Here is a 288,358-nt window from a genome sequence, read left to right on the forward strand (position 1 = left end):
TGTCATTAAGTTTATGATTCGAATGGCAATATTAGTAATATCTAGACAATGATGGTCAACAGTTTCAATATTTGCAAATATACTGATGGAAATGGAAAGCGTTACTCCATGAAACACTACTATAATATTTATCAAAGTATGTGCAGACGCAAAGTCCAGACACATTAATGTGGCCACCACCTATGTTCGACGTCAACGTGCAATAACCACTCACCGACGGCAGGTGGCAGCGCTGGCAGTGAATGGTGTACAAAACGTGTTGGGAGAGAGGCGGAAAACAGTGGAGTCATTCTAATGTGGAAACGGCGCAATTTGCCTGACGCCCAAAAGGGTCACCACGGACATAGATGGCAGGGGTAAATGACGGCTGCAGATGGGCAAATAGATGTGCAAGAGTTGAGTAACTGACCATCAAGATGGACCTAGAGGCTACCAACAGCATCTCCTCAATGTCTGTTCAACGAACATTGCTGTGTATAGGCCACTATAGAAGGTGCCTGGTTCATGCTCCCATGCTGATTGCTGTTCATCGACGACAAATGCTGGAATTTGCACGTCAGTACGGCACTTGCACATCCACTGAGCGGCGACAGGTGGCCTTTCAAATGAATCATGTTTTATGCTCTATTGGACAGATGGCTGTTGACACATATGGAACGAAACTTCTGAAAGTAAACGCCACAATCGACGGAAGGCTCTAGGCTGGAGGAGGGAGCATTATAGTTTAGGAAATGTTTGTGAACTCATCATTTTGGAAGGCACAATGGATCAACACAAATATGCATCAATCCTTGGGGCCCATGTCCACCCTTACATGTGATTTGTTTTTCTTGTCCTGATGGCAGCTAACGACAGGACAATGCAATGTGTCACACAGCTGGCAGTGTACTTGCGTGGTCTGAAAAGCACCAGGATCAGTTTACCATACTCCCATGGCCACCAAGCTCCCTGGATTTAAACCAAGTCGAGAATCTGTGGAACCACCTCCGTCAGGCTGTATGCGGCATGGATCCTCAACCGAGAAACCTAGAGCAGCTAGCCATGCTATTGCAGTCAGCATGGCTCCACACCCATTTCGGTATCTTCCAGGACCTCACTGACTCCCTTCCTGCACGTCTTGCAGTTGTCTGCTCTACAAAAGGTGCTTATTCAGGCTTTTGACAGGTGGTCACTTTAATGTGACTGGACAGTGTATTCATCTCATAACGGGTATTAAATGCACTGAGACACATATTGCATTAGTTTACAAAGATTTCTTGCTAAAGGCTGGTAGTATACGTCTTCCATTGCATCTCAGGCATGCGCTGTGGGTGACAAATCAGGGGACCAGTCAAGGCAGTCAAGGATCTGAACACTACTCAAGGTATTTGTTGTGTGAACTGGAGTGTAAGGTCTTAAATTACCCTACTGAGATATACAGCTTTCTATCCTGGCCACAAAAGGCATGATAATAGGATTCTTGTCACATACTGGTGGACCTTCAGCCTCTCTTCAGTAACTAACAAATCAGTCCTGCTGCTATTCGAAATAACTCCACACATCATGGTTCCAGGAGTTGGAGTGTTGTGGGTCTCGAGGATTGCTGCTTGCTGTGATATTTCGCCATATCGTCTATTTTGGTATGTTGGCATTGATCTGACCACCACAATCAAAAGTGAGATTCATCGCTCAAACACAACAAAATGTCAATGATCTATTTCACCCTTCCTGTACCTTAGCAAGTCTCTATTGTCTGTGTAATGCTGTCAGATACAAACGACAGATAGCATCTCGAGATCTAAACCCAGCTCCTGGCAATCTGGTTTCAATGGTTTCTTGTGACACTCTGCCAGGTTTACGACTGTTATCATTCGTCTCTTCATCAGAGCCAGTCAAAAAATCCTACGATCTTCTCATGGCGTCATCCTTCTGGAAGGATCTGTGCCTGCTCGTCTTACTACTCTATTGTCTTGATTGCACTTCGTCATCACTAGTTCAGAAGTCATTGCACTACAGCCAACTGTTTGCGTGATCTATTAGTATGATGCTTCCATTTTCAAATGGCTCTGAGCACTATGGGACTTAACATCTATGGTCATCAGTCCCCTAGAACTTAGAACTACTTACACCTAACTAACCTATGGACATCACACAACACCCAGTCACCACGAGGCAGAGAAAATCCCTGACCCCGCCGGGAATCTAACCCGGGAATCCGGGCGCGGGAGGCGAGAACGCTACCGCACGACCACGAGCTGCGGACTTCCATTTTCCTCGTGTCGCGGACTGACATTTGTCAGAGCCCAAAAGATGGTGATAAGCTACTTTTGTACGTTCTCTGATCATGCTGTCTTGTAATCCCCATCTGAAGAGTTGCAGTAACGTGAGACACATCCAATATTAGTCTCCATGTACTCTCACCAGTCCTCATCTGTATGAAGGCCTTTTTCTTTAGTGAAAATAAGCTCACAAACGGATGAAATTTTCATCAGTATATTCCACAGGAATGGCAGTGCTGGAGTATCAGTTGGTAGTGCATAATTGTACTGTCCATGGTGTGAAACTTTCCATTTTCATCAGTGTATAAAAATGAAGCACTTTATTAGTTATCTGAGAAGAAAATCATTCATTTTATACCTAAGTCAATGAATTGGATTTTGCAAAAAATATTATTTATTATTTTTTATTTACACGTCAAGTTCCGTAGAACCAAATTGAGGAGCAAATCTCCGAGGTCATGGAACGTGTCAGTACATGAAATTGCAACATAAAAGTAATAACAGATAAAAATAAAATGTTTATGAACCCGATAAAATTCAGTCCATAAGTTTAAGTAAACGCAATCAACAATACAATAAGAATCAGCTTAGTTTTTCAAGGAACTCCTCGACAGAATAGAAGGAGTGACCCATGAGGAAACTCTTCACTTTCGATTTGAAAGCGTGTGGATTACTGCTAAGATTTTTGAATTGGAGCAGTAGCTTACTGAAAATGGATGCAGCAGTATATAGCACACCTTTCTGCACAAGAGTTAAGGAAGTCTGATCCAAATGCAGGTTTAATTTCTCACGTGTATTAACTGAGTGAAACCTGCTCATTCTTGGGAATAAGCTAATATTGTTCACATGAAATTACAGTAAAGAATATATATATTGAGAGGCCAATGTCAAAATTTTACACCTACGTCAATGAATTTGATTTTCCATAAAGTATAATTTATTATTTTTTATTTACACGTCGTGTTTCGTAGGTCCAAATTGAGGAGCAAATCTCCAAGGTCATGGAATGTGTCAGTACATGAAATTACAACATGAAAGTAATAACAGATAAAAATAAAATGTTTATGGACCCGAAAAAAGTCAATCTATAAGTTTAAGTAAACACAATCAACAACACAACAAGAATCAGATTAAGTTTACAAGCAACTCCTCGACACAATAGAAGGAGTGACCCATGAGGCAGACTCGAGAACAGGGGTCGTCAAGAGGTTCGTGAACTTACACCTCTTACTGCCCGAACCGCCCGTTTCTGAGCCAAAAATATCCTTTTAGAATGGGAAGGGTTATCCCAAAATATAATGCCATACGACTTAAGCGAATGAAAATAAGCAAAGTAGACTAATTTTCGTGTCGAACGGTCACGCATTTCAGATACCATTCGAATAGTTCCTACTGGAAAACGCCATAGCCATTTTCCTACTGGACCCCATATATGTATTACAGAATTTGCTAAAAAAGGCAAACTTGGTTGAATAACCATTCATCCATTGCATAAACTATGGCTTTGGATTCTTTTTACTAAACCCTATATAGATGAAAGAATTTGAATGGAAAACTTAGTTGAAAAACCATTTATCCTCTGGCAGAAAGTCTATAAAGAGAATCAGTCAGATGCTAGATCAGTGAGTATACCTTGAGCTGTGTCATTGTGTCGACGACTTGCTGGTAGCGCACAAGTGCCTGCTTGGCTGAACTGTAGTCTTCCTCCAGGAAGGCATCGAGGGCGCGCTCGTAGCGCAGCTGGCGGTCTGTGAGCAGGCGCAGCTGTACGGCCTCTGCTCGCAGCTGCTCCTCGCGCCACATGAGCTCCTCCTTCAAGAAGGCTGCCGCCAGCTGGGTGCGGAAGCAGCTGCGCACTGCTGCTGTGTACGCCCTCCTGTCCAGTGGAGTCCTGCACATATGGTCACATTTCTCTTCTTAAGTCTACCTGCTGCTGTCAGTGGCTGAGACGTCACACATGAGATACCAACAGCTATTTTTCACACAATATACCATATCCCAGTAGTGAAGGTGAAGAAAAGTCAGTAGATATAGACCACTAGTTCAGTTGGAAAGGAATTCAGGACACAAATTTGTATTTCCCATAGATGGAATAATTTTGGGATTTTCATTGATTTAGCAAAACCAGGGAAAAATAAATCTGTTTGGTGGGATGCTGTATTGAAACCATTTCTAAACAATATGAGTCAAGAGATAGTACTGCTTTGCTCGATGGTGGCCCATCAACAGCTGCATTTCTCATGCAAACTGTTATGTGGGCTGAGGTTCTAAATACCAAACAGAAAGCCACACTTAACATGGGCTACAAGACCCCTTTGCAATAAAAATATTTGCTTGGATGGGCGACTCATGTAGATAATCTTGTTCATGGTTTTTAAGACAGTGCTTTGAATAAAGAGGTTCAATTATGAATGGGCCTTGCCAGTCTTGGTAAACATTATATGTTCAGTTTCAGGGGTTATACTCTCCAGAGCAGTCCACACACACTGCATGGACTGAATGGATCTGTTTACATTGTTTCATTATTTGTTGTGATCTATGACTCTTGTGCTGTCTCAAATCACTAATAGCTCTATTGATGATCGTGTAACCAGAGCTTACGCGTACTGACAAAAACCAAACAAAATATAAAGACAGTATTTTCTACAAGGGAACCAAACTGTACAATAAATTACTCGACGAGTACAAAGACGTAACTAAAACCAAAGTAAATTAGGATTTGGCAAATAATTTTATGATTGCTGAAAATTAATAAATTAGATGTCTCTATCATTCCGCAATATACTTCAATGTAATTGTGTTATTCAAGTTACTGGAAAATAGAGTATCTAAGTTCTGTGATGTAAAATGCTAATCCTTAGTCCATAATTATGAAAAGACGCCATGGTAAACACTGGCTATTTACATGTAAGATAATGGAAACAGACATTCCGAGTACTACTTCCTGCAGGGGGAGCTCGAGCCACAGCCTGCAGGAAGTACCGCTACGTCAAAACATGATTGGCTGGAGACAGCTATTTAGCGGCTAGAGCCAGACCCAAAGTTCAGTTCACTCGGGATGCCGACCTCGTGGACTTCGACCGCTGAAGATTACGTCTTCGTCTCGGTACTGGACTTTTACTAGTGTGTGTCTGTTACCACGAACATTTGTGGAAAATCAGAAGTGAATTTTTTTTTTTGCCTCAATTATTAGACTTTTACCAGCATCGTTATGGTTACCTTTCTTTTGTTGTTCAGTCATCAACCTTGTAAACATATATAAATAAAAGTTGTGTTTGTGAACAATTGCGAATTGTCAGTCACAACAGGTTACATATGAAACATTTCAACCGTTCGAGGAAAGTAGGAAGTACAAAAATGTTCAGGGAAAGACAGGAATACAGCAATATAAATCACTCAGGAATGAAATAAGTAGTAAGTGCAGCGAAGCCAAAGCGGAATGGCTACAAGAAAAATGTGAACTAATCGAAAAAGAAAGGGCTGACCCAGCATATAGAAACAGTAAAAGAACTTCAATGAAGTTAAAACAAGGGGCGGTAGCATCAAGAGGGCAATCGGAATTCCATTGTTAAACGTAGAGGAAAGAGCGGACCGGTGGAAAGTGTTCATTGAAGGAGTCTATGACGGGGACACATTGGCTGATAACATGACAGGAGAAGAAATTGGAGACCATGTGGAAGAAATAGGGGATCCAGTATTAGAGTTAGAACTTAAAAGAGTGTTGGAAGACTTGAGATCAAATTAGGCACATGGGATAAATAACATTCCATCGGAATTTCTAAAATCACTGGAGAGGTACAAACCAAAAAACTATTGAAGTTGGTGTGTAGAACCTGTGAGATGGCGATGTACCGTCAGAAAATGTATTATGATCCGCACAATTACTAAGACAGCAAGAGCAGATAAGTGCGAGAACTATCGCACAATGAACTTAACAGCTCCAGCTTTCAAGCTGCTGATAAGAAGAAAAATACAGAAAAAAGAATTAAACTGAGGACCTGTTAGATGACCATCAGTTCGACTTTAGGAAACGTAAAGGCAACAGAGACACTGTCCTGACGTTGCATTTGATAATGCAAGCAAGACTGAAGAAAAACCAAGACGCTTTCATACGATTTGTAGACCGGTAAAAAGCGTCCGACAATGTAAAATGGTGTAAGATGTTCAAAATTCTGAGAGAAATGGGAGTAAGCTATTACAAACTGCAGGTAATTTACAATACGTGCAAGAACTACGAGGGAGCAATAAGACTGGAAGACCAAGGAGCAAGAGGTGGGATAAGGCAGGGGTGCAGTCTTTCGCCCCTACTGTACAGTCTGTACATCGAAGAAGCAACGATAGAATTAAAGTAAAGAGTTAAGAGCGGGTCCAAAATTCAGTGTGAAAAGGTATCAATGTTAAGATTCGTTGATACCATTGATATCCGCAGTAAAGGCGCTGAAAAATTACAGTATCTGTTGAATGGAATGAACAGTCCAATGAGTATATGATATGGGTTGAGAGAAAGCCGAAGAAAGATGAAAGTAATGAGAAGGAGCAAAAATGATAATAGAGATAAATTTAACGTCAAAATTGGTGCTCGCAAAGTTTAGGAATACTGCTACTGGGAAGCAAAATAGCCCATGACAGACGAAGCGAGGAGGACATGGAAAGCAGACTAGCACAGGCAAAGAGAAGATTCCTGGCCAAAAGAAGTCTACTAGTACTAAACATGGATTTACTCTGAGAAGGAATGTTCCAACAATGTACGTTTTGTGCACAGACTTGTATGGTAGTGAATAATGGACACTAGGAAAATTGGAACGAAAGGGAATTGAAGCGTTTGAGATGTAGTGCTACAGAAGAATGCTGAAAATTAGGTGAACTGATAAGGAAAGGGATGAGGAGGTTGTCCTCAGAATCGGCGAAGAAACATGTGGGAAATATCGACAAGAAGAAGCGGCTGGATTATAGGACATTTGTCAAGAGACGACGGAGTATCTCCCATGTTGTGGAGGGAGATGCAGAGGATAAAAAATTTAGAAGTTGGCAGAGATTGGAGTATATTCAACAAATAATAGAGAACGTAGGGTACAAGTGCTACTCTGAAATTAAGAACTCGGCACAGGACAGGAATTCGTTGCAGGCCGCATCAAACCAGTCAGAAGACTGAGGACTAAAAACTAAAAGAATAAATTGAAAAAGTCTCTTAGAATTTCTTGAACAGTCTAGCACAAGTAAATATTCGAAGTGTAATGCAGGCAGATACTCCCTGTCGGCACATATGAAAATATTACATAAGGCTAGTCAACCGCCCACTTTTGTACCTCTGTTAGTAGCAAAATTTTCTAAACAGCCACCATTTACACAGAAATGGCGATTATAAAGTAGGGACGTTACTTCATAAAATTTATAATACAGAGTTACAGTAGATTAAAGCATATAATAATATTAATTAATATTTCAATATGTTAAAATTTTACGATAACCTACAACCCACGACCCACCACAAAAGCTGAAGTGCCCACTAGAGGGCGGTAGGGGCTAGGTTGACTACTGCTGAATTATAAAAAAACAAATTAAATTATGTAACTAGTAGCTGTGTCAACCACATGTACTATATACATACTAGCCTTTTTCCCACAGCAACCCCCTCAAATGGGTATGACACATATATATCAAACACATCTCCTCCTCCTCCTCCTCCTCCTCCCCCTTCACTGTGTCCACTTCTGCCACGCTCTGTCTCTCTATCCAACTCACTCTCCAACTTCTATTTGTTTTTCTGCACCTTCCCACCCTCTCTGTCTCTTCACCTCCTCCTCTCCCCTCTTTTTATCCATTCCTCTCCCCCCTGTCTGACCATATCTTCCTCCCTCATCCCTCTCCATGTTGTCCTACCTCTGTCTCTTTGCACATCCCTTCTTGGCCTATCTCTCTCTCTTCCCTCCCTCCCTCCCCCCCCCCTCTCTCTCTCTCTCTCTTTCTCCCTCTCTCTGGTCCTCACTTCCTTCCCTCTTCTCTCCCTCCCTATCCGTTTCTGATGCCCTTTTTGAGTCAATGTCCTCCTGCCCTATTTCTCCCTCTTCATAACCTACTGGCTCCATTTCCTTGTCCAGACCCTTCTCTGTCTATCCAAACCTTGCCCAGCCATGCCCTTGCACAAGTACAGTCCCTGGAAAGCAGGCCAGTGAGGTAGGTTGTACAACTCAAACATTACACATCTGTTGCCCAGTGCAGCTAATATTTCGTGGTTTCCTCACCACTGTTTCTGTATCTTCATTACTTCCTCCTCCTGTATTTGTCAGTATCCTCAACCACCACTTTCTGAGCTCATCTTCCTCCCCCATCCCTCTGTCCATCTCCACCTTTACCCCATTCTCCCTTGAAGCCATCTCTTCCTCTATCCCTCACAACATTTCACCATCCATGGCCATCTGCATATGTAGCCTCTGCAAAACAGGTCCATAAAGCAGACTTTTACTGTTCCCACAACACACCTGTTATGCAGGGCAGCTTATATACACTCCTGGAAATGGAAAAAAGAACACAATGACACCGGTGTGTCAGACCCACCATACTTGCTCCGGACACTGCGAGAGGGCTGTACAAGCAATGATCACACGCACGGCACAGCGGACACACCAGGAACCGCGGTGTTGGCCGTCGAATGGCGCTAGCTGCGCAGCATTTGTGCACCGCCTCCGTCAGTGTCAGCCAGTTTGCCGTGGCATACGGAGCTCCATCGCAGTCTTTAACACTGGTAGCATGCCGCGACAGCGTGGACGTGAACCGTATGTGCAGTCGACGGACTTTGAGCGAGGGCGTATAGTGGGCATGCGGGAGGCCGGGTGGACGTACCGCCGAATTGCTCAACACGTGGGGCGTGTGGTCTCCACAGTACATCGATGTTGTCGCCAGTGGTCGGCGGAAGGTGCACGTGCCCGTCGACCTGGGACCGGACTGCAGCGACGCACGGATGCACGCCAAGACCGTAGGATCCTACGCAGTGCCGTAGGGGACCGCACCGCCACTTCCCAGCAAATTAGGGACACTGTTGCTCCTGGGGTATCGGCGAGGACCATTCGCAACCGTCTCCATGAAGCTGGGCTACGGTCCCGCACACCGTTAGGCCGTCTTCCGCTCACGCCCCAACATCGTGCAGCCCGCCTCCAGTGGTGTCGCGACAGGCGTGAATGGAGGGACGAATGGAGACGTGTCGTCTTCAGCGATGAGAGTCGCTTCTGCCTTGGTGCCAATGATGGTCGTATGCGTGTTTGGCGCCGTGCAGGTGAGCGCCACAATCAGGACTGCATACGACCGAGGCACACAGAGCCAACACCCGGCATCATGGTGTGGGGAGCGATCTCCTACACTGGCCGTGCACCACTGGTGATCGTCGAGGGGACACTGAATAGTGCACGGTACATCCAAACCGTCATCGACCCCATCGTTCTGCCATTCCTAGACCGGCAAGGGAACTTGCTGTTCCAACAGGACAATGCACGTCCGCATGTATCCCGTGTCACCCAACGTGCTCTAGAAGGTGTAAGTCAACTACCCTGGCCAGCAAGATCTCCGGATCTGTCCCCCATTGAGCATGTTTGGGACTGGATGAAGCGTCGTCTCACGCGGTCTGCACGTCCAGCACGAACGCTGGTCCAACTGAGGCGCCAGGTGGAAATGGCATAGCAAGCCGTTCCACAGGACTACATCCAGCATCTCTACGATCGTCTCCATGGGAGAATAGCAGCCTGCATTGCTGCGAAAGGTGGATATACACTGTACTAGTGCCGACATTGTGCATGCTCTGTTGCCTGTGTCTATGTGCCTGTGGTTCTGTCAGTGTGATCATGTGATGTGTCTGACCCCAGGAATGTGTCAATAAAGTTTCCCCTTCCTGGGACAATGAATTCATCAGAGTTTCGCGTCCCAGACCTCTTCTGTGCTATGAAAATAATAATAAGCCAGGATCATGCACTCATATCACGATATTTATTTCGTGAACACAATTCACAACCGTAGTTCTTAGTAACAACAGCCATCGGCGATGTTTCTTCACTTTTACCAATCTTTAAATACGTCTGCTTGTGTCTGTGTATGTGTGGATGGATATGTGTGTGTGTGCGAGTGTATACCCGTCCTTTTATCCTTTTTTCCCCCCTAAGGTAAGTCTTTCCGCTCCCGGGATTGGAATGACTCCTTACCCTCTCCCTTAACACCCACATCCTTTCGTCTTTCCCTCTCCTTCCCTCTTTCCTGATGAGGCAACAGTTTGTTGCGAAAGCTTGAATTTTGTGTGTATGTTTGTTTCTTGTGTGTCTGTCGACTTGCCAGCACTTTCATTTGGTAAGTCACATCATCTTTGTTTTTATATATATATATGTGTGTGTGTGTGTGTGTGTGAGAGTGTGAGTGTGTATGGTGGGTGGGGGTAGGTGGGTGGGTGTGAATGTATTAAATGGTGTAGCAGTTCTAGTTGTGCAGGTGGTGTTCTGGGGCAAATCGATAGGCAGGGACAGCTGTTACTGGCACTTTCTAATATTAAAATGATTAAAGTCAGAGAAATTAGTCATAGAAAGACACACAGTATTCTGTTATGGTGTATGGAAAAAAGATAATTTTCATTGAGGTAGTTGCCTATGTAATCAACGTGTCTAAACCACAATTGTTTCCGCCACTCAGGTAACAACTAGTGGATTTAATTAATTACAAACAGTAAATTAAAGTGGTTAAAGTGGTTGCAGTCCATCGGAGTTTCGCGTCCCAGACCTCTTCTGTGCTATGAAAATAATAATAAGCCAGGATCATGCACTCATATCACGATATTTATTTCGTGAACACAATTCACAACCGTAGTTCTTAGTAACAACAGCCATCGGCGATGTTTCTTCACTTTTACCAATCTTTAAATACGTCTGCTTGTGTCTGTGTATGTGTGGATGGATATGTGTGTGTGTGCGAGTGTATACCCGTCCTTTTATCCTTATTTCCCCCCTAAGGTAAGTCTTTCCGCTCCCGGGATTGGAATGACTCCTTACCCTCTCCCTTAACACCCACATCCTTTCGTCTTTCCCTCTCCTTCCCTCTTTCCTGATGAGGCAACAGTTTGTTGCGAAAGCTTGAATTTTGTGTGTTTGTTTGTGTGTCTGTCGACCTGCCAGCACTTTCATTTGGTAAGTCACATCATCTTTGTTATATATATATATATATATATATATATATATATATATATATATATATATGTGTGTGTGTGTGTGTGTGTGTGTGTGTGTGTGTGTGAGTGTGAGTGTGTATGGTGGGTGGGGGTAGGTGGGTGGGTGTGAATGTATTAAATGGTGTAGCAGTTCTAGTTGTGCAGGTGGTGTTCTGGGGCAAATCGATAGGCAGGGACGGCTGTTACTGGCACTTTCTAATATTAAAATGATTAAAGACAGAGAAATTAGTCATAGAAAGACACACAGTATTCTGTTATGGTGTATGGAAAAAAGATAATTTTCATTGAGGTAGTTGCCTATGCAATCAACGTGTCTAAACCACAATTGTTTCCGCCACTCAGGTAACAACTAGTGGATTTAATTAATTACAAACAGTAAATTAAAGTGGTTAAAGTGGTTGCAGTCCATCGGAGTTTCGCGTCCCAGACCTCTTCTGTGCTATGAAAATAATAATAAGCCAGGATCATGCACTCATATCACGATATTTATTTCGTGAACACAATTCACAACCGTAGTTCTTAGTAACAACAGCCATCGGCGATGTTTCTTCACTTTTACCAATCTTTAAATACGTCTGCTTGTGTCTGTGTATGTGTGGATGGATATGTGTGTGTGTGCGAGTGTATACCCGTCCTTTTATCCTTATTTCCCCCCTAAGGTAAGTCTTTCCGCTCCCGGGATTGGAATGACTCCTTACCCTCTCCCTTAACACCCACATCCTTTCGTCTTTCCCTCTCCTTCCCTCTTTCCTGATGAGGCAACAGTTTGTTGCGAAAGCTTGAATTTTGTGTGTTTGTTTGTGTGTCTGTCGACCTGCCAGCACTTTCATTTGGTAAGTCACATCATCTTTGTTATATATATATATATATATATATATATATATATATATATATATATATATATATATGTGTGTGTGTGTGTGTGTGTGTGTGTGTGTGTGTGTGAGTGTGAGTGTGTATGGTGGGTGGGGGTAGGTGGGTGGGTGTGAATGTATTAAATGGTGTAGCAGTTCTAGTTGTGCAGGTGGTGTTCTGGGGCAAATCGATAGGCAGGGACGGCTGTTACTGGCACTTTCTAATACTAAAATGATTAAAGACAGAGAAATTAGTCATAGAAAGACACACAGTATTCTGTTATGGTGTATGGAAAAAAGATAATTTTCATTGAGGTAGTTGCCTATGCAATCAACGTGTCTAAACCACAATTGTTTCCGCCACTCAGGTAACAACTAGTGGATTTAATTAATTACAAACAGTAAATTAAAGTGGTTAAAGTGGTTGCAGTCCATCGGACTTTCGCGTTCCAGACCTCTTCTGTGCTATGAAAATAATAATAAGGCAGGATCATGCACTCATATCACGATATTTATTTCGTGAACACAATTCACAACCGTAGTTCATAGTAACAACAGCCATCGGCGATGTTTCTTCACTTTCACCAATCTACGTTTGGAAGTAGTTCAGAAAAACGCAATTACTGTCGGTCTCAACGACCTACCTCGACATTAGCTCATGGCGTCTCTCAGATGCCTATTTACAGATACATCTCTCTCCTTCGGTTTAAGGGAGGTGAGGTTACAAAAATCGAGGTATAAATGTGTATTTCGTAGTAGAATTAAGCTGCCTGATACCTAGCGCTGTCTTAATTTTCTATTACGTTTAACTCAAAAATTTTTTTTATTTATTAAATTATTCTGATTGTATAGTAATGTGGTAGCAACCACACTGGAGTCAACTATTGTTTCACAACCCATTCTGCCATTTAGCAAAATAAGATGACTGTATTTTTACAAATTCAAAATGACTGCGAAATTATGTGTAAAAGTATCACAAAGAGGATTTCTTGTGTTTATTGTAAAACTGGTCTTAGATCTGGTGTGTCTGTAATATTTTCGAAGTAATGCAGAATTTAATATTGTTATTAATATTTTATTACGGGAAGCATTCAGTAAGTAAAGCAAAACTTTTTTTTCTGCAATCAGATATTTTTTATTCAGGATTCCAATACACCATATTAATCCCCACTGGTCTGGCTGCAAATTCATATTTTCAACATAATCCCCGTTCAATGCGACGGCCTTACGCCGCCTTACTGGGATGGCCTGTATGCCCGCGTGATACCACTCTACTGGTTGACGACGGCGCGAACGTCTTTCTGCATCAATAACCTACCCGTCATCCACGTATTGATTCCCGCGGAATCCACCCTTCATTGGGACAAAGAGATGGTAGTCGTAAAGTACAAAATCCGGGCTGTAGAGTGGAGGAGGAAGAACAGCCCAATGAAGTTTTGTGAGATCCTCTCGGGTGTGTAGACTTGTGTGGGGCCTTGTATTGTCATGGAGAAAGAGATGTTCGTTTGCATTTTTGTGGCGACGAACACATCGCAGGATTGTTCGCTATGTGTGGCCGGCCGACACGCGGGAGGTCGGACAGATTTGTGGGACGTTGTTGCGATGATGCCATACACCTCGCCCGACTCACTGTGCTTTTGTTCGCTGACATGTCTCCGTAGACATTCTGCAAGCGTCTGCGAATACCTGCCATGCTATGGCTTTCCACCAAAACAAACGCACTCACAGCTCTCTGCTTAGAACGCACCTTCGTTTCAGACTCCATTTTGAAGGCTATGTATAGGGACGCCACCTACTGGAACTTCATGAAATTATAGGGGCTGAAGCATAAAAAATTCCGAATTTCTTCAACCGAAATTGGCCGAGAAAAAAGCGTTGCGTTACTTACTGAATATCCCTCGTATTATTAATTGATAAAGCGTTTGGCTTACAGTCGTACGTTGTACACATACTCTTTTATGCTGCAGCATTATTTGAATGAATACTGCTCTTGGAAACAGTCGTTTAATTGAATTTCAAAACAGTCATAGCTTCTGTCGTTAATATGTGCTACAATTTTAGAATTAGCCAAATGAGTAGGTCCCCAATGAAGCCTAAAATCCTGTTAAGATCTTCAGATGTTACAGACCCTCGATGCACGGTATTGAAATATGTGTTGAATTTAACTGGTTTCACGACTCGAAATATGAGCTTCTTTCAGGAATCCTGAAATACGAAATTCAGAAGGACTGTACGGTATCTCTGGAATCAGCACCCAATCAGCAGTGTTTTGCTCTTTTCGTAACATCAATTTATTGTAGGCCATCGTCAAAGCGTCTGTTGCTAGGTGCCATAATCGACTCTGCTTCAGTAATCCATAATCGATAATGAAATGATATGTTACCATAGGTCGAAAGAACCTCTTCAATTAGGTCATAGTTACAATGTTGACGTAACTGCATTCATGAAAATACTGTTAGGCCTAGCGCATTTCACCCGGCTCGCTGCTGCATTGGCGACGCGCGCCCTCCTTTCTGCTGCCGACAGCGCCGCCTACCTGTTGGGCCGTCCGCGCACGTCTGCCAGGCTGACAGGGGGCGGGGGAGGCACCAGCAGCGGCGGTGACGTCACCTGCCGGCGGCGCAGGGCGCTCTCGTGGCGGCGGCGCTCCTGCACACAGCGAGGACGGCATGTTTCAGTTGGCAACAGTGGAGATTACATTTTGTATCGACAAAGTACCCCTGATATTAGACCCTATACACAGCAAATAATCAACATGGCAGACACCTCAGAAGAGGATGGCGGACCTGACCCAAAAACAACACACACGATGATGACTAAATCATTTACTGTATAAGCCGTTGCAGGTTATTGTATCTACAGTCATGTAAGACCTGCACAGTAGTTATTGGCACATAACCTAGTAAACACAAGAACCAGCGATGGACACATGGCTCGATGGCTTTCCAATATATCCATCCCCCCCCCCCCCCCTTCCCTACTGGACTTTGTTGGCGGGTATCTACGATTCATCTCTAATCTTTCCTATCGTCTTTAAACTTTCTACAGTTTCAACAATTTACTAACAATTTTTCTAACATCCTCCATTTCTGTTAATTTTTTTTTTTTTACTTCGTAACTCGTTATTATTACTTCGATTGTTACTGGTAGATACAATATTTCCTTGGAATAATGGAACAACTGCTATCACGTGGAAAATTGTAGAATGTACGACCTGTTTTAAAATACTAGGCAACAGGGCTCTAAGTACGGAATAAATAAAATAATTAATAAATCCACATGTACACAGCGCAGTTCGCATGCAAGTATTTCGCAGAGGGATCAGTGAACCACCTTCAGACTATTTGTCGACTGTTGCAATCCCAAATAGCACGGGAAAAAAATTAACATCTAAATCTTTCCGTAAGAGGTCTAATTTCACATTCTGGATGATTATGGTCTTTAGTCGCTTAGTAGGTGAGAGACAACAAAACCTTCTCTCATTAAGAGAAGGATGCTGGTGTTGTACTTAAGTAAAAACGTGTCGCTGCAACAAAAAACCTTTGTTTTAATGACTGTCACACAAACTCGTGTATCAAATCTGTGATAGTCTCTCCTCTATTTCGTGGTAATACAAAACGAGCTGCCCTTCTTTGGAATTTTTCGATATCCCCTGTCAATTCTATCTGTTAAGGGCCCCATACCGCGCAGAAGAACTCCAGAACGGGAAGCACAAACCTAGTGTAGGCAGTCTCTTTAGCAGACCTGTTCATCTTCTAAGACTTCTAGCAATAAAACGCAGTCTTTTGTCCGTCTTCCTCTGAACAAATATATGTGATCGCTCCAGTTTAAGTTGTTCTTAATTGTAATCCCTAATGTATATAGCTGAACTGACAGCCCTTAAAATTGTGTTATTTAGTGTGAAATCGAAATTTAACGGACTTTTTGGTACTTATATGGATAACCCCTCCGTTTTTATTTTTTAGGATCAATTTTCTTTTTCCGCACCACACAAACATCTTATCTATGTCATTTTGAGATTCATTTTGACCTTGTGATGACTTTACTAGACGGTAAATATGAGCATTATCTGCAAACACTCTTAAGAGGGCTGTGCAGGTTGTCTACTCAATCGTTTATGTTCATTAAGAACAGAAGGGGCCTAGTAACACTTTCCTGGGGAATCAAACATATCACTCCTGTTTCACTAAATGACTTCTCGCCAGTTAATGCGAACTGTAACCTTCCTGACACGAAATATCGAGTCTAGTCGCACAACTAAGGCGATACCCAACAAGCATGCAACCTATTCTGAAGTCCCTAGTAAGGAACGGTCTCAAAAGCCTTCTGGAAATCTAGAAATATGGAACTGAATTGAAATCCCTGTCGATATCACACATTACTCTGTGTAATTAAAGAACCAGTTGTTTATCACATGAACGATATTTTCTGAATACTTGCTGGTTATGTGTCAATAAATCGTTTTCTTCGAGATATTTCATATAGTTCGAACACATTGTAAGTTCCAAAATCCTACTGCTGTTCCATGTCATTGATATGGGTCTGTAATTTAGCAAATTATTTCTATTTCCTTTCTTGTGTATTGTTGTGACCTGTGCAACTAACCAGTCTTTCATCGAGAGAGCGATTTTTTGAATTGTCAGTCATATGGGTGGTTTGATGCACCCCATCATGAATTTCTTTCCTGTGCGAACCTTTTCATCTCAGAGCAGCATTTGCAACCTTCTTCCTCAATTATTTGCTGCTTTCATTCCAGTCTCTGTCTATAGTTTTTACCATGTACCACCATGGAAGTTATTCCCTGATGTCTTAACAGATCTCCTGTCATACTGTCTCTTCTTCCCGTCAGTGTTTTCCATATATTCCTTTCCTCCCCGATTCTGCGGAGAATCTCATCATTCCTTTCCTTATCAATCCACCTAATTTTCAACAATCTTCTGTAGCATGTAGAACCACATCTCAAATGCTTCGATTCTCCTCTGATCCGGTTTTCCACAGTTCATGTGTCACTGCGATAGAATGCTGCGCTTCAAACATACATTATCAGAAATTTCTTCCTCAAATTGTTTGATACTAGTATATTTCCCTTGGCCAAGATGTCTTTGATTGCCGAAAATGAAGCTATTTTATGATCGTATTCCAAAAGGTACTAACGGCTATACCACCTGGACTAGAAGAATTGCCTTTATCAAGTGACTTAAGTTACATCCCTGGACCTGGGGTACCAACTCCCAAATTACTCATGTTGGCAGCTGTTCTTGATTAGAATTATTGAATATTTACTGTAAATTCCTATGATAAAGGAATTTCGGGAAACGGTGCTAACTTCGCTTTAGTGGTGCTGTCATCGGTAACATTATAATGATATCATTTCATTGCTAGCAACAAAGACAGTTATCTGCGTCGCTGTTTAGGGTGTTAGGGAGGAGTTAGAGTTTCGACTGCTCTATGTGGTGTTCTCTTTTTACAAAATCCCAAGATGAACTGATGCCAACACAGAGGTCTGATGCTCTGGATGCTGCATAGCAAAGGTTCCAAATTTTATTCATGCGAAACACAGCTCGCTTTTTTTACCTAAGCACATTGGACAATAAATTAATCAGCTCCAGAAGACGCCACTATAATATTGTGTAACATCAATTTCAGCCTTGACCATGATGTCTGTTCGACGAGGAAGGGGTCAGAACTGTCTTCAGAAATACTGTATCCATCTGAAGCCAGACACTGGTGACGAGATCCTGTAGAGCTAACCAATTGCAAGAGGTTAATTTCTGAGTTTCACACGCTGTTCCAAATTGTCTGACATTTTCTGCAGGATGAAGGGGAGACTCCACCCTAAAACTTCAGTTTTTTCAAAAAAATATTAATGTCTATTTCACATCTTTGGAATGTTTACTCATATACATCAAAACGATTTGGCTGTATTTGAATTACAAGTACTAGGCGAAGTATCAGGATATCATGGAGATAATATTCACACTTCTCTCAGTACGGATGTTGTGGTAAAGATAGTACCTATCTATTAGACGCTTGCATTTGATGCACTACTGGCAAGATGCATTGACGGGAAGACGCAAAATCCAAATTAAAGCCGGCACAGTGTCATTTGGTCAAAGTATCCCAAAGAAATTTTAGTGTCAAATAGAAGTTACTTTAGAGTCTTGTAGAAACTGTTGTTCAGTTCAATATGGGATGTTTGTAGGCTGAAGAGAGTAGGAGTCCCAGCACTCCTTTAATATCCTCCCAGAAGAAGATCTGTTTATCTAGATCTCAACGAACCAGTCCCCAAGAAGCTGCCTGGAAAAGGAAAAATTCAAGAAAAGTTTACCTTTGTCTTGAAATTACAGGAAGAAGGAATCTTACAGCATCATGAAGAGAAAACGTGCAGTTCTGGTGAATTTTAATGGATCTGTGTCTTGTACTATCATTCACTTTTAACAAAATTTTAAAATCAAATTTTCCTGAGATGGTTTTTTCCAAGTTCTAAGCCAACTTTTCTATCCTAAATATTAACCAATCTCAATGAAATTATCGCAGGATATAGTCTTGAGGTATTCGCATACTTCTATGCATTAATATTATCGAAAATTCAGTTCATCTATTTTATCATCACATTTATGCACGATAATGATTGAAATCTGAAAAGACACTGAAAGTAAATTAATAACATTTCTCATAAAAACAATGCAAAGAACTATTGAACTATGTCTTGTGAATGCACCTAAAAATCTGAGATGTGAAGACAGAGGTCTGAGCACCATAAGTTGATTTTCAAGAACACTATTGAAAATCTTATTAAAAATTCGAAACTCAAAACCTAATGAAGTGCTGTACTTCAAAATTTGGGCATTGCTGTATCTTTACATGATAGACATGATTTTAAAATTTGCTTAAAGGGTGGAAAAGTAGAAGAAAAGTTACATTTTTAGATGGAGTCTCCGCTTAAAGTCAAGCGGTTTATTTGTTCCGTAGAGGTGCGACTGGGTGCCAGAGTATTAATCGAACCAGGAACGTGAGTGCTTGGTCTTGTGGACGCAGCTGATATCACCTTGAAAGACCGAAATCTCCAGAGCATAATCATCACGAAGAAGGGAAAAATTTGCCACTGAGAATGTTGAAGTAAACCTCTTCAACAACATTCACAGTAACGTGAACGAATGGACCCAAGTAGTGGTACAGAAAACACCTCCAAAGCACCAAAGAACCATCTGCAATTTGAACTACAACCTTCAAACGCATTACGCGTTAAATACCTCACTGGGCCACTGGTGCACTGGTGCTACCCAAGCACGACTCACCTGTGAGGACGCGTCGTGAGTAGTGCTTGGGAAGCTCAGTTGGCAGAGCATTTGCCCGCGACAGGCGAAGGTCCCGAGTTCGAGTCTTGGTCTGGCACGCAGTTTTAATCTGCCAGGAAGTTTCATATCAGCGCACACTCCACTGCAGAGTGAAAATCTCATTCTACTTAAACCTCATTAACCTAAGGACATCACACACATCCATGCCCGAGGCAGGAATCGAACCTGCGACCGCAGCGGTCGCACGGTTCCAGACTGTAGCGCCTAGAACCTCTCGGCCACCCGGCCGGCTAACAAGAAGAGCTCAGCTCAGAGACATACCTGTCTTACTCAAAGACTACTCGCAACTTCTTAATACTTGATAGCATGGTTTTCTCTGGCGTCCCCACGCTCAAGTTGAATATATCTATGTACTATTTCTGATTATTTAATTTTTTTACGTTTCATGGAGAAAATAAAAATAATTAAAGGAAGAATTGCGTAGATAATTTGTCCTTCATGTCCAAATAATTATTTCCTCCCATTGCGACCTAAAGTCTCACATCATTATGTACTTTCCTTACCGCGTCACATCCAGCAACTCCACAAAGCGTTATTCAGACTCGCAGTGGGTAGTGGGCATAATATTTTGGCTCATCAGTGTACGTAATTGGCTCAAATAATGTTTAACAAATAGAACCCCGTACATTAAAATGGACAGCGGATGTTTAACGAAAATGAAAGTAACGTCGAGTAGTCCCAAGAAGCGTAAAAGGGTCGCTAATGTTCACAGTATACCTAAATGATCAATCGAATAGCGTAAGCCGGACTGTTCACTCACACAGACGACGCTGTTAAATTTGGTGACTACTGAAAGATTTGAACTGAACGCAGAGCCTTTGTTAAAGCACTTATTCGTTCTATACTAAATGGTAACGCTTTTTAAATGTGGACTACGGCAATAAAAGGCCCCTAAGTAAGAGAAATAATTTAGTATAACTCTATTACAAAAACTGTGGTAAACTGTAGAATCTGACAAATTGTTTAAGTATCTAGCGTGATACATCAGAGGGATATTAAATAGAACAGACTCCTCAAATCAGCGGAAGAGAGGGCAAACGGAAGATAGATTTGTTCGGAGGATTCTGGAAAAGAATGTTTTATCTTTAAAGGCAACCAAATACAAACCTCTTACATGACATAAGAGTACTGCTTCATTGTCTGGTTATCCTTAGGTATCGAGGTACCAACCTTGAACCACATCCATAGCGTTACTTCAGCCAGTACCTTTATTTTAAAATCTTCTTGGTGACTTTGTAATTGCAGACATGATATCTAAGCGCACCATGACCACTTTTAACACTTTCACTACAGTTCTGACGTATGGGTCCCACTATAGGCTATCAAGGAACCACTGGAAATTCGCTGCATGTTATTGCTATGTATCAGTGTCCCTCTAGTAAAGAAAAGCCTGCTAGTGGTTTGCAGAATTCTTCGGGTAGTGGCATCCAAACGACTATTCGTTTTGGTGTGTAGGATCTATGAGACTGGCGACGTACCATTAGGCTTTCGGAAAACATCATCCACACCATTCCGAAGATAGCGAGGGCAGATAAGTAGACAAATTTATGCTACCTGGGAAGCAAAATTACCCCTGACTGACGAAGCAAATAGGACATAAAACGCAGACCTGACCAAGATAAGTCTACTGGTACAAATATAGGCCTTAATTTGAGGAAGAAATTTCTGAGAATGTACGTTTGGAGCACAGGATTATGGCAGTGAATCATAGACAATGGGAAAACCGTAACAAAATAGCATCGAATCATTTGAGATGTGGTGGTACAGAAGAAAGTTGAAAATTAGGTGGACTTACGAAATAAAGAATGAGGAGATTCTCCGTAAAATCGACTATGAGAAAAACATATGGTAAATACATAGAAAAAGAAATGGACAGGATGATAGCTAATCTGTTAAGACATCAAGGAATAACCTCTGTTGTACTAGAGGGAGCTGTAGACGGTAAAAACTGTAGGGGGAGACAGATATTTCAATATATCGAACAAATGATTTAGAACGTAGGGTGCTAGTGCTTTTCTAAAATGAAGAGGTTAGTGCAGGAGAGTAATTCGTGGCAGGCCGCATCAAACCAGTCAGAAGACTGATGACTCAAAAAAAAAAAAAAAATCTTCGTAACTAATCAAAAATGGTTCAAATGGCTCTGAGCACTATGGGACTTAACATCTATGGCCATCAGTCCCCTAGAACGTAGAACTACTTAAACCTAACTAACCTAAGGACAGCACACAACACCCAGTCATCACGCGTAACTAATCCCTGAAGTTCCAAAACAAAAGCTGTTTATGGATGGGAGACGGAGGTCGGCATACCATATGACCCCCATAACTCCCATAGGACTGCGAATCTCGCTTGTGAAGTTTAGCAGCACTCATAGACACACCAAACTTACATTTATTATCCACTATCTGAGAAACCCAACGTTGCCGGGGTTTTTATTTATAGTTGTGCCCAAGACATCGCGCTCGCGGAATTTGTTCTTGACTGTTAAAGCTTCACTGTACACAAAATTTGAAGTAATATGATTGGGGACGTGCATGAAGAGCTTATTTGCTTCACTAACATGGGAAAGGGCCATGTAGAGCTGGCTATGCGAAAAGCAACTGACACTCAGGTCCACCCCCGCAACTTGCACCGTCTGGCCTTGCGCTTTTTTATGGTCATAATCTCTCAAGGAATTGTGCCCGTTTAAAATGAAAAAGTAAACTGTTGGAACTGACGTCTTCCTGAGTGACAATATTCACTCCTTCAATATTGACAATGTAAGTGTAGACCAGATGTGTCTTGAATTAAAAGAAATAGTATGGACTGCAGTTTAGAGATTATACAAAATAAATTAGCAAACGGCGGAGCTGATACTCCATGGTACACAAAACAGGTCAGAACGCTGTTGCAGAAAGAACGTAAAAAAGCATGCAAAATTTAACCAATTGAAAATCCCCAAGATTGGCGATCTTTTACAGAAACTCAAAATTTAGCGGGGACTTCAATGCGAGATGGTCATAAGAGTTTCCACAACGAGTCTTTTGTCTCGAAACCTGCCAGAAAAACCAGAGAGATTCTGGTCGTCAGGACACAATCAAAGCCTTCTCTGCGCCATAGCAAAGGAAATACTATTGATGACAGTGCTGCTAGAATGGAGTTACTAAACCCAGGCTTCCGAAATTCCTTCACCAAAGAAGACGAAGTAAATATTCCAGAATTCGAATAAAGAACATGAGTAACCTTGGAAGTAGATATCCTCGGACTAGTGAAGCAACTTAAATCACTTAATAAATGGAAGTCTTCTGGTCCAGATTGTGTACCAATTAAATTGATTTCAGAGTTTTCTAATGCGATAGCTGAATGCATAACAAGCATATACAACTTCTCGCTCGACGAAAGATCCGTACCCATAGACTGAACATTGCACAGGTGACACCAAAATTCAAGAAAGGCAATAGGCGTATCCACTAATTTACAGGCCCGTATCGTTAGAGTCGATATGCAGCAGAAATTTGAACATGTATTGTGCTCGAACACTATGAATTACCTCGAAAAAAATAGTCTATTGATGGGTTTGGAAAACATCGTTCTTGTGAAACACAACGAGCTCTTTAATCACACGATGTGTTGAGTGCTATCGACAGTGGATTTCATATTGATTCCGTATTTCCAGAAGGTATTTGACACTGTATCTCACAAGCGACTAGTAATCAAATTGTGTGCTTATGGAAAATTATCTCAGTTGTGCGACTATATTCGTGATTTTCTGTCACCAAGGAAGTTTTGAGAAAAGTTTCAGTTTGTAAATTAATAAGCGTATGTCTTTTTACACATCTCTTCACGAGATTTTAAATTAAGTAAAAACGTTAGGATGCTCTATTAAAAATGACATGAAGTAATATTTCGCATGGTACAAGAGTATTAAACATGGATCAGTAATGCCGTACCTCCCTGTGTACTATCATCTGCTGAAAATCTCGTTATGATTTCTTAAATAGTTCACGAAGCAAAAGAGACGTTTATAGACGTACGTAGTGTTTTCAATAATGGAACCTGTTCGGAACTACTTATGTCACTCACTCAGTATACACCAAAGCGGAAACACAATCCAACCTCGCAAATAGATGCACAAATTTCAGATTAAAGCTAAGGTGCAACAATTTGTAGCAACAACATTTCACTGTAATCTTTTAAACGAACATAGAACCCATGATAAAGTTTTCTCTTTTATGTAAATTAACTTGCTTGGATTCGACTCAAACCAAAGTTACTCTAAACATTTGGCTGTAGTAAACCTAGCACAGATTGTAAAGTCCATTCATGCAGTCGTGCCATGTTAAAATCTACAAACTGTTTTATTGTAGCAGTTGAACGCAGTCGGTTACCATATATAGCTGATTAAACGCTCCAGAGAAACAAAAACATGGATACACAAAGAAACCGCTAGATTTGTCGGACAAACTCACCATCAGTGTAACTACGGGAAGCGGTGGCTACTGCGTGTTCTGGATCTGCCGGAGTGTCGAGAAACGTCAACAACCAGACAGCGTCCCTTGGCAACAACCATCGATCTGCGCACAGCAGCCAACTCTCCCGACGCCGTCTAGACGGGGTAGGCTCTATTTACGGGGTCGGCTGGATTATTCTCCTGTTACACTTCATTAACTTCAACCTCAACTAGTTACCCAACGAGGCATTGAATCTAGATGCGTGCTGCGCTAGCTTAAATGGAGTTTCAGCGAACTGGTAACTGTGTGAATATTTGTACTTGTTATTGAAGACATTACATCTCACGTCGCTCACTTGGTGTGGTACAGTGTAATAGTTGATTATTTCTTCAAGAACAACGGGTTTCATTTCGGTTTCAGGAACCTATCTGCAGTTGACTACGCAATAAAGGTGAAAAGTGTCGATAAGAAACTGCGCAGTTAGATACGTCCTGTGATTTAACAAAGTAACAAAGTTTTTTGACTTTCTGTTACAGTATATTGTTAGCGGATATTGTGGAACTGCAGTTGATTTCCGTCTTGTCTGAGTAGTCGAAAGTACAAAATTGGTTTTCAATTTCTTTCAACTGTGAATGTGGCAGCATTCGTTAGAGGTGTTATAACGTGGGATTTTCTTCAGGGTTCCATACTAGTACCATTTCTTTTGTTAATACACATTAATGGCTTGTATGTAACTGTTGCTGACAATAAATTTGTTTCCTTATTTTGGCGATGACAGAAGATTAATTGACGTAGATTTAGGTCAGACGTGAATAACACAGCAACCATGTTTTGCAGAATAGACGTTCATGGTTCACTACAAATAGGATATCTCTCAGGTGCAATAAAACATGGATCCAATTTCTTACACATTATTCTGTTTGTGTTGACATACAACTTCCTGTCAACGGAGGTACGATTTGACTATTACCTCCAGTGAGCGACAATGGAGCATTGGAATGTGCTGACATCGATCTGTGATGATATGTATATAAATATTTTGGGACAGTTTACTATTAGTTCGTACAGGAGAAATATTTTTGGCCTAAAGGTGAGACTATATGTAGTGCTAACTGACAAATTCATGTAAGCTTCTAACGAGGTTGTGGTTGCTAAACTAGCAACACAGAGTACCCATCTGTTTATAAGTATTGTGACTGTCAGCATGAACTGGTTCATAGGAAACGCTTGCGTCCATTCTGCAATATAAAAAAGGGAAACCGTTGTGTATGTTGTGAGCGCACTGTGCCCAGCACACTGCTACATATATTTACGTCAGGATTTCACGAGAGTCAAAAGCGGTTAGTGTCATGCACAGGGTTTTGAAATCCAAATTAGAAACTTTTCTCCAGGAAAACATGGTCTGTTTCCTTCATAAATAGTTTAAGTCTATTTAGTTTTATCATGGGAAATTAATTCACTGAAATATGTAGAACAGTAGGCAGTGCTGTTAATACAGGAGTATTGCAGCCAAACGTGATTATGTTATTCTGAATGCAAATCACTACAGTGCATTGGAAAGTACACAAATTCTTCATGTAAAGGGAATATAAACTTATTTACCAGATTCAAGCAGCATGACATGGAATTACTACAGTTTTGCCAAATCAATGTAAGTGAGCGCTAGAATGGTTGCTACGAACATCTCCCCTTCCTTTGTCGCCGGCCGGTGTGGCCGAGCGGTTCTAGGCGCTTCAGTCTGGAACTGCACGACCACTACGATCGCAGGTTCGAATCCTGCCCCGGGCATGGATGTGTGTGATGTCCTTAGGTTAGTTAGGTTTAAGTAGTTCTAAGTTCTAGGGGACTGATGACCTCAGATGTTAAGTCCCATAGTGCTCAGAGCCATTTGAACCATTTGAACCTTCCTTTGTCCTTCACTGAGATTTAAAAACTAAGCAAGTTCTTCAACCATGTTATCAAAGTGGAATTTTAAGCTCTGTTCCAATACTTGCAGAAAATAATAATGAATTAAAGAGGGTCTACCTTCTTGCAAGAACACAATTTTAATTTTGTTTAAATAGCAAGTATGTTTCACTGCAGATGTGACATCCACACTGTTCTTTTTATTGTTTCTGAAATATGTACAAGTAGTGTGACAAAGATAGTGCTACCTCATTCTTCGTTGTTGCCATATTTATTGAAGATGGCGGATCCAAAATGGCGACCATAGACGTGGCAATGTCACACTGACATCATGGTGAGAAGTTCAAATTTTGATGGGAAAATAAGTCAGCTAGGTTACCTCCACTAACCTAACCCACCCCCTCCCCTCCGCTTCCCCCTCCATCTGTAAATTAGTGAGAAAAGGACCTACTCTGTGCTGGGTTGCTTGATAGGATGGACATATGTTTTTATTTTGTTTGCATTGTCTATTTAAACAATTTGAGTTGCCATAGGCAATGGCTCCATCCAGTATGTTCATCCTGATGTCTGGAGTCCACCTGCCCTAGTTCACAACACCGCCACCATAGGCCACTGTCAGCTCTCCCACTCTACCCTCCTGTGATATAATCCTGGGGAGAAATGGTTGGAAATTCACTCATTCTGTGTGTAGCTGCTGGACTGGAATGATGGATATACTGTATTTGTTTACTGTTTGTACTATTTGTTCAATGGATGAGATGTCTGTGCTGGAGAAGGAGGAGTTTAATGGGTATATTAGCTGTAACCACACAACTGCAGACTTGTCTAGAGCCAACTGCATGATGTTTGGAAAGCAATGTTATTTAGTTAATTTATGGAGAAGACGAATATGCTTCATCAAATAATGAAGATGCAGCAGGTTGGTGCTACGTTACACTTCACAACTCATGCTATAAACACATGTGCTGTGACTGTAGATCATTCGATAAAAGTTCAGTCAGGCTTTTGAAGTGCAAGAGGCAACACGTTCACCGACTCAGGTGCAAGCATCTAAGTGTAAAATTTAGGAAATGCTGGTCATGAACAGGGATGAATTTAATAAGTGTACTACATCCAAGCACACAGCTGATGACTATATCCATAGCCTCCTACACAATGAATGAAAAGAAAAGATAATGGGTGACAATGCAGCAGGATGACGTGAGATGTGTTTCAGTACTCATGCAGATAGATACAAGCTGGAACTACCTACTTTTTTTGAAAATGCATAACCCCCACATCAACTTTGCTCTATTCAACAATGAACCATAGGTGTTCACCTTGAGATTTGGACACCAACTGGCCTAGTTCGAAACACCACCACCAGAGTTCACTGTAAGCCCTCCCTCACTCCACTCCTATGATGTAATCCAAGATCGCAGTCCAGAAAAAAGAGTGTGGGAACCAATAGGAACCATGAATCAGCTCATGCGATAAGCTTCAGCCAATAAGAGGGCCGTATCTGCTGACATCATTGGAGGAGATATAGGGTAGGCTCAGCAGCTCCATGACATCAATCTCACTCAGTCAGCTAGCAGCAGCAGCAGAAGAAGAAGAAGAACCGTGAAGTGTCAGCAGCAGCAGTCAAGATCTCATAGGCCCCACAAAACAGAACAGAACGATAAAGTAAGTATCCCATATCACATCTTTGTCTGTAGTTAGCATTATTATTATTATTATTATTATTATTGGTTGTTTTTCTGTCTTGGTCTGTATATAATGCTTCCTCCTACCGCCTACACGGGCGAGCACCAACATGTCGACCTCTGCCACATCTGGACTTGCAGATACCTCAGCTGCCATCTTGTCAAGACCTGCATTGATCCCTGGGCCTGTGGCAACAACAATCTTCAGCGCGTCCAAACTTATAGCAACCACATGGGATCCTGTAGCGTACACAGCCCACTTGCTAGACAAAGACAAGAAGTAGTTATTGTCGGTCCTACCCATTGATTTGGGTTATGAGAACAACCAGTCTGTCGTTTCAAAAGCTGTGGTGGTCCTAAAAAACAGCAAGATGGAGGTCAGTACTGGTCACTGACATATGACCCATCCCATCAGAACATCCCTGTGGTAGTCCAGGGAAAGAGTGGAAAGCCTGCAGATAGGAAGGTTCCATACATGGTCTACTTGCTGGAGCAGGTCACAGAGCTGTTATTGTCTGTCCCAGTCATCGATTTGTGTGATGAGGATGCGCGATCTGCTCCCAGTGCCTCGAATGCTGCTGGTGGTCCTAAACAACAACAAGATGGACGACAGTGCAGGTCACGAACATACAACCCCTCCCATCAGAACATCCCTGTGCTAGCTCAGAGACAGAGTACAGATGCTGTGTATAAGAAGGTATCAAGTATACCCATGCTTTTCAGTTCTACATACAATTTAACTCCTAGTGGAACGAAATGTGTAAATGTTGGTATAGAAGCACATCATGACTGGGGTTTGCATGTGAGGATAGAAATTGAAAATGCATCGAAGGGAGTTAAAGTGCATATGTTTTGAGCTTGACTGGGACGAAATACGTCATGCAGAGCGCTACATCAATCAGCAGATGACCACAGAGTGTTATCGAACTCGTACCCCCTGGACATTCACCTTACTGTTGTAACACTTATTACAACAGTGTATGGTGACTCTGCACAAGGAGTGAAATCGGATGTCAAGTGCGTTTATCTATGGCATGCCGAAATTGTGAACTTTTACAATGTGGATACTGTGCTACGCCTCGCATTGGAGAGACTGAACCGTTGGTTACCGAGCATACACTCCATATACAGTGATGTTGTAAACTTTCTGAATGTGCATAGTGTACATGTTGATGATTTGGAGCACTACCTTTGTTTGTACATGAAGCCAGAGTCAAAAGAAAAACAGGTTAAATGTGGTTGTGAAATACCAGAGTATTGTGAGGTAACCATTAGTTTGAAGGAGATATGCGTGGAATTTTTTGCATATCAAAAAGCATTATTTGGGAAATATTGTACAGGTGCAAATAAGATAAAGAAAGCATCTGATGATTTTTCTGAAATACTGAATCCAATGTACGATATTTAAATAGAAGTATGTATATATACAATCTCAAACTGTGTTTGCGTTTCATTTCATACCTCACTCCTTATAGTCATTATAGTCAAAGTATTACAGTTATTAGTATCATTATTTTCGATGCTGCACCTACAATCATGCAGAAGAAGACAATTGCCTCAAACACCTCCTCACCAGTCATAGTCAAAATGAATATATATATATATATCATCATCATCATCAGCCAATTCAATCATTAGATGATGTGGCCTCTTCGAGTCGTGGATTCAGGTAGGCTTTCAGAAGTCTTCTCCAAGTGGGACGGTCTTGGGCAGTTCTCTGCCAGGTGTTACCAGCGATCTTCTTGATGTCTTTGTCCCATCTGTCTGGTGGTCTTCCTCTAGGCCTCCGGTGCTCTCTCGGACTCCACTCCAGTACTAACTTCGTCCATCTGTTGTCTTTTCTTCTTGCGACGTGGCCAGCCCACTGCCATTTCAAGGAACCTACTCTCTCTAAGATGTCATTAACCTTCGTCACAGACCGGATGTCATCTGCCCTTTTCCTGTCCTTTCTTGTATAGCCCAGCATTGATCTCTCCATGGCTCTCTGCGCTGTCCTAAGTTTCCCTTTTGTGAATGAGCATCCGTACGTCATCACAGGAAGAATGCATTGATCAAATACTGCTTTCTTCAGATTTACTGGCATTTTTGATCTGAATACTTTTGAATTCTTCCCAAATGCTTGCCAGCCAAGCTTGATGCGTCGATAGATTTCTGGTCTTATGTCTCCCTTCATATTTATAATTTGGCCAAGGTAGACATATTCACTGACCTCTTCTAGTAGACTGTCCTTGACTTTCACATCTCCAGCTGGGACCCATTTGTTGGATATTACTTTTGTTTTGGAAAGTTTCATGTTCAAGCCAACCAGCTGACATTCCGATGCAAGATCTGTAACTAAGTTTTGGAGCTCTGCGAAGTCTTTGGCCAGTAAGGCAATATCATCAGCAAATCTCAAGTTGGTAAGCCTTCTTCCATTAATTCTAATTCCCTTACCTTCCCAGCTCAGCTTTGACATAGCCATTTCCAATACAGCAGAGAACAGTTTTGGGGAGATGGGATCGCCTTGCTTGACACCCCTCATGATGCGGAATTCTTGAGTTGATTCGCCGATGTTAACATAAGCTGAAGAATTCTCGTAGATTTTCCTGAGCACTTCAATGCATGCTGCTCCCACTCCTTGCTCACTCAAAGCTTGGAGGACAGCTACATGGCTAACGGAGTCAAATGCCTTTTCAAAGTCAACAAAGGCAATGCAGAGAGGCCGTTGGTATTCATTCGCTCTGCTTATCACTTCACTAACGGTCAGAATGTGGTCAATAGTGCTAAAATTGCTTCGAAATCCAGCTTGTTCTATAGGTTGGGCTGAGTCTAGGGTGGAACTAATTCGGTTTAACAAGATCCCCTGATGACGACGAATGTCCTATCTATCTGTCCAGGGGCGTGCAGATAATGAATTCATCAATGGCAACATCATCGTTATCACGTGGGCTGTGGGCTTTTTTCTAAGAGATTCAGTAGCCGGCTTAAAGGCCTCTCTTAATGGTTGCTGTTGATCCATATGCCCTAACCTTAGCAACCATATATATATATGGTGGTCCACTGATAGTGACTGGGTCAAATATCTCACGAAATAAGTATCAAACGAAAAAACTACAAAGAACGAAACTCGTCTAGCTTGAAGGGGGAAACCAGATGGCGCTATGGTTGGCCCACTAGATGGCGTTGCCATAGGTCAAACGGATATCAACTGCGTTTTTTAAAATAAGAACCTCCATTTTTATTACACATTCGTGTACTACGTAAAGAAATATGAATGTTTCAGTTGGACCACTTTTTTCGCTTTGTGATCGATGGCGCTGTAATAGTCGCAAACATATGAGTACGTGGTATCACGCAACATTCCGCCAGTGCGGACGGTATTTGCTTCATGATACATTACCCGTGTTAAAATGGACCGTTTACCAATTGCGGAAATGGTCGACATCGTGTTGATGTGATCAAAATGCCCAACAGGTGTGTGCTATGTATGCTGCTCGGTATTCTGGACGACATCATCCAAGTGTCCGGACCGTTCGCCGGATAGTTGCGTTATTTAAGGAAACAGTAAGTGTTCAGACACGTGTGAAACGTCAACCACGACCTGCAACAAATGATGATGCCCAAGTAGGTGTTTTAGCTGCTGTCGTGGCTAATCCGCACATCAGTAGCAGACAAATTGCGCTAGAATCGGGAATCTCAAAAACGTCGGTGTTGAGAATGCTACATCAACATCGATTGCACTCGTGCCATATTTCTATGCACCAGGAATTGCATGGCGACGACTTTGAACGTCGTGTACAGTTCTGCCACTGGGTACAAGAGAAATTACGGGACGATGACAGATGAAACATCGTCGCCACAAGGACTGGACTTGATTGTTGATGACTGGTCCCGTGAAGATGCAAAGGAAGACCAGGAGAAGAAGAAGAATGGGGTACTCCTCCCTGATAATATACGAGCAACTATTGTAGGTCAATCCAATTGTAACAAGACTAATGCCCTCATGATGCTCCTAACACATATAAATGAAGTCCAATTGGAACATGTTTATGTATTTTCAAGAACACTGTTTCAACACAAATATAAGCTATTACAGGAGACATTGTGCGGTGTAAGAGGCGTTACATACACGACATTCAGTTTAAGTGATATCCCCCACCCCCACCTAAGAAAGTGAAGCCAAACACAGTGTTCATACTTGACGATGTTGTTGTGGAAAATCAAGACCAAATTCGAAAATATTTCTGTTTTGGTCGTCATATGGTGCTGATGCATTTTATCTAAGCCAAACATATTCCAGAATCCTGAAACAGTTGGTTATAATGCAAACCTCATTACAGCCTTCACGCAAGACAATCTGAATTTAAAACACGTTTACCATGCACGTGTAGGAACTAACCTGTCGTTCAATGATTTTGTAAAGATATGTGCCGATTGCTGGAATCATTCGTAGTATGGGTTTCTCGTTAATGATAAAACAAGAAAAATGAATAATGGCAGATACTTCCAAGAGTTTCCGTATATATAGCGCGGTAAGAGAGCTGAGTACATCAGTATATGCCGCACCAGGGACAAATTAGGACGCATGTCTATCTCTCAACCCGAGAGAATGGGTCTACATAGACAGAACATTCGCTTATACATGGATGCGAACATTCAGGCTATCGTACAATAAGTTGGAGGTCTACGCATGGAGTGAGAGACGTATTATCAGACTCTTGTGAAAATGATCAAATGAGATAGTTAATGAAATCGGTAAGAAAGTAACCGACTTAGCTGAAAAGGTTGAGTATATTGAGGAGAAACTAGATGTAGAGGCTCTTGGCAGGCACAAAATAAGAGGAAGAAGAGCGTATATATAAAGCCTCACGCTGCAGAGATGTCAACGAAGGAGAAAATCATTCAGGCGCGGAAAGCCATTCGAGAGAAATTACGATTGCTAAGGTTAGGGCATATGGATCAACAGCAACCATTAAGAGAGGCCTTTAAGCCGGCTACTGAATCTCTTAGAAAAAAAGCCCACAGCCCACGTGATAACGATGATGTTGTCATTGATGAATTCATTATCTGCACGCCCCTGGACAGATAGATAGGACATTCGCCGTCATCAGGGGAAGACCGTACGTGCTGGGTACACATCTTATAAATGTAACTGAAAACACAATACAGATTGGTGATAGGTGGTTTGAGAGAACACCTGGCATAATTAATCTTATTTTCCTAAGGCCTACGGAAAAACTCATAAATTATTCAGTTAATGATAAGGAAATGTACTATGAAATACTGCATATGAGTGATGTACGTAGATCGCGAAAAGCTAGAGCAACAAGAAATATGAAACCATCATAAAACAAATACTTGACGGTAAAAACAACAACAAAAACAGCAGCACCAGCGCTTTTGGTAATGACACTGAGCATAAAGCAGTGAACAATCGAATCTCGCAGTAAATATATTATGACGACCCCATCGAGCTAATAGATCGACAACGTCTGCTCATAGCATCAGCTGCTGCAGGTAACACAGCTCATTCGAGTGAGGCTGTTTCAATAATCTCTGATCTTAGAGAGAGAGTTATCATCTAATAAGTACAGAGACAATAGTTCGGGAACTACACAAACCAGCATGAAAAACATACCCTCATAGGCATGTTATGATTAAAGGTTTGGATGAGTTATGGCAGGCTGGTCTTGTAGATATGATGGAATATTCACATAAGAATAATGGATTCAAATATATTTTAATAGTTATTGATACATACTCCGAATTTGCTTGGGCATTACCTGTTAAAACAAAAACGGAGTGAAATGTTGCGGATGTCCTCGAGTGTTTACTGCAGACAGGGACAATTCGATGCCTGGACAACCTCCAAACCGAGTTTTGCAATAGGTATTTCAAGACAGTGGTGCAGCGTTATGGAATACATCACTACTCAACTTTAGATATCTTCCCAGAAACAATTGCTCAGTATAATCGAATCGAACATAGCACAATAAAAACGAGACCAGGTTCATGATAATAGACTCATGGACACGGTGTACTATAGCACTAAAGTTCTCGATACACGCAAACAGAAATTTAATGTAGGTGACCTGGCATGTATCTCAAAACACAAGACAGCTTTCGACAAATCATAACTACCAATCTTGTCAACACAGATACTTACAGTTTCAAAGGTACAAAGAACGAATCCTAGAACTTATATCTTGAAGGATAGTAAAGGTGAAGAAATTGCAGGTTGCTTCTACACCGTGTAGTTGCAGAAAAGCTCAAAACTATGTATCTCGTGGAGATAGTCATAAGACGTCGGGGAAATAGAGCGCTAGTCAAATAGCTTGTATCTCTGCCACACAAAGCAGTTGGACTGATGCTTAAGATGTGCTATATAATAGGGTGCGCAATTCTCAACCGCCACAGTAGCATAATATGAATGCTAAAAGACGTATTAGATTAGGTGGTGGTATTCTAGGGTGCGCAATTCTCAACCGCCACAGTAGCATAATATGAATGCTAAAAGACGTATTAGATTAGGTGGTGGTATTCTAGACAAACTGCTAGTGGAATTACACATTCCAGGCTATAACTACTGTAGGCCTGGAACAAAGCTTCAAAAACGCTTCGCACGAGGAGATAAGGGGATTAATCTGCTCGACGAAGCGTGTATGGAACACGACATTGCATATGCTGCAAATAAAAGTCTCGCAAGTCGTCACATTTCGGACAGGATTTAAGCTGATAAGGCTAAAGCGATAAGCAGAAGAAAGGATATCGGTATACGCCACCGCACTGCAGCATTTGCAGTTGATAAAACGATACGTGGAAAAATTATTTGGGTTTGGGAGTGATGAATTTCAAGCCAGTTATGAATGTGCACTAAAGAAGAAGAAGAAGGGTGAGCAGCGAAGGTGTTTGAACACCTGTATCCTGACAGCGATGTATGCAGTTAAAAACGCTCTGAAGCAGAAAGATGCGGGAAGAAAAAGAGGGTCGGTTAAAGCACCTCGATTTCTACCAATACCCACGACGTCTGGTGGTTTTCTTCCATTCCTCATTCCAGCCCTCTCCGCTCTCTCGGCGGTTATGTCCCTCGCTGGTGGTGCTGCAACTACAGTCACGAATGCGCCACACTCCGAAGCGTAGTTAGAAGAAGCGAGAAGACATGACCGCGTGATGGAAGACACGGCCATCGGAAAAGGAGTAAATTTGAAACTGTACAGGAAAGGCTTGGTCTATTCACAAATAAAAATAAGTCAATAAGCAGTCTTACCAGATCGGCCACTCGCAAATACTGATCTTCTTAAGTTTGTCAAAAAAAAAAAAAAAAAAAAAAAAAAATCAACACTCCAAGGTCCCGTGTGTGTTCGTGCGAGATACATCACTGAAGACTGTATGGAAAAGTGGTGAATGTGGTACTGTGAATTTAGATGTTGCTGGAGGTCCCGCCACCCATTGGGTGTCATATGTTATGACAAATGCAAATACCTTCTGCTATTTCGGCTCATTTGGTGACCTGCAACCGCCAGAAGAATTACAACGATACTTCTCTCGCAGAGGACGTGTGTTCTACAATTTTCGGCGCTATCAGGACTTAATACACACCTCTGCGGACATCTATGCGTCATGTTTTTCTTGAGGTTTACAAAGAAGAAACAAAATATATCAGGAAGAGCTTCAAACATTCTTTCATCAGTTGAAGTTCAGATTCTATGTCGTACCTTTTGAGTTTAAAAGATTGAACATCTGCATTAAGTGCAAATTACTTCCCGCCCGCCAGTTGATTTGAGCATTGGTGAGTGCATCATTGCACTGATTGGAATGGAGACGTACTACAGCATCCCAAATATCACCAAGGCTAGCACTAAACTGCATTTGGATATTAACGGTGGAAAAGGCATTGTCGAAATAGAACCTGGTGCATATGGTATCTATGATTTAAATGAAGTCTTGAAACACTCTGGAAAAGATATTGAGCTATGTGTAAACATCAATGCACTTAAATCTGAAACAAGGATTGTAAATGCAACGATTGACTTTAACTAGAAACATTCAATAAGGTGCCTACTAGGTTTCTCAAAAGGACAGGTTTTGAAGAGGGATCCTAGTAAATTTTACAAGTCAGATCAGACTGTGGACATACTGCCTGTTAGCACAGTCCGAGTCGAGTGTAACATTTCAAAATGGCTCTGAGCACAATGGGACTTAACATCTATGGTCATCAGTCCCCTAGAACTTAGAACTACTTAAACCTAACTAACCTAAGGACATTTCACACATCCATGCCCGAGGCAGGATTCGAACCTGCGACCGTAGCGGTCACGCGGTTCCAGACTGAAGCGCCTAGAACCGCACGGCCACACCAGCCAGCCGAGTGTAACATTGCAACGAACTCCTGTCTCAACATCAGTGTGATTCATACTGTTTATGGATGCTTCTCGTCAGTTGCAACAGGGTATATGACTGTTGAGACTCCCACCATTGCAATGTATCTTCCAATTACAGTTCAGACACTGGACTATTTGGAGTTGCGCATTGTGGACCAAGATAATCGTGGTGAGGAAATCATTGTATGATGACATCTAAGGCAAGATGGGCGTACAACATAAAATCAATGCACGCAATCCAGAGCACGTCACTTTCCTGCAGAACCGCAAAGCGATAACACGTGCGAACTACGAGTTTCTTAAATCTGTTGGTTGGAAACCTCGCAATGACGTCCTCACTCAATATAACCGGTTCAATAGAGTATTATGAGCGGATTATACGTCAGGAATACTTCTCGCATAAAGGTGATGGTTCAAGCACATTTAACAAGAACGATGAAATTATCAACTTTAGCACTGTGCTACTAGCATAAAAGGCTGTTCCAAATTCTCGGTGGTCATCACGATGTCCATGTAGAATACTTCCTATACTTGTTCTTACAGACCCTTTTCCTGGCCATCTGATTTCCTGCAGCGGTACTATTTCTAGTGTGTATTTTTCTGGTTGGCTGACTAGAGTTTGCATGCTTCCCGACCTGAACAAACTTCTTGCATTCCATGTTCCAAATCTTAAGTCCGGTTTTCGTTTCCGAGTTCTGTCCCAATTAAGACAGTCCTGTTTCCGAGGCATGTGTAGAGTATCCTGACCAGATCTTGGTTTTCCTTGAGAGGGGAGGTAGCCCTCTGCACAACCCCCAACGTGGAAGATCAGAGACCTTGTATTTTGGGGGTCTAGCCCTAGGAATATTGCCTTCTATATAGCAGAATGACTTGTCCAAGCCACGTTAGTTTTGGTCCACCCCAAGTATTTTATTTCCCTGGTACCCATCATATCTGGTGAGTGTTCCCCTATCTGCCTCCTGGGGAGGCGCCCGATGGGGGACTAGCAACCCCACACGGGAAAGATATGGTGACGTCGCTTCGATTATTCGACCACATGAATACCATTCTTGAAGGGGAAGAAGAATATTTCATGTATGCGTAGACTCTTCAAGTTTGCTGCTATTCGAGACCTGGAACTCTTCAGGTATCCTGCTCTCCATCGACTCAAGAAGAAGATGCGTGGAAATAGTTTTGCTGTGGCTGCTTATGAAAATATAAAATTGCTTTTAGGCTGGATGAGAAATAAATGAATTTTTACTTCATAATATGAGTATGATTTCTCTTCATCCTGTTCCCGCTTTGATAGTATACAGTTTCGTCCAGATACTATGTCTGTGGTTTTCTTCAAACATAGGAGATACAGTTTGAGATATGTTTGCTTTATGTCTTTGGAAGTGGACGCGGTAACGTGCCTTCTGCTCCCATAACCCAATTCGTGCTGCACAATAGTCATAATTCCATGCAACCATTCTATATATTTTGTCATTCTCTGTCTTAAACTTCACCTCCTGAATAGCACTTATCTTCAGAAAAATTAATGTCATTTGTATCATGCACAGCCTTTGCATATACATACATAATGCGATAGGAGGATAGGTTTTAGGTAAACAAAAACAACAACAACAAAGACGTATGGTAACGATTTTTTCGTTCATTCTGTTTACACAATTAAAATAGATTTCTTGAGATTACAATTCAGTTCATGAGGTACAATATAGTTCTTGAGGTACAATATAGTTCTTGAGGTACAGTTTGATGTTGCTATTCCAATGCAGTGATACTTTTAACTTACATATTACAACAGTAACACTGGTCAAGAATCTTTTTTTCACAATTTTTTTTTCCCGCTAGCAGTGGATGAGAATGTTTAGAATATTTCCAGTTATATAAATCTACCCTATAAACTAATGTGGAGACACTTTTTTTACTACTACTACTACTACTACTACTACTAAATTCGACAGTCCAAGCAGCATAGCTTTTACAATAATTGTGATGGACTGCGTACAGTTAGAAACTAATTTTCACAGTCCCAGTATGAAAGATTTTTACAATAATTCTGCTGGACTGTGAGCTATATGGATATATACACTTAAAAGTTAATCTGACATGGTTGGCTAGCTGCAGGCGAAAACTTTAATACACTGCATATGAATAAATAAATATAAAAATAATTTTTTTTGTTTATGCTTTTTTAATAAATATAAATATTTTTTGTTTATGCTTTTTAAATTTTTTTACTTGTTTTGTCACACATATAGTCCACACACACACACACACACACACACACACACACACACACATACACAACAAACACACATACACAAAAATTACTTACACTATGGTAAAAGGGTCAGCTACTACTCTACAGACACTCTCTCTTCCTCTCTCACTCATTCTCTCATTTTCACTCACAGTCCCCACCCCTTCTCTCACTACAAGTAGTTAGAGTGAGTATGGAAGGATTCCAATCCTGTCATCACAAATGACCCTCTTATTGCCATGAGGCGACAGGCCGATTTTTGACTGTAACACAGTGTAACCTTGTGTCCTCTCGATCGAATACTAGTTTTCCATACCACATGCAGTGGCTGCAGTGCAGCACCATGAACACCACTGTACAGGCACCACAAGTAGTCTTCGATAGAGATGGCTCTCGATGCCTTACAAAACACACCCTTAGCCCACCTCTGGGTGCCACCTTCCAATGTGTGATATGCATACATTTTTGATCACAGAGCTACAAACTTCACAATCAGCAATCCATTCGCTATGTCTTTCATTAGGCCGATAACCTTCTTGTTCTTTGGAACAATACCATAAGGATTATCAGCTGTGTATGAGGATGTATGGAACTCATTACCATGGTACCTTATTACTTCAAATGGATTGCAGTTCTTCACCCAATAGATAAAGCTATCTATGTACATATAAAGTAATTTACGAACTGTGAAACGAGTTTCCGCAAACTCATAATGAAAGCAATAATATGGAGTAGGATAAGACTAGTATGCACATACGCACATAAATAGGTTTCGTAAGCTCTACTGCAGTCTTCACCATCTCCACAGCGACAAAGTTGTTATTCAATGTGGTGACCTGCCTAAAATTTGGTCTGGCAGTGCATTTTCTTATGCCATAACGCCCGTCTCATTCGGTTCTAATCAAAATTTCACGTCGTTCCCTCAAATTCTCCATTGATTGGCCGAAAATTGAATTATTCATTAAAAAAAACTCCGTCTTCAGGCCACAATTGGCCCACCGGGACCATCCGACAGCCGTGTCATCCTCAGCTGAGGATGCGGATAGGAGGGGCGTGTGGTCAGCACACCGCTCTCCCAGTCGTTATGATGGTTTTCTTTGACCGGAGCCGCTACTATTCAGTCGAGTAGCTCCTCAATTGGCATCACGAGGCTAAGTGCACCCCGAAAAATGACAACAGCGCATGGCGACTCGGATGGTCACCCATCCAAGTGCCGGCCACGCCCGACAGCGCTTAACTTCGGTGATCTGACGGGAACCGGTGTATCCACTGCGGCAATGCCGTTGCCCAAATTATTCATTAATTTATAAAAATTTTCTCGAAGTCACACGTCGAGGAAGCTCTCTATCTCGTATTGAAATCAATATACTTCTTCAACTAGGGGGACTGCTTCCACCACATACCCTATATCAGAATCGGCTGCTACACTCCCCATGATTTTTCCACCTAATCCCTTGCGTTCATCTTTGGGCACCCATCGAAACTCACCAATCGGCTGTAACTGCTTCATGACATGTCCATATAAGTTGTTTCCGTCCAAGCACAATATGTAACTCGAATCACCCATTCGTGGGTTATTTGCCTTCATGTGCCTATGGACACATTGGCAAAGTTTTCCATGGACCCCTCATTCAAAGGAAAGAAGCTTGTCAGCATCGGTCAATAATTCTATGCTGCACTTCGTTTTCTTGAGCATTGCGTCCTAAGACAAACCAGTTACCGCGTAATAAAAGGCGGGATCCAGAGAATATGTGGTCGTGCACATACTCTGGAATTTCTCGAAAACGTTCGCAAGCAAGCGCACGTCTGTGTCCGTGTAAAGCCATGTGTACTCTCCTAAAGAGGAGATGCTGAATTCCTGCCAGAGATTATCAGTATCCTCCTATTCTGCATCCATTATGGCAGCACCTGTGAGGTTGCTGGGGACTGCAGACATGTCAGTTAGCCTGGTTTCTCTGAGTTTTGTCATACTATCCACATACTCGTATGGGAAAACCTCCTTCCTAGTCACAAACAGAAACTATTCCTCATCGGGAAATACAGCTCGAGTGATGTGCATATCCCCCTGAGGTAGAGTTTCAACGAGTTTCTGGAATGATGCCTGCATAAAACGTTGCGTTTCAAGGACGCAGTGCGTAATTCATGGCGTCATTCGTTTGGTGAATTAAATGTGTTTTTCGATGCTCTCAGGCAGGACAGAGACCTGATCTTTCCGCATGCTGAAATCAGCCAAGTGCTCAGCTAGGAAGTGAGTGTCATACGCACTTAAATTATGGAAGCGAACAGATAAGTGCCTTGATAGTCGATACTTCAAATTGCATGTATTCTGAGCTACGAGGTGCATTCAAGTTCTAAGGCCTCCGATTTTTTTTCTCCGGACTGGAAAGAGATAGAAACATGCGCATTGTTTTAAAATGAGGCCGCGTTCATTGTCAATATGTCCCAGAGATGGCAGCACCGTACGGCAGATGGAATTTTACCGCCAGCGGCGAGAATGAGAACTGTTTTAAATACTTAAAATGGCGACGTTTTCCTTACTTGAACAGCATGCAATCATTCGTTTTCTGAATTTGCGTGGTGTGAAACCAATTGAAATTCATCGACAGTTGAAGGAGACATGTGGTGATGGAGTTATGGATGTGTCAAAAGTGCGTTCATGGGTGCGACAGTTTAATGAAGGCAGAACATCGTGTGACAACAAACCGAAACAACCTCGGGCTCGCACAAGCCAGTCTGACGACATGATCGAGAAAGTGGAGGGAATTGTTTTGGGGGATCGCCGAATGACTGTTGAACAGATCGCCCCCAGAGTGCATCCTACGAAAATGTTTTGAAGAACAAATCCATTCCTGCACTGCAACAAAAACGTCCGGGAAGGGCTGCGCGTGTGCTGTTTCACCAAGACAACGCACCCGCACATCGAGCTAACGTTACGCAACAGTTTCTTCGTGATAACAACTTTGAAGTGATTCCTCATGCTCCCTACTCACTTGACCTGGGTCCTAGTAACTTTTGGCTTTTTCCAACAATGAAAGACACTCTCCGTGGCCGCACATTCACCAGCCGTGCTGCTATTGCCTCAGCGATTTTCCAGTGGTCAAAACAGACTCCTAAAGAAGCCTTCGCCGCTGCCATGGAATCATGGCGTCAACGTTGTGAAAAATGTGTACGTCTGCAGGGCGATTACATCGAGAAGTAACGCCAGTTTCATCGATTTCGGGTGAGTAGTTAATTAGAAAACAAATCGGAGGCCTTAGAACTTGAATGCACCTCGTACACCGTGGAACTTCCCCGTAAGATGACAGCAGTCCCTACGAGAAGTTCCTGCTTTTCTTTCTGACGGCAGACCACAACTATGACAGGCAACCACGTTATTGTACAAATCTTCATTCTCCTTCGATTTGATCATGGAAACGTTGTCTTGTAAAGCTTTACAACCTCCCATGAAAGTTTTTCGAGCTCAGAGAGCACTCAAACCACAGGATTATCCCGACATAAGATTTGTAGCGGTTAAGACTTGAATTATAGGACGATACAATTTGGTTTGCCGACGCATATGGTAGGTGACTTACTGTAAAGGTGATATGTGAGGTCGTGAGGTCGCCTTCACAGTGGGTCACAGGAGCAAAGAGGCACTCAAACTCAATGTACACTACAAACGCACATCATTCCTGGTAGTGAGCATTTTAAAACTTTATGAATTTTGTTTTCCCCAGGAGGCGTCATAACACTTACCGTGTTCTTGAAAGTGCAATCTACTAGATGCTCTGCTAATAACTTGAGAGAGAAAAAGGCACTGAGGCATCTTAAGCAAATATGCCGTTTACCAAAATGTTTACTCAGTTGGGCGGAAAGGCATCGGGATAAGTCTTTGATCCGAACATAATGATAATCATCGCCTTCAGAGAAGAGCAGCATGTTTTCCTGCATCTCACGCTTCCGGGAAACTTTTGAAAAATGAAGGGGGCTGATGATAATATGCTCGTCCTGCTCACCTGACTTGCTTTCCTTCTCCAGCCCATAAACATGAACCATTATTCCGGTATTCTGTGCCTCAAATTCAGGTATGTCCTGAATCTTGGTGGGGAACTCGACACACACACGAGTATTATCACCTACGTGGTATGTACTGGGATGGTCAGGATGATCTCTGCAATTGTAATTTTTGTCACAAGCCAGGAGTGACCATGCAAAACGAGCCTGATCCTTTCTATTTTTCACATTAATGCATGCATACGTATTAGCTATATTCTTAGGGAGCTCGATACAGCTAGATCCTCAAATTAGCGGATGACTGACATATGTATGGATGACCAGGTGTAGTATTTGATTGACTGTCTCACTTCCATCTCAGAAAACAGGGCCAGTATAGCACTCGAGGTGTATTCGCAAAACCACTCGGCGATTGATGTGCTCTACATTATCACGTCATTTTCCCCCAAACGTAATGAAGGCTCGTCTCTTCAATCGCAGTGACAATTTTGGTGGAATGCAATAGTTCGGCGTAGAACACAGCACTGCATTTAATAGCAAGATACCGCGGATCGCTGACTACTCTGAGTAGCTCCGTTTCCGTGGCAACAAGGCACACCCTTAGAAACCCAACAGGGATGCGGTAGGTTCGTGTCAGATTCTCGATCCTTGTGAACGAGATTTGCTCCTCAAATGCATCTGCAATCACTGACTAGTCTAACTGTGGTATGGTGTCACTGACCTGATGTCCTTCACTAAAAGGACGGGAAAGGGAACTGTCGCTAGCCACAGGATCACCTCTATTACTAATAATGCTACTACCACTATTTCAGGGCGATGAGGTTAATCCAGCCGATGATGGAGTCAGGGAGGTACACAGGGGTATGCACCGAGGCACACTTATCTTCCACTGCTGGCGAGGGTGAATATTCAGAGCCAGAGTAGGATGAGGTGGTGGCAATGAGGGCCAGTGGGAACACCGTGGTTGCGGCAATGGTGTCCAACCACGCTGCATAATGGAGACCTCAGCACCGCCAGCATGGGGATGGGGGATCGTTCCTCCTCTTCTTCTTCTTCTTCTTCCTCCTCTTCTTCTTCTTCTTCTTTTTCTGCCGACTGAACCACCCATGGACGCCAGGGGATGTGGGATGGTGCGAGGTCAGTTGCTGCAGTGGCTGCAGATGAAGCTGCCACCCCTTGTGCTTCACCCTCGCCTTGGGGCCATTTATCGTGCTCACTGATGCTACCTACAACAATAAAATATCAAATGTAATTATTTCTTGAAAATGTTAGAGACATACACACAGAAAATCGTACTGAAAGTCGTTTTTGTTAACTCACTGAAATATAAACGAAAATCTTATCCTCTAGTTCCCTGAAATTACTTATACATGAAACACACTGAATTTGAAAATCGTACTCTTACAAGACTGACTCGATTGCTCTTAGGTCTCACCCACGACACGTACCCCTACGTCTCCTTCCTTATCCACAGAAACACCTAGAAAAGCAAAGAATATGTCTCAGACAACTGAATGCATCATGTTACGAAAAATTAAAAAATTAATGTATATACTTTTGAATACATTGAGGGGGTGAACAGTGATCAATGTGTTAGAAATATTTACTATCAAAAACAGTCTTGATCACAATTTATTTATTACGGTGACCGGTTTCGACCACTACTGTGGTCATCTTCAAACCTACAACTGGTATACAAAGCTTTAATTAGAGGGCTCTTACTCATTGGTAATTCATCGTTTTATAGCTTTGTATTTTCTTTAACGTATGTAGCCCTCTAATTAAAGCTTTGTATACGACTTGTACGTCTGAAGATGACCACAGTAGTGGTCGAAAGCGGTCACCGTAATAAATAAATTGTGATGAAGACTGTTTTTTATAGTAAATAATGTATATACATTCCCCAGCCCTCATCATTAGAAGCACAGTATATTACGTGACCTAGCCACCAGCAAGGTTCAACCACCTGAACATGCTGGACAGTTGCTCTGGGGAAATATTGTGGAATTTGCACAATATCATTTGGCAGCAAACCCATGAAGACTATTTACAACATATACGCCGGGAAAGATCAAAGAGTCATTGTTGATGGAAATTGTTTATAAAACGGAAATAGATGGTAGAAATCGAAAAAAATCAGAGGATGGGAAATAGGTGAATTATGCTATGCAGAGGACATGATTTGCATTTTGTAAGCCAGAGATACTCTTCTTTAACTTCTGTTCACTTCGTATACTGTGACTGCAAAGTCATTAAGATGCTCTGTGGTGTACTGCTGGGCACGACTGCGCTAGCGGTGTGCCTGGCCTCGTCCCTTCACCCCACCAGTCTGCAGTACGTCCCCACCAGACTGCTGCATTCATGATGACTGCTGCAACTGCCTCGCCTCAACATGGCTTTACTACCGGCTTCTGCTCTGCTCTGGCGGCTTGAGATGAAAGGTAGGTGAACACCCCACGCCTTGTGCGTCGCTTGGGTTCGTGTCTGGCGGTCCGCCTCCCTCGCCCACACTAGTAGTTCCTCCGCCCTCAGCTCCCACGCCACAGCGGAGGGTGGCAGCTAGTAGCAAAAGAGAGAAATTGGTAGATGATTGTAATGTGCAACGCCGTTCCCAAGGCGCGCAGCGGTAGGATGTATCATGAACAATAGATTTGTTTTCGAAGGTTATCATCTTCCTGCCAAAACTGTACCCTAACTGGCAACAACATATATTTCGAGGGATGCAGCTGATGTCAGAAGTGTCAAGATATCTGTTTACCTTAGACTGAACTAAGAGTGTTTTTCTAAGGCTAACAGCTACGTTCAATTTTCCAGCCACTTGCCAGCAAACAAAGGCTGCTCGTTTCAGAATTTTTTTTCCTCCCTTAGAGCTGCGTTCTGTTCCTCAGACACCTGCACCAAGCCCACTCGACGAAAAAGAAGGTAAATTAGAATTATATTAATACCTTCAGCTGTTAACGGGCGTTGACACATATCAGCAGGGACAGGTGAAAATGTGTGCCCCAATTGGGGACTCGAACCTGGGATCTCCGGCATACATGCAGACGCTCTATCCACCTTTTTTTTTTTTTTTTTTTAAATCTCATTTTGTTCGCTTTCTTTCGTTGCATCTGCTCGGGGCGGACGTCGTAAGGCATCCGTTTAAGTCCGTTGTTGATCGATTAACTCAGTTTTTTTTTTATTACAAAGGGTTGCTAACCCTCTGACCAAACACGCTGAGCTGCCGTGCCGGCTCCTGGGGCACAGAGGATAGCGCGACTGCAGGGACTATCTGACGCACGCCTCCCGCGAGACCCACATTCTCACTTTTTATGTCCATACACTATATTCGTGGTGTCCCAGCCCAACATACTCATTACTCGTGGAAGACATTCTTACCAAGTCCCGTATGAGTTCGGGGAATATGTGTGCATCCGCACAGAAGAAGAAGAAGGTCATGGCCGGTATTGCCAGAACTATATACTTATATGGATATGGTGTCTGTTCTTTCGGACATTTCCGAAAGAAGAGACACCATATCCATATAAGTATAAAAAGAAGGTAAGTTATAACTTGCTGGTATGACATTCTGAGTTCCTATTGGTCCACTGCAAAATAGAGAGTGGAGTCTGAAGGTATATAAAGCCCAAATCACAACACAATCCTGATCCGTCTTTGACAGTGCCCAATTGTATCCGTGTGATTTGCACAATATGAAACTGTCAGCCAGCAGTGATGCCAGCGGCAGTGGTGATGGGAAACGGCCAAACTTTGGACAATTGCCATGTAAGCATTTACAAAAAATTATGAGTCCAAATTGCGACAGTTATAAAATTTCATTGCAAAGTATAATTTCTGGACGGTGATCGGATGCGAACAGTGGATACTATACACATCTGGAAAGCTGTACTGTGCACGTGTCACACAGAATCGACGTTTTAAGGAAGTAGTTGTTTCATTTTACAGTGTGTCACCATAGTCTATCGTAGAGAAACCTGCAAGAAAGATGTATCTTGCGCTGGAAGAATATTTCTTACACTGAAATATTAACAGCGTTGCATTCCACACGACAAATAGATTGGCAACTGCAATTATCTAACATTATAGCCTATTTTAAGTGCAGATAGTGTAGCCTCAGGGGTGCATGTGTTTATGTTCTCTATTACCAGTACCTTCTTGGTACTGATCTCAGACACTAGAACAATACTCTACAATTGATAGTGTAGATGATTTACGTAAAATGCCTCAAACTCCGTCCGTCTGAAGCTCCATCATAAGAACCACCCGTTTCTTTTTCTTCTTAATCGATTGCTTTTTCTTTTGTCATCATTCTTCTGACTGGTTTGATGCGGCCTGCCATGAATTCCTGTCCTTCGATAACCTCTTCATCCCAGAGTAGCATTTGCAACGTCCTCAATTATTTGCTGGATGTATTCCAATCTCTGTCTTTCTCTACAGTTTTTGCCTTCTACTGCTATTACATCACAACTCTTTCATATCTACTAATATACACTGATAAGGGGTGCTAACCTCCTCAACATGCGCGCATCTGGAGAAATGTTGTCTCTTGGATGGGTGCGGAACAACAATTATGGACTTGGTATGCTCCATTCTTTCACGAGACGCGGAACATGGCGGTCTACTTCTGGTCAGCTGCAGATTAAATCGGTGACAGTGCTGCAGGACAGGTTGGTCAAAGACAGTGTGAGATCTTTCAGTCTCTAACTTTATCCAAAAGTGTATGAATGCTCTGTGACTCCCATCCGCACAGAGAAAGATCGTAAATTACGCACTACGCTCGAAGTGCTAGAAATATGTAGATCGCTTTCTGGTATACTTTGATTTATATGTTCGACAATTAACGATGAATGGACATATTTATGTATTTGCATTCGCTCTGGTACTCGCGAAGTAGAAGAGGGATGATTTAGCGATGATGCAGAATCTGGGAAGCATGCTTCCATATCATTGGTCGGTGTTGAAATTACGATAAAATTTCTAAAATTCTTCGCACTATCAACTGTGATGCTTATTATTACACTATATCGACGGTGTCTTTTCCATCCCATCCATTCACCGGTACACTGTTGATTACCTCATAATGACTGCCTGAGGTCGCTTGTTTGAGATGGATAAAGAGTCCTGGTGGAGGGGCAACACCTTCTGGGAATGGATAGCACCGAAACAGTGATCGTGTACATGACTGCAACATGAGGAAACAATCGAAATGGAACACTGAGCCATCAGCTATTCTGTCACTCTGACAAATGACTTTAAATGTAGAGACCATCAGTCACCTTCCAGTTTCCTTATGTTGTGACTGTCTTTTATTTAAAATCGTCATGTGTGTATGTGTGTGTGTGTGTGTGTGTGTGTGTGTGTGTGTGTGTGTGTGTGTGTGTTATGGTAGTAGCAACAACAACATGATTTACACCGTGCGACGTCTAGTTTTCTGTGAGAAGCAATGGATCAGAATGTGTTAATGTCAGTTTAGAACCTGACACAGACCTCGAAGTCGTGGCAGAAGAAACAAAAGTATGGCAGTGTGCAAAGTGTGTTACAGCAGAAAAAAACAATGTATAAAATAATAAAAAGGGACCCTTTCTTGCGACTGATAATCTGTGTGATATGATCCTCCTCCTCCTCCTCCTCCTCCTACAGTACGGGTGTTGGCACTGTACATTGGTCTGTGCAATGGATCAGTACCTGTATATTTAACAGGATCACCACATATACTCGATGCCAGCATGCATATGGTGTTTGTTTTCGATATATCCGACGAGAGAGAGGCAGAAAAATCTTTTGTAGTTCCTATCGGATGAAGTTAGCGGAGCTTTTATAGTTCGTAATTTTCTCTATTGGATGGTACAGAAAAACGATGGTAGAATGTTGGGGTGATAGACGTGACTGGACCCTGAGGGACGTGGATATGCGTCGGACTGCAGTACCTGTATGATATTGAGTCTTCCTAATTTTCCTGATAAAAAACACCACCGTAACTGTTCGTACTGTCTTTATACTACCTCATCTTGCAGGAGCGGGCTACATTTAGCGCTGACCTTGCACATCGGCGGGGCTACAAAATGTTTCCATTTCCTCCGAGTGGTGAAAACATGATCCTGTCACATTAACTCAGCTCACTCTGTTTCTACACGGGATGCAGAATGTGGTAGTATAGCTCTCTCCAACTTCTGCTCAGTTCGACTTAAACTGGAACGATCACATGCGCAAAGCTGCAGGAATGGCAGGGTAGAGTCTGAGGAGCAGTTACAAGATTCATAGGGAGTATCTAAAACCACCTTGGAATTTTACTACAACAGATAGGCACGAAAAAGGTGACTCATTTTGAGATATGAGAGTGGCTCAAATATGATTCGCTAGTGGCTCTGATCATTAAAAGACTTCTCCATAGGACCCAACACAGGTATGTGGCTGAATGGAAAAACTTCATTCTAAATTGCAGACAGCATTTCTACTGGAAATCGTAACGCTAGAGATCTTAAAAGCCTGTGTACATTTCTTACGACCTCAATCAGTACACCATCTACTGTATGTGATCATTCTCAATCAAATATCACCTATAACCGATCGGATATCTTGCACGACCTCTGACGTGGCATCAGTATAGAATGCGCTACAAATACTGGAGAAGCATCTAACGGCGACATGAAGGAGTTGCAAATACCGGCTTCATACCACGTTCCTTAGATGAATCACTTTCTAAATTCAGCGATTTTATTACGAAATTACACCGTCAGCGACGTGTAACCGCACTGTCGGTCTGTTAATACACACTCTCGCGAACACCATCTATATTCAATGTCGCGGTATTTGTGTGGAAAACCCACTTCAATCCGCGATTTATAATGCGTGTAGAGTTTTTAACATGGATACCGTTAGCGTTGCTTGTGAGCACCTGTAGAACCAAGACCACTTTAACAGTAACAAAGCCATTGCGATCGTGTTTCTAACATTTGGTGGCTTGCAAGACGATTACGCCTCTCTTTCTAAGACACAGTGTTACCACTTATGAATCATGTCCACCCATCGCTGATTTTCGCCCAGTATTGTTTCGTATCGCCAGCATTCAGATACTGATGAAGTATTTTACTTACAAGGGAACCTCCCCATCGCACCCACCTCAGATTTAGTTATAAGTTGGCACAGTGGATAGGCCTTGAAAAACTGAACACAGATCAATCGAGAAAACAGAAAGAAGTTGTGTGTAACTATATAAAAAATAAGCAAAATATACAAACTGAGTAGTCCATGTGCAACATGAGCAACATCAAGGCAGAGGTGTACAAATTCCCATTGCAGCCTGCTTGCGCCTAGCTCCTCTGCAACCATTCATGCAGGTCAGCCTGCCGCGACGTAAACACAAGAGTACGCATGTACTGAGGCATAGTGGGCAATGCGGACGATACGGGCTCCCGCAAGCCCGGGCTACCTGGGTTCCCGCAAGCCTGCCAAGCTTCACGGGACCCGCTCAGCTTGCTACGCCTGACAACAGGTTGCGCTGTCAAGCTACCGTGACTAGAGTAGCCAGGTAGTTAGCCCGCAGTACATTTATCGCAACGGTGGGGGCAGCACAATGAATAGGTCGGACTTTAGTGAGATTGAAAAAAAATTGACAACTGGCGAATACATGCTGGTAACGAAACAGAGCACAAGTGCCCCATAGGAAACGTTTTCGTGTGTTTATGAGGCCGCTTCAAATAAATCGGTAGGTGTGTCTCAATGCAAACTATGGTTCAAATGGCTCTGAGCACTATGGGACTCAACTGCTGTGGTCATCAGTCCCCTAGAACTTAGAACTACTTAATCCTAACTATCCTAAGGACATCACACACATCCATGCCCGAGGCAGGATTCGAACCTGCGACCGTAGCAGTCGCACGGTTCCGGACTGCGCGCCTAGAACCGCGAGACGCAAACTATGTAAAAAGCTCTTAAGTACTTATTTAGGAGCCTCGAGTATGTTACGACATGTGTGCAAATTTGACAAGCAGTTCCCTCACTCCGTAAATTTCTTGAAAGAGGACAAAGATTTAGTGGCCGAAAATGGGGTCGAAATGTGTGCTAAGGACCTGAGACCATTTAGCAGTATAGAGGGAGAAGGATTACATGGTAACCCGCAAACGATGTCAAAATCTTTTGTAAGGTACTCTTTTCCATGCACTGTCCGAAATATTATGTAGACAGTAATGTTCCTCTTGATGGTCAAGTGTGCAAAATTTCTTCAAGATCGGAATAAAACTGTAGGTTGGTGTAGAAGTGTGTAAGTAAAGTACCCTCCGCCATGTACCATTCAGAATTTTAAGCAGACAGCGCCCTTCATCCTGCTTTGAATATCAAGTATGCCAAATTTCATCAAGATCGGAATAAAAACGTACAATTTGTCGAATTCCGTTAGGTAAAGTAACCTCTGCCATGCACCCTACGAAATTTTAAGTAGACTGTGACCTTCCTCTTGGTTTCAAGGTATAGTGTGCAAAATTTCATCAAGATTGTATGCAATACAAACACACGGACACAATGAAAACACACTTTCAGTTTTTCTGAAATTTTCTAATTTTTCGGTCGATTTTCGAAAAATTTTATTTCATAAAAACCTTGTCCTGAGAATTACGAACACAGCAAAAAAAAAAAAAAAATTTCCGAATTGGTCCAGCCGTTCTCGAGTTTTACGCTTATCAACGCATTTGGCAATTCATTTTTATTTATATAGATAATAAGCCGGAAATATACGCGTAAAGGAAGAATGTACAAATAAAACCCAATATTTTTTGACCTGAAATTAGTATATATATAATGTTAGGGTTTGTCTTTTGGTGCTCAGGTAAAATAAAAACTTTTAATTAACGTTCATAGTACGACAATGAAGCGCGCAGACTAAACGGCTGCGTAGCGCAGCTCGGCAGTAATATGGGCAGGCAAGCAAGTTTCCCGCAGCCTGTCCGGGTTGGGTTCTGCTTGGCTTGGCTCGGAGTGAAGCAGCCTGCCCGTTGTGTTGACAACGCGCGGCGGCCTGCCCGCCTGGCCACGGGGCAAGCATGGGCGGGTTAAAAGCGGAACATGTACATCTCTACATCAAGGACAATAGGAGCTCAGGAGCGCCGTGGTCCCGTGGATAGCGTGAGCAGCTGCGGAGTGAGAGGTCCTTGGTTCAAGTCTTCCCTCGTGTGAAAAGTTTCTTTCTTTATTTTCGCAAAGTTATGATCTGTCCGTTCGTTCATTGACGTCTCTGTTCACTGTAATAAGTTTAGTGTCTGCGTTTTGCGACCGCACCGCAAAACCGTGCGATTAGTAGACGAAAGGACGTGCCCCTCCAATGGGAACCGAAAACATTTGATGGTAAGGTCATAGGTCAACCGATTCCTCCACAGGAAAACACGTCTGATATATTCCATACGACACTGGTGACAGCATGTGCGTCAAATGACAGGAATATGTTGTCGACCCACCTAACTTGTACACTTGGCGAATGGATAAAAACATTCTTCTACCTTGCCCGATTTAGGCTTTCTTGTGGATGTGATAATCACTCCCAAAAAGTGATGAAAACATAAGAGTCTGTCACATAAACTGCAACAAATGAATGCAACAGTTTCACAGTCGCACAATTGTCCCTGTGCTCTGTCAAAACATGTGTTTTGCTTCGATGTTTGTTTAGGTGTAGCGTCCCCATACTAAGGGGCAGTTACCTCGCATCGGACGGACGGACGGACAGATAATAATTGTCTGAAAATAATAAAATTAAACTTTTCACTCGAGGGAAGACTTGAACCACGGACCTCTCGTTCCGCAGCTGCTCACACTAACCACGGGAGCACGGCGCTCCTAATGTAACAGTAACCTTGATGTTACATATGTTGCTTATGGACTACTCAGTTTGTATGTTTTGCTTATTTTTTTTCATAGTTACACACAACTTCTTCCTGTTTTCTCGATTGATCTGTGTTCAGTTTTTCAAGGCCTATCGACTATGCCAACTTATAACTAAATCTGAGGGGGGTGCGATGGGGAGGTTCCCTTGTTAGTAGCAGGGAATGCGTGACAGATTCGCCTTTAGCGGCAGGCTTATAAAATATGTGTGTGTGTTCCGGCATGTGCAAGGACAATGGATATGTCCTGTCATAAGGGTAATTGTGATAGCTGCGCCGGCCGGAGTGGCCGAGGGGTTCTAGGCGCTACAGTCTGGAACCGCGCGACCGGCTCGAATCCTGTACCGGCCATGGATGTGTGTGATGTCCTTAGGTTGATTAGGTTTAAGCAGTTCTAAGTTCTAGGGGACTAATGACCTCAGATGTTGAGTCCCATAGTGCTCGGAGCCATTTGAACCATTTTTTTGCGATAGCTGCAAAGGGAATGAAAGATTTTTTTGCTTGGAAAATTATGTCCAATCGTAAGAATGTGCAAATATTTCTATTTCCAGAGCCACAGCCATCAGCACGGGGTATTTCCGATACTTCGTTCACTGTCGAATGTCTTCCAATTGAGACCGCAATAGCAATATGTAATTGTAAGTATAGCGATAAAATATATGTGGCCGGTTTCCTACGACAATTCTCCCTGGCTTGCGGGGAGTACGTGGCGGCTGTGGCCTGTGGCAGGAATATTTGACGTTTTCGGCTAACGGTGCGAGCCGTCCGAATGTGAAGGCCTGCTGGGGGACGGGAATGTAACTGACCTAACCGTGTCGCCCTCTAGATGGCTGAATAGTGAACTAAGTGAACTAATACTCAGTATGTGTTGGACAGCCTTCGTGATCACGTGAGTTTTCAGTGGAAATTTGAGAAGATTCAATATGGACGTGTGTTTGCGCTGCAGTATTATTCCCTCCCATGTAAATTGTCCGGTTGACTGCTCCTGCACATTTCCTGTCTTTATTTGGTTGACAGAACATCGATTGTGGTGTGTGTTGTGTGCATTTAGCAAGTGAGACAGCTGAAAGACGCGTTTGTTGGTTCTCCAGGAATGAGAAACACCTTAGTTTGTAAATTATAAGCAAGATTTTGAATCTGTTATATAACTGAAATCGGTATTCGCGAGTGGAATTATCAGTTTCCTCTATTTTTTTCGAGTTTTCACGTAAAGATCTTCGCAGACAGGATAACTTTCTAGCTGTCTGCATTTACATCTACATCTACGTGATTACTCTGCTATCCACAATAAAGCGCCTGGCCGAGGGTTCAATGAACCACCTTCAAGCTGTCTCTACAGTACCACTCTCGAACGGCGCGCGGGAAAAACGAGCACTTAAATTTTTCTGTGCGAGCCCTGATTTCTACTATTTTATCGTGATGATCATATCTCTCTATGTAGGTGGGTGCCAACATAATGTTTTCGCAATTGGAGGAAGAAACTGGTGATTGAAATTTCATGAGAAGGTCCCATCGCAACGAAAAACGCCTTTGTTTTAATGATTGCCACTCCAATTCACGTATCCTGTCTGTGGCACTATCTCCCCTATTCCGTGATAATACAAAACGAGCTGCTCTTTTTGTACTTTTTCGACGTCATACGTCAGTCCCACCTGATGCGAATCCCACACCGCACAGCAGTACTCCAGAACAGAGCGGACAAGTGTGGTCCAAACAGTCTCTTTAGTAGACCTGTTGCGCCTTCTAAGTGTTCTGCCAATGAATTGCAGTCTTTGGTTCTACACACGACATTATCTATCTGATCGTTCCAATTTAGGTTATTTGTAATTGTAACCCCTAAATATTTAGTTGAATTTACAGCCTTCAGATTTGTGTGACTTATCCCGTAATCGAAATTTAGTGGATTTCTTTTAGTACTCATGTGAATAATTTCACACTTTTCTTTATTCAGGGTCAATTGCCACTTTTCGCACCATACACATATCTTATCTAAATTATTTTGCAATTCGTTTTTGTCATCTGATAACTTCGCAGACGGTAAATGACAACATCATCTGCAAATAGCCTAAGAGGGGTACTCAGATTGTCTCCTATGTCGTTAATATAGATCAGGAACAATAGAGGGCCTATAACACTTCCTTGGGGAACACCGGATATTACTTCTGTTTTACTCAATGACTTTCCCTCTGTTTCTATGAACTGTGACCTTTCTAACAGGAAATCACGAATCTTGTCGTACAACTGAGGCGATATTCCACAGGCACGCAGTTTGGTTAGAAGACGCTTGTGAGGATCTGTGTCGAAAGCCTTCTGGAAATCTAAAAATTTGGAATCAATTTGACTTCCCCTGTCGATAGCACTCATTACTTCATGAGTCTAAAGAGCTAGTTGCGTTTCACAAGAGGCCGGCCGGGGTGGCCAAGCGGTTCTAGGCGCTACAGTCTGGAACCGCGCGACCGCTACGGTCGCAGGTTAGAATCCTGCCTCGGACATGGATGTGTGTGTTGTCCTTAGGTTGGTTAGGTTTAAGTAGTCCTAAGTTCTAGGGACTGATGACCTCAGAAGTTAAGTCCCATAGTGCTCAGAGCCATTTGAACCATTTTGTTTCACAAGAACGATATTTTCTGAATCTGTTCTCAGTGGCTTACAGCACGTTCTGCCTCGCTGCAACTCGCTAAGGTTTCAGGTTTCTAAAAAATTAATTTCCAGTCTATATCTTCGAAATTATACTGTGCAAGCCACACTGTTATGAAAGCGATATTTCTATGTGCTTGATATCGATAAGTATCGCGTAAATGGTATGATACTTTGGTAACCCATATAAAAATTCATATGTTCTTGTAATCCCAGGGTCTGGAGATTGGTGTAGAAAGCAAGAAAGCAAGCAGGTCAGGGTAGAAACAGTTAGTCTTTTATGCCGAGGGGAACCGATCCAGACTTTGTACAACCTCATACCTCTGATGGCGCTATGGTCACGTGTCGGGCTAGTGTGTGTGCATGGGCAGATGACTTGTGACTGTCAGCTGCAGTGGATAACCTACCAAGCTCGCAGGAAATATTAGTGCTGCAATGACTACATACAGTGCATGTGCTTATGTTGTCTCTGTACTGTATGTACTAGTGTCTGGTGGTCGATAACTATATGCAGGATGCAGAAGTGGTGATTTTGTATGGCGCATGTTACGAACTGTGCGTTTACTACATCGGTATGTGGCAGCTGGGTTGGAGATTGGTTTCACGTTGAACTATTCAAGCTTTCATCGTCAGTGGCATAGCTGTGTAATTGAGGAAGTGTCTTTTCGTATTTCATGATATGTAGATGACTTTTGCAGGGTTGAACTGTCAGTGTGATAGGGCGATCTGTACAAAATAGTTTTGCCACTGAAAGTCTCGTCTGTACAAAATAGTTTTGCCACTGAAAGTCTCGTCTGCACAAAATGGCAGACAGTGCTCCCACACTGGCAGCAGCAGCAGCAGTTTGGCAGGTAAATTCAGTAAGAGCCAATTAGATATCCCATTTGTTCACAAGACATACTTTGTACTGGGACATAGGGGTCTCTACAGACTGGTTTGAACAAAATGGGGGCAAGGTATCTACAGAAAGTTTTGAGAGTAACGTGATGTCTTCTTTGTTCGAGTGTTCAAAGACAAGTTGAAGCAGACTCTCCATATCTGGCGTGATGCTGTCCTCATTCAGCATTTTGGCGTTAGGACATCTCCAGACCAGCAGCTGTAGGACACAGAAAATTCCAGCTATTTTTCTCTTATGTAAGACAGTGCTTTGAGTTCTGTTTGCGTAATTGTTCTGATTTTCTCGTCTGTGCTTAGACAGTGCTCTCTTTCCAAACAGCGAGAATGCTTTTATGATTAACGGAGCTTTTGCAAGCATGCATATACATGATGAAGGCTTTTAGCGGTGATAACATGAGCTAACGTTTACCGTTTCTGAGACATATGTTGAAAGCAGGACGTTACGATTTCTGGGAAGGGAAGGACGTGATGGTTGGAGTGCCTCATTAGGACCTTTAGGAAGAATGCATTCGGTGTTATTCTGGGATATTTTCGTAAACAGGTCCTGTTAGGTCAAGTATTTCCGTGCAGAGAAGCTGAGACATCATTTTGAAAGCTCGTGCAACAAAAGCAACCGTTAACTATTTCTGTGGCACTTTACGATTTCCGGGAAGGGTTGACACCGAATGGATGGGCTGTCACACTAGGATCACGCATCCTGTGTTATTCTGGATTATTTTCGTAAACAGTTTCTGAAAGCATTGTAAAGATTTCTATAGCGTGTCCAGAGGGAGACTTGGCTGTTATTTACATAGACATGAGATGCCAGTACAACACTAACAACATTTTAGCTGCGCCTGCGAGAGTGAGTCGCTAGGCAAACATCTCGCTCAGCAATTAGGCGTGTGCCGGACCCACAGGTGCGAAGGCTATGCGTCAGCATAGCAGCCACATTGGGCAGGTACACACGTGCGTGCGCATGTGGAGACAGGCTGGACCGGCGGTTGCGCCCGACACATTCGCTCATCATTCCAGCATGGACCTCTGCAGGGAACAGTTCGCTGATGTGTTGCAGTCGAATTTCTTAATGATAGTTCGAAAGCGTTTTTGCATGCAATGAGTGTTGTGCACTGCTTTATTTTAGCTGTTTAAGCGTTGTGAGAGTGTTTACAGAGCGTTATACATGCATTATTTTGCTAATTTTATGCGTGGTGAATGTGTCTGTACATCAGTGTACTGCATTATTTTGAGAACATGTCTGTAGGCTGTGCAGTGGATTATTCTGACAGTTTACTATTAGTGAGCGCGTTTGCAGAGCGTTTCACATGAATTATTTTGACAATTTACGAGTTTTTTGCGTGTGTACATCAGTTTACTGCGTTATTTCGGTAATTTAAAAGCATTTTGCAAGTCTGTAGGCTATGTATTGTGACCCCAAACACGCCAGAGCGAGTGTTTTGTATCAGTATAATAAATAAACCACACGAAATCCATCCGTAAATAAGTATTTCCAACTTCCCACTAAAAATAAATAAAGTACACCTTTTCCTCTCCAGCTGCTGTACTCAGATTGAGTCCTTTTCCCACCTCTTTTTCCTGGACCACTTTCTTGGATTAGGAGAGACAGGGAGGGACGAAAGCGCCCTTTGGTGGCGGTACTGTGTACTAGGTCAGTTGGACTCTGGACCTCATGGTGAACACAGTGGGTGGAGCTACTGCCTATGACAACTCAAATTGTTTAAATAAACAATGCATGCAAAATAGAGACTTACATCCTTCCTATCCAGCAGCCCAGCACAGACTGAGTCCTTTTTCCTCCAATTCCAAGGAAGAGATGGTGGCTGGATAACTTAGGTTAGTGGTGGTAGCCCAAGTGACCTTTTTTCCCTCCAAAATTTTCCCACCATTTTCTTGGGGAGAGGAAGGGGGTGAGGGGATGGGGGTTACCCAAGGGAGAGGGGTTGATTAATTGATCAATTTAATTAAGTAGTCAATCAAATTAATAAGAGTGACAGGGGGCTATTTGAATAACTCAGACCTGAAAATGTGCCTGTATCAGCGAGGTGGAGGGGGATGAGTTTGGGGTTTACTTAGGGGTTGGGAGAAGGAGGGGGAAGGGTAGGTGACAATAGGGTAAGGACCTGTCAATCAAATGGAAGGATATCCACAGGGGTCTTAATCCACATAGCAGAACAATAGGTTAATTACCTGTCAATAAAAGAAGAACAATAGGTTTGCCCCTGAGAGCATTTCTGCCCTGATGTAGGCAACCCGCAACGTGGCATGATGCCAGCCTTGCCCTACTACTAGCCTGCACTACATCTGGGGTGATAATGGCGTCATATCTTGGAATACAGCAATCACCGAGTTGTATCGTGAATCCGTCTTGTGTGCTATACTAGTCCGGTTTTTCAAACGTCAGCTAAAGCCCTCAGCCAAATACCACACCTCGACGTCCATATTCATGTCTATGATCCATTAAATGGAGAATCAAATTATATCAAAGTCCCCAAGGATATAGCTGATAAGAAAGCGTGTTTTAATGTCCAAAATGAAAAGGATTATGCTTGTTTTGCATGCTCAGTCTTGGTTTGTGAGAGAAAAATTAAACAGAATCCAGAGTGCACATCTCGATATGGAATAGGTCTTAACATTCGTGGATGTTATAATTTTAGCTGTAGCAAGTTCCCTGTAAAGATTCAGGACATACCAAAACTGGAGGCACAAAATTCCGGAATATTGGTTAACGTTTATGATCTGAAGAAGGAGCAGAATAGCAAGTCAGATGAGCAGGAGAAGCATATTGTCATCGGCACTTTCCGTTTCTCAAAATTTGTGGGTGAACGTGATCTTCATGCAAACATGCTGCTCTTCTCTGAACGTGATAATCAGCATTGAGTTTGGATCAAAGCCATGTCTTGCCTCCTTTATAGCCAATTGTCGAAACATAAAGATAATAAACATATTCGCTTCAGGTGTCTAAACGCATTTTCAGAATCAAATTATTTAAAAAATCATCTGGAGGGCTGTGAATCCAAGGAAGCGGTATGTATTGTTATGCCTACAGAAAAAAACGAGTTCATAAAATTCAAGATTGCTCACCACCAGGAATAATGTCTGTTTGTTGTACATGCAGACTTCGAATGTCTCCTTGCCCCTATCACCCATTGTGAAGGGAACCCCTTAGCTTCACATACCACCTTCACACTAGAACACGTACCATACACAGCAGCATACCAAATTGCATGTTCATATGATTCAAGTCTTAACCGGTATGAATCTTATGTCAGGGATAATCCTGCAGTTTGGCTGCTCCATGAGACTGAAAAACTGTCATGGAATGTTGATATTCTTTATAGCACCAACACCCCCATGATCGAATCGGATGAGGGTAAGAAATTATACAGAGTGGCGCACATAAAACCGGCCCGAACCGGAATGCAAATGCGCATGAGTAGCAGTACTAGCTTGTCAGTTTCTTTGCCACCTTCCAACAGCAGTAGCGTGTGCAGTTCATACGGAAAGTAGCTGTTATAAACTGTGTACTTCATTGTCATGCCTTACTCCATTGCAGAACGTGTGTTCATTGTTGATGAATATGTGCAGTCTGAATCCATTAAAGTTGTTTGTGACACTTTTCATGAAAAGTTTCCTGAAAGTAATATTCCTGCAAAATTAACGATTCAGGAACTAGTGAGAAAGTGGCGTTCGACAGGCAGTGTTGATAATTCAAAGAGAAACAAGGCACCAACTGTATGTACACCTGAAGTTGTGGCAAACGTGATGGCACACATTGAAAGAAGTCCCTACAAGTCAACACGACAACTATCCCAGCAATGTGGAATATCTCGCAGGTAATGTCAACGCATCCTTCATGGCTTAAAAATGAACCCTTACTGTGTGGGTGTTGTTCAGCAAATAAAAGAAGCGGACAAGGGTAAGTGTACACATTACTGTGATTGGTTGCTGGAAAAAGTCTTTTTTTTCGACAGATGAAACTTGGTTTCATCTGTTGGATTATGTTGATTCACAAAACACAAGACACTGGGCTACCGAGAATCCCCATGGAATACTGCAAAAGCCGTTACATAATTTAAAAATTGATGTATGGTGTGGCGTACCGGGTAACAGAATTATTGGGCCATTATTCTTCAATGAAACTGTCAACACACATGTTTACTTACGACTCTAAAATGAATTTTGGGCTATGTTAACTCCAAACGAAAAATGTACATATTTCCAGCAAGATGAGGCAACTTCTCATACATCGGATTTGTCCTTAGCTTGTATACATACTGATTTTACAGAAGAGAGGACCAATAGTAAGGACTTGTTGCCAGCCCAGCTTCCCGAGTTGTCACCATGTGACATTTACCTCTGGGGATTTCTAAAGGCTAGAGTCTACCACAACAATCCCAGAACACTTGACACATTAAAAAACAACATATGTGAAGAAATTTCGAACATTCCTCAAAGAGTACTAAAAAGTGTTTTCCTTAACATGCTTCGACATGCACAACTTTTCTTGGATGTTGGCGGAGAACATTTTGAACACAGACTTTATATTCCTTTCTAAAATATGCTTATTAAACTAATCAAAGTAAATCTGTTACTTAAACTGGTAATTAAATAGTTAATAATGAAACTGCACAATAAAAATGTAGGAAAGCGATGATGTACGTTGATTTTCTTCATTCATATTCCTTTCAGCACAGGGGCCAGTTTTATGTGTGCCACTCTGTACAATGATGCGCTTAACTATCATATTTGTGGGCTGCCATTAGGTAGAACAGCTGCAACTCCCTGTAGGGTTCACTGTCATCTTACAGGGAAGTTTTGTGGTGGAGCTCACATGACACATACCTGTCTTCTTCTACGACTTAAGTGGGTATGACACTCACTTTTTGTTGAGCAATTTTTAACTTCAGATGGGAGAAAAATCAGGTCAGAGACCTGTCTGAGAAGTATACCCTGCTTCTTTGACACACTACGTTTTATGCAGGTGCCACTCTGGCTTGTTGAAACTCTACCTCGGGGGGATATGCATATGACTCGATCTGCATACCCTGATGAGGAAAAGTTTCAGCTTGTGACTAGGAAAGAAATTTTTTCTTATGAGTATCTGTATAGCAAGACGAAACTCAACGAAACCAGGCTATCAGGTATTCCTGCATTTAAAAGTATTCTCACGGCGATAACTAGTGCATATTATGAACAAGGTGTGAATGTCTTGCAGAAATTCAGTATTCCCAATTTGGGTGAATACATAAGATTATACATGGACACTGACGTGCACTTGCTTTCAGATGTTTTTGAAAGGTTCCGGAGTGTATGCATGGCCACATACTCTCTGGACTCTGCCTTTTATTACATGGCACCTGTGTTGTCCTGAGATGCAGTGCTCAAGAAAACGGGGCGCAGCATGGAACTTTTGACTGCTGCTGATAAGATTCTTTACTTTGAGTGCAGGATCCATGGGGGCTTTGCCAGTGTCTCCATAGACACGACAAGGCAAATAATCCACGTATGGGTGTGGGCTCAACACATAATTCAAGTTATATTCTATATATGGATGTGAATAAGTTATGTGGGCACGCCTTGATGCAAACCACTGCTGGATGGCGAGTTTCAGTGGGTACTCGAAAACGAATTAGAGGCATTAGGTGGAAAAATACTGGGTCTGGAGGCTGATTCTGATGTTGGGTATGTGGTGAAGGCAGACCTCATATACCCTGTTAGTATGCATGAAATGACAAGCGACTTACCGTTATGTCCAGAGCAACAAGTGAAACTTCTTTCTTTAAATGAGTGGGTCTGTGCGCAAATTGCTGAATGACTGGGGCCCACAATATCCTAGCACAACGCAATCTGACTGCTCAAAAAGTTACAACCTGACTTCAAATAATTAATTCAAGAGAATGGCCCTGACTAAAAAGAAATCTTAACAATAATCTATACATTTCATTATGCATTTACCTCACAAAAATCTTCATTACACGAACTACAGCAATACAGCAAGCGTAAATACTGCCAGCTAAATAAATGATTCTAACTACTAAAGCCACTAACTACTAATAGGCATGTGGTTACAAAGGAAAGATTTTGTTACAAAGCAAATAATCTATTTTTTTACCTTAATAATGTGACATCCAGTTCAAACACGATTATAAATCGTCATTGACATCTAGTAGAAAGGTATATAATCATAAATAATATTCAGTCTCCAAGTTGAACATGTACAGATCATTAGCCTACGCTAACACTTCAGACCTCTACCCTCCATCAATGCTAACTTCTCACATCTAACATCCATCACTGCTGGCTGTTCACCTCCAATGGCCCAATAGTACTTCCATCACTGCTGGCGACTAACTTCCAACTGCCCAACATTACTGGTAATTAACTTCCAACAATGAGTCCAACCAGCCACAGAGTCTCTTACAAAGAAAGTGCAGTCAGAGATCCAATGCAAAGCGCTACACAGCGCTACCAACACAGAAACAGCCCACTTACATAGCCCCCCTGTACCCCACAAAAATTTTACTAATGATTTTGGGCAGTTGCCAGGATCAATTTGTTAAAATTTTTTATATTAACAATATCAAATAGATCAAAAGCACACAATTATTAATGCACTGTTGGTCAAAAGCAAAAATTGTCCTCACAGTGCCTAAAGACAGTCCTAATCATTTACCAGAGTTGTAGTCTATGGCAGTTTTATGCACAAAGTCTGAGCAGTAAAAGAAAATGCACACGCAAGTAGTGGATCTCCAAGCGGTCTTGAAGAAGTGTTGTCCTCCTAACAGAAACACAGTGCTGACTCTTGACATGAATATTGGTAATAGTGAGCGTATGCCAAAGAAAACAAAAATGTCGCTGAGAGCTAGCAAGTGACTGGCTTTGAAGTTCACAATGTCACACCAGAAAGCTGAGACACCAAAAGGATGTCCAGTGTATATCACACTGACGCTGGTTTGGTGGAGTCATGGATCCCTCTGACTCTTGACTGCAGACAACTTGTCACGTGATATAAAATAGTCTAGCAGGGACACTTGATTCCTCCCTATTTAAGAGGTCTGTAGCACTGTAAAAGCCCTGACCTTTGCTAGAGTCTCTGAGCTAAGGAATGAGTGATAACAGAGATATTTGGCAGAGGCTCCATCTGGGAGCAACCCAGAGGGACATCAGGAGCTAGTTTTAGGGTAGTGACAGGCCAACAATCGACCAGAAGGTAACAAAGAAAAGATAGGGGGGGCCGCACTCTCTACCAGCTGTGCCGAAGATAGAGGGAGGTATTCTGACTCCATCAGACGCTCCATGGCGAACAGGCCTCCTGTGTGGCAGGTTTCTCTGGGCAAGGACATAAATTATTCGACGAGCAGGGCACAGGTGGTGGGAATGAATCAAGGTGCCACTCTGTGCTGGGAACGAGATTTGGTTGGTCCCTCCCACCTGTTCTAAGGAATCCTGTGTGCCTCATTTATGGCATCCCCTGCTCAGTTTGCTGGGGGGCATAGCTGCTTCACATGGCATGTCAGACATTGCTGACTCACCACAATTTGATAAAGTTGTCGCCCCTTGTGTCCAATCACTATGCCTTGCGTCCATCCATGTATCCATCTGAGCATATGTACCCAGATGGGGGAACCTTGCTGATGTCATGCATGGCCAGTAGACCAGGACCCATGGCACTTGTCACAATGGGTTGAAAAGACCATGTGACAGATATCCATGCAGAACCTCGACTGGACTGCACCGACTGACTGGAATTTCTGGCTAAGGTATGAAAAAACTGGACAACTGGGTACTGTCAAAACTGTATTCTGTAACTGTGTTTCATACACTATGTGATCGAAAGTATCCAGGCATCCCCTAAAACATATGTTTTTCCTACTGCCAGGTACTCCATATCAGCGACCTCAATAGTCATTAGACATAGTGAGAGAGCAGAATGGGGCGCTCTGCAGAAATCATGGACTTCGAACTTGATCAAGTGATTGGGTGTCACTTGTGTCATACGTCTGTACGCGTGGTTTCCACACTCCTAAACATCCCTAGGTCCACTGTTACCGATGTGATAGTGAAGTGGAAACGTGAAGGGACACGTACAGCATAAAAGTGTACTGGTCGACCTCTTCTGTTGACTGAGAGAGACTGCAGACAGTTGAAGAGGGTCGTAATGTGTGATAGGTAGACATCTATCCAGACCATCACACATAAATTCCAAACTGCGTCAGGATCCACTATAAGTACTGTGACAGTTAGGTGGGAAGTGAGATAACTTGGATTTCATTGTCAAGCGGCTGCTCATAAACCACACATTACGTAGGCAAACGCCAAACTACGCCTCGCTTGGTGTAAGAAGCGTAAACATTGGACGATTGAACAGTGGAAAAATGCTGTGTGTAGTGATGAATCACGGTACACAATGTGGCGATCCGATGGCAGGGTGTGGGTATGGTGAATTACTGGTGAACGTCATCTGTCAACGTGTGTAGTCCAACAGTAAAATTCGGATGTGGTTGTGTTATGGTGTGGTCGTGTTTTTCATGAAGGGGGCTTCCACCCCTTGTCGTTTTGCGTAGCAGTATCACAGCATAGGCCTACATTGATGTTTTAAGCACTTTCTTGCTCCCCACTGTTGGAAAGCAACTCGGGGATGGCGATTGCATCTTTCAACATGATCGAGCACCTATTCATAATGTGGCGGAGTGGTTACACGACAGTAACATCCCTGTAATGGACTGGCCTGCACGGAGTCCTGACCTGAATCCTACAGAACACCTTTGCGATGCACTGAAACGCCACCTTCGTGCCAGGCCTCACCGACCGTCACCGATACCTCTCCTCAGTGCAGCACTCCGTGAAGAATGGACTGCCATTCCGCAAGAAACTTTGCAGCACCTGACTGAACATATGCCTGCTAGAGTGGAGGCTGTTATAAAGGCTAAGGATGGGCCAACACCATATTGTATTCCAGCATTACCGATGGTGGACGCCATGAACTTGTAAGTCATTTTCAGCCAGGTGTTCGGATACTTTTGATCACATAGTGTAGATCCTGACAATCAGCTTGACCTCTGAATTTTATGCCAGATGGAATGGTGTGATAGTTAGGCACTGAATTCTGTTTCAGTGGCAGAATGCTTCAGAATCCTCCAACACGAACTAGCAACTGTTGTGTAAGACCAAGGTGAGCAGCACACCCTTGATAGCTAAAATGGCAGATGAAGCCCGAATTATAACAAGCGTAGTCTTGGAGGACAATTGAGCAACATATGGTAAATCTGACATGTGTCTATCATCAACAGCAACATGGTCCCTCCAAGAAGGAATCAGCAAAGTCCACATACACCCAGTGCCATGATTGCTCTGGGTAATTCATGGAGACATTTTTTTGTGATAGGGGCACCTGGTTCTGGGTGCATGCTGAACAGGCATGTTCCATTTGCTTGAAATCAGAATCAGTTATTGGCTAATATACGCCCCTGGGGACAGTGCTTTCATTTGGGATCTCCTCCAATGGGACACATGCAACAAGTGGAGACTGTGTTGTTCAGTAATGGTGGGACAACAATTTGGCAATTCTGATCTTTGCAACTGACAGTAGGACATCTTCTACAATGTAGAACCTATCACGAAACTTGAGAAACAATCAGAGTGCCACTCTGACCAAACAGGATAATGTTCCGTCTGTCTTCGCTAGGCTGCCTGAACCACTCTGCACAAGAGAGGATCCTCACTCATAGCTGCTGCGACTATACATACTGTCGAAGGACATTCACTGATGTTATCCTGGAGGTTCTAGTCCAGCACAAAACGGATTATCTCCTGCCTATCAAAATCGATGCTAGGATCCACAAATAGCCAAAACATGGCATCTGAATTCATACAGTGTGAGATGGGTCTGTAGTGGATTTCATAGGAAAAATTACTCAGGAACAAGAATGAGTGCTATAAACACAGTGCCATTCCATCTGGGAGCTTGGACTGCGCTTAAAACTGCAAGATGAATGGCTTGTTGTCCATAAGGAGGCAGAACAGTGCTGTACAATAAAAAGCTACATTTCTCAAGCTTATATAGTAGAACAGGCCCAATCCTGAAATCCAAACGCTGGCCATCATCCATAAGTTTAACACTTACGCCATGCTGGCAGCGCTGTCCATTGTTGGTGCATGAACCAGCATTTTGAGACATTTTGGCAGCACATGGTGGGCTGCGTAGATGACCTCAACTGAAACGAGGTCCACTTTGTCTTGTAAAGTTGGCCATCTGGCCAGGCTGGGATGTCGACAGCGATGGGCTTCATATTGGCGTCCTCTGTGTGTTGGTTTCCGCCATGCTGCCACCAACGCTCTTGCCACTGCAGGCCACCACAGGATGACGAGAAGGTGGAGCCAGTACCCTCCGACTCACCAAAATGTGGGAAACCAGCCAGCACACAACACTCGCTACAGCTGGGCGGGACACAGCTACCCAACCAGCAACATAACAACAACATAAGGTTGCCACATCTGATGCAGCACTGCCAAAGTATGCCATCCATGCAAGGCTTTGGCACTACTAGGGCAGCAACTACCGCCATCCTTGTGACACAATTTCTTGCCACCTTGGGACATGAGAACGGTATCTGACCACACCTGTGGAACATGGACACAATGGTCAATGCTGGGCTATGCCATTGGACAAGAGTGCACGCCAGTAACTGCTGTAGCTTGTAAGAGTAATAAAGAGTTGACATGCAGGTCTTCTATCTTGCTGTAGCGATTCTCACCCCTGACAAACTTCTGTAGCCCTTGCCAATCAATCAAATTCATAATTCCCAGGGTAAGAAAGCCATCGTCATCTTGACCAGTAGATGAATGGCTCCTCCACCCCTCCATAGTGACCATTTCACCCAGTGACCTACCATATTTTGGCACCCAATATGGGGCACAAGAAACTGTTCACCTTGCTGCAGCACTACATTTTTGGGTGACAGCAGTTGGATTGGCAAAGGTGCTATGATCATCAGCAATGTAGTGTTGTGACTGACAATTCGCAACTTTTCACAAACACAACTTTTATTGATGTAAGTTCACAAGGTTGATGACTGAACATATAAACGAAAGGTAACAATAACGAAAAAAAGGCTCCTAATTGAGGCAAACAAAAGTTCACTTCTAATTTTCCACAAAGTTTCGTGATAACACTCTCACACACTAGTAACAGTCCAATTCCGAGACGAAGAGGTAAACTTCAATGGTCGCAGTACACGAGGTCGACATCTGGCGTGAATTGAACTTCGGGCCTGGTTCGAGCCCCTAAGTAGCAGTTTCCAGCCAATCAGGTTTTGGCGTAGTGATACTTTCTGCAGGCCGTGGCTCGAGCTCCCCCTGCAGTAAGTACTGCTCGGCATGTCAGTTTCCATTATCTTGTATGTAAATAGCCGGTGCTTGATAGGTTCTCGGGACTTACGCCGGATAATATTGTAGAAGCCGCACAATATTTCAGCGAGACAACTGCCCGCCATCTTCAGGTGCTACTGTCGCGTCGCTGAGAAACGCGCCAATTTATATGCTGGCTTTCTAGAACAGCGCAGGCGTCAGCGGGGCATAACGTCATCGAAGACCAATAGTAGACAGCGTCGAATACCAGAGTCCTCTGCTGGAGAAACGGGTCGCGGTCTGCGGAAGCGCGCCGCGGCGCGGGAAATGCGGCCGGGAGCGGCGGACCCCGTTCGCGCGCACCAGAACGGGTACTCCGAGAAGCAGATCCGGAACGCGTTTCGACCAGCACGCTCCAAACCTCAAGAACAACCTGAAGAAGCAGATAACACCACAGGGTTGGTTTTTCTACCGTATGTCGGTGGCGTGGCTTTTAAGGTGGGCAGAATTTTCAAGAAACACCGTATTAAATGTGTTTTCCGGCCTCCAGCAAAAGTGAAATCGATGCTGGGCTCTGTTAAAGACAACCTCGGCCTGAGGAGACCAGGAATATACAAAATCCCGTGCCAGTGTGGGAAATCTTATATTGGCCAGACGTGTCGTACGGTCAAAGACAGATGCGACGAACATAAACGTCACACGAGGTTGGGTCAGCCAGAGAAATCTGCGGTTGCTGAACATTGCCTTGACACGGGACACGGCATGAATTATGAAGAAACCAAGATCCTCTCGCATGCTTCCACATACTGGGACTCCATCATCAAAGAGGCGGTCGAAATACGTATAAACAGTGAGCTAACAAACGGAGACACGGGGTTTCACCTGAGCAAAGCCTGGGAACCAGCCTTGGCGGCACTAAGGAACCGTCAGCCACAGATTAGCAACCGCACCGAGTCAACGCAGATGGGAAGCCTTAGCGCAGATGCTTAAATCGCGCGCCAACACCTCGCGCGCGCGAACGGGGTCCATCGCTCCCGGCCGCATTTCCCGCGCCGCGGCGCGCTTCCGCAGACCGCGACCCGTTTCTCCAGCAGAGGACTCTGGTATTCGACGCTGTCTACGATTGGTCTTCGATGACGTTATGCCCCGCTGGCGCCTGCGCTGTTCTAGAAAGCCAGCATATAAATTGGCGCGTTTCTCAGCGACGCGACAGTAGCACCTGAAGATGGCGGGCAGTTGTCTCGCTGAAATATTGTGCGGCTTCTACAATATTATCCGGCGTAAGTCCCGAGAACCTATCAAGCAGATGCAGCGCCGGGAAAGCCTCAAACAGCATAAATAGCCGGTGTTTACCATGGTGCTTTTGGGTATGCCTTGAGCTTAGACAACCTCGTCCTTTGTGGTGTTATATGGTTGCCGGCCCTGAGGGGCAACCTTGGCTCTGGTACAACATATAGGTTATAAGATTAAGTGTTCTCCAAGTGTCTGCACTAGCAGATATCTGGTTTGACGTCTACAGAGTGACTGAGTTGTGGGTGGAGCTTTCATTTATTTTTCCGTTTCTGTGCACAGTCCTACTGCTTAGTCTATGTCTATAGTATGTTGTTGTTGTTGTGGTCTTCAGTCCTGAGACTGGTTTGATGCAGCTCTCCATTCTACTCTATCCTGTGCAAGCTTCTTCATCTCCCAGTACGTACTGCAGCCTACATCCTTCTGAATCTGCTTAGTGTATTCATCTCTTGGTCTCCCTCTACGATTTTTACCCTCCACGCTGCCCTCCAATACTAAATTGGTGATCCCTCGATGTCTCAGAACATGTCCTGCCAACCGATCCCTTCTTCTAGTCAAGTTGTGCCACAAGCTCCTCTTCTCCTCAATTCTATTCAATACCTCCTCATTATTTATGTGATCTACCCATCTAATCTTCAGCATTCTTCTGTAGCACCACATTTTGAAAGCTTCTATTCTCTTCTTGTCCAAACTATTTATCGTCCATGTTCCACATCCATACATGGCTACACTCCATACAAATACTTTCAGAAACGACTTCCTGACACTTAAATCTACACTCGAGTTAACAAATTTTTCTTCTTCAGAAACGCTTTCCTTGCCATTGCCAGTCTACATTTTATATCCTCTCTACTTCGACCATTATCAGTTATTTTGCTCCCCAAATAGCCAAACTCCTTTACTACTTTAAGTGTCTCATTTCCTTATCTAATTCCCTCAGCATCACCCAACTTAATTCAACTACATTCCATTATTCAAGTATTGCTTTTGTTGATGTTCATCTTATACCCTCCTTTCAAGAAACTGTCCATTCCGTTCAACTGCTCTTCCAAGTCCTTTGCTGTCTCTGACAGAATTACAATGTTATCGGCGAACCTCAAAGTTTTTATTTCTTCTCCATGGATGTTAATTCCTACTCCAAACTTTTCTCTTGTTTCCTTTATTGCTTGCTCAATATACAGATTGAATAACATCGGGGATAGGCTATAACCCTGTCTCATTCCCTTCCCAACCACTGCTTCCCCTTCATACCCCTCGACTCTTATAACTGCCGTCTGCTTTCTGTACAAATTGTAACTAGCCTTTCGCTCCCTGTATTTTACCCCTGCCACCTTCAGAATTTGAAAGAGAGTATTCCAATCAACATTGTCAAAAGCTTTCTCTAAGTCTACAAATGCTAGAAACGTAGGTTTGCCTTTCCTTAATCTTTCTTCTAAGATAAGTCGTAGGGTCTGTATTGCCTCACGTGTTCCAACATTTCTACGGAATCCAAACTGATCTTCCCCGAGGGCGGCTTCTATCAGTTTTTCTATTCGTCTGTAAAGAATTCGCGTTAGTATTTTGCAGCTGTGACTTATTAAACTGATAGTTCGGTAATTTTCACATCTGTCAACACCTGCTTTCTTTGGGATTGGAATTATTATATTCTTCTTGAAGTCTGAGGGTATTTCGCCTGTCTCATACATCTTGCTCACCAGATGGTAGAGTTTTGTCAGGACTGGCTCTCCCAAGGTTGTCAGTAGTTCTAATGGAATGTTGTCTACTTCGGGGGCCTTGTTTCGACTCAGGTCCTTCAGTGCTCTGTCAAACTCTTCATGCAGTATCGTATCTCCCATTTGATCTTCATCTACATCCTCTTCCATTTCCATAATATTGTCCTCAAGTACATCGCCCTTGTATAGACCCTCTATATACCCCTTCCACCTTTCTGCTTTCCTTTCTTTGCTTAGAACTGGGTTTCTATCTGAGCTCTTGATATTCATACAAGTCGTTCTCTTTTCTCCAAAGGTCTCTTTAATTTTCCTATACGCAGTATCTATTTTACCCCTAGTGAGATACTCCTCTACATCCTTACATTTGTCCTCTAGCCATCCCTGCTTAGCCATTTTGCACTTCCCGTCAATCTCATTTTTGAGACATTTGTATTCCTTTTTGCCTGCTTCATTTACTGCATTTTTATATTTTCTCCTTTCATCAATTAAATTCAATATATCTTCTGTTACCCAGGGATTTCTACTAGCCCTCGTCTTTTTACCTACTTGTTCCTCTGCTGCCTTCACTACTTCATCCCTCAAAGCTACCCATTCTTCTTCTACTGTATTTCTTTCCCCCATTCCTGTCAACTATTCCCTTATGCTCACCCTGAAACTCTGTACAACCTCTGGTTTAGTCAGTTTATCCAGGTCCCATCTCCTTTAATTCCCACCTTTTTGCAGTTTCTTCAGTTTTAATCTACAGTTCATAACCAATAGATTGTGGTCAGAGTCCACATCTGCCCCTGGAAATGTCTTATAATTTAAAACCTGGCTCCTAAATCTCTGTCTTACCATTATATAATTTATCTGATGCCTTTTTAGTATCTCCAGGGTTCTTCCATGTATGCAACCTTCTTTCATGATTCTTAAACCAAGTGTTAGCTATGATTAAGTTATGCTCTGCACAAAATTCTACCAGACGGCTTCCTCTTTCATTTCTAAACCCCTATCCATATTCACCTACTATGTTTCCTTCTCTCCCTTTTCCTACTGACGACTTCCAGTCACCCATGACTATTAAATTTTCGTCTCCCTTCACTATTTGAATAATTTCCTTTATCTCCTCATACATTTCATCAATTTCTTCATCATCTGCAGAGCTAGTTGGCATATAAACTTGTACTACTGTAGTAGGCGTGGGCTTTGTGTCTATCTTGGCCACAATAATGCGTTCACTATGCTGTTTGTAGTAGCTTACCTGTACTCCTATTTTTTATTCATTATTAAACCTTCTCCTGCATTACCCCTATTTGATTTTGTATTTATAACCCTGTATTCACCTGACCAAAAGTCTTGTTCCTCCTGCCACCAAACTTCACTAATTCCCACTACATCTAACTTTAGCCTATCCATTTCCCTTTTTAAATTTTCTAACCTACCTGCCCGATTAAGGGATCTGACATTCCACGCTCCGATCCATAGAACGCCAGTTTTCTTTCTCCTGATAACAACATCCTCCTGAGTAGTCCCCGCCCGGAGATCCGAATAGGGGCCTATTTTACCTCCAGAATATTTTACCCAAGAGGACGCCATCGTCATTTAATCATACAGTAAAGCTGCATGCCCTCGGGAAATATTACAGCTTTAGTTTCCCCTTGCTTTCAGCCATTCGCAGTATCAGAACAGCAAGGTTATTTTGGTTAGCGTTACAAGGCCATATCAGTCAATCATCCAGCTGTTGCCCCTGCAACTACTGAAAAGGCTGGTGCTCCTCTTCAGGAACCACACGTTGGTCTGGCCTCTCAACAGATACCCCTCCGTTGTGGTTGCACCTACGGTATGGCTATCTGTATCGATGAGGCATACAAGCCTCCCCACCAACGCCAAGGTCTGTGGTTCATGGGGGGGTTTATAGTATGGTAGTTGTAAACCACGGGACAACATTGACAAGATTAAATGAAAAGTAATGTGGCAGCAGTATCTTATGGTTTGGATTTTTGTTTTTGCATCATGTAGCGCTGACTCAAAACAGTAATACACTGAAAGCACTGCAGGGATGCGATACAGGTCATTGGCCCTGACTTCATCAATTAAACCACTCCAGGTCTGCTGATACACAGTGCACATGCACATAATAGTATTATATGTATTATATCGAATATATCTTCTGAACATGTGCATGTATACACGTTATGGGTATGTCTCTGCTTGAATGCATTAAGGAGTGCCAAGATTTAAATCATGGAAGATCTTGCATTCATGCAAGAGGCTTATGTAGAAGTATAAAGTAGACAGAGTTTTCTGACATTAGAGTAAGTGAGTAAGGATCAGGTTAAAATTAGGGCTAGATGGGCTGTCTAATTATGGTGAATACGTAATGTGATTTGTATAGTGCAAACTTAGCATGTTCAATTAAGACTAGTAGAGAAGCATTGCCAACGACTTTGCCATGGTGACACCAATTCCTGTCAGATCAACGAAGTTGAGCGCTGTTGGGCTTGCCTACCACTTGTATGGGTAACTGTCTGGGTCTACCAAGAGTTTTGGTAAGTGGGGTGCACTCAGACCTTGTGAGCCCAATTGAGGAGCTACTTGCCTGAGAGGTAGCAGCTCCAGTCAAGAAAACTGACAACAGCCAGGAGAGCAATGTGTTGATCATATGCCCCTCTGTATCCACATACTGTGATGCTTGGCTGGGAAAAACACAGTGGTTCGTCGATACCGCTGGGCCGTTTGATGCCTATTCAGTTGGAGACAGAGAGAGAGAGAGAGAGAGAGAGAGAGAGAGAGAGAGAGAAGTGTTGATGTTCTAATGATCCACCTACAAGGCATTGCTAGGGAAAAAGGAAAAATCGTCTAAGTATGACTAATAGTAGTAAGCCTTGTACCTTAGGTTGAGATGCATAGTGCAAGCCGCTTTCGACAGTCCAAATGGCGAAACTGCTGATTTCGGGCTCACTGATTGGGAATCGCGGGTAAAAACAATGCAGGTACCTATCATCTGTAAGCAAATAGCCCCAGATGCCGTATGCACAAGGCTTCAAACGTCAAGCAAGAAAATGTTACAGGCAGAGGAAAGTTCCAGACTGAGAAGAGTTTCACATAGGAGCCTTACATGATCAACAGCCTCCAGCAGGTAATACATGAGTTCGCATTATACCCAGTTAAGCTTGGTTTCTTGGTTTCCATCGTACCTTTGTCTACAGTTTGAATGTCACTTTCATTGTAATGAGTACTTGAACCTAAAGGTTCGATCAGAGTAATAGAATCTGGTGTTTTACACTTACTGAAGCTATAAACTAGTGTCTGTTCTCTTCTGCATGTTCATTGTAAACACATGAAGAAACAATAAAACACAGACCAGTAAGCCAACCAGAGTCTCATTTCCTTTTCATCCAAGTCATTCTATACTGTCTCCAACCATAGAGACCCGAAAAATCTCAGCTTGACCCCATTGCCGTTTCCCTCTCATATGTAGCCACTCATGTACCAAGAAACGGATGACCTAAAATCCCCCATCACCTCTGATCTCAACGTGAGCTTCTAAGTAAGACGTGGGATCCAGAGTTCGGTACCTGACTGAGTGCCATTACTAAGAAATAAGGTGCCTTACAGTACAAAAAATTGGATTTTTTGTTAACTAACAAGCCTCCTCTTAAGTAGAATCAGCTTGAGCTTTTGAGGTAGATCAGGTCTCTACATGTACACAACCGGAGCATGTAATATCACAAGGATGTAAATTAAGGACGATTAAGTTCTAAGATATACTTAAGGTGGACCAGTTTCCATAGAAATACTACTTATTGATAGATTCATACTCTGCAAACCAGTGAGAAGTCCATGGCTGAGGGTACCTCCCACTATACCAACAATTAGAACTTCTTCCTGTTCTATTCGCGAAAGAAAATTGACTAGGTATTCAAATGCTTCTGTGTGCGCTATGATCAATCTGATTTTGGGCGTCATGATTTCTACAGAAGCGATACTTGTGGGTGGGTGGGAGGGGGGGAGCTGTAGCACATTTCTGGAGTCATAATTTAAAACCGGTTCTTGACACTTTTAACCCCCAGTAAATTACGGGGCCCAGTTGGCCTGTCACGAAATCTGCCATCTGTAGATTTCTTGGGCGTGCTGTCTCCGTCGTTTATATTCGTTCATGTGTGTGTTCTTCCAAAGTTGACATCACATTAGGGTCACCCCACATTTACGCTTTATGTTTTCACAAAATCTCAGGAACTGTTCATGGTGCATAAATCTAAATCGTATTGGCTGATTACAAAATTTAAAGTTGTTTTAACAATTTTTAACTTATTGCTATTATTATCGTAACTTCCAGTAATAACATCCACATCTACATCCATACTCCGCAAGCCACCTGACGGTGTGTGGCGGAGGGTACCCTGAGTACCTCTATCGGTTCTCCCTTCTATTCCAGTCTTGTATTGTCCGTGGAAAGAAGGATTGTCGGTATGCTTCTGTGTGGGCTCTAATCTCTCTGATTTTATCCTCATGGTCTCTTCGCGAGATATACATAGGAGGGAGCTATATACTGCTTGACTCTTCAGTGAAGGTATGTTCTCGAAACTTTAACAAAAGCCTGTACCAAGCTACTGAGCGTCTCTCCTGCAGAGTCTTCCACTGGAGTTTATCTATCATCCCCGTAATGCTTTCGCGATTACTAAATGATCCTGTAACGAAGCGCGCTGCTCTCCGTTGGATCTTCTCTATCTCTTCTATTAACCCTATCTGGTACGGATCCCACACTGCTGAGCAGTATTCAAGCAGTGGGCGAACACGTGTACTGTAACCTACTTCCTTTGTTTCCGGATTGCATTTCCTTAGGATTCTTCCAATGAATCTCAGTCTGGCATCTGCTTTACCGACGATCAACTTTATATGATCATTCCATTTTAAATCACTCCTAATGCATACTCCCAGATAATTTATGGAATTAACTGCTTCCAGCTGCTGACCTGCTATTTTGTAGCCAAATGATAAGGGATCTATCTTTTTATGTATTTGCAGCACATTACACTTGTCTACATTGAGATTCAATTGCCATTCCCTGCACCTTGCGTCAATTCGCTGCAGATCCTCCTGCATTTCAGTACAATTTTCCATTGTTACAACCTCTCGATACACCACAGCATCATCTGCAAAAAGCCTCAGTGAATTTCCGATGTCATCCACAAGGTCATTTATGTATGTTGTGAATAGCAACGGTCCTATGACACTCCCCTGCGGCACACCTGAAATCACTCTTACTTCGGAAGACTTCTCTCCATTGAGAATGACATGCTGCGTTCTGTTATCTAGGAACTCTTCAATCCAATCACACAATTGGTCTGATAGTCCATATGCTCTTACTTTGTTCATTAAACGACTGTGGGGAACTGTATCTAACGCCTTGCAGAAGTCAAGAAACACGGCATCTACCTGTGAACCCGTGTCTATGGCCCTCTGAGTTTCGTGGACGAATAGCGCGAGCTGGGTTTCACACGACAGTCTTTTTCGAAACCCATGCTGATTCCTACAGAGTAGATTTCTAGTCTCCAGAAAAGTCATTATACTCGAACATAATACGTGTTCCAAAATTCTACAACTGATCGACGTTAGAGATATAGGTCTATAGTTCTGCACATCGGTTCGACGTCCCTTCTTGAAAACGGGGATGACCTGTGCCCTTTTCCAATCTTTTGGAACGCTGCGCTCTTCTAGAGACCTACGGTACACCGCTGCAGGAAGGGGGGCAAGTTCCTTCGCGTACTCTGTGTAAAATCGAACTGGTATCCCATCAGGTCCAGCGGCCTTTCCTCTTTTGAGCGATTTTATTTGTTTCTCTATCCCTCTGTCGTCTATTTCGATATCTACCATTTTGTCACCTGTACGACAATCTAGAGAAGGAACTACAGTGCAGTCTTCCTCTGTGAAACAGCTTTGGAAAAAGACATTTAGTATTTCGGCCTTTAGTCTGTCATCCTCTGTTTCAGTACCATTTTGGTCACAGAGTGTCTGGACATTTTGTTTTGATCCACCTATTGTTTTGACATAAGACCAAAATTTCTTAGGATTTTCTGCCAAGTCAGCACATAGAACTTTACTTTCGAATTCATTGAACGCCTCTCGCATAGCCCTCCTCACACTACATTTCGCTTCGCGTAATTTTTGTTTGTCTGCAAGGCTTTGGCTATGTTTATGTTTGCTGTGAAGTTCCCTTTGCTTCCGCAGCAGTTTTCTAACTCGGTTGTTGTACCACGGTGGCTCTTTTCCATCTCTTATGATCTTGCTTGGCACATACTCATCTAACGCATATTGTACGATGGTTTTGAACTTTGTCCACTGATCCTCGACACTATCTGTACTTGAGACAAAACTTTTGTGTTGAGCCATCAGGTGCCCTGTAGTCTGCTTTTTGTCACTTTTGCTAAACAGAAAAATCTTCCTACCTTTTTTAATTTTTCTATTTATGGCTGAAATCATCGATGCCGTAACCGCTTTATGATCGCTGATTCCCTGTTCTGCGTTAACTGTTTCAAATAGTTCGGGTCTGTTTGTCACCAGAAGGTCTAATATGTTATCGCCACGAGTCGGATCTCTGTTCAACTGCTCAAGGTACTTTTCAGATAAAGCACTTAAGAAAATTTCACTGGATTCTTTGTCCCTGCCACCCGTTATGAACATTTGAGTCTCCCAGTCTATATCCGGCAAATTAAAACCTCCGCCCAGAACTATAATATGGTGGGGGAATCTACACGAAGTATTTTCCAAATTATCCTCCAGGTGCTCAGCCACAACAGCTGCTGAGCCGGGGCCTATAGAGACATCCAATTACCATGTCTCAGCCTGTTTTAACCGTGACCTTCACCCAAATCATTTCACATTTCGGATCTCCGTCAATTTCCTTCGATACTATTGCACTTCTTATCGCTATAAACACGCCTCCCCCTTCGCTGTCCAGCCTGTCTCTGCGGTATACATTCCAATCTGAGTTTAGGATTTCATTACTGTTTACTTCTGATTTCAGCCAACTTTCTGTCCCTAGTACTATATGGGCGTTGTGACCGTTTATTAATGAGAGCAGTTCTGGGACCTTACTATAGACGCTCCTGCAGTTTACTATTAGCACATTAATATTGTTATTTCCTGTTGCATTTTGCCTACTCCTACCTTGTCGCGTCTCAGGAGGCGTCTTCTTGGGCCTAGGGAGGGAATTCTCTAACCTAAAAAACCCCCATGTGCACTCCACATGTTCTCCGCTACCCTTGTAGTCGCTTCCGGCGTATAGTGCACGCCTGACCTATTCAGGGGGACCCTACATTTCTCCACCCGATAGCGGAGGTCGAGAAATTTGCACCCAAGGTCTCCGCAGAATCGTCTGAGCCTCTGGTTTAAGCCTTCCACTCGCCTCCAAACCAGAGGACCGCGATCGGTTCTGGGATCGATACTACAAATAGTTAGCTCTGATTCCACCCTGCGAGCGAGGCTTTCCGCCTTCATCAATTCCGCCAACCGCCTGTACGAACTGAGGATGACCTCTGAACCCAGACGGCAGGAGTCATTGGTGCCGAAATGAGCAACAATTTGCAGTCGGGTGCACCCAGTGCTCTCTATCGCCGCCGGTAGGGCCTCCTCCACATCTCGGATGAGACCCCCCGGCTAGCAGACAGAGTGAACACTGACCTTCTTCCCCAACCTTTCCGCTATTTCCCTAAGGGTCTCCATCACCCGCCTAACGTTGGAGCTCCCAATAATTAATAACCCCTCCCCCTGCGTGCCTGCTTGGACCTTGCTGAAGGAGCAGCCACATGTCCACTCACAGGCAGAGCGGGCGATACCACATGGACAGCCTCCACATTTACCCTCCGCCTCGTGCGCCGCTGAACCCGCCACTCCCCTTGGGGAGAGGGTGGCCCAACCGCGCCCGATACCCACGAAGATGTCTCGACAGCAGGGACAGTGGGTTTAGCGTGTAACACCATGCGACGCACCACACTCCCCACTGCCGCTACACTCCGAGGCAGCAGCCTGAAGACGGCTGACTGCGTATAAAGGCACATTTGCATGCCGAGCGTGAGTTTCCTCGGAAACGCGAGATATTAATTAAATAAATAATCAGTGACAAATAAATAAAGCCTATGGCACACAACTGCAGCGCTGTGTCGCTGATAAAACAAAAGTACATTTTCGTTAGTCGTATGTTTGATTAAAAAAAAAAAAAAGGTAGAGCTCTCGTTGAAGTGGTGCGAGAAGCACGTATTTTAGTTTATTGTCTGGCACACCGCCATATTTCATGATATAGAAAATTGCAACCATACTAGGCACTCGATTCTGTAAAGAATTTATATTTATAAAAGTAAGTAGGATTATGAACTGTAGGCTTATTCATTGAATATATCTGATTTAACTAACTGTGTAATTTTTTGTTTAGTAGACAATCACCTCTGTACGACGTTTTGGCATGGCTGGCAAATTATTGTAATATTGAGATTTAGTTTATGAGTCCGCACCTACCGCAGCAGTCTTTGGAAACGATTTAATTACGAAGTCCGATTATTTCAGTTCAGTTTTATTTCACGGTCAACTACGAGTAACATTGCCTTTACGAAAAAGCCATTGTCAAGCGTCTGATACCGAATAATCAAAACCTGACGACTCATAGGAGAGCCAATCATACAGATAAAAATAATTAATATTTTATTTTATTTTATTTTATTTTATTTATTTTATATTGGCGACTGCGTGTCGGACTTGTTATTTTGTCATTTGTTACATTGTTCTCTTTGTTTCATGTGAAAAATCAACCTTCTGGTCCTGGACTTGACTATATGAGAAATAAAAAAAAATCAGAAGATATTTGCCAATTATAAAATTTTGCGGGAAGACGCAAAGAAGCTTCCAGCAAAATAAGGTAAGACGCAGCATCTTTGCATTAGCAGGCTTGACCAGACGTATAATTCAGTGTATTAGCTTTTCAGTAAAATTCTGTAGTGTTTCTTTTCCGCATAACAGTTTCAGTGATAAATTCCATTCTCAGTATTTTTCCTTAAACAATAACGTATGCAACAATACCAATACACGAGTGTACAATATGGCCGACTTCTGTACGATATCATGTAACATGGCCAGCAGCCATTACCAATAATCTCAAATTCAGTTTATATTTTTAAATTAACAGACAGCCATTGTTGCTACGACCGATTCATGCTCAACTGCATTTTATTTTAAAACCAGTGTCAAACATTAATTTCTTGAAATATATAGCACGTGTGGCATGGTAATAACTAGAAAACAATACGCAAAAATGGAACAGCAAAGACGTACTATTCAGACGCAATCCGACTCGGACGAGAGACAAATGTTAGAAAATGACTTTACGACAGCAACCGGTAGTGACGATACATCAAATATTGACGCAAGTGTCAACGGAAATTTTGACAATAGGCCGTCCACCACAAAAATTTCAAAGTCTCAGTCAGAGCCCATGTTAATACATGACGTCACGTCTAATGACGCGGCGGGGGCAGAGACCTTGCAAACAGTAAACATTGCCAACATGTTACAAATGCTAATGAAACAAAACGCAGAAAATATGGCAACCTTAAGGATGCAGAACGCGGAAAACATGGCAACCTTAAAGACACAAAATGAACAGTTAAAGACACAAAATGACGAAATTAAATCTGATCTCATAGCAATCAAGGCATGTAATGACACTTTGTGTAAACGTGTGGAACTTATAGACGCCACACTGACCGAACAGATGACTGAACTCAGTACGAAATTTTCCAAGCTTAATACGAGACAAGAAAAGACTACAAATGACGTAGCACTTTTACAGAAACAATTAAAAAACCTTAATGTCACGTGTGAAGCTCTTACTGAACAAATTCAAACATATCCTTCAGTACACGACAACCTTGAAAAACGAATTACTGACGTGCAGAATAAATTTGACGATGTTGAACAACACCTGACTGACATCTTACAATCTGATGCCACAGCTCATTTTCAAAATATTAATAAAGAATTTCATGATTGGGTAGAGAACAAAGACAAACATTTTGATAGATGCATACGTGAAAATTTACCAACAATTGTGCACGACTCCGTAGCGGAATACATCACTAATAACAAACAGCTGATTAGTGACGCAGTACAATCCGTCACTGCACCCATGAGAGAATTCACCGATCAACCACAGTCTGAATGTAACGAAAATATCAGTCAAAATGTACAGTTCAGAAACCAATATACATTCGAGTGTGACGCACACATACCGCACACCACAAACACACAAGAACAAAACACACCACGACTACAACACATACCACGACGTGCAACCACAAACACAAGCTATTATCATGGTAAACCACAGCAACATTATCGTAATTACTCGCCAGCTGAGCATTGCAGTAATTACAGTGGAACAAATCCATATCATAATGCAAAGGAAGACGAAAGCTTAATAAAACACAGGCAATTTCAGGCTTTTATCCCAGAGAAACGAACCATTCATCCGGTGATTTTTCTTAAATCTTTTAGTAACGCATTTCCACGCACTTGGAGTGACCGGAAAAAGATTTCATATATTGTCGGTTACATCCAAGGCGATGCAGCTGTCTGGGCATACAGTCAAGCTGACGTATGTACCACGTACAGTGAGTTTGAGCGTGCCTTTCTGAACAAATTCTGGTCGCAATCCGTCCAGGAGCGACTCAGGAGACAAATTTTAGAACCTGAAACTTTTAACAGTAAAAATGGTAACTTACGCAGATATTTTGAAAAATACTTGAACATGGGACATTTTTTAGACGAACCAGTCGCAACACGTGATATACTCCGAGCGTTGAAGGCCAAATTGCCTTTCAACATTAAGGAAAAACTTCTACATATCCCGGATGACGATTCAGATTATTTTTTAACAGCTTTAGATTCGGTTGACATGTTACTTGAAGATCAGCGCTTCGCGCGGCAAAACAGCAGCCACAATGTTTACACTAGTGGTATGCAAAACATGCAGGCTTGCCAACACAATTCTGGCGCGCCCACAGTTGGATACGCGGTACAACAAAAACAGCAAACTCACATGCCGTCTCAGTACGGAAATCAAAATCAACACGCGTATTCCAATACGAACAATAGTTACAACAGTAATAACATTTCATGCGGCAATCCATACAAAAGGCACCGCGGTAATAACTGCAACGGTAACAACGGATACAAAGGTAATAACAAAAACACAAACAGAAATAGAAATAATAATAACTACGAGCCAAGACAGCATCAAGGTTGGACTCGTAACGATCAGTACTTTCATTCAAACTCTGCTTTACCACAGCAGCCACCAGGTCAAAATTGGAGCATACCTTACGACCGACAGGTAAGTTATAATGCGCAACAGCAACAACAACCGCAAAAGTTTGGAGATCATAATAGGCAATATCCGAATGTGAATATAATAGAAATGACACCTGATGCACAACCTCAATCTGTGTCAGTACCTAGTACAAATGATAATCCAACAAACTAGAAACAGTCACTACTTTGCCCCAGGTCGTGGCTGAAGAATCCTTGGGGGGCGGCTTCAATGTTAATCAGTTATTTGACACCACACTTGAACAACAGAATAATGATATGCCGAGTAATTCTAAACAAAAACTACCTGTTTTATTTATAAGATACAACCATAATAACAATATATCAGATGAACTTTTACAAGACAGTACACAATGTCGTTTAAACACAAATGAAATTGTTTTAGCATCCACTACTGGTGTAGTAGGTGGGATTCCAACTACTATTATCCTAGATACAGGTGCAGCTGTGAGCGTTTTATCTTTTAATTTTTATAAAAAGATGTGTGAATTGGAACCTGTGCCTGAGTTTCCTGCCCAAAACTGTAAAATAACTACTGCACTAGGTAATAAGTCATGTAGGGTTACGAAGCAAGTTTTTGTAAACGTTAAAATAGGTAATGGAACCGTACAATGGCCATTCCTGGTTGTACAAAACCTTGTGACAAATTGCATATTAGGAATAGATATTATGAGCGAGAAGGACTGCATTATAGACTTCTCCAAAGGTAAATGTATTTTAAATGATAAAGGCAGTGTAATTATTATTGATTTGGACAGGAGAACTCTAAAGCATGACAAACACTGTACAGGGTACAAGGTACAGTTAGTACTTGACAAAGACATTCAAGACATGCAAACACACTCATCTGACAGAGAGCTAATGGACTTGAAAACATTGCTTGATCATAAGATAAGTGAAGCTACAGCTCTCAGTGTACATGAACGTATAAAACTACAGGAAGTGTTATCCAAATATTTACAAGTTTTTACCAAACGATTAGGTGTTATCAACACGTATGTGTACAAGATTGAAGTTAAGCCTCACAAGATCTTCTACCATAAGACATATAACGTACCGTTATCTCAACGACCTGCTGTGTGGCAAGAATTAAAACAAATGTTAGACTGGAAGGTCATTGAACCATCCACCTCACCTTATTGTAGTCCTCTACTTGTTGTCAAAAAATCAAATGGAGGCATTAGGTTAGTGTTAGACGCACGAGCTATTAATGAAATAATTTTACCGGTTCACACAAAACCTGAAAATTTAGAAGAGCAATTACAGAAATTTCTAGATGCAAAATATTTTTCCACAATAGATCTCGCTAATTCGTTTTGGCAGGTGGGTATCACTCCTGATTCTCGGAAATATACTGCATTTATGTTCGGGGGGCGAACCTATCAGTTTTGTGTTCTACCCTTCGGACTGAATGTCAGCTCTGGGGTATTCATTACAGCCCTGGATACCGTGCTTGGCGACGATTTAGTAGAGACAGTCACACACTATGTAGATGATATACTGATAGCTACACAATCCTGGAATGAACACGTTGACACACTTCAAAGAATTTTAGAAAAATTTGCACAAGCTGGAGTCACAGCCAACCTAAGAAAATCAAAATTTGGTTGCAGTGAGATAAAGTATTTAGGACATATCATTAATTCACAGGGCATACGTCCGGATCCCAGTAAATTAGATGCTATCAGAAACTTTCCTAGCCCTCGAACTAAAAAGCAGTTAAAATCATTCCTTGGGCTATGTTCATTTTTCAGACGTTTTTTGCCACAACCACTTTTGAACAGTAAACATCTGCTAAATCTACTCAGAAGGAATCAAGTTTGGATCTGGTCGGAACAGTGCCAGAATGACTTTAATACAATTAAACATGCTTTAGTGAATGCTAACATTTTGAGCCATCCAGATTTCAATTTAGATTTTTGTATGACTTGTGACGCTTCACGTACTGGCTTGGGCTGTTGCTTATTTCAAGTTGTAAAGAATAAAGAGGAGGAACAGATAAGAATTATTGGGTTTGCGAGTCGCACTCTAACTGAATGTGAGCGTACATACTCCACTACTGAGTTAGAAACACTTTCCATAGTATGGGCATTCAAGAAATTCAATTATTATTTATTTGGAAAACATACGGTAATTTACACCGATCACCAGGCCCTGACATTTTTGTTAACTTGTAAACTTGTACATCCTAGACTATCACGATGGGCAGTTACACTTCAGAACTACTCTTTTGAAATTAAGTACATAAGAGGTAAGGACAACACCATTGCAGACACTTTGTCTAGACTTCTACAAGGTATGAATGATACCAACAGTGACTTAGAAAATATAAATGACTACAGGATTCTCTTAATGCAAGACAAGCAGTATCACCAATATTATATTGATATGTGCAGAAACATGGCTGAATTACAAAAATCTGATCCTCACTGGTATAAGATAATAACATTACTGGTAGAAAAACACAACCATCCTTTGACTCAGTATTACAAGTTACACAATGATGTGTTATTTTACCGCCGACATCCAAATGCTACTAACTGGTGTGTATGCATTCCCAAAGAGTCTGAACGTAATCTAATTTGGCACACACACTTAGTTTGGGGTCATTATGGGACGAAAAAGTGTTTGGCAAAGCTCAGTACATACTGTTATTTTAGCAATATGAGAAGAAAAATTTACAGGGAACTAAAAACATGTGTCATATGTCAAAAATCAAAACCTCAGAATTTATCCACAAAAACAGATTTACATTCTATTTTACCTGGTAGACCCCTGGAAATTCTGTGTACTGACATTAGTGGACCGCATCCAGCAAGCTCTGGAGGCGTCAAATATATCTTAGCTTTTTACGATATATTTTCTAAACACGTAAAACTTTATGCTTTAAAATCCGCCACTGCAAATGCTATAATACGAAGATTCTCAAGTGATTACCTGACGCACGTGGGAAAACCTAAAGCAATTCTGTCAGATAATGCAGCATACTACTCTGGGTACAAATGGAGAAATTTCTTGAAGGACAATAACATTAAAAGTATATTTATTTCGAGGTTTAGTCCACAATGTAACGCGACTGAGAGACTTTTCCGAGAATTAAATCGATTCATGAGGACCTATATTTCATCAAAACATACTAATTGGGTGTCCTACCTAAGTCTTTTCGAAGACGTACACAATAACTTAAATATTTACGATACAAATTACACACCTAACGAGATCATGTTCAATTGCAAACAGAACGATCAGTGGATAGAACCATTACCTAAGTTGTCAGACAAGGAAATCACACCTGAACAGAAAATAAAAGAAGTATTGACTACGCTGACACATCACGCACAGATACGAAACAAACATCACAGAAACATAATAAAAAGAAAACAAAAATTCGAGGTAGGAATGCTTGTACTACTTCGTACTCATCATAAATCTGTTGCACTCAAACGACGCAACGCTAAGTGGCGTCTGCTATATGAAGGACCTTATATAATTGTTAACATACCGCACCCTGGTGCGTATCTGTTACAACATCGTAGAACTAACAAAATTATTGGGCTATACGCACACCGAGATCTTAGAGCATTTCATGCTGAATAATGTAAAAGTCATACCCATCAAAATATTGCTAAGCAACTCGAAAAACTCTGTTGCTACAACACAGATAATAAGTAGTATAGAAATTTTCATTTCAGCGTTCCAGAGTCGCAGTTGAAGACAGAAGAACTTTTCTTTCAACGCCGCGGTTCCACCGAGAAGACTGAATATTAAAGTAAAATTTATGATTACGTAGCAGTGAATGATATATAAATTTTTCACGGAACATTTGTGACTGTAGGTACCACTGACTTGCTATGACACCTGACGAACCGACAGACGTCATCTGTGAAGCGATCTTTTACTTCGAGAAATAGATTAGACGCACATCTCTCAGCAAGAAAAGCATCTACCAGTAGTCAAGGCCACACAGACACACTACACACACGCACAAAACGCGAGGAATCGAACATTTTCTCTCTCTTACTATTTTGAATATTTATTGAGTAGTGAAAACGCCTGGTCTTGCCTACTGATGTAATGAATGTTGTGTCTAACCTATCTTAATTTCAGATGACATCACAAAAAACATCGATAATATCCCAGCAAAACCGCTAAAGAGGATGTAAATATCTGCAATTCATGTAATCAAATATGACACAATGTAATAACCTATAGCTATGTAATGATGATGTAAACATGTTTATGTGCAACTGTATTATGTTTATGCTAAGAAAATATGTGACGTGTGTATGTATTATTACTTATGTTTTTTTTAAACTGATGTATAATGTAACTGTTACTGTGTGAAAATTTGAACGATAACGAGTGCCAAAATGTGAAAAACTTTTTTTAAAAAAAAAAAAAAAAATGCGTAGTGAACCACTATTCATGGACATTAACGTACATTACTAAGTCTGCAACTACGCAGAAACCTATGTGAAAGAAACTGTTAATGACATTCATGATGCATCGTACCTTTGTTAACGCGATGAACGATTTCTTCGATGAGTAACCACGAACATTTAGGTGAGCTATATTTAAAAAAAAAAAAAACTGAATATGTGAAGTGCATAATTCGTGCATCGTCTAGCGACATTACTACAGTACCCAACTTCAAGATGTTAACTGGATTAAATGGACACAAAGTGCCTGTCCAGAAAACAACACGACGGGTGGAAGAATTTTGGTTGGAACTTCAGGGAATGAAATGTTCTCGAAATGTGACGGACACGCTTACCTGGACTGTCCAAGGATCGACGCCAGCTATGTGCCGTCCGAGGTTCTGCAACCAAGCTTCCACGGAATATCGAAAACGAACTGCATATGGACTAATTACTCGACGGGTCACGTCTGATCTGTAATAAACAATGCTTTTTGTCACAACGAACTGCATCACAACGACTATAATGGAAATAGGAAATGGACATGCTTATGTATCAATCACGTTGTTATACAACGATGTTACTGTGATCAAAAAAACTTTACCACGACGATACTAACCTGTAAAAAATTATTGTGCAGCAGATGAATATGAACTGTGATAACGACACCATGTGTATAGGTCAACGCACCTGAAAAATACGGACATTTTTCTTTGAAGCATTTCATTACAATGCTATGTAACTAAGAACATTCAACAATCTAAAGTTGTATTGTATTATAACAAATATTGTAATTTTAAAACTAAGTTACCTGTCATAGAATGTAGTCTTCATATGTAATCTTGGTGGAATATTTTCTTTGTGCAACGACTAAGAAATGCGCGCGCACACGAACAATATGAACTGCAATACTGTGCCGCGTGATCTAAATTTACGAAATAACGGCAGTGCCGTAGTTACACAGACGCTTCTGCGCATGCGCGCACTCTGTTTTGCCAACATAAGAACTTTTTCGGCGCACGCGCGTCATTCAAATTTTGTGTATAATATACAGTATAATGTAAGTCATGTAAATAGTTGTAGATAACTTAGATTTTCTTGTGCCTTTAGGTGAATTGCTCGCCTGCAGGTGTGTCCTTTCGCCTCGCAATTCAGGGGGCAATATAAAGGCACATTTGCATGCCGAGCGTGAGTTTCCTCGGAAACGCGAGATATTAATTAAATAAATAATCAGTGACAAATAAATAAAGCCTATGGCACACAACTGCAGCGCTGTGTCGCTGATAAAACAAAAGTACATTTTCGTTAGTCGTATGTTTGATTAAAAAAAAAAAAAAGGTAGAGCTCTCGTTGAAGTGGTGCGAGAAGCACGTATTTTAGTTTATTGTCTGGCACACCGCCATATTTCATGATATAGAAAATTGCAACCATACTAGGCACTCGATTCTGTAAAGAATTTATATTTATAAAAGTAAGTAGGATTATGAACTGTAGGCTTATTCATTGAATATATCTGATTTAACTAACTGTGTAATTTTTTGTTTAGTAGACAATCACCTCTGTACGACGTTTTGGCATGGCTGGCAAATTATTGTAATATTGAGATTTAGTTTATGAGTCCGCACCTACCGCAGCAGTCTTTGGAAACGATTTAATTACGAAGTCCGATTATTTCAGTTCAGTTTTATTTCACGGTCAACTACGAGTAACATTGCCTTTACGAAAAAGCCATTGTCAAGCGTCTGATACCGAATAATCAAAACCTGACGACTCATAGGAGAGCCAATCATACAGATAAAAATAATTAATATTTTATTTTATTTTATTTTATTTTATTTATTTTATATTGGCGACTGCGTGTCGGACTTGTTATTTTGTCATTTGTTACATTGTTCTCTTTGTTTCATGTGAAAAATCAACCTTCTGGTCCTGGACTTGACTATATGAGAAATAAAAAAAAATCAGAAGATATTTGCCAATTATAAAATTTTGCGGGAAGACGCAAAGAAGCTTCCAGCAAAATAAGGTAAGACGCAGCATCTTTGCATTAGCAGGCTTGACCAGACGTATAATTCAGTGTATTAGCTTTTCAGTAAAATTCTGTAGTGTTTCTTTTCCGCATAACAGTTTCAGTGATAAATTCCATTCTCAGTATTTTTCCTTAAACAATAACGTATGCAACAATACCAATACACGAGTGTACAATATGGCCGACTTCTGTACGATATCATGTAACATGGCCAGCAGCCATTACCAATAATCTCAAATTCAGTTTATATTTTTAAATTAACAGACAGCCATTGTTGCTACGACCGATTCATGCTCAACTGCATTTTATTTTAAAACCAGTGTCAAACATTAATTTCTTGAAATATATAGCACGTGTGGCATGGTAATAACTAGAAAACAATACGCAAAAATGGAACAGCAAAGACGTACTATTCAGACGCAATCCGACTCGGACGAGAGACAAATGTTAGAAAATGACTTTACGACAGCAACCGGTAGTGACGATACATCAAATATTGACGCAAGTGTCAACGGAAATTTTGACAATAGGCCGTCCACCACAAAAATTTCAAAGTCTCAGTCAGAGCCCATGTTAATACATGACGTCACGTCTAATGACGCGGCGGGGGCAGAGACCTTGCAAACAGTAAACATTGCCAACATGTTACAAATGCTAATGAAACAAAACGCAGAAAATATGGCAACCTTAAGGATGCAGAACGCGGAAAACATGGCAACCTTAAAGACACAAAATGAACAGTTAAAGACACAAAATGACGAAATTAAATCTGATCTCATAGCAATCAAGGCATGTAATGACACTTTGTGTAAACGTGTGGAACTTATAGACGCCACACTGACCGAACAGATGACTGAACTCAGTACGAAATTTTCCAAGCTTAATACGAGACAAGAAAAGACTACAAATGACGTAGCACTTTTACAGAAACAATTAAAAAACCTTAATGTCACGTGTGAAGCTCTTACTGAACAAATTCAAACATATCCTTCAGTACACGACAACCTTGAAAAACGAATTACTGACGTGCAGAATAAATTTGACGATGTTGAACAACACCTGACTGACATCTTACAATCTGATGCCACAGCTCATTTTCAAAATATTAATAAAGAATTTCATGATTGGGTAGAGAACAAAGACAAACATTTTGATAGATGCATACGTGAAAATTTACCAACAATTGTGCACGACTCCGTAGCGGAATACATCACTAATAACAAACAGCTGATTAGTGACGCAGTACAATCCGTCACTGCACCCATGAGAGAATTCACCGATCAACCACAGTCTGAATGTAACGAAAATATCAGTCAAAATGTACAGTTCAGAAACCAATATACATTCGAGTGTGACGCACACATACCGCACACCACAAACACACAAGAACAAAACACACCACGACTACAACACATACCACGACGTGCAACCACAAACACAAGCTATTATCATGGTAAACCACAGCAACATTATCGTAATTACTCGCCAGCTGAGCATTGCAGTAATTACAGTGGAACAAATCCATATCATAATGCAAAGGAAGACGAAAGCTTAATAAAACACAGGCAATTTCAGGCTTTTATCCCAGAGAAACGAACCATTCATCCGGTGATTTTTCTTAAATCTTTTAGTAACGCATTTCCACGCACTTGGAGTGACCGGAAAAAGATTTCATATATTGTCGGTTACATCCAAGGCGATGCAGCTGTCTGGGCATACAGTCAAGCTGACGTATGTACCACGTACAGTGAGTTTGAGCGTGCCTTTCTGAACAAATTCTGGTCGCAATCCGTCCAGGAGCGACTCAGGAGACAAATTTTAGAACCTGAAACTTTTAACAGTAAAAATGGTAACTTACGCAGATATTTTGAAAAATACTTGAACATGGGACATTTTTTAGACGAACCAGTCGCAACACGTGATATACTCCGAGCGTTGAAGGCCAAATTGCCTTTCAACATTAAGGAAAAACTTCTACATATCCCGGATGACGATTCAGATTATTTTTTAACAGCTTTAGATTCGGTTGACATGTTACTTGAAGATCAGCGCTTCGCGCGGCAAAACAGCAGCCACAATGTTTACACTAGTGGTATGCAAAACATGCAGGCTTGCCAACACAATTCTGGCGCGCCCACAGTTGGATACGCGGTACAACAAAAACAGCAAACTCACATGCCGTCTCAGTACGGAAATCAAAATCAACACGCGTATTCCAATACGAACAATAGTTACAACAGTAATAACATTTCATGCGGCAATCCATACAAAAGGCACCGCGGTAATAACTGCAACGGTAACAACGGATACAAAGGTAATAACAAAAACACAAACAGAAATAGAAATAATAATAACTACGAGCCAAGACAGCATCAAGGTTGGACTCGTAACGATCAGTACTTTCATTCAAACTCTGCTTTACCACAGCAGCCACCAGGTCAAAATTGGAGCATACCTTACGACCGACAGGTAAGTTATAATGCGCAACAGCAACAACAACCGCAAAAGTTTGGAGATCATAATAGGCAATATCCGAATGTGAATATAATAGAAATGACACCTGATGCACAACCTCAATCTGTGTCAGTACCTAGTACAAATGATAATCCAACAAACTAGAAACAGTCACTACTTTGCCCCAGGTCGTGGCTGAAGAATCCTTGGGGGGCGGCTTCAATGTTAATCAGTTATTTGACACCACACTTGAACAACAGAATAATGATATGCCGAGTAATTCTAAACAAAAACTACCTGTTTTATTTATAAGATACAACCACAATAACAATATATCAGATGAACTTTTACAAGACAGTACACAATGTCGTTTAAACACAAATGAAATTGTTTTAGCATCCACTACTGGTGTAGTAGGTGGGATTCCAACTACTATTATCCTAGATACAGGTGCAGCTGTGAGCGTTTTATCTTTTAATTTTTATAAAAAGATGTGTGAATTGGAACCTGTGCCTGAGTTTCCTGCCCAAAACTGTAAAATAACTACTGCACTAGGTAATAAGTCATGTAGGGTTACGAAGCAAGTTTTTGTAAACGTTAAAATAGGTAATGGAACCGTACAATGGCCATTCCTGGTTGTACAAAACCTTGTGACAAATTGCATATTAGGAATAGATATTATGAGCGAGAAGGACTGCATTATAGACTTCTCCAAAGGTAAATGTATTTTAAATGATAAAGGCAGTGTAATTATTATTGATTTGGACAGGAGAACTCTAAAGCATGACAAACACTGTACAGGGTACAAGGTACAGTTAGTACTTGACAAAGACATTCAAGACATGCAAACACACTCATCTGACAGAGAGCTAATGGACTTGAAAACATTGCTTGATCATAAGATAAGTGAAGCTACAGCTCTCAGTGTACATGAACGTATAAAACTACAGGAAGTGTTATCCAAATATTTACAAGTTTTTACCAAACGATTAGGTGTTATCAACACGTATGTGTACAAGATTGAAGTTAAGCCTCACAAGATCTTCTACCATAAGACATATAACGTACCGTTATCTCAACGACCTGCTGTGTGGCAAGAATTAAAACAAATGTTAGACTGGAAGGTCATTGAACCATCCACCTCACCTTATTGTAGTCCTCTACTTGTTGTCAAAAAATCAAATGGAGGCATTAGGTTAGTGTTAGACGCACGAGCTATTAATGAAATAATTTTACCGGTTCACACAAAACCTGAAAATTTAGAAGAGCAATTACAGAAATTTCTAGATGCAAAATATTTTTCCACAATAGATCTCGCTAATTCGTTTTGGCAGGTGGGTATCACTCCTGATTCTCGGAAATATACTGCATTTATGTTCGGGGGGCGAACCTATCAGTTTTGTGTTCTACCCTTCGGACTGAATGTCAGCTCTGGGGTATTCATTACAGCCCTGGATACCGTGCTTGGCGACGATTTAGTAGAGACAGTCACACACTATGTAGATGATATACTGATAGCTACACAATCCTGGAATGAACACGTTGACACACTTCAAAGAATTTTAGAAAAATTTGCACAAGCTGGAGTCACAGCCAACCTAAGAAAATCAAAATTTGGTTGCAGTGAGATAAAGTATTTAGGACATATCATTAATTCACAGGGCATACGTCCGGATCCCAGTAAATTAGATGCTATCAGAAACTTTCCTAGCCCTCGAACTAAAAAGCAGTTAAAATCATTCCTTGGGCTATGTTCATTTTTCAGACGTTTTTTGCCACAACCACTTTTGAACAGTAAACATCTGCTAAATCTACTCAGAAGGAATCAAGTTTGGATCTGGTCGGAACAGTGCCAGAATGACTTTAATACAATTAAACATGCTTTAGTGAATGCTAACATTTTGAGCCATCCAGATTTCAATTTAGATTTTTGTATGACTTGTGACGCTTCACGTACTGGCTTGGGCTGTTGCTTATTTCAAGTTGTAAAGAATAAAGAGGAGGAACAGATAAGAATTATTGGGTTTGCGAGTCGCACTCTAACTGAATGTGAGCGTACATACTCCACTACTGAGTTAGAAACACTTTCCATAGTATGGGCATTCAAGAAATTCAATTATTATTTATTTGGAAAACATACGGTAATTTACACCGATCACCAGGCCCTGACATTTTTGTTAACTTGTAAACTTGTACATCCTAGACTATCACGATGGGCAGTTACACTTCAGAACTACTCTTTTGAAATTAAGTACATAAGAGGTAAGGACAACACCATTGCAGACACTTTGTCTAGACTTCTACAAGGTATGAATGATACCAACAGTGACTTAGAAAATATAAATGACTACAGGATTCTCTTAATGCAAGACAAGCAGTATCACCAATATTATATTGATATGTGCAGAAACATGGCTGAATTACAAAAATCTGATCCTCACTGGTATAAGATAATAACATTACTGGTAGAAAAACACAACCATCCTTTGACTCAGTATTACAAGTTACACAATGATGTGTTATTTTACCGCCGACATCCAAATGCTACTAACTGGTGTGTATGCATTCCCAAAGAGTCTGAACGTAATCTAATTTGGCACACACACTTAGTTTGGGGTCATTATGGGACGAAAAAGTGTTTGGCAAAGCTCAGTACATACTGTTATTTTAGCAATATGAGAAGAAAAATTTACAGGGAACTAAAAACATGTGTCATATGTCAAAAATCAAAACCTCAGAATTTATCCACAAAAACAGATTTACATTCTATTTTACCTGGTAGACCCCTGGAAATTCTGTGTACTGACATTAGTGGACCGCATCCAGCAAGCTCTGGAGGCGTCAAATATATCTTAGCTTTTTACGATATATTTTCTAAACACGTAAAACTTTATGCTTTAAAATCCGCCACTGCAAATGCTATAATACGAAGATTCTCAAGTGATTACCTGACGCACGTGGGAAAACCTAAAGCAATTCTGTCAGATAATGCAGCATACTACTCTGGGTACAAATGGAGAAATTTCTTGAAGGACAATAACATTAAAAGTATATTTATTTCGAGGTTTAGTCCACAATGTAACGCGACTGAGAGACTTTTCCGAGAATTAAATCGATTCATGAGGACCTATATTTCATCAAAACATACTAATTGGGTGTCCTACCTAAGTCTTTTCGAAGACGTACACAATAACTTAAATATTTACGATACAAATTACACACCTAACGAGATCATGTTCAATTGCAAACAGAACGATCAGTGGATAGAACCATTACCTAAGTTGTCAGACAAGGAAATCACACCTGAACAGAAAATAAAAGAAGTATTGACTACGCTGACACATCACGCACAGATACGAAACAAACATCACAGAAACATAATAAAAAGAAAACAAAAATTCGAGGTAGGAATGCTTGTACTACTTCGTACTCATCATAAATCTGTTGCACTCAAACGACGCAACGCTAAGTGGCGTCTGCTATATGAAGGACCTTATATAATTGTTAACATACCGCACCCTGGTGCGTATCTGTTACAACATCGTAGAACTAACAAAATTATTGGGCTATACGCACACCGAGATCTTAGAGCATTTCATGCTGAATAATGTAAAAGTCATACCCATCAAAATATTGCTAAGCAACTCGAAAAACTCTGTTGCTACAACACAGATAATAAGTAGTATAGAAATTTTCATTTCAGCGTTCCAGAGTCGCAGTTGAAGACAGAAGAACTTTTCTTTCAACGCCGCGGTTCCACCGAGAAGACTGAATATTAAAGTAAAATTTATGATTACGTAGCAGTGAATGATATATAAATTTTTCACGGAACATTTGTGACTGTAGGTACCACTGACTTGCTATGACACCTGACGAACCGACAGACGTCATCTGTGAAGCGATCTTTTACTTCGAGAAATAGATTAGACGCACATCTCTCAGCAAGAAAAGCATCTACCAGTAGTCAAGGCCACACAGACACACTACACACACGCACAAAACGCGAGGAATCGAACATTTTCTCTCTCTTACTATTTTGAATATTTATTGAGTAGTGAAAACGCCTGGTCTTGCCTACTGATGTAATGAATGTTGTGTCTAACCTATCTTAATTTCAGATGACATCACAAAAAACATCGATAATATCCCAGCAAAACCGCTAAAGAGGATGTAAATATCTGCAATTCATGTAATCAAATATGACACAATGTAATAACCTATAGCTATGTAATGATGATGTAAACATGTTTATGTGCAACTGTATTATGTTTATGCTAAGAAAATATGTGACGTGTGTATGTATTATTACTTATGTTTTTTTTAAACTGATGTATAATGTAACTGTTACTGTGTGAAAATTTGAACGATAACGAGTGCCAAAATGTGAAAAACTTTTTTTAAAAAAAAAAAAAAAAATGCGTAGTGAACCACTATTCATGGACATTAACGTACATTACTAAGTCTGCAACTACGCAGAAACCTATGTGAAAGAAACTGTTAATGACATTCATGATGCATCGTACCTTTGTTAACGCGATGAACGATTTCTTCGATGAGTAACCACGAACATTTAGGTGAGCTATATTTAAAAAAAAAAAAAACTGAATATGTGAAGTGCATAATTCGTGCATCGTCTAGCGACATTACTACAGTACCCAACTTCAAGATGTTAACTGGATTAAATGGACACAAAGTGCCTGTCCAGAAAACAACACGACGGGTGGAAGAATTTTGGTTGGAACTTCAGGGAATGAAATGTTCTCGAAATGTGACGGACACGCTTACCTGGACTGTCCAAGGATCGACGCCAGCTATGTGCCGTCCGAGGTTCTGCAACCAAGCTTCCACGGAATATCGAAAACGAACTGCATATGGACTAATTACTCGACGGGTCACGTCTGATCTGTAATAAACAATGCTTTTTGTCACAACGAACTGCATCACAACGACTATAATGGAAATAGGAAATGGACATGCTTATGTATCAATCACGTTGTTATACAACGATGTTACTGTGATCAAAAAAACTTTACCACGACGATACTAACCTGTAAAAAATTATTGTGCAGCAGATGAATATGAACTGTGATAACGACACCATGTGTATAGGTCAACGCACCTGAAAAATACGGACATTTTTCTTTGAAGCATTTCATTACAATGCTATGTAACTAAGAACATTCAACAATCTAAAGTTGTATTGTATTATAACAAATATTGTAATTTTAAAACTAAGTTACCTGTCATAGAATGTAGTCTTCATATGTAATCTTGGTGGAATATTTTCTTTGTGCAACGACTAAGAAATGCGCGCGCACACGAACAATATGAACTGCAATACTGTGCCGCGTGATCTAAATTTACGAAATAACGGCAGTGCCGTAGTTACACAGACGCTTCTGCGCATGCGCGCACTCTGTTTTGCCAACATAAGAACTTTTTCGGCGCACGCGCGTCATTCAAATTTTGTGTATAATATACAGTATAATGTAAGTCATGTAAATAGTTGTAGATAACTTAGATTTTCTTGTGCCTTTAGGTGAATTGCTCGCCTGCAGGTGTGTCCTTTCGCCTCGCAATTCAGGGGGCAATATAAAGGCACATTTGCATGCCGAGCGTGAGTTTCCTCGGAAACGCGAGATATTAATTAAATAAATAATCAGTGACAAATAAATAAAGCCTATGGCACACAACTGCAGCGCTGTGTCGCTGATAAAACAAAAGTACATTTTCGTTAGTCGTATGTTTGATTAAAAAAAAAAAAAAGGTAGAGCTCTCGTTGAAGTGGTGCGAGAAGCACGTATTTTAGTTTATTGTCTGGCACACCGCCATATTTCATGATATAGAAAATTGCAACCATACTAGGCACTCGATTCTGTAAAGAATTTATATTTATAAAAGTAAGTAGGATTATGAACTGTAGGCTTATTCATTGAATATATCTGATTTAACTAACTGTGTAATTTTTTGTTTAGTAGACAATCACCTCTGTACGACGTTTTGGCATGGCTGGCAAATTATTGTAATATTGAGATTTAGTTTATGAGTCCGCACCTACCGCAGCAGTCTTTGGAAACGATTTAATTACGAAGTCCGATTATTTCAGTTCAGTTTTATTTCACGGTCAACTACGAGTAACATTGCCTTTACGAAAAAGCCATTGTCAAGCGTCTGATACCGAATAATCAAAACCTGACGACTCATAGGAGAGCCAATCATACAGATAAAAATAATTAATATTTTATTTTATTTTATTTTATTTTATTTATTTTATATGGGGCCACAAAACACGCTCAACTGTTCGCGACCAGTGGCCAGCTCCTCCTGCGTCTGTACACAGCAGTCACACATCCTATCCATCCTAAGGAATCAGTTTACTGTAGGGAGTTAATCAACTTTTAACTAGACTGCTAATTCACTAAAGGCGGTTGATTGTTGACTAAACTGTGATTGCTAGCCACTTCTTGCAGAAAACAATGAAAATAGCACTACCTGTCTCTGGACTGTATTCAAAACAAACACTTGCACTACTGGCACTGTGGCTGACTAAAGGGACTCTCTCTGACTGTATTCAAAACAAACACGAAATCTATGGAACAATATTACTAGCACTCGACAATTAAAGCTTCCTAAAAGCAAAAACACACGGAAGAAGAAGTGACAAGTAAGAAAAATACAGTTAATACTTAAATTAAGGTAGCTCGCTGCACAGCAGACGTGAAGCAGGCGGCAGTTACGACGACACTGACAATAAGGGTAACTTTATACCAGGTAGGGTATCTTTGTTCCACTAACGGTTCTACTTTTGTTTCAAATGGCTATTTTCATTATTTTGTACCAAAAGTAACAGATTATTACCCGGTAGTTAGTATTTCAGTTGCCTTTCCCTCTGCCTTACAAGGTCTTAGTCTTGCAATTGGTCATTATTGCATTGGCTGTAGGAAAAGCGAGGCCTACGAGAAAGACAGGCTGTGGCGCGCACGTCACGGAGGTAGGCCTGCGCTCGTTCAGCAGCAAACCACTCGTAACTGCAGGGCCGGCCTTAGCCATCCAGGTGCCCCGGGCGAGTCGTCCAGTTGGCGCCCTTTATTGTATAAATAGTGAATCTGGCAGTGCTTTGCAACACGGTATTTGACTGTTTTCTAGAAATCGTCTTAAGTGGTTAATGGCGTCATCTTATGATCATAGCTTCGTTTTTTCCATCGTAAATTTGAGTATTTTATTATTTTAAATGGAAATGAAATCCAAATAATCTGAAAGCCCGCTAAGACGCTCCATGTGAGTTTTGTGTAGCCTGTGACGTCAGTCCAGCATGCTGCTGTCACTGCCGTAACGGTCAGTATAACAGTGATATATTGTTTGGGCATTCACGTTTTGGGAAATTGTCTAAAAATATTGCGTAGTACTGCACTGTACATCTACAACAACTCCAGAAAATTGTTTTTGCGTGTTCCAAACATAGAAAAGATGCGTAAAATGTGGTTGAAACAGGCTCGTATATCCCAAATATTTCTTTTCTTTTCTGAAGCACCCCTGTACTAAAGCGAACAAAACAAAACAAAAATTATTCAAATTGGTCAAGCCATTTCTTTGTTTTGGTGAGACTAACACACAACAATTGATTTTTATATATAGGAGGTGATATGTATAACGAAAAAACACTAATTTTGAATTGGGTACCATATTTTTATTGAATTTAATATAACTGTAAGCCATAAACCTATATTTTCTGTCAGTCATCTGAACACAAAACATATTACGCCTAATGAAAAACAATTATAAACGACTAAAATTTTACTTTTCTCGCTTTTCTGTCGGCAAAGTCTCTGATCAGATTAGCAAAGTCCAGGTTTTCTGCAGCTCCATTTTCAATGGACAGTGAGGCCAAACTGGTTAGTCTTGTTTGAGACATTGTAGACCGCAAGTACGTTTTTGTCAACTTCAGTTTGGAAAAACTGCGTTCGCTGCTTGCGACAGTCACTGGTATTGTTAGCAAAATACGTAACGTTATCCAGATGTTGGGATACAACTCTTGAAGATTATGCTTTTTTATGAAGTTTAAGGCTTCAATAGGCGTTGCCTGGCTGTCTTCGAGATAGTGTTCCAGGCCTAAAATTTCGTTGCACAGCAAATTTCCATCAATATCTGACTTCATGTTGACAGTTAACTTTTCTTGTAATTTAGAACAGCATTGTATTAGTTCTTCTTTATTTTGATTTTTTTAATGTCAAACAAGAAACTCCACGTCGCAGAAAATTCTTGCATCTGTTCAAATCTTTCTTTCATGGATACGTGCACGGTGTCCAACAGTGCATTGAAAAACTCTACTTTAAACTTCTTTTTTGGGTCAGTTATTTGATCATCAACAGCCTCTTCACCCGGCCTGGGTTTAATACGTCTTAATCGCATTTGTGGTTTAAATAATGGCTGCGTATCAAGATCCGAAGCCAGTTCAGTTGCTGTTACAATATCTTGTTCGAAACCTGTTTGTCTATATGTTTCCAAATAAGAGCAACATTTGTCAAGGATTCCTATAAACTCGACAAAGTTGATTGTGGGTGACTGACTTGCTTTACTCACAACGTTAATTTGAAACAGAACATCATACCATGTCACGAGGGAAACAATGAAGCTGAAGTCTTTTAATTGTCCTCCTAGTGTTGTCGCTTCGTGTGACACCGCAGCATCGCTTTGTTCAGTAGCATCGGCCAAGGAAACCAAAGCATCATGCATTTCGCATAATTGATAACGAACCGCTTTGACGCTATCAATTCGAGCTTCCCAGCGTGTGTCACTTACATTTTTCAGGGTGTATATCTTCAAATGGTCGGTCAAAATTTTCCATCTATTTACCGATCCAGCAAATAGATTAAACATTTTTTGTAACATTCCGAACAGTGTCACGGATTTTGCTGATGATTTTGCCGCATCACACAATACCAAATTATAACTATGGCATCTATATGGCACAAAAAAAGCTAGTGGATTTAACTTCTTAATTCTGTTCTGGACGCCTTTATTTTTCCCCTTCATGTTCGCGCTGTTATCGTAGCCCTGTCCTCTGCAGTCATTAATGTTAAGGTCAAGATCACTCAATGTTTTTAAAATGCTTTCTGTGAGGCCTTCACCGGTTGTATCATCTATTTGCAGAAATGAGATGAAATGTTCTTTTACACTTACGCCATCCTCTGTTATGTCGGCGCATCTTAAAGTTATCGAAAGTTGTTCTTTGTGGCTTATATCTGGAGTACAGTCAGCTATGATTGCATAATACTTTGAACCCTTTATGCGGGATACGATTGTAGACATAACGTGTGATGCCATGAGTTCTATTAATTCATTTTGTATATTTTTGCCGCAATAATGGTCAGCCAAATCACCATTCAATGCCAGTCTGACGTGCTCTTCCATGATTGGATCAAATTTTTCCAATAACTGTACAAGACCTAAGAATTTTCCATTATTTGGGGTAAATAATTTATCTGATAACCCTCTGAATGCCATATTATTTTCAGCCAAATACAAAGTAATGTGCATCAATCTTTGAAGCACATTGCTCCATCGTAAACTTTCTTTAGAAATTAGCTTTTGTTCTTCCTTGTCAATAGTTAATCCAGCTTTAAACCTGATTTCAGCTTCAGTCCATTGAGTAAATGCTTTTTGGTGGTTAGGACTATTTTCATGCAGTTTCAGAGCTTCACTTAAATGTTTCCAATTTCTGAAACCCACAGTGGTAGTCAAATTAGTAGTTGACTTTAAATCAAACAGTCGACAACAAAAGCAAAAGACACTGTCGTTTGATACAGAATAAACTAGCCACCGTCGTCTGATAGTTTCTTCGTTTGATAGTTTTCTTGTGTAATGAGTTGAAGAGAAATGACGCCCATTTTCATCTTTTGGAAAGTTATTTAGACATACTTGTGAGGGTCCACATATTATAATGCGATCTATATCTCTAGCATCAAGAACTTTTGGCCACGTACCTACATCAGAAACATTGTATTCTTTTATTGCAAGAACGTTGATACTTTCATCGACCACAGATGTCATGTGTTGATTTCGACTTGGAGAAATATCAGAGGATTCATGCAAAGATGTACTGCGCTGGTCAATTTGATCACCTTCAATAGGTGATTGTATATTTTTTGTGTATAATTGTTCACAGTCTGAAGAAATATTTGCTGATACATGGACTTTTGATTCAATATCTGAAGTATTTGCCTTAGAATTTCCTTTAAGGTACTTATAAATATTCATGTGCTTTTTAGTTTCTTCAAGAACTTTTTCTTTTTCAGCTTTTCTTTTCCGATTTTCTGAACCAGAAAGCTTTTTTTTTTAATCATTTCCTTCTCTTCTGGCATGATTTAATAATTTGACAAATTATTGCTTGGACACTGCTCTATTTCGTGACCACAATATTCGATCTATAACAAATAAAGAAATTCACCTATCAGTAGACGTAACTAGAAGAAAACCTGAACTGAAAGATAAAAATGTTTTTCGCACCTACCAGAAAATTAAAATGTTGACACAGTCACGACACTCGTTTCACTCACAATTATTCAGCCACGAAAACATGACTGCTGCCTCCGACTCTTACTGACAATTACTGACATGCGGGTGCAAATCGTAGCGCTGCCAACATATGCAGTCTAACAAACATTGTGTGGCGCTGTATTATTTCATTAAGTTAGGGGAGAATTCTCTATGAATGCAGTGCATGCATTGCATGATCTATTAATTAATGTACATGAGTCATTAAGTCACAAATATTCGATATAAATACATTCGTATTAATTAAATCATAATGTAATGTATATTTCACAGTCTGTATTTTCTTTTATTTGGAGCGACCGGTAATTGCTGTTGTAAACGAGAGATGGTGCGGCTGCATGGGCTCTTCCTTGTAGCAGTTCTTGAAACAAATAAGAGAGGCGCTTTGGTAGAGCCCGTGCTAGCCCGCGTCAAACATGGATGGTTGCAGACAATACGAAGATTGCATTCAGCATGATTTCTCATCTGCTACCCCGAATTCATCGTGCATTCGTGAGATTAGCTACGTATGTTGAATGAGACTGATTAATATTTTAGTTTCACGAAATGGGTGATTGTAAATTGTAATTTTTTTTTTTACATGCGTTTAGTACGTGGCGCCCCTTGGGCCCCGGCACCCTGGGCGACCGCCCGAGTCGCCCCACCCTAAGGCTGGCGCTGCGTAACTGGATGTGTACGTACAAACGAGAACTGCATCTTCTGCTAGAATCCGCTTTATAGCGTCTAACTGTTTTTAGTCCTACAATGATCGGAAGCCCATAAGCCTACTTACAATTTGATACAGCTGTACTGGGGTATAATAAAATTAAAAGCATGCCAAAATGATTATCAGTTGCATAAGGCACCTCTTCTTATATGAAAAGAGGACTGTTAAGCAGAAGAGACTAACAAGCCGTTCTACCGTTTACATCGAGTATTGATCTTAAATTTTGTTGTAGTACTGTTGAACAGTAAGACTTCATAATAGAAAATTCCAGTAGAAGATGCAATTCTCGATAGTACATACACGCGCAGCTGCTATTTAAGAGATTTAGTAATGCATTTTGTCTGCTGAAGTGAGCGTGCGACCGAGTTCACACCACCTTCGTGAGTTACGCGCCGCGGCCTGTCTGTCTCGTGGGCCTTGTGAAAAAGCACCTACGACAATGATTTGAGTTGAACAATGGCAAGTCGATTTCAAAGTAAACCTGCAATACTGGAATAGCACTGTTTGTTTCTATTTCTTATTAACACCTTATTTCCTTCCGGCAAGATCTAAACTTACCAGAGCACTAGTCATAAGAAAATTATTGTTTTCCAGACTGGTCTAAAGTTAATGGGTGTAACTTTGCACTAGTATTAAAATCAAAATTTTACTCGAATAGCGCAAAATTAGTATACATTTTCATTCTTCCAAGCACTCAGTACCCATAGTCGTAAAATGTTATTTAATTATCTAATTAGAAACAATATATGGGAATGCAGTGCTGTGACACAGTACCAGATTTCCACATTATGCCCCCCCCCCAGTCATTAAATAAGTTTAACACCGGTAAATTAATTTAATACGAAACAAACTGTGCAAAATTCTCTTTTACCTCAAATTCTTTTCCATCTGCATCAATTCTCGTTGACAGTTTATTTCCTGTTTTTGGCTTAGAAGTAATTAATAAAATAAGTAAATAAATTTAATTGCGATAATAATAGCAATAAGTTAAAAATTGTTAAAACAAGTTTAAATTTCGTAATCAACCAATACGATTTAGATTTACACTCCACGAACAGTTCCTGAGAATTTGTGACAGCTGAAAAAGCGTAAATGTGGGGCTAGCCTAAAGCCCGGTCCACACGCAACGATCTGTCTGCGCAGACATCGGCGCAAATGTCTGTACATGCAAAAGATCGCTGCAAATGTGGAGTGTGCACACAACACAAACCCAAATCTACTACTCGCCCGCCATCTGTCGGTATAGAAAAGAAATATCAGTGGCTAGCAACTACGCTCACCGTAAACGTCAAAAATTTAATTCAGTTATTTTGAAATATAGAAATGGAGGAAGTTCTCTTGTGGTTTGTGTTCGCAACTTGTGCTGCAAAAAACATCCAGACCAACCGCAAGAAACAGAGAAAGCGGTCACAATGGTGTAGACATTGGCTGCTAAAGCGAAAGCAGTTTTCTCACGTAAATTTACTGCGAGAGTTGCAGGGCGAACCCAACGACTGGCTAAATTATTTGCGGATGGATGTCGAAACTTAAAATTATCTCTTAAAGCTTGTAACCCCTCATATTATGAGACAAAATACTTGTATAGAGAAGGGCAATTTCTCCATATGAACGGCTGGCGGTAACATTAAGATTCCTAGCAACAGGAAGGAGCTACAAGGACTTGGAATTTTCAACTGCAATATCGAAACAAGAGTTGAGTGAAATAATACCCGCAATTTTTCAATTAGAGCATTGTATGCTGCTGTCTTTTTGTCTCTGTCACTATATTCTTTACTTTAATCTTCCACAAACATTGGTGGTTTCTATATATTTCAATGAACTCACAAACTCTCGAGAACACTGACGAGTATCAGCCATTTTAATGCCCTGTGCGCACAAATACAAACACTAGACTGAGCAAACAGCTGTTTCACGCCAGATTTGCGGCGATCTCCTGTCCACACGCTCCAACTTATCTGCGCAGATGTGGTTTGAACCCACAGATTTGAGAGGTTTCGCTCAAACTCCAACTTCCAGGTTTGCACACACCTCAGGTTGGTGCAAATCTTCTGTTCACACGCAACGATCTGTCTGCGCAGATGTGATGTGCGCAGACATTTGCGCAGACAGATCGTTGCGTGTGGACGGGCCTTAATGTGTTGTCAGCTTTGGAAGAACACACACATGAACAAAGATAAACGACGGAGATAGCACTCCCGGGAAAAGTACAGACTACAGACGGCAGACTGCTTGACGGTCTAACTGGGCCCGTAATTTTACGGGGGTTAAAAGTGTCGAGAACCAAATGTGTCTATTGTGCTGTGTAATTTATTTTGTTTCTAGTATTTTCGAGAAGAGGAAAAATGTTACATCGGTTGACTGTACATCGATATATTGCAGCGATATGAACATCGATTATTAATGTCAATAAGACGCGGTGTGCACAGCGTAGCCGACAAAGCTAATTGTCAAAACATTTAAAATTACAAGATTTGAAATTTAGCTTGTATTTGTGTTATCAGTTTCGCAACGTTGATTGTTAGGAATTATTTAATTGTTAATGTTATATGAAGATGTCTGTCGCCGCAAATGTATTTACTTCTAAGCCAAAAACGGGAAATAAACTGTCAACGAGAATTGATGCAGATGGAAATGAAGTTGAGGTAAAAGAGAACTTTGCACAGTTTGATATGTATTAAATTAATTTACCGGTGGTGAACTTATTTAATGACGGGGGGACATAATGTGGAAATCTGGTACCATGTCACAGCATTACATTCCCATAGCCTATGTTGTTTCTAATTAGATTACATTCAACATTCATATCAATATGGACTTTGTGATTTATGAAACACATTTGATTCGAATTACGTGCTTCTGTTTAAGAAATTGTCAATGGTGAAGCTGTTGAAACGACACAACATTAATCTTTATCTAAATTTAACTTCACTTTCAGATCGGTACCCAACATTCCTAATTCCATTAGGGCCTAACTTCAAAAGTGAAGAGACCAGTAAAATACTCCTTATGCAATTTCAGTTGTTGGTATTGAGATTGGAACAATGGATAAGAAAAAAAAAAAAAGCATTGTGCAGGTTTTAATCATTGACAGAGCTACTTCCAGAATTCTGCATGAATATCATCACATAAAAATTTTTAACAAGTCTGGTAAATATTGGGTTTATGTTTTGATGAAAAGTTGGTTGCATTGCCACATCTCAGAGTTGAAAATTTCATGCAAAAAAAAAAAAAAAAATACTGAACATCATTAAGGATTACAAATGTGTCTGGAGAGGTGACATGGCTTGACTCCTGCAGTTTTTCCTGCATCTATTAGAATATGTTGCACTGCATATGGTGTATCAAAAGATATATGCTTCCCACATGTTCCACACCCACGAGAATACTCATTTTTTGGGTCTATGGAACGAAAACTTAATCTAATCTAGAGAGGAAATTAGGCTGGCATGCAGTGCCTACAGAACCAACTCAATATCCAGCCTGTGCACCGAGCCTGGCAAACCACCACTATCAACGAGGCAGCATCTTCTCATGGTGAGACATGCTTTGCAGCTCTTATTTTTCGCAGTCATTACTTTCATTAGATTCAATACTACAGTAACCCATCTTTTGGGTGGTGTTTGAACTCTAGCAGCAAACAACAAAACCACAAACAACCAAATCTGGACATGAAAATGCCTTGTTCATTGTAAGTGGCAGATGTAAGATAATGAATTGACAGGTCTTTATTGCAGATAATTAAAAGTCTCAATTATCTGCATACGGTGCTGGCAAACCTCCAGTGAACTATGGCAAAAATATTTTGGTTTTTGTGTTATTAAAAAACAAATATCCATCCATTTTGATAGCTAATTGCAACTGACATGTCATAAATAATACTGTAAAATATGGTCTTAAACATTTCATTATGATGTAGAGACATTATTTCTCAAAATCTATGTTGAATTTGGTTCCTCTGCATCAAATGTTCAGTCAGAGAGAGATTTTTCTCAGTTTGTGGAGATAGATTTTAAGGAAATATTATGACATATTTATTCAGGGTGGTTCTTGCTACTTACTACAGTTCACAGGCCTAAATACTGCTGGCCTGCCTTAAAGGCCTATTTTATTTCAAATAGTGAAGATGATTGATTGAGATTGACTTGGCAGGTTATGACATTACATGGGGAACATGATGTTGAAGAAACTGAACATTGTCTTCCCGAATGCTGTCTAAGTTTTCTGTAGCATAGTTTGCTCGTAATTCAAATCTGCTTTATAATCTGCTTCTGAAATCTCTGTCTTACCATTACATAATCAGTCTGAATCCTTCTGGTGTCTCCAGGTCTCTCTCACATGTAGAACCTTCTTTCATGATTCTTAAACCAAGTGTTAGTGATGGTTGAATTATGCTCCATGCAAAATTCTAGCAGGCAGCTTCCTCTTTCAATTCTTTCCCCCCAGCCCACGTTATCTTACAGTTTTTCCTTCTCTTACTTTTCCTTATCGAATTCTGATCCCCCATCACAAATAAATTTTTGTCTCCCTCAATTGTCTGAATACTTTCTTTTATCTCATCATACATTTCTTCAATCTCTTCTGCTGTTCATAGTAGCTTAACTACATTCCTATTTTCTTATTCATTATTAAACCTAATCCTGCAGTGTCCCTATTTGATTTTGTGTTTATAACCCTGTATTCGTCTGACCAGAAGTCCTGTTCCTCCTGCCACTGAAGTTCACTAATCCCCACTATATCTAACTTCAACGTATCAGTGTCCCTTTTTAAATATTCTAATATATGTGTCTGGTTAAGTGATCTTCACACTCCAATCCTAGAACACCAATTTTTTTTCTTCTTATGACGACATTCTCCTGAGTAGTCCCCACCTGAAGATTAAAATGAGGGTCTGTTTTACCCCTGGAATATTTTATCCAAGAGGTTGCCATCATCATTTAACCATATAGCAGAGCTGAATATACTTGGGAAAAATTATGGCTGGAGTTGCCCCTTGCTTTCAGCTGTTCACAGTTTCAACAGAAACACATTTGTTGTGGCTGCACCTTCAGTACAGCTATCTGTATTGCAGAGGCACACAAGCCACCACACTAATGGTATGATCCATGGTTCATGGAGGGTGGATTTTCGTGTTAATACAATACTGAAACAAAATTTTGATATGCATAGAAATTATAGGTGCAACAAATTGGTTATGAACAGCATATTGACCACATTATCATAGCCACCATATGTACAAAGTCAGCATCCACGACAGTAGTACCAGTTTATATATCAGCTAGCTCAGTAGATGATAAAGAGGTTGAAAGAAAATATTCATGAGGTAAAAGAAATTATTCAGATAGCTGAAGGGGAAGGAAATTGTGATGGGTACTGCAATCTGAGAAAAATAGTAGAACATGGCCTAGGGGAAAGGAGTAAAAGAGGAAGCTGCCTGTTAGAATTATGCACAGAACATAATTTAATACTTGCTAACAATTTATTTAAGGATCACGAAAGAATGCTGTGTGTGCGAAGAAGACCTAGAGACAATGGAAAGTTTCAGAGAGATTACATAAATTTTTTTTCCTCATGTCAGAATTGTGCTAAATATATACAATTAAATGTATAATTGTTCCCATAAAATCATAGTTATATGTACATGGATTATAAAAAATAAATTAACAAGACAAAACAGTTGACCAAATCTGCATTCAGATAACATTTCTTCAAACCTGAACCACACCTAGGGCATTGTCATTTGCAAGTTGTAAATCTTGTTCTGAGATTGAAAATGAACAGAGGCACAATGGATGGCTGTTTGTTCTTGGCCACATTTGCAGTTCCCATCCCCAGATATGAAGCTCCATGACTTAAAAGATGACTTAGCCCTGCCAACACTAGTTCTTATTTGCTTAAGGGACCTCCAAACACCCCAGTCCTCATTGTAACCAGATTGAAGATGTTCACACGGTTCCATCCACTCATGATGTTTGGAGCTCCACAATCAAGCCTTGCCTTATCTGGAGGTACTTCCAAAGACCTTGATGTCTAGAGGAAACTTATGCTTGATTTCAGCCCATGCTGAGTGTGTTGTTGGCCAAATAGTGGTTGAGCTTCAACAACCTCAGCCGTCAGTTGTTCTTGATCAGCAGTGACGTTTTGAAAAATACTTGGAATTGCAATAACTTTTTAACAGGTGTGGGTTTTAAGCATCCAGTGACCAACCTGCAAGCTTTGTTCAAGACAGTGCCCACGGTCTTGGCATGGATAGATCTTTGCCACACAGGGTATACATATTCTGGAGCAGAGAATCAGTGTTGTGGTTCTGATAGTAAGACAGAGATTTTGAACTGCAAAACATTTCCAGTGGCAGATGGGGACAGTGGTTTAAAACTGAAGAAGTAGCGGAAATGTAGGAAATTAAGGAGATGGGACCTTGATAAACTGAAAGAGTCAGAGGTTGTTGAGACAATCAAAGAAAGCATTAGGCAACAGTTAACTGAAATAGTGCTAAGGAGGAGAATAGATGACAAATGGGTAGCTTTGTGAGATGAAATAGTGCAGGCAGCAGATGGTCAAATAGGCAAAGTCCACTAGGAATCCTTGGATAACACACAATATATTGAATCTAATAGACAGAAGGAAAAGATACAAAAATGTAGGAAATGATGCATGCAAATGGGAATACAGACATAAAAAAAATTAGATTGTCTGAAAGTACAAAGCGACAAAGCAGAAATGACTATAAGAGAAATGCAAATCTGTAGCAGCATGTATGACTGTGGGAAAGATAGATGCCACTCTGGGACCACAACAACAATAGTGCTGTTTTATCTCTCAGGCAATTGACTGAGAAAATTAATGGTTCCAGCATTGAGTCACAGTCCAGCTTATAGTTTTAATCTATCAGGAAGTTTCAGACTGGCTGCAGGAAAGTGAAATTTCATCCATACATTCAAATTCAGCATGTAAACTGGTAACTACTCCATAGAGCACCCTTAAATCATCATCATCATCATCACATCATCTATCTCCTGGTTCATTCCTATTGTGTAGGGATGAAACATTAAAGAAAATCAGTAAAATGATAGTTCCGTGGTAGACTATGTGTCAGCAGTCCTGGTATGAGTTGTATGATCTGCACACCTTAAAATTACTATAAACTGTAAGTCAGATATCAGGTACAGGTATGTACTCATAATCTTTTGTGTATTGTGGTATGAAGTGCACTTCAATTACATGTTTGCTTCTTGGTGACAGTGTCACAAAGTTTAACATATAAAGTGACAGAACATTTGAACTGATTAAATTATGATTCTGTCACTTTAAATAACATATTTGATTCCGAAATACCCTCTTTTTTTTTTTTATTGAAAAAGGTAACAGGGCTCAGGTGTAGCAGATGAGGAAGAAAGTGATGAAAAATATTGCTGTGTGAACACAGTTGATATTAAAGAGAGAGGACACTTAAAAAACCTGCAAATAGATATGCCACTGGCTCATATAATATGCCATTAGAAGAGCTCAAAAATGTTAACTTGTTATGATGGAATGCTCAGTTAATGAAATATGTCCAGCTGGAGCATGCTACCTACACTGGTGTCCAAAATTAAAGCAGCAAACAGAAATTTTGCAAAGTTGCATTTATTTTGCCACAAAACAATATAAACAGGTGATAGTAAAGTAAAAACAATTTAAGGAGTACAGAACATATTCAACTGCAACATGCATAATGATAGACAAAAATGTTCTCAATTTTTTCTAAATTAACGGATTTAGACACACATTCTGAAAACTGGTTAATGTGTTCAGTACCGGGTGTGACCACCTCTGGCACCAATACAGGCATGACAGTGATGCTGCATGCTGTAAATGATGTCATCAATCTCATGTTGAGGCAATAACACCCATTCTTCCTGCAGAGACGCTCGCAAGTCTTGGAGAGTTGTTGGTGTGTCCCTACTGCATCCCAGATTTGCTCTATGGGATTCAAATCATGAGCAAGCATGCCACGCCATGTGTGCAAATTCTTCCATTTCTAAGAAAATATCAACCACCCATGCTCTTTGAAGTCTAACATTATCATCTGTCAGTACAAAGTCTGGGCCCATGGCACCTCACAACAACCCCACACAAGGTCCCAAGATTTCATCACGATACCTGACAGCAGTTAAACCTTGCCGATCCAACTGTAGAAGTTCGTGAATAAGTCATCTTGATGTTGGGGCTCTTTTGTCTGTGTTTGCTTTAACAATAACATATGTGTTTGAGTGGGGTCCACCTTTAGCAAAACACTATAGATACTGATAGACAGTGACAGTGACAACTCAAAACACTGAACTTGGCAATGAAGAAGATGACGAAAAAAGAAACCTTGCAGGTGAAAAAAAAGACACTATAAAAATTTAATACAGCAGGAAAATGACACCATGTGGTAAGTAGCCATAACAATAAGAAAACCCACTGATGATACTGCAATTGCAGTGATACATGTCTGGGACAAAAACAAAATAGTGTTTTGCTAAAGGCGGACCCCACTCAAAAACATATGTTATCATGAAGAAGTGTTCGAGTGGTCAACATAAGCCCTGCTCACACTATTAGGGGTCCTTCTCAGTATCAGTCTCTTTCCACAATGTTTGGGTTTGAAAACGTGTTCCACATTCCCTCCATATGTGAATCAGTCGAGACTCTCACTACAGATCAAATCGGGGCTCATCTGTGGAAAGAACTGTTTGACTGGCCAGGTGGCATGTTGACAGTTCCACTCTAGACATTCCCTTCTGTGAAAATGGATCAGAGGTACACATACAGCAGGTCTCCAACAACAAAGGCCATTCCACAGAAGCCTTCTATACGCCGTTTTACTCAATACAACAAGTCCAGTGGATGCTGGGAGGTCAGATGCCAGCTGCCTTGCAATACTAAAGCAGTGCCAACGTCCCCTTACTGTGAAATAACGGTTCTCTCTTTCTCTTGTCACACGTGGTCGGCCCTGCTCTTTTCTTCAGAATACAGTTCTGGTCTGTATGAACTGTTGCCACATCCCAAAAACAACAGAACAATTCATGTTAAGCCTTCGGGCCACATCAGTTTGTGACTGCCCTGCTTCTATTCTTCCTGTGTCCCTCCACTGCAGAGTGTCTGGTAGGCATCTTCACTGTCTGATACAGCACCATCTATGCCTGTGTACACATACAGCACCATCTATGACTGTGTACACAAAGATTGTGGGTTTGGACTACCCGGCAGGCACTACACACTTGATAGGTGCCCTGACATCATTGTTGGTGTGGTTAGTCACTGACCAGAATGCCATCTTCTGTGCAGAACACAATTGTGCGGACATGTTTGTAAACAGTTAGTATGATTACATCATGAAGTAGACATATGACAGGCAAATAGTGGTTTGATGCTTTAATTTTGGATACCAGTATATTTGAAATGCGTTCTTTAATGTCTTGATGACATTTGGTAGCTGTTGGCCTGCTTAATTATTTCAGTAGTCTCTCTTACTTTCACTGGTGCGAATGTGGCTGCTGAGCAGGCACAAATTGGGCTTCTACTTTAAAGTGGAGAAAATGGAAGAAGTACTTAGGTGCCAAAAGCATCTTTATGTGCTATACACACAGTGGTGTGCCACAGACATCTGGCGGGGAAGTGTCATTGTTTCCAGCCGCCTCCATGTTAAGGAAATGATGCCACGGACACAGTGGTGGCGTGGCTGCGAAAGGTTTACCACCTTACTTCATTTGTTAAGATGGAGGTGGCTTAGAGCAGTATCTTGTCTCCACCACATCACTGCCATATGCCCACACTGTGCCACTTCTGTGTGTATTGGACCTTACAGTAGCTTGAATTTGACAGCATAGCAGCAGAACCAGGCCACAATGGTGTGAGGTGATGATCTCTTTACCATTGTCAAGACAACCAAATAGAAAATATATGGGTGCTAATGAAAGGAAATGTCCAAATAATGCACATTCTGAATTGAATACGTGCAGAATTTATATGAGGAAGCCATTGAAAATGTTACAAAGGGCATTCAAAAAGTTTTGTACAGTCGTCTCTAATGTTTTTATTTTTTGCAGGACGAGAATGAAATATTTTTTGAACATATGTGGAACATTTAGCTATACATTGAGCCTGCTCAATGTAGCATCCATCAGCTGCGACACATGATGTAAATGCACTTTGGTAAAATTCTGGGGATTGACTTTTACACCATCGCTTGACACAGGAAATAAGGTCTTTCTTGCTATCAAATGTTTTACTGCACAGGTGGGCCTTCAGATGACCAAAGAGGTAAAAATAAGACGGAGCCAAGTCCGGACTGTATAGAGGATGAGGAACAATTTTCCAACCCATTTTCCTGATTTTCTGCTGCGTCATAAGGGCTGTAAGGGGTTTGGCATTGTCATGGTGTAGTCTGATGAGCTGACCCTGAAGCTGTGGTCTGTGGGTCTTGAGGCACGTCACAGCTTGTCTAAGTACAAACAGCAATGGTCCTGGTTAATTTTGGAGTAAGGTTCCAAAAAGTCATTGAAAATAACACCACACTGATCCCCAAAGAAGGAGGCCATCACCTTTTGGCCTGCTGTTCGTGAAAGTCTTGGTTTCTTCTTCCCAGGGGATTACAGATGACACCACTCCATGGATAGGGTTTTGCTTTCAGGTTCAGAAAAAAACAACCATGTTTCATCCTGGGTAATGACTCCGTCGAAACACTGTTTCCACTCTTCAGTAAAGGTCTTCATGAGACTCTTGCACACATTCTTCCTCATCGTTTTCATTTCTGTTGTCAATAATCTAGGCACCCAATATGCACAGGTTTTTCTGTCCCCTAGTGACCGTAGCAGTGATACCACACTACCCAGTGACAAATGAGTCATTTCAGCAAGCTGTTGTGTTGTCACACGTCTGCCATTTTGGATGATTTAATCAGTGGTCTCCTTATTCACATCACTCACAGCCATTGATGGTCTAGCGCATCATGGTTTGTCCAATAGAGGGAAATCACCTTCTTTAAACCTCTGCAACCACCGCTGGATACTGCTGCGATCCACTGTGCCCTCCCCATAAACAGGGAGCAACTTCCTGTGAATCGATGTGGCAGAGTCATTGCTGGTCTTTAAGAGGAACTCCATCACCGACTGTTGTTGCAACCTGACGTCTACTTCACTGTCCATTATGGCTCGCCTGTAAATAAAAGAAAATACTTCTATAGACCAACTTGTAGCTAAATGTTCCAAGTATGTTCACAAAAAATTTCATTCTCCTCCTGCAAAAAATAAAAAAAAATTAGAGATGATTCTGTAAAACTTTTTGAACGCCCTTTGTACTAAGGGAGACTGGGAAAATGTGTATGCAATGTTGCAAATTTGAAAGATAATAAATTCCTGAAAGAAAACATCCAAGGAAGCTGGCATTCCTGGAAATTACTGATGAATACTGAATTTTCAGCTGCTCTAGTTCTTTGGAAGGACAGTTAAGAAATAACAAATTACATGAACTGTCATCTGCCATGTTCCTTCTTTTGGCTAAGACTAGTGCACGCAATAACATGTTTCTACGCTCTCTTTCTGTCTCTTTATTTCCAGTGATCTATCAATATGTGACAGAACAGCTTCTGGGTGTATTTCACTGTGCTGGCATGTTTATCGATTTTAATTTCAGGGAGCTGGTGACCTGTATTTCCTGTATTGTATAGAGCTTAAACTAATATGCATAACTAATGAATGCTTAAATGTTCGTGTAATCAAAATAGTACTGTAATTTGACGGAGAAGCAGTAATAGTGTATTTTGCTCCAGTAGATCTAGTAATTTGCACTAAAATACATTAAACATGGTGATATAACTCACAACGTAAAAAAGTATGAGACGACACTTCCAGAATAAGTACATTTAATGATGTAACAGGACAATAGTTCACAATGGATACAGTGTATGGATTATGCACATGGCAAGACAGGTACAGTACAGTTCTTGCTAGCGTAGTAACTAGCACGATGAGTGAGAGCAGACTGAGGATGGTTGCTGTGCTGTGATTTCGTATGCAGACGGTGGGTCTTAGGTGGCACTGGGAGGTGTCTGCACAACCATCTTGCATGTTCACTTGGCCAAAGTGTCTCCCCATGGAAGCCACGGTTCGCAATAGTGAACACAGAATAACTGTAATGCCGTATGGTGCCAGTTGTGCAACGGTGTCTGATGTCTCGATCGTATCCCAGGGGGTTACCACATCCCTTCTTCCTTGGGAAAGCAACAAGCTACATCTCAGCAAATTGACCCGTGCCCGGCTGATCACCCGGGCAGTGCTCTGAACCAGGTCAATGTCTTTGAAAGTATCGGACGACCCCTCCAGTTTTACCAGCTCTCAGTTGGAGTGGATACAAGCATACAGCCAGAAGTTCCCTGGCTGGTAGCACTGCCAGAGTCTTGGTGACTCCAAAGCTGGACTCCATGTTCACATTAGGACCTGGCACAGAGGAGAGCTGCAATTGTGGGGCAAGGCCGGTACCACAGTCTAATCTTCTTCTTACATCTGGTCCACCTTGAGTGGACTATAAACAGAGGGAGGTGAGGTTGTGGCTGGGATTGGTGAATTGAACAGAGAACCAGAGAGCAGGAACAGAGTGGGAGTATGAGGGGAGATAGCAGAGGGTCCGGCAGAAGACAAATGAAAGTTAGCATTGCTGTAATGTGTGTCTGCTAGAGGGCCTGGAGGCAGCAGCAGTGGCAGTGGTTGGGTCCCCTGACACAGGTGGAGCTGATTTTGAGGATGTGTCACCATCCGGTCCCCTGTGGCCGGAGTGAACATGCAGCATCCCCAGTGCTGCTGGATTCCACTTGCCTTGATGTCAGGAGCCCTGTGCTCATACATGGCTGCCCAACCAGAAGCATGAAGACAGTGATGCTGATGGTCCAGGAGGCGCTGGCAGTTTGAGATATAGGAGCATGTGGGCCTGACAATGACCATAGTGAAGTTGCCCCGGACTCTTCCCCCACTGTTGGTGTGAACTGTTAGGAACTCAAAATAGTTTCAGCTGGAGGAACATCAGTCACATCTTTCTTCATCTGTGTATTAAAAGTTTGTATCAGTCTTTCAACCTCACCATTTGATTGTGCACTCATCAAAAATCTGGAACCGAAACTATGGTCCATTGTTCAACACAAGCATTAGAGGTGAAAATTCTGCTGAATGCCATGACCATAGCCTCTGCACTTATGGTCCACCAGTTGACCACCTTCAGAAAGTTGGAGTACACATCAAGGACAATCAGCCAGGTGGTCCCAGGAAGGGACCCATGAAGTCAATGTGAACCCACTCCCTCAGGCGTGAGGACATTGACCACGGTGAGAATGTTTGGTGGGGAGCATCTTGGTGTTGTTCACACTGGTGACAGTTGTGTATAAGATATTTGACCTGCCTGTCCATGCCCGACCAGTGCAAATGGTGCCAGGTGATCAGTTTAGTTTACGAGATATGCCAGTGACATTGGTGCAAGAGCCATAAGATTGTCAGGTGGAAAGGTTCCGGCTTGACTATCTTGAGGAAGCTGGTGATCTGTAGTTAGTAGGTGAGTCCCAACCGGGTATGAAGTTTAGCCAGACATGTTGTATTTACCACCGAACCTCCTGTAAGATGATATTCTTGACCATGACCGTGACCACATGGTCCACCCTGAAGGGAATAATATCCACCACCAGTTGAGCCTCTTTGTCCAACCGGAAACACAAGATCTTGTTTTGGTTGAACTCTGGATAAGAGCCCATCAGGAGACAGGACAGGGAGTCCATGTTGGCACGTTGAGTGATATTGCAGAAGGGAATGTTGTAATTGTATCTGCTGAGAAAGAGTGCCTAGCGCTGGAGTAGTTGGTAGTCCTCTCAGGTAGCTTTGCTGCAGTATGGAAGAGGGAGATCATTGGCTTATGATCTGTAATGAGATGAAACTTTGTTCACTATAGGAATACATGAAATTTCTTCAGCGCAAAGAAGATTGTGAGAGCATCTATTTTTATTTGTGAATCTCTCTTCTGCACAGCACTTAGTGTCTTTGATGCAAATGGGATCTGATGTTCAGAACCGTCCACATCTACATTCATGCTCATAAATTAAGGATAATTGCAGAATGTGGTGCCACACAATATGGCATTACTCAAAACTGGCACTAGTAGCATAGGCACATAGGGAACACACACGACACAAATCTGTAAGTCCACGATATTGGTGATAAGTTGAGAAAACCATCCCGAAACACATGTGCTACAAAACGCCACTGTTTCCTGCACATTTACCCTGACATCAATTTGGGATATGATCACCATGCACATGTACACAGGCCGCACAACGGGTTGGCATACTCAGGATCAGCTGGTCGAGCAGCTGCTGGGGTATAGCCTCCAATTCTTGCACCAGTGCCTGTCGGAGCTCCTGAAGTGTCGTAGGGGTTTGCAGATGTGCAGCGATACATTGACTGAGAGCATCCCAGACGTGTTCGATGGGGTTTAGGTCTGGAGAACAGGCAGGCCACTCCCCTCACCTTATATCTTCTGTTTCAAGGTACTCCTCCACGATGGCAGCTTTTTCAAGGTACTCCTCCAATCCCACCCCACACGATCAAACCATGACCTCCATACAGGTCCCTTTCAAGGACATTAAGGGGTTGGTATCTGGTTCCTGGTTCATGCCAGATGAAAACCCGGCAAGAATCACTGTTCAGACTGTACCTGGACACGTCCGTGAACATAACCTGGGACCACTGTTCCAATGACCATGTCCTGTGTTCTTGACACCAGGCTTTATGGGCTCTCCTGCAATCAGGGGTCAGTGGAATGCACCTTGCAGGTCTCCGGGCAAATAAACCATGTCTGTTCAGTCATCTGTAGACTGTGAGTCTGGAGACAACTGTTCCAGTGGCTGTGGTAAGGTCCCGAGCAAGGGTACCTGCAGTACTCCATGGCCGTCTGCGGGCACTGATGGTGAGATATCGGTCTTCTTGTGGTGTTGTACACTGTGGACATCCCGTACTGTAGCGCCTGGACACGTTTCCTGCCTGCTGGAATTGTTGCCATAATCTTGAATCACACTTTGTGGCACACGGAGGGCCCATGCTACGACCTACTGTGTTTGACCAGCCTCCAGTGGCCCTAATATTCTACCCCTCATAACATCACCAATATATGTTCTTTGAGCCATTTTCAACATGCAGTCACCATTAGCATGTCTGGAAATGTCTGGGCACTTACTCACTGCACCGTACTCTGACATGCACCAAAAACACCTCTGCACATGTGGACTGCTGCCAGCGCCACCGTGTGACGACAGCAGGTCAGATGCACCGCATGGTCATACCCCGAGATGATTTAAACCCGCAAACCGCCCACCAGAATGTTGTTTCACCGTGTATCAGCATTATCCTTAATTTATGAGCATGAGTGTCTATGTTCCAGGATGGCCCCCACGTTCCATTCAGAGGCATTCATCGGCACTTCTAGTTGTTCGCCTGGTTGAAATTTGGAGAGACATGGTGCCAGTAGAAGTGTGTGCTTCAGGGTCTTGAATGCTCGTTCCCATGCCTGTGACCAAACAAAACGCGCACCCTTCTTTCACAGATTGTTGAGCGTGTGCAGAATCTATGCTACATCTGGGGTAAATAGGCCGTAACACATTACTTTTCCGAAGAAGGAATGGAACTTTTTTTAAATCTGTGGCTCAAAGAAGTGCAGTGATTGCTTCACCAGCTTATGTGTGGGCCTAATACTATCGCTAGAGATGATATGTCCTAGGTATTCCCTTGATGGTGATGGTTGAGAGAGAGAGAGAGAGAGAGAGAGAGAGAGAGAGAGAGAGATTTTTAAGGTTGAATTCGAGGCTTATAGAGTGGAGGTGTACAACAGCTGCTTCAGGTTTCCTAAGCATACTTATGCTGTGGCCCCCATCAGCACAGTGTCATATAGGTAATTTATGCAGCCCAGAACATGCAGCAGTAGTTGCCTGAGGTACCTTCAAAATATTACTGGGGTCTGGCCACCCTGAAAACTAAGGATTTGAAATGATATAATTTTTGTGGTGTGTTGACCACAAGGACTTTCTGTGATTCCTCATTCAGTAGTAGTTTTAAGTAAGCTTCAGAAAGAGCGCCCTTTGAAAAATACTGGCCTTTCATGAGTACAGGGAAAATCTTGTCTGCCATCAGAATGGGATATGCATCAATCTCCAACTGGGTATTGACAGTAACCTCAAAGTCTCCACATCCTCCCAGGGGGCTTGGCACTCTTTGTCAGGTTCGTACTTGGCTACCACAGGGCCCCAGCCTTTGCAGCATCTTTTCCTTTCCATACTGCATGTCTGTCCAGTTGCTATTCTTTTCCCCTCCCTTGGGGAACATGCTGGGTGTTGTTGGGAAAGTTGTGCATTGTCAGTTACTGACGTTAGAAAAGTCTCACCACTGTTTTTTGCTCCCTTTTCCTTTCTTTTTTTCCCTTCTCCTCTCGTTCCTCCGCTTTGGCTTTTGAGGTTCCTCTCTTTCTTCCTCCTTCCTGTGTGCTCCTGAAGGCTGGCCCATGTGTCTGACATGTAACAGGTGACTTGATAATGCGTAATTCCCAGCCCCAGGTCGACAGGTAGGGTTCGCACGTACCACGTGGCACAGGCCAGGCCCAGGGAAAGGTGATTGCCTGAGTTTCAACCTTCCCAAATTGCTGATTGGTCCCTCTTTCAGGTGTTCAGGAGGTGTGACCTGAGGTGTGAACAATCACCTAAGGTGGGTGCACCCCTTGTGAAAGGAGCGCACCATCGGAGACGCTGGCAATCATGGGGGATTTCCTTGCAGTGAGGCTAACGATTCAAAGACCCTTCCCGCTGCACCGCGGTTCTTTGTGGTCTTACGTACTGAAGACCGTCAGTCCTTCACCACGGTAAATCTATTTATTATTCAGAAAGCTGTTGATGCAATTGCTGGCCCTGTGAAATCCTACTTTCATTTATGGAATGGCACTTTGCTTTTGGAGACTACTTCTGATACTCAAGCACAAGAATTGCTTGCCTCCTTGCTTCTCCACAGCTACGATGTTCGTGTTGAGGCCCGTAGAACTTAGAATTCTTCCTGTGGTGTTATTTACACTAGGTTGCTCGACAGTCTAATCGAGGCCAAAATCCAATCTGATGTCTCTGATCAGGTTGTCATTGCCATCCATCGGGTGATGAAAAAGGTAGATTCCTCCTTAGTGCCCACCCGCACTTTTTTTCTCATCTTTGATAGAGTCGTGCTTCCATCCAAAATCAAGGCAGGCTATGAAATTATCACAGTCTGGCTGTACATTCCAAACTTGATGCGCTGCTACCAGTGTCATCATTTCAACCACACTAGAACCTCTTGTCGACACACAGCCAAATGTGTAATGTGTGATTGGGATACACAAAAGGGTGATTAACCGCGCCCTTCTCCCCGCTGTATCAACTGAAATGGCAGCCATGCTGCCACTTCTCAGGATTGCCCCATGTATCTTGATGAGTGGGCTGCCCAAGAAATTCGGGTACCGGAAAAAGTGCCTTACCTAGTCGCACGCAAGTTATTCGGCTCTGAGGTTGTGTTGTTTGTTATATGCCACTAAAGTCAGGCTTAGGTAACATCTTCAATCTCCTGCCAACAAACACATCTGAACTTCTTTAATCAATTAATGTAGAGGAAGATCATAAGGCAGTGGTAGCAAAGCAACTATGAACATGGGTTTTACAAGGATTGTTAAGAAAGGCAGGAAAATATTTTTGCTTAATAAAGGTGAGAGCGAACAAATTGTAGTGTATCTAAGCAATCAGTATCACATATTCAGTGTTGAGGATGAAGATATGGAGCAAAAATGGAAAAAATTCAAAAGCATCATTCAATATGCTTTAGACAAATATGTTCTGAGCATCTTAAGGGATGGGAAAGACCCTTTGTCATTTAATAATTGTGTTAGGAAACTGCTTCATCAGGATTCAAGATAAGTCAAAACCTACCTGCCAAAAATAAAAGGCTGTACAAAGTGAAAACAGGCTCAAGGGATGCAATAAAAGAGCCTTTTGGTGACTCTGAAAGTAAAATTTTCACAACGCTGCTGAGTAAAACCCCAAGAGATTTTGGTTTTACACAAAATCAATTATCTGCCGAAATTCTCTATTCATTCCTTCAGTGACCCTGCTGGCACCAAAATGGAAGAAGCAGAGAGAAGGCTAAAATACTGAGTTCACTCTTCTAAAATTATTTCCCCACAGACGATTGTAACATGGCCTCTCATGTGAATCATCGTACAAATGCAAAAATGGTAGATATTGAGATAATCAATCACGGAATAGAAAAGCAACGGAATCACTTAGTAGTGGAAAGGTGTCAGGACCAGATGAGATGTCTGTACAATTCTACACAGACTATACAAAAGAACTTGCTCCTCTTCCATCAGCAGTTTATCATAAACTGCTGGAGCTACAAAAGCTAACTAGCACTGGAAAAAAGTGCAGGTCACTTCTGTTTTCAAGAAGGGTCATGGATAGATGCACATAATTATAGCCCTATGTTGTTGATGTCAATCGGTTGTAGAATTATGGAACATGTTTTATGCTCAATACTTATGACATTTTTGGAGATGAAAAACTCTTCCACAAAAATCAGCTTGGATTCTGCAAACAGAGATCTTGCGAATCTCAGCTCGCTCTGTTCCTCCATGAGATCCATAGTACTGTAGACAAAGGTACTCATGTTGATGATGCCCCAAAAGCATTTGACTCCATCCTGTACTGCTGGCTTACCAATTGTCAGACCGGATTCAAGACTTCCTTGCAGGTAAAACCCAACACAATGCTCTTAACAGAACAAAATTGACAGATGTAAGTGTAATTTCTGGAGTACTCCAAGGAAGTGTGATAATACCATTATTGTTTACATTGCCTGGAAATGATCTAGTAGAAGGCACCAGAAACTATTTGAGATATGTTTGCAGATGGCGTGGTTATTTGTAAGAAAGTAGCAATGCCAAATGACAATATTGCTTTGCAGAATGACCTGCAGAGGACTGATGAATGGTACAGTTTCTAGCAGTTGACCCTTACCATAAATAATGTAACATATTGCGCATAAATATACAGAGAAATCCACTGCTGCACAACTCCACTGTCAATGTCAAATTGCTGGAAACAGTATATGTGGTAAAATATCTACGAGTACCTTAAATGGAATGACTACATAAAGAAAACAGCAGGAAAAGCAGATGCCAGACTGAGATTCAGAGGAAGAATCTTAAGGAAGTGTAACTCATCCATGTACAAAGTGGCATAAAAGGCACTTGATCAACCGATGCTTGAGTACTGTTCCTGTACCTGGAATCCTTACCAGTCAGGACTGATAGAAGAGTAGAGAAAATACAATGAAGAACAGCGTGCTTTGTCGCAGATCATTTAGTTAGCTTGAGTACATTAGAGAGATGTTCAAGAAACCCCAATGGCAGAAATTATAAGAGAGGCATTGTGAGTCATTGAGAGGTTTGCTGTTCGATATTCCACGAGAGCACGTTCTGGGAAGAGTCAGGCAATATTACTTGGTCCCACCTACATCTTATGAAATCTCTGCCACACACACTATTAGGTACCTTGCAGAATATGATGTAGATGTAGAGTTGTGGATTGAGAGGGAGGTGCTCCCAGCTGGAGATACATTTAAGTGTTTAACAGGGATGCTGAGGCACTCCAGAGTTTGGCAGGCAGACATGAGATGTCCTTCCTTCCAGCATGTCTGATACTGTGCTCACCTGTTGGGAAAGTCTTCTTTGACACGTGTTTAGGTACAATGGATATGACAGCGGTCAGGGGACCAAGACTTTTTACCTTGGTTTTGAGATGGAGTGCTGCGCTGTTTGTGCTCTACTGTCGCTGCATTTGCTGTGTTGGCAAAGTTGGATCCCTTTCCAGGGTCTGATGTGACAGTCATCCTCACATCTCAGAATTCTAATCAATGGCCTGTGCCCAGGAAAACTTTGAAAGATTGGATCAATTTTAAATTATCTTTCAAAGTAGGGCCCTAAGATTGTAGAGTTTCTGATGCACCTCCTTATCTGGAGCTGTCTGATTAATTACATCCCTAATTATCTTCTCTGCATACGATTCATTATGTACTTACATCCCTAATTATCTTCTCTGCATACGATTCATTATGTACTGGAGTCACAGAATGGCCTTCCCTATTGAGTCCCTGCATTTCAGCTGCCCAGAATTGTATGACTGATTAGGCTGTTTATGGCACTGATAAAATATTCCACACAGGATGCAATGACATGTCAGTGTCAATAAAAATATGCAGTTAGTAGAGAACAGATTGTGTTGTTTCCAAGAGAGAGGACTTTTGCACAAAAGCTGGTACGTACTGGGTGAGATCAGTGACAGGAAAAACGATTTTTCAGCTGCTGGATGCTTTACCTGGAATGCGGCAAAATGCTCCGGAGGTGCTAGTCATGCACATCCCACTCTCCCACCATGTCATAGCACATAGCCAGGAGAGCAACATGGAGAACAAGGCTTCCTGACATTTCTGACCCTCTAACTGGTGTTGAAGAAACTGCTGTAACATGAATTCCATCGACACAACTGGTAAGGTAGCTTGTTGTGCAGGGTCCACGATTATGTAATGAACATGAAAAATGCCCAAGAACATCATCATTTATGTTGTAACTCACTGCGTAAAAGATGAGACGGCACCTCCAGAACCAGTGTATTTAATGATCTTGCAGGGCGATAGTTCACAGTGGAAACAATGTATGGTATAGTCATGTTACAAGATAGGTACTATACAGTTCTAGCTAACTTAGGAAATAGCACGATGAGCGAGATAAGATTGAGGGTGATCATTGGGTGGCGATTGTATATGTTTCAGGTGGTGCTGGGAAGTGCCTGGGCAGCCGTCATGCAAAGTATGCACAGCCACGGTATCTCCCCCTGGCAGCCACACTTGCCAATAGTGTACTGTAGTGTCATATTTGCTCATCGACAGTGAATACTGATGTCAGAGATATCTAGGTCATAGTCCAGTGGGTTTCCATACATCACAATGCTGAAGAATGGAACCGTGGCTACTATTTCACTGCAGTATTTTTATACATTTTTTTTTTCTTTTTGAGATGTGGTTCCACATAAATATTATATCGATTGAAAGAAGCCTTTGTGTGCTTTTCGCTGTACTGCATTGTGCCATTGGTGTATTCTGACTAAAATGTTTCTTTCAAGTTAGCACCTATTAAAGCACTGTACACGACCTTCTCATACATATGTTAGACAGCATCATTCGATGGCAAAGTTTGATGAGTTTTGTTTGAAACACGTGGGCACCACATGAGTTTTCCATTCTCTGATGACTGAAATCTACAAAATTGAGGGGAGTCATGCAGTTGTTGCAAGGGGAGTGTTCCAACAGCCACTTTTGCTAATCTCTGGCATGATATTGTGCGATCCTTATTTGTACAATATGTATATAACAGGAAGAAAAAGAGAAAAACATCCGATTGTGAGAATAACTGCAGAAATATTCTACAAACATGTAATGTTTTGTACTTATTATTCCAAATGAAAACCATTTCCTTTGTTACTGCTTCATAAAAGTGACAAACCTAATATATTATAAGAATCTCTCTGATTTATGATCAAGCTATCATAATTACCTTGCAGTATTGAGAACGAAGCTGAACTTTCAAAACTTATGTTTTAATTTTTTACAGGTTGAAGTACGGGATGATGAAGAACAAAAATTGAAATTTCAGGAAATAATTGATCTTCTTGTAGCAGCTGGGTATTTCCGAGCTCGAATTAAAGGACTTTCGCCATTTGATAAGGTCTGTTTTTGCAAATTCTGTATATCAGGATTTTGTTTGTGACTGACAAGGTGAAATTACTTATTAATGATATGTAATCTTCATTATTGCAGGTTGTAGGAGGGATGACATGGTGTATTGAGACATGTAATTTTGATGTTGACGTTGACTTGCTTTTTCAAGACAGTTTTACAATAGGGCAGAAAATGTAAGTTGATAATTATACAACCATCCAATTATAATTACGTGAAGATGCCTACGAAATTAAACTGAAGCGAGTGTGTGTGTGTGTGTGTGTGTGTGTGTGTGTGTGTGTGTGTGTGTGAGAGAGAGAGAGAGAGAGAGAGAGAGAGAGAGAGATATGGTTGGGAGGGTGGGTGAGTACATGGGGGGGGGGGGGGTGTTACAGAGACAGTAGAGAAGTATTGGAAGGCAGAAAAAGGAGAGACAGTTGGATTTCAGCAGCAAAGGCAAAATTGTATTAATTCTGGTAATAATTTTGGAGAGGTAGAGAAAGGGAGAGGGAGGGAAGGGCGGAGGAATAGAGGGGGAGACAGATAAGTTCTGCAGTCGGGGGAATAGGATGGAAAATGACTACTCAGCTGAGGGTGAGAGGAAGAGATTGGGTTGCTACCCAGATGGAACTAGTGAAAGTTGAGGCCCAGAGATTACAGGTATGAAGTACACTACTGGCCATTAAAATTGCTACACCACGAAGATGACGTGCTACAGATGCAAAATTTAACCAACAGGAAGAAGATGCGCATTCACACAAGATTGGCGCCGGTGGCGACACCTACAACGTGCTGACATGAGGAAAGTTTCCAACCGATTTCTCATACACAAACAGCAGTTGACCGGCATTGCCTGGTGAAACGTTGTTGTGATGCCTCGTGTAAGGGGGTTTCCAACTTTGACAAAGGTCGAATTGTAGCCTATCGCGATTGCGGTTTATCATATCGTGACATTGCTGCTTGTGTTGGTCGAGATCCAATGACTGTTGGCAGAATATGGAATCAGTGGGTTCAGGAGGGTAATACGGAACGCTGTGCTGGATCCCAACGGCCTCGTATCACTAGCAGTCGAGATGACAGGCATCTTATCTGTGTGGCTGTAACGGATTGTGCAGCCACGTCTTGATCCCTCAGTCAACAGATGGGGACGTTTGCAAGACAACAACCATCTGCACGAACAGTTCGACGACATTTGCAGCAGCATGGACTATCAGCTCGGAGACCGCGGCTGCAGTTACCCTTGACGCTGCATCACAGACAGGAGCGCCTCCGATGGTGTACTCGACGGTGAACCTGGGTGCACAAATCGCAAAACGTCATTTTTCGGATGAATCCAGGTTCTGTTTACAGCATCATGATAGTCACATCCGTGTTTGGAGACATCACAGTGAACACACATTGGAAGCGTGTATTCGTCATCGCCATACTGGCGTACCACCCGGCATGATGGTATGCGTTGCCATTGGTTACACGTCTCGGTCATCTCTTTTTCGCATTGACGGCGCTTTGAACAGTGGACGTTACATTTCAGATGTGTTACGACCTGTGGCTCTACCCTTCATTCGATCCCTGCAAAACCCTACATTTCGGCAGGGTAATGCACGACCGCATGTTGCAGGTCCTCTATGGGCTATGGGCCTTTCTGGATACAGAAAATGTTCGATTGCTGCCCTGGCCAGCACATTCTCCAGATCTCTCACCAATTGAAAACGTCTGGTCAATGGTGGCCGAGCAACTGGCTCGTCACAATACGCCAGTCACTACTCTTGATGAACTGTAGTATCGTGTTGAAGCCTCATGGGCAGCTGTACCTGTATGTACACGCCATGCAAGTTTTGTTTGACTCAATGCCCAGGCGTATCAAGGCCGTTATTACGGCCAGAGCTGGTTGTTCTGGATACTGATTTCTCAGGACCTATGCACCCCAGTTGCGTGAAAATGTAATCACATATCAGTTCTAGTATAATATATTTGTCCAATGAATACCCGTTTATCATCTGCATTTCTTCTTGGTGTAGCAATTTTAATGGCCAGTAGTGTAGATTGGTTCACATTTTTCCTGTAGCCATTTCGCTTTGGCTTCCCTGCACCTACTATTTATTTAATTCCTGAGTGATTTATGTTGCTGCATTCCTGTTTTTTTCTGAACATTTTTGTACTTCCTTCTTTCCTCGAACGGTTGAAATATTTCATATGTAACCCAAGATTTCCTCACAATTACCTTCCTAGTACATATGTTTGCCTTTGCAACATCTTTGAAGGCTCTTTTCCGAGATATCCACACCTCTACAGCTGAACTTCCTTCTGTAGTATTCCTTACTGTAGCATCCACACCACGATCTTCAAGCACATCTCATCATTCCTCAGTTCTTTACTATCCCACTTCTGCTCACACTGATCCTTCTGTACAATTCTCTCAAACTTCAGTCTACTCTTCATCGATACTAATTTGTGATCTGGGTCTGTATCAGCTTGTTGGTGTAGCAGTTTTAATGGCCAGTAGTGTATATGCAGGAGGTTCCGCAGCTCCTTGGAGTAAACAATTGCTAGTCTCAAACCTCAATTTCCTCCATCTGATTCTGTTATCCTCGTCCTGCTCCTTTTAGCTTCACTTATCTCTCCTTTCATTTTCTTTGCCTTTCTGTCCTGTACTGACATTGTTTTTAGACTAATTGATATTGTCAGATTCTGCTGTGAAATGTTCATCTTTCTCTATTTTAATATTATAAGTCAAACAATGGAAAAACCAGGATGGAATGTAACAACACTAGAGAAGGAAAATTACTACTCACCATGTAGCGGAGATGCTGAGTCATGATAGGCACAACGAAAAGATTCACACAATTAAAGCTTTCGGCCATTAAGGCCTTTGTCTGCAGTAGACACACACACACACACACACACACACACACACACTCTCTCTCTCTCTCTCTCTCATGTAAACGCAACTTGCACACACATCTGCAGTCTCAGAGAGCTGAAACCACACTGCGAACAGCAGCACCAGTGCATGATGGGAGTGGCGACTGGGTGGGAGTAAGGAGGAGGCTGTGGCAGGGAGGGAGAGGGATAGTATGGTGGGAGTGGCGGACAGTGAAGTGTTGCAGTTTAGACGGAGGGCAGGAGAGAAGGTGTGGAGGGGGGAGGGGGTAAGTAGCGGAAAGGAGAGAAATAAAAATAAATTAAAAGACTGGGTGTGGTGTTGAAATGATGGCTGTGTAGTGCTGGAATGGGAACAGGGAGGAGGCTGTATGGGTGAGGACAGTGACTAACGAAGGTTGAGGCCAGGAGGGCTACGGGAACGTAGGATGTATTGCAGGGAAAGTTCCCACCTGCGCAATTCTGAAAAGCTGGTGTTGGTGGGAAGGATCCATATGGCACAAGCTGTGAAGCAGTCATTGAGATGAGGGATATCATGTTTGGCAGCACATTCAGCAACAGGGTAGTCCACTTGTTTTTGGCCACAGTTTGTCGATGGCCATTCATGTGGACAGACAGCTTGTTGGTTGTCATGCCTACATAGAATGCAGCTCAGTGGTTGCAGCTTAGCTTGTAAATCACATGACTGGTTTCACAGGTAGCCCTGCCTTTGATGAGTTTGGAGATGTTAGTGACTGGACTGGAGTAGGTGGTGGTAGGAGGATGTATGGGACAGGTCTTGCATCTAGGTCTATTATAGGGGTATGAGCAGTGGTCGTGTAAGGATGGACGAGTATATTGTGTAGGTTCGGTGGACGGTGGAATACCACGGTAGGAGGGGTGGGAAGGATAGTGGGCAGGACATTTCTCATTTCAGGGTATGATGAGAGGTAATCGAAACCCTGGCAGAGAATGTAATTCAGTTGCTCCAGTCCCGGTTGGTACTGAGTTACGAGGGGAATGCTTCTTTGTGGCTGGACTGTGGACTGTGGGACTTTGGGAGGTGGTGGGAGACTGGGAAGATAAGGCATGGGAGATTTGTTTTTGTACAAGGATGGGAGGATAATTACAGTCAGTGAAGGCTTCAGTGAGACCCTTGGTATATTTTGGAGGGACTGCTCGTCACTGCAGATGCGACGACCTCGGGTGGCTAGGCTGTACGGAAGGGACTCCTTGGTATGGAATGGGTGGCAGCTGTCGAAGTGAAGGTATTGCTGGTGGTTAGTAGGTTTGATATGGACGGAGGTACTGATGTAGCCATCTCTGAGGTGAAGGTCAACATCTAGGAAGGTGGCTTGTTGGGTTGAATAGGACCAGGTGAAGCAAATGGGGGAGAAGTTGTTTAGGCTCTGGAGGAATGTGAATAAGGTGTCCTCGCCTTCAATCCAGAAAGCAAAGATGTCATCAGTGAATCTGAACCAGATGAGGAAGCAAAGATGTCATCAGTGAATCTGAACCAGATGAGGGGTTTAGGATTCTGGGTTTTTAGGAAGGATTCCTCTAGATGGCCCGTGAATAGGTTAGCATAAGATGGTGCCATACGGGTGCCCATAGCCATACTGCAGATTTGTTTGTAGGTAATGCCTTCCTTTTTAAGGAGAAGTAATTGTGGGTGAGGATATAGTTGGTCATGGAGACTAGGGAGGAGGTTGTTGGTTTGGAATCCATAGGGCGCCTGGAAAGGTAGTGTTCGATAGCAGTAAGGCCATGGGCATTAGGAATGTTAGTGTACAGGGAAGTGGCATCAATAGTGACAAGTAGGGCACCGTGTGGTAAAGGGACAGGAACTGTGGAGAGTCGGTCGAGGAAATGGTTGGTATATTTTACATAGGAGGATAGGTTCCGGGTAATAGGTTGGTGTTGGTCTACGAGAGCAGAGATTCTCTCAGTGGGGGCACAGTAACTGGCCACAATGGGGCATCCTGGGTGGTTGTGTTTATGGACTTTAGGAAGCATGTAGAAGGTGGGAGTGCGGGGAGTGGTCTGGGGTAAGCATAGAGATGGACTCTGGGGAGAGGTTCTGGGATGGGCGTAAGGATTCGAGTAGTGACTGGAGATCCTGCTGGATTATTGGAATGGGATGGGATTTGTATATGTGTCTACTGTTAACAAAGGCCTTAATGGCCGAAAGCTTTAATTGTGTGAATCTTTTTGTTGTGCCTATCGCGACTCAGCATCTCCGCTATATGGTGAGTAGCAACTTTCCTTCTCTGGTATTGTTAATATTATAAGTTTTAGTCATGTTTTTTTTTTTTTTTTTTTTTTTCCTAAGCTCTGTTGATTTTGTGTTTACTTTGGGTCCACAGTCTTAGGGATGGTGCCTTTGAAAGGGAATAAAATTTCTAGAAACTCTTGTAAGAGAACCAAAATCAAAGTTAAAATTACATGGAAAGCTAATGCTATTAGTACACTTAAGCTCAAGGATGCTAGGTAATGATTAATGACAGAAAGGAATACTCAAACTTTGCCAAGAAAAGGGAGGATGGGCAGAGAGGATAGACAGGCTAGTGTTGAAGGTGCTGATTGGAATGTTTCTGAAGATTTGGAGTCTGAAGTAGTGTAAGAGTTCTAACAAAAGTATCAGTACAATCAATCATCAGATTTGCCAAATTATCACATTACAGTGCACTGACAGAAAAAATTGTTGCGGTGCTACCAGAGATGAAATGTCCTCACCAGATTGAGCCTCACCAAATTCAAGGATTGGATTTTATCCACATATTTCCTGTTATTCAGGTAACTTCACTACTGTCAGCTACAAAAATAAATTGTTAGGGAACACTCTAGACTCAGACTGAACATCTGTTTTTCTTTCCTTAGTGGCTAGTGAAAAAATCAATGGAAACAAGAGCTGAGATTGGAGATTTCTTGCGTTCATATGCGGTCAGTCAATTTGATAAACAGTATGGTGGAGCAGAAGAGGAAACCACTTTAAAGCAGCGAGCCAGTATTACCCAAAATATTCTGAGTGTGAAGGTTTGCTGTATCAAAACCTTTGTTTTTAGTTTTATAAGTTGCTCCTTTAAATTAGATCATGTTTATACCATTTCCAGTTCAGATTTTTTAAAAATTTCTTTATATTGTTTCTTCCAGGAACTCTACCACCCACAACGAAGGTTCCGGAGAAAGGGGCCACCACCTGAAGATGAGGAAACATCTGTTTACAGTACTTTATTGGAATATGGTCATAGCATAAAGATGTTTGATGTACCTGTTGGAACAGAATCAGTGAGTGTTATGCCCTGTCTTTGTAAACAAGGAATTACAAGCATCATATACATACTGTGTGATCACTAACTTTAACCACTTTCCTGTTACTGCATTGAACTACTACTCCTGTGAAATTTGTGATCACTGTATGAGATAAAACAAAAGTTTGCATTTGACCCAAATCAACACATCCCTGTATGAAAATGGTTCTTTGCTCATGGAAGTCAAACTTTATAATGAACTTTTGGAAAACATGAAAGCAAAATCTTTAAAGTCATATTTACAGCATCACTGCTTTTAGTCCATTGAAGAATATTTAACAATATGAAATAATATGTAAAATAAGTGAATGGCAACCACTTGCCTAAGTTGGACTGATGTTTGGAGCATATTCACATTAGATTTTGAACTCTAGCTCTTTCTTGAGTAAATGTTCATACATTCAAAAACACAAACACACACACACACATACACACACACACACACACACACACAAACAAACAAATGCACACTCCTGCAGGCATTCCTAACTGATGAATTTGGGGTAACTCAATAAGACGAGAATCCACACACGTGTGTGTGGACTGTTTGTGCAAGGATCATCTGGATCACCTACGTGAAAAAATCAAACACAAACAGAGTGATTTTTCAACACTTTTCATTCCTGTGCTGATGTTACATGTAGGGTCTGTCAACTGATTTTTATATTGAACCTGACCTTGATGTGATACTGTCATTCTCAGTCCAAATTGTAAGTTGCTTTGGCAGAGGATCAGAGGATTAGTTGGCATTTTGTTATTTTCATGTTGCGAGGCCTCAATGATTGTCATTGAATCTGTGCTGCTTTCAACAATTTAAGTTTCCTTGTTCATATTCCTTGTGGTATGAATACAGAACAGCTACTGATACTTAATTTTTCATCATCTTTAGCCACTTTTGTGTACTTTAAATATACTGGCATTTTATGGCCCCTGTTAACAAGGATGTTAGAGAGAGATACAGTGTTGCTGGCTTCAGGAAATTAATGCACTGCAAAAGAAAACAAAGATATATTTAAATACATGTGAAGTCTTGAAACATTTTGGTTAGTAAAATTGATGCTGTAGAATACACATGACCTGGAACTCGGAAACTGGGAGTTGCTTCCAAGCACATTGGTTGAAGTAGGGGGACAGTAGCATATATTTCTCAATTACTCATTTTCATTTCTATTTTGAAGTAACTACTAGTCTGTTCTTTTATAACAGCTATGGAAAAAAGTAGGGCACATAAAGCTGAATATATTGTGCAAACCTACTTTGTCACATGCTTCTTACTGTGCTTTTCTGGGGCACCCTTAAAGCATTTCACAAGTGATGCTAAAGAAGGGCTACAAAAACTGTGGGACCCAAGAGCACCATATCGTTAAATACTATCTTGATAGAAGGATGCCACTAGTGTAAAAAAATTACTGTAACAAACAAATTTCCCATATAATTGTGTCTCAAATCATACAATTGCTACTGTCAGCTGGGACTTTGGATACCGAGCATGATGAAACTACTGCCTCATGCAAATTACCCCAAACAAACTGAGAATCAGTCCAAGAAATAACCGTAAAACCTGAGAGTTATTAAGTCAGCATATATTTCCTCTGTAACCAGCTGCCAAGTTCATATTTTTGTGACACTGAATGATTTAGTTTTGCTGCTAAGCTTGCTTTTGGGATATGAGAAGCAGTAAGACTCATCTGGAGTAGTTCATTTGTATTTTTTGTATGGTATTTGGTCATAAATTATGTGGTGTTGGGTTGTGCTGCTGTATTTAGTGATCTACTCCACCATGGTGTATCTGATGGGATGTACTATTCCCCCAAACCAGATACCAATGTTGCCTATTCACTAACTTTCAAGTTTGTTTAGAGAATTCTATGTACCGAATAGCCAAAACATGCCAGATGGAATAAAAGGTTCTTCAGTGATTCAGACAGAAGTTATTTATTTCACATACATAATGCTCACAGCCTCATAACTGGAATTTCTTTTGTTACAGTGCTAAAAAAATAAACTGACAGCACTCATGTTAAATGTGAAATCCATGGTCAGTGTTTTGCAATGAAGCCACACAATTTCATTTGCTTGTGATACAACTAAGTGGACATATTTGTTTCTCCAATGTCAAGCTTGTATCAACAGTCTATCATAAACATCTCCTTTCCTCTGATAAACTTGTTGTTTCTGATCAGTACTTAGGGAGCAACATTTTGAAACATTATGTTGCACTCTGAGTATTGCGTAGACATGAGAAACCAGATAAGCAAAGGAAAATTCTCCTTCAAGATAATTTCAAGTGGATATGGCATGTAAGGATATATTTTTATTTGTTTGCAAAATGTTTCAAGTCAAAGATCAGTATTAAATACGAGGGTTGCCCAAAAAGCAACACACCACATTTTTTTCTCAGCTGAAAACAATGCTATGAATGCAAAACGTTACATATGTATTATTTGAAGTCTCCTTAGTGAGCGCGCTGAGTTTCCATCTCTTTCAACAGATAGCGTAGCTGCAGGACAGTTTTAAAATGGTGTCTGTAGGTGATGTATGTTACAAGCAACATGCCATCATTGAATTTCTCATTGTGTAGAAAGAAACTGTGGAGGATATTCACAAATGTTTGTGCAAAGTCTATTGAGTATCTGCTCTTGACAGAAGTACAGTTAATTGCTGGGAATGGAAGGTGAGGTCATCAGAAGGCGGTTCGGCAGAGCTCCACGATTTGCAGCAGTCGGGAAGACTGTTACACCTGACAGCCATGTCCTAGCCCCATCGGACTTCCACTTGTTTGGGCCATTAAAGGAGGGCATTCGTGGAAGACATTTTGACGATGATGAGGAGCTAATTCACACAGTGAAGTACTGCCTCTGCCACCAGGACAGTGATTGGTACCGACAGGGCATACATGCTCTTGTTCCACACTGGAGGAAGGCCATAGAAAGGGATGGACATTACGTGGAAAAATGGGGCGTGTAGATAAAACACCATTCTTCCGTGTGTGTGAAATTCTCATTATGCTCAGTAAAGAATTGTTGAAGAAAAAAATGTGGTGCATTACTTTCTGGACAACCCTCTTACAAATACACTTTCTTGTAATTTAAGTTAAACTGTATGCAAAATCATTCATGAAGAAAGATGTCACTCCCCACCCCCACCCCCACCCCATCCCCTAAAAAAACCATTAAAGTGTTCTGATACTTTTCGAAAATCATTAATTCATTATTTGTATTCATTACTTTGACAGCATTTGTAGATGAAATGATGGCATTTGCTGCTGTTGTAATTATTCAGTTATTTTTTGCAAAATGTATCATTAGATTAATAATATATAGCAGTGTTATTAGTAGTGTTGTTTATATTGGACATATTTATGGTGTCTTTAATCCACTCTTGTAATTTTTTTGTCAGAAAATGGAATGTTGTATTTCCATGCCTATTTCAAAATCTTTCTCTTTCAGGGTATCAGTGCTGATGACAGCAGTCAGGAACGTACTGTTGATGTTCAAGAAACTCGAAAACTTGAGGAGGTAACATATGTGTTAGGCATGATTGTCAGTGTACATTGTATAGTTGTGATTTATCTTCTGTGTGATTAATTGCTAACAATCACTGTAGATATTTTTGATCTTTTTGCATGGTGTGACAGCAAAAAATCCAGAAATTAATGAACAACCTGTCATCTATGGGAGAACAAGAGGTAAGCACAGATAATATCCACATATTTCTTAATTACTTAAGAAATTATCTTTATCTGTTTCTGTGTGTAGCATAACTGTTACTTAACCCTCGTCTTGGGGTTTCTGCACTTTTGTCTAAAAATTGTCATAGTGCAGTAATTTTATTGTATCACTAAGCTGAAAGAAAGTATACTTTCCTTCTTCAGTTTTATTTCTTAAAAGGCAAAAGATGATGCATGTGGATTTTCTATATTGTAGATGGTCTGCTTACTTGTGGTAGTAGCTTTTCTTTTGTCACTGATTTTTATCCCCCTTGTAGAGAATTCTCAGAGCAGCACATTTCTTACTGTAATATATAACAACTGTATAATACACAGTTTAGAGTGATGTTGCTTTGTAACTGTACTATTTGAAGCAGTAAATCATTTTAAAGAATCAGTTTCTAATATTGAAGTTTCTTATCTCTTCATGCATGAATATGGAACGTAATAAGCTGCAGTAGGTCTTGCAACTGTTTTTTTAATCAAATGTTTCTACTCTGAGAATGAGAAACTAGTTTGAATTAATACACAGTGTCTTACATTTTGTGAATTGGAAGTTTCTGTTGTGTTATGTTAGGTTGTGCGAATCACTGCTTCATCTCAGGAAACAAACAAATTATTTTGAAATGTTAAGCGAAAAGTGACTGAAGTAAATGATCAAGTAGCATGTCTGTTGAACAGAATTACAACTCTACTGCAAATTAACTTGACATTTAAGATAAAGCTGTCAGAAATAGAACTTATCTTGTGAGGAAGAAAGCAGCATTGTTGCTCAGGAATTAATAGTAAAATATTTTATGCTGGGAAGACACAACTGGTTTGTTGCATTTATTAGTGGCATTCAGGACATTTTTATTTATGTCTGAAATGACAATATTATGAAAAGGTGCTACTCGCCATATAGTGGAGATCATGAGTTGTAGATAGGCACAACAAGAAGACTGTCAAACAAAGCTTTCGGCCAACTCTCTCTCTCTCTCTCTCTCTCTCTCACACACACACACACACACACACACACACACACACACACACACACACACAACGACAGTCTTGTGTAAGGCAATGGTCACTGGCTTCTCACCCAGATGTAGATTGTGCAGCAGAGGAGACTTTGATCAATAGTAATCCAGTGCACATTTTTCCCAGTGACCCAACTTCTCCAAATTTATCTTCGAAATGTTCAACAAAAAATAATGTATTCGTTGCAGTAAAAGTATTCCCATCAGCTTGAGTATGTACTAAATACTGAGCAATTTGTTTCGCTCCTAGACGTCTGGCTTATGCCGTTTCCCATGAGGTTGCCACAGTAGGGAAAGCTACCATCTGATGAGATGGCCGGGTACAAATGGCCATTGTTTTGATGTAATTTAACATGTTTCATGTGCAAAACATGCCACCTATTCTGATTAAGGGCTCTCCCCATGGACACCACCCAGCCACAGCAAAGGCCATCTGGCATGATGGACATTGCTGAGAATGCTGATGCCCAAGAAAGATGGGCATCTACTCCTTGGCATTTGTGGGGACTAGTGACTCAGGCATCAGCAGTGCAATCCTGTGTTGTCAAGGGGCTCAGCTGAAAGTGTACACAATGAAGCTACCATGCTGGCATGGAAGTGCAAGTATTGTGCAGGTACTGTGTGAGAGGATCTTGAAAACTGCATGCATTAGGTATTATTTAAGGTGTTTCCCCCAGTTGGTCCACACTACAGAAAAATTTGAAAACTGAAGGCCAGGTCCATAAGGGAGCCACAAATTACTTCAGCCAAAAGGTAATGATTGAAAGAATATTCCAAGAAAGGCAAGCAGAACCTAAAAAAAAATAGTAGAGTTGACATCAGAGGATGCTACCATTAGAAAGACAGCAAGAGAAGGAAAGGCAGTCAGAGATGAGAGATTGCAGCACAGAAAAGAAAGTTAGTTCTGCAGTAGCTTGGGGACCTATGTTCACTACACAAATTCTCAAGAAGGGGCATGAGCCCCCTGAGAGGGCAAGAGAATCAGAATTGTTGTTCTCCTTTTGAAACTTTTCAGAGGGTGATGAATGGTGTCTTTCTTGCATTCCAAGGGGCATTAGTATAATTAAAATTTAGTAGAAGACATCATTGTTGTCTGGACTCCTGATAGGCCTGAAGTACCAAATTTTCTGCCACGCATCAACTTTTCCTCTGTCCTGAAATTTTCAAAGCTTCTCTGAAAATGGCCTGCCACTTTTCTTCATGTAGGCATTCACCTGTCTTATTGTCACTTACATGCTTCTTTTCGCTTGCACTCACCAACAGCAGCTTTGGAAGTTATGACCCCTACCAAGTTTTACATCAGCTTTGAATTTATGGGAGCTACTGGGCCAATTTAAGACCCAAGGGGTGCAAGCAGGCACTTGGAGCACCAAGCTTAGAGGGCCACAAGGGGTTCTCCAAGAGCAAAATTTGTATGCAGTGTGTGTCATAATTAGTTTACAAATTTACTAGATATGGACTTATTTTTAAAGGCCTGGCAAAGAACCCATGGAATGTCAACTAATGTATGAGGGAGGGTGGAAAAAAAGGGGGGGGGGGCACCAATATGTCACTTGTGTGGAAAAATGTTCTTGAACTGACCCTGGAGAGATAGGTGTGCTCTTCATCTGTCACTGAGCTAACTGCATGTAGGCCCTTGCAGGAATCATGGACACCAAAGGCTATGGAGGAATAGGAGGAGGAGGAGGAGGAGGAGAATCGGAATGAGCCTACTCTAGTAACCCCTGACACACCAGATACCGCCACGCCGTCTGATTGTGAACCGGTGCCCTTTGATGTGGTTCCACCCCTATGAGTGACAGGCAGTAATCTTGGGACATCACCAGCTCTCGGAACCCCTTCACACCTAGCCTGGACATCCGTGACATGATCATTCTGTGGAACTGTAATGGATATTATCGTCACCTGCCAGAAGTACACCACCTTATTTCCTCCTCTTCTGCAATTTACGATACTTTACAAGAAATAAATGACACCGATGCGATTTCTCCAACACACTATGGTTATCATGCATTCTGTCAGAGCCCTTAGAGGACATCTGGAGGGGTCTGTACATTCGTCTGCACTGATGTCAGTGAGGGATTCCCCTTGGTGCCACATTGGAAGCAATAGCGGTGTGAGGGCAAAAACCTCGCAATCACCATTTGCAATGTTTACATTCATTCATACAGGCAGGCCACTGACTTACCTTGAGTTGATCACCTCAATCCAACAAGTCCCCCCACCCCTTTTCCTCCTATTTGGGGATTTCAGTGTGCACCACCCCCTGTGGGGGGAGTGGCACTTCGTCTGATAGGGACGTCTGCTTGACAGGCTTATTACTGACCTGATCTGTCTCTCCTCAATAATGATACTCCTACCCAGTTCAGTGCTGAACATGAAATCTTTGCAGCTAACAATCTCTTACCCCAGTCTGTGGCTTCATTGCATTGGTCACTGCGTAACAATCTTTGTGATACTGGCCACTTTCTGGTGATCCAGTTGCTTTCTTGCCACCGCTAGATGAACCAAGTACCGTGTGAGGTGCTTCAAAGAGCCACCTGGCAGTTGTATGCCTCTGCTGTTACCTTTGTCCCCTCTCTGTCAGATTGCATGGACAAGGTTGTGCAAGAAGTCTCTGACACAATCATCCACACTGCTGGAACTGCTATTCATCTGTCTACAGGTGTCTAATTAAAACAGCAAGAAGGAATGCTGAGAGCACTAAATCTCCTCTCTAGGGATGTACACCTCTTTGTCGCAGGTGTGGACCAAACTCTGTAGCCTTCTGGGCCACCACTGATCAACAACGTTCCGGATCTTGGCCTTCAGGGTGATCTTTGTACTGATGAATTGGTTTTTGCTGAATACCTTGCGACCCATGTTACGACAGCGTTGGCATCCTCTTCTTATCTGGCTACCTCTGTACTGCAGGAATGACAAGTTGGAGCCACCCCCCTGTGCTTCAGCCTTGCCCAGCCGTATCATATAACGAACCTTTCATTGACTGGAAACTGCTTCAGGCTCTCGCCTCATCTCATGATATGGCCCAGGCCCTGATTCAATTCGTAATCAGATGATCCAACAATGTTACTCATAGGTTACATCTACTCAGGGTCTTCAACTGTGGTTGGATATGGGGTGGGGCATTTCTCGCCATTGGATGAGTCCTGGGAGACTCCTCATCTGCTCTGATGTACTTGCCATCCCAATCCATTCTACAATTCTCCCTAAATTCTGTTTCAGCTTTAGCTTCAATATTGGCTTCATTGCCTCAGTCTTGCTGTTCCTGTATACTTTCATCATCAGAACAAGTACTTTGCAGACGTCATTAATTTCAGATGAACTGCCCCTGGTTTGAGTGACTTATGACCTTGCTGTTAATTTCCTTAACCCCCTCAACCAACCAGCCAACAGACCCACCCAACCAACTAACCAACCATCTTGCTTATACACTTGTGATGTATCTGTAAGTAGCCCATCTATGATTAAATGCTTATTATATGTAAATTGAAGGTGAAGGGGGAGAAAGGAAAGAAAGAAAAAAAAGGGCTTACCAATTTCAGCTGCATCACGATATTATTTGGAATCAACGGTGATGAGTGAAAATTTGTGCCTAACGGGCTTCAAACATCAGGATATCCTGCTTAATAAGCAGGTGAGTTAACCACTGCGCCACCTGGGACACAGTGTTTATTGCAAATGCACAGACTATCTTGGCATGCCTCTCAACCGATCCACATTCCCACTGAGTGCCACCTATCCACTGTCCCTGTTTATTTCCTCAATGGGGCTCAGCATTGATTTGTGGGGTACGGGCTTGGCGACCCCGGGGTTCCTGAGCTGGGGACTGGTAAGCGCCGCCAATCCTCTGTCATTGTAAGCTCTGGGCTGTGTGGCACGTCGGTGGAACATGTGTCTCAAGGAATGGGGATCTTGGCTTGACCGCCCGGATCGTGAGGACAGGGTAAACCCCTATAAAAAATCCAGGCAGCTGCACCAGGAAAGATCAACAACAGTTCCGCAGGGAGCATCCAGAAGGTACAAGAAAAGCAGAGTGTCTCTCAGTGTGCTATTTCTCCCTCATCCTCGAAGGGACAGGGTGCAGGGAAAGGCTTATGAAGTTCAGGTCAAAAGCTGTCCCAAGTGCCATCAGACATCATTCTTCCCTCTCTGACTGATGAGGAGGATATCATGGAGTTACATGCCTTGAATCCAGGCAGCTCCTCCACCCCCCTTGCTCTTCAAGTGTTTCACCTCCCCAGTGCAAAGATGGGGGTAAATTAAAACTTCACTGATAATGTGGCTTCCATACTACAGTGGAACATGAATGGGTTCAGGACCCATGTGGAGGAGCTGAAACTCCTAGCACAGGCATGTCTCTTGTGCTTTTGTTTACAAGAAACTCATTTTAAAGATACAGATGTCCCTGTGCTACAGGGCTATACACTATACTGCAAGGATGACCTGTCAAGGGAAGGGGCCAAGGGAAGTATCACAGTGTTTGTCACTAATGTGCACAACTCCTCTGCCTTCCCCTTGGCTACTGACTTGCAAGCAGTTGCAGTTCAAATTCATGTTTGTCGAAGGATCGCTGTTTGCTCACTGTATTTACCTCCGCAAGATGCACTAGACTCTGAGACTCTCGGGGATCTTATCACACAAATCCCACAACCATTCCTCCTCCTGGGAGACTTCAGTGCCCTATTATGTCCTGTGGGGCTTAACCAATACTTGCCACCGAGCGAGGTGGCACAGTGGTTAGACACTGGACTCGCATTCGGGAGGACGATGGTTCAATCCCGCATCCGGCCATCCTGATTTAGGTTTTCCGTGATTTCCCTAAATCAGTCCAGGCAAATGCCGGGATGGTTCCTCTGAAAGGGCACGGCTGACTTCCTTCCCCATCCTTCCCTAATCCGATGAGACCGATGACCACGCTGTCTGGTTTCCTTCCCCAAACCAACCAACCAATACTTGCCCTCGGGGTTGGGTTTTGGAGGGGCCTCAGGACAACTCACGAGCTGTGCATCCTTATCATGGGTACTCACACACATATCTGTACTGCTACTGGATCATTCTCAGCCATCGACCTCTCTTTCTGTTCTCCCACCCTCGCAGACTCTGTTCAGTGGGAGGTCATTGACAACCTTCATTCCAGTGACCACTTCCCAATCTGCCTACTAAGTGGCTCACCACCTGAAGTTAAGCCCCCAAGACGGATGGTCAGCAGGGATAAGTGGACGCGTTTCAGCCAGCTGGTTGTGCTCGAACAGTGGGACATAGTCCAAGGATTGGTGGACCACATTACACGAGTGATCCATTGTGCCACTGACTTCTCCAACTCACAGTCCTCAGGTCATCTTAGGAGGCGGCCAGTACCTTGGTGGACAGATGAGTGCCATTCTCTGACTCGGGAAAGGCGTGCAGCTCTTTGACATTTGAAATGCCGACTGTCAGCAGACAACCTTAGGGTCTTTCGAGTTGCGAGTGCCAGTGCCTGACACATCATTAGGAAGAGTAAGAAAATGTTGTTTCAAGTGTTTCTGGACTCCATCAATCGTTCCACTACTTCTATAAAAGTATGAGGAACCATCTGGAGAATTTCTGGTAAACGCAGCTGTTTACTGATAGCAACAGTGCTGAAACAGGGGTGCCTCCAAACACCACCCAGAGACATTGCTCAGATGCTGGCCAAACATTGTGCACAAACTACTGCCAATGCAAGCCAGAATCCAGCGTGTTATCCCTATCATGCGACTGTAGAGAGGGAAAAGTTCAACTCCAGTTCCACCAGTTCTGAGGCCTACAACTCCCCTTTCTCCATGTGGGAGCTCAAATTGGCACTGACCGAGATTCGTGGCACCGCACGCGGTCACAACCAAGTCCGGTACTGCCTGCTTCGACATTTTCCGGTGGCATCAAAGGAAATCCTCCTGAAATGTTTTAATCTAATTTGGCAGACAGGAAACTTCCCCAACTCGTGGAGGGAGGCAATTCTGATCCCTCTCCTCAAACCAGGAAAGGATTGCACATGTCCCAGTGGTTATCGGAGTGTTGCCTTAACGAGCTGTGTAGGAAAAAACCTGGAGCAAATGGTTAACCGTCATCTGGTGTGATTGTTAAAGACCAGGCAACTCCATAGCTGCTCTCAGTGTGGATTCCGAAGGTTTCGGTCCACTGTCGACAACTGACCCTCCTTGAGGCAGATATTCAGCAGGCTTTCCTCCATAAGCATCACCGTATCAGCATATTCTTCAATATAAGTAAAGCATACGATACTACTTGGAGAGACTGTATTCTCGCACAGCTGCATCAGTGGGGCTTTTGTGGCCACCTCCCTATCTTCATAAGGTCTTTCCTGTCTCAGTGGTTTTTTAGGACCCAAGTTGGTGACGCACTGTCTGATCAATTTGAGCAGGAGAATGGTGTTCCACAGCACAGAGTTTTAAGTGAACCCTCTTTGCCATAGCCATCAACAGTATCACATCTACGTTAAGGAGTCGTGTACAGTGCTCCTTATTTGCAGATGGTTTATCTGTTTTATGTTCCTCCTCCAGTGTTGCAACAGTGAGCCATCAGTTGCAACTTCAAGCATGGAGGTTAGAGGAGTGGGCTGCAAAGATGGGATTCCAGTTTTCTTCAGATAAGTGTGTTTGTGTGTGTTCATTTTAATCATTCTCGTCATCTTTTTAATTTGCTTGCCTTGAATATGGGAAACACCATCCTACATTTTAGAGGTGCAGTGCAATTTCTGGGCCTCATTTTTGACTCTCATGAGAGACCTGAAAGCCAGAACCCTGAAGGCACTGAACATCGTCAAGTGCTTTAGCCATAGGTTTTGGGGAGTGGACAGGGCACATCTGCTTCAGTTTTATCAGGCTTTTGTGCATTTGCAGCTGGACTATGGTTGTACGGTGTATGGGTCAGTGAGGCCCTCTTTCTTGCGGATCATTGACACTGTCCGTCATGAGGGGATTCGGCTGGCTATGGGTGCTTATCGGATCAGCTCCGTACCTAACATCTATGTCGAGGCGGGGGAACTGCCACTTACCGTCCAGCACCAGCTTCTCATGGTGCGTCAGGTGTGTAAGTTCGTTGCAGTTAAAACTTCACTCGCACACCATACTGTTGCTCGTCCACCTCTGGAACCTCTGTTTTCCAACCGTCCATGAGCCACAATGGCATTTGGGATCCGCGTGTCACATGCGATGGAGTCACCTGGTGTGAAGCCAGTACGACCCCAAATCCAGGGTTTTAACTGCCCGCTGCCCTGGTTACTGGAGAGGCCCAGAGTGATTTTAGATTTGGTGTGGTACAGGAGAGATAGCACTGCTGCTTCCGTTTTTAATGTTTTTATTTTATTTTATTTGATATTTTCTGATCTCTGTTTTTGTGGATGGGTCTAATCAGGGGGACTCTGTTGGTTGCTCTGTCGTTTTCTCGGATTGTGTTGTCAAGGTCAGATTGCCTCCAGAATTTACCGTCTTCATCACAGAATTATATGTGATGTTGCGAGCACTGGAGCAGATGAGACATTCTCCTGGCTGTTAGATTTCTCATTTGCTCAGATTGTCTGAGTGCCCTTTACTCTCTCCAACATTTGTATCCAGCAGGTACAGTAATCCAGTATATCCAGGATGCCCTCCTACAACTACAAGGACTGAGGAAGGAGGTGTCTTTCTGCTGGGTACGTGGGCACATTGGAATTGCAGGGAATGAAAGGGTGGATCGAGCGACCAAGGAGGCGTGTCATGGTCCTCTGGTATTTTGGTGTGCTATCTCGTCACATGCAAAGACTGTGTAGATGGAAACACGAGTGGCTGACAGTCACCTATAAAAAGCTCCATGTCATAAAGCCCACAACTCAGCCGTGGAGTACTTCCTTCCAGCCATGTTAGCGAGATGATTCTTACTCATCTTCACAAAGGCCACAGCCCTATGACACATGGATTCTTACTCCGGCAAGAGGACCCTCCAATGTGTGGTGCTTGTGGGGTGCAGATCACAGTACACTACATTTTATTGGACTGCATTTTATTTGCTGACCAGCAGACTGTAGAGGATTCGCTAACAGATCTGCCGTCTATTTTATGTAATGATCAAACAGTTTGGTTAGGGTTTTAAAGTTTTGTGAATTGTCCAACATTTTTGAAAGATTTTAGGGAGCTGTTCTTAATGTGTCAAAGGGTGGCTGACTCACCCTAGTTTTTTGTAAGTGGTCAGCCAATCACATTCCCTGTGATTTTCTTTTAGTTCTACTGTGTTTTGTTTTCTCTGTGCTTTAATTCCTTGATTAGCTCTCTTCTCTCATAATTGGTTTTAGCGCATGTGATGCAGAGTGACTGTGTGGTCATTTCAAGCGCATGGGTGTACAAACACTTTTCATTCATCTCCACATTCGTTTGTTTTCATAAGTGTAAGGGCACTGATGACCTCGCTGTTGGGCGCCCATCAGATCCACACACACACACACACACACACACACACACACACACACACACACACACACACACACACAATTATTTTCCCCATGGTCACTACTCTGAGATTCCCGCAGGAGGTCGGACGTACTTGTGCATCCACACTGAAGAAGGTTGATGCATTGCCCATCGAGGAGAAACAATTATATGAACGCGTGGTATCTTTTCTATCGGATATGTCCAAAAGAACAAACATCACGCATTCGTATAATTGTTTCGCCTAGACGGGCAATGGATCGACCTTCTTCAGTGCAGATGCACAAGCACGTCTTGACATCCTGCGGGAACCTCAGAGTAGCGGGTATGGAGGAAATGGGCAGGGACTGCAGATAAGTGGCACTAGGTGGGAATGTGGGTCGGCTGAGAGGTGTGTCAAGATAGTCTGCATAGTTGTGATAAACACTGTTTCCCAGGTGGCACAATCGATAATGCACCTGTTTAGTAAGCAGGAGATCCTGTGATCGAATGCCAGTTTGGCACACATTTTTACTCGTTGCCATTGATTCCGTTTAATGTCCTGATGCTGTTGATATAAGTAATCCCTTTCCTTTCTCTCTTCTCTCGACCCCCTCCCCCCCCCCCCCCCCTCCACCTTCTATTTACATATAATGTATCACAGCTGTGGATTCTGCTTGGTACCTGTTCCTTTGGACATGTCCAAAAGAACAGACACCAAGCATTCATGTAATTCATATAAATGCTTATTATTTGAAATGTATGGTTGGTTCAGGTGTTGGTCAGATAATGTTGTGGAAGCTGCACAATCTTTCAATGAAATAGCTGCTCTTCATCTTCACGTGACTCACCAATATATACACTGCCTTGCTAAAAAAGTGCAGGCACTAAAGCATGGGGCTATAATGTCATTGTCGATGAATCATAGAGTTGGAGAAACAGATCACAGTCTCCGCATGCATGACATGGGAAAAGTGCGACCGCAAATCACAGCCCAGTGCTCATGCGGACAGTGTGTTGGTGACCAGTTTCAGTGTGGGGACTGGGGATTCATTTGCCTGGGGTTGATGATGCCTTAGTAATGCCAATACTGGTTCCCATGCCTTGCTGAGCTGAAATCCTCTGTCTCTGTTAATCAGGTCTTTACTTATGTGTACCTCAACTCCTTCTTTAATGATGGAGTCCCAGTATGTGGAAGCAGACAAAAGGATCTTTGTGTCTCCGTAGTTCATGCTATGTCCCATGTCAAGACAATGTTCAGCAACAGCAGACTTTTCTGGCTTACTCAGTATGGTGTGACGTCTGTGTTCAGCACATCTGTCCTTAACAATGCAACACGTCTGGCCAGTCTATGATTTTCTGCACTGGCACAGGATTTTATATATCCCTGGCCTTCTTAGACATAGGTTGTCTTTTAATAGAACCCAGCATCATTTGAACTCATGCTGGAGCATGGAAGACGCATTTTGTGTGATGCTTCTTGAACGACCTGCTGATCTTAAAGGACACACCACCGACATAGGGTACAAAAACCATTCTTGTGGATTTCTCCATGTCTTCAGGATGTTTGTGAAGTTTAGTGCTTGCAGATTGAAATGCATTTCAAATCCATTTATCAGAATACCTGTTTCGCACAAACGCAGAGTGAAGATGACCACATTCGACTGATAAGCTCCCTGCATCTGAGATAACTCTAGTCCTATGAACGCCTGTTCATAATAAGTCACTGCACTGGAATGAGTGATGGCAGACTCTGTGACCCAAGGAACCATCTTCTTTTTTGCAGGTCAAGACATCTAAGAATGGGTGATCTCCATTTTTCTCCACTTCTGTGGTGAAGCAAATGCACAGATGGCGAGAGTTAAGGTGTTCCAGAAATGCAGGAAGTGTTTCTGCCCAATGTGGCCATACTACAAAGGTGTTGTCCACATAACTCCAGAAACATTTAGGTTTCAACACTTCTGACTGAAGTGCTTTTACCTCAAAGTCTTCCATAAAAAGGTTAGCTACTATGGGAGATGTCATCTATGATGGCCTTATAGCCCCACTCTTTGGCGCCTGCAATTTTCTAGTGAGCCAGCATATATATCGGCGAGCCACTGCAGCAACACATCAGTAAGCACTTGAAGTTGATGAGCAGCTGTCTTGTTGAAATATTGTGCAGCTTCCACAACATTATGCAATACAATGCCCATGAATCAATGAAGCAATTATTTCATCGGGAAAGTTCAAACAGCACAGTTGAAATGTAGCTGATCAGAGGACAAGGAATGTATCCGGAAAGTTCAAACAGCACAGTTGAAATGTAGCTGATCAGAGGACAAGGAATGTGTCTTGGCCCTGTAATGAAAGGGAAACTGGAAAAGAAAATGGTCAGCAGAAGAAGGGGCCAGTTGTATTGGTGTACAGTGGCTTGGAATCATACATACATTTGACGTAAATGAGAAAGAGATGATTTTAGGCACAAATGATTCTCAGTTGCACAGCCAGTTACAATTGTAGAAATCTTATTGTATTTCTTTAATGTACTGTGCTGTCATTATTAGGTAACAAGGTGTACTGAAGGCCTGCCAAATTACAGTTTTGTCGGAGTTAAAAACTGCTTGCCAGGTCTAGTTAAAACTCTGCTCACATTTATTCCACTATCAGCAGCAAGTCCCGCTTCACCCAAATGTTGGCTTTGAGAAGCTGTAAGGCAGATTCTGAGGCATTGCTCAATGGGAGTCCATTATTTTAATTTATTGAAATGTCAGCACTGTGAGTTTAGAACACAGCCCCAGTAAACTGTTGCTTGGGTAAGAAATTGTATGTCTCATAATTAACAGCTTCTACTTCAGTGACGCTATGTTATACAGTTTGTATGTGTTGTGACATCCAAAATTTTAGTCCACAAACCATTATACAATGCTTGGTGGAAGGTGCTTCATGCCAATATTAGCCATTCACTGGCCAACTGGATTCATATGAGTGAGAGAAATTGACTGTCAGTGTGTCTTTATATACTCATCCTAATCTCTTTGTCTTATTTTGCTGGTCCCTACAAGAGGCATATGACAGGAGCATTAGTTCTGTTATCACAGTGTACCTATCCATTAAAGCACCGAGCAGGGTTTCATGTAAACATTGCCATATTTATATTACAATTACCATTGGAGTTCTCTAAACATCTCTGTAACATTTTCATGTGGGCAGTGACTTGTTGTGCACACTGTTTGAAGATGGTATCTTTCTTCATTTTGTGTCATTATGTCTGAGCTTTGAATGCACTCAAAGATCTTGCAACAGAGAGGCTGTATAAATGTTGGGCTGTAATCCTTTGCATCTATCCTCTTACATTTACTATAAACAAAACTATGGCACTAGTACTCCTTGCACAGCTGTTTGACTGTCTGGTTTACTTGGTCAGTGTATGTTGTATGAATCTGCAAGGTGTATGCTACACACCTACACACAAGGTCTACATAGGCTAAGGTAATATTAAACCAGTCTGTCACTGTCTTGGTAGGTGGATGATGGAATTTTGGGAGTGTGGGAGGGCAGAGGGGAGGGAAAGAGGGTAGGGGGGGGGGGTTGTAGGTGTGACCTCTCACTACGATATATTATTGATTGACATGCTAACAGCTATAACAACTACATTGAGATTATGGATGACCAGATATGGAAGGTAGGTGTGGTGAACATGAAAGACTGAAAAACATAGTTCGAAGGATTTTGTATGAAAGAAAAGGAACTTCTTGTAAGTAAAACTCAGAAGTAGTATCGGAATAAGGGAAAGGAAAACTATACATAAGTTATCCCACAGGATGCTTTATCAGCTGCTATGAATCTACATCTACATGACTACTCTGCAATTCACATTTAAGTGCTTGGCAGAGGGTTCATCAAACCACAATCATACTATCTCTCTACCATTCCACTCCCGAACAGCGCGCGGGAAAAACGAACACCTAAACCTTTCTGTTCAAGCTCTGATTTCTCTTATTTTATTTTGATAATCATTCCTACCTATGTAGCTTGGGCTCAACAAAATATTTTCGCATTCAGAAGAGAAAGTTAGTGACTGAAAATTCGTAAATAGATCTCGCCGCAACGAAAAACAATGTGCAGTTAGTAGCTCAGTTTAGTTTTGGCCTTCTGTATAAAACATTGAAATATGACTTTTAACCATGGTGCATAAAAGAACAAGATTGTACTCTTTAAGCATCTCTCTCATTAGTAACTTGCATTTCATGCCCAGAAATGTGTGTCTGCAAAACTGCTTTCTACACTGTTGTTTGAATGGTATGAATTCCTTGTGTCATTATTTCATAACTTAGGGTATTTAAGTAGTTTTCAAAGGTATTTAATATGTTCTTTTATTTTTATAATTGACAGAGCCGTGTAACTGCTGGAGTTGTTGGTAGTATAGTCAGCCTGCAAGCCCAAGAAATTGCCCAGGCAGCTGAACGATATGCTGAACTGCAAGCAGAACGAGAGGTATGCAATGCATAAAACTGCTAAATATGTATTGTGGAAGGAAAAGTACCTCCTAAGTAAAAGTATAATCAAATAAAGATTTGTTAAAACCTTGTACTTGTTGGTGAACCGATTAGGTCTTGCTGTCCATAGTTGATTGTAATGCAACTACCACACAGAGCACAACAAAAAGGCTCAAACAAACTTTTAAAACATTTCTCGCATGTAGAAGAAGACAATATATTAAATGAAATGAATAGAAACACATTATTTCCCTGTTTGAATTCGTTTTCTACATACCAAAATAGTACATCAGTCATGGGAAACACACAGAAATGGTTTGTACTAGTGCACACTGCGAAAAAGTCTTGCCTGAATTGTTCAGAATTCTGTGCACGTGTTCAGTCACTAATGATCTTGTCAGTAGGGTGTTAAAATCTAATCATTTTTTTCCCCCTTAAGTTCACAATTTGTCGACAGTCTGTTGACAGTGTACAAATGTTGGAACATACAGCTCATCCTGTGCTGTCTAAGAAGAGATATTCAGTCACTGATAAAATTATTAATGCAAGTATTTTGTTAGAGAGAAGATTTAACATTGCATTACTTTAAAACAGAATTGGAACTGCTACACATTGTTCCTGCCTTGTATGTGACATGTTGATTTTTGTTTCATAATTGATACTGCCTCTGTTATTACAGTTTGTAGTTGTTAAAATTGCCGTCCCTGTTTTTACCTTAGGTTTCTGGAGCAATACCACCAGTACCAAGTGGAAGAACCTTGGTGGCTATAAATCGCCAGAAAGCAGCACTGCAGGAAAAAGTGATGCAATTGACTGCTGAACAAGAGAAAGCACAAGAGGCTATGAACAAAGCTGTACAACGTCTGCAGCAGCTGAAAGAGTCCAAAGAAGAAGTTGAGACAGCACTTGCAGACAAGGAGAAATTAGAAACAGAGGAGAACCAAGTGTAAGTGTCACTGACTATGTTGAACCCATTTACTGAATGTTTCAGTGTATTTGGTTCTCCCCTTCCTCCTCTATAACTGTACCAGATGCTGTTATGTTGTCATTAGTTTTCTTAACTGTGTGTGTGGAAAGTACCAAAGTACACTGCTTACTGTAAATTGAAGACCAATCAAAATCAGAGTAAACAACGCAAAAAAAATGGCACAGATGGTTGAATTGTAGCTAAATGGAGCCAATGCACACATACAATTCGTCAATAAAAACAATAAAATAAAGGCATATTTTGTAAAAAGATATGTCAATCCAGAGAGTAGGGAATGAGCTACATTAATGCCATTAAACAATGTTTGTTCAATCTGAACAGCATTGAAAATATAATAGTAATGCCACATGCTGGTAATATGTACATAAACCATGTCAGTCAGTAAGTTTGTCTTTTGTATCAGGAAACACTTTGCAACTCTCAGAGCCTCATATTATTTTATGAAGCCAGCCAGCTGTCAGTCAAGATCATTTCATACATGTTAAGGTTCTGAAATATGACTGGCCACTCTTTTGTTTGGATAATTGTTGACTACACAAGCTCCATGGTGACAGCTATTATCATATTGGAAAATTCATGATGAGGGGACATTCTCGAAGTTTCTTCAACATCTACATTTACATCTGTACCACTGTAAAGTGCGTGGCAGAGGATATGTCCCACTGTACCAGTTATTAGAGCTTTCTCCCATTCCATTCACATATGGATCATAGTGAGAATGATTGCTGCTGTAATTAGACTAACCTTGTCCTTACAATCCCTGGGAGAGTGATATATAGGAGGTTGAAATATATTCCTAAATTCATCATTTAAACGTGGTTCTAGAAATTTTGTAAGTAAATTTTCACAGGATAGTTCATGTCTATCTTCAAGCGTCTGTCAGTTCACCTCTTTAAGCATCTTCGTGACACTCTGCCATAGGTTGAACAAACCGGTGACCACTCGTGCTGACCTTGGTATCTGTTCAGTATCCCGTGTTAGTCCAGTTTGGTATGGCTCCACACATTGAGCATTATTCTTGAATGTGTCATTTTGTAGACTGATTGCATTTCTCTAGTATTCTACCAATGAACTGTAGTGTACTACCTGTTTTTCTTATGACTGAGACTATGTAATCATTCCATTTCTTATCCCTTCAAATTTTTCCGCCCAGGTATTTGTACGAGTTGACTGATTCCAACTGTAACTCACTGATATTATAGTCAAAAGATACTACATGTTATTGTTTTATTAACAGAATAACTTTAAATTTTTGAATATTTGAAGCAAGTTGCCAATATTTGAAATCTTATCAAAATCTAAGTGAATATTTTTGCAGGTTGTTTTAGAGAGTACTTAGTTACATATAACTGTATCATCTGCAGAAAATCTTAGGTTACTTTTAATATTGTCCGCTAGTTCATTAACATAAACATGGACAGCAAGGGTCCCAATACTCTTCCCTGGAGCACATGTGAAGCTAATTCTATAGCTGTTGGTTACTCTCTCTCCAGGATGATTTGCAGTGCTGCCCCTACCCAAAAATTCTCAATCCAGTCACAAATTTCACTTGATACCCCATAAAATTGTACTTTCGATAATAAGCAACGATGCTTTACAGAAATCAAGGAGTACTGCATCTATGTTATTGCTTTGCTCAGTGGCTTTCAGTATGTCTCATGAGATAACTGTAAGTTGGGTTTCATGTGATCTATGTTTTCAAAATCTGTGCTGGTTGGCAAGGAGGTCATTCTCTTGGAGATACTTCATTCTGTTTGAGCTCAGAATATATTCGAAGATTCTACAACAAATGGATGTCAGCGATACTGGGCAGTAGGTTTGTGGATCGATTCTGCTACCCTCCTCATAGACGGATGTATCCTGTGCTTTCTTCCAAATATTGGGTACAAGTTTTTTCAAGGAATGTATGGTAGATTATAGTTAAGAGGAGCTAACTCAGTTGCAAATTCAATGTAGAATCTGATAGGAATTCTGTAGTGCCCTGGATCTTTGTTAAATTTTAATAATTTCAGCTGCTCTTCAACGCCACTGACACTAATATCTACATCTACCTACATATTCCACAAACCACTGTATGGTGCATTACAGAGTGTACTTTGTACCATCACTGGTCATGTCCTTTGTTGTTCCACTCACAGATAGAGCGAGGAGAAACAACTGTTTGAAAACCTTCGTACGAGCCCTAATTTCTCGCATCTTATCTTCATATCTGTTACATGAAATGCGTGTTGGTGGCAGTAGAATGGTTCTGCATTTTGCCTCAAGTGCTGATTCTCTAAGTCTGCACAATAGTGCCTTGCAGAAAGAGCATTGCCTTCCCTCCAGGGATCCCCATTTGAGTTCAGAAAGGACCACCATAATACTTATACACTGATCAAATCTATGTGTAACAAATCTACCAACATACCTCTGAATTACTTGGAGGTTTCCAGAATGAGATTTTCACTCTGCAGCGGAGTGTGGTGCTGATATGAAACTTCCTGGCAGATTAAAACTGTGTGCCGGACCAAGACTCGAACTTGGGACCTTTGCCTTTCGCGGGCAAGTGCTCTACCAACTGAGCTACCCAAGCATGGACCGAGACTCGAACTCAGGACCTTTGCCTTTCGCAGGCAAGTGCTCTACCAACTGAGCTACCCAAGCATGACTCACGCCCCGTCCTCACAGCTTTACTTCTGCCAGTACCTTGTCTCCTACCTTCCAAAGTTTACAGAAGAGCTTCTGTAAAGTTTGGAAGGTAGGAGACGAGGTACTGACAGAAGTAAAGCTGTGAGGACGGGGCATGAGTCGTGCTTGGGTAGCTCAGTTGGTAGAGCACTTGCCTGCGAAAGGCAAAGGTCCTGAGTTCGAGTCTCGGTCCGGCACACAGTTTTAATCTGCCAGGAAGTTTTATACTTGGAGGTCTTCCTTCAGTCTGACCTGATGGGGATCCCAAATACTTAAATAGTACTTAAGAACGTGTCACACTAGCATTCTGTAAGCCATCTCCTTTATGGATGAGCTGCACTTACCCAGAATTCTCCCAACAGAACAAAGTTGAGCGTCGGTCTTCCCTACTACCGGTTGGACATGCTCATTCCATTTGATATCACTTTTAATCAAAGGTACTGTGTCAAGCTACACCCTATTAATGCTGTATCACTCATTCTTTTCAATAATACAGGAATTAAATTGGGGCAGTACTCCTGATTTTGAAGATTTGAAAACAGAGTTAACCATATTTCTGCATTTTCTTTGATACTCTCAATTTCAGTTCCTGTGTCATCTTGAGTCACTGGACACTAACTTTGGTGCTACTAACAGTCTTTATGTATGACCAGAATTTCTTTGGGTTTTGTGAAAGATCTTTCTGCAATATTCTGCTGCAGTAGTCATTGAAGGCTTCACACATTGCTCTGTTGACAGCCGAACACATTTCATTCAACAGCTCCCTCTTTGTAGTCCTCTATTTTGTCTTACATCTGTTTTGCAGTAATCCCTGTTTCCTTAGAAGTTTCTTTGCAGTAACTATACAGGGTGTTACAAAAAGGCACGGCCAAACTTTCAGGAAACGTTCCTGACACACAAATAAAGAAAAGATGTTATGTGGACATGTGTCCGGAAACGCTTAATTTCCATGTTAGAGCTCATTTTAGTTTCGTCAATATGTACTGTACTTCCTCGATTCACCGCCAGTTGGCCCAATTGAAGGAAGGTAATGTTGACTTCGGTGCTTCTGTTGACATGCGACTCATTGCTCTACAGTACTAGCATCAAGCACATCAGTACGTAGCATCAACAGGTTAGTGTTCATCACGAAAGTGGTTTTGCAGTCAGTGCAATGTTTACAAATGCAGAGTTGGCAGATGCCCATTTGATGTGTGGATTAGCACGGGGCAATAGCCGTGGCGCAGTATGTTTGTATCGAGACAGATTTCCAGAACGAAGGTGTCCCGACAGGAAGAAGTTTGAAGCAGTTGATCGGCGTCTTGGGGAGCACGGAACATTCCAGCCTATGACTCGTGACTGGGGAAGACCTAGAACGACGAGGACACCTGCAATGGACGAGGCAATTCTTAGTGCAGTTGACGATAACCCTAATGTCAGCGTCAGAGAAGTTGCTGCTGTACAAGGTAACGTTGACCACGTCACTGTGTGGAGAGTGCTACGGGAGAACCAGTTGTTTCCGTCCCATGTACAGCGTGTGCAGGCATTATCAGCAGCTGATTCGCCTCCACGGGTACACTTCTCCGAATGGTTCATCCAACAATGTGTCAATCCTCATTTCAGTGCAAATGTTCTCTTTACGGATGAGGCTTCATTCCAACGTGATCAAATTGTAAATTTTCACAATCAACATGTGTGGGCTGACGAGAATCCGCACGCAATTGTGCGATCACGTCATCAACACAGATTTTCTGTGAACATTTGGGCAGGCATTGTTGGTGATGTCTCGATTGGGCCCCATGTTCTTCCACCTACATTCAATGGAGCACGTTATCATGATTTCATACGGGATATTCTACCTGTGCTACCTTTACAAGTACGACACAACAAGTGGTTCATGCACGATGGAGCTCCTGCACATTTCAGTCGAAATGTTTGTACACTTCTCAACAGCAGATTCGGTGACAGATGGATTGGTAGAGGCGGACCAATTCTGTGGCCTCCACGCTCTCCTGACCTCAACCCTCTTGACTTTCATTTATGGGGGCATTTGAAAGCTCTTGTCTACGCAACCCCGGTACCAAATGTACTGTAGAGACTCTTCGTGCTCGTATTGTGGACGGCTGTGATACAATACGTCATTCTCCAGGGCTGCATCAGCGCATCAGGGATTCCATGCGACGGAGGGTGGATGCACGTATCCTCGCTATCGGAGGACATTTTGAACATTTCCTGTAACAAAGTGTTTGAAGTCACGCTGGTACGTTCTGTTGCTGTGTGTTTCCATTCCATGATTAATGTGATTTGAAGAGAAGTAATAAAATGAGCTCTAACATGGAAAGTAAGTGTTTCTGGACACATGTCCACATAACATATTTTCTTTCTTTGTGTGTGAGGAATGTTTGATGAAGGTTTGGCCATACCTTTTTGTAACACCCTGTATACCATGGAAGGCCCATCATGTCACAAACTGTTCTTCTGCATATATGTCTATCCATTGCAAGGTGAAATATTCTTCAAAACTTGAGCCATAGTTCCTCTACATGCTACTGTCCTGAGCTAAAGATTTCAAATTCCTCACTGAGACATGACATTGATGCTTCTTTATCTAGCTTACTGAACATATAAATATTTTCTACTTGTTTCAGTTGCCCATTGTACTTTGGTAATTGTTGTTGTTATTACTGCTCCTTAGTCGCTGATACCAGTTTCAATGTGGACACCCTCAAAGAGATCAGTTGTGTTTGTTGCCATTAAATCTAATGGTTTTCTATCATTAGTGTGGTTCTGAACCACGTATTCTATGTAGTTTACAGAGAAGGTGTGTAGGAATGTTTCACAGGATGTCTTGTTACACCCATCATTGACAAAACTGTCATTATCTCTTTTGTTTGTTGGATGTTGAAAGTCTCGTTACATGATTACAGTTTGATTGGGACTTATGTACTAGTGAAGTGAGGCTTTCTCTAACATTTTTCTTGTGTTCAGAGGTGAGTACAGTGGTTGATAGGAGAATCCAATATAATCCTTTATGTCAACTGCTCCAGTATGAATTTCTAATATCCTATGGCAATTGAATGAACTGAAATTTTAGTGGCAAAATTTGCAGTTTTTTAGACTACTACATAAGTAAGATATTATTATCAAATAATTATTATATGACATGGTCCACAATATATTTCTCGGGACACTGTATTGCACCAGTTTGGTTACCAGATTAATTTTATTTATTTGCCATCTTTTGTAGTACTGAATGTAAATTATAGTAGGCCCACAGAATTAAAATAAATAATTTTTGTATGTGGCCAAATTCAGGAAAACCAATTACAACTCTGCTATTAGAAAGAAGCAAGCAAGTTCATAAAACTTTGTTTCAAAAGTGTTCAAAATTTCACTTATGACTGTTACAAAAGAGAAAAGAAACATTATATTAACAAGTTACTTATTAATTAAAGTGTATAACAAGCATAGAACAGCTCCAGCTTGTGACAAAATAATAATTGTTTTACCAATATTATTATTTTTTCCTTTCTTCTTGCTGCTACCACTGCTCTTACAATTTCCATCATAATTAATGTTAAATATATAAAGATTCTAACCTTACTAGTTATAATCATATACAACGTGTGCAACTTTGTGTCCGCCGTTTGTCGATATGTGGCGACAGTGGTAAGTAGTGGTCAAAAGAAACGGATCGCAGATGTCGGACAGTTAGCTTGGACCTCAGTCAACATAACTTCATTCAAACATTAGTTGATTTGTGCCTGCATCATGAAGATGTTCTTGATTGAAACTGTCAGTTTACGAGCCTAATTCTTGTCATTTGCAGTAGGTGTTACTGTTTTGTTTCAATATGAAGAAAACAGTGGCTGAGTCTCATTGAATGCTCTCAAGTATGTATGGTAAAGACGCTATTAGTGAAATAACATGTCGTGAGTGGTTTCAACGCTTCAAGAACGGTGATTTTAACATCATAGACTGGCATAGTGGTGGAAGAGAGAATGTTTTCAAAGATGCAGAATTGGAGACATTACTGAGTGATGACTCGCGTCAAACTCAAGAAGAATTGGCACAATTAGTGTGAGTGACACAGCAAGCCATTTCAAAATGTCTCAAGCCTATGGGCATGATTCAGAAAGAAGGAACTGGGGTCCTGTGTGAGCTGGAACCAAGAGACATTGAACGGCGTTTGTGTGTTTGTGAACAGTTGCTTCAGAGGCAAAAATGGAAGGGATTTCTGCATCGCATTGTGACTGGGGACGAAAAATGGGTTCATTACGATAATCCTAAATGCAAAAAATCATGGGGATATCCCAGCCATGCTTCCACATCGACAGCCAAACCAAATATTCACAGCTCCAAGATCATGCTCTGCATTTGGTGGGACCAGCTCAGCGTCGTGTACTATGAGGTGTTAAAACCAAGTGAAACAATCACAGGTGCTCATTGTCAAATGCAATTAATGCATTTGAGCAGAGCATTAAAAGACAAACAGCCACAATATAGTGAGAGGCACAATTAAGTGATTTCGCAGCATGACAAGGCTCGACCCCACGTTGCAAAAGAGGTCAAAATGCACCCCACCCGCCTTATTCTCCAGACATTGCTCCCTCTGACTATCACCTGTTTAGATCAATGGCGCATGGCCTGGCTGACCAACACTTCTGATCTCATGAAGAAGTCACAAATTGGATCAATTCGTGGATAGCTTCAAAAGAATTTTTTCGACCCGGTATTCATACACTGCCCGAAAGATGGGAGAAAGTAGTGGCCAGCGATACTTTGGATGATACTTGTGTAACCAATTTGTTTCATCAAAGCCTCAAATGTTGGGGAAAAATTGGCAGAAGCAAAGTTGTACACCTTTTATATACAATTAGTATCTATTATATATATATATATATATATATATATATATATATATATATATATATTTTTTTTTTTTTTTTTTTTTTTTTTTTTTTTTTTTTTTTTTTTTTTTCGCCTCACCAGCACCACTACCAATATTCATCTCATTCTCTTTCTACTTTCTACTTATGCTAGATTTCTGTTGAGATGATTTCTACACTACCCACAAATCCTCTTTCCTCATCCCAGCATTTACTCCCCAATCATTTCATATAGAAGGAAACAGACATTTCAGAAAGCACGAGCTTATCTGTCAGTCATGTTTATTGGTTGAGTACTAACATTTTGTAATTTATTGTTTGTGTTATATAGGGTGATTTTTTCCAACTGTGTACAAACTCTAGGGATTGGTCGATGAGAGGATACGGAACAAAAAATATCTAATGAACTTATGTCCGGAAATACATGGTTTCCATGTTAGAGACCATTTATTCAGTCATACATTGTTACAGAGACTCCAGCCTAATACTCACTGTACGATGCAGCCACAGTTTCTCTATGTCTTGAAAACTATTTGTGTGTGGCTCAATGTATGCGTGTGCATACCATAGCGTGTTCTGTCTCTCATGTTCACATAGGCCAGGCTACATTGGAACAGTGTCAAAGGCAGCATGAATACACTGCTTCAGTGTCTCCACATCTGGAATGAGCTTTTCATACACAATACTTTTGAGATGGCCTCATAACCAGAAATCGCATGGGCTGAGATCCAGTAAACAAGCAGGCCATGCAAGTGGAAAACACAAGTGAGATGTGTCTGGACATTAACAGCAAAGAGGGCTGTAGCACCGTCATCTAGCAGCCACATAACCCTCAGATTCAACAATGGCACTTCTTCCAGTAGGGGAGGCAAAGTCACCTGCAAGAAACACTGATAGTTTTGGCCTGTCAGGTGTCATGGAAGGAGGACTGGTCCCAAAATATGGTCACCAATTATCCCGACTCTCACGTTGGGATGGCACCGATGCCGATGATTCGCTGTCACCATACCATAGGGGTTCTGCATACTATCCTACAGATGACTGTTATGGAAGTTGAAGATACGGCTCCATGTAAAATTGGTCTCATCTGTGAATAGGATGGATTACACAAATCCTAGAATCATGGTTACCTAATGAAGAAACCAGTGACAAAACTGCCCTTGAGGTGGAAAGTCTGTCACTAGTAAGCTCTGCTCAAACTGTAAGTGATAATTTTAGTAACAATTCTCATAGAATGTGCAATGTGGTCGTCTGGCTTACCCTGTAATGGGGGGCAATTGCTTGGTACTGACATGGCAGTCGCGTTCTACAGTGTTAATCACTTTTTTCTCTGAGTCTGGTATCCAAACATTTGGGGTATGTCCTTCATGATTTTCTGCTCCCTGAAATGACCCTGTCTCAGACAAATGGCGAAACACTGTTGCAAATATTTAATGCCCATTGCTATTTGCCTTTCTACAAGTAAACACCATATCGGCAAGCTCTCAGTTCGAATATGGAACCATTGTGTACAATGCTGTATTACATCCACTACAAGGTGAGTCAGCAAGAGAAGTGAATCGGGCACAACATTACCAATTACTATGGCAGGAGAGGATGCTAGGTCATGACATATGAGAAACAGTACCACCCTCTAGAAGGAAACTATGCATACTGTAATTGTGGGTGCATGGTACAGCACGTATTAGACCGCACTCTCTGTAACAAAGTGTGATTGAATAAATGCTCTCTAGCATGGAAACAATGCATTTCCGGACATAAGTTCATTAGACCTTTTTTGTTCCATATCCTCTCATCGATTAATCCTTAGAGTTTGTACACGATGGAAAAAATCACCCTGTAATTCTGTATCTCACAGTTATATTTGTTACGTGGACAGCCCTTATTGTAGCAATGTGGTATGTCATTTAGTAGTTCCTTTGTCAGACACTACAAAATGTACAAAACACAGTACTCATCAGATGCAGACATGTGTCTATGATTATCATTTTGCTGACAGACTCATGGCACTGAAAGTAAATTTTCTGCAATTAGATAAGTCTCTTATTTCAAACTATATCATGGATAAGAAGTTGATTTTGCTTTTACAGTATATTGAAAAAGCTGCAAGCCCTTGTGGTTATAAATGAAACTTTAAAACAGCAAGAACAGCAGTTCCGTGAACAGTGTAAATCTGAGCTCACTCGCTTACAACAAATGGTTAGGTAAGCTATTGCACCAGTGCTGCTATTTTCTGCTAAGTAGACAAATGTAATACATTATTTATAGTTACCTGGGCTTTTTTTTGTGTATACTTGGTTCATTCCTAATTTTGGAAATGGAAATGCTGATACAATGTAATGTATAGGACACAGTTTCGGGATCATAATTTAAACATTAATTATTTGTTGTTTGTTACTGTTGTTATTGGTCATGTAGAGAAGATGCTTATTTTAAGAAAGCTGTTGACCTTTTTTTCCTTGCGAAACGAGGTATAAAAGTTACAGGACATAACTGCTGTGACCTGAAAGCATTGCGCAAAAATAATGCACATCAGAGCTAATTAAACTGCAATGAATATCATTCTTGAAGCAGTGGAAAGTCAAACATAGGGAATTCCAGGTTGGAGTAACAACAATATTATGAAAAGGATAGATTGCTATTCGCCATAAACATTTTTCTTTTCTGAAAAAATTTACATATAACAGTGTTTTCGATGTGGCTGTCTGCATCTCAGCGTGTCATCTTTACAGTGAGTAGCTATCTCTCCTTTTCACAATATTGCAGTGGAAAGTCAGGTAGATTATAAATGAAAATGGACACTGTAAATATTAATTTATTTTGTTAATCAATGGAAGGAACCCATTCATGTTTTCGAGATAGACATATGTTCTGTAAATGTGATACAAGACAAAATAAATTGCAATTTTAGCTTACCTTCAGCAGTTTCACTTATCATATAAACAATTTATGTAAAATAACAATGGTAAAACGAAAAACTGTTGTTAATGAGTACAACAATAGTGAAACATACTATTTGGTAATTAAATTAATTCATTTTGGTGTGACATTTTACTCTCACATTTAAAATAGTAAACATTAGAGAAAAATTGTGAAATATAACTTTCTTCATCTGTTCTTCCTCACGTCAAGAGAAAGAAAGAGGACTACTTAAATTATGTTCAAATCTGCTCATTTGACTTTTCAAGCAAAGTTTACACATCTTACAGTAGACTGTAATACAGAAAGCATAATTATGTGAAACAAATACTAACAAAGAGATAGAGGGGCTGGCCAGTACTTACCTCAGCTCAGTACAGCTGATAGATACACAAAAAACAGAACCAAAAATTTACGTTCCTAGCTTTCGGAACAAATGTCCTATGCCAACCTCTTCATGGGCCGCATGGAGGAGGCTTTCCTGAAGACCCAACAGCTGCTTCCCCTGGCCTGGTATAGGTTTATAGACGACATCTTTGTGGTCTGGACTCATGGTGAAGAAACACTCCTTAATTTCCTCCATAACCTCAACTCCTTTTCAAATCTGAATTTCACCTGGTCCTTCTCCAAAACCCAAGCCACCTTCCTGGATGTTGACCTTCATCTTGTTGAAGCTCACATCCACACCTCTGTCCATATCAAACCCACAAACAAACAAACAACAGTACCTTCACTTTGATAGCTGCCATCCATTCCACATCAAACGCTCCCTTCCCTACAGCCTAGGTATTCGTGGCAAATGTATCTGCTCCAGTGACGAATCCCTCAACAATTACACCAATAACCTAACCAGTGCTTTCCTATCCCGCAACTATCCTGCAGACCTTGTCCACAAACAGATCTCCCGAGCAATACACTCCTCCCCGTCCAACAACAATGTTCCTATCCCCAGACCACACAGAAGCATCTCCCTTGTCACCCAATATTATCCTGGCCTCGAAAACATCAACAAGTTACTCCGCCAGGGATATGACTTTCTCAAGTCAACCCCTGAAATGAGATCATCCCTTGACAAAATTCTCCCCACACCACCCAGAGTTGCCTTTCGTCGCCCCCCTAACCTCCGTAACATCCTTGTTAAACCCTACAATATTCCCAGACTACCTTCTGTACCCAGCGGTTCCTGCCCCTGTAACCGACACCGCTGCAAAACCTGCCCCATGCATCCCCCCACAACCACCTACTCCAGCCCCGCTACTGGTAAAACATATACAATTCAAGGCAGGGCCACATGTGAAACTACACATGTCATTTATCAACTGACATGCCTGCACTGCACAGCCTTTTACATCGGTATGACAACTACTAAACTGGCTGAGCGCATGAACGGACACAGACGAACTGTCCGCCTAGGAGATGTCCAATACCCAGTTGCGGAACATGCCCTCCAGCATAATTCTAGGGACCTAGGAACCTGCTACACTGTATGTGCCATTTGGCTTCTTCGACCCAACACCAGTCCCTCTGAACTGCGGAGATGGGAACTTGCACTCCAACACATCCTTTCATCCCGCCATCCCCTGGACTGAACCTACGTTAAACCACCTCACTCCCATTTACTCTTCAGTCTTCTCCTCTTTCCCTTTCCTCTTTAGCCATTCACGCATCTTTTCGTCATACATAGTTGTGTTTATCTTTATTCTATATACCTCTTTACTTCTGTATGCATCCTATTTGGTTTGAAGCTGGCACAGTACTTTAAGTAGAATATCTTTGGCTTCCCTCTGACAACCATGCCTCCATCCTTGCTACCCTCCCTGTTTTCCTTTCCCTGTTGCTTCATAACCTGGGTTGTGAGTAACTGAATCTACTTTCCCTTCTTCCCTTTCTTTCCCCTCTCTCCTCCCTGATGAAGGAACATTTGTTCCGAAAGCTAGGAACGTAAATTTTTGGTTCTGTTTTTTGTGTATCTATCAGTTGTACTGAGCTAAGTACTGGCCAGTATTGTTAGTATTTATTTCACATCTTTATATGAGATTTTCCATTAATCATTTAGGAAGCATAATTACTTACTTTCAAAATAATTCACAGGTGATATCTGAGGAACTTTGATGTGATGTATGAGCTAAATCATTTTTGTCACACCATAGTAATTCATCACGTAATCAACCTAATATTGTAACTGAGTAGTTTTGAAAAGACTATGGTGTCTTTCAGAGGGAGGGAAAGAAAAAGGCACATATCTGTGAATAGCTGACCCATCTACCAGCAGTCCCAGATACATAATCTAGCAATCTATTAACATATATCATGAGTATTAACAGTCTTAACTAAACACATTCAAGATACTAGAACTCACTTTCACTTTTAACATCTTGTCCCCATTTAGAATGACCTATTAGGCATTGTCTGTAAGCACATAGTTATTCAGTTTGGAGTACTGGTCTAGTATTCTGTAAGAAATCACATAGCTATTCAGTAAACAAAATTTGTGTGCATCAGTTATTACCCAGAAGTCAAGACAAACCACATAAATCTTATGGCACTATCTACAGCCTTCTGGTCTTTGCTAAGGGTGAAACTAGCTTCAAACAGCGTCAGCTTCTGAAGTGCATGATGATTCCTATATAAGAGTTCGTTGTTCTCCAAAAGTATTGTCATAAATCAGTATCAGACATTTTGCACAAGTCTGCAACAAATCTATTTTAGTTGTAGTCTTTAGTCTTGTAAATCTGTCACACAACCTTTGAACTGGTATCCTTAATTTAAGTGACAGTTGGCTGGCACCCCACAAATGAAGTAATTCGTCTGTATGTATGTTTATTGAGATGTTGGATGTCATTTTCACTTGGGATGCAAGCTTTTTTTGGGAATGTATTTATAGTTTGTATCCAGATCATTTTTTGCATTTTCGATAACGTAAAATAACCTCTTCAGAATAGTATTTGCCAGAGGTTATGTTATTCATATGCGATAATGTCAACTTGAAGTGAAATACTCTTGTACTACATAGCTCTTAAACTGTTTGTGTAATTTTCAGGACTTTCATGTATTTCAGTTAACAAAAGTTTTAATATTTTGAAAACATTAATTCTTGCATAAATCCAGCATGTTCGTATAATGACAAATTAATAAACAGTATTATCTCTGCTTCCTTCACTTTTGATAATTATATGAAATATTTCTCTTCATTAAACATTTTTAAAGCTTCCAGTAACACAGGGTCACGGTGTATAAAATAAAATTTGTCAGCATAATTAAATTGTAATACTCCCCCAACAAAATATTTATTTCGAAACTTCAACGTAATTAAAATAACCAAACATCACAACTGACTGAAGTTTGTCATAACACAGTCACAGTATTTAGTCTTTTTCACAGACAACCATTCACTACGAGGTGCAACATACAGACTGGACATTTTTAAAGTGTTTATATTATTTCTCTTTTTGTTGTTGTTGTGGTCTTCAGTCCTTAGACTGGTTTGATGCAGCTCTCCACGCTACTCTATCCTGTGCAAGCTTCTTCATCTCCCAGTACCTACTGCAGACTACATCCTTCTGAATCTGCTTAGTGTATTCATCTCTTGGTCTCCCTCTATGGTTTTTGCCCTCCACGCTGCCCTCCAATACTAAATTGGTGATCCCTCGATGTCTCAGAACATGTCCTACTAACCGATCCCTTCTTCTAGTCAAGTTGTGCCACAAACTCCTCTTCTCACCAATTCTATTCAGTACCTCCTCCTTAGTTTTGTGATCAATCCATCTAATCTTCAGCATTCTTCTGTAGCACCACATTTTGAAAGCTTCTATTCTTTTCTTGTCTAAGCTATTTATCATCCACGTTTCACTTCCATACATGGCTACACTACATACAAATACATTCAGAAACGACTTCCTGACACTTAAATCTATACTCGATGTTAACAATTTTTTCTTCTTCAGAAACGCTTTCCTTTCCATTGCCAGTCTACATTTTATATCCTCTCTACTTCGACCATCATCAGTTATTTTGCTCCCCAAATAGCCAAACCCCTTTACTACTTTAAGCGTCTCATTTCCTAAGCTAATTCCCTCAGCATCACCCGACTTAATTAGACTACATTCCATTATCCTCGTTTTGCTTTTGTGGATGTTCATCTTATACCCTCCTTTCAAGACACTGTCCATTCCGTTCAACTGCTCTTCCAGGTCCTTTGCTGTCTCTGACAGAATTACAATGTCATCGGCGAACCTCTACGTTGTTATTTCTCCTCTGTGGATTTTAATACCTACTCCAAATTTTTCTTTTGTTTCCTTCACTGCTTGCTCAATATACAGATTGAATAACATCGGGGACAGGCTACAACCCTGTCTCACTCCCTTCCCAACCACAGCTTCCCTTTCATACCCCCCGACTCTTATAACTGCCATCTGCTTTCTGTACAAATTGTAAATAGCCTTTTGCTCTCTGTATTTTACCCCTGCCACCTTCAGAATTTGAAAGAGAGTATTCCAATCAACATTGTCACAAGCTTTCTCTAAGTCTACAAATGCTAGAAAACTAGGTTTGCCTTTCCTTAATCTTTCTTCTAAAATAAGTCGTAGGGTCACTATTGCCTCACGTGTTCCAACATTTCTGCGGAATCCAAACTGATCTTCCCCGAGGTCGGCTTCTATCAGTTTTTCCATTCGTCTGTAAAGAATTCGCGTTAGTATTTTGCAGCTGTGACTTATTAAACGGATAGTTCGGTAATTTTCACATCTGTTAACACCTGCTTTCTTTGGGATTGGGATTATTATATTCTTCTTGAAGTCTGATAGTATTTCGTCTGTCTCATACATCTTGCTCACCAGATGGTAGAGTTTTGTCAGGACTGGCTCTCCCAAGGTTGTCAGTAGTTCTAATGGAATGTTGTCTACTTCGGGGGCCTTTTTTCGACTCAGGTCTTTCAGTGCTCTTTCAAACTCTTCATGCAATATCATATCTCCCATTTCATCTTCATCTACATCCTCTTCCATTTACATAATATTGTCCTCAAGTACAACGCCCTTGTATAGGCCCTCTATATACTCCTTCCACCTTTCTGCTTTCCTTTCTTTGCTTAGAACTGGGTTTCCATCAAAGCTCTGGAGATTCATGTAAGTGGTTCTCCGTTCTCCAAAGGTCTCTTTAATTTTCCTGTAGGCAGTATCTGTCTTACCCCTAGTGAGAGAAGCCTCTACATCCTTACATTTGTCCTCTAGACATCCCTGCTTAGCCATTTTGCACTTCCTGTCAATCTCATTTTTGAGACGTTTGTATTCCTTTTTGCCTGCTTCATTTACGGCATTTTTATATTTTCTCCTTTCATCAATTAAATTCAATATTTCTTCTGTTACCCAAGGGTTTCTACTAGCCCTCGTCTTTTTACTTATTTGATCCTCTGCTGCCTTCACTATTTCATCCCTCAAAGCTACCCATTCTTCTTCTACTGTATTTCTTCCCCCCATTCCTGTCAACTGTTCCCTTATGCTCTCCCTGAAACTCTGTACAATCTCTGTTTATTTCAGTTTATTCAGGTCCCATCTCCTTAAATTCCCACCTTTTTGCAGTTTCTTCAGTTTTAATCTACTGTTCATAACCAATAGATTGTGGTCAGAGTCCACATCTGCCCCTGGTAATGTCTTACAATTTAAAACTTGGTTCCTAAATCTCTGTCTTACCATTATATAATCAATCTGATACCTTTTAGTATCTCCAGGGTTCTTCCATGTATACAACCTTCTTTCATGATTCTTAAACCAAGTGTTAGCTATGATTAAGTTATGCTCTGTGCAAAATTCTACCAGGCGGCTTCCTCTTTCATTTCTTAGCCCCAATCCATATTCACCTACTATGTTTCCTTCTCTCCCTTTTCCTACTGACGACTTCCAGTCACCCATGACTATTAAATTTTCGTTTCCCTTCACTATCTGAATAATTTCTTTTATCTCATCATACATTTCATCAATTTCTTTGTCATCTGCAGAGCTAGTTGGCATATAAACTTGTACTACTGTAGTAGATGTGGGCGTTGTGTCTGTCTTGGCCACAATAATGCGTTCACTATGCTGTTTGTAGTAACTTACCTGTACACCTATTTTTTTATTCATTATTAAACCTAATCCTGCATTACCCCTATTTGATTTTGTATTTATAACCCTGTATTCACCTGACCAGAAGTCTTGTTCCTCCTGCCACCGAACTTCACTAATTTCCACTATATCTAACTTTAACCTATACATTTCCCTTTTTAAATTTTCTAACCTACCTGCCCGATTAAGGGATCTGACATTCTACGCTCCGATCCGAAGAACGCCAGTTTTTTTTCTCCTGATAACAACGTCCTCTTGAGTAGTCCCTGCCCGGAGATCCGATTTCTCTTTTTAAAATTACAAAAATAATTACAACAGAGCTCTGAACAAAATGGCAGTATCTTCTAAGGGTACCTGGCCATCAGGTAATGTTATCAATGTGACCAATGCTATCCTTACATTGTTCAGGTGCCAAAGCCAGCAATGTGCTTGAAATTTCTTAAACGCCCAATTTTTATAGTTGTATGCAATGCTACCTTGCTCCTGCAATGTAAAATAAACAGCTGCTAGGGGAGGGGTAACTTCTGTTGCTGATTTGATGCATAGACTAGTACAGAAATATGTTTAATACCATGATTGTTCAGACTTTCTTGATGAAAGTTTATGTATATTGATCCGCCTGCTGAAACTAATAGGTCTACTTACTGTGTTGTGTAAAAGGTAATACAGTGGAACTTTGATTTTAAGTTCTCTGATTTTATGTTTTTCGTGATTCTACACCATAAATTTGTAGCCCCTGTGAAAAACCCATAAGATCAGAGCTAAAAAATCCCCCATTTTATGTTTCTTTCTAGAAGGGTTTACTCGATTCTACACTCCTATTTGACATCTTGCTTGACTTCGTTTCATTTTCTTCCTGTTGACATTTGATGTGACTGAACAAGTTATAAGTGGTGTGAAGGGCAGACAGTTCACACCATGGGTGGTGGCATAAGAGTTAAGAGAATGTTTTAGGCCTTTGCAGAGAATGGAGATGTGAGATAGGAAATGCTGACGTAATGCGTAATCGGTGTTGCCAAGACAGCTTGCAATGTTTAACTACACCGCACAGTGATGGGTCGAATACGTTTCACACTACTTTTTGCAGGAAGCGGCTATCGATTTTTTGCTATAGCACCAAGTTGATATTTATGGCTGTCTTAGTGACGGGAGAATCTCGGTTGCAGCAAGAACTATTTAGAGAAATATATATGTGGTTTTACAACATGGGAAATATTTGTGACAAGGAAGAATGTGAATGTTATTGCTCATCATTTCACTTGCAGCAACTGAATCTGTCCTCGTAGGTTCCTGCCTAACCACACACTCAGAAATCACCACATATTTGGAAGTAAACAGTGAAGTATTTGTAACAAGAGACACTAGTAATTTTATTGCTGCTCATATTACTCAGAGGAATGTAAGCTGTCCTCTTAGGTTTCTGCCTAACCACGCACTCTGATATCACCACACATTAGGAAATAAACAGGCAAATATATATTTATTTCATCCTCTAACAAGACAGAAATGTTTAATAACATCAAATAGTGCATAACATTTGTATTACAATCATAACAAAGTTCAAGAACTTGATGATAATGCTAAGTTGAAGAAAAATTTTCGCAAACTACGAGTTGCAAATCTGTAACCTTGAACTCAGCTAACCATAATGTTATCCATATTGCTAGAGCTTATTCTTCTGAATTTTGTTTTGTGCATTAGTTATCATAAAATCTCTTCAAGCCTTACATCATTGATGCTTTATTAATTGACATTTAATGATAAGTGTGATGTATTTGTGATATACTTCCAATGCACTGTTGCTTATAAACAGCATACTACATGCATATGTCACACTCTATGAAGGAAATAAACAATTGAAATTCACACAGTTCACACAGTGGTTGTTCACAAGCGCTCGCAAAAGTTGACAGTTGAAAGCCCACTAGTAATGTCACCACTGTGGAAAGTAGTGTGAAGCTGCACACTGCCCTTGGAAACCTGGATCTGTTGGAAATGTTTCCTAAATCTGTTTTGAACTTTGTTTCTTGTGTCTGTTTCTGTCCACAATATCAGCAAACATTTCTCAGTGTATTCACATTGTCAGCAACACTATTTGTTGTATTGTTTTCGTACTGCCTGCTGTATTGTGTCATGTCTAGAGACAAGGAAACTGTAATATGTGCTGCTGCGTTATTAGTACTCGAAGGGTCACACAAACAAAATGAAAGACATTGTTGATGTTCATTCTTTTTTTTATTAATTTATTGTGACGTGTGACCTGAAGGCCATAGTATCTCTCAATGTTTTGTAGTTGTAGAGAATAATGATGCATTTATTAAAGAATTTCATAATTGATTTTAAAACTATGATATTAGTTTGATGTAGAGTTCATGTAGTAGTTGGTAATGGTCAATAAAATTGGATTAGTTGTCGTATGAAATCAATTTGTTGGTGCTTACAGTCATCGTCTTTGGCGAGTGAAAACATACTATAGAACAACAGGTGGGAAAAACTTGCTACATATGGGAACTGAATATGGAAGACAGCTATAGTTTGCATAATTTCACTTGGATATCATCTAACAATTTTGAATTTCTGGCAAACATGATATCACCGTTTCTTAAAAAAAAAATTCAGGAAAGCATTTACAACCAGACCTGCAGTTAGTGTTAGTTTTTTGTCAACAGGAGATTCATTCCAGAGTCTTCAATATTTATTTCACATTTTGAAATGAATTGTGACATATGACCTTATTTTCTTTTCTACACAGTCTTTGTTAGTATTCTACCAAATGTAGCAGCAGTTTTCTGCAGAGCGTCTTGCTTTATTGCTGTTCTTCTACTGCTTGCTTCATATATTCCGCAAGCAGCCATCAGCCTGGTACAACAAAAACAACTCAACAGTCTGCTGCTTTATTCACAGAGTTTCTTTTTTTCTGGAAAAACTTACTATAACAAGAGGGAACATAAACACATAACAACTGCATACAACAGACGACACAATGTGACATATAAACATACACTAATGCCATGCGGCAGTGAGGTGCCTGAAACATTGCTTCTTTTGATCTGTACTGACACTGATAGGGATACATGTTTTCGTGCTTCAAAAGATGTTTCCAAATGGTGTCCACATCAAGTAGCCAGAAACATGTTACAAAAACACCTTTCAAGCTTAGTGTGTACACAGCTTGAAGTCTACTCTACCCATTTAAACTGCCATTGGCTACAGAAGGAAAACACACACACACACACACACACACACACACATTAGATTTTAGATTCCAATGCCTTTCACCATACTTCACAGTTTTTGGTTTAATTCACCATGTTCAACAGTTTTGCTTTTTCTAGGTTAACACAAAGGAAAGATGTCCCAAAAACATATGTTTTGATGTATAATTTGCAGTCATAGCATGTTGGAAAGTAGCTTGATTACCTTGTACACAGATATCAATTTCAATTGTATGGTGAGTTTTCACTTGCTGTTAAATATCTGCAATTTTTGCCACTCATTATTATATAAACATTGCATTGTACATTTCATTTCCTTCACTTCTACAGATTTTGTATAATGTATTGGTGAGTATTACAATTTTTAAACATATCCGCCAATTATGTATGTTTTTACTTGTGTTTTGGGGGTTTTAATGTGTTCCTTGATTCTGTATTTCCTCAATTTTGTACCGAGCGAGGTGGCACAGTGGTTAGACACTGGACTCACATTCGGGAGGACGGTTCAATCCCGCATCCAGCCATCCTGTTTAGGTTTTCCGTGATTTCCCTAAATCGCTGCAGGCAAATGCCAGGATGGTTCCTTTCAAAGGGCACGGCCGACGTCCTTCCCCGTCCTTCCCTAATCCGATGAGATCGATGACCTCGCTGTCTGGTCTCCTTCCCCAAACAACCCAACCCCAACCCCTCAGTTTTGCCTTTTTAGGTGTGGATCACACGTAAATGTAAAACCAGGTGTGTTCAATATTGTGTGCATATGTGGAATGTCAGATTCTGGATAAACTATAAAAACTGTTGAACAAAGATATAAAGAACACAAGTTTTACACTCAATTCAAGCAGCCTACTGAATCAGCTGTCAACTAAGATTGTTTCTCCTGTAAATATAAAATTAAACATGAAGATACCATCATTGTGGTACAGATGATGAATGTCTGGGTCAGAGCAGTAAAGGAGACAACCAAAATTAGTTGCAGACAATGTAATCAAAGGCAACAGTGGCTTCAGCTTAAGTTAAATGTGGGATCTGGCACTTAGTTTGCTTAAACTGTGTCAGAAAACCTCTGCGCTCGCTCTTTGCTCATAGATAATTCCTATTGCTCTGGACAAAGAATATTGTCTTGTAGCCTTCAGATTACCTATTTTTTATGTTTTGGCATTGCATTTTTGTTGCTTTTCAATTTCTGTTGGCTATTGTGTTGTTTAACGGCTGTGGAAAACATTCACTTGGGTGGTGCACAGCTTGAACCATTCATAGTTTGGTTGGTGTCAAAATGATGAACAGTTATATCTGTGCTTGACACCTGATGTAGACAACTAGATAAGCTGTTAAAATATTTTATGTATATAAAATGACAACTCTGCTGCAAACTCAAAAACTTTTGAACCATGTTTAATAACATTTCATATGAATCTCTTTCTTCCCTGATAATAATAAATACATTCCTCAGCTCTCAATCAATTACTGGCAAACTGAAGTAGGCATTTATTATGAGGACCATCCAATAAATAATGCCACGCATATTTTCCCAGACAGTTACGGTTGGAAAAAAATGTGGAATAATTGTGGGACATCATGGATTATTCCCCCTTCAACCCCTATAGTTTCATGATGATCTGATAGGTGGCAGTGCTATATAACTACAAGACCTGACAATGAACAAAAGCATGGTGAGTTGTTGAGCAAGGTGTCTGTCCTCATTGCTATAAAGTCGTGCAGAAGTGTCCGATCTCCCGTGTGCCAGCTGCCCACAAACATACAGACACTCTTATGTCAGGTGATGCAAACAAACTTCTTCTCCATGACAACACAGGACCTCATACAAGTCTGCACACCCAAGAGCAGATCACAAAGCGTCATTAGACTGTTCTTTCTCATCCACCCTACAGCTCAGATATTGCACCTTCCATCCGTTAAGCCCAATGAAGGATGCACTCTGTGGGAAGCAATACGTGGATAATGGGCGGTTATTGATGCATCAAGATGTTGGCTCTGACATCAACCATTAGAGTGATACCGCACAGTCATACAGATCCTCCAGTAAGGTGGCATAAGGCCATCACATTGAATGGAGATTATGCTGAAAATATGAATTTGTAGTGTTCAGGAGGCGAAATTTCAGTACTGCCAAAATACATATTTAGAAGTGAAAAAACTGCTTCTGGCATTTGAAGATATTAGTTGCTTCATGAGGGAGAAAAGAGGGGTGGATTGGACGTGGTTAGAAGGGAAGGGCAGTTCCCTTAGAATCCAGGATGAGAGGGACCCAACTGTTTTAAGGACAAGGGCAAACAGAGGTGAAACTTTTTTTTTCATTTTAAAAAATTGTGTGTCAGCAGTTCTACAATTTTGAGTCTCAAGGCTTAAATACTGGCTAATTTGATGCTAGTTATCATTCAGCATGGCCAGGTGACGTGTTATATTTTATTTTATAGAAGCCAAAGTACAACACTTTTGGTTGTCATGTCATTAAAATTAATTTAAAATATAGTACAAATATAAGATAAATAATTTTCATATGTGTTCGCATTCAGGAAAACCAACTATACCTTTGCTGTTAGGAAGAAGTAGGATTAAAAACTGCTTCAGACCAGTTTGTAAAAATTCGTTTTGAAAGTGTTCAAAATTTCATTTATGAAAGTTACGTGAGATAAAAGAAAAAATAATAATTTACTTATTAATGTGTACAGTGAGCATGTGGACAGCTCCAGCTTACAACATTTCGTGACCGTAATTATTTTATAATTGTAATACAAAAATATTTTATTTTGGCTTCTGCAGAAAAAAATAAGAGTCTATAAACACCTCCATTACCAAACAGATCAAGAAGCCAGATTCTTCAAACAGAGTTGATGTAAGTAACCAAACATCTCTTGTAAACCAGAGCTATAAGAAATGAGGAGGAAATTTGTGAAAAGCAGTTGTCATTTTTCATGCAAAAGTTTTTTAAGGCAGAACTAGGACTTGAAACTGGTGAAGAGATTGTGAGATTCTACAGAACAATTGCTCTAGTTTTACATTTGTAGTAGTGTAGTCTACAGAGCTTGACAACAATATCATTAAGGTCTAGGTATATGATATCTGTAATTCTCACAAACGGACTGTGAATCGTAAAGATATTACAGTTACTGGATGTAAAGATTCATAAACAGTTTAAAGACAGCTGTGCATTGATTTTGATGCAACAAAGTGATTAGACAGAAAATGCACTTAATATGTGGCCATTTTCTTTTCCTTTTGCTTGAAAGCAAGCATTCTGAATCATCAGAAGCTATTTTGAAAAAGGCCTTGGTGATGTTGCAGGCAGTATGAGAAGATAGGTTCCAGTATCCCTTCCAGGAATGGTACATACATTGGACAAAATGCTTAAAATTCAGAGGAGACTGTTCAAAAACGGAATATACAAATTTGAAACTTGGCCAAACTAATTGATATTCATATTCGTTTGATTTTTGTTTGTACATGGAAGCAGTTTCGTATTTCTATTTGCAATCCCACTGGTGTGTGTGTGTGTGTGTGTGTGTGTGTGTGTGTGTGTGTGCACGTGCGCTTACCTTCCTAAACTGAATTATCTGGGCTTGTAGCATCTTGAGTATGAATTTATGTGTCATAATGTACATTTTGATTGTGCGTAGTCACTGTTCTGATTTAAATGTACAAATTCAGCAGCTAAGTTTCTATTGTTTACTCTGTCCTATGACAATTGCGTAACTTATTCACAGTTTCTTATAGTGACTCATTTTATTGTGACTTCATGAAGATTCATCATATTGCTTGCCAAAATTATACAGAATCATTAAGATACTGTAATCTATTGAGCACAGAACTTCATTCAGTAACAGATTTAGTTTAATTCCAGTGGAAAAAGCCAAATATTTATTTTTATCACAAATATAGAAAGTTTGTAATGACAGCACAAATATCCAGAGAATATGTTGATTTGCCTCTATTATCCGTTATGGTATTCATTGGCAGTTAGATTATACAGAAAGAAAAATTAATTGCAGTTCTTAGTCTGTAGACTAGAATATTTTCTTAGTGACAGTTGTTGATTTGCCTCTATTATCCGTTATGGTATTCATTGGCAGTTAGATTATACAGAAAGTAAAATTAATTGCAGTTCTTAGTCTGTAGACTAGAATATTTTCTTCGTGACAGTTTCAATTTCTTGTTTTTTAAGAGAAGCTCAGGAAAGCACCTCTCCTGATGAGGATAGTGAAAAAGTGGCACAGAAACTTGAAGAGGAACGTGAGCGTGTGCAGAAACTGCGACTTTTATTGGCAAAGAGAAACCGATCCATAGCAGCATTGCAGAGACAGTTGGATGAAGTGCCAGGCCGTGCTGAGTTGGCACAATACCAACGACGTTTCCTGGAACTATATAACCAAGGTCTGCAATCAGATTTCGTTATCTCCTTGCCTATGGTAACATTTAAACTATTCCAATATCTGTAATGCAATTTCAAATACTTTGCAGGAATCATGTTTAAAAATCTGTTATTTCTTATTTTTACTATCACAGTTTCTAGTGTTTGCTTCACATATGTACCCTCACTGTCAACAAACATTTGTACTACTAAATTCATGAATTACGGCCCTGCTGTACTGGGACACCACGGCAGGTCTGCTGGCCACTCTGCTGGCAGCGCTCAGGTCTGGCAGCACAAGACACTAGCAGAGGCGCCAGAGGAATGCCTTCAGTCTTCGCTCAGTAGAAGAGCTGCAAGCTTTATGTGCAAGTTTGAAATAGGGAATGTAGAAAACGTAGTTCTGAGCAAATCCCTTCATTGCTGATCTGATATTAACAAGTTATTTGATACACCTTATAATGATTTAAGAAACCACAGCACTAAATTTTCCACTATTCTGAGAATGTCATTCTGTTCATTTGATGAGGCAGTGGAGAGCTCCCGAGATTGACAAAAAGATCACTGTTTTAAGGAAAGCAATCTCACTAGAGGAAAAGATTTTTGTGACCTGTGTACTCGGTAGCTAATTGTTTGTTGTCTGCAGTGATAGTCGCAGTGTTAGTTGCAACTATAAAATATACACAGAAGAGCTTTTCAATTTTTATTTGAAAAGTATGTTATTGTAAAGTGAAAGTAAATTTACAAATGTTTTAGACAAGATGTCAGGAACTTGTCTTCTTTGTTTAAATATCTTTTTTCTTAAAATAATTCTTGCATGTCTGTATTTGGTCTGTTAGCATAACTTGCTTCTGCAGATGTAGCTATGCTATTTCAGTCTGGGAGTAGGTTTTGAGGAAAACTCGCATAGCCCGGATAGTAAACGTTTTTTGTCTGTGGTGTAAAGCTCTTGTGGCTATAGTGCAGCATCAGGAATAGGCTGTGAGGAAAAGGAGGATTGATAATTTCCATTATCTCCATCCATCCAGAGTACAGAAAGTGCATTATTGTAAGTTGTTTGAACCTTATTGTAATGTGGAGAGGCTTATTCTTCGAACTGAACTTCATTTATGACCCTCGTAGTTCCAACACTTTGTTTTCCAGCTCAAATTTTGAAAAGTTCTGAGATTGGGTGTCTCAAGTTGCTGATCTCATCTGAATCTCACAGATAAAAGATTTGGTGTCAAAACTATCCACAGCGCTCACGTGAGCAGGTAAAACTAGGTACATGTGAGTGGCAGGCAGCGCTTGGCAGCTCTGCTGGTGACCTGGTGTAGGAGCGGCCATGGGTCACCATATACTTCACTGGCAGCACCGCCAGTCTGGCATACCTGCCGGCAGAACCTCGCAGCAGCTGCCCTGCCAGCAGAGCTGCCAAGTTCAGGTAAATCCCAAGTGCGGGAGGCCCCCTTATGTCCCTTGCTTCTGTCTGGCATCTCTGCCAGAAGACCTGCCATGGCATCCCAGTGCAGTGGCGCCCTTAATCTTGCCTCAGTTGTACTTAAATAAACAAGAAAAAACATATTCACATGTACACAAGTTGTTGTTCTTAAATCACAAAGCACTTTCAGTAATGAGTATAACTACATCTGCTGAATACATGTAACAGTTGGCTTTTATTAATTTGGTGTACTGTTACTTGTACTTGGAAAAGCTGTTAGTCAATTTGTTCTTTTGCCAAACTTGTCTGATGCTCCCTCAATTGTAAGTGTGTAAGTGCCATGGGAAGTTGATAGTACGATAGTTGTCACATTTATCTGCTGTAGCTATGTTCCTTGGAAAGTCCAGTAGTATATCTTAAGTCTTGTTGATTCTACACTTTAATCTGAATAATCTATTGATGCCACACGCCACCTAAAGATTATGGACATTTGAAAGAAATTTTATCTGTTCTTACTGCCTTGTATTATCATAAGCCTTTCACAGTTCTGCCAAATGCTAATTCTGTATTCCCTATCCCCAACAAAGCAACACTCATTTCTTAATCTGTCATGTTAGCAGGTGGTTTATCCTATTTGTAGCGGACCTCAAATACTCTTTCCAACTGTTTGCTCTCTCCTATTGTGTTTGACTGTTTACTTTCATTTGCAATCTTAATGTTCATATCTTTGCTTTTAAATTCTAAGTCATATTGGCATCTCTTACTGTGCTGAATCTGTTCTTCCAACAACAGTTTCTTTTTACACGTTACATTCTTCTTGGAGTTGTTTTGATTTAGCGTATTGACACTTCCTATTGTTTTCATTTTTAAGTCCAAATTCAGAAGACATTTCAGAGGTTTGAAAATATTGTTGTTATTGTACTATAAGTAATCATTAGGTCATCCCACCAGAATAATAATAATAATAATAATAATAATAGTGTCTCTTTGTGCCCATAATTGTTAAAGATAAACTCTTAGATGTTTTTAAATTGTCATACAGCAAATACAGGGCATTTCAAAAAGATTCATTCGATTTCATAAGACTTGTATCTTCTGCATGAATGACAGAAACTTTGGGTAAATTTTGACTTTTGAATCAGGCTACAAAGCATTTTCTTTCAGAAGAGGCATCTGATTTTAGTAGGGTTGTGTGTGTATACACTCATGGGATGCTTCTCACAATTACGTTTTCAATCATACTTTTCATTTACCTTTCACAAACGTTCAATATGCTCTCATCTAGATGCACAGCAAACATCCAGATGATATTCCGACTCATCCCATACATTTGGGAGTATGTCTGATAAAGTATTGCAGTTACTGCTGTTGCTATGCAGTGTTACAGTTCATCTAGAAACAGAAAGGAGGCATGTAGGAGTGCTTCGCAAACCTCCACAGAAACATCACATACAATGAAATCAGGCGACCTTGGAGGCCAATGGTGCAGTGTGATATCTTTATGCTCCTTATGAGCAACCCATCATTGTGGCAGTTCATTGTTAAGAAATGCTCTTACCTGCAGATGGCTGTGTGGCAGTACTTGGTCCTATTGAAACATGAAATTTTCAGCATGTGGGTTAAGCAAGGTATCCAACATCTGTAAGTATGTGTCGTTGTGTCCAGAGGAAGGAGTGGGCCATAAATCTCTTCCCAGGAAATGGTGCAAAACACATGAAGCTGATGGGGGGGAGGGGGTCTCTCTCATGTTCACTTACGTTATGTGGCTACTTTGTCCCCAATATTCTTCACTTTGATGGTTCACATTTGCACTTAAGTGGACCATTGCCTCATCTCTGAACATTAAACATGAAAGGAAATTATCTTCCATCTCCACACCCAGAATGAATTCACAAGGTTGTACACATTGTGACTAATTACCATCGTGAAGGGCTTGTAGCGACTGAAACCTGTGTATTTGGGGTAAAGTAAACATTGTGTAAAACTTTGTTGAACGAGCACACATGGGGACATGTGAATTTCCTCTTGCATAAGCAACCATTGTCTTATAACAGCTGATGCCACGACGAATACTTCATGCTGTAGGTGGTGCAGTGCTGTAGGCCAGTCTTGCGTGGCATTATTCTTAATGCTGTCCATTCCACTGCGAGTTCATCTACTTATTGTATTTTTTCATGGTGAACATTATTTTGAATTTTCCCTACAGCACAACATTAGTACATCTGTGTGCTCTATATACTCACAGTGATACAATTCTGTTATACTCACAGTGATACAATTCTGTAACTTAAAACTAAGAGTCTCTTCAGTCTTCCATTTGAGCATGTAGTACTCTTGCCTAGAAATTTACCAGTTTCTTCTGTTTTGTTAGTGATGTACTAAATCTGCTAGACCACTTTTAAATTTTTTATCATCAGTATTGCTATCTGCAAGTGTTCTGCCCTTATTGGCACATGTTGTGCAGGCTGCAAGTTGAAATGATAATTAAATCAACACCCTGGGTGCAAATAGGTGTTGCTATACATCATTGGGGACAGTTGAAAATGTGTGTCCCAACTGGGACTCGAACCTGGGACTTCCTGCTTACATGGCAGATGCTCTATCCATCTGAGCCATTGAGGGCTTGTTTGCAGCTAGGGGGTCGATTTGATTATCATTTCATTCTAGAGAAGCTGCACGGTCATCAATGGTATCTGTTCTTTCGGGAACAGATACTACCTTCATATATAGGTCTGCAAGTTCATTGACAAATGAACAGTTTTTATACTTATCCTCAAAGTTTAAATGTAATTTGTTTTTTATGTGCATACTTTCATGTAATTGGCATGAATCACGCTGTAGGAAATATTGTAACCAGCCACAAGTTTTTTTTAAAATTATTTTATTGTGCCATACTAGTTTCGAGCTTGAGCCCATCGTCACACAGTAGCATTTACTTCTTTGCAAGTTTTACATTTGAAGGCAACACTACCATCTGAAGATTGGCTCATGCCCTAAACTAGTTTGTTGTTGTTGTTGTTGTTGTTGTTGTTGTCTTCAGTCCTGAGACTAGTTTGATGCAGCTCTCCATGCTACTCGATCCTGTGCAAGCTTCTTCATCTCCCAGTACTTACTGCAACCTACATCCTTCTGAATCTGCTTAGTGTATTCATCTCTTGGTCTCTCTCTACGATTTTAACCCTCCACACCGCCCTCCAATGCTAAATTTGTGATCCCATGATGCCTCAGAACATGTCCTACCAACCGGTCCCTTCTTCTTGTCAAGTTGTGCCACAAACTCCTCTTCTCCCCAATTCTATTCAATACCTCCTCATTAGTTATGTGATCTACCCATCTAATCTTCAGCATTCTTCTGTAGCACCACATTTCGAAAGCTTCTATTCTCTTCTTGTCCAAACTATTTATTGTCCATGTTTCAGTTCCATACATGGCTACACTCCATACAAATACTTTCAGAAACGACTTCCTGACACTTAAATCTATACTCGATGTTCACAAATTTCTCTTCTTCAGAAACGCTTTCCTTTCCATTGCCAGTCTACATTTTATATCGTCTCTACTTCGACCATCATCAGTTATTTTGCTCCCCAAATAGCCAAACTCCTTTACTACTTAAACTGTCTCATTTCCTAATCTAATTCCCTCAGCATCACCCGTCTTAATTCAACTACATTCCATTATCCTCGTTTTGCTTTTGTTGATGTTCATCTTATACCCTCCTTTCAAGACACTGTCCATTCCGTTCAACAACTCTTCCAAGTCCTTTGCTGTCTCTGACAGAATTACTATGTCATCGGCGAACCTCGACGTTTTTATTTCTTCTCCATGGACTTTAATACCTACTCCGAAATTTTGTTTTGTTTCCTTTACTGCTTGCTCAATATACAGATTGAATAACATCGGGGACAGGCTACAACCCTGTCTCACTCCCTTCCCAACCGCTGCTTCCCTTTCATGCCCCTCTTTAATGAAATTAAATTAAAAAATAAATAGTTAATGAAATGATTTTGTTTTCAAATGTTACCTTTTTTAAATTGTTTTTGTTATTTGCTCTTTCTTTCATTCAGTACGTACGAACTTCATTGTAGAACCCCTTATTTACGTGTGATAATAAAATTTCATTTAGACAGAATTAAGTACATTTAAAATTACGTGGACTTAGTCAACCCTCTCATGCTGATAAATTCATATTAACTGATTAAGAATATTTAGTTGAGAATTAAATCTTTTACATAATTCAGCCTTGGCACACATTTTCTAAATGCAGTGTTTTTTTTTTTTTTTATATATATATTTACTGAATTCTTTCCCGGCGTTAGCTATGGAACACAAGACTGTCTCTATTAGCAGAAAATGGTTAAATATTGCCAAGCCGACGTTTAATTATCATTGATAAAACACACTTCACTATACGTTTAAGTTATTTGAAAGAACCAACAAGTTGTTAAATTTGAATGTTAACTATCTGCCTATGAATGCACAAATGTGAAACTAGTAATAAATTCCGTCAGTCTCGGGATCGCTGTAAAAGAAAAACATTTTCTTGATTCACTGCTAATTTTTATCTGCTCCCGATTTACGGGTTTGGTTAATTTTTCTTAGCGGAACAATTTTTTAAATGTGCCACCGCTGCAAATCGTTCGGTCGCGGCACAGCCCAGCAACACCAGCGATAGCGATAATTGCTAAAAATGCTGAAAATTCCTTAAAAAAATATTATAGATGACATGGGCAAGCTAATTTACATTAGTAATACACACTTTTGATAAATTATAATGTATTTAGACCACAACAATAATTCAACTTACATTAGTTTGTAATTTCTCCTCTAATGGCGGCTAACTCTAGATACAGACAAAAGAAGTCTACCCATTTATAAAATGCTACGTCACAGGTTCCCCTCTCTCTCAGCTCTCGAGGAAGACGACAAAGAATGCACACTATGTATTCCTATTTATACGACTCTCAACCATTATTGTCTCTTTGCAATCTGCGGCTGTATTTTACATTTTTCTTATCGCAGATATTGACACATTTCGTAATTACATTATGAGTATAGAAATATTACAATCATAAATACATCGAGAATATTACTACAGAAAATATTACAATAATAACGAATGTCCTTTACACAAAATTAAATAATATTTTTTGTTAAATAATTACAGTATATACAAATTGCTTCATAGTGGCGTATATAGTACAATTAAATTTTAGTTTATTAATAGTGTGTGTGCAGCCAGGGAATGTTACACCTCGACTCTTATAACTGCCATCTGGTTTCTGTACAAATTGTAAATAGCCTTTCGCTCCCTGTATTTTACCCCTGCCACCTTTAGAATTTGAAAGAGAGTATTCCAGTCAACATTGTCAAAAGCTTTCTCTAAGTCTACAAATGCTAGAAATGTAGGTTTGCCTTTCCTGAATCTATTTTCTAAGATAAGTCGTAGGGTCAGTATTGCCTCACGTGTTCCAACATTTCTGCGGAATCCAAACTGATCTTCGCCGAGGTTGGGTTCTACCAGTTTTTCCATTCGTCAGTAAAGAATTCGCATTAGTATTTTGCAGCTGTGACTTATTAAGCTGATAGTTCAGTAATTTTCACATCTGTCAACACCCGCTTTCTTTGGGATTGGAATTATTATATTCTTCTTGAAGTCTGAGGGTATTTCGCCTGTCTCATACATCTTGCTCACCAGATGATAGAGTTTTGTCAGGACTGGCTTTCCCAAAGCCGTCAGTAGTTCTAATGGAATGTTGTCCACTCCCGGGGCCTTGTTTCGACTTAGATCTTTCAGTGCTCTGTCAAACTCTTCACGCAGTATCGTATCTCCCATTTGATCTTCATCTACATCCTCTTCCATTTCCATAATATTGCCCTCAAGTACATCGCCCTTGTATAGACCCTCTATATACCTCTTTCACCTATCTGCTTTCCTTTCTTTGCTTAGAACTGGGCTTCCATATGAGCTCTTGATATTCATACAAGTGGCTCTCTTTTCTCCAAAGGTCTCTTTAATTTTCCTGTAGGCAGTATCTATCTTACCCCTAGTGAGATAAGCCTCTACATCCTTACATTTGTCCTCTAGACATCCCTGCTTAGCCATTTTGCACTTCCTGTCAATCTCATTTTTGAGATGTTTGTATTCCTTTTTGCCTGCTTCATTTACTGCATTTTTATATTTTCTCCTTTCATCATTTACATTCAATATTTCTTCTGTTACCCTAGGACTTCTACTAACCCTCATCTTTTTACCTACTTGATCCTCTGCTGCCTTCACTACTTCATCCCTCAGAGCTACCCATTCTTCTTCTACTGTATTTCTTTCCCCCATTCCTGTCAATTGCTCCCTTATGCTCTCCCTGAAACTCTGTACAACCTCTGGTTTAGTCAGTTTATCCAGGTCCCATCTCCTTAAATTCCCACCTTTTTGCAGTTTCTTCAGTTTTAATCTACATTTCATAACCAATAGATTGTGGTCAGAGTCCACATCTGCCCTTGGAAATGTCTTATAATTTAAAACCTGGTTCCTAAATCTCCGTCTTAAACCAAAAATTGTTCATAACCGGAAAGTAGGTTTCTAATTTCTTTGTTAAATCACAAGTTGCACATTAAGTCAAATTAATGTGGAATGGTAACATCAATAGTATCTTTTGATTAGTGAATGCTGTGCATGCTTGTGCCACATAAACAAGACTTCAGTCTTCTCTGAGCACCTTTACACCTTCCATTATATATATTCCACCAAGAACTTTCCATTGCCACACAAAACAAAAACTGAGTTGTTTGTGCAGGTGGTTTAATTGAGACATTTTCTATGTATTGGATTGAAGAGAAAAATTTAAGGTAAATTTTGAGTCATTTTATGTGGTGACTTAGATTCGAATGCAATGTTTACTTCCAACATTAACTTCACTTGTGGTATTTTTTGTGTAGTGGATGCCTGGTTCACATAAGTTTTTCTATGACCACATGCTTCATTTATTATTTTGATTACTTTGATGAGAGTTCAGTCGACATTATAATGCATATGAGATTGTAAAGGTGTTAGCATTGTTGGTATATGTGCAAGCAGTGTTTTTATGTGCTTTATCATGAAGTAGTTGATCTGTAATACACTGCAGAAAATGGAAATACTTCCTTATAAGACCTGAAATGTTTTGCTGTGTAATTTTAATGTCTCCATTACAAAATGTGTTATTTAAGTGACATTTGTTTATTATATGTTCCAGTTGCAGCAAAACATAAAGAGACAAAGCAGTTCTACACTCTCTACAACACGTTTGATGACACTAAACTATATACAAGCAAGGAACTAACACTGCTAAATTCAATACTTGACAATTACACAGAGTAAGTAACACATTGTACACACAAAAGTAAATATCTAAAGCTTATTACAGACTTTGCTAATTTATCTGTAAGGAAAAATAACTTGTTCCTTGTGTATTTCTTGGGATTTTAAAATATGTTGCAATCAACATTATAGCAAAGACATAAGAAACAAAGTGTATTGATTGAACAAACTTATTTGTAGGGCCATGTCATCCCCTGCTGGTAAAGAACAGTTCATGAAGCAATTTGATGCAATTGTTGAAGGAATTAAGCAGAATAAAGCAAAGGTGGGTCACATGATTCTGTTATTAAATTGTCATTTTTATCAGATGACATAAGTTAAAATATGATAGATGACTAGCTTAAGAAAATGGGCTTCTTTTAGCCATGGAATCAGTTGTGTGCAACTACTTGGAATCTGGCTAATTTCTTCTTTTTCATGAAACTGTTTCCATAAAATTATTTAAATCACAGCATTGTGTACCTTTTACTGTGTGTAATGTAACTGTTACAGAATTTCCTCATGCACTGTGTGTATATCATCAAGTGGTTGTAGAACATTAAATGTTCGCTACTGAATGATTAATATTTATCCACAGGGTTCACATCCCAGTTTTAGTTTCTTCTGAACATATAGGATTGTCCTTTATTTACAATATATCATATACCTTTGCATCCAAGACAGCTCCAAATGCGAGATAACTCCCCACTGTTCAACAAGGGATTATAGAAAAACATCTATAAACATATTATGTTTATTTTGAAAACTTATAAATGGTTACCTTATTGCAGATAACTGGAGGAGACAGTAAAAGTACCGGTACACAGGCAATAGTCAGGTATAGACATGCTTTAGTCAGATACAGATGCCACTTCTCCTCTTCACTGGAATGGTCAACAGAATCTGCAGTGTCACTGCCATTGTCATGGTTATCGTGCATCCTATAGTAGATTGTCTTCACTCCCATCTAATTCGTTTGTTACACAGCACTTTTTAAAGCCATCCACAATGATGCACTGGATATGTATGTCCAAGCAGTCTGAATCCTCTCTACAATTCAATTGCTATCCAGCTTTGTCAGGTGGTCTTTAAATAAATGGCTTATTCATCACCACATGACGCACCTGTAGTTGCAAAGTCCTGTCTCCTGGAATGACAAAACGATCTGTATTTAAGACCACGATTCATGCCTTCGCTGCTGGTGTCAGATGCCACTTGAAAACATCACGATTAGCATTCCATGATTCTTTAAAAGAGCACCTGGCCTCCTACTCCAGGCTGTGGAGAGCCAATCTATAACTAATTTGGCACCCATCCCTTCCTGTTGCAACAGAGTTGGCAGCTTTTCCTTCAGCATAGTTTTACAATTGAGGATGATGTAGGGTTGCATCTTTGTTCCATCAGCAACCACAAAGAACATCACAGTGATTCGCAATTGCCAATAGTGCAAAGCAATACACTTTGGCACCTTTCTCTTCAATTGTTGTACAGTTCAAGTAAACAGGAGTCTCGTCAGTATTTCCAATTTGCCCTAAGAGATCAGCACATTCCTGTCTCAGTCTTATAGTGTGTCGCTGATACCAGCTTCTCTGCATACGATTCTCTGAGTAAGGGATGTTTGACATTGCAGCACAAGTCCATTGCATCACACTATCTTTGTACACCTCCCAGAGCTGGCTTTAAATTGGACACTGTGTTGCTGTGACAGTTTATGTACTTTTATTTTGTTTGGTATCATAGGAAACTGCCATTCCTTCTTTATGTTTCTTGCGCATAAATGCCACCATTTCCATTGCAACATTTTTGAAAAACCCACTCTATGGGTGACTTAAAGCTTTTTCAGGCATTCTTTGTCCTTTCACCACCAGACATTGACTCCTGTGACTCCACACTTCAGCGAAGTTGAACAATTATTTGTTGCTTCTGCATGCCAAATAAACATGATTTTGAAATTTGTGTTATAGTATGTCTGCATCCTGTTCAAAAGTTTAATGTTGAACCACACTGTTCCACGTCACACAATTTAGAAGTGGGATCTCCAAAGTCAAACAACAACTGATAAAAAAATTGCCACAAAGAACACTTCCTGCTATCATACAACAATGCTTAAAGTGCTTGCTTACGCTGAGGGTTAAAGTGGTAGGCATGACAGAGAGTAGAGTTACAGATTACTGGAACCTCGAGGTTATGTTCAGTAAAGAAATGAAAGTCTCCACATTGTATTCTGCAAATACAAGACGACCCCCTATTGGGCGCGTGAAATTTTGAGAAAAACCCGTGTCTTGGTTTTGGAGAGATGCAGTATTTAGTTTCCAAAAGCTGGATTAGGACTGCAACTGTAATAATCCAGAAGATGAATCACATACGACAGAACATTGAAATTTAGACAAAGTAGGGTTTACATTTGTAACAAGTATTTGTTAGATATATTACCACCTCCTGTCATAACAGGTGTAACATGAGATGCTTTTTTTCAACAAAGTCATGTCTAAACTCTCTCGCTTTTCATTGCCCAAGTGCATTTTCCATTTATAATTACCTAAATGTAGACAACACATTTCATTGTAACTTTCCTCCTCTGTAGCCTTAAATTCACAATGGGAAGCAGAGCAATAGTGATGTCAATGGTAATGATTTCCATTTTTGATTAAAGAAGCTTCAAAAGATTCTGCTGTACTGACTGCTGACAATATAACATGTTCAGTTCTAAATTGATGAACAATCTGGGCCTCTATATAAAAATGTTCGTGAGTTATAGTAGTCACAAAATCAACCAAAGCTGCCTGCCACAAAGAAAAATGCTACAAAATTTATGAGATTGCTCAGTTTTTTAAGAAAGCAATGCAGACTCGTTCTTTTCTCACAACTTGCCTTCAAATCTTCTGGAAGTATGGGCTTCCAGTTAATGCATCTTTCCAAAGTGCTTAGTTTAGGTTCCATGAATTGCCTCCATGGAAGTGTTTTCAGGAAGATTACATAGGCTTGGAGGTGCAAAATATGATTCACTTTTAAGCATAAGTGGGAAACAAAATAATTCAATCTGGAACTCCTCAAGAAATGTCTGTACTGTGAAGGTTCTGTGAACAAGTACGTTGTACTACAGCAAGATCTCATACGAATCCACCATACACTGCATCTGGATTCTCTTGTAGTACTTAGTAAGGCATTCTTCAACAGATTAACTGATGTGTTGTCTGAGGCTTTCCCAGTGGACTAGTTTTAGAAATAGTTCTCAGGTGAGACATTGGACGTCATTGTGAAATTTCTGCAATATTTCAGCAGTGCAACTGACAGACATCTTTGGATGTGACAATTGTGCTGTGACTGAGGCCTATAAGTTATGCTAGTCTAAGTAGAAAATGCATAGGCATGAAGGCACCAAATTTGGTGGTCAATAATGATGATTTCCTGATGAGTAGCAGGAAAGACAGCTACATCACCTGTCAGATGATGACCCAAGAGCTTCAGCAAATGCACAAAGGCTGTCACCTGTACTGTGCTCTTCTGTCAGCTGTCCCAGTGCTTCCTGTCAGGAGCTCCATGCCAATGTTTATGTTCATGCATGCTGGCATGTGACCATTGTCATCCAAACATGTAAACATGTATGTTAGCACTGAAGCATTTTCCCTTGTGTGACCAGTAGCTCTCTTTTGTCACTTTGACCCACGTCCTCAAAACCTCTTCACTCCTGCAATTAGTTTTGTAAACCAACGACGACGTACAGAATGAAATTCTAAGATACTCTGCTGTGGGCAATATTCCACACGTCTCTTCCCTGTTGATGTTTCGAAATCCTGTACCATCTTTACCTGGCAGCAGTAAAAATCACCGTAATTCCCTTGTCTATAGATTTCATCATCTGGGCTGAAACAGATACATTCTCATCTTCCTAAATGCCTCGTTTCCATTTTGTGCACATAGGGAGTACAGTACTCGTAAGCAAAATGCTTCTTAATTCTTTAGCTCTTTCAGAACGTGTTAACACGTTGTCTGTTTGTTTGCGTAATGAATGTAGGTCATTCAAAAGCAACTGAAATGCCCAGGTTCTGGTCAGCTGTCAGCTCCCCAAGTAAAACTGTGTCCAAGAACTGCTCCCTATTCCTTACCCCACTGACTCAGCTACTGAGCACAGCACAGCAAAACCGCAAGCATATAATGGGCAAGTCTGATGATGTAAAAATAGACTGTGTCTTGCAGTCACACACAATCATTGTGCGTATCTGGCCAAGGAAGAAAGAAGTTACAATAGCTCTCAAACTCTAGATACATTTCAGCATGCGCATAAAATTATTTGTGTCATGCAAAGTAAGATGATGTAATTAGGTATGTTGATCAGACTATTCACAATTTTAAGTAGCAAATTCAGCAAAAAGGAATTGTGAATTGCAACTGCAGATTTTTTTCTAGTTATCCTGAACTGTATTTTAAGCTGCCATTAAAATAGTGCCTATTGTTTCAAAGTCCACAACTGGATTCCAAATTGGTATTAACTTTAGACAAGTCATTGTTTCTCGTATGAACATATATCACACTCTCATCTAAAATAAAAGTGTCCCACATAATTGCCTTTTGTGACACGTAACAATGTTAAGACAAGAGAAATGGAAATGGTGTTTGTTCAGTATTTGCTTCGCAGGTCGAGCGACGGCGTGCAGAAGAACGGCAGCGAAGGGATCGACTCAGCCAGACACTACTAGGGCTTGTAGATCAGCAAAGACGTTATGTAGCAGCAGTGCGGCAACTTACCATAGAGTGCCGGCGCAATGAGGTCCTGCTAGCACAACTTCGTGGTGTCTGAATGACACGCATGCAAGGGGGGGGGGCTCACCCATTTTATTTCTTAAACACAGGTAAAAAGGTTGGTAGGCAAAAGCAAATTTAAAAAAATAATGCATTAGATAAAAACCTAGGCACTAAAAGTTTAAACATTTTGAACCATGCAATTAGTACCGGAATAATAGAAGGCAAGTAAAGGGGAGTTTCAATTGTGAATACCATTGTAATTCTGGGAACATTATCACTGGGCATGCACTCAGTGAAGTTATTTTATTTATGTAATATAATTCTCTCCATTGACCCATATTAGTTTGTTTTTTGTGAACCTGAAATATTTCCTTGTTACTGTGCAGCATGAAAACTGTAAACACATACATGTTTTTTAAAGGTCATTTATAAATGTTCAGTTAATTCTCAGAAGCAGTTTGTTCCAAAAATGTTGCTAAAATGCCTCAAATAAAAGTATGTTTACCAATTACCCTTATGACTTTATTGCTCAAGCAATTTTTTTTTTATGCTACGTATATGGACATATGGCAGCATATGAATATATTAATGATAGTTGGGTACAAGTGGTCCTTAAAATATAAGCAGTCCTATAATAGTGAGATAAAGATTACCAACATTTTATGTATTTAGAAGTTGGGAAAGTTTGTCATTATGGATGTTTTTCTTCCACAAGCCTCAGACACATGAAATATTTTGTGATGTCGATGAATTTTGGTAAAATTGTGTTTCACTCCTAGGGACAGTTATCTGGTACAAGGTGGAATGAAAGGGATATCAATAAGGAAGACACTGAATTGACAAGCCTGGATGGACCCTGGCTTGGATCACTGACATTGTTGTGGTGTCAGAATGAAATTTTCCGAGTGTGGCTGGTACAGGACACCGAGAACAAGACAGACACTAGCATGCATTCAGAAGTTAATGATGTGGAATATCGAGAAAGGATGATAACAATGCCTGCAAAGGGCAATTGACCAAATATTGCATAGAAAAATGCTGAACTTAATTCTGATGTACCTTTACAATAAATGATAATACTAAATTGTGAATCTCAATACCAAGTCCTATGCAGCACTTTTCCAACAATAAGCAAACTGTAGTTTCTAATTGTTAAGATTTCTATGTGCAACGATTACAAAAAACACTTTAAATTATCCTACTGGTAAATCAAAACTGCTAAAATCATAAACAATACATCGAACAGTAGCTGAAACGTAGAGTGAACACATACTGACAGATTTACTAAATTAGATGGATCCAGAATATTGATGTGTTGATTAAAACTGACGAAATTAAGCTGGACTAAGAGTTCTCCACATTTACACATAGTACAAAGTCAGCATGTAATGTCCAATACCCTTCTCCTAAATGTATTAATAGGCTTTGATTTCATACACAGCTATTACGTACATAACATATTTACTCATATATCTTATTTTTCACAGCTGTGCATGACAGCACCATGTCACATGTCCACTAATATTTATTGTAATACATATGTGATAATGTTTTGTAAGGTCAGAAAGTGACCAGTGTGATGAGACACACATTCCAATATGTACAGTGGTAACAAAAATTTGTAAGAAGTTGTGAACATAAAGAATTTAGTATGGAAATTCGGCAGCACCATTGGTGGACAGTGTGCGTCAGATGAGCATCAGGAGCTTTGCTAACCAAAACAATTAAATAGCTTAAAATTGAATGGATGATAGCTACTTTCAAGTGCTGTAAATTTTTTCAACTGATGAAAGACTTAAGCTTTGCACGAGTGAAGGACTTAAAGGCATAAGTGGGAAGTGGGACTTGGTTATTGGTTCTGCTTTCACAGTAGCTTATTTAATTGGGAATCTGCCAAAGCTTATTAGTTAATAACACAATCTTAGCTACAATGTTATTTCTTTAACTTAAATGAGAAAATCCGCACAATTTTCATTACCTGAATTAAGGGCATCACATCTTGTATGTTTCAAACTGAATATATAGGATTCTAACTTACTTTTGCCACTCTATTGGCTTTATTTATTTACTTGTTTCTACAATTTTGCCATTTATTCCATTTAACATAGCTTTGCACAGTAGTGAAATAAGGACAATAAGCTGTTCAGGCAAGAAGAGACAAAAATGTGTTGCAGAAAATTGCTGAAGACTGGATGGATAGATCCAGTAACTGGGAAAATGAAATTTATGGCACAACTTGAATAAAATGTGGGATTTGTTGATAGCACACACATTAAGACACAAGGACTCATCAGTTTGATAGTGGAGAGTAAACAAGAGAGAATGCAATGGAGGAATATGGTAGGTAAGTTCATATGAGGGAGAATGAGCAGAAAAGGGAACATTTTATCAACATCAAAAGGGAGACAAAGTGAATCCTAAGAGCAGAGAAGAGAATAATCTAACCAGTTTGCTAGAACAAGTTGAGGCAGAGAGCCAAAACAAGAACTCAAGGCAATTCTTCCAATACATAAAAAATCAGAAATGTGGATTTCGGAGCCCAACTTTTTTCATAAGAGATAAGAATGGCAACTTAATAAATGACAAGGAAAGAATTTAAAAAGATGGAAAGAATACTTCTCAGAACTGTTGAATCGCACAGACCAAGATGAGATATTACCTGCAAACACTACGCACAAAAGGAAAAATGAAGAAGAATGCGAAGTTAGTGAAGAAGACGTGAAGATCACAATCAAAGGACTCTGAAACAACAAAGCCCCAGGGGAGGACAGAATAACATCAGAATTAATCAAGGAGGGAGTCGAGAGCTTACACTTAGAGATATATAAACTGATCCAGTTGATATGGGAGAATGATACACTGTCAGAAGAATGGAAAATGGCTATAATATGCCCAATATACAAGAAGGCAAGCAAAATGGAATGTGGTAACCACAGAGGAATCGTTGAATGTAATGTATAAAGTGCTGTCCATCATTATCCTCAGAAAATTGCAACCATTCATAGAGAACAACATACAGGAGTACCAAGCTGGCTTTCGACCAAACCGATCGACAATAGATCACATTTTCATGTTTGAAAAACACTGGGAATATGATAAAGATATCTACAACCTGTTTGTCGATTTTCAATCTGCATATGACAGCACCCGAAGCGTGACTTCAGAATCCCTGAGAAGCTAGTGAGAATGGTGAGAGCTTGTATGGAAGGGCCAAAGGTAGCAGTATGTTTCCAAGGAGCCACATCAGAAACATTCGAGACTGAGACAGGTCTCAGACAAGGGGATGCTCTCTCATGTGTTCTGTTCAATGTCATCTTAGAAAAAGTAATAAAAGAGTGTAGGCAACAGGAATGGGCTGGAGTAGAGATGGACGGTAACTTCAATTGTCTCGCGTATGCAGATGACATAGTAGTACTAAGTGAATCAAAGCACGAGTTGAAAGAAATGTACCAGAAAATGGACAATTACGCACAGAAGGTAGGGCTCAAAGTGAATAGAGACAAAACAGAGTTCATGCAATTAGGAAGAAGACGAGCAGGAAGAATTTCTTGATACAGATGGCAAGAGGTTCAAGAGAGTACACCAGTTCAAATACTTGGGATCTTGGTTCACCACGGACAACAACATAAAAATGGCCATCAAGGAAAGAATAGCAGTGGGAATGAAATGCATGCATTCCCTCAGACGCTTGGCTCTAATTCGATCTCAGTGAACACTAAGATGAAAACCTACAACACAGTGATATGCCCCCCAGTAATGTACAGTTCAGAAACATGGAGCATGACTAAGCGAGAAAGTGAAAAACTATTAATATTTGAAAGAAGAGTAATGAGGAAGATATGGGGACCAGTTTTAGACAACTGAGAATGAAGGAGGAAGAAAAATGAGGAAATCTACCTTCTGATGCAACAACCATCTATCCTACAGAAGATAAAGAGCAAAAGAATACAATGGGTGGAACATGTAGCCCGTATGCCAGATGGAAGACAGGTGAAGATGACACTAGTGGGGAATCCAAGCACCAAACGCTCCATTGGATGGATGAACTGGCGAAGGACCTAGCAACCCTGGGAATTGAAGACACCTGGAGGAACCGGGCCCAAAACAGGAAGGAATGGAAGCAGTTTGTGGTCTGCAGGGCCTGTGATCGCTGAATATCTATGTAAGTTCAAACAAACATATGAGGGCTATTCGGAGAGTAAGGTCCAAACAGGTGCAAAATGGAAACCACAGTGAAAGTCTTATGAAGCTTTGCGCAGTGTGTGTGTGTGTGTGTGTGTGTGTGTGTGTGTGTGTGTGTGTAGTACGTCTGTTGATCACATCACATTGCTCTTTTCAGTTCTGAGTGCACAGTGAGCATGTAGCATCTCCTGCCAAGTATGAGGGCCTGGTTAGATATTTCACCTGATGTCACGCAACTCACATAACCCAAATTTCCATCTTCATGACAATTCTTGGCTGCTCTCTGCAGGAGCAATGAAGATGCCCCTGCAGTGTTTCTAAAAATTGATTATTTTCATTGATACAAAAATAACTTTGACAGATAAAGTCTTCTTTTAAGTACAACATTTGATGCCTCAAATCACCACCAAAAATTAGTAACAACTTGAGTGTGTATGAATCTTTATTCATCAACTATAGCTAATACAATTTTTATATAAAATTTTGAGTAGGTATTATATAAAATTAACAGGTAAGGTAAAACAACTGGCAAGAAAAAAGTCATCAGCTATAATTATAACACGAATAAAATAAAAACAAAATAGTCTTTTGAATAAATAGTATTTTAAAAACATATCACAATCATAATACTGTTCTGATTTATCAGTCTTAATTGTACACATATAGTGGGTGAGGGAAAAAAAATTTAACCTCTGGTGAGCAGAGTGCAAGCTTAAAAGCTTACTTGTGAGGGCAAGGAACTTTGTCATGTTTAAACTGTGCTGTTATCCCCCTGAAGGCCACAAGGAACTTTAAGTACCATATTTTTAAACAATATTAATGGTAAATGCATACCACATACTGCTTACTTGGCACCTGTAAAAGACTAATAGTTGTACCTAATCACAACGTGAAAATGAGTTGTGAGTGAGGCTTGTTTATAGGTTCTGCAACAAGGTGAACTTACGTTGAACGACGGTTGATGCCTTTATATACAATGGTGCTCATTCACCATCCACAAGCTATTCGGACATGATACATCAATTTCCACAAATTAAAATTAGTAGAGTGGTGACCCACTTTAGTTCGTGACTGCTGTGTTTTCAGCAGTTACAAAACAGTGAGATAATTTGTGCTGGAAGAGCAGAAGTATGAATCTGATATGATGGACAGAGATCCAATATATGCTGAGAAACTGTGTCCTCAGTTTTTGTTCTAATTATTTTCACATCTTTGCTGGGATACATGCAAATTATGTTAATTTTTAATGCCTAAAAAATATGGCACCAGAGATATTAGAAGTTTTACTTTGCGCATTCGTATAGGGGGAAAAACACTACGAACCATTACAGCAGTACTGCACAAGGAATATTTACTGTACGAATGGCAAACGCTAAATGTGTCGAATTGCAATATAAAACACACTTCACTTTGCCACCTCTAAAACGTTTTTGTAACTGTTTGAAACTAAATAGTGGCCCATCACAAAGTGCCAAAGTGTTGAAGGCAAGTCTAACAGTGTAATGGAGGAAATGACAAAAAATTGAAATAAAATAGTCACTTTTTTAAAATGTTGGTACAACTTTTTTCATGTCTTTAAATCTGATCACTGAATTCTTACATCACTTGGAACCTACATAAACCATGCAGGTCCATTTCAGATTCAAAAAAGAAAAGTTATTCTTTTACACGCCCTTAACAGAAGACTACCTTAATCTGAAATCTCTCACTTCTCCATAAAATGTAAAACAAAAGGTCAACCTAAATCCATGAAAGCCTAAAGAAAGTTCCTTTGTCCCTTTTTCTTACACTATGCTTTATCAAATGTCATGTTGGCACTGTTTATTCACATGCCTCAATGTTATAAACATAAATAACCCGTGTGTGAAACTGTAGTTACCACACCTGGATAAATACAATGATTTTTGTAATACTTTAACTTCTTTGGTATATCACATAGTTAAGTGAGACTTTATTATAATAGTAATTTCTTTGATTTTTTTTTGTGGCCAGTAGTGCCCAAACAACAGTTTAACACCAGTAAGCATTACGTTCATGCCTCCACTCACCCAAATTCAAAACAGCACAAGTTTTTTTCTATCTTTTCCACATAATTAAATTTCAGATTAGGATTAACAACCAATTCCAGATGGTGAAAAATCTAAGATAAGCAAGACAATAATCTACAATATCATTTTATAGTAATACTGATATACAATAAATATTTGTAAAATCAATAGTAAAAAGCTTAAGGTATACCAGATACATCAAAAACTCTAGTCTCTCCACTTCCTACGTGGTCTGCCAAATTTGCTGTAACAACTTCAATAATTGATTCTGACTGAGCCTTGAGAAGACTAGCTATGTTATTTACTTCTTCCAAACACTGCGCCAAATCACGGGCATCCTACAACAAGTAATGACTTGTTAATAATTCTCTCTCCAATTCAGTGAAATACTTAGTACACAAACCAAAAGCACTTAGTTTAAATGTCTTATCTTAGAATGGTGTATGTGAAGTCCTGGCAGAATGGAACAATTGGACAGACAGTTTTAATGGGGATGCAGAGACAGAGTATAGGAAGCAGCTGCAGGACAGATTATGTCACTGGCATCATCCCCTACAATGGGGAAATCCAACCGTATCAAGTGCACTTAAATAAGCACACACCATGTAGCCAGCTTTACTTGAGGTGCAAAAGCTCACATGTACCCAGGTGCAGGTGGTATGCTACCTACCAGCGAACCCTGTTGCACTGTGTTCAGGACTCACTGTGTCGGTGTGCAAGTCATATGACCACTGCTGCGGGCATGTTGAGAACACTCGTCAGTTCATGAGCTACATGGGTCTAATTTTGAAAGCCTGTTCAAAGAGTTCACTACTTGCATATCAAAATTAATATTCAACACCACAGATCAATACTGTAACAAAACCTAGTTGTAGGAATATGACCCGAAGAGTTTGGTTGGGAATCATGTCTGGGCCTTCACCAATTGTCAAAGTAGCAATAACTAATGTTACACACGTTTTGCACGTGGACATTAATTTGTCATCACATTTATTGTAGATAATACAATGAGAGTGCAATAGTGAGCTCGAGTATTTTTTCACTAATTTTTCTAAAATGACCCAATATAAGCAAGTTGAAGCCGAGCTATTAAAACAGCATGCCTGCTCACATTTTTGGCAAAACCACAAAATTTCTTGGGGTTCTAAATCTAGAGGTTGCAACATATATCTCATAATCAAAATACCCCTAAAATGCAATAAAATCACCTGTTAGCATCAGTTAGTCAATCAACTGCTTCATCTCTGTGGGGACTTACTACTGAGCTTGAGTACAAGCATTTCTGACAACAATTTTTAAGTAGTAGTTTTTAAAATCAAGCTTTAGGAAAAGTAGGAATTTACACTACTCTATCAGAATTTCAAAATGCTCGCCTACATCACTCTCTTCAGGGTGATGGAGCATGGAGAAAGCGTCCAATCTTTATTACCTCAGTCTAGCATGGAAACATTTTAGGTTGAAATTAATGTAGTTAAAAACAAATGGTTTTGATACACTTTCTAACACAGAAGGTTAGAGATTTTTTTTTAATATGCAGAGTTCTAACTAATATATGGGAAACCTCTGATGAATATAGGACTTACAAAGATGAAAAAAAAAGTCATATATGCATACGATCAGTTTCTATTTTCTTAGTTACAGATACTTTTTTGTTGTTACAAGTTTGCATCATACCCATCTTTTTGTTTTCAAATTTCCAGTTTGGTTTTACAGTTATTTTTTTCTTTTCATATGTTTTTGTTTCAGAAAGTGTTAAGACAAAGCTTTCTTACACTTATCTTAACTGCCATGGTTTTGAGAACACAATCAATAGAGGAAGCTTAGTGTACAGTTCTTATTGGACTAGTGTTTAGTGTGTACTGAACATTCTTCTGCCACCAGAAATCAAACCAGGTATTTCCAAGGTGGACGCCACCAAATGAGCATGTGCTAGCAACCTCAGCTGGAGAGCAATGTGTTGTCTCTGACTTCCAGTCACGGGCATGATGCCTGCTCAGATGTATTCTTATTGGACTAGTATGTGCTGGACATTTCTGGCTAAAATGTATTCTAGTTAGCACATAACAGACATGCAGCTGATGTAAAGACTTGCAAATTGTCAGGCATATGAATCTAGACATTTGTATGCTGAAATTTTTCCTAATAGACATTTACTGAACAATAAGGCCTTTCAAAGAATATATGATGTGGAAGCAGCCTCTTTTGAGGAAAGGTTATTTCATTATAGAAGATCAAATAGTATTAGAACACCTGATTTAGATGATAGAGTACTTCATGTTGTGAACAATAACTGCAGCAGTATCAGAAAACAAGCAGAAACAGAATGTGAGTCATATGACAGTGTGGAAAGTGTTACGAGAGCAACTCCATTAGCCGTATCATTTTCAGAGTGTGCAAGATCTTACTGAAACAGAAAAGCTTTCTGTACTTGGTTACTGGGGTTGTGTGCTCAGGACCAACACTTTCTGTCCACCATATTATTCACTGATGAAGCAAAGTTTACCAGGAACGGAGACCAGAATTTTCACATTGTTTTGGAAATAGGACTTAAACATCAGTTTAGCATTAATGTATGGGGTGACAACAACTGGAGACAGATTAACTGGACCTTTCACTTTCCATGGAATACTTACGGGAGCATTATAGAGTGAAATTTTAAAGGAACATTTAAATATTTTGCTGGAAGACATTCCATTACACTTACATAAGAACAGGTGCTTCATGCAAAATGGGACACCACCACACTTTTTCCACAGGTGAGAACTATTTTAAGTCAGCATTTCCATTTATTAAATGGATTGGTCATGTGGCAGCAACATCTTGGCCACTTGATCACCTGATCTCAACCTGCTGGATTTTTATTTTTGGGGAGGTTGAAAGGACCTAGTATTTTCAAGACTTTTTATGAATGTTCAAATTTTTCGCTAGTGTCTTCAAGAAGGATTTCATGAAATACAGCGGACACCTGGAATATGGAGTGAATAAGACAATTCTTGATTCGGAGTTTACAAACCTGCTTTAAAGCTAATGATAAACATTTTGAGCATTTCGTTTAGCCATCAGAAGATAACAGTTGAAAAGAAAAAGTAATTGCTGAACCAATCTGAAAAAATACAGAAATGAAGCAAGCATGTAACAACAAAAACTTTTTTGCTTCTTTTTAAGTTTTCTATCCACCTCCCCCAGAAGTTTCCCATAGATTAGTTAACATCTTCTATAGTAGGTAATTAAAAGCACACAACTGCTACAAATTGACAGCTGAAAAGTAACATATATAAAAATGGAAGCTATAAACAAATTCTATATGCCAAACTCAAGTGCCCAAAATTATGAAACCTACTTCCAAGTGACTGGGCAAACCAATTCCAATTTTCACCATCAAGTTAGGTATATACCTACATTGTGAGACTATGTCGAAATCACTGTTATTTGCACTCTCACTGACTTTGGCACACTTTTCCTATTAAGTACTAAATTTAAATAATGTAAGGAGTAATGGTAACAACTCATCAAATAGCTGAGATGCTGGTGAGTCATCGACAGGCACATAAACAAGATTGGAAACATTGTTGGTTTTTGGATCAACTCGTCTTAATTAAAGCTATACGGTGTACACACGTACACACACACACACACACACACACACACACACACACAGAATAGAAAATGGCACCAAGGAGCTCATTCTGGCTGCAGGCCAAGGGAAGTGCACACAGCACACAATGACATGGAGGAGAGGATTGAGAGGGGAAAATACAACAGAGGAAGGATGAGTGAAGTTATGTTATGGTGCATGGGTGGAAATGAATGTGGGGCAGGGTCTAATCAAGTTTGAGAGAATGAGAACTACAGGATCAAAGTATGTATAGCAAGGACAATGTCCCTCTGATAATTCAGAGAAGAGAGTCCGCAGCTCCTGGTCTAGTGGCTAGCATTGCTGCCTCTGGATCAAGGGGTCCCAGGTTAAATTCCTGGCCGGGTTGGGGACTGGGTGTTTGTGTTGTCTTTATCATTTCATAATCATTCGTGAACATGGCTAGATTGGACTGTGTAGAGATTGGGACTTTGTCCAGGTGCTGATAACCACACAATTGAGTGCCACAACCACAAACCTATCACCATCATAATCATCATAGAAGGGAACGATCTAAATGGCGCAAGTTGTGAAGCAGCCACTGAAATCGAGCATTTTGTGCTCAGTGGCATGTTGTATTATTTGGTGGCCAACTCTACACTTTGCCACATTTTGGTGGTGGCTGTTAAGATGGACAGCTGTTGAATGGTTATGCCTACACTAAGGCTGTGCAGAAGTTACTGTGCAAAATTTTACCAGTGTGCTAAAATGTGATGGGGTAGCCTTTTAACTTACAAAGGTAATACTTGTACCTAAACTCAATATATTGATTTTAGCTATACAAACTGAATGTTTAAATATATTTAAATTTTATAATTAATCACTTATTGTTGTGAGAAATAAAATAAAAGGCAAGAAAAAAATTATGGACCAAGTGGGAACTGAACCCCACCTGCAAAACTGAGAAACAGCACTCTTATCCACTCTGTTACTGCTCCATTCCAAGATCTATTGCTCGAAATTTCCTCTACTCTATACACAAATCTTTCCAGAGTGTTTTATTCCCTCTGGCCCACCCCAGCAAAATATTTCAGAACCTGAAAGGTGTATCCACTGGCTTCTATTCACATCGTTTGAACCAAATCAGGGAGCCTTGTCCTAAGCCCTTCTGATAAATCTACATTTAGAAGAGATCTACCTAACTCTTTAAATCTCACTTTATCCTCCTGACGTTCACAAGTGAACCAAAACAAATAGAAAAAACAAATTTAAAGCTGCTGGCATTTCAGTACATAAGGCATAGTTTTCTATCAGAACCACAAAATCACTTGAGAATGGCCTAGAAGGCTGAAACTACTGACAATACACTCGCCCAGGCGTCATATTGGTTCTGGTCAAATGGGCTTGTCCTGAATGAGAACAAAACACAAAAAATGGTATTTAGCCTAAAGGACAGAAGTACTTCTAATAATCCCTGTTATATAAAGTTCTTGCGGGTACACCTACATGACAAATTGTCCTGGAAGCAACACACAAAATACATTAGTGTTAAATTATCCAGATGAATTTACTTGTTCAGATCATATGAAATGTGTACCAGAAGCTTATGTTAAAACATCTTATTTTGCACTTTTTCAAAGTACCTGTCATATGGTCTGGAGAAACTCAAGCCATGTTCAAAACATATTACTTCTGCAGAAGAAAGCAATCAGTCATTACATGTTCTCAGCATAAGGCACATTGTAAGCGTTTGTTCTCTGAATGTAAAATAATGACTGTTATAAATCTGTATACATTCCAAGTGTTAAGCTATACAAAAAAGAATCTACATGAAGCAAAATGTAGAAATAATATTCATGGTCACAACACAAGAAATAATAGTTCCATACAGATGCCATAACATAGATTATCAAAGTCAAACAATACCTATGGGCTAGTGGGCCACAAGCTATTTAAGAAGTTTCTGCAGAAGGTACAATACCTTCCAGATTGTGAATTTAGGAAAACATTAAATAAATGGCTTGCTGCTAACCCTCTTCTATGAATTAAAAGGATTTTTTTAATGCAACATGGAATTGTAAGCTAACAACTGACATGGCCAAATGGCTCTGAGCACTATGGGACTTAACATCTATGGTCATCAGTCCCCCAGAACTTAGAACTACTTAAACCTAACTAACCTAAGGACATCACACAACACCCAGTCATCACAAGGCAGAGAAAATCCCTGACCCCGCCGGGAATCAAACCCGGGAATGGGAAGCGAGAACGCTAACGCACGACCACGAGCTGCGGACTGACATGGCCAAACAGTTCTATTTGTTAATGTAATGATTATGTTATATGTATAGAAAAAAGTTGTCTATTGCTGTAAATGTCTAATGCAACAACCATTTTTAGCCTTTTGACATACAAGGGTGTAATCATAACTAAATTCATTATATTAATTTCACAATATAAACTGAACTGTTCAAATATATTTAATTTTTATAATTAACTGTTTAACATTCTGAGGAAGGGGAAAAATGTTGGTAGCAATAGGAACTAATCCCAGAACAATGAATTGCCACTCAGTGCAGGTAATCACTCGCCTATGGAGCTGTTACTGCAACTGCTCCTCAAACACCCGACCCCCACCCCCACCTCTCTTACTCTATGCTTGCACAATTTGTTACATGCAATTTCAAAGAAAAATAGTGACCCTGTGCTGTGAGCAACATAGCACTCGTAGTGCTGGAAGGGATGATGTCCATCAGAGTATGCAGTCAAAAACAGATAGCTGCACCCCTCCTTTGAGTTGATCGTAGTGTGGCTGACCATCTTCACAGGATCTGACAGTGCCTTCTGCTTCTAGTCAGAGAGAGTACTAAAAAACATGTTTTGCCTGTTTTACTTGCATACCACTACACATTCATAGAGAAATGACATAATTTTAGTGCGAATTTGGAATGCCTTCCTAGAGAAATGGTGTAATTTTTGGCTCACGTTCTAGGAGATATGGCATAATTTTAGTGTGATATTTACAGTGTGCTGTAGCACATCAGCAAATGACAACCAGCTGCCACTGCACATAAGTATAACCCATACAACAAGGGTGTCAATGTAGGTGTGGTATAAGGACAGACAAGAATATGTTGCTGATTCTATGGGCAGAAGAATACCATTGTGGGAGAAGCAAAATGAACAGTGGATAGGATGGCCCTCCTTTCTGTGTAAGATGATAAGCAGCCCAAGCCCTTGTGAAGGATATGATTGAGTTGTCACAGTGCAGGGTGATATTGACTGGTGAGAGGATGCTCCTCTGCAACTGAATCCTGAGGTTGGTCATAGGAACTATGAATATGGCAGAGGCAATCTCTTTACAGAATAGGTTCAAGGAGTAGTGCCTGTCTGTGAACTCCTTAGAAAGACCTTCAGTATACTGGAGGACGGACTGCTTGTACACTCCAAATGCTCTGTCAATGGGTGGCCAAACAAATGATTGGGATTTTGGGTGGCTAGGAACCTTTACTGCTTCTTTGTGTGAAACACACAAAAACAAATCCGTATCACAACCATGGGCACTGCTATGACACACTCCTGTATACCAACCTGTTAACTGGTCATCTACAGGAAACCTTCCCCTAAATACCCAAAATCTCAAACCACAGGTTCAATGATGATATCTTCATGATGTGGATCCAATGCCAACACGTGGATCCAATGCCAACACGTGAATCCAATGCCAACACATACTTTCCACAGTCTCAAAATATGCTCTCCCATCTGATGCGCTCCTGGCCCTCCTCAGTTCAGCGAACCACCTCCCTGGTCTTTGAACTAACCTCTCTAATGGCACCACCCAAACCTCTGTCCATACCAGCTGCACTAACCACCAACAGTACCAGCATTCTGTTTGCATTCCACACCAAAAAGTCACTATAATATAGTCTGGCCATCCATGGACAGTGAAACTACAGTGACAAGCAGTCCTTTGGCCAGCATGCTGAAAGTCTAAAGCAAAGATATCCAACCTTTTAGCTTACCTCAAATTAAAAATATTCAATTTATCTTAAATTCACATGAACAGAATAATTATTTCTTTTCTAGTTGTGTGATAGATGCTCACTTCTTGGGCCGGATCGATACTTGCTTTTGGATTCATGCGGCCCACAGGCTGCAGCTTGGACCCCCTAGTCTAAAGCCTTCTCACATGCATTAATCCACGTACCTAGTCTGCAGGCAGATTTTCCATGCCATAAACACACACACAGGAACTAATCCTCTGATCATCTCAAAGAACCCACTACAAAGGAGCATCTCCCTGCTCACACCATATAATTCCAGACATTTTGAACAAACCTCATTTTCTGCGCACAATCTGCCTTTAGCCAAACTGAACACACCAGTTTAGCATTCCTAACCTGTGCATTTCATTAAGTCTCTGTTGATGACTTAAACACCTCTACTATTTAGTGAGTTATTACCTTCACTCCTTACATTATCTAAATTGGCAGACAAAACAAGCAAAGCACCCAGAAGGGGTGGGGTGGGGGGGAAGTGGGGGTGGGGGGGTGGGGGTGGGGAACAAAAACCACAGGCTGAGAAGGTAGTGATATTTTTTCAGCGAATACAATATTGAGTCAAATTTACTAATAAGTTAGCAGTATACGCTCACTTATTAGTATGTCATTGCTCTCACTTTGGCCTGGAAGCACACATTGATTCATAAAGCCATTTTATCCTCTCCTGAGGCAAGCAAGAACTCTTGTAACTGGTCTTTGATATCTCTGATACTGGCACTGGGCAGAGTTTTCATACAAACTGGTACCACAAACGTTCCATAGGCGACAGGTCTGGGTATCTTGATGGCCAAGAGAGTACCTCAACATCATGCAGACACAGAGATATGTGCCATGTGCGGAAGTACATTGTTCTGTTGAAAATTGGCACCACAGTACTGTTGCATGAGACTTAAAATGTGAGGATGCAGGAAGTCAGTGGCATACCATTGTGCAGTTGGAGTTTCCTCGATCACTACCAGCCGTGACCTGAGGTCATACCTGATGGCATCTGCACATCATGGCATCAGGAGTAAGAACACTGTGTCTCTCCAAAACATTGGAAAAGTGAGAGTTCTCCCTTCATCGCCACCATGCTCAGTGGTCATCTGGGGTAATGCAGGACCGTGACTCCTTGCTCAATGCAACATGTCACCATCCATCAGCAGTTCACGCTTCTAGGTCACAGAACAACTACAAACACGCAGTTTGTGTTTTAGTGTTAAAGGCCCAGGCAGACTACACATGGACGGTAATTAGTTATTACTTAATCTCGCTGCTGCTAGTCTCTGACCAATGGTGTGTGATGAAAAAGAATGTTACAGGAAGCTAATTATTTGTTGTCAGATGGCAGCAGCAGATGCGAAGAGATTAAAATAAGCTTGGTCCACAATGATGATTTTCCCTTATGGTGTTCAGATGACTGGAATCTTGACGATGAGTAAGCCTGCCCTCGCATTCCCATGCAGCCCAACATCAGGCTACTGTCATATGCAAATGTTCCACAAACCTGAATATTGCTCGATTTGATCAGCTGGCCCAATGGAGACAGACAATGAGGTCCATTCCAAATTTTGTCAGGTGCTGATAATGTTGTCTCCTATGAGTATGCAGCATTCCCTACTAGGTCTGGTAATTACACTAATGTACTCTGGTGTGTCACAGAGAATTGCATCTCTAATCACTTACCTGTCAATCATGTGTATGTGTATGAAATTACATTGAGATCTGACCATGTCTTGTGAGTACTTCACTTTTTTTTCAGATCACCAGTGACTTTATTATAAAACTTGCAACCTTTATCAAGCAAGCAGATAAATACTTCATTTCTGTTTATCTGTGGAGAACATTGGTTGCGTGTTCTGCTCCACAGCCAAGACTTGGAATTGTTTCCTGTCCATACCATTTTCACAACTACAGTTTCCCCCTTTTCATCCCTGTTTGCATGTGTAATGAACAGTAAACAACTCAAATTTAGTCATACTAACTTCCATTATATCTTTGTAGTAGATCTTTAAAAAATTTAGTCTTTTGTTTTAAATCAGTTTTGTAGGCTCAATATAAAATGTACCAATGTTACTCATATTCTACATTACCAGTGGCAAGTTAACTTAAATTTATTTCTGCGTTTCTCTTTTTACCCACCTTCAACTCCTCAGGAAAGTATTTAAAATCGAACAGAAAAAGTATAGTGTTGGCATGACCTATAATATATAGGGCAACTCAAAATGAACATAGCAATTACAAATGGCTGTAACTATTTAATGCACAGTAATAAAATTATAAGAGTTACAGAGTATGAAAACAAAAATGCATTTTTTTAATTTTATATATTTATTTTGCAAACTTTATGTCTAGACTGTATGATGATACTCCTTGGTCACACAGGAAATATCTAAGCAATTTCAGCTATACATTCTGAGGCAAATATGGAGTTACCAGCATGTACATATTACAAACGTGTATTTTGAGTTCTGAAAGTGGTTTTAGCAAAGGCGACACATACATAAGGTCTTTACCTCAACCCCATAAACAGAAATCCACAAGTGTGAGGAATGCAGATGTATATAGCCAAGAGCATAACGCAGTGTTGATACATCTAATACAGCCAATCCAAAGGGTCAAAGATTTTGATTTAAAAATATGCTTGTTTCTGATTTGCTATGCTTGCACAATGATGAAAATTTTGTACTTTCTTTTATATTGTCTGTAATTCTTATTGAGGTATGATATGCATTAAATAGATTTAGACAATTGTAATCACTATATTCCTTTTTTGCTTGTACTGTATTTTGTTTAGCGTAGAATTGAATACTCATATCACTGTTTCCTAAGTTTACAGGTTTACTATCACATCTTTCTTAGCCTTTGCAATTTTCCTGCTTCGACAGTACGCGTCAACACATCATTCTCATGTAAACACATTGGTCAGTCATTTTTGCTGCTGAATAGTTATCTTGTGTCTGCCACGTATTATATTATCAAAATTAAAATAATTTTAACATCAAAATTCACGAGAATATGAAATTTATGCTGAAGACTGAGTACCAACCTGATCTGTAATGGCTGCAACAGCTGAAGGACTCTGCTCATTGCTGCAAGAAAATATTTTTATGAATACTCCATAATAAAAGTAACTTGATCTGCTAAATTTAAATTCTAGTGTTAAAATGCTTGAAACGCTGTAACTGCACACACTTGTTTTAAAAAGTTAACCACAGGAAGTGAAATCAACACACAATGATAGCAATTTTACTCTTTACCACTACGCACCTCATTTTTGTCGCAGATGGAGAATGCTGCACAAATAGCATTTTATTGCTAAAATTATTGCAGATTTTATCTACAACCCCATTATGATCACCCGAATCATGTTTCTTCTTCTGAGAAGTGTCATTTGCACTGGAAACAAATTCAACATGAAATGTTGAAGAGTCTGTAAGATCTCTCTTATCTGTGTTGACACCACAGCTACAGAAAGAATGAACTAATGAATACTTGTGTGATGTGTGTTCTGGCATCCTGGTATGTAAAGTAGTCTCAGTATTAACCCCACAGCTGTGCTTTGGGACAACATGGCTGCAACAGTTACACCAAAAACTATTAGCTGCACAATATGGTGTACTCAACACATATTTCTTGTGTTGTTCAATATTTTTACAATTATGGCACAAATTATCCATTTGACACACACATGGGCAAGATCCATTCTGAGCAGATTTGTACTGGTTACTGTCTGTTTTCGAACAGCCCACAGTACCATGTGGTCTTTTGTTAACTGAGGTACATCTACGTTGTATATTTTTGTATGACGTTGAAGAATCATCAAAAGTTTTCACATCTTTCCCTACATCCTTATGTTTACAGCCAGAATAAACTGCAGTAGACGACATACTAGTACTGGGTGAGTACACGAAAGATGGTATGTCGCTATTATGGATATCATTTACATCCATTTTCTGTTTCAAGTTACTCATCTTTATATCCCTGAAATCTCCAAGTTTTAGGTGAGGTACAGTATGTTCTGAAATGTTATTCTCTTGCAACATTATGGAACTGTCACAGTGTTTCAAATGGGACTCATTCTCTACATCCAATGCACTTTTATCCCAACAATAACAAGGTTCAACCCGAAGAGGCTTAATTTCACAATAAGTGCCAGGCAGTGTCTTTGTTCCAGTTTTCTTGGTTGTAGTGTTTGTAGGCATTCTATGAGAACTAATTTTCATAATGTTTCCAAAGTGACTTTTTGCTTCCTTGTCGACACTGGACTTGTTCATAATCAGTCGTAGGTCTGGTTCACTTCGAAAGAATTGTTTGTAACTTAAACCAATGTTGGTGATTAAATTTTTTGAGAATGATCTGTTGGTAAGCAAGTTTTTACCGTTTGGAGAATCCTTTCTGTGTTCTGCAAAGGCAAATGGAATCTGATGAGGAACAGGTTTAGGAAGTTTCATTTCTTCCAGACAAGTAAATTCAGTATCATAATGTTTTTTTGTCTTTGAGTTTCCTCTTTTTGCTTTTCTTGTAGAATCATTTTTAGAAGTTTCTTTGATACTGTTACAGCAGTTATTTGGCAATGTGTCATAACAACTAGGCTCTATTTGTTCTGGTGGTGGTAAGGATTCCTGCCACTGCTTTACCTGCAATGAGGATTAATGATAATTGGTCAGTACACAGGTTTTGAATTTACATACAATACGATTACAATCTATTACACAAACATGAAAAATACAAAATAATCTTTTGGCATTTTTCACCAGGTGCCACAATTTCCAACTACCGCAGATCTATTCTTTATGGGGTGTGTCCAAAATGACAACAAACTCCTGAGCTCTTATCTCAAATTATTGTAATAAGGAAAACATTATCATTAGACAAAGTGTGTGTGTGTTACAAAGCGTAGTTCAACCACCCTGTGAAGCACAAAATATATAAATCTGTAAAAACTGCATATGACAAACTGGAGAAAAATAATGGTTGTACAGCAAATATCACCCACTCAAACATCAATATGTAATACTAAGTAAATAAAACAAACCACTGAAGTGGGTAAATGTCTCCTATTGATGTACTGGTATTAAAACAAGAAGAATTGTGTTTGCTTAAGACAGAACCATTTTTTCATGTCATATACCAGGAAGCAAAACGGGACAAAAAGAGAACTTCAGCCACAAGATTATTATCATAGCTATGGTGGTGATGATGAAGCCCCATACTCCTCGACAGAGCGTAAGGAACGATGCGGGAGATCTGCACTGCTGTACTAGGCAAGGTTTTAGTGGAGGTGGTTTGCCATTGCCTTTCTCCTATCATAGCTATACATTACAGTAAATAATACAACACAGCTGCATTCTTTGTAGGCTATTTATACTGCCCACACAAAACTTAGCTAGCACATTTTCAGTGGAGATATAACTTAGCAGTGTTGTGTAGTGTCATGTGATGACAAGACTGTTTTAGCATGATCGAATCAATACCCTAGAAGAAGAAACCTTTCCATGGGACACCACCTTATCGAAGGTACCTTCAGTGCCAGGCGGGAGGGTTTGCGTGCTCTGATGAAGTCAAGAGCTGTGTCGGAGGTAGCATAGGCACATGGCAGGCTCACCCAAACGGGAGTGGTCTTGACAAAGGAGCCAGACAAAGTGCGTCCCACAACATAGGGCACTATAGGCGTAGTGAAGGAGTAAACCTCATACAAATCCTGGTCCTCCAAGTTGGGGGTTGGGCAAGCGGCTAACACCACCCTCCTGTAAAAAAATTCTTGTTCAGAAACCTCAGAGTAAAGAAGCCGGACAGATTTATAGACGACGATATGACACTGTTAAAGGCAAATGAAAACATGATGTATTTATTGGAACCTGTAATGTACAATCACTGTATAGGGCAAGGGCCCTGAGGTTCAGTGCTATATGAACTCGATAAAACCAAGGCAGGCATAACTGCCCTACAGGAAATACGATGGACTGAAGATGGAGTGCTTGATATGGGAGGCTGGATAATTTTCAACCATGGTTCAGAGAGCCACCATGAATGTGGTACAGGGTTCACAGTAAGATAAAAATTTAAACACCTAGTGAGTGGATTCACTGGAATAACATTTAGGATTTTACACATGAGACTGAATATCCGATTCTCAAACTACTCATTGATCAATGTACATGCACCCACAGAGGTATCAGATGACCAGGATAAAGACATCTTCTTTGAGAATATTGAGAGAACTTATGACAGATGTCCTGTGTATAACACTAAAATAATTATTGGAGACCTCAATGCACAGACAGGTAAAGAAGAACATTACCTTCCAGCAATAAGAAAGCACAGCCTCCATGAATACACAAATGACAATGCCCACACAGTCATTCAGTTTGCACTGTCACGTAACATGGCTGTAGGTAGCATCACAAAAGGGTTCACAAAGCAACATGGTGTAGCCCTGATCAGAGTACCTTCAACCAAATTGATCAAGTAATTATTGATGGCAGGCATTCCTCAAACTTACTAGATGTACGAACTTACAGAGGAGTTAATGTAGATTCAGACCACTACCTTGTAATTGTGAAACTAAGAGCTCGAATATCCAATACAAGAAAAGTCAAAGGAACACTTCAAAGTAAGTATATGGTATCGAAGTTAAAAAATGAAGACATCTCTAAAACATACTCTGAGAAGGTTGCTGAGAACCTTGCATTATACACCGCAAGTGTAAGTGATAACCTGGATCAGGAATGGAACAACTGCATGGATGCAGTCATTAAAGCAGCAGAAGACCTGCCAGGAAAAGAAGGAAAACAACCGAGGAATTCCTGGTTTGATGAAGAGTGTAAGAGAATAAGTCGGGAGAAAAATCTGGCATACAGGAAAATGCTTGATAAATTATCAAGATAAAAGGAAAGAGAAGAAACTGCATCAGAGAAAGAAAAGGGAATGGGAAAGAAAGCAGATTGAAGAACTGGAGACAATTGTAGAAATAAATGGTGTTAGAAAATTTTATCAGAAAATTAATAGTGAGAGAAGAGCATTTAAACCACACATCAACCTGTGTATAAGTAGAAGATATCCCAGTTGCTCCAGACGATGATGCCATAGTACCTTCCCCTTCCCAAGGAGAAGTGAACAAAGCATTTGCCCGACTGAAGAACAATAAAGCACCAGGGACTGACTACATAACATTTGAACTATTGAAAGCTGGAGGAGTTGAGCTAAATTGTGGGATCTACAAGACTGTGTGCCTCATCTGGGAAAAGGAAGAGTTACCGGAAGAATGGAATGTAGGGATAATGTGTCTGGTGCATACGAAAGGAGATCTATTTGAATGCAGCAACTACAGATGCATAACACTTTTAAATATTATATATATAAAGTACTATCAAATATCCTGTTTAGCAGACTTTCCACCTAAAACAGAAGATATTATTGGAGGCTATCAATGCGGATTCAGACCAGGAAAGTCAACTGTAAACCAGGTATTTACTCTCCGACAAATAGTAGAAAAGACCAATGAATTCAATGTTGGTGTGCACCGTCTTTTCGCTGACTTTAGATCTGCATATGAGACAATAAACCAGGTCAAACTTTATGAGGCAATGTGGGAATTTTGAGTGCCTGAAAAATTGGTGCATTTAATAGAGGTCACCCTAAAGTATCCCCAGTGTACCGTGCGAGTGCAGTCAAGGCTACTACCTCAGTTTCCCACTCAAACTGGGCTAAGGCAAGGAGATGGGCTTCCCTGCCTACTTTTCTACCTGGTGTTTCAAAAAGTGGTACGCAAATCAGGTATTCAGGGAAGAGGAACTATCTACTATAAGTCTGTAAAATTACTGGGATATACAGATGACTAATTTAACGAGCAGAACACTTAGAGATCTAAAAAGTGCATTTTCAGCTCTAAAACTGAGTGAAGAGAAGATGGGGCTGAGAATTAATGAAGGAAAGACGAAATACATGTGTAATGGCACTAACCAACCCTTTCAGCCCACAACAACCCTTGATGGAATGACATTTGAGCGAGTGGTACGCTTCTGAAATTATGCCTCGCATAAGTGCTTCCAACCAATGCTACTTTGGAATCTTGTGACATTTTAAATCCAAGCTTATATCATGAGGGACTAAGTGCCAACTTTATGAAACACTGATACACCCAGTACTTACTTATGGCTCAGAAACATGGATAATTATGAAGCAGGGTGAAAACAAACTGGGATCACATGAAAGAAATACATTGAGGAGAATTTTTGGACCTGTATATGAAAATGGGACCTAGAGAAGGTGAAGGAATGACTAACTTCATGACTGCTATAAGGATGATGATATGGTGAAGTTCATAAAGCTGGTAGACTGAGATGGGCTGGACATGTAATGCGACTTGATGAGACAGGCCCAGCAAGGAAAGCCTGCTGCAGTGAACCTGGAGGAAGAAGAGCAAGAGGACGACCTAGGTTGAGATGAAGCGACGAGATTGGAGAGGACGCTGCCAGAGTCGTTTGCCGTAACTGGAGGTCCACGGCGAAGTCCAGAGAGGAATGGCAGAAAATTACTGAGGAGGCCAGTCCCATTCCGGAATGTAATGCCAATGGAAGAAGAAGAAGATTTTTTTATGAAGTATTGTGTCAAATTAATAGAGATTCTAATAAAGCCTTACAATAAGTTGTAGTCAGCCCATAGAGAGAGGTGAGAGTTGGACACGGTGTTAAGGCACACATTAACTGTTCAAAAGCAGTTTTTCTATGTAAGATGAGCTGAAACTTGGGTACCCATCAATGTCACTTGGTACCAAGTGTGTTAAGAGAATGTGTAGTTTCATGTTCAAAACTTGTAAGTTACCTGCTCATTTGATTTTGACAAAAATTTCAAAGTGTACCAGCTTGATGCAAAATTTGTGCCACCACTGTCAGATGAGCAGCATAAAATGAGTTACTTTGGATCCATTGCCGTATGTCTTATGAATACAAGCACAGTCATCACAAGTCACATGTTTTGTGGCAGTGATGTTTTTCAACTTTAATACATCCCTCAATGACAAACTACACAAATAATTTTTATTTAGGTATAATGTGCAGTTTGACAGAAGACAGTAGGAAAAATGCAACCATTTAAAAAAATATTCCTAAATGATGTTATCACAATAATGCTGTTGCACATTCAGTATTGTTATTTTATAATTTTTTGTCCCAATCCCTATCCGTTGGACTTTGCATAGGCACAGTTCCTTAACATCCTCATTTGAATAACCATCATTAGAAAATACTGTGAGACAACAGAAAAAAATAAGTACAAATTCTTACACCAAATACGCACCATTACACAGGACATAAAACTAGTTGGGAACTGTGTGCAGACCCTGCAGGACACTACCATGTAAAGAGGAAAATGATCGCGTTATAAGTCAGTGAAGTTACATGAATGAAGTTCAGTTTCCTAAACACACTTCATATATGACAATGTTTACAATTTACTATCTACAGTGAGAAGACTTGTATAACATACCTTTAAAATTGAGTTCTCTGAGGAACTTGCTTTGTGTTCCTCACTATCAGAAAAATCTTTCGAGAAAAATGACTTCGTTTCCCTCAATCGGTCAGAAACAACACTGCAGATGTTTGCAATTGTCTCTTGGTCACCACTCCTGACTATATTCTTAGTCTCTCCCAAAGACAAGTTATGTGGGATGTGAGAGTTCAGCAAAATATCTTCAGAAGAAAGATTTTCTTCTTCTCTTCTCATGACACAGTCTTCTGTACAGTTTACTGACGCTTTGTCCTCCATGTTTTCAAGTTCTGTAACACTTTCTCTCAAACTCAATTGTTGGAATTCTGCTGAGGATTCTGGCTTGCTGAAACTATGATTGGGAGTACTAATGGCCAAAAATGGCAAAGCTATGTCCTCCTGCAGTCTTCTATTTACTGCAAGGAAATCTGATGACGTCTTAAGTTCAGGTGTGAAATTGGCATCATTACTAAGGTTTCTGAGAAAGTTCTCTTGGCCATTTGGTCTCATGTTGGCAGCAGAAGGCAGACTACTACTGCCTGAAAGAAATGAACGTTGGAAGAGATTTCGCCTCAAATGTAAATTACGATCATGAAAACCAGCTCTTTCAGAATACGACTGATTTACTAAAGAGCTTTTGCTATGTTCATTGTTCCATATACTGAAATCATCTTGTGTTCTATGGGATCTTATTTCTTCAACAGATGAATCAATTACCTTAAATCTTAACCTGTCAATTCTATTTTCTGCATCTGCATACTTCATTAGCAATGCATCATAGTTTTCTTGTATTTGTGATATTATGTTATTTTTATCATTTAGTTCTTCTTGTAATTTGCAAATGATATGCCGTAAATCCTCTTCAGGTTCCTGCTGAATAGAACTATGGAAAGGTTTCCCATCTTCTCTCTTGCTGCAAGAGATTTCTATATTTTTCTTTCTTTCTGATTCAGTTTTCTTTATCTGACTAATGTACTCTCTTACTTTGCTCTGAACATGATCATATGGTTTGACACCACTCCCCAGACTAAGACAACTCAGCGAGCGTGGCAAGCCTGAATCTTTAGACTTCTGAACTGATGAAATTGTTGTAGATGACTGGCATGGGTTATGTATTAAATATGTGAATTCAGGTTCATTTTTTGGGGAATAAAAAGGCAGAGTTGATAAATCTTGAACTGATGACCAGTTTCGTTTCAGATATCTAAATGTTTCAGCATGAGTTTTTCCACCATTTCTTTGTTCAGCTGATATTTGTGAACAGTTTTCTAGAAGATCTGGAGTATTGACAGAGTGTTTCCTTTGTCTACTTGGAGATGCACAAATGTGCGAGCCCTCTCCACTTTGCAAAATGTTTGAATTGGTTGCATTGCCATTTAAACTATTCTGTGAAGATTTTATTGGTTCCTCCAATATAACAGTAAACGAATCTAAGGAAGTTTCTACATCCTTAAGAGAAATTCCATGGCTGTCCAGACTTTGTAATTCCACCATATTTTGTAGATCTGTTGGAGAATGATCAGCATTGTGATTTCCCATATCAGAAAAAAGATTACTTGAATAGGAACCAGATGAAGTTAGACTTATGAGGTTAGGCTTGACATTCTCTAGTAACTGTTCATCCACTGATGAGCTGGTTTCACCAGAGTTTGAGAACTCTGGTTTTTCGTTAGACAACAACATTTCTCAATAATGTTATGCAAAAGCATTCAGCAACCATCACATCTTTGTGTGAAGATGTTCTGGAGCTCTAGTCCAAGCAGCCTAAAAAAGAAAAGCTTATATTAATCAAAACAATTAATGTAACAGATTTGTAACTAGCAGAAAAGTTCATATAAAGAGAAAACAAGGAAATTGTTAAAGAATGTCAAAACCTAAAACAGAATAAAAAACTGAAGTTGACAAACACAGGCAGAGAAAAGTCTATATACGTTTTTAAAACACATTACTAATGCTATGCACCTAACTCAAACATATTCTAATCTTCTCCACCTAACCTCTACTCAACAATAATTTCTTAATGCCATTTGTTTACATATAAAATTCTTGAGTAACATGAGTTGGAATAATGAGTGTGAATAAGAAAGAAAAGCAAAGGTTGAGGGGCATAACTTATGGTGCAATTACAATACCAAAATGGAAACAAATAATACAGAAAAATCAAGAAACACGTGTTCATGTCAAAAGGGTGTAAGATGAGATTAAGTTCATCACTGATTACAGCAACTTTCAGGATAATAAGGCATTGAAGATATCTTAACATAAGTAAATTAAAATGTTCATATTCTTCTGGCTAAAGCTAAGAGAGGCTCAGAAAAATTATTGATTGTGGTGGACAGGCTGTTATGGCACAGATCAGCCGTCTTACATACACAAAACTAATAAACACTAATAAAACTTAAAATAACAACTGGATGGACAGCAAAACTGGAAGAAGTTCAGTATAGCAAAGTGAATAAAGTTTGTGCATCTAGGAAAAACAAACAGCAGAAAGAGTATATAATGATATAGGCATACTGATAAAGTTTTGAATAAAAGCAACGAAGGTTTATTTCCCCCAACAAAGCCTCCATTGAAAGCTATACAATTAACCCAGCAACATTCCAATTTTTCACCCCATCAGAGAAGCTGGCTAGTCAATCTGTGGAAGGTGATTAATTTTGTGGTGAACACCTGTTCACTTAACAAAACTTCATCTCACAAAGAGAAATCTTAAAAGCTAGGAAACAAAAAGATATCACAGAGCTAAACCAGGAACACAAAGTGAAGGACAAATTAATATCCTGGCATATTTATTTTTGCCACTGCATTAGCTGCAGTGTCATCTGGAAAACAGGCAAAACAAGTACTTTCTTGTAAGTCACTGTTGCTAATTTTGCAATCAAATCTTGTTTCGAACAATCCACTAATAAAACACAATAAGGAGCATTTATGGTTCTTGACTTGGTCCAAGAAATCTACATGATGTCCCAGGAGGAATGGTCAATATTCAGGAATATGACAGGAATGATCATTTGAAACAAAAAAAGTCCAGTCAACGTGGGCACTAAATTGCATATCTTAAAAGCTACAATCTTTCTGACTGTAAAACAAATCTCTCCTACTACAAGCTCTTTGTTTTTCATATTTTGAGAGACGGTAGTATGGACCAAAACAAGAAAAAGTTTATAGTAAATAAGGGCTCTAAAGACAACGCAGATCTTAGAGCTGTAAGCATTTCTTTAGTAGAAGAGGATTATTTCACAGTAGAGAAGACGACTAGGTGTTCATAGCTCTTAAAGTATGTATTTTACAGCCCAGCGACTAATGAAATTCAAATATCAAAAGTAGTCAGTCATTGATGTGAGCGGCAGCCAACTGATTATTCTGACTCATCAGAGTTAATGGTTGTCCAAATCGCTGACGTCTCAAGAGAGAGTTAAGTATACTGATCGTAACGATCCCCCTCAGTGTTCAGTATACCTTTTCTTAATACTCAATGGGCAGAAAAAAAATGTCCTTTCACCTCAATGCTGAAGCATGAGCATGTACAACAGTGAAGCTACAGTCATGCCTGGACTGCACCCAATGTTATACAAGAAACAGCTGTCTGCACTGCTCTCAGCTGAGTGTGTGGCAAACATGGACACTGGCAGCTATGTGGCAACAAGCTGCATACTGGCTCAAGTAACAGCACAGCACAGTGAAGGCATGTCTCTCCATGCAGTTACATCAGCTGTGCACAGTATAGCAAGCACCACTAGAGCTGACATTGGCTCTCACCATTTTGGGCCTGTCAGCTAAGTTCCAGCCAGAAAATGGAGCTGCCGTGTCACTGATAAATGAAGAGACATATTGGCAGCTCAGCTTGACTCATCACTGCTGCAAAGGGCTCAGCAGCAGGTCATGTCTTATAGCCAACGGGCAGTTCCTATCTATGGAAAATTGTCACTTACAGCTAAGTACAATAAACGTCAAATGTGTATTAAAATTCATAGTTTTAGAATTGCCTAACATTCTTAACATTTTCAGCTTGCACACTATTACACCATTTGGTTCAAAAATAGTAGACCATTTCAACTTAGAATCTGAAACAGTGCCATGTAGCAATATTGATTCTCTCTCTGCTACATAGAATGAGATTTTTGAAGCAGTCCTTTGTTGTGTACAAAACTTTACTGCTCACATATCTAAGACATCTTTGAAAGTACCAAAATTTTAAATAGCTAGCTCTCTGCTACTTGCAGTTAGAAATTCTGTTTAGGTTTGACTCATAAATCTCTAGGAACCAGATGTTGTTTCCCCATATTAGTTACTAAATTGGTGGAAACAATGGTTGTCATTAAAAAGTCTAATGAGTCTATAAATGTATGTGACAATTTTAAAGCAATTATCAACATTCAATCGCACATTTATCTCTATTCTATACCGTGCCAAAAGGATATATTAAAAAAAATTTGTTGGAAACCAATATTATTCAAAAATTGATTTAAACATGCATATCTGCAACCTCTGTAAGATAGTGAATCAAAACATTTACTGCTCTTAAATACATCATTTAATATGTTCCAGTACAATCACTTACTTTTTGGGGCTGCTAACGCCCCAGTCCTATTTCAGAAATACTTGGAGCAATTGATTTGTGGAGGTCTGCAGTGCACCAATTACTTACACAATGTCATGTAATGGGGGTGACACAAGCAAAACACCTTAGGAACCTTTAATCTCCTCAAAAAGCTCTTGGAAAATGGCTTATGTTGTCAGTTACACAACTGCAGCTTTTTTGCCCTCAGTGTTAAATATTTCAGCAGCAAAGATATCACACCCACACATGGCGTCAACATGATAATTAACTTCGAACAACTTTAGTAGTCAGCTTATACTGCAAGCAGCACAAACCACACACTCGTTGAATCAGGTTGGGAGAAGGGGGGGGGGGGGGGGGGGGGCTATCAAATTTGAGTGACTGGCAGAATGTCAGCAGACTTTTCAATGCCTTACAGATTGTTTGAAATTAGCATAATGCCTGATATCGTATACAGTGGGCTCATGGTTGATGCTTGCATTGGATGTATCACAATATGGGATTGAGGTGCTTCAGTCACATAAAATGTCAGATGGATCCAAAAAAGCGATTACCTAAGGCTCTAAAACATCGATGGCAGTGTCTGGACAGTCGGAGGGCAGGGGAAGGGGAAGAGAAGTGCTTTAGCAATAATTTACAGTTTGAAGAAGTTTCCTGACCAGAGTGGTTATTACTATACTCTCCCTACTTGAGCCAGTGTAGATAAGAAACTATTTACCGTGCAGGTACCCAACTTATAAATGATGGTGTTCAGACTGTGTGCTGCAGGATTTGCATTGTTAGTATTGTTAGTGTCATGACTTGCCAATACGCACCAGTACTGATGCAGCAACATAGCGTTGAAACACAAGCACCAGCACCAGCTAAGCTACACTTCCCTGTTCCTGGCAGAAAACTGCATAAATATGGCTGTTGTAATCCTTACATGCAAGTTAAAGGGGAGAGATTTAGTATCCCTGTCTTCAGCAAGCATCGGAGATGCTGCAAGTCACTAACACGAGTCCTCCTGCTTTGATGCAGAGGACGAGGCCAGTGCAGCACATGTCCACTAACATGGATATAAGCCTGCAAGCCGAGAGCCTCGGCACTTGTTCGCTACCACAAGTAGTGCTTAGCCTATCACCCTATCACTACACCTACAACAATGCTGCTCTGTTTTTGGACTGAATGGTTTACACTGGTGATATATGCTCAGTGCACAGCTAACAATGACTTTTGCTCTGTGTGGTTTACAGTTCCGTATCAGGAGTGGACGGAAAACACTACACTTGACAAAAATGTATTCCCACTTTTTGATGAACTAATGGAAGCCTTTACACATGATTTTGATGGGTGCTTGATGTATGGAGTGTGGTGGTGACAGATCAAAGTCATAAAAAGAAGAAAAGGTGCCATTTGTTTTATCATATGTGATCATATCAAAACTGATTAACCCAGAAATAAATGTTCCTGAAGATAAGTGCAGAGTCCGCATGAACTACACCCAATTCTGTTCTGGTCAGAAATCACTTCAAATGAAAATGATTAACAACAGTAGTAACTACTACTTTTTTTCCTGTGTTGTAAGTCACAGATTACAGTTGCTGACAGTCAATATGGGTTGGGAAAGGTGAACAGGGCTTTAGTTCTAGAGCTGTTTTATCGAAACAATGGCAACAGTGCTGCTGCTCTTCGTGAGTATTGATGCCTTAAAGCAGTACAGAGGGGTCCTCTTTCTGCATTGGGGTTGAAAACATGATTTGGAATTTTGAATTAACTGGCAATTTGGGAATTTCTCCTGGGAGAGGCTGACAACCGACTGTGCCACAAATTGTTGAAAAACTTACTGTTGCCATGGCTGAGAATGCTGGATGCAATGAACTATCTTCACACAGTGCACCAGCTGTGTCATAACAACTGAACATTCCATAGTCCACTGTTAAGAAAATGCTGTGAACATTCCGAAATGGTATCTTCAGTGTGGTTCCAGGCTGTCATGGACACGGACGATCGTCACAATGAGCAACATTTTTAATTTTGAACATATACATGATATGCAATTAACAAATGTTACCCTCTCATGTGGAAATTAAAATGTGTAGTCTTTCCATGGTTGGTTTGTTATTTCTTTTCTGCATGTCCATACAAATGTTTCCATACAGCTTCACTGTGCTATGATTAATTGTTTTTCCATGAGTGTCTTCTCAAGTAGCAAAAGTTTAACTATATATTTGTGCTAGAGTAAATCCCACATCGTAACTGACCATGAATCCATTAACATTGCTTTTTCGGTATAGATCCAACCTCCCAGAAAAGACCGTGCAGTGTCTGCAAAACTGGCATTGCTTTTGAGTGGTTGTAATTATGAAATTCACCTCTGACCCACTGTCCAAAATGTCAACGCAAACACCCTTTCTCACTTTCCCCTGGGCCTCAATGTAACAAGTTGAATCACCAGATAATGGTTTGTTTTGCACTCTAGCAGCACCAACAATGACCCTGGACAGATTCCCATTGATAGCATGTGAGACAGCCACAGGGATAGCCCACTATATGGTACTGTGTGTAGTTTTGTCAGTAATGCATTCAAGATGGCCAGAGAATTTACCGAAACAGTCAGGCCTGGCATGTCATAAGTATGTTGCAATGCAGCACAATTTCAATGCAAGAAGTGGTGTCTTAACATTAGCCTCTGAATGTTGGATCATCATTCTGCCCCTGCATCATCCTCTGGCCACTTAATGCTTTGTCGTGGGGGATGACGCACATGAAGGTGTAAGCTCAATGGCATGTATACTCAAAACACAAATGTGCAAGGCCTTGCTGATGATGTTGACTGACGAAGTACTATTCAGCACTCATACAGGTCCACCCCTGTTGATGGGGCAGGTCCAGTTGAAATACTGTAAGGGCGCAAGCAGCGACCCTGCTAGACATCATGTGCCCGGTGCAACTTGCCCAACCCAAGTACAGGTTCAACTAGGTGCAAGGCACCTGTGCCTGGGTGTGCCCTTCCAACTGGTGCCCTTGATGAACCCAAGAGGTCACCATACACCATAAGGATACTAGCTGTTTGATGTTGTAGCCAGTCACAGGCACATGATCTGCCTCTAGCCACAACTGAACTCACAAATAGCATCTCCGAGCCAGAGTCTTGACACCAACGCAACAGCCCACTGTACTACCATCCGTAACCCTGTGCTGCCTATGCCACCCCACTCATAAGCACACAGATGAATGGGCTAGGGTAAGGGAGTCAAGGGACATGGTACCACTGCCACTGTTCAGGCCCCTACTAGCACCTGTTTTATCAGTTCAGCCACCCAACCCAATACACATTCAACTTTGCCACCCACACAGGTCCACAACAGGCCACTGGAGCTAGCCACTCCAGTAGAGGCTGTGCCAATCGATCTCTTAGTGAATAGCTTAGCTACACATTGTTGTTTGCAAGCAGAAAACTGCATAAAAATGGCTGTTGTAATGCTTATATGCAAATTAAAGGGGAGGGATTTAGTATCCCTGCCTTCAGCAAGCATCGGAGATGCTCCACTAACATAGATATAAGCCTGCAAGCCGAGAGCCTCGGCACTTGTTCCCTACCACAAGTAGTGCTTAGCCTATCACCCTATCACTACACCTACAACAATGCTGCTCTGCTTTTGGACTGAATGGTTTACAATGGTGATATATGCTCAGTGCACAGCTAACACTGACTTTTGCTCTGTGTGGTTTACACTTTCGTATCAGGAGTGGACGGAAAACACTCCACCTGACAGAAACTTATTCCCATTTTTTGATGAACTAATGGAAGCCTTTACACATGATTTTGATGGGTGCTTGATGTAGGGAGTGTGGTGGTGACAGATCAAAGTCATAAAAAGAAGAAAAGGTGGCATTTGCTTCATCATCTGTGACCATATCAAAACTGATTAACCCAAAAATAAATGTTCCTGAAGATAAGTGCAGAGTCCACATGAACTACACCCAATTCTGTTCTGGTCAGAAATCACTTCAAATGAAAATGATTAACTACGGTAGTAACTACTACTTTTTCCCTGGGTTGTAAGCCACAGATTAAATTCAACACTTAAAATTCTGCTATTCTATAACAATTTCAAATTCATCACAAGAATTATGCTTACCAACACTGGTGTGGTCTAAAAAAATTTATCACTCTTTCCTGGATATTTACCCGATTTAATAATCAGGCACAAGCAATAAATATAATTCAAGAATAAAAACTATTTGTTTATTTCAGAAACAATGCATTTTGAAGACAGTCCTGTATGAATGGGGATGCTGATAATGGGGAAAACTGGAACAGAGAAACTAGAATAATTTGAAATGTGGTGGTACAGATGAAGGCTACAAAGGAAGTTATTAGATAAAGTAATGAGAAGAAAAAGAAAAGGCAGATATGTGGGTCATGTGGTAATCATCTGTCACTGACTAAATTATCAGTGGAACTGCTGTAGAGAGAGGAATAGGGATACACAACAACTGGAAGTAAAGCACATTATTATAGGATGAAAAGAGCAGCACATGCAATTTTTCAAGTTATAATAATAAGAAAAAACATAATAGTAAAGTGGAAAATCATAGAAGTGTAACAGGAATTTAGACCTTTAATTTGTTAATAATGAGTATGTGATAAAATATAACAACAGTAATAGTAATAGTAATAATAATAATAATAATACCACCTGACGTGACAGCCAGTCCAAGAATACAAAAAGCATAGTCAACTTCATATCTACCCATAACCTAAAACACATTGTGGAGCTTATTTGTATATTACGAAAATTATGACACATGGTTTATACACCAGGGCTCTGGGTTCTTTGCTGTATTCCGTTTCAGAAATAACATACGTACAGGACGATTCAAATTGAATGCGACAAAAAGAAAGTATTCCTGTGAGTACAGTAATGACTTTATTCCTGAAATACATGTATAGACTGAAAGGTTAACTTTCACAATTTACAATGGCAACAATCAAACATGGAAAACTGCTGCTGTTGTCCATTGCTGGTGTTATTGGTCAAAATGGTGGCATCTATGATAGAAAAGGCGTACTATGTCACAGAAGATGCACAAACATCATCAATAGACATTTTTGGACTAAGTTGGTTTACGTGGCACCACACCATCACAACACTGCTAAATGAGAGGAGACAGGATGCATATGCAAGAAGAAAACCACAGTACAACCATTGTACCATTGAAGTTGTGAAAAACATTTGTATGGTCTATGAAAGAAGTCCCAGAAAATCCATGCGTCGTACCATCACAGAAGTAAATGCGTTACAATCAACAGTGTGGTGTGTATTGTGCAAGCTTCAACAGTCTGCTTACAGAATTCACAAGTTATAGGTGCTAAAACCAGACAATAAACCAAAAGAAAGAGAATTATGCACTGGTCTTGCAGCACAGATGTAGATGGATGGTTTCACTGAGAGGCTTATTTTCTCTGACAAAGCCACATTTCACTTAAGCGGCAAAGTTAGAAGCATAGCACAAGAATATGCGGTACACAAAACCAGTACACCTCTCGGGAAAGTGAATGTGATCCTCCGAGACTTAACTTTTCTGCACCATAACCAACCACAACGTCTTTTGTCCTTTTTTCTTCACAGTTCCCACAGTTAATAGCATAACCTTCCTCAATATGCTTTCTCTCTGGTTGTTGCTTCAATTGACAGAAGAAGTAGCAGACTTCATTTTACAGCAGGACAAATATCTTCCACACTGGCATAACCTCGTAAGTAGGCACCTCTCAATGAATATCTTTAACAGTGTTGGATCAGTCATGCTGAATCAAATGATGGGTATTCACGTTGTGGCCCCACCGGTCACCTGACTGTACACAAACATGGATCTTTTTCTTTTGAGAAAGTGTGAAAGAGATGGTTTGCATACACCCATTTCCGCAGGAGTTACTGCAGTTAAGGCGTTGGATAGTCGGCATGGTTAACTCCACTGATTGTTCTAAGTCGGAATGCATCTTGCAAGAAATGCAGTACTGGATAGACATCTGCCATGTCACAAAAGGAGCCTAAATCAAACAGCTATAGATGACCATAGGAACTGAGAGAGTTAACCTTTCAGTCTATATGTGTATTCCTGAAATAAAATCATTACTGCAGTCACATGAATACTTTCTTTTTGTTTCATTCATTTTGAATCACCCTGTACCTGGAGCTGTGAGCTGTTCACCCAAAATCATGTTGCTTGCTGATTGTACTACTGTTTTCTGCAGTGTAATGAAGTATTTTACACCATTAGCTGACTGTTGTGAATATCCACAGATCCAACTTACTAAAGATTTCCATAAATTTAGCATTTGCTTCTCCAATAATTATCCCAAAAATGTTGCATCACAGAGGTGTAAGAATGGTGTACTGTTCATCTCGAAATCTTTTCAAGTTACGCTACAGTAGTCTGTAATTCACAAAAATTTGTTTAAACTGAATCCTCGGTTTGCAGAAGAAAGCTTTTTAATCACTTCCTGTAACTCTCCATTGACAGAAGGTAAGTACCTTATTCAAGAAATTAAGTTTACAGTACGATGAGCACCTATATAGATAATGAGGACCGACTGAAGCATTTAATAACCCTTGGCCAACTCACAAACCACTGACACCTTATGGCCCAACCTAGATCTTGGGTTACATTGCTGATCATATCGCCAGTGTTCTGTACTCTGTCTATATGCACATGTATGTCATCACATGCCACATCATCACTGTGTTATGAAACAAAGCCACCACCGGACGGTACTGGCTGGTTCGGATGACCTAGAAATTGTTTGTGTTTCGTTAGGCTCAGTATCCACTAATTTTTAATTCATAATAATGGAATGATATAAGCGGTGGAAGAAAATTCATCATGTCTTGATCTCAATATATATAATATCATCAAGACGACAGCTATTTTAGTGTGTTAATATTAAGTGTTATGTTAGTTGTGATTTGCTTGTATTTTAGGATGCAAAATATACCAGCCCTACTGTATAGGTCTGTATTGATGTTTAACTTATCAAAACCACTTCACAATTTAAAGTGATTATAGATCACAAAGTTGTGTAAATACAGTGCTACAAACAAACGAATTCATCAGGCAATAAATCATAAATGTAGATTATCATAATGTCTTTAAGAACAGTAAAGTGTACAAGATGGAGCTAATTACCAAATTCAGCATCTCAGGAAACTGCAATTATACAGGCATAGGCAATTAATTAACAAAGGTACTTTTCAAAAACGCAAAAAAATATCCAAGCAGAAAACGCAAAAAGATATCCAAGCAGAAAACGCAAAAAGATATCCAAGCAGAAAACTCAAAAAGATATCCAAGCAGAAAACTCAAAAAGATATCCAAGCAGAAAACGCAAAAAGATATCCAAGCAGAAAACGCAAAAAGATATCCAAGCAGAAAACGCAAAAAGATATCCAAGTAGAAAATGCAAAAAAATATCAAAATGCAAAAAAAATATCTAAGTAGAAAACGAGCAAAAGAAAAGAAAATATCAAATGGAGCTCCATCAAATGCTTGTAATGTTGACAATATGAATCATCAACGAAAACAGACGATGATGAAAGTAATAGCATTCTGGAAGTAATGCCACATGATATGTACAATGTGGGTTACGGTATTAAGACAGGAATGGTGGCTAGAGATGATGTGTTTCCACAGAAACAGTTAACAGTGGAGGAAAAATGTTAACCAGTGGAAGGAACTTGCAAAATAATTTACAAAGTGTCTGTGGAAGAAGTTATTCCTCAAAACTGGACCAGTACTGTAAGTGGAATTCTTCACTGAAAAGGGGACAGGCAAGAATAAAAAGTAAAAACCCCACTGGCATCTGCTCTGTAATGCACAAGGTATTCAGTAAAATTATCATCAACCACACAGAAAAAAAAGCTGGATTTTAATCAGGCAAATTAATAAGAAAGTTTTATATGTGGATAAAGCTTACTGAATCATTTGCAACTAATGAATGAAATTATAGTTCAACAGCATAACGAGCAGGGGTTACAACATTGCCTCAGATTCACAGATTTTCAGGAAGTGCCCAACTCAGTAGGAACGAAAGCCCTGGAGAAACAAGGAACTGATTCTTCCAGTGTGCTGTTTGCCTCTTAACACAGATAAATTCCAACAAATGGAAGAACTTAAATTATAATGGAACTAAAATAATTACGAGCCAACATATCAGAAAGAAAAATCAACAATTAAGTCACAACTAATTGATGAGTTTTTGTATTTTGGGCAGTTCAAGAAAACTGCCAGACTAACAGTAAAATAATTACACATAAAAGAAAAATTTCCTGGAGTGCTTTTGGTAAGCTAAACAGAATTTTCTACAGTAAATGTGCAATTTGTCTGAAACTGGAAGTTTAAAGTCAGTATGGATTAATAGTTTTCACTTATAACAGTGAGACACACACTTTAACACGACATCCACTGAAAAACTAAGGGTTTCCCCATGAACATTGCAAAATTACATGTTATTGAGTTACTTGCAGAGAAAGGAAAAACAAACAAAAAGATCAAGGACACACTGGAGTGGAAGACATAACCATTCTGCTACAGCTGCTGATTATGGGTTTAAGGAGAATACCTATCAACGGCCACCAGTCTCTTATTCATTCCCCAGGACATGATCAATGATAGCCATTTACCTGTGTCTAAATTAAATTCTATGTGCAGGTGCAAGGAAGTGTTCTAAATGTTTGTGTAGAAGGACATGGGTACTACCCCAGCATTCACCTTCTGGGATGTGGAACGCCATCCAAAAATCGCATCCAAGCTGGCCGGCACACAGGCCCATCATTGATGTACTGTGCGGATTCAAATTGAGGATGGAATACATAGGGATTTTGTAAATAGGGGGATTTAATGTGTGTGGCTATCTGGACGGGTAGTGTAACTGTAATTATAATGTTGGCAAGATGCACGTGATAAGAAGGAATGTGAATGAATTGTATATGTTCAAAGTAGTTCTTTTCTGGGTTCCAATGTATTATGAAAAGACCAAGGCAACAACCTAATGGAAGGTGGGAGATAAAATTACAAAATTTGCAGCAGCAACATGGATGCACATTTGCTGATAAATGAAATTCATAGCAGACTGGGATTCAAACCCAGATAAGGTACAGATTTTTACTCAACCTGTAACATGCAAGTTCCGTATTTATGAAGAGAGCAACCTTCATTGCTATAATTTCATGAAATTGTGTTTCACCGATTAAATCATCAATGCCATTAATTTCTTTTCAATGAATTTAATTTATGGGTGCATATATGCTACCTGAGAATTGTTACACAAGTAGTAGTCTAAAGGAGGCCTCTATATAGCAGGCAGTAGACTATGATCATGATGATGATGATATATTTGCTACCTATAACACAACAAGTAGTGCAGTCAAACGTAATAGAAATTATTTCTTTAGCTGCATTGATATTGCAGCACTGTTCTGAATTGTGTGGTTTTATATTTGTAGACTATTATTACTGTCTTCCATCTATGTATCAAGCAGGCACTTTAAAGTGGTAATTTTGGATGGGAGTGTTTTGAACTATGGTTGCATACGGTGCTGCTACAGGTTGGTCCAGAACTTCCCCGTTTGCAACACCGTAAACCTCAGCAACCAATTGCATGGCAGCCATTTCCAAATGTTGCACGTATTCCCCCTCACTTTGTGTTGTGTGTTGCTTATTGTTTTCTTTCCTCGGTCTGAAATGAGTACAGAGACTAGTACTGGTCTACCATGGGGTTTGAGTACAGCTTCCATGACACTCAGAATGATCAGCAATGCCTGTGACTCTCAGTCAGTTCTACTTTCAAGTAAGTACAAATTCTGGGTGGAGACTGCAAGCATTGCAAGAGTGAGGTGGAGCTTCAGCAACCACCCCACACCACTGCTCTCCCAGTGGCAGTTTATTTTCTCATTTGTTTACATTTATGGCCAACTGCCACACTGAAGTATCTACACTGTAGTTGGCGTGTTGCTTGTATACAGCAATGGTCATTTTCAATAACATTTACATTTGGTAAGTTCAAGTTTCATAAATGACCTTTTTCGTGATATAATAATAAAACAAATTTTTAAAAATTCCAGATACTTTTTTCTTGCTGAGATGTGAGGGACACAGCACACACTCAGACATAAAAGGCACAGTGGAAGGAAATAGTCTGTATCTATTTCAAAGGTGCCATACAGAAATTTGTATTTAAAGAATTAGAGAAACTACAGATTACTAAATCTGGATTGCTGAACAGAGGATTACAGAAACTGTAAACAATACTCTTTCATCATAGTGATCTAAAGCAAATAAAGCTTCAGCAGGGAGGAGGTCAATGTATGTGAATAACGAAAAGTTTTCCATTGAGGAGGACCGAACACCCAAAAACTGTAGGCTAACAATAATTAAATTATATACAAGGGATAAATCACTTGTTACAAAAAATAAGACAGTGAGCATCAGACAAGCACTCAGAAACAGACAGTAACTTACTAAGCTTTTGAATGAAATATTGGACATTACACGCCGATTAGCAATGTACTCCACTTCGGCAACTTGTGTGCCCCTAATCTACACCAGTAATCCAACGAGGGAATGGGGACCTGCTGTGTAATTTGGTATCCGAACCACGTGTCATTTGTAGTAAATCTTCATATCACTGAGAGGTGCAGGCTACGCAAAACGCAGACTGAAATTAGCGTGGTCTGACCGGGATTCAATCCTCATGTGCTTGTTTTTCTCTTTAGCATAGGTGTATATTATCTCTTTTCTTCATCTTTCTTTAATCTACAAATAAATTTTTGAAACTTATGTAGTTTCACATCCAATTGTGATTTTTTATTTGTTTGTCAGTGTTGAGCCGGTTATTCCTGTTACAGTGGCTCGTAAACAAGCAAACTGACTCACTTTTCAAAGACTCTTAAGTAAGCAACTCTATCCATGTTTCAGTGGCTTGTAAACAAGAAAATCCAAAACACATTTTCAGTAAGTATTTTCTGCATTTACTTGCAATGTAATTCTCAGTTTTCATTACTTAATGTTTTGCAGACTTTAGACCGGTACAGCAGCCATTGGGATAAGTTGTAGCAATATGCTGTGCAACATAGCCTACACATTTGACATCCATGCAGATGTCAAGCATAATTTTCCAACATTACTGTACCAAATGACTACAATCAAAAGCATGCACATTTGAGATGAATCAAATAATGTGGTATGAATGATCAGTTAACATCTCTTATTGAAAAAGAGAAAAAGGGAGAGAGAAGTGGGGAGGGACAGAGACTGCTACAAGCAAGTTAAAAAAGGAAGTAGGTCTTTCCTCACCCTGATAGTTGATTTGTATGTGGTAGAGCCTTACTGAGGTTGGTCATGTTTGAGGTGGTATGTTTCTGTCATCCACAAAACACTGATCTGACTCACACTACCAATTACAGGGATATCTACAGTTTAGCATGGACTCTGAATCATCATGCAACTCAGCATTTTTCACATAAGCAAATCATTGCCAGACGGAAGAAAAATCTTAGGATTGGCTGAGAATTAAACCCAAAATGTTTGGATTTGTAGTCTGTCATCCAACCATTTATTCACAGGATCTAGAAGAGTCAATGACAAAGACCTGTAGTTGGAAACTCTTCTATTTGTTCCTTTATGTTACAAGATAAAGCAGTTATCAATTCCAAGGTTGGTTTGAATGCTACAAAAGTTATTTGACATGACACTATTGGGGATGGTATGCCACTGCCTTCCTCCAGCCTCCAAACTAACTTCCCCAGCTAGTTATGGGGGAGCATTTTTCAAATCATTGTGTATATGAGGAACTGCACAGTGGTTCTTGTTCCATACTGAATCTGTAACTGACCACAGCTGTACACTGCATTATCTTTGTTGTGAAATTATTGATACAATGAAGTGGACTTAGGTTTCTGTACATAAAGCAAGGTATACATGAAATAGTGCACAGATTAACAGCACTTAACAATATGAACAGCACAGTTCTTTACTAGTCACGGATCAATCTTCAAACTGATTTACCCACCCATCTATAAGGAGACATACAGCTTAAAATGGACTTTGAACCCCAGAGCAACTCTTGAGTTTTTCACATTGCCAAACACAAAAAAACTCAGGACCCACTAATTTTTGAACCCTGTACTTGTGGATTTATATTCTAGCATTTACACACACACACACACACACACACACACACACACACACACACACACACACACACAAAATTATAAATCTACTCATTTAATAGTTATTATGACAAAATTAGGGATCTAATCACCGATGACAAATAAAAAAAGGGAACGAAGGGCACTGGGCTCGACTTAATACAAAATTTTGATGAAATATGTAACAGAATCTCTAGCTTTTGGTTTTCTTTCTTTCCTCCCATTTTCCCTTTCAAACAAGGAAAGCAACATCAAGGCACACTGACGCTAAAAATATAGAATAATTATAAACAGATGCATCAAGGACCACTATCAGTCACAATTATTTGTTAACTAGCTTGTAAATTATTTTATAATGCAACATGTGTCGAATATAACTTCAACCTCAGACAGAAATGGAAATACACATAGAACTTAATAATAGTAATTTTTAGCCTTCTCATTACCTAAGGCCTGCCTGCATATAAATGTAACCCTGATGACAGAGTGATTATTTTGTTTGCATAGTCTGTCAGTCTGCTTTACAGCCTAAAGTTTCACATTTTAAAATTTTTCATGTAATTTAACAGAAGGCTTTGCCTTTCTAAGGAAACTACAGAAGATTTGGTAATACTTCCTCGGCTCTAAACGTGAGGAGATGTCATGGCAACAAAAATTCTTAACATACAAAACAGATTCTGACTTCTCAGCGGGATCATCAGCTCTTTTATATCTTTAATTTTATTCTCTGTGATGCAATAGCAGAACAAAAGTAACATATATGAGCCAGTCAAAGTTACAGAAAAATTTATTTTTAAAATAAAGGTTGAGAACACGTACAGAACAATATCAAAATCAATAAAATGGGATGTGATTGTAAGATAGCAAGATAAGGACCAAAGAGGAGCCAAAAACCTTCACATGAAATCACAATTCTCATGACTTCTTGACACACCATTGCTATAAAAATACATACATAAACATAGAGGGCACTACCAAACACGCGTATGTATATTTCACCCACAAGTTTATTTCCCTGTGTAATTCTCGCGAGCTAATGGTACTAAGATCAGTCACTTTAGGGCACCAAACCAAAATTTCATACAGAATTGCTTTCGGCGCATTCTTATTGGATGTTTCTGTGACAATTTTTCTATAAATTTATGTAGTTTCTCGAAGATACAAAATTAATCCAGCTTGATTTCAAGATAACCCAGGTAATAAGCAGTCTCGTACTGTCACAATCTAAGAATACCACGATTCTATGACGACGGACCCTTTTTTGGACGACTAAAACTTTTAGAAATATAGGAATCTAACAACTGATTAAGACTGAAAAAGAATTAATTAGAAAATATTTATGTACCAGCGTGACCATAAGTGATATCCTGTCAACAAAGGACAAAATAAACTTCAAACGTCTAAAGCAGGTACCGGTGTGTGTACTTTCTTCAATAGTTAACTTACTGTAATTAAACTTGAAACGTCTAAAGCAGGTACTGGTGTGTGTTCTACTTCAATGGTTAATCACACGTAACACAGCAGTTACCGACAATAATGCAACAAGCATCACAAACAATCAGGAATAAAGGTAAATTACGACTATCGAAGTATTCGACTGATATATAGCATACACAAATTTTGAAAACATATTCATGGCAAGCGTTTAGTAGTAGTAGTAGTAGTAGTAGTAGACTGCACTGTTTATGTTACGTACGTATGAAAATATAGCTTCAGTCATGTAATCTTGCAGTTAAAATAGATTCACGCACTTCATAAAGTAATCTACGAAGGTCAATACATATTTCTTTTGACTCATGATCAGCGATACAGCCAAAATAAGAACTGAACACACATCCCGTTTAAAGTCTGCTAGCAGACGCCATTGAGTAACCTACTATTATTACGTTCCACTCCGCGCTCACTTTTTGGGTTGTTGAACAGCTATATACACTTCATAGTTTATACTAAAATTGTGAGGAATACGCGTACCTTATTTCTGTAGATCCCATCACTTCACTTAAAATAACAATACTTATTACACTGCCTCAAACGTTGTGGCACCGTCGGACAAGATGCTCTCTGCAGAGTTTAAAGAGCAGACACACTGTTTACATGGCTGCAATCAATGTGGTGTAACAGCTGTGCCCAACAAAACAAAGTTATTGAAACGTTGTAAAATGGCACTGTAGAAGAGAGTAGATAAGTAAACAAATGTTGATCTGTAGCAATGTAAGATATCCTTCAAAAATGTCGTATCTGATTCAGCGGTGAACAAAACGCATTTGATATTCGGCTGCCCAACGTTGAGTTTGTTAACGTTTCTGTTTGTGTAGTCGACTAATTTTGCGAATTGTTCCATCGCTGTTATGGAAGATTGTATAGCGAATCTTGTGTGATAAGACTTCGCATTCACAGATGATGAGATAGCGTACATGCACATAGTAGCTACGGTTTATTTCCTTCTAAATCATCTCCAAAGAGGCATCGATAGATCCCAAATGATCAACACATCCTTTTATGAACAGTCACGACTAGATAGTGGCTGGTCGAACATCCAGTTGCGGATTTAGGACGGCTAGGCAGCAACCCCCTTCCGACGTAACTTTAGATATAATTTATGAGTTATGGCTTATTCTGTATTTTACAAAAAAAAAAAAAAAAAAAAAAAAAAAAAAAAAAAAAAAAAAAAAAAAAAAAACAGTTCCTAAACTCATTGTATCACCAAGCTAATACACCACAAATTCAGGTGAAGCTTCGAAAACTCAGCTTGTCTTGCACTGTTTTCAGAATCCAAATTATCCAAGCTTATGTTATAGTACAGTACCTGGATTGTTTGTCAAACAATACTTAATGCGAGGAAGTTCACACAATGTTAATGAAATTCGAAATTATCTTAATAATTGTTGGCACAGCAGTAGTGGTAGATGCTGGTCAAGTAGTAGGTAAGGGTGCAGCCGTGTTTCGCGAGTGTTCCTATCGCGTCAGTTGACGTATTGTAGTGATATCACGCGTCTAGTCCAAGTCCACATTCCACTTAAAAGTAATCGGTAGACGTTTATATTGTCTATATTGGTAGACCTTTTGATATCTCTAGCTGTCTGCGTATTTTGCGAGTCTCTGTGTAGAGTTGTCTGACTTCCGCCAAATAGTTTCATACAATGCCAAAGTCGCACATTCGCCTAACTCAATCTGAATAAGCAAACAGTGCAGTACTTGTGTTTCAGTCATTGCCGAGTTAACTTACATCAGGTACCAACAGTAATTAGGATGCATGTAGCGATGGCTTCATTTATTGGTCCATTTTTCCTTGTACACAGATGAGTTGAATGCAGTAAAAGAAGGCTAGGAAATGCCTGTTGTATATAGACACAGAAGGAATTTGCCATGGTTCAGAAATAATTATAAACTACTTGATCACATTCAACAGATGAAATACTTTGATTTGGTCTGCGATGACGTTGAGGCACCTGCAGCGAAAGCTGTGGCACTTTGAACATCTCTGTCACCTGGGATCCCTGATGTCTCAGCGCCTGAGTGCGAATGGCGGACAGCGGCAAGGTTGTGAATGTGCGGCAGATAGCGAAAGTGGTTACTGGTAGCGTGGATATCCTCTTATAGCTTAAAAGCAAATCTGAGGTCTTGCCCATTGCTGAGACCACATTTGCACCAGTACAGGATGCCTCATCTTTTAGATCAGAGATTTCCCTGAAAATTTTAAGAGGGTGGATTTGCTAGTCGCTGGGAGCTCCACCCTCAGGGATACAGAGGGCAGGTCAGCAACGATGGTCTGCATTCTTGTGGAACGATGTATCGACAAACATCATCGCTGGCAATACACCAGAATCTTATACAAAACTCTCTGACTATTAGCCCAGACTTTGTTGATGCTTCTCCCGTATACGTTGCTGTTGTTAGTAAATACAGGGTGTACATAAATTAAGGGAACACTTTCAATTATTTACTGCACAAGAACTAAACATTGTACATTTGTCATATATTCTGCGTTTTAAAGAGAAACTCTGAAAATTTTGTTTTTTTTACAAACATTTGATATGCGTACCATGAGTGACCCGGCAAACGTCAATATGGTAATCGAATTCTTGCCATACCCTTCCCACATGGCATCGTCGACTGTGGCAGCCGCTTCCCGTTTTCTCTCCCGGAGCTCTGCTACATCAGGTGGAGAGGCGGTACATACACCAGGTCTTTAATGTGTCCCCACAGAAAAAAGTCACATCGAGTGAGATCTGGTGATCAGGGAGGCCATTTCATGAAACAGCTGTCCCCTTCTGTAGCACGGCCGATCCATCGATGCGGTAGCTCCGTATTCAGGTACCCACGAACTTCACTATGAAAATGGGGTGGAGCCCCATCCTGCTGAAAGATGAACGGAGAGTCTGATTGCATTTGAGGCAACAACCATTGCTGCAACATGTCCAAGAACGAATATCCAGTGACAGTGCTCTCGGCGAAGAAGAATGGCCCATACAGTTTTCGACGTGACATGGCACAAAAGACATTTCCCTCTTGGGAATCACGTTCAAATTCGGTGCATTCATGTGTATGCTTTGTACCCATTCGACAGTTATGCCTGTTCACTTTCCCATTAGTATGACAAGAGACTTTGTCGCTAAAAATTAAGCGATCAACAACGCCATTCCCCATCCTCATTCAATTGTTGCAACTGCGAACAAAACTCAAAACGCTTGTCTTTGTCGTCGTCATTGAGCTCGTGCACTAGCTTCAATTTGAATGGTTTCATAGACAGCTTCTGTCACAGGGCTTTCCACACTGTCACTGGAGCCATTTCGAGTTCATGGGATGCACGACAAACCGATTTCTTTGGGCTCCTTATGAATGTCTCTTGTACGTGCTCCACATTCACTTCACTCACTCTGGGATATCCGCTTCTCTTTGCCGGGCACAAGCAACCCGTCGTAACGAATTTGTTGTGCCAGTGGTAAATGGCCTTCCTTGTTAGTTGCTTCTTACCGTACTTGGTTCTAAACATCTGATGAACAACTGTAGCACACTTGTTTTTGTGGAACTCCAACACACAGAAAGCTCGCCCTGCACCTGAACCCGCCATGTTCGCTACTAGCGCTAACTATCGGCAAATTACCAAACTATGCTGTGGCAGTGTACATGTAAAACAACTTTCAGGGTTTCTCTTCAAAATGACATACGTATGATATCTGTACAATGCTTGGTTCTTATGTAATAAATAATTGAAAGTATTCTCGGACTTTATGTACACCTTGTATGTGCTATTTGTATCTGAATTTTGTGGTTATTCATCGTCATCACTGCCTATGCATCACAGTACTACATTGGTGATCTGACGACTGTGTTTGCTAGTAATTTGAACATTTCCAACAATTGCACAGCTACAATGTCGCCGTCGTGCCCTCATTGTGCCACACAGTTAAGCAGTTGGACAACATCCCATGCAGTGATGTCAGGTGTCGTGAATAAACCCTGCCTGCAGCTCATGTGACAGGAAATGATAGTGACACTCATCTACACAGTGTGCAATGCTGCTGAACAATGGAGTGTAACAAACAATGTACCATGTGATGTAGTAAGGGACCACGTTTCACTCAAAAACCAGGCTACTCCCGAGCAACAGGAGTCCTACGAGTTGAATTAATGCTTACTCTCTTTCAAAGAGCTATGTGCATGTGAATCCGGTCACTCTGAACCTCTTGCAGCCGGCTGCTTTGTCTCCCACAGTAACTATCATGCATCATGTCGTGCCATGTGTTGACAACACGTCCTCAGCTGTTCTTTGGTAATCTGTTGGCCACAGGACACATCCCACACTACCTCCTTTTTGGCCAAATTGACCAACTCCGTCGTGAAGACGTTGAAAAAATGAGCCAACCACTTCCGAACCAAAGGTTTATTGAGCTCCTGTGGTAGGTTTCGGTATTTAAAAAAGATATCTTCTTCAGAAGGAGTGGGCCTTGTTACATCACATGGTGATAAATTACATTGCAATTCTGGACAGCATTTGTATTTCAAGTGACATCATCAGTGAGGGTATGAAATTCGTCACTCTTCTTAGCCACTTGTGGAAACATGGGGATACAATATGTAATATCATGTCGCTCCCTTGCAGCCCCTCGCCACCACTAGCAGAAAACAAATATGAGACTGTGAAATCTGATCTACTCTGTCGCCCCACCTGCTCCCTAGAGGAAGAAATCCATCATCTGTCAATCCATCATTTACGATGAAGTTTTGAGTGACAAGACTCTATTGCAAGTCTGGTGACGCCTGTGCACACAGATTGATTTCAACCTCATGCCAAACCACAAGTTGTGTACCTTGTAGGTTGTGGAGCTTACCCCACAAATCTTACTGGCCATGGTCGCCCACGAGCATTAACCTTTGGATGCACACCTTAAACTCACCATTTGAATATATTCTGTCATGCAGAATAGACAACACATAAGTAATGTTGACAACAATGATGACAAGTGGGACTTGCAACTACAATGCAGGTGTTGGGGGATGCCCTCAAAACGATAACTATAAAGGCCAATGAAACTGAAGGAACATTAGGAGCTATGAAAGAGGCAGTGACCTTGCCGTAGTGGTAACACCGATTCCCGTCAGATCACCGAAGTTAAGCGCTGTCGGGCTGGGATAGCACTTGGCTGGGTGACCATGCGGTCTGCCGAGCGCTGTTGGAAAGCGTGGTGCACTCAGCTCTTGTGAAGCTAACTGAGGAGCTACTTGACTGAGAAGCAGCGGCTCGGATCTCGTAAACTGACATGGTCGGAACAGCAGCATGCTGACCGCTTCTGAGGTCATCAGTCCCCTAGAACTTAGAATGGTTCAAATGGCTCTGAGCACTATGGGACTTAACTTCTGAGGTCATCAGTCCCCTAAAACTTAGAACTACTTAAACCAAACTAACCTACGGACATCATACACATCCATGCCCGAGGCAGGATTCGAACCTGCGACCGTAGCGGTCGCGCGGTTCCAGACTGTAGCGCCTAGAACCGCTCGGCCACCACGGCCGGTTACGTTGAATTATTACGTATGACTAACACACAAAGGCTAAACAACACGCCAGATAGACGAACAAAAAACCTGAACAGCAAGAAATATGTGAATATTATTGGATCTGTATTCGAAGCTGTGCACAGTGTGGTTAAAACTATCAACACAGTGGCGGATATAGAAAAACCTCAAAGAGGGGGCGCTAAAGATATATTGAGTAACCTTACACATCAATAGTTTCCCATAACTAACTCTTATTACGAGTCTCTTAACACTATTTTCACTGAGAAATTACTATGAATTACTATTATTAATACTTCACAATCAACTGATCACTCTCACTTCTGACTGATCTTCACACGCACTTGCTACAACTAGAGCTTTTTACTTATTCATTCTTCAGTCTTAATATTTTTGCTTCTGAATGTAAACTACCTTCCTATTCGGCGAATAGTCCGTATTTATAACGCTATGCACCGAAGGTTCTCTGTATAAGAAAACAGTAGAATATCGAAATCACTAGAATCACTGCGGCTTTTCTCGTAGGTATGTATTAGGTATCTATGTGCCAGACAGAAACGTATAAAATGTGATGATGCGGACGCGCGTGCCACATAGGAAAGTACAACTACTCGATAATTTGACTCAGTCGAGTCGACTAAGAAACAAACGAATAGCGTGCGGGCTGACCGGTGTTAGCGGCACGGGTGGCAATTCGCCCCCCCCCCCCCCTCCACCCCATTTGTATCTGCCTCTGCATCAACATCTAGCGTAAGAGAGTGAACAAGTGGCCTGTGGAATACATACACGACGATGACCCTGGCAAAATCATAGAACGATTACAGCTGCCCACAAAATCATCAGTGGCCGCGCGGGGTAGTCGTGCTGTCTAGGGCGTCTTGTCACGGTCCGCGCGACTGCCCCTGTCGGAGGTTCGAGTTCCCCCTCGGGCATGGGTGTATGTGTCGTCCTTAGCTTAAGTTAGGTTAAGTAGTGTGTAAGCATAGGGACCGATGACCTCAGCATTTTGGTCCCATAAGACCTTACCACAAATTTCCCAAAAATCATCAGATCTGCTTAAATTCGTCAAAAAATCGCCCATCGGCCGACTCTGTGGGGTGTTCATGAGAGATGGACTCCAGAAGAAGATGTGGAAAAGTGGGCCGCGCGGGATTAGCCGAGCGGTCTTAGGCGCTGCAGTCATTGGCTGTGCGGCTGATTGCGGCGGAGATTCCAGTCTTCCCTCGGGCATGGGTGTGTTTGTTTGTCTTTAGGATAATTTAGGTTAAGTAGTGTGTAAGCTTAGGGACTGATGACCTTAGCAGTTAAGTCCCATATGGTTTCACACACATTTGAACATTTTTTTGGAAAAGTGGAGAAAGTGGACCTCGACGTTGCAGGAGGATCTGGAACTCAGTGGGTTGTATATGTTAAGAAAGGGAATAATGTGTGCTACTTTGACTCGTACGGTAATGTATAATTGCGCCCTTACTTTGTTCTGAGCACTATGGGACTTAACAGCTATGGTCATCAGTCCCCTAGAACTTAGAGCTACTTAAACCTAACTAACCTAAGGACATCACACAACACCCAGTCATCACGACCCTGACCCCGCCGGGAATCGAACCCGGGCGCGGGAAGCGAGAACGCTACCACACGACCACGAGCTGCGGACGCCCTTACTTTACCAACAGAACCATGCGTTCTACAATTTCCAACTCTACCAAGACTTCGATTCATATCTCTGTGGACATTTCTGTCTACTGTTCCTCCTAACAAATGCATAGACACAAACTGCATGTACATCATTGTGTCAGTCGATGTCCAGATTGCGAGCTAACATTCCAAAGATGTTAGGGCTCACATGCGGCTCCTCTTCGTCGAACTGTCTTGACTCAAACTCGTCTAGGGGTTGAACCGCACGTGTCGCATTACACGACCTAAATTAGACACTTGTGATCTTTTGGTTAAATGGTCTGGCTGATGGCAAGTCTGCGAAATACAAAGTTAACATAACATATAATAACAGTAATAATAATATCGGGAACTAAATTAACGACCGATAAATGATGTAGGCCACACAGCTGCGATTTGGTTAGAATAATGTTTATTCAGGGAGCAAACTAATAGCGAAAGTGATCGTATTTAGAGTTACTGTTACCCTCGTGCGCATATCCATTTGACACAGTTCGATCATTCACAATCTCATCGCGAAATACAAGTTCGTTTCTTAACTTCGTTAACTATGCGAAAAGTTAGAGTTAATACGAGGCGCGTGGCTGCTCACCGCTGAGACTTAGTCCCGCGATGCTACACAACGCGAAATTTTCTAAGTCGTTTCACTTCCTAGCTTCCCAAAGCGTCTCAATCCGAACTGCACTCTTTGGTGTCTAGACCAGAACTGCCCTCTGCCCTTCTCCGACCGCCTTTCTCGCGCGCCCAACATCTTCGCTCAACCGACTAGCGCAGTTCCCTTTCCTGAAGCCGTGCATCTGATTGGCTACATCTTATTCTACATTACTTTACATTTTAACATATTTAAATAATCAAAGCTTGACCACTTTCACGTTCTAAATAAAGCAACAATAATATCCATTACGCAATAAACGTTATATTCTTTTACATAAAACCAATACAATTTCCTTCTTAGCTTTGAATACTACGGCCAGTAGCCTTGCACCAATGTGCTTTCTGATGAATAAATAAAAAACAAAAGTAACTATTATGCACTAAACTTTACAACAAATATTATATTACCTAATGATTCAATAAGGTGTCTTGTTTTCATCGTTCAGTGTGTTTAGTGTGGAGGAAATGATGATCTGATGCCTAACTGTAAATACTGATAATTTAAATTTACTGTATCTTTTAAACAAATAAAGTTACAGAGTTGACATTTACAACATTTGTCATTTTAATGATGCGCTTTTATATGAAATGTCGATCGTTAAGATCGACCAGTGCGTTCAGATTTTAGCATTCAGGTCTTTGTTATAAAACTTGTGAATTTCACTTTGACAGTAAATCCTAAACTATTATAGATATGATCAATATTCAAGTTTTATTGCGATCACCATGAAAATTTATGGAGGATGACAGATTAAAATTACTGTGGCTTGATTCCCTGCGTTACTACAGAATTAAATAGTTTTCATAAATGTTTCCTTTTATGGCCGATCTTAGGTCCACCATATTTAACACTGCTACATCTCCTCAGCCATAAACGGATTCTACTGGGTTTCCCTATGACGTAGGTTCTCGCCTGTCTTACTCGCATAAAATGGTTCAAATGGCTCCGAGCACTACGGGACTTACCATCTGAGGTCATCAGTCCCCTAGACCTAGAACTACTTAAACCTAACTAACCTAAGGACATCACACACATCCATGCCCGAGGCAGGATTCGAACCTGCAACCGTAGCAGCAGCGCGGTTCCGGCCTGAAGCGCCTAGAACCGCTCAGCCACAGCGTCCGGATCACTCGCATACTATAGAGCTTAGGCCTCAATAGACAATAGACACCTGTGAATTTACCCATCGCGTGGTCAATCTGCGCCCTTTGTGGCACACTGTCCTCGACGAAAGGGTTCGTTTCACAATTCCAGCAGGCTGACTCTTTCGGCCATATATTTAAATAAGAGCGCAGTGCTCGTTAACCAACAAATCATTTCGTACACCTTAACTTTTGAAGAATGATCCCTGGTATTAAAAGCGAACTACTTTCCGCCTGTTGCGCTAAGCAAGGGAGGATGGAGTATTGAATTGATCAGTCATGAAGCGTACAATAGCATTCCGAGGCCGCGCGGGGTAACCGGGCGGTCTGAGGCGCCTTGTCACGGTCCGGGCATCGGTATGTGTCTGTTGTCCTTAGAGTAAGTTAGATTAAGTAGTGCGTAAGCTTAGGGGCTGATGACCTCAGCAGTTTGGTCCCGTAAGACCTTACGACAGATTTCCAATTTCCTATAGCATTCCGAACATCGCCGAGGTGAACCACAAGCTTCATTTAGCTGGTGGCGAAGTTGTGGAAATATCTCCAGGGTCATTCGATATTGACCATCTTAATGTTTATTTAGAACGAATTGTAAAAGGGTTCGAATTGCGTGCAAAGGAGTTAGCACGTATAAAATGGCAATAAAAACATAAGATCAGGGAATAGACATTAACCAGAAAAGTTCAGTAGGAGCAGTACTTTGTTTCTTAAGGAGCTTAGTTTTATAGAAGAAGAATTTTACGAGTCGGCAGAACTAGCGAAAATATTACCGGTAAACACTATCCTTGTCGAGTGTAATTCTGCTACGAATGCATACTTTAGCGAGCATCTAATACATAATGTCTACGAATTGCACCCTGCAATAGGCTCAGGATACAAAATTGTACAGGTTCCACATGACCCGATATATCTTCTGGTGACTGTCCACACATTACACCACCTCGAGACTAATATTCTAGATGAGGACGGAAATTTAGTTGATTTTCATAACGTGGATATAGTTGTACATTTCCAGTTGAAGCAATATGGGTGTGAGGCATAAATATGACTCTCACAGTCGTCGGTACATCACTTCACAACGGATGAACAGTGCAATAACACTGGAGAATTTAAAGTTTCTCAAAGCTATAGGTTTGAGACCGCCCAATCACGTTGCTCGATATAACAGCTCCAGTTCAATATGACGAACGAATCATCTGTAAGGAATATCTTTCCCACAAACCGTTTGCTTCAGTGACGTTTAATAGTAACGATGAAATACGAATTTTGATTCAAAACCAGAATACAATGACACTTCCAAACACCAGTTTCCTTTATCTAGATTGGCGGTTTTTAAAGAAGGATGGAGAGCCCACATCAACGTCACGACTCACGCGTAACGCATTCGCCTTTCTGTTTCAAGAAATAAGATATGGTCTGAACGGAAGCGGATTCGACCGCACTCACAATGTGGGTATCATATCAGTCCCTAAGACATACGTTTTCGCATCAACTTCAGACGAAAATTGTCTGCAAAATGCAGGACGGATCATAGGTGGATCGATAAATTAATGTAACTGCTTTAGAATATGCTTACTGCTCAGGATGCTTATGGAATTCTTTAAAGATATTAAATGTATTATTTTACACTCGGAACAAGGACTGATTTTAGTGATAAGTGCAACATATAACAACTGTTATGTTCAGGGAGAGACAAGTCCGGAAGAAAATAAAATAGTGCTGGAGAAAGTCATCTGGAAAATACAGCACATTACAGTATCGGACGAAGAGCACCTATGATTCCTGGAAGGTATTGAATTCCTCTGCTGTATTGCCATCTTCCCGCCCATGGGGATTATTTGAGTACTCGGCTCTTCCGACTACTGGACGTTAGTATTGGGCAGTTCAAACGAGTATTCAACTAGAGGGTCCGCGGTTCATTATTCTGACACTTCAGACCAACAGGAAAGTGTCGATAAAGAAAGTGGCGAATGTATTCGACGGCTGTAGACTGACAAATATAAGATCTTTTTAAAAGGCGAATTCTACCCATATGGCAACTTACAGCTGAACTGAAGTAATACGGTGTACAGCCTACTACACACATGTATTCAGAGTTTGGTCCATCCCATTGGGAACTGGATGAAGGATCCAGATGGAGACTGGGCCCAGATAAGTTTAAGGAATTATGACCGCTCGTTGGTATAGACACATTGAAGAAGAAGGAGCTTATCAAAGGCGGACCTGTTTATATTCGTATAGAATTTGAGTCATCAGACACTTTTCTATAGAAATGACCATACTTGCGTTGTTGCATGGTAATGTGATGAATTATTCCTAGTGGCCAGAATCGTGCAGCGGGCTGTCTAAATTAACGATCAATACATCACGTCATCGCCATTCCACGCTGGAGTCTCAGAGTGTGAATGCTGTTGTTGATGCCCAAGAGTTCACGCATGAATTCGGTGGCTTTGTGTCAAAAGATCTGGCGTTTCCAACTTTTACGAACTCTGGACGTGTAACAGGAACATTCCTCGGGACTGTTCGGGCTCCTAAGCCATTCAGGAGTGCAAAACGTGCGAATACTCGGAGGACAATGCGTGCCTCTGTAACATGTGCTGACGCGTTTCGGAATTTTTATCACATTCGTAGAATAGTTTACATAAAATATAGCGGCCAAGTGTTCTGAATTAAAAATAGTCAAGAACGCTTCAGTATGTCATCTTTCATCGTTTGGTTGTCAGTAATCTGCCAAGAAGATGTGGAGAAGAAGAAGATGAAAAGAACAGTGCTCTTATTTCTGCTTCAGATAATGTGAAATTACTTTTACGTTGTGTGATCAATAAATGATAATTTTAAAAAAACTAAATTATGCGTTTGACTTATTTCTCTTACCGACGGATTTTTTTTTTTTTTTTTTTTTTTCCTGTGGTACGTTTCCTGTGTTATCGTTCTAGAATTGGAGACAGAATGTCAGGCAGTTCCCTAATATGTTTCTCAAATCGGTGTCGGTCGGCTGCTGTCATCGCTGATTCCCCTACACGAACTGCCCGCTATGCGTAACACCTTACAGTCATTAGGTGAAGTTCGTTACCGCTTTCGTCAACACGCACGCTCTGCTCCGTAGCCGCAGCAGGCGCGGCGTACACAGCGGCTGCCGGTCGCTGTCGCTATACCCGCTGGCGGCCCGGGATGCGGTGTTTGTTTAGAGAGCGCCCGCCCTGCTGCCGGCAGGTTTTAGATTAGATTAGATTAGATTAGATTAATACTAGTTCCATGGATCATGAATACGATATTTCGTAATGATGTGCAACGAGTCGAATTTTCCAATACATGACATAATTAGGTTAATTTAACAACATACTTAAGTTAATATAACAACTTTATTTTTTGTGTTTTTTGTTATCTTTATTTTTTATTTTTTTATTTTTTTTTAACATTTTTATTATTTTTTTTCTTAATTTGTATCTAAAAATTCCTCTATGGAGTAGAAGGAGTTGTCATTCAGAAATTCTTTTAATTTCTTCTTAAATACTTGTTGGTTATCTGTCAGACTTTTGATACTATTTGGTAAGTGACCAAAGACTTTAGTGCCAGTATAATTCAACCCTTTCTGTGCCAAAGTTAGATTTAATCTTGAATAGTGAAGATCATCCTTTCTCCTAGTATTGTAGTTATGCACACTGCTATTACTTTTGAATTGGGTTTGATTATTAATAACAAATTTCATAAGAGAGTATATATACTGAGAAGCTACTGTGAATATCCCTAGACCCTTAAATAAATGTCTGCAGGATGATCTTGGGTGGACTCCAGCTATTATTCTGATTACACGCTTTTGTGCAATAAATACTTTATTCCTCAGTGATGAATTACCCCCAAATATGATGCCATATGAAAGCAATGAGTGAAAATAGGCGTAGTAAGCTAATTTACTAAGATGTTTATCACCAAAATTTGCAATGACCCTTATTGCATAAGTAGCTGAAATCAAACGTTTCAGCAGATCATCAATGTGTTTCTTCCAATTTAATCTCTCATCAATGGACACACCTAAAAATTTAGAATATTCTACCTTAGCTATATGCTTCTGATTAAGGTCTATATTTATTAATGGGGTCATACCATTCACTGTACGGAACTGTATGTACTGTGTCTTATCAAAATTCAGTGAGAGTCCGTTTACAAGGAACCACTTAGTAATTTTCTGAAAGACAGTATCGACAATTTCATCAGTTAATTCTTGTTTGTCAGGTGTGATTACTATACTTGTATCATCAGCAAAGAGAACTAACTTTGCCTCTTCATGAATATAGAATGGCAAGTCATTAATATATAATAAGAACAACAAAGGACCCAAGACTGATCCTTGTGGAACCCCATTCTTGATAGTTCCCCAGTTTGAGGAATGTGCTGATCTTTGCATGTTACGAGAACTACTTATTTCAACTTTCTGCACTCTTCCAGTTAGGTACGAATTAAACCATTTGTGCACTGTCCCACTCATGCCACAATACTTGAGCTTGTCTAGCAGAATTTCATGATTTACACAATCAAAAGCCTTTGAGAGATCACAAAAAATCCCAATGGGTGGTGTTCGGTTATTCAGATCATTCAAAATTTGACTGGTGAAAGCATATATGGCATTTTCTGTTGAAAAACCTTTCTGGAAACCAAACTGACATTTTGTTAGTACTTCATTTTTACAGATATGTGAAGCTACTCTTGAATACATTACTTTCTCGCTGGCGCAGCGGCCCACTATCTGTTAGTGCTGCGTCGTAGCTTCTTAAAGTGAAAGAGAGAAGTGCTCTGTAGGATGCGAGGTGCCTGCGTATCTTTAAAGATATAGAGAGACGATTACTTAGAGCAGAGCTCGGTCTAATCCTAGAGAATTTGTTCCAAGATCACATAAACAGTGAAGGACCTATCTTATCGCGTAGACGCGTACTTCCCCAAATATGTAAAGGATTCAGACAGTGAGAACCCTTCTCAGCCAATACTGACGCTGCCCCCCCCCCCCCCCCCCCCTGGTGAGAACTGTAGAGCATTATCTTATCTGCTCGGCGCTACATCAACAGGTAGTTCAGAAATTTATTGCGGTACTCACCTCGGGTGAACGTTTATTATACAGGGTGAACACTAATTAATAAATCCAATAAATTGCAGGGACGGTTTCCTGATTGTAAATGGAGGTTCAAAATGGCTCTGAGCACTATGGGACTAAACAAATGGTTCAAATGGCTCTGAGCACTATGGGACTCAACTGCTGAGGTCATTAGTCCCCTAGAACTTAGAACTAGTGAAACCTAACTAACCTAAGGACATCACACACATCCATGCCCGAGGCAGGATTCGAACCTGCGACCGTAGCGGTCTTGCGGTTCCAGACTGCAGCGCCTTTAACCGCACGGCCACTTCGGCCGGCGGGACTTAACATCTGAGGTCATCAGTCCCCTAGAACTTAGAACTACTTAAACCTAACTAAACTAAGGACATCACACACATCAATGCCCGAGGCAGGATTCGAACCTGCGACCGTAGCGGTCGCGCGGTTCCAGACTGAAGCGCCTAGAACCGCTCGGCCACACTGGCCGGCTGTAAACGGAGGAAAAAAGGTCCTATGAACATGTGTCCAGAAGAGGACAGTGCGCAAATCGTCCCAGAATACAATACAGAGCTGCATCGCATTCACATTACAGCAGATGTTTAAAGTGGCCTCCATGGGACGCTCTGCACACGTAGCATCACAGGCGTCGTGAACACGCTGTTGAAGAGTCTGCACGCGAGGGACTGGTTCAGCACACACAACGTTTTTCAGATGTGGGATCTAAGTCTGGTGATCTAACAGGCCACGCTACAGGGCCTCCGTGTCCTGTTCAATGACAAGGGAAGATGATGCTGAGGTGTCGGAGAACTGTAATGCGGAAGTGGAGTGGTGTTGTGTTATGCAGAAACCTTTTAATCGGTCATTTTGCCAAAGGCACATTCTCAAGCAGCCCAGGCAGAGAATTCCACAGGAAGTCCAGGAACTTCCCTCCGCCGGCCAGAGTGGCCGAGCGGTTCTAGGCGCTACAGTCTGGTACCGCGAGACCGCTACGGTCGCAGTTTCGAATCCTGCCTCGGGCATGGATGTGTGTGATGTCTGTAGGTTAGTTAGGTTTAAGTAGTTCTAAGTTCTAGGGGACTGATGACCGCAGCAGTTAAGTCCCATAGTGCTCAGAGCCATTTGAACCATTTTTGAACTTTCCTCCATTGAGGCACTGTGGAATAATAACAGGTCAAAGTATGTGGTCCCCAGGAATCCGTCACCACACACTGATGCTAAACTGATGCTGACGAGATGCCTCAATCCCTCCCCGAGGACTGTCTGTAGCCCACAGATGACGGTTATGCAGATTGATGATGCCAGTAAAGGTTGCTTTGTCTTTAAAGAGGACTGATTGATAGAAATCCCATAATTGTAATGGCTGGTGCAAAAACCGTCGACGAATCCTTCCTGTAGAGGAAAATCGGCTGCTGATAACCGCTGCACTCCTTGCAGCTGATGTGGGTAGTAGCACATGCAGGATACACATAATCCTACTTTGACTTACGCCCGTTCACAGGCTACTTACCTTGAGCTTGTACTAGGATTGCCTCAATACCCTGCAGAACCCGGTCCTCCATATATGGTGCACACACAGTTCGCCCCCTCCCTGCATGTTCGCTTGTCTGAAAGGACTCATGATCACACAAACGCCCAAAAAGGTGTTCAAATGTTGTGTGATGTGGATAGTGTCTGTGAGGGTACTTGTGGTACAGCCGTGCTGTTTCTCGACCATTTCCCTTTGCTTGGCCACACACAAACAAAATCTGGGCTTGTTTCCGACATGAATACCGGACCATTCTGCTGCGTACTGTACGCTGCGTCAATCACATAGCCTGGAACACATAACGAACATGTGGCACATGGTCAGAGGAACTGTCATGCGTCTGTGCCATCTGTAATGGGAATGATGCATGTTTGGAAACTTGTTCATAGGACCTCTTTGCTCCATTTACAGTCAGGAATCCGACCCTGCTGTTTGTCAATTTTGTCAATGTTCGCCCTGTATAGCACAGAAGACTTTCCTGGGGAGCAGCGTTTGTCCACAGACAGTTTTTGTCTGGTACAGAAATTCATTACATCTTCCAGAACCATGCTGGGGCCATATCAATAGCTATTCTATGACTCAGTATATTGCGTCATCTCGGACTCTCTCTGGAACAAGAGTTCCAGTCAGGTCCGCAGTCTGGCTTGTGCTGTATATTGCATCAGCCACAATCGCGTTCCAGTTTGCCAGTGGTGTAGGCGTCACGCAATTCTGTATGTGGACATTCTGATTGGTAGGAGGAACATGCGGCGGTAGCTTTTTCGCCTCTGATTGGTTGAAAATACTTATCACTCTAATCTGAAGATAGTTGCCTGCCTCCCCTCACCAACACGCTAATAGTAGGCCGCACTGTGGGATTATAGCTCTGTCGACGTCAGACGATCAGCAGAACCACTTCGAGCTTGAAGCGAACGTAGTCAATTTGTTCCTCTTCGTCACCCTCTGATGCAGAGGGAGGCAAGCGTGCTCACATTGAAGGCGGTACGTATTGCGAACTTTCTGTGCTTGTTCCAGTGCACTCGTTCGTTGCTGTACAGTCCAAAAACATCTGACTAAGATTTTCCGTTGTTGCGGATGGTGGTATGCTGTCGCCATTGTTGGGAAGTGATACGATCGATTTCTTGTGCGCCGATTGTCCTGAGGAGGCAGCGAGATGCTCGAACATGTGGCTCCAGAACCGTTAACTGGAGATTTTTGTGAAGGTGAGTGCACGATTATCTAACGTATTTCTTCTTCTTTGTATGAGTGCGCGTCTTCGTGCCACGTATTTCCTCTTCTTATTTGTAGATTTTTTGCAGTCACGTTGCCGGGGCGTATGCGAGCCAGGTTGAGTCTAGAGCTCCTGTGTACTTGCCCACCCTGCAGGCTGACACCTGGTGTGTAGGCAGACTGTTACTTTAGCAACAGTTATGGTGCTAAAGATAACTTTTTCCCTCTATGTGTTTTTTTCACACATGCTACTTTTATGATAAGATCAGTTTTTTCTTTAGTGTGTGAATATTACTACATATTTTTATTTCCTTGTAGATTTGTCCAATCATGCTGTTGGGCTGAATGCTGCCCAGGCTGAGCCCATCCCTCCCACGCGCTTGCTCGCTCCACTGACAGACATACAGGCTGCAGTCAGTCCTGTAGTTCCGCAACAGGGTGAGTATAATATTGCTTTTCAGTTTTTCTTACACATATGGATTCCATGAGACCATTTTCGGCGTGACTTAGCTCGTGAATGAGAATATATGTATGTTGTCATATACATTTCTCCTTCTTTTCCTTCTACATTATCTGCCTGTATTGTTTATGAGTTCTCCTTATTTCTAGATGCAATCGATACTCAGAATGACGTTCTATCTCACGCCATGACGCTATTTTCGTCTATTGCTTCACAGGAATGTACGCCAATAAACAATGAACAAATTCATGTGCAATAGTAGTAATTCATTCTTATGCTACAATTATTAACACTTGCATGAACTGCTTATGGAATATTATTCCCCTTCTTGCTTCTAGATGCCATCGATAACAGTGATGCCGATGGAGGCGAATGGATCGAGCTGCCTCAGCCCATGACTCCATTCTCTTCCATCAGATCACAGGGCTGGATACGCTCCATCATAGATGAACAGATATTTGAATAGCGCTTCTTCTTCTTCTGCAGTAACTTTTCTGTCATACTTACATGCAGTGCTTATGAAACTTTTCTTTGTTTCTAGATGTCCTTCTAATCGTGATGATGATGGCGATCTTGAACTGTTGATGAGAGGTGGCCTACAGGGAGACGAGAATGATATAAATGCCATATATGATCCATATCAGTGTATGAGTAAATAACACAACCATTAATGTCACATGATTTTTCCGTTCCCCATGTCGTTAGACATGCAAGGTAGTTATCATTATATCTTTTCTTTGCAGAACACCTGAGGGTCCCATTGGAGGTGGATTTTTATGTTTGGGAGGAAAATGATGTGATAACAAGGGGCAACTCAATTGCTGAGTGGTTCCATGATTTCATCTCTAGTGTCATACTAGCCCATTTTTCCGAAATGCGGGAAAGATGGTCTGGTAAGGTACTCAGCCATATACGTAACTTTGATGTCCACACATGTATTTGAGTCATCAAACGAGCGGGGGCGGGGGGGGGGGGGGGGGCGGATTCAGCCATATCAAACTTTCAAAGGACATAGCAGATAAAAAGGCATGCATCAATGTTCAGAATCTCGAAGACAAATTGTGCTTCTTATACCCCAAAGAAAGAGGAAAGTGAACCAGAAGAAGAAGAGCGCACTGTGCAGGAAAAAGAAGTGAAGCATAAAGTTGTCGGATCCCTCTACCTTTCCAAAGTAGCTGGTCAGCGTCCTAAACATGTAGATGTGCTGTTGTTCTACAAGGGCAATAAACAGCACTATGTATGGGTTAGAAACATGTCCCACTTACTTTTAGCCCAAAAGAGTAAAAAGAAAGCTACATGTCATTCTTGCTCTAAATGCCTCAACTCTTATGCTACATGTGAGGTTGTAGAAGAGCATTTGATTGATTGTTCCACCCAGGAACAGGTACATGTGGGAATGCTAACTGAGGAAAACAAGTTTCTTAAGTTTAAGAATCTCTACCACAAGGAGCACTGCTCTTTTGTGGTATTCTCTTATTTCGAATGTCTGCTCTCTCCTGTTATAGGCTGTGAGGGAGACCCAACCGTCTCTCATACAACCCTCACAGAGTGATAGATACCATATGCAGCAGCTTATCAGATTGTATGTGCGTATGATTCAAGCAAAAATTGTTTCATATTATATGTCAGGATAATCCTGTGAAAAAAAAAATTGTATCTCTAAATGTAATTTCATGTGTAGAACTAAAAATTTCAGTAATATTAATATTAGCACTATTCATGTGTGTATAAATATCTTGTAATCTGACTTGTTCCACATCATATCGATAAAATAATCGTGAAAATGATCTACAGAACATGACATAACTAAACTAAACTAAACTGAGCTTGAAGATCTTCCGTGGTAGTTGACTGCATTTATGGCACTGACATCCCCATAATCGCCGGCGTGACTGGCCGAGTGGTTCTAGGCGCTTCAATCTGGAACCACGCGATCGCTACGGTCGCAGGTTCGAATCCTTCCTCGGGCACGGATGTGTGTGATGTCCTTAGGTTACTGAGGTTTAAGTAGTTCTAAGTTCTATGGGACTGATGACCTCCGATGTTAAGTCCCATAGTGCTCAGAGCCATTTGAACCATCCCCATAATCAAATCGCAGGAGAATGATGTCTCGTACAAGAAAGCTGTCAAAAGCCATATTTGGAGACTACCATTAAACAGAAAAGCGGAAGCTCCATGTTCCTACCACTGTCATCTAATAGGGAAATTCTCTGGTGCGGCACAGAATGCATGCAGCCTGAACTACCAAGTGCCAAGACACATACCTGTCTTTTTCCACAATTTGAGCCGGTATGATGTCCATTTCATCACTGTCCTGCCTGAGAGCACTGAGAGAAACACTTCGTTCTCCAAGCAGATCGTCTTACATTTCCTGGACTTACTTAGATTTGTTCATGCACCACTTAATAAACGTGGTGCGACGATGCATCTCACTAGAGGACATGCATCTCACTAGAGCTGCATTTCCCAATGACGCAAAGTTTCAGCTCTCAAAAAAGAAGGGAGTTCAAAATGGCTCTGAGCACTATGGGACTCAACTGCTGAGGTCATTAGTCCCCTAGAACTTAAAACTAGTTAAACCTAACTAACCTAAGGACATCACACACATCCATGCCCGAGGCAGGATTCGAACCTGCGACCAGACTGCAGCGCCAGAACCGCGCGGCCACTTCGGCCGACAAAGAAGGGGGGTCTTTTCTTATGAATACATCATGAGATTCTATGGAGAGGTTCAACGAAACGACAGTGCCTGACATCTGCATTCACCAGTAACCTTGCAGGCAATGCCATAACGGATACAGAGTATGGACTCACAATGAATGTTTGGCAGGAATTCGACATCTCTGTTTTAGGGGAGGATGCAAAGCAATATATGGACATGATGCACAACCATGAGTGGATATACTCGAGAAATTCTGGAGTGTACACATGACCACATACACTCCAGATCCTGCATTCTATTAGACCACACCAGGGCTTTTGTGGGGTGCAATGCTAAAAAGAACACGTGTCAAGATTAAGTTATTGACTGATGTCGATACGCTGCTCTTTTTCGAATACAGGATGCACAGGAGACTTTGCCAATGTGTCTGTAGGCACACCAAGGCGAATACCTGTGAGTGGGCGGACAGTTCAAAGCATCTGAGGATGAGAGTCACATCATGTACTGTAAAGTCAACAAGTTATATGGGTAGACCATGCAATGATATCTACCTGTTGGGGAGTTTTGATGGCTACCCAAGGACGACATCATGAGATTAGGCGATTTCACAGGTCTGGTAACTTATTCTGGTCATGGAGGTAGACAAGACGTATCCTTCTAAATTGTACGACATGCACAACTATTTGCCTCTATGTCTAGAGTACTTGGTCCAATGCAATCGTTCCACCCACAAACCGATGACAACGGTGGGGAGGGGTTGGGACAGAGGTACATTGTGCACTATAGAGACATCCAGTAGTGCATTAGTTTGGGAATGGAACTGTTTAAAGTCATCTGTGACATGCAGGTTGAAGGAGTATGCTGATAGTAATACCAAACAGAGGGCTCACAGGACATGTGACTTTGAGAGAGACTTTTTTAAATTAATGAATGATGCCATTTACAGGAAAACCATGGAGAATTTGAGGCCAACACAGAATTCATTTAGTTCACAGCTGGGTGGGGCATTGTGGTGCACAGGATTATGTCGCCTGGCCGAATTTTAAATGGGCCACAATATTCAATGAAGGATTGGATGCAATGGAGAAGTTTTTATAAAGTTCGCAAAACTTGTGTATGTTATTATGTGTATATTGGACCTTTCCCAATTCCACATGGACTGATTTCACTACGACTTCATGAAGAAGAAATTAGCTGATCCAGTGTTACTTTATATGGATAAAGATAGTTTCATCGAGTGCGTGGAAGGCTAGGGGCCATATAAAGTACCTGATTAGGTACAATATACGTATGACTATGTGGCGAATAATCCTTACAGTATTATACCTCAAAACAAGAAGGTTATTGGCCATATGGTTCACAGACAGAGTAGTTTGTGGCTCTTAAATCCAGAATGTATGCATTCGATACACAAACACCCGCCACTCAAAGGCAGGCTAAGGTTGTGCATTGTGCAGCCTCCATGACCCTCACGATTGATAATTACTTGGAGAGCCTCTAACCTGGTGAAGATTCTTCTTCTTCTCCTCATATGGAGCACCAAGCGAGCATTCGATCATGTGAGCCTGAAGTGTATACTATCTCACAGCTTAAAATCGGTCTGTCACATCATGACGACAAACGATTCATCTGTGAGAATGGGATTGAGACTCCACTGTACTCACACTATTTGCCTGAGTGATTGTGTGTGGTGTTTATTCGTAAATAGTATATATACATGTGTGTGTGTGTGTGTGTGTGTGTGTGTGTGTGTGTGTGTGTGTGTGTGTGTGTCTATATATAGTTATTTCTTTTCACCTGCTGCTACACATTCCACTGCATATATATTTTGTTTTCACTTGTCTCCCACTCTCTTTTCTACATCAATACATTACAAAGTATCTGTAATATTGTATCAATGAAAAGATACTCTCTGATATTGTGAAAGATGACAACTGCATTACTAAAGAAAAAAAGATTGCCATGGGGGACATAGTTTCTAGTTATATGAGCAAAGATGATAAATACGGTACAAGGAATCTGTAACACTGCACCAAAGAAAAAATTTTGAATAGCAACAACTGCTCTACAAAAAAAGACTGCCTTAGGTGACATAGTTTCTAGTCATATGAACAGTATCTAGTCATTAAGAAAAAATGTAACTCTACTCAGTGCGATGTATGTCTGTAATATATATATATATATATATATATATATATATATATATATATATATATATATATATATATATATATATATATATAGTGACTAAAACTGGCAAATATACAACATCCTCTTGATCATTTCATTTACAAAAAACCCCAACATATATTTTTTGGTAGTGCCAGTGAATACAAAAATGTATTGCCATCATATATTTAGCTTAGAGTCAGTTGGTAATGGTGGCACTCTCCTTTTTTCCTTAGTGTAATTATGCACACTACTGAGTGAGCTATAAGGGCATTGTATCTTTACTCGAAAGTGAAAAATGTACAAAGAAATGTTTTTTTACAGGAAATTTATTTTTCTCTTTTAATTTTGGACAATACTGTGGGGAAGATAAAAATATGTAAGTATGCATCCATTTCTTCATAAGACATATCAAAGTTTTTTGTGAATACATCTTCAGAAGTGTTCTCATTAGTCAGATTTAAAACAGCATTCCAAATATTGCCATAAAAATCCATAAACATATTCCCACCAAAGAACACAGTCATTCACTGCCCACTGAATGCTGAACTGGTATACACCAACTTTCTGAATGTCGCTTCCTTTAAATGGATATTCTCTAACCTATCCTCATCATCGATAATTTTAATACTTTTCAGATAATCACGAACACACACTGAGTGACAACCCTGTAACACAGGAAGTGCAGTTTGATTGTTGAACAGAGAAGCGATCTTTGCGAAATTCTCACATAAAAGGCAACACTCATACAGTGAAAGCATAACATTCTTGTCACTAAACGGAGGATTTTCAAACGCTTTTAGAGTACTGTGTCATTTTTCCTCCTATCTACGTAATTCTGTAGCTCTCAATTCGTTCGAGCAATCAATCATTCATGATAGGAAACACAGTCATAGCTCAGTCACTCAAAATGATTCTGAAATTTTACTTGTTAGAATGAAATCAGGCGATGATTCTTCTTCTCTGCAGGCTCGTGCTTTGCGGCAGTCTGCTAATCTGTACAAATAAAATGCCTCGTAATTTTGGGAGCGTTGTATAATCAGTCGGGAAACCTCAGATCAAGCGGATATTTGGCTTTGATGAAGTTTAACCTTCCGAAGAAGTAATGGAGCTCTTGGATTATTAAATGCAGGTTCGTATCCAGTCTTTCGGAAGTTCCCTTCTGATTAACAATTACGCAATATATCGATAAATATCATTAATTCTCAAATGTCAAATACACACCTTTTGTATGAAGGAGCAATCTATATGTATTTCCTTTTTAATCGTACAGTTCGTATCAGTTATCTTCTGTGATAAATCTCAATAATCAGATTACAGTTCTTCCAAACCAAGCTCTGGCTAATCGGCGCGAAGACCATCTCGGAAGCTTTTTTCTTCTCTCTTTTTTTTCTAATAACCCCAGAGAGAGTACTACAAAGAATGCTTATGCGCTCATGGCATAGCTATTGTATGAACTACTTTTCGCATGGATTCTGCGAGTATGAAGATAGAAAATTAGTAAACGTCATTCAAGGGTAGAATTGTATCAGAATAATTCATCGAATATAAAGAGATATTACAACTGAACTCATGACCCGAGGACATGTACAAAACTATTCATTTGCTGGCACTCTCATTAAGATTGTACATAACAGTGAAAAGCAACACTTTAATGTATGTATTATGCCACTGTGCCACCCAATGATAGAGCAGACACGGGTGATAGTGGTAACTTACAATCACAGAATAACGGTTCCTTTATATCGTCCACTGATATATCGTTGGTGAGACGCTCCTAATTCTACAGCGTTGGAGGCTCAAAGCTGGACAATAGGCGCAGTGGGAACCTGAAGTTCATCAAATCAGGTAAATGCAGTGGAAAGTGAACTGTTCAAGGACAATGTGGGCAGATCTATCAATCTCCGACTTTATCTTATGAGTGCAAGAATACTCTGTGACTTTAATTCACACAGGGAAACTGAACAGTCTAAACGTAAATTCCGCACTATGATTGATGTGCTAGAAATATGTATATAAACTAACTTCATCGATATAGGACGCTGTATGGTATACTCTGGTGTATATGACCAAATGGACATACTACACACTCATCTTTCTGCATTCAGAATCTAGTGTATGGTACTTGCAGAGTAGAGCAAATGTGGTTTACTGAGCACTGGCTGACATTGCAATTACAGAATAACTGGTAAAATTGATAAAATTTATCATGCTGTCAACTACAGTGCTTATAACACACACCATTCCATATTGATGGTGTCTTTTTCATCCCATCCATCCACTGGTATGTTGTTGATTACCACATAAAGATTGACTGACCCCACTTGTTTGAGATGGATAGAGCCTTGGCAGAACACTAGACATCTGCTACTCATCACTGCGGAGCTGGGGGTTAAATGTAGAGGTCACTGCCTACGGAAAGTTGTTTGGATGCATTCCTCAATGCTGCAGACCTGTCATATTTCAATATGCTGTTATACCTTCCACATTTTTTTCACCAATAAGATAATAGTACCTCTTTTTATTTCTGCTACCCTGTGTATGTTGTGAACTGGTCTTCCAGCGATTGTCAACACCAAACAGCGATCATATACATTATTGCAAAGAGAGAAAACAATGTTCTCCCCTTCACTGTGGAAGATAATAAATTGTCGTGTGACTAGGGCCTGCCGTCGGGTAGACCATTCGGCGGGTGCAAGTATTTCGATTTAACGCCACTTCAGCGACTTGTGTGTCGATGATGAAATGATGATGATTAGGACAACACAACACCCAGTCCACGAGCAAAGAAAACCTCCGGCCCAGCCGGGAATCGAATCCAAGCCCTTAGGATTGACATTCTGTCGCGCTTACCCCTCAGCTACCAGGGGCGGACACTGTGAAAGATGAGATTAACTGTATAGGTCATCACCTTTGGATGCCTGTTTGGAAACGCTCCACAATACTATGAACTCTTCCAGTTTCCATAGTTGTGATGTGTTCCACTTTTTTGTCAATGAGAAACATTGCATCTGTGATTTGTTTCTGCCGTTCTGTGTGTTGTGGTAGCAAGCATAGCTTACACCATGCGATGTTCAGCTTTCTGTGAGAACCAATGGATTGAATGTGTTAATATCGGCTTAGCACCTGACATAGACCTCGAAGACATGGCAGAAAAACAAAATGTCTGACGTTGTACAACGCTGTAGTCATACACTGCTTGGATGTGTTGCAGCAGAAAAATAATGTATTAGACTCCTTATGAAAGAACAACAAAGGAACCCTCTACTGTGGTTGAAAGCCAATGGGATATGGTCTTCTTCTAGTACAGGCGACAAAACTTTACACATGTCTGTGCAAGCGAGTTTGAGCAATGGCCACCTGCTCTACTATAATGATACGTGTATATGTAATATGCTCTATGTCAACCTGCATAAAGTATTTGTTTTCGATACATAGGAAGAGAGAGACATGGTAAAACCTTATAGGAGGTTCTACTACAAGGAGTGATATGACTGGTTAAAGTTTGGATGCAGTTACTTCATGACAATTTGTAATTTATACATGCAGAATGCTCTCAAACTATACAGATTGTGCTCATGAAACTAACAGAAATCGACTGTATCTATTCTAATGGAATCATGACTGTTTTGATTATTATCATCATGATTGTGTGTTTACAAATATGTATTACCACAAGTCCTGTGTTATTTCATACTTCATAACCTATAATTATAAAGTAGACAACACTTGAATTATAGTTCATTATGGAACCTAGAAATGATAGTGTTGTTCGTGACATGTGAGTAGATTGCATGAAATAGGTTGTTCTATGATGATCAAATTGCTTATGATGCTAGAATGCAAGAATGTGCTGCTATTGCAAATTGTAGTCTGCTGGATTTGGACTTCTTCAAGTATAGGTGACAGAAACTTTACACGCAGATCGGTAGAGGGGAGTTACGGAGCGAAAATGTCAAATGTGAGCACACAGATGATATTTGTTTTCGATGTATTGGAGGAATGTTATAGGGCTCTCCACTAAGTGACGTTAGGAACTTCTATTACAAGGCATGCTCTCACGACTTTTTTTTACACTTTGTTAATGCCAGTACGAGTAACATCACATTGGTAAAATGGGACCTGCCATAGTGTACGAAAGAAGAATGCCCTCTTGAATTACAGCTTGTTGTTGTGGAACGTAAAATGATAGTGTTTTTCCCGACATGTGAACAAATGGTGTGAACTGCTGTATTTTGCAACATTATTTAACGTGTCTGAAATGTTTGTAATACACATAGGCTTGACAGGTTATTCACAGACACTGATTTGAATGTGAGGGACACTCTAAAACCATGTAATTTTGTCCACAAAACTTAAAGAAATCACTTAACATAGATATTTTTTCTTTGGGGTTTAAATTCTCGGTTTTTCTTTACTCTGATGAAAGTTTCGAAAGAACGAGGACATTCTGCAGTGATTGGTAGTTTTTGCAGAAACATAGTGGAAGTTTTTTCGATTTTACACAGGGTCATTATGTATAGGAGATGTGTACAGCACTGAACTCTGCAGTTTTGTCATCTGTAATTAGTGGCAGTGCTGTAGTTTTTTTTCACTTCATTGGATGTCACAAAATAACAGGAGGTGGGGGAAGAGAGAGATTCGAATTGTATCCTGCAGACTACCGTAAAAACTATAAAATTTTTGCTCATAAAACCAAGAGAAAATGCACTGAGCCTATTTTCGTGGAAACAGTGCATTTATTATCATCACGATTGTGTTTTCTTTTTTTTTTAACAGTTGCTCGCTTATAGGAGGTGTGTTGACATTAAACAGAATTGTTCTCCATCACAGAATGGCGTGTGCTTGTAGGCAGACCTGCTGGAGGCGTGAGAGCAGCGTTGGGGGCGGTCCGGCATACCTGTATTTTAGACAGACAAGTGCATCGGGATTGTTGTTGTGGTCTTCAGTCCTGAGACTGGTTTGATGCAGCTCTCCATGCTACTCTATCCTGTGCAAGCTTCTTCATCTCCCAGTACCTACTGCAGCCTACATCCTTCTGAATCTGCTTAGTGTATTCATCACTTGATCTCCCTCTACGATTTTTGCCCTCCACGTGGCCCTCCAATACGAAATTGGTGATCCCTCGATGTCTCAGAACATGTCCTACCAACCGATCCCTTCTTCTAGTCAGGTTGTGCCACAAGCTCCTCTTCTCCCCAATTCTGTTCAATACCTCCTCATTAGTTATGTGATCCACCCATCTATTCCTCAGCATTCTTCTGTAGCATCACATTTCGAAAGCTTCCATTCTCTTCTTGTCCAAGCTATTTATCGTCCACCTTTCACTTCCATACATGGCTACACTCTATACAAATACTTTCAGAAACGACTTCCTGACATTTAAATCTATACTCGATGTTAACAAATTTCTCCTCTTCAGAAACGCCTTCCTTGCCATCGGGATAGCTATCGTTTACCTCACTTTGGCCTGTAGTCTGCCGGCGTTGCAGCCTATTGTTTAGGTCGACATCATTTGCGCAGACCGACAGCCTGGACCATCGAGCCACATGCTCTGCTGGGGATGCATTGGACTGAAGACCCTGCTCCCAGATATGGCGGGGGGCTTCAGTCAGTATAGACAGCACGCAGAACTGGTAGAAGCTGTCTGTTTGAAAAAGTAAGCTAGAGCGTTTTCCGGAATTTTATTATCGTCCCAGTCTTTCCGAGAAATACATTTAACAGATTGCAGGAAGCGTCTATCTGTGACTGAGTTCTGCAGAATGGAGACAGTATATCTCTGCCACCAGATTTGTGGACCATCAGCAAGAAGATAGAACAGGCTTGTATGCCTACACAGGTGGGAAGAGTGAGAAAGAGGGAGGGATGAGGGGAAGCAAGAGTGGCTCTAAGTTGGTTAGTTTGTGACTGCACATCAGTGCATCGATGAGAATACACATGCAACTTCTGCCTCTCCCTCCTGGTGCTATCTTTTGGGACAACGATTTTTCCCAATCCTCAGTACATGTGTTGCATTATGATCATTTGATTACAAGTGATTTTTTTTCATGAAAATTTCGGTGTGTAATTAGAACAGTGAAGCATTTTTCATCAGTTGTGACAGCGTATATTGGCTTTTCTGAATATCAGTTACCTGGGCTGGAGGGTGATTGTCGAGCAATGCAGTGGGAGCTGTTTGTACGGAACTCTGGCGTCAAACAGCGACAGACACAGTCCTCATCTGTATATGCTTACAGGTAATACACTTATTAAACACTTCTCTGTCCAACACCAGCATCTCGTCAGCTGAAAATATTTCCCGCCGAAAATAAAGATGGTACCTTCCACTACAACCTTTTTCCTGTCAGCTTATAGATGAAGGGATCATCCTATGTAGTTTGAGTACGTCTGCCACTGGTTTCGAGTGGTATTGTGAAATTTTTTTCCCAGCAGGATAGCACCAGTTGCCTGTTGTATGAAATCGTCAATTTTTGAACTGTATTGGGATTTTAGGCACTCCTTGTGTAGCACTATGCATATAGATGTGTAATTAGGAGCGATCTTTATGACTAATTACGTAATTAGGACCGATCTTTGCCTCACTTTCGCAATCAAAATAAAGAAAGTGCACTAACCTAACCTTGCTATCCTGCATCTGGACAGTTTCCATGTAGGGGGGGGGGGGGGGGGAGGTGCACTTGGGCTTTCTGTCCAGAAGTACTGGGGTTTGAGTCCTGGAAAGGGCACTGCCATATTTGAATTTCCTGCCAATTCCAGGGTGAGGGGTGGGATTGGACGTCAGCACAGCCTTAGGACAAAGAAATTTCCGCCATTTTTAAAATTCCCACCAAAGTTCGAAATTACCACCAAAATTCGAAATTACCACCATCAAGACAGGTGGGGTAGGGGGAGTGGTGGGGACCCATGTGTTGGCTGGGGAAACACATGATGTCGTCTGGGGTGGAGGTGGGAGATGCAGTAGGGGCATAATTATTTGATCGATTTAATTAATTTACATATCAGTTTGACATCAAAATTGCACCTGGAACCTCATCACCCTACTTCTGTTATATACACAGGATACAGATGCACTTAACTTCTCAGTGTTAGTGTTGCAGAGAACGCACCATCATGGCCATGGGAGTATTTTTTCTCGTGGGGGTGGTGGGAATGGGGAAGAGATGGCAGGGATTTTACTTTTATCAAAAGTGCGTAAAACATGTTTTCTGACAGTCAGTAATGTGAATGTGTCCATACGGCTATATACATTGTAAAGAGCCATTTGTCTTCTCAGACAGGTGGCTGAGAGCATGCTATGGGCAAGACAACACTTCCTCCTTGGTGTCCACCGTGAACCGCAGTGCTACTGCAAGATTTGTGTGAACCGCTGGTTGGAGTCTGGCGGTGGCGGCAAGGGGGGCGGCTGGAAACAACATTAGAGGCGGGGTGGTGGAGATGTGTGTTGGCGGTCTTGGATGCAGGCAACAGCGGTGGGGGCGACGCTGGCTGTAGCCTCTGCAGAGAGGTTCAGTTCCTTGTCTGCAACTGTTCAGTCCCGTGTTTTACGTGTGCGTATATGGAAGTTGTGGAATGACGACGGACGAAATTCTTATTCGTCTCGGCTTATCGACGGAGGCTGCAGGAACGCTCCCCAGACATGTCGGTGGCCTCAGAGAGTCAGTGACTTGATAAGTAGAAATAGTTTATTTTTGCTAGACTATGGCCTTTTCCCAGTCTCATTTGAATGACAGTAACATATATACAGTTCACATTTTTCCATAGTTATTAACTAGTATTATAATAATGTCACAGACTAATAACGAATGGTTTATTTCTTTTTTAATTCTTTAATTATTTGTTTAAAATATTGTGTTATGGTCGGCTAATTGTCCTTTACTCCTTTTTATTCCGCCTGGGAGCTTTGGCAGAACGTCGTTCCCCACACAGTTTCGTTAGTATTGTTATTATTCTCGAATCAGAAGCATACAAATTTACAGTAGGCATACACATCAATAAATATGTACATATATATACACAAATTGTATTTATATTACATGTGCCCAGTACTTTGCAACCTCCAAGGCGGTTGGAGTAGCTTGGAGGAGATCAATCTTCGTGCAGGATGTAGGGCACAAAAGGCACTGGAGCATGTGGCTTGTGGTTTGTTCTTGTCCACAATCACAGGACGTATCTTCTGTTATGAAGCCCCATCTCTTCAGGTTGTCTCTGGATCGTCCAACTCCTGATCGTAGCCGGCCGCTGGTGGCCAAGCGGTTCTAGGCGCTTCAGTCTGGAACCGCGCGACCGCTACGGTCGCAGGTTCGAATCCTGCCTCGGGCATGGATGTGCGTGATGTCCTTAGGTTAGTTAGGTTTAAGTAGTTCTAGGGGACTAATGACCTCAGATGTTAAGTCCCATAGTGCTCAGAGCCATTTGAAACAAATCCTGATCGTAATCTGTTTAAAGATTTCCACAGCAGCCAGCTCTCGTTGTGTCCAGGTGGTAGTTCTTCAGCTCCTGGCGTCTGCAGGTGAGGCGTCGACTTCTTCCATAGCTCCAGCCTTGCCTTCTCTGGTGAAATGGTGAGCTTCTCGGATGTTCTCAGGAAGCTCTTTCGCGATCTCAGCCGTTGCTGTGGTGGATTATGTCCGTGCAGTGGATGGGCACTGTCCTGTTCCACTTTCAGTCTCTCCTTGTTGGCAGCCACTGTCTCAGACCTTGTGTCAGTGGCTGCTATTCCGCCATCACCCTGCAAGGTCCGCTGGTGGCTTGACCTGTGTGACTTGGATGCTATCTGTCATCGTCCTTTGAGAAGGGGTAAGGGGGAGGGGGGCACTGCTGCTGCTCATCCCATTCCTGTGACAGACACCATTGTTATCAGTTCCTATCTGGTAACCAGTGAGTACTTCTGGTGGACCTGAGGCTTGACTCCTGAGTACAAATCTTCAACATCAACGAGTGCACTTCGGAGAACGATGCGTAGAGTTGGAGTCCACCAGAGTCAATGGGTCGACAGCTGCTCCATGACGTAACAGCCGTCACTCGACTCTTCGCTGCACTGACGAAACTGCAAAACGAGTGCATGCCGGCCTTCTGCTGCTGAGGAGGCGCTGCTCTGCCAGCCCGGCTGTGGCGCGGCACTTTCGAAGACAATCCTGTATTTTTGCCTAATAAATGTGTTATAGTCAATGATGATTTCTTGGCGCTCTCGAGCATAGTTCGGCCCTCACCACAACATTCCACCCAGCTCTTTCCTGATGACTGTGGGAGCCTGGGACCGGGCTCCTATAAGACCACGGAAAATGTGAAATAATTCACAAAAATGGTTAAATTGTAGAAACTATGGGAAAATACTAAAAATTGCAAATATCTGGAAAAATGCGCATAAGTGTGGGAAATATGGAACAATACGAAAAATGTTGAAAAATTTTGGAAAATTGGAGTACTTTCATGTCTGCCTGGCGTTGGTATTTGTTGGTGTCTCGAATTAAGAAATTCTAATAATGTTAAATTTATTTTGTTATTAACAAATACCCAAACACTGGCCCTCTCACTAGACCTCGAATGAAGAAACTTACATAATTAATAATACTACTACTAACAATAATAATTTACAACAAATACCCACACCCTCGTCCTATCCCTAGCTCTCGAGTGACGTGACTTAAGGTAATTACAATAAAATCAATTTTACGAACTTCCAGCATGCATTTTGTTGTTGCCGGCCGCGGTGGTCTAGCGGTTCTAGGCGCTCAGTCCGGAACCGCGGGACTGCTACGTTCGCAGGTTCGAATCCTGCCTCGGGCATGGATGTGTGTGCTGTCCTTAGGTTAGTTAGGTTTAATTAGTTCTAAGTTCTAGGCGACTGATGACCTCAGAAGTTAAGTCGCATAGTGCTCAGAGCCATTTTAACCATTTTTTTTGCATTTTGTTGTTAACACATAGCCACACACCGAACCTCTCCCTACGGTGAACAGCTCAAGAATGAAGCCACCCACTCAAGTTCTCTATGTATAAAAACAGGGAGGGAGGGGGTGCCAGAACTGTATGGCCCAGGGGGAAGAGGTATGTGGGTAGGAGACGGAGAGAGGGGGTGGGGGTTCTCCTGGATGACTTTGAATGTACCACAGCATGTGCCTGTGATTCCGAGGGGAAGAGGTGCGTGATAAACTTGAATACGCGTATAATTAGCCCAAGCGTATTAACTTGATATTGGAAGTCCTTATCAGTGACCTTGAGATAAGATTGTAATCGTGGCCAGAATCCCTCCTTGACAACTATTATCTCTTTAAATCAAGTTACCTGTCCCTTTAAATCGCCTAATCTGAATTAGTCCTTTTAAATCCCTTTATTTTGAGATAAGTGTTCCTTTAAATCTAGAAGTGACCCTCGACAACTACTGACATTAAACCGTCGTCTTCCTTCCTTCAGATGAACAAACCATCGCATGGTAGGTATTTCCAGAATGACGATGACGTACTATTGTGGTGAAACGTTTCCTAAACAGAATATTACGTCATAGGTCTGAGCCCAGTCGTTCATCGATAGCATTGGAGTGTGAATTATAGAGGAGGCGTAACACAATCAGCCAGTTTCAAGGCCGCAATTTCATGTAATTCTTTTGTTTTCAAAGTGACAGTTTGAATTTCATGGATACCCCTCGTAGTATGTGATTTGAACATTAGTTTGTGTTGTCTATTGTTACGATTGTTTCAGAAATTGATTAGCTTGTCAGCAGATTGGGTTATTTCGTAGGAGCTCTACGAAGAATTTTGTGTTCAAGTGCATGGGTATGACGGTTCCGGGATTGCCAAGCTTTCTTAAAAGCATCGCGCAGTCTTCAGTAAATGTTATCTGTGGCAGGGAACGCCTGTGACTTGCTACAGTCACACTGCAGTTCCATGGCCGTTAGGAAAGCATTCCACTCGTATCCCGAGAGAGGCACAGCTCGCCAGCAGCGCTCAACAGCCAACGCACTGGGCGACAATGTGGCGTTGTTTCCGCAGAAACGTTCCTTGTCCAGAGGAGGCGATGCCCGAGTCACACTTGGAATCCTCGGCGTCGAGGTCTTTGTTGAAGAAGGCGAGCACGAGGAAGCTTCTGGCCAGGCCGTCAATCTGCGACATGGACAACGCGCTCTTGCGGCAGGTCTGTCCTTATTCCAACCACTTCTACAGTAACTATGCTGGCGGTCCAAGCTACACGAACGACGGGTCCGTTCTAGAGTGCAACTTCAGCTCTCGGCTTTGGGTCACGACATCATGTGTGACGTCACGAGTTTACGATACGAAGGATGTAAAAGGCCTGCATGGACGGTCTGTTATTAAATGCTATCTCTGGTTGTCTTAGTAACTGGCGAAAGCTGTGCTGTTCATTCCGAACATGTCACGATTTCTTAGGAAGTGATTAGGGAGGAACCTAAGATAACAACCTACAGTTGCGAGTGAAACGAGCAGTTACCGTATTTACAACCTTTGTTCTCAGAAATGATTGGCAGTTTTTTTTTTTTTTTCGAATAGGGCACGATTTCATTTAGGATTTACTTCGATGGTATCGTTCTATTTTAGCGCAAAATCTCAAATCAAGTTGTCGATTCCACGGTTCGTAATTTTTCGTGATTTCTCATCAGTTGTGCAGCGAAATTTCTATTAGGATTTAAAATTTTTGTTACCACTCTTGCCTTCTTTAGCTAGTTACGTTAGAACCTCGCTAGTCCGACGTCGGATTGTCCGACCATTCCATTTCCGGAGGTTGATTGTTAACCGTTGGCAGGTGCTGTAGCTCGCTCAGTTTCAGTATGAAATAACTTGTTTCTAACTCTACCAATAGGTGTTATTGTGCACTGATAGTGACAGTATTCCTCTTACCTATTAAAGTGTGTATGACTAAATTACGGGATCAACTAAACGTAAGCATGTGACGCTGTCTTTTGGGCAGAAAACTAGAAGTGCTTATAAGGCGAGTTTCTTCAAAACATTGAAAATGAAGTAAGGGTTTGGGTAACGACTGTTAACGACTACAGAAAAATCAGGAAAACTCTTGAAAGCCTTACAATGATGACTAATGGCGAGAGAGAACTGAAAATGCGCAATACTTTGAAGAAACCTTACAGTGAAATGACAAATAATTCTTTGTGGGTGTGGTTTGAGCAGGAGAGAAGAAAAAGGACTCCGTCATCTGGGGCAACCATAAAACAAAAGGCACACATTTTGTATGAGAAATTAGAGAGAGAGACAATGAAAATGGAAACTTTATAGCTAGTGAACGCAAAAAATGTGGAAAAAGGACACGGCATTCGAAATGTAGCTAATTAATTCCAGCAAGTTGCTGTCTGCTGGCGAAACAACAGCCAATGAATTTGTTCCGAAATTTGAAAACTTATGTACAGAGCTTGAGCTGATCCCTGTTCTATAACATACTCGAGTCTGACGAACTACACTACTGGGCATTAAAATTGCTACACCAAGAAGAAATGCAGATGATAAACGGGTATTTATTGGACAAATATATTATACTAGAACTGACATGTGATTACATTTTCAAGCAGTTTGGTTGCATAGATCCTGAGAAATCAGTACCCAGAACAACCACCTCTTCCCGTAATAACGGCCTTGATACGCCTGGGTATTGAGTCAAACAGAGCTTGGATGGCGTGTACAGGTACAGCTGCGCCATGCGGCTTCAACACGATACTTCAGTTCATCAAGAGTACTGACTGGCTTATTGTGACGAGCCACTTGCTCGGCCACCATTGACCAGACGTTTTCAATTGGTGAGAGATCTGGAGAATGTGCCGGCCAGGGCAGCAGTCGAACATTTTCTGTATCCAGAAACGCCCGTACAGGACCTACAACATGCGGTCGTGCATTATCCTGCTGAAATGTAGGGTTTCGCAGGTATCGAATGAAGGGTAGAGCCACGGCTCGTAACACATCTGAAATGTTACGTCCACTGTTCAAAGTACCGTCAATGCGAACAAGAGGTGACCGAGACGTGTAACCAATGGCTCCCCATACCACCACGCCAGGTGATACACCAGTATGGCGATGACGAATACACGCTTCCAATGTGGATGCGACCACCATGATGCTGTAAACAGAACGTGGATTCATCAGAAAAAATGACGTTTTGCCATTCGTGCACCCAGGTTCGTCGTTGAGTACACCATCGCCGGCGCTCCTGTCTGTGATGCAGCGTCAAGGGTAACCGTAGCCATGGTCTCCGAGCTGATAGTCCATGCTGCTGCAAATGTCGTCGAACTGTTCGTGCAGATGGTTGCTGTCTTGCAAACGTCCCCATCTGTTGACTCAAGGATCGATACGTGGCTGCACGATCCGTTACAGCCATGCGGATAAGATGCCTCTCATCTCGACTGCTAGTGATACGAGGCCGTTGGGATCCAGCACGGCGTTCCGTATTACCCTCCTGAACCCACAGAGTCCATATTCTGCTAACAGTCATTGGATCTCGACCAACGCGAGCAGCAATGTCACGATACGATAAACCGCAATCGCGATAGGCTACAATCCGATCTTTATCAAAGTCGGAAACGTGATGGTATGCATTTCTCCTCCTTACATGAGGCATCACAACAACGTTTCACCAGACAACGCCGGTCAACTGCTGTTTGTGTATGAGAAATCGGTTGGAAACTTTCCTCATGTCAGTACGTTGTAGGTGTCGCCACTGGCGCCAACCTTGTGTAAATGCTCTGAAAAGCTAATCATTTGCATATCACAGCATCTTCTTCCTGTCGGTTATTTTCGCGTCTGTAGCACGTCATCTTCATGGTGTAGCAATTTTAATGGCCAGTAGTGTATATAATTCTCTCTACAAGGACTCTTGCTGTACAAAATAATTCAGTGCGTGTCAATGCAGTACTGTAATAAGGTATGTATAGTTGTTAAGTTTTCACTAGCAGTTACAATACCTTACCATACGATACAGACGTATTTTATAGTACAGACAGTACTGTACATTACACTTTCACGTGAGGGCTTTTAGTGTGCTGATATTTTGTTTTTGATGTGTTACTGCTGTAACGCGAACGCAAATTGGTCTTAAACGATCAGTGTCGCCCCCGGATCACGTGACAATTCCAGCTGACTGTTGACAACAAGAGTAGAACGGAATGTTTTCTCCAGAGATATTTCTACTCTGTAATGTTTGTAAGGAATGCTGCTTGTTCCAAAAAAGTTGTGATGTGTGAGAGTGTGATTTGGATGGAACCTGAGAAACTAGAAGAAATTATATCTTTATTTTCTTCCCCACAAATATTCTAATCGTATCATGTTGTATGGGGGTTGGTTTGAATGGAACCTGATAGCGCAGCTTAAATTTTTGGTACAGAAAAGGATCAACTGTATTCTCATAGAAACAATCAGCGTCTGTATTTTTTCCCTCAAAAATATTTGCATGTTTCTTTCCATATTTGGCATGATTTCCGAGAGGGAGGTTAGGAAGAAACTTAAGAGCACAAATTAACCGATTTCATTGAAACATTTAGTCCTTATAATTGTCATGTTCTTTCTTACAATTACTTGGCTGCGTTTATAATGTGGCATGTTTTTTGAGGGTGAGGTTAGCCAAGCACCTATGTGCATAATTCAATTGTCGTGAGTGAAACAAGTAGTTATATTATTTATAATTCTGGTTTTCACAAATATTTGGCTGTTTCCTACGAATGTGACGTCGTGGGGCCGCTGCCTACATGAAACATTGTTCTTATAGAGGTCTCGTTGTGGTTGTTACCGATAGCTCACTCTTATGGTGGATGTTTGTTTTCGTGTTGTGGTTTTGTAGTAATGGATCGGTTGAATGGCATGGAGCCTTTGGGATTTGTTGGTTAGTTATCTGATTTCGGTTTTTGAGCTGTTAATTTTCGTTATTTATTTATTTATTTATTCATTTATTGAGTCCTTTGATCATATGTAGTACAGTGTATAGGATGATATTGGACTTGTTACTAAGTTCAAAATGATACATATTTAAATAATCATTTTTCAACAGTTTCATTAGTTGTAGTTCTTACAATGATACAATGTTACAAATTACAGTAGTTTTAGTTCTTAACAGTTATTCTGGTCCAAGTATTCCTTTACTGAGTAGAAACAGTAGTACTGTAGATATTCTCTGACAGATCTTTCAAGCGCACTAATATTTTGTAAGCATTTTATACTATTTGATAGTCTGTTATAGAGTTTAATACCCAGATGGCATGTACCTTTCTGATACAAACTGCTACTGGCTGGGGGTACATGCAAGTTATATTTTATTCGAGTATTATAATCATGTATATCTTTGTTTTTTAAAGTATTATCAACATTTCCAATCATGTACTTCTTTATGTACATTAGTGTGTCAACAATAAACATACACAGTAGAGGTAGTATATTCAGTGCTTTAAATATTGGTTTGCAGCACTGTCGACCACCACTCCCTGTCATAATCCTAATGGCTCTTTTTTGTATTCTGAAAGTCCCTTGAGCTGCTGGGGAATTTCCCCAGAATATGAGTCCATACTTGAGATGGGCATTGAAGTACGCATAATAGGCACACAATAGTGCCTGTTCATTTATGCATCGTTTGAGAACCCTAAGAAAATAGCAGCCTGTGCTCAGCTTGGCATTAATTTGTTCTATGTGTTTGTCCCATTTTAAGTCTCTTTGTATCCAGATGTCGAAAAATTTTGTAGCCTCATCATTTGCAATAGGGTGTTGATTGATTTTTATTTCTGGATATATCAATGTGGTATTTTGGTGGTTATGGAAATTTAAGGCTACTATTTTGTTGTAGATTATTATCAACTGATTTTCTGCTGTCCAATTAGTTAGATGTTTTGTAACTGTGTTAACTCCTTCTTGTATATCTTCATTTTTTGCTGCTGTTACCAGTATTGTTGTGTCGTCAGCAAACAGTATTACTTTGTGGCAATCAATATGTATATCCAAATCATTGATATATAACAAGAAAAGTAGGGGTCCCATTACCGACCCTTGCGGTACCCCGTAAGTGATTGGGCTTTCTGATGATACATATTCTGTGATTATTCGTGCTTTATTATCTATATGTCTGATGGATACTTTTTGTTTACGGTCGCTGAGAAATGAACGAATCCAATCATTTGCCAACCCCCTAATTCCATAGTGCTCTAGCTTCTTCAATAGGGTTTTGTGGTTTACCATATCAAAGGCTTTGGTTAGGTCCAAAAATATACCTGTTGTTTGTTGTTTTTCATCTATTGTTTTTAATACAGTAGATATGCATTCATAGATTGCTGTCTCCGTTGATTTCTTGCTTCTAAAGCCATGTTGAGTATTAGATAGCACACTATTTTTGTTTATAAACTTTAACAACTTACTACACATAATTTTTTCTATTACTTTTGAGAAACAGGATGTTAATGTAATGGGACGATAATTTATTACTTCATATTTGTCACCAGCTTTCAAAATAGGGATGACTTTTGACGTTTTTAGTTGATCTGGAAAGATGCCTGACTCTAGGGAACAGTTGCATAAGTGATTAAGGGGGTCAATTATTAGTCTGATTCCCTTTTTAAAAAGGCCTCGTGTGTTATTTTTTGATTAAGTCACCGTTTTGCAGGGATGTGTCCGGTATTCTTGTCTTCGTTTTAGCTATATAGGTCAAGCGAAATATTCGAATCCAATTGTGCGTTTTTTGCTTCTTTTGATTCGATTTATTCTACAGAAATTCATGAGCATGATTTTCCTATATCTGGTTGCTTTAGAATGATCTTGGTTTTATTAACCTCGTTTTTTGTTATGTTCCCACCCGAAACCTCCCATCCCCACGGTTGTCACGTTAATTTCATTTTACTGGCTGACTGAAATGCTTCGCGTGTTTTTTTATGTTTTCCACCGTTATGGTCTACTTTTGGTCGCTATCTTCAAGAACGTTGTAGTAACCTTTTCTAATGTTTTGTCTTCGCTAGTGTACAGTGAGGCGTAAATGTTCCGTATTATGGCAGTTTTAAGCCATTTTGATAGAGTTGCTCTTTGGTTTACGTTTCTGTTAGTTATTCTAAACCTTACATTGGGCATGCAATCATGTCTGTGCAAGTGTAAGCTGTTATCGAGTATATGTGTGAATAAATATGTTGTTTTCTCCGTTACCTTCATATTTGGCGACGCTGACCGACTACGATACGTCCACGCAGGCTTCGGCGTTTCGCTCAGTTTCGCAACATTGATGCCTGTAACTTCCGCGTTTGCCGCGCCACGCTCGTTCCCACACGAAAATGTACGATTCACCAGTCACAAACGAAACAGCAGCCAACAATGTAATTAACAGGGTGACGATTAAACTCCCATCATTCTGGCAACAAAATGCTCTATTATGGTTTGTTCAGCTAGAAAGTCAGTTCGTTCTTGCACAAATATCGGCGGATGAGACTAAATACAGCTATGTGGTCGCAGCGCTCACGGAGGATCTGGCAACAGGTCTTGGATATAACGGCCACGCCACCGGATACCGAACGGTATGCATGGATTAAAAACGCATTGCTCAGCGCTTGTCGCAGTCAGAAGCAGAATGGCGAGAGAACCTTTTGCACACTGAAGAGCTCGGAGATGGCACGCCTCACAGCTACTGACTTTTAGGAACAGTGGCAAGTAACACTGCAAGTGAAGTGCTGTGGAATAGATAGAAGATTATCGGCAGACACCGAAAATATACTCATAATATGTGCGGGCGATTTAAACACACTGGCACAAACTGCAGACAGTTTAATTGAAATGTACCCTGCATCAAGTGTCTAAAAATTGACGCCGCAACAAGAAAATGCGCCCAACAACGCACAACCGTCAACAACCGCGCCGCCAACAGTCACGAGGCCGTAATCGATCACCGTTTGCACAGATTCTGTGTTGGTATCGCAGGAAGTTTGGTAATGATGCGCCAAAGTGTACGCCATCTTACAAGTGGAAGTGAGAATCAAATACTTTAGCAGCGACAACAACTTCTATTGCAAACACATGCGGGCTGTTTGTGACGGACCGCGATACAAAACTACAATACCTGATCGATACAGGGGCAAAAGTTATGGTGTACACAGCAAACCGCCTACCACGGCGGAACTGTGACGATTGCCGTTTATTCGCCGCTAATGCCGCTAAGATTAGAACGTACGGTCGAGTAACATTATTCCTTAATCTGGGGCTACGCCGTGTGTTTGAATGGCAATTTACAGTGGTAGATACACCGGGGAAAGTGTTGTGTCAGTCCATTAGCACAGTCACAGGCGGTACACCGTACATATAGATACTGGATGGATACCCAGAGATCACTCAACAATCGCCCAATCTCCCACCGTTCAAGCACACAACCAACCGTTCACCAGATTTTGACCACATCACGGCCGTCAACTCACGCTCGGCGCAGACGTTCGACACCTGAAAAGCTAAAGGCGGGAAAACAGGACTTTCGCATCGTGCTGATACAAAGTATGTACAGCGTTTCTAGAAGCAGCTGAGCAGCCCATAGCAGCTGGGCAGCCCCGATTCACGTCGTGCCTAAAAAGGACAATGGATGGATGGCGTCCCTGCGGTGACTATCACCAACTCAATGCAAGGACCATCCCTGACCGGTACGAGGTCCCACACACAGAAGGCTTTTCTCCAAATGTTCGTGGTAAGACGATATTTTCTACCACTGACCTAGTCCGAACATATGATCAGATCCCTGCAGCTACAGAAGACATTCCCACAAAAGCAGTGACGACGCCATTTGGCCTGCTTCAGTTCAGGACGCCATTCGGATTGCGTAAGGCAGCTCAGAGTTTTATGGACGAAGTGACAAAAGATTAAATTTTTGCTGTGTGTACAGAGACGATTTGTTGGTAATGTTCTCATAAGAAGAGGAGCAGTTATGGCATCTGACACAAGTGGTCGATTGCCTACACACATGGGGACTAGTAATTAATCCTATCAAGTGTATTTTTGATGAGAATGAGGTGTACTGCCTAGGGCATTTGGCCAACGCACAGGGTATTCGAACAAAAAAGTAGAGGCCATAAGCAAATACACCCATCTTATCAGTCAGAGAACCACGATGGACCCTAGGAGTAGTAAACTTCTACCAACTGTTCATTCACAATTGAGCACTGACAACTGCACTGTTGAACTAACTACTTAAGGGCACACTGAAGCCTAACCACAGAGTGCTTTGGACTAGTGAGGCAGATGCCGCATATCGGGCTGTGAAAACAGCTGTAGTAGAAGCCGCCCTAGCAGCACACACTGTTGCACATGCCCCACTTGTGCTTGTGGTTGATGCTTCGTCAACTGCTACTGGTGCTGCACTTCAGCAACAAATTGATCAATCTATAGTCATAAGTTGTCGCTATCTCAGCACCCTTGGGCAGCATATGACGCAAGAAGTAGGGCAAAGAGAGAGCTGGTTCATTTTGTTAGTGTGGCTTGCCTACGTCAGGGGCAGATATGCACTCAGGGGTAAACCTATTGTTCTCCTTTGATTGAAATGTCATTAACCTATAGTTCTCCTTTGATTGACAGGTCCTTAACCTATCGATCTCCTAAAAGGATCCTTCCTATTCATTAACAGGTCCTTAACCTATTGATCCCCCGCACCCTCCCCCTCCCTCCACCCCCCCCTCAGGAAACCTCCCCTTCGTTGCTACAGGTACATTTTCAGGTCTGAGTTATCGGAATAGCCCCTCTCACTCTTATCAGTTTGATTAACTACTTAATTAAATTGATCACTTAATTAACATCTCTCCTCTGGTGAACCCCTCCCCTCCCACCCTCCCTCCCGAAAATTGCTGGGAAAAAGTCGCAGTTGATTGATCATTTGGGGGAATTCGATTGTAGTTCCATCCAGTGTGTTCACCATGAGGTCTGGAGTCCAGTTGACTTAGTGCACAGTACTGCCACCAGGGGGCGATGTCGTCCCTTCCATGACATAATACAAGATGGTGGTCGGTGGGGGGGGGGGGTTCAGGGATGGATTTCATGTAGTTCATTTATTACACTGATACAAAACACTCTCTCTGATGTGCTTGTGGTGGCAATACACAGCCTACAGACCTGCAGACTACTCGTCAATCACCGAAAAAATGTAGTACACTTATGTACAGACATGCAAATAACTCGTAAATTGTCAAAATAATTCATGTAAAGGGCTCTGCAAACGCACTTGCCAATAGTCAACTGTCGAAATCATGCACTACACAGCCTGCACACCTGTTCACAAAATAATGCAACAGATACGAAAACAACTCGTAAATCGTCAAAAGATAATGCATGTGTAATGCTATTCAAATGTGCTCACAATGCTTAAACAGCGAAAAATTATACAGTGCACAAACACTTACTGCACGTAACAAAAAACCTTTTGAACTATTGTCAACCGTGACGTGTCAGCAAACTGCCCCCCTACAAAACTTCAAGGTGTGCACGCCGTGCGGCACTCTCATGCAGTCCCATATGCAAGACGCCTCTCGACTGCACGCGCATGTTTACCATTCCTGGTGCAATACCTCTCTACCTGTGGATACTCATGTCACAGATCACACAATAGAAATCTGTTCCAATGCTTCCCAGAATAGCACAGGGTGCATTGTTCCTAGCAATCCAAATGGGACATGCGAGCTGCATCTAGCCGTGCATGCATTTGCCTGCCCAACACGGCTGACGCATCACTGTGAAATGTTAGCATAGCAACTCACCATCACAGGTGCATCTAAAAAGTTCTCAATGTTATACTGATGTCACATGGCTATGTAAACAAGAGTCAAGTCGACCTCTCGGAAATTGTAAACTGTTGAAGAAGTAGTTAATGGTCGCTTTTGTAGGAGCTTTAGTGATGTCTCAGCTTGTCCACATGGAAATTTTTGAAATAACAGAACCTGTTTACGAAAATAGCCCAGAATAACATCGAATGAATTCCTCCTGATGGTCCTAATGTGCCACCCCATCCAGCACGTTTTTCACTTCCTGGAAATCGTTAAGTCCTGCTTTTAACAAACCTCTCCAAAACACCAACGTTCTCACGACTATGTAGAGGCTCCTATGCCCCAGCACAAAGGTTGCTTTTTGAATGAATGGAGCATTCTGATTGGCTCTTACTGAATTTACCCACCAAATTACTGATGTTTGCATTATTTTTTGAACAGGTGTGCAGGCTGTGCAGTGCATGATTTCGACAGTTGATGAGTAGCAAGCTTGTTTGCAGAGCCTTTTACATGCATTATTTTGACAATTTACGAGTTGTTTGCATGTCTGTACATCTGTGTACTGCATTATTTCGGTGATTTACGAGTAGTTTGCAGGTCTGTAGGCTGTGTGTTACGACCTCAAGCTCGTCAGAGCAAGTTTTGTATCAGTGTAATAAATGAACTATGTGAAATCCATCCCTAAATAAATTGTTCCAAAATAAATAAAGTACACTGCTTCCTCCCTCCAGCAGCCCAGCACAGGCTGAGTCCTTTTCCTGCAATTTCCCCCCCCCCCCCCAAACTGCCATCTTGGACCACATCACAGAAGGGACGACAGTGCCCGCTGGTGGTGGAACTGTGCACTAAGTCAGTTGGACTCCAGACCTCATGGTGAACACACTGGATGGAGCTACAATCGAATTCCCTCCAAGTGACCGATCAACTGAGTCTTTTTCTCGTCGATTTTTGGGAGGGAAGTTGAGTGGAGAGGGGGTTCACCAGAGGGGGAGATGTTCATTAAGTGATCAATTTAATTAAGTAGTTAATCAAATTGATAAGAGTGAGAGGGGCTATTCCAATAACTCACACCTGAATGTGTGCCTTAGCAGTAAGGGGGAGGTATCCTGAGGGTTTGGGGGAGTGGGGGGTGGGGGAGGGGGCAGAGGGACAATAGGTTAAGGACCTGTCATTCAAAGGAGAACAATACATTAATGATATGTAAATCAAAGGAGAACAATAAGTTTGCCTCTGAGTGCATACCTGCCCCTGATGTAGGCAAGCTGCACTAACAAAATGCGCCATCTCTCTCTTTGCCCTACTACTCACACATTACAAGGGCGACAGTTCAACATCGATATGGATAGTAAGCAGCTTACCTACGCCTTTAAGGTAAAGCCGGAGAAAGCATCGCCTAGACAGCTGCAACTCTTAGATTACATCAGCCAGTTCACGAAGTAAGGGAAGCTAAATGTTCCAGCTGATGCACCTTCACGTGGTATCAATGAATGCGGTAGCAGATGACACTCGGAAGTCTCCACATGACTCCCATAACAGTCCAATACTGTTTGCTTCTCTACAAGCTGAAGGCTGTCCCCACCAAAAATACATCGTTCTTACATTCTAGAGATTTAATTTGACTCAGCTTGACCACTCGCCATTCTAAACTAATATATTATGACAGTATTTAAGTAAAGAAATGTTATAAACATTCAGTCTCTCTCAAACCATTCACAACAAATATAAGTAAAGATCTATCCATAAATACACCAGTATTTTTGCGCAACTGTCCTCATGATAAAAGACAACAAAATTGTCGTCAACCGTTGTTCAAACAATTATTCAGGCCTGCTCGTCAGAAGCGTGTTTTGGCACTCAGTTAAAACATGCGATTGAGCACTTCTTAAATTACCACGATCTTGTATTATCAGTTGTCATTAATATTCAAATAAAGTTACTGGCGAAATAGTAAATTAATCATAAATAAATACACAAGTATGACAAAATGTGAGTTACACATTCTGTATCCATTTGCTGTGCATTGTGGAGTGTATAACGTTGTGACAAACATTTGCTTAATGTCAAGATATAAAAAACGTAATAAATCAAGAAATAAAATAGTTGCAGATATGTAGCTTTCAGAGATGATAGTTATAGAATAGTACTATCATCTGGAATACCTTATGTCGAAATCGCATGAAGCATTTAAAAATAGTTAATTCAGAGGCTCATTATTGAAAATGTTTATTATATGTGAGATATTAACTTCTTTAGTTTTAAAATTATTCAAATAGTGTTGTGTCATTGGATCTGCCTCATTTTTCTGAGATCGCAGATATATTCTGATTTACTTTAATACTTGACTGTGAATTACAAGGGATTCTCAAAGAGCTGTAAGAAGCCATATTTCAGCTTGTCTGACACTTCGCGATTTTTAGCGCGTTTGTTGCACAAAGACCATGCGAGCTACACCTGTCGAAAGTGGCAGCTTTGGGATTTACCCATTTTCTCGTCGATGCTGCTCACCTTTGTACACGGACTCGCACGTACCGGCCGCCTAGCCGGACTCGCTGCAGTGTGCCCTCAGCCCTGGGTCCACTGACATTCAGCTGTACAATAATTTCGTCTTACCTCTTACCATTACTGGCTGGGCGGCTGACTAGTTCGTCTACTCAGGCGCAACGTTACTGAGGGAACACTAACAGAGGACTTGGCGAACCGTAACTCATATTTCAATAAATGGAGACTGAATCCCAGTACCAGTACAAGTGAAGTTTCTGCGACTCACCTTAAAAAAAAAAAAAAAAAAAAAAAGCTAACACTGACCTCAAGGAGCAATTTGATGGCAGTATTCTCCATCACAACAACCACCCCAAGTGTCTTGACTTCCCTCTCGACTACACTCTGTCCTATAAAAAAATGTGGAAAACATATCATTCGAGATAAAAAAAACTCGCAGCTACATTATTCGAAAGCTGTGTGGCACAACCTGGGAAGGGGGGGGGGGGGGGGGACTTCAATGGAGACTGCGTTGCGTACATCGGACCTTGCAATGGTTTTTTTAGTCTGCAGAGTATTGTTCTCCATTGTGGTGTAATAGTTGTCTACCAGCCTCATTGATGCATGGCTCAACAACAAGATCTGTATGATTACTGGTACAATCCTACCAACTCCTGCCTATTGGCTTTCCCTACTAAGCAATATCTACACCCCACAGATTCACAGAACTAAGACAGTGCTTAGAGATTACCGCAATATACAAGAGAATAAGGAACAACATATTCATTATGACATAACTATTTTATGAGGAAATAGCCTTTGTTCGAGGCACCATTACTACTGTGTACTAAACGGTTAGCTACAAGTAACACCAAAGTAAGAGATCTCTGGAGCAAGAACTGCCAACACATCGGAAATTACCAAGAACGCGAACGGTTCGAGAAATATGACAGTGATACTGCGGGCGACGAATTTGACAGGAAACTGTAGGTCAAATTAAATTGAATCCACTCTGTATGTGGCTCACTCTATAAATGGGTTATTGTGGAGTCTCCAAGTTGTGACTGTCATGCACTGAAACAATCTATCAGATATATATGAGAGGAATGCATCCTACGATGTTGTCAGGGTACGTGGAATGATTTTATGAATGCCAGTGTCGTAGCAGTGGAAAGAATTAGAAACTTAGACATTAATATTTAGTAGTGTCATTTTCGTTTTATGCAAATACATTCATTACATGTTATAAACGTACTGCGTGTATGTGCTGTACAAATGATGTTGTTGTTGTTGTTGATGATGATGATGATGATGCCCAGTTCAAGAACATTTCTCCACACAAGAAATATATCATTTTGTACCCCTCCTCATCCCACAGACTTTAACTGCCTTTCCTTGGGCTCTTGGTAAGTCTTCTAAAAGTAAATGTAAATCTAGTATTGTGGAAATATTTTTTTTCTTGTTAAATGAGTACTACGTAGACATTCCTCTGTAACAGAAGTAATTTTCTGAATCTTGTTTCAACATTAAATATCAAAAGAACAAACGCGGTTTCATATCTATTAGACCTTTCAAAGCTTTTATTAATAGTAGAACAAAGTAGACTTTTGCATTGTGCTAGCTTCAATAATATGTGCTTGCTGTCTATTACGCTAAATGTAAAAAAATGAAAATTAAATATTTATCTTCCAGTTCAGTAAAGGAACCTTTTAAGTGCCATAATTTACAAATTATTTCATTTTCTATCACAAAAAGTGGAATAAAAATAAAAAATAACACGTAATTTTGTGTTGATGTTTTAAAGATGTGATACTGTTTCATGTGTAATTTTTATGTTACAGTGAAGAAAAAACAGCAATATACAGTTACACTCTAGAAAATTTCACATCAAAGCAGTTGAAAAGTGATAGTTATGGTAACTGAAACGGAAAACATAATTTTTTATTTGATTCGACAGGGAAATATTCTATTAATAAAGTAATGTAGGGGAAAGTCGTATAAATTGTACTGCCATCAAATTATGTCATAATACAGTATATATAGCAAAATATCCGCATATGGACACCGTATGTTGGACAAAACAATACCTGACAGTGACCAATGATTCTGTCTTTCAATGCAGATGTACACCATGTCAGATCTCTCTTATGGAAGTCAGTGGCTGCAAGTAAGGGGTTTATGGGTAGATAAAGCTACGTCAGTAGTGAGTAAGAGGCTGGGAATTTGCATCGGAAGGGGAGCGGACTCCGATATCTGAAGCCCTTATGGCTGCTGCTAGCGCACAGGAGGTAATGCGACTTCTAGTCATGCTCCGGCACAAATTTTCACTTGCTACATGGCAATGACCAAATGCGGCTGACGTCATTAAAACCTTTGAACGATTGTGTATTACGTTGAATGTAGCTGTTGCATGTGAAAAGTTAGAAAGACTGTCAATAAATTTGATGTGGAATGTTTGAAGTTTATTTTGTACTCCGAGGAAGTAAATATTTTTTTTTGTGCAGCTAAGCGTCTTCAGTTGCACAGATACATAAAGTCTGTTTATGATTTATATAGCACATAACTATACTCATTCAATGATTATACAGCATAGAAAAATTTAAAATCACCTTAGCCGCGGTGCAGTAAAAAGTAAGTTAAAAAAGTACGACGTCGTCTTATAAGTTGTGCCAGTACATTTTAAAGTAATGTTCACTATAAATGTTTTAAGATTTGATCCAATAACTTATATAAAGTTGTACTCTTGTACATATTGTCTGGTATGGCCTTAGCTAGAGATAATAGTGTAATCATGCTTTGTTTGGCTTCACACACTACTAGGCGTTGCCTACGAAGCCACTTGCAGCATGATTACAACCGAGCAGCTGACAAATCGCTTCGCACAAACCCTGACCGCAATATTAGTCACAAGAGGACTGTTCAGTTGTTAGGAGAGTCATGTGGCAGGGCTGCTTCCATACAAAATCTTCTCAATGGCTTCTCAAAAACTGGAATATGGCTGTTGGATCCACATGTTTTTCGGGTTTCAGACTTCATGGCGACGAAATGTAATCCGTAATCAGAAGCTAGAAATCAGGAAGGAGAAATAAGTGCACAGTGATGTCAAGAACTCTGAGGAAAATAAAAACAAACTGACGGAAATTATACACTCCTGAATCAATAAACTACCACAAAACAAACCTGTAGTAGGAGAGTTTCAGTAGGCCCGCAAGATATATCATCTATCCCTACTCCATAAAAAATAAGGCGAAGCAGAGCAACATCACATGATACTGGGATCACTGGTAGTCCCTACAAATTAACCCTTCTTGACAAAGACTCCGAGAGAAACAAAAGCAGGCCTGACAAAACTAAAAGTGACAATAGAAAAAGTGGCGCATTTCTTCAAGCTGGTTCCTCAAATGCTGTGTATGGTTCCGTACCAGGCATGCAACATAAGTCTGAAGAAAAAAAATATTTTATTGTAATTAGCTGCGAAACTGAGTGAGTAACTACCGCTGAAACTGTTCCATGTAAATCCTAAACTAGCCTAATATTTTACATAATGAATACGTATTGTTGGTTCAAATTTGTTTGTTAATGTCTTAAAAATTAAAAGAAAGATTGATCATCACCACCAAATCTACGTATCTCTTGCTATAGTTGAGAAAAATTTTAGTGGTACAATTTATAATACCAGTTGTACAATTTAAAATTCCGTCTTATAAACGGCACTACTTTGCATTTCCCCACCTTACGTGTTATACACTACTGGCCATGAAAATTTCTACACCATGGAGAAATGCGGATGATATACGGGTATTCATTGGACAAATATATTATACTAGAACTGACATGTGATACATTTTCACGGAATTTGGGTGCATAGATCCTGAGAAATCAGTACCCAGAACAACCACCTCTGGCCATAATAACTGCCTTGATAGCCTGGGCATTGAGTCAAACAGAGCTTGGATTACGTGTACAGCTAAAGCTGCCCATGCAGCTTCAACACGATACCACAGTTCATCAAGAGGAGTGACTGGCGCATTATGACGAGCCAGTTGCTCGGCCACCATTGACCAGACGTTTTCAATTGGTGAGAGGTCTGGAGAACGTGCTGGCCAGGACAGCAGTCGAACATTTCTGAATCCAGAAAGGCCCGTACAGGACGTGCAACATGCGGTCGTGCATTATCATGCTGAAATGTAGGGCTTCGCAGGGATCGAATGAAGGGGAGAACCACGGGTCGTAACACATCTGAAACGCAACGTCCACTGTTCAATGTGCCGTCAGTGCGAACAAGAGGTGACCGAGACGTGTAACCAATGGCACCCCATACCATCACGCCAGGTGATACGCCAGTATGGCAATGACGAATATACGCTTCCAATGTGCGTTCACCGCGATGTCGCCAAACACGGATGCGATCATCATGATGGTGTAAACAGAACCTGGATTCATCCGAAAAAATGACGTTTTGCCATTCGTGCACCCAGATTCGTCGTTCAGTACTCTATCGCTGGCGCTCCTGTCTGTGATACAGCGTCAAGGGTAACCGCAACCGTGGTCTGCGAGGTGATAGTCCATGCTGCTGCAAACGTCGTGGAACTGTTCGTACAGATGGTTGTTGTCTTGCAAACGTCCCCATCTGTTGACTCAGGGATCGAGACGTGGTTGCACGATCCGTTACAGCCATGCGGATAAGATGCCTGTCGTCTTGACTGCTAGTGATACGAGGCCGTTGGGATTCAGCACGGCGTTCCGTATTACCCTCCTGAACCGACCTTTATCAAAGTCGGAAACGTGGTGGTACGCATTTCTCCTCCTTACACGAGGTATCACAACAACGTTTCACCAGACAACGCCGGTCAGCTGGTGTTTGTGTATGAGAAATCGGTTGGAAACTTTCCTCATGTTAGCACGTTGTAGGTGTCGCCACCGGCGCCATCCTAGTGTGAATGCTCTGAAAAGCTAATCATTTGCGTATCACAGCATCTTCTTCCTGTCGATTAAATTTCGCGTCTGTAGCACGTCGTCTTCGTGGTGTAGCAATTTTAATGGCCAGTAGTGTATCTTCTAAACCATAGAATTTTTTTTCGCAATTTGGCATATGTATCTGAGAGAATGGGCCACACGTTATCATTACATTTAGATAATGTGTATTAAATTTCAGTAAAACCACATAAATGCTGAAAGTGGTACAATTTATAAGACATTATACTGTAATTCCCACAGTTCTACAGTACACGTACCGACAATGTTTCCATTGGATAAAAACATTATATTGTACTGAAATTTTTATAGCATTTAACTGAGTGAAATCGTTCATAATAGATTCTGAAACCATTGACTTCGACTGATTAATGTGGTACAGTGGTTAGCATACTATACTTGCATTCGTAGTCCAGTCAGATGGTAGTCTGAAGTGGAAAGTTGAGGTGTAATTGTTTTCAATGGTTAATTTTATGTTTTCTGGTATGCTGAACACTAATCTGAAGTTGTCCAACAAAAATTTTCCTCGCAAATATGAGAAATTACCCGTACTGGGTGACTGTGGTGCGTCGTCGACAGTTAGCGCAGGGCGCAGAGGGCTGTGACCGTGGCCGAGACTGGTAGCTGGAGCTGTGCTCGGATGTGGACTGTCGGTGGTACTGTCACTTCCTGGAGTGACACGGGAGAAGACAGTTCTGGGAGGAGCCAAGTCCGAGGGTCTCGAGTAGCTAGTGTCTGGGATGATACTAGACGAGACCACTGAGACCACACGAGGCGACAGCGAGCACTGGTGTGGCTGGCGTGTGCAAAACAACGTGGTGGAGGCCCGTTTGCAGCCCTTCCTGGTCGGTTGGACAGCATTGCAGTGGAGGCGATGGACGGCTTCGGCAGACAATCAGGAACACAACCTGGATGCTTTTACATTTAATGGTAGGATCATGGTGACCCTGTATTTGAGGCTTTTCACCGCGTTGTGCGAGAATGTGCGCAAAGTGTAGCCACTTGTGAACAACTTCCTGAACAGAATTCCGGCAGTGCTGAGTTCTTTGTGTTTATGGCACATTGGACGTGCAGCAGTGTGTGTTATGCGAAAGAACAGACCTAATTGTATGAGTGGGTGTGATTAAGCAAATTAAATGGAAGTTAATTGTCAGGAATTTTTACGCTATCACTGTGAATCAATTGTTTGTTCAGTGGCTTCAAGAACTGATTCTACACTGAATTCGGGTGACTAAACGACTGACTCACTCATGTATGTTAAGATTTTGTTTTGTATTGCGTTATGTGACTGAATTGTCATATATGTGATTAGATAACTACTTATTTAGACACAAGGGTGGGTAGGCTGGTAGTGTTATTGGTAATGGTGTCTTATTTGTCGGTTGAAATAGTAGACCAAGGTGTAGTTAGAGTGTATATCTCTGCTTTTAAGTAAGTTTAAGTATTATCTGGCTTCGTAAGTTTTTCAGTTGTCATGTATGATGGGGGCAGAGCGCCCGAAGTTCTAAACTGTTACGTCGTTGCCTGGTTGCACAGTTGTACGCCAAGATTGCATTTATTATATATTTGACTTTTTCTGTTGCTATAAAAGGATATTTTGGGTTTGTTTATTCTTGACCCACTTCAGTGCTTCTAGGCTATAGCTATTTATATTGTTGTACTGTAATTGGCTTCTGTCCTCTTAACTGCTTTTTTAGTGTTAAACAAATTATAGTTAAACTGAGACTCACAATCCCGAGACCGGATCCCGCTCCACCTTACACTTCAACACAAGGCACTGAGTACACCGACGGTCCTGTGATGTGTCTGACCGCATTGTACAGAGAGTGTTGTTCAGATTGGAGGCGATGCTTCGATGTTTTGAAAGTGCGTTTCCTTACCGAGTCTTGGGCCCACTTAATCACGTTACCATGAACATTATGTTTATTTCATCATTATTGGTATAAAAGTGTTACTCTTTCTTCTACAGCATCCTGATGATTTTATTGAGGTCACCCTCGTCTTTCAAACAGACAACAGCCGCGTCCACAGGGCTGCAAGCATCTGTTCTGGTTTGACGAACACTGAGGTACTCTGCCGCACTTCGATTGGCCCTTGAAATCATCCGATATTAATCCCACAGAAAATGTCTGGGACTATTTGAAACAGCAGGTGAAACATAGCAGTCAGTACCCCTGCAATTTGGTAGCCCCACTTGATCTAATAGTCAATGAGTGGCTTCAGCTGGTTACCACCTGAGGAACTTAAGGACTCTCTTCCTCGCCAAATCGAGGCCATCGTCAAGGCTACAGCAGTGATAATTGTAGTGCGTGATGGGTATTGTGGGTGACTAAAATTTTCAACAGTGTGCTTAGTCGCCTTGTGCTGCATGGGGTACTTTTCAAGGTCCGATAGCTCACGAAATAAAACCATAGTGAAAATACGATGAAGCTTTGCACTGATGTGTTGCGCAGTGTCTGTAGTATGCTCGTCGATTGCGTCAAGTCGCAATTTTCAGTTCTGAGAGCACAGTGAGCACGTGAAGGTGGCTAGAACAGTAGTGTCTCCCACATCCTACATGACACAACCGTCACGAGTGTCAGCAACGTGTGGCAAAGGTGCAGCAACTTCGAAGCAGGACCTACAGACGTTCATGACGCAGACTGTCAGGGACGCAAGCGAGTGTCAATCGATGGCCCTGTTTAGCGAGTGGATCAGGCGATTCGAGAAAATCTTCTATAAAGGCCAAGTCAAAACAAGCAAAGAGAACTGTTGTCATCGGACGTTGTGTTTCTTCGCGACGGCTCGATCGCACACAATAGCTGCAACAAAGTCATTTCCGCAGTGTTCTCGATGGGAAGTGTTTGATCACCCACCACGCAGACCGAATTTGAATCCCTCTGATTGTCATATCTCTGCTGACATGAACCGTGGCTATAAGAACACTATTTTTTCAAAGACAACGAGCTGCAGACCAGCGCAGAGAATTGGCGGAAAGCACTTGGGGCCGCCTTCTATGTCGAGGTTACTGGAAAGTTGGTCATACACCGATCTCTGCCGGAATGCGCCACTCATCCAGTCCACATTAGATCTCTGATTCTAGCGATATTCCGTCATTTCAGCGTTTTTGCTATATATGTTGAGTGACCTACTTATACAGGGTGAGTCACTAGCTATTGCCACCAAGAATTATTCTGAATGTATGACAGGAACTGAAAAGTTTGTGGGACGAATGTTGCATGGGACAACGGGCGCCATAATATGACGTTGGTTGCTTGTTGCTAGGTGGTGTCGCTTTAAAGATATGAAGATCAACTTTGGTTTTTTAAATGGGATGCTGTAGTTTGGTACTTATTTTCTGTTAGCGGCTATCGAGACGAATCCAATGATGTGTAACAGTAAGGTCTTTGAAGGTCAACGAAGGTCAAAAAGGTGGCATGAACTTCCATTTACAGAAGGTGTTCCAAGTGACGACCATTGGTATCAACGCATTGCTGCAATCTTCTTATCATGGATTGAGTGATATTCCTTATCACATCGGTACTTATCGAAGCACATGCTCTGACAATTCTCTCTCGCATATTTTCAGGTGGAGTTGGAACGTCTTAATAAACAAGAAAAAATCCAGAGGCGTCAAGTCTGGCGAACGAGCCGGCCACGACACATCTCCTCCGCGTCCAGTCAAACGATTTAGGGATTGTCCCTGCAACTCATTTCTAGCCATCAGCGAAAAATATGCCGGACACCCATCGTGTTGAGACCACATTCTGTTCCTTGTTCCTAACGGTATTTCTTCTAATTACAGACCTAATGTTTCTTGCAGGAATGTGGTGTACTTCCTACCATTAAGATTTCAAATTGGCTCTGAGCACTATGCGACTTAACTTCTGAGGTCATCAGTCGCCTAGAACTTAGAACTAATTAAACCTAACTAACCTAAGAACATCACACACATCCATGCCCGAGGCAGGATTCGAACCTGCGACCGTAGCGGTTGCTCGGCTCCAGACTGTAGCGCCTAGAACCGCACGGCCACTCCGGCTGGCCATTAAAATGTCCTTCGATGTAATAGGGACCTATAATTCTGTCCTCCTGAGCCCCACACCATGCATTCACCGACCACGGTTTTTGGTGTGTAACTTGCCACAGCCAACATCGATTTTCGGTTGCCAATAATGCATGTTATGCAAATTACCATTCCCATGGTTCATCAGTAAATAAAATTAAATTAATAAATGTGTCATCCCTCTGAATCTGAAGTTGAGCCCATCGGCAGAATTCAGTGCGACGCATACAATCCGTACCACTTAATTCTTGGTGGAGACGGATGTGGTAAGGATGATATTTGTGGCGATGTAGAACACGAACAACACTACTCTGGCTCATGCCAGATTCCCTTGAGATCTGACGCGAACTTAAGACAAGGATCTCGAACCACAGTGGCAAGGGTACCAATTTCCGTTTCCTCCTTAGTAACTTTCCTTTGTCGGAAATGTTTCCGATGTGTTAAATATCCAGTTGATCTCAATTTATCACACACGTATTTAAATGTACGACGTTTAGGGTGAGTAGGTTGAGGATATCTTTCAGCGTATAAATCTCCAGCTCTCACTGAATTTCGCTGGCATTCTCCGTAAATGAGAAGCATATCGACTTGTTCTTCGAAGGAGTACATCATTCATATTCGCTTGATTCAACGATATTAGTCTTACAGTTGTTATTAATGTTGTATAGCGAAACCGTCGAATGATGTTAACATGTCAATGGCACGTTAGATGGATACGCCGTATTCGGCGAATATTTACTATTTGCACGATATACGAGAGAGAATTGTCAGAGCATGTGCTTCGATAAGTGCCAATGTGATAAGGAATACCACTCAATCCATGATAAGAAGATTGCAGCACTGCATTGATACCAATGGTCATTACTTGGAACACCTTCTGTAAATGGACGTTCATGCCACGTTTCTGACCTTCGGTGACCTTCAAAGACCTTACTGTTACACATCATTGGATTCGTCTCGATAGCCGCTAACAGAAAATAAGTACCAAACTACAGCATCCCATTTAAAAAACCAAAGTTGACGTTCATATCTTTAAAGCGACACCACCTAGCAACAAGCAACCAACGTCATATTATGGCGCCCGTTGTCCCATGCAACATTTATCCCACAATCTTTTCAGCTGCTGTCATACTTTCGGAGTTATTCTAGGTAGGATAGTTAGTGACTCACCCTGTAAATTCGCTATGTATTCTGTGTTTTCAGTCACATCTATAACCTTTAGGAAAAATACGTTTTTGAGACTTAGGTTTTACTATAGTTCAGTATCACTGACATCTGTTGGTATCATTGCAGTCTTCTGAAACTTCAGGACAGTTTTCTTATTTACCTTGTTTTTAAAGGATGCTACTTATTGTACCACAGATTGTGTTAATTTTCTCGATTTGTTTTAGATCAATTTCCTTAGATAGTGAAAGTGTACGAGCTGCTAAAGGAAACTTGTCAACGTTTTAAATTCTGGCAATTAACAAACGATTTGTAGTGTACTTGGGATTGGTTACAAAGAGTCACGGATAGTCGTGCCTACTTATGCAGTGGTCTAAGCATGAAGGTGTGAGACCACAATTCAGTTTCAGTCATTAATTCCTTACAGGGAACTCAAGATTTTTGTTAGAAACACAACCATTACCTAACACTAGCTGATTACCCACCGTTGTGCATTACTTAATTTTCTGTCACCCTGGTAACGCTCCAGCACCGCTAATAAAAGCGAATCAGCCGACGATGCCAAAAGTATCCGCATATGCCACTAGTATCACTCATTTTCGATTGTTTCCCATGCCGCCAACTTTGGACTGACAGGCAGGTCTTACCCCAAGTGACTTTTTCTTTCCTTCCAGTAAGCGCTGTGTGTACCAAGTTCGCTATATGTACCAAGTTTGTTGAAATTTTGAATCTTGAGCGTCTCCTAGCATATAGAACATTCAAATGATCACGGGAATTCAGTCGTGCAAGTGCTCGACAAACTCCGATGTTTCAACAGGTGAACGCCTCGTCGATTTTAAAGACACGTGAATACGCTATTTATATGGTTCACTTTGAGCCACATTTATGACACACCTTCTCACCTCCACCCCTACCTTAGTATACCATTTTCGTTAAAGTTCGGTTGGAATTGCTCCGGACATTGGAGAGTTAATCGTAATTTTCATCACTTATCCATTTCCAGCCACACAAATAGCGGTTGTTTACTCCCATAATGCGCCATACCTTAACAACAAATGTAATACAGCTTCAGGACGTTAAGTGTTACAATTTAGTGTACACCTGTACTTGTTAAATGAGAAGTTCCTCGCGTCGTTCTCGCATTAGAATTTAATACTGCACTCATCTCTGCAATCCAGAATTTTTTCATTCCCTGATCGTCTCTAAGCTTGAGTAGATTGTACAATTCGCTGTTTCTGTTCTCCAGCCTTATCAATGGGAGCACTGTACGCTTCATTTTTGAGATGATCTCATCCAAAATAATCCAGAGGATTGAGGTCTGGTGATCTTGGATGCCAAGACGTAGACTGTGCTCTACCTATCCATTCTGGACCATACTGATGGGTCGGATGTCGTCTACCCACAATCCAAAACCAAGGGGCTTGGATTAGTATCGCCCCCAATTACGTGGGGATTTAACTGAAAAGTTTCCAATACAAACTTATTTGCGCTAACTAAGACAATATTTCATACTGATGTCAGTGGCCATGTGTAACCACACATTTGCCAGTATCTCATAAACAACTTGTCTATCAAAGTTTTTGCTTCTATTATCGTATACAAAGTGTCATACAAAATTACTTAACATCATAATTTCCACCCTCTCTTTTAAAAGCAGTGCCCCCGTGCTTTCAGCGATTTTGTCATTGTTGGAAACAGTGGTAGAAGTCTGCTTGATGACGCCTGCTCAAAATTGCACTTGAATCACTTCTATAGAGTTACAGCGCCGCCGTTCAACATCAATTTAATTTTGGGTTCGAGGAACAAATAGCAAGGGACTAGATCAGGTGAGTAGCGTCGTTGCATGCACCTTTTTCTACACCTACCAAGTTTCGCAGCCATACGATAAATACGGGCCACAATGGACCTTCACGAGTAGCTGCACTTTTGTTATAAGCACCCGGTACATCATCACTAGGGTTAGACTTGCCTGTCATCTCTGGACGAGGGCGGAAGTGGAAAACTCGTGGCATGGAAAACAATCGAAAATGAGCAATATTACTGGGACGTGCAAATACCTTTGGCATCTTTGTCTGATTCGTCTCTAGTGTAGGAGGTGGAGCGTAACTGGGATGAGAGAAAATTAAGTAATGGACAACTGCGAGTAGTCAGCTAGTATTAGGTAGAGAAGTATTAGGTAAAGAAGCATAAGTCCCATGTAAGGAATTACGGGCTGAAACAGAATTATGGTCTCACACCTTAATTTTTAGACCATTGCTTAAGTAGGCACGACTATCCGTGACTCTTTGTAATTCGAGAAACACCGAATGTAGCTGAGTGGCAGCACGCCAGAGGGGCCGAGTGGAGGGTGAAGAACGGTCGTGGCTGGCAGATGCTGTCGCTGAGCGAGCAGCGGCGCAGCCTGGCGGAGCAGCTGGAGGAGGCCGGCGGGGAGCGCGCGCGCCTGCAGCTGGCGCTGTCTGCCGGCGGCTGGCGGCGGGGGCTCTTCTGCGCGCCCCTCGCCGGCCTGGGGCCCTCCGCAGAGGAGGCCTCGCGCCGCATCCTGCACCACTGCGGCCGCAACAAGCAGCTGGCGCGGGACCTGCAGGTGAGACACGCCCGGATCCAAATTGGTGGGTGTCGGATCACCGGACTCTCCCCAAAAGAATTTTACTAAAAGCGTATATACTTTTATGTACAAAAATTCCTAGATTTCCCAGATAAGTTCCAATGAATAAAGTAGCACGAATGCGAAGTCTCGAAAATGGCAATGGACATTCCAAAACCAAGGGCCATAGGTGAGTACTGATCCCAATTACATCGGGGATTAACCGTAAGGTTCCCATTACAAACTTAAGGAACGGAGGAATTAATGTTGTTTAGCTACTAGTGGGCACTGATTTACATCAATGAGGCAAGTTGAAAATTTGTGCCTGACCAGGACCCGAACCCAGGTCTCCTGCTCACTAGGCAAATCCTCAGACCGCTAAGCCATCCGGACACACTGGTCATCGCAATCTGCACAGACTACCCTAGCATGCCTCCCATCAGACCCAAATTCTCAACTTATCCACGTACTTGATGTAAATCGTGACCACTAGCAGCTCACAATCATCGCCAACATCAGCCATTTCGATCACTTGGTGTTGTGAACCCTTTGAGTCGGCGTGCAAGGTAGTATTCCTGCAGATTCATCCATTACTGCCGATCTTGAGCTTCCCATTGGCAGTTCAGTCTGGCTGTCTTCTTTCAGTCCCTGTACCATCTGTCAGGTGGTCCTCCCCTTCGTTTTTTTTTTTTTTAGGTAAATTGCGCTCCAATATAGTACTTGTTTTGACCACCTGCCATCTTTTCTTCGAGCGACACGATCATCCCACTGTCCTTTCAAGGCATGCACTCTTTCTATTATGTCACTGACATTTGTTATACATCTGATATCAGCTCCTTTCTTTCTGTCTCTCTGTGTGTAGTCCAACATTGATCCGTATGAAATAACAGACACCACATATATTTCTAACTTATTTGGTTTAATTAGGGCAATATTTTATACTGAACCCAGTGAGCACTCGTAACCACACATTCGCCAGTGTCTCGTAAACAGCGCGATGTCAAGCCCTGTTTATCAGCAGTTTCTGCATCTACGATCGCATACGAGGTGTCACACAAAATTTGTGAGAATGTTCCTGTTAAACTCAGAAAACATACCTAACATCATAATTTCCGTCCTCACATCCAAACTAGTGCTCCGTGCACACATGTAATGCTTTCAGCGATTTTCCCATTATCAGAAGCAGCAAATGGTAAAGATTCCCAGATACATGAGTGGCGTGAAGACTTCGTAAGTAACAGAGCCCAGAATGTTGTCCCTGCCGCTAGCGTCCATCAGAGAAAGAGCATTGTCAGGAGTGCCCCAGGGAAGCGTCATAGGACCGCTATTATTCTCTGTATAAATAGCTGATCTGGAGGACACAATGGGCAGCAATCTGCGGTTATTTGTTAATGATGCTGTGGTGTATGGCAAGGTGTTCAAGCGAGTGACTGTAGTAGAATAAAAGATGACTTAAACAAAATTTGTAGCTCGTGTGATGAATGGCAGCAACCACCAAAAGTAGAAAAATGTAAGATAATGCAGATGAGTAGGAAAAACAAACCCGCTGTGTTCGGATATAGCTTCAGTAGTCTCATGCTCGACACATTCAGTGGTTTAAATATCTGAGCGTAATGCTGGAAAGCGATATGAAATGGAACGAATAGGTGAGTATTGTGATAGGCAAGGCGAATGGTCGGCTTCGGTTTATTAGGAGAATTTTAGGAAAGTGTGGTACATCTGTAAGGTAGGCCGCATGGAGGACGCTAGTGCCACATGTTCGTGAGTACTGCTCGAGTATCCGGGATCTGTACCAGGTCAGATTAAGGGAAGACATCGAAGCAATTGAAAGGTGGAGTGCTAGATTTGTTAACGATAGGTTTGAACAACACCCAAGTGTTACGGAGATGCTTTGGGGATTAAAATGGGAATCCCTGGAGGGAATGCGATTTTTTTTTTCGAAGAACACTACTGAGAAAAGTTGGAGAACAGGCATTTGAAGCTGGCTGAAGAACGAATCTACTGACGCCAACATATATTTCGCCTGCGGGCCATGAAGATAAGACACGAGAAATTAGGGCTCATATGGAGGAATTTAGACAGTAGTTTTTCCTTCGCTGTATTGTGAGTGGAACAGGAAATGAAATGACTAGTAGTGATACAGGGTTCCCTCCGCCACATTCCGTATGGTGGCTTGCGGAGTATTTACGTACACGTAGATACTAGAACATTGCAAGCTTTGTCTAATACAAAATACTATCCAGTCACTTTCCTGAGAGCCAGCCAACATGATTGTGTTTGTGGCCGGGTGGGCTACAGCAAACACTCCAGCCAGGTCAAGGCACATATTCACGAGCTCACCCTACTTGGGACCAACAACAAACCTGAAATGTTTCGTGAGTCTTCCGACAGGACTGACAGATCACAAGAATCTGTTTAAGGCAAGACAGAAACGGAAAATGCTTTACTAAGAAGGAGTAACAAATACTGACTCTCTAAAATGTAGGCGGAATGATGCAATGTAACAGCATTTCGCACAGTTACTCGCTCGCTTAGCCGTGGACTGCAGACCTGTGTTTACTATGATAGAACCTAATGAAATGCTTGTATTTTACGCTTCGATTTTATATCTTGTGGGTTACAATGTTGCCAAAGTTGTGAAAGTTTGTTGCCATCATAGTTCTTTAATCAGTTACGTGGCGCATGTAGATTTAAATAATTAGGATACATAATTTATAAATTATGAATTTATCAGAATTTTAGTTTCTTGGAACTTATGTTAAAGCAATGTGCTAAGCACCGATCTAACAAAGTATTATCATTATATCAAAACATTTCATACGTTGTCTTCTAATTGGTATTAAAATCATAAGTCTCTGGGCACATTAAAAATGGGAAGACAGTACGTTATATTAGTAGTAGTAGTAGTAGTAGTAGCTTTATTCATCTATAGATCTCATT

The 288,358-nt window shown here is 40.9% G+C and overlaps 2 protein-coding genes, 1 non-coding gene and 1 pseudogene across 4 annotated transcripts; 1 reads left to right on the forward strand and 3 right to left on the reverse strand.

The window, feature by feature from the left end:
- Positions 1–39,461: 39,461 nt before the first annotated feature.
- On the reverse strand, positions 39,462–39,579 carry LOC124614202 (annotated as a pseudogene).
- A 64,301-nt stretch (positions 39,580–103,880) lies between these two features.
- LOC124612862 (coiled-coil domain-containing protein 93) lies at positions 103,881–186,299 on the forward strand. 2 transcript variants are annotated; one of them, XM_047141292.1, is made up of 15 exons: positions 103,929–104,190; positions 123,272–123,385; positions 123,478–123,572; positions 128,922–129,033; positions 129,118–129,273; positions 129,391–129,525; positions 132,998–133,066; positions 133,186–133,236; positions 147,068–147,169; positions 147,891–148,117; positions 157,785–157,898; positions 172,104–172,312; positions 180,942–181,062; positions 181,247–181,331; positions 185,682–186,299. In XM_047141292.1, exons 1-15 carry the CDS (start codon positions 104,095–104,097, stop codon positions 185,841–185,843), a joined length of 1,848 nt encoding a protein of 615 aa, XP_046997248.1. In that variant the 5' UTR covers positions 103,929–104,094; the 3' UTR covers positions 185,844–186,299. The 2 variants fall into 2 exon arrangements, with proteins under 2 accessions (XP_046997249.1, XP_046997248.1); XM_047141293.1 differs by lacking the exon at positions 133,186–133,236 and having other exon boundaries at positions 103,881–104,190.
- Trnas-cga lies at positions 150,729–150,802 on the reverse strand. The gene has a single exon. It is a non-coding gene; the product is annotated as a tRNA-Ser (tRNA).
- A 4,095-nt stretch (positions 186,300–190,394) lies between the features above and the next one.
- On the reverse strand, positions 190,395–227,988 carry LOC124612776. Its single transcript, XM_047141171.1, has 5 exons — positions 227,851–227,988; positions 209,125–210,888; positions 202,906–204,275; positions 202,685–202,727; positions 190,395–192,356 (listed from the first exon to the last, which is right to left on the reverse strand). The coding sequence occupies exons 2-5, from the start codon at positions 210,805–210,807 to the stop codon at positions 192,198–192,200; spliced, it is 3,255 nt and encodes a 1,084-aa protein (XP_046997127.1). The 5' UTR covers positions 210,808–210,888; positions 227,851–227,988; the 3' UTR covers positions 190,395–192,197.
- Between the last annotated feature and the right edge of the window lie 60,370 nt (positions 227,989–288,358).

Source organism: Schistocerca americana, chromosome 4, assembly GCF_021461395.2.
Source record: "Schistocerca americana isolate TAMUIC-IGC-003095 chromosome 4, iqSchAmer2.1, whole genome shotgun sequence".
NCBI classification, from domain to species: domain Eukaryota; kingdom Metazoa; phylum Arthropoda; class Insecta; order Orthoptera; family Acrididae; genus Schistocerca; species Schistocerca americana.

Bases quoted from the DNA above. Each gene is read 5' to 3' on its own strand.
- LOC124612862 (XM_047141292.1), top strand. From the start codon at position 104,095: ATGAAGATGTCTGTCGCCGCAAATGTATTTACTTCTAAGCCAAAAACG. The intron at 147,170-147,890 runs GTATGCAATGCA...TTTTTACCTTAG, and splicing joins AACTGCAAGCAGAACGAGAG to GTTTCTGGAGCAATACCACC. The intron at 148,118-157,784 runs GTAAGTGTCACT...TTGCTTTTACAG, and splicing joins GAAACAGAGGAGAACCAAGT to TATATTGAAAAAGCTGCAAG.
- LOC124612776 (XM_047141171.1), bottom strand. From the start codon at position 210,807: ATGTTGTTGTCTAACGAAAAACCAGAGTTCTCAAACTCTGGTGAAACC. The intron at 204,276-209,124 runs GTATGTTATACA...TCCTCATTGCAG, and splicing joins CAGAGAACTCAATTTTAAAG to GTAAAGCAGTGGCAGGAATC. The intron at 192,357-202,684 runs GTTGGTACTCAG...TACTTGTTGTAG, and splicing joins TTGCAGCCATTACAGATCAG to GATGCCCGTGATTTGGCGCA.